This window comes from Rhamphochromis sp. 'chilingali' (genome assembly GCF_963969265.1).
Source record: "Rhamphochromis sp. 'chilingali' genome assembly, chromosome: 8".
NCBI lineage: Eukaryota > Metazoa > Chordata > Actinopteri > Cichliformes > Cichlidae > Rhamphochromis > Rhamphochromis sp. 'chilingali'.
The window spans coordinates 39045638-39333995 of record NC_137935.1 but is presented as its reverse complement, the minus strand read 5'-3'; the positions used below and the strand labels follow the sequence as shown (position 1 = coordinate 39333995).

General features: G+C 43.2%; 11 protein-coding genes across 18 annotated transcripts; 2 read left to right on the top strand and 9 right to left on the bottom strand.

Annotated features, from left to right (window-relative positions):
- Window positions 1–3845: 3845 nt before the first annotated feature.
- LOC308401212 (zona pellucida sperm-binding protein 3-like) lies at window positions 3846–6681 on the bottom strand (the record flags this gene model as incomplete). The annotated part of the gene is made up of 8 exons (XM_080889342.1): window positions 3846–3895; window positions 3990–4087; window positions 4165–4247; window positions 4325–4427; window positions 4613–4787; window positions 4853–4956; window positions 5973–6091; window positions 6184–6681. The coding sequence occupies 8 exons, from the start codon at window positions 6679–6681 to the stop codon at window positions 3846–3848; spliced, it is 1230 nt and encodes a 409-aa protein (XP_080745468.1).
- A 20426-nt stretch (window positions 6682–27107) lies between these two features.
- LOC308401504 (aldehyde dehydrogenase, dimeric NADP-preferring-like) lies at window positions 27108–37893 on the bottom strand. Of its 2 annotated transcripts, XM_080889737.1 has the most exons (10): window positions 37799–37893; window positions 36634–36797; window positions 36309–36540; window positions 35666–35751; window positions 34597–34805; window positions 29744–29861; window positions 29499–29640; window positions 29253–29419; window positions 29064–29163; window positions 27108–27672 (listed from the first exon to the last, which is right to left on the bottom strand). In XM_080889737.1, exons 2-10 carry the CDS (start codon window positions 36787–36789, stop codon window positions 27359–27361), a joined length of 1524 nt encoding a protein of 507 aa, XP_080745863.1. In that variant the 5' UTR covers window positions 36790–36797; window positions 37799–37893; the 3' UTR covers window positions 27108–27358. The 2 variants fall into 2 exon arrangements, with proteins under 2 accessions (XP_080745863.1, XP_080745862.1); XM_080889736.1 differs by having other exon boundaries at window positions 36309–36797.
- Window positions 37894–38452: 559 nt separating this feature from the next.
- On the bottom strand, window positions 38453–51403 carry LOC308401505 (aldehyde dehydrogenase family 3 member A2-like). The gene is made up of 11 exons (XM_080889738.1): window positions 51280–51403; window positions 50074–50236; window positions 48442–48673; window positions 47616–47701; window positions 47319–47527; window positions 47117–47234; window positions 46877–47018; window positions 46512–46678; window positions 46326–46425; window positions 46006–46244; window positions 38453–38496 (listed from the first exon to the last, which is right to left on the bottom strand). Exons 2-11 carry the CDS (start codon window positions 50233–50235, stop codon window positions 38482–38484), a joined length of 1470 nt encoding a protein of 489 aa, XP_080745864.1. The 5' UTR covers window position 50236; window positions 51280–51403; the 3' UTR covers window positions 38453–38481.
- A 3457-nt stretch (window positions 51404–54860) lies between these two features.
- On the bottom strand, window positions 54861–88644 carry ulk2 (unc-51 like autophagy activating kinase 2). Its single transcript, XM_080890292.1, has 27 exons — window positions 87502–88644; window positions 83508–83600; window positions 83283–83324; window positions 75479–75511; window positions 73358–73394; window positions 71424–71597; window positions 71007–71080; window positions 70786–70887; window positions 70641–70699; window positions 69422–69504; window positions 68766–68816; window positions 68595–68683; window positions 68081–68249; window positions 66528–66585; window positions 62203–62352; window positions 60684–60829; window positions 60517–60597; window positions 59742–60004; window positions 59486–59664; window positions 59084–59193; window positions 58810–58947; window positions 58477–58718; window positions 58193–58371; window positions 57948–58066; window positions 57703–57860; window positions 57480–57615; window positions 54861–57311 (listed from the first exon to the last, which is right to left on the bottom strand). Exons 1-27 carry the CDS (start codon window positions 87589–87591, stop codon window positions 57247–57249), a joined length of 3120 nt encoding a protein of 1039 aa, XP_080746418.1. The 5' UTR covers window positions 87592–88644; the 3' UTR covers window positions 54861–57246.
- Window positions 88645–90131: 1487 nt separating this feature from the next.
- Window positions 90132–92700, bottom strand: tmem97 (transmembrane protein 97). Its single transcript, XM_080889253.1, has 3 exons — window positions 92404–92700; window positions 92184–92328; window positions 90132–90596 (listed from the first exon to the last, which is right to left on the bottom strand). Exons 1-3 carry the CDS (start codon window positions 92683–92685, stop codon window positions 90322–90324), a joined length of 702 nt encoding a protein of 233 aa, XP_080745379.1. The 5' UTR covers window positions 92686–92700; the 3' UTR covers window positions 90132–90321.
- Window positions 92701–102400: 9700 nt separating this feature from the next.
- Window positions 102401–116133, bottom strand: LOC308401150 (tyrosine kinase receptor Cad96Ca). 2 transcript variants are annotated; one of them, XM_080889252.1, is made up of 13 exons: window positions 115492–116133; window positions 112323–113638; window positions 112136–112208; window positions 111978–112065; window positions 110233–110458; window positions 109949–110087; window positions 109026–109124; window positions 108436–108596; window positions 108163–108300; window positions 106958–107069; window positions 106090–106189; window positions 104330–104429; window positions 102401–103935 (listed from the first exon to the last, which is right to left on the bottom strand). In XM_080889252.1, exons 3-13 carry the CDS (start codon window positions 112149–112151, stop codon window positions 103828–103830), a joined length of 1287 nt encoding a protein of 428 aa, XP_080745378.1. In that variant the 5' UTR covers window positions 112152–112208; window positions 112323–113638; window positions 115492–116133; the 3' UTR covers window positions 102401–103827. The 2 variants fall into 2 exon arrangements, with proteins under 2 accessions (XP_080745378.1, XP_080745377.1); XM_080889251.1 differs by having other exon boundaries at window positions 112136–113638.
- A 2154-nt stretch (window positions 116134–118287) lies between these two features.
- On the bottom strand, window positions 118288–187124 carry usp32 (ubiquitin specific peptidase 32). 4 transcript variants are annotated; one of them, XM_080888426.1, is made up of 35 exons: window positions 186899–187124; window positions 166130–166257; window positions 157629–157734; window positions 155120–155238; window positions 152753–152912; window positions 146084–146215; window positions 145815–145922; window positions 145403–145518; window positions 144113–144175; window positions 143711–143794; window positions 143546–143607; window positions 143358–143460; window positions 142378–142564; window positions 142107–142285; window positions 141448–141588; window positions 140689–140806; window positions 138531–138685; window positions 137614–137695; window positions 137456–137530; window positions 135443–135581; window positions 135183–135288; window positions 134818–134991; window positions 129175–129349; window positions 128274–128425; window positions 127971–128012; window positions 126283–126394; window positions 126020–126204; window positions 125748–125932; window positions 125351–125437; window positions 124813–124933; window positions 124064–124255; window positions 123715–123940; window positions 123161–123615; window positions 122981–123073; window positions 118288–122619 (listed from the first exon to the last, which is right to left on the bottom strand). In XM_080888426.1, exons 1-35 carry the CDS (start codon window positions 186954–186956, stop codon window positions 122446–122448), a joined length of 4794 nt encoding a protein of 1597 aa, XP_080744552.1. In that variant the 5' UTR covers window positions 186957–187124; the 3' UTR covers window positions 118288–122445. The 4 variants fall into 4 exon arrangements, with proteins under 4 accessions (XP_080744552.1, XP_080744553.1, XP_080744554.1 ...); XM_080888427.1 differs by having other exon boundaries at window positions 142107–142282; window positions 186899–187123; XM_080888428.1 differs by lacking the exon at window positions 127971–128012 and having other exon boundaries at window positions 186899–187123.
- A 9251-nt stretch (window positions 187125–196375) lies between these two features.
- LOC308401612 (uncharacterized protein) lies at window positions 196376–199941 on the bottom strand (the record flags this gene model as incomplete). Its single annotated transcript, XM_080889881.1, is given in 11 exon segments — window positions 196376–196405; window positions 196704–196795; window positions 196798–196832; window positions 196834–196895; window positions 196952–196998; window positions 197001–197082; window positions 197587–197699; window positions 199588–199629; window positions 199632–199658; window positions 199661–199675; window positions 199902–199941. Coding segments are annotated over 11 exon segments (585 nt in total).
- A 7753-nt stretch (window positions 199942–207694) lies between these two features.
- appbp2 (amyloid beta precursor protein (cytoplasmic tail) binding protein 2) lies at window positions 207695–226812 on the bottom strand. Its single transcript, XM_080888413.1, has 13 exons — window positions 226400–226812; window positions 220618–220706; window positions 219280–219431; window positions 215898–216021; window positions 214496–214664; window positions 214317–214406; window positions 214145–214212; window positions 213960–214065; window positions 213750–213874; window positions 213275–213360; window positions 212707–212897; window positions 211786–211951; window positions 207695–211476 (listed from the first exon to the last, which is right to left on the bottom strand). Exons 1-13 carry the CDS (start codon window positions 226535–226537, stop codon window positions 211214–211216), a joined length of 1767 nt encoding a protein of 588 aa, XP_080744539.1. The 5' UTR covers window positions 226538–226812; the 3' UTR covers window positions 207695–211213.
- A 3224-nt stretch (window positions 226813–230036) lies between these two features.
- Window positions 230037–238545, top strand: ppm1da (protein phosphatase, Mg2+/Mn2+ dependent, 1Da). Its single transcript, XM_080888414.1, has 6 exons — window positions 230037–230706; window positions 231595–231823; window positions 234751–234875; window positions 235125–235306; window positions 235459–235683; window positions 235771–238545. The coding sequence occupies exons 1-6, from the start codon at window positions 230181–230183 to the stop codon at window positions 236155–236157; spliced, it is 1674 nt and encodes a 557-aa protein (XP_080744540.1). The 5' UTR covers window positions 230037–230180; the 3' UTR covers window positions 236158–238545.
- A 5193-nt stretch (window positions 238546–243738) lies between these two features.
- brip1 (BRCA1 interacting helicase 1) lies at window positions 243739–286816 on the top strand. Of its 3 annotated transcripts, none has more exons than XM_080889789.1 (20): window positions 243739–243823; window positions 244145–244243; window positions 245015–245126; window positions 247304–247498; window positions 249383–249525; window positions 249676–249813; window positions 256238–256510; window positions 257651–257872; window positions 258309–258508; window positions 258591–258723; window positions 258869–259023; window positions 259129–259303; window positions 259465–259605; window positions 259949–260110; window positions 272785–272947; window positions 273557–273678; window positions 283507–283619; window positions 283699–283781; window positions 283887–284204; window positions 285826–286816. In XM_080889789.1, the coding sequence occupies exons 2-20, from the start codon at window positions 244151–244153 to the stop codon at window positions 286554–286556; spliced, it is 3672 nt and encodes a 1223-aa protein (XP_080745915.1). In that variant the 5' UTR covers window positions 243739–243823; window positions 244145–244150; the 3' UTR covers window positions 286557–286816. The 3 variants fall into 3 exon arrangements, with proteins under 3 accessions (XP_080745915.1, XP_080745916.1, XP_080745914.1); XM_080889790.1 differs by having other exon boundaries at window positions 243803–243823; window positions 244136–244243; XM_080889788.1 differs by lacking the exon at window positions 243739–243823 and adding an exon at window positions 243949–244051.
- The last annotated feature ends 1542 nt before the right edge of the window (window positions 286817–288358 follow it).

Here is a 288358-nt window from a genome sequence, read left to right as displayed (position 1 = left end):
ATAACAGCAACTTGCCCAGTGCATTGATCCATAAATGCTACCTGAGTGTACCTCCTGTTTCACTGAGACACAGATAAGCTCAAAGACTTTATTTTAAACTGTCAAAACTGTTTTTCTGTAATAGAACTACGAAGACTGAAACCAAAAAAGTCCAAATGGCATTTTTAACACAGACAGTAACATGAGTATTGGACACATCACCAGTTTTCTAAAGGTGATAATTCTAACCAGATGTTGGTAACAGGACCTTAAGAGCCTTTGTCAGGAATTCAATGGTTATGGTTCTGCATGCGCCTGAACCTCCCTAACAAGATCAATAACAAAACCGGCTACTGATACCAAATACGGTAAGGTGCAGTCACCAGCCAGCTCCATGGATGACATCAAGTCATTTGCCAGAAGTGAACGAGACATCAAGCCACTGATCCACACCACTAGGATCTACAGCAGGGGTCAGCAACCCTTTTTTTTGTAACGGTATAAACAATGAGAGGTGGTGGATTGGCCAGATGCTGGCCGGTGTGTAAAAATAACTCAGTTGTTTGGTGGTGGTTATGGCGGAGCTTCCACAGATTCAGTAACATTAACAAGTGGTGGAGGCCAGCAGGTGGATGAGGGAGAGGGGAGGCAGGAGGAGAGACCCGAAGCGGCCGCCGGTCCGAGTGTCAGGTGAAGTGCAGATATAAACCAAGTTTAGATGGAGTTTATTTTCGTTGACTTTTTACAGTCAGTTACAGTAACTCGTACTGCGTGCTAGCTAGCATGACGGAGTTTCTATACAGCTGGGTGGTGCTATGATGTTACTGATAGTGAACTTTATTTTATTCATAAGGTTAGTTAGTAGAGTTGCCAACGGCTCCTTAAAAAAATGGAATGGTCCCTCATTCAGAGAAAATATTACACGTTTGGTGTTGAGCTGAGAAGAGACGCAGTTTGTCCCGGACTTTAGCTAGAATGGAAAAAAGACACAAAGCTGGAGTTATTCTGTCGTTACGCTGCAGCTGCCTCTTCTTCTCTCATTCTCTCCTCCTCCGTCTCCTGTTTCTACTTCAATCATGAAACTGATCAATGATCAGCTGATCGTCTCTCTTGTTTATTTATCGCCCACTTTGCGCCAGAAAGAGGAAACCAGCGGATGTCGTGCTAAACAGGAGCACGTTTAAGCTTGATCAGCTGTTGTTAGAATTTATTTAATATTAATTTCTAGTATCAGCTGATGTTTGCTGGAGCCACAGCTGTAAACCTGCTGGTCATGATAAGGTTTGGTTATCTGGTGAGAGGGAAACATGAAGATGAAACCAGGAGATGTCCTTACTGAATCATCAGAGCTGAACCAGGTGATGGAGAAACAGGTTTACCTTTTAGGTGACATGAATGAGTTGAAGTTATGAACTGTTTCTGAGAGACAAATAACACCAGGATCCTTTTCTAAGTAGCTGACAGCTGGTAACTGTGCAGGGGCGGGTCTAGGAAAGTGTTGCCAGGGGGGCAGGTAGGGCATTAACAGGGAGAGGGGGGCACAAAGAAACACTTTCTTATTCTCATTTAAAATATCTCACTTTTATTAAATAATTATCTGAACCTTCAATTCAATTCAATTCAATTTTATTTATATAGCGCCAAATCACAACATAAGTCGCCTCAAGGCGCTTCATAGATACAGAGAAAAACCCAACAATCATATGACCCCCTATGAGCAGCACTTTGGCGACAGTGGGAAGGAAAAACTCCCTTTTAACAGGAAGAAACCTCCGGCAGAACCAGGCTCAGGGAGGGGCGGGGCCATCTGCTGTGATTGGTTGGGGAGAGAGAAGGAAGACAGGATAAAGACATGCTGTGGAAGAGAGACAGAGATTAATAACAGATATGATTCAATGCAGAGAGGTCTGTTAATACATAGTGAGTGAGAAAGGTGACTGGAAAGGAAAAACTCAATGCATCATGGGAATCCCCCGGCAGTCTACGTCTATTGCAGCATAACTAAGGTCATCCGTAAACCAAAGTTTTAATCTGATGTAAAATGTATAGAAATCACACATATACCAACAAGACTATACATCACTGTCACAACAGCGTTTGTTTTCATTCAAAGGCTTTATGGCTTTAATACCTGGGGGGCCGGTCTCTAGTCAAAATGCCCGGGCTGATTTTTTTGTCCCAGTCCAGCCCTGGGCACGACACGCAGTGACTTAATCTGAGAGGGTGCATTAAAAAATAAATGGCCGCACCAGCGGTGCACATTGCAAATCAGCTCGCATACACACATTAGTTGTGCCGCTTCTTAATGACGGTATCTTAACTAACAACCCCAACTACCAGATTCAACTTGTCATTGGCTAAAAATAACTTAGCCTACTGGTCAGAGGGACGTTGTTAGCTTTCCATATTCCAACACTTCAAAAGCTTCAGGAGCTGTCCGCTCAGCGCAGCATCAGCACCACGGAGATACACGGATACATCCGTAGACTCGAGACACAATGCGTCTTTGGGACTTTCAGGCGTTTGGACCAATGTTTTCTTTTCTGATCAAACCAGAAAGCTTTAATGAGCAGCTGGATTAGTCTCGCATTAACTGGCTGAGTTAATGCCAGTTAATGCAACATCGAAGCAGCTGGAATCCACAGCTGTGTGTGTTCATGGAGCTGCATGTTCACCTGCTGGACGTCACTACCTGACAGGTTTAACTGTCTTCAGAACATTGCAGAGGCCTTATTGACAGTATTTGGCTCTACATATCTGTGTGAGCAGATTTTCTCTCACATGAGTCCTCAGGCAGCCTCTGAATGCTGGACACTCTGAGACCTGTGTCTCTGAGTGGGAGACCAGAGATCACATTAACATGTGTCTCTGTATTAACAAACATGCATTTCTTTCAAAATAGCTGATAACTATTCACTGACAGCTGCCAACATCTGCAAACAAATATAATCCTATAAAGTGGTTCTATATAGTGTCTAACTGTTAATATAGAGCGTTATTAAATTTATAGCTAACGCTATCATATGGCACACTGACCTCTGAGGAAATTTTAAATGGCACTCACCGTCAGAAAGGTTGCCGACCCCTGATCTTCAGCAATGACAGGGGCCATAGTACACAACCTGTGCAACACTGTTCACTTCAGGGTTACCAGTTATTTGGATTTTTAAAAGCCAGCTAAGATGCATCGATTTACTCAAACACTTCAGTAACATTTGTGTATTTTATGCTTTGATTCTTGTACAGCTCGACCTTTATTATTGCTGTTTTGTAAAAGCGCATTTTTAAAGTCTTCAACATTTGTCTTGTGTTTTAATCATTTCCCGTAATGCACTTTGTGACCGTCGTCTAAAAAGCACCATAAATCCATTCATCCAGTGTCCTCACTATACATTTATCAGTCTTTTAAATGTGCTGCATGAATTTATTTGATGTTTGAAAGTTGAATAAGTGCCACTGATTTCTCATCCTTATTCATCGGTAATAGTTTCTTTGCAACAAGCATGAAATATGATATCACTTCCTCTTTTGCACATGTTGTGTGTATTTCCCCAAACTACTAACCAGCATGTGCACGAGTTCCAGAAACGACCGGCTGGATCAACAGTCAACTCTTGTTAGCTGCACTGCGAACTTCAGGGTTGGTCACCGTTTATTCATTTTTTGAGAACAGTTTCCAGAAATGTCTTCAGTGTTTCACTCTCTGCAAAACCATTTTAAAGAAACATCTGCTGGTTATGTGCACGTGCCAGCTTCAGTGTCAGTTTAGAGACGTCACAGCTTCAAATGAAGTTTCTTTTTAAAAAGTTTATTTATTCTCTTTTGTTACAAATGTGTAAAAAAAAAAACAAAAAAAACAACATCTTTCACTCTACAACAATGGGGCCCACAGTCACTTCAGCTTCCCATCGCTCCACTTTAAAAAAAAAAAAAAAGCACATAAACGCAGTCATTTTGCAGTCAGGCGTGAGAAATGAAGCATTGTGCACGTTCCTGCTGACATGCATTACCTGTGGCGTTGTCACTCAGGGCTCGGATCTTTCTCATTCCACAAGTGGACTCACAACAGGTACAGAACTCGTTCTTTCCATCTACAGCCATCCACATACTGTGGGAAGAGTCAGTGTCATGAAAGTCCTCTCGAAAGAATCAATGAATGAAAGATCTTCAAAAACGTTCTCATACCCCTCATAAAATGAGCATGCCTTGTTCTCAATGGTAACTGGGGCAGAAGCTGAGACGGCCTTCAGTAGGCAAGAGATATAAATCTGTTTAAATGAAATTAGGCCTCTTTATTTTAAAGTACACGACAGGGAGCATATATCATCAGCACACACTTACATACCATCCCCTGTAGACCCAAGCTGTGGATCGCGACCTGTAACCGGAGTTTATCAGGCTGAGATCGAGGCATGAACCTGGAAATGGTGTGCTGACCCCCCAGACACCTGTAGGAAAGGCAACACTCACACAGAAGCAGCCACACTCTGTGGGGACATGCTGGTGTGACACTTGAATGACACTCGCACCACACTTAAGGTGGATCAGATTATCAGATCAGGTCAAGCTAAGTGTAGAAAAGAGACTACTGATATAGTGTACTGTATCAAACTGCTGCCCATCCAGAACCTACCCGTCATTTATTAAAGCTTCTCTTCGTCCTGAAGTGAAGTCTGACTTTGTGGTAGCGACGCAGCTGTCCACCAGCACCCTGAGAGGGGTTGGAGTTTGTACCAAGACTGCTGCTTCCATGTGAATGACATCTACCAAAGCATATCTGGTGGACGTTCTCTCAAACTTCCAGTCATCTGAAGCAAAATTAGCCATTAAAGGTTTGCAAAGTCACAGTCGTGTTAATATTGCTGGGACCCACCAGTCATAAGTTTCAGAGAAAAATGCTGCTGTGTCTGTGCTCGCCTGGTAGCTTCACTGGACATCCAGGCAGGATGCTCGGGATCGCTGCTCGCACTGTGCTGCCTGAAATGTCAAAGTTAAGAGCAGTTTTTAGCATCACACCAATCATACTTTAAAAGTACACTAATACTTTAAACCTGCACCAGAAGGCTGTTGCTTTGTCATCCATGAATCTGCTGACAAAGTTATAAGTCACCAACAAACAAAAAGCCTACATACCTGGAACGTGACTGTATAAAAGCTACAGGATTTCTTTGATGCGTGGCTAAAGCATGGAAAGGTTCCATAAAAACATGTTCGACTAATTGCTGTAAAACCGACGGGCCACAGCTACACAGTCAGGTTAAAACAGCGTTGGTTTAAAAATTATTAGATCAGGTCAGTGAGCTTAAACATGCTATGTTGGTTAATATATCACCAAGAGCATCAGCCTGGAAAAAGGAGGAAATATGAAGTGCTAAAACTGCAGTACCAAGACTGGCTACTTTAGGTTGAACCCCGAACTCAGTCCCACACTCACACATTAAAATGTCCAGTTTTACAGCTCAAAGTGTGCCTGGGACAAAAGAGTTTCCACCTTAATAACATTTGTTCAGGGTGATTTTATTTTGAAACTAACGCATCCATCTGGATTTTTCTCTTGTTAAAAGATGGGGCATAATTCAAATCCATTTTATTTATATAGTACCAAATCACAACAGTCGCCTCAGGGCGCTTTACACTGTAAAGACCCTACAATAATACAGGGAAAACACCAACACTCAGATGGCCCCCTCTAAACAAGCACTTGGTGACAGTGGGGGGGAAAAACTCCCTTTACCCTTTCCTGGTTTCAGGCTGATGGGAGGAAGACAGGACAAGGACTGAAAGAACTAATGACAGGCCTCAACTCTAAAAACTTTATGTGACCACAGAAGACTTAATAAAAAGGCTTCGACTCCAGATTTTACATGGCGATGTGTTAGGACAGAGTTGGAGTCAGTGTTTAATTAAAGGCTGTTTTGTTGCAACACTATTCCTTTAATAAGGACCACCGTAAACTAAAGTGGGTGTTCAGTCTGTTCCGCATTTCTAGTCACCTCTGGTAGTGGCATTCAAGTCTAATGACAGCACTCTGGCTCCTCGTAATGCCGCTTCTGCCAAACACTTTGGGGTTGTAGGCCAGCGCAAAGGCATAAATGAAGGCATTTTCTGTCAACTAATGAAAAAATACAAAGCGTATTAAAAAAATGAATTTCACTTGTGTGAAAAGGTGATGTAACTGAATGAACAGAATAAAAAGGTTCATACCACTAGCTTGCTACCACAGCTGTGCAGCTCAGATTCAAAAACCAGCACATGAGACGAGTCATCAGTGTCAGTGGCTGAACAACCACCGAGGCTGATTTCTTCTGGCTTTATCAGCTTGCCGAGACCCAGCAAGTCCCGACTCACTTCAACAAAGATCTTACTTTCACCACACCTCACAGCAACGCGGTAGGCTGCCACTGGCTGCTTCAGTTCAAACTTGAAAGGTTTGTTCACCCGATCCACTGGATCTTCTGGAAATTTCCAGGAGAGGGGTTCAAGTGCTTGCTGGTTCTGCTTTGACTGGAGCTTTGCAGCTTGCTGAGCAGACTGACTGGAGTGCACTCTGTAAGGTTCTCCTGGAGCATCAGCTTCAGCCACAGCAGGCCTCTGTGCCTTGATCCCCAAGTGTGTTGGCACATTCAGACTGTGGAATCGAGCGTCACTAAGCCTGACCCATGCAAGTACGAAGCTAAATGCAACAAGCTGCCTGGCCCCCATGGTTGCAAACAGACACAGGTCTGTGCAGCCTTCTTAAGGATGAGCACTGAAGCAGGCTGACTCCTCCCTCTCCCTAATCACCTAAATCTCCTTCCACATGTGTGGATCTCACCCTGGAGGAAACCAAAGGAATTATATTTGTCTTATATTTATGTATTATATCCAATAATTAAGTATATTTATTATATTTATGTTTAGATAGATATTATAGATACTTAAAAACATAACAAATATTCTTGTGCAAAGTACTGATTCAACTTTTTTGCCCAAGTAAAAGTGCAAATGTACAGGCTCTGAAATTCACAGTAAGAAGATAAAAAGTAGCTCTTTGAAGAACGTTTGTACCGGCTGATTTTGTGCAAAGCTAACCGAACCTTGTACTATATTAATATAATAAAATCTTATGAGCACATGGGAATGCAAACTTTATTTCAGAGTAAATTCTGGTTTTAATACTAATGAATGTGCTCAGCTTGATCAGTTATAGAGAACATGAGCAGAGCAAAGAGAGATTAAAAAAAACAAACGGCTCTATTTCCTGTTGTAGTGGGCGGCTTTGCATCCACACCTAAACAGGAAGTGGGATTCAGCAGGTGGAGGAACCCTAAAACTGGTTGTAGTTGCTCAGCCCAGTTAAAAGAAGCTTACAATCATTTCTGCTATGAGCTCCAGCAGATGTGCAGGCTGTGACCATCAGACTGTGCTGCTGCTGCTCTGAGGTGCACTGCTCTTTGTGAATTTACAATTCAAGATGTAAGCAGATGTTTTACAGGCTGACTAAACTTATGACAGATGAGCTAGATCGTGTCCACCTGAGGATTTAAGCTCTTCTTTCAGATACCGTTATATTTTTGTACTTTTTAGATTTGGAGTAATCGTGGGCAGGGATGGTTTCCCTGTTGGAGGTTGACAGTTCCAGGCTCCAGTCACTGATGTGTTTGTCTTTCAAGTCACCTTGAACTCTGCATGCTTTAGAAAATAGGTAAGTATTAGTACTGGACTTCTTTTTTATGAAGGTTTGAACTTTGAGAGTTTAAACATGAGAGAAAAGTGTGAAAATGTTCATGCCTGTCTGAGAAAAGTGTATAAAGTGTGTAGTGACGGGTTTGACAGCCTTAAAACATCTAAAATAATTGTAAAAAATAAAGTTGGCTACTTTGTGGATTTCACCTGTCGTGGGTTATTTTAGGAACTCCCACGATAAGCGAGGGACCGCTGTGGTCGGTCACCTGCAGTTAGCAGGTGTGGGTTGCCTTAATTAGGTGCATCAAGGTATCCTGTTACTCTTGTTGGATGGAGTGGCTGACAAATTTGCTTCGGTGTGTCTAATGAACCTTCTGTAAGCGTCACAGCAGATTCAATTCAATTCAATTCAATTCAATTTTATTTATATAGCGCCAAATCACAACATAAGTCGCCTCAAGGCGCTTCATAGATACAGAGAAAAACCCAACAATCATATGACCCCCTATGAGCAGCACTTTGGCGACAGTGGGAAGGAAAAACTCCCTTTTAACAGGAAGAAACCTCCGGCAGAACCAGGCTCAGGGAGGGGCGGGGCCATCTGCTGTGATTGGTTGGGGTGAGAGAAGGAAGACAGGATAAAGACATGCTGTGGAAGAGAGACAGAGGTTAATAACAGATATGATTCAATGCAGAGAGGTCTGTTAACACATAGTGAGTGAGAAAGGTGACTGGAAAGGAAAAACTCAATGCATCATGGGAATCCCCGGCAGCCTACGTCTATCGCAGCATAACTAAGGGAGGATTCAGGGTCACCTGGTCCAGCCCTAACTATATGCTTTAGACAAAAGGAAATTTTGAAGCCTAATCTTGAAAGTAGAGATAGTGTCTGTCTCCTGAATCCAAACTGGAAGCTGGTTCCACAGAAGAGGGGCCTGAAAACTGAAGGCTCTGCCTCCCATTCTACTTTTAAATACTCTAGGAACAACAAGTAGGCCTGCAGAGCGAGAGCCAAGTGCTCTAATAGGGTGATATGGTACTACAAGGTCATTAAGATAAGATGGGGCCTGATTATTTAAGACCTTGTATGTGAGCAGCAGGATTTTGAATTCTGGATTTAACAGGAAGCCAATGAAGGGAAGCCAGAACAGGAGAAATATGCTCTCTCTTTCTAGTGGACAGCTTCAAATACCTCGGAGTTCACATCACGCAGGACCTGTCATGGTCCTGTCACATCAACACCGTGGTGAAAAAGGCCCGACAGCGTCTCTACCACCTCAGACGCTTGAGAGACTTCCAACTGCCCTCCAAGGTGCTCAGGAACTTTTACTCCTGCACCATAGAGAGCATCCTGGCGGGAAACATCTTAACCTGGTTCGGGAACAGCACCATGCAGGACAGACGAGCTCTACAGAGGGTTGTGCGGTCAGCTGAGCGCACCATCCGCTCCGAGCTCCCTGACCTGCACTCAATCTACAGCAGGCGGTGCTGGACCAAGGCCAGGAAGATCGTGAAGGACCTCAGCCATCCCAACAACAGACTGTTCTCTCTGTTGAGGTCAGGAAAGCGATTCCGCTCCCTGAAGACCAACACAGAGAGACTGAGGAGGAGCTTCTTCCCGCAGGCGATACGGTCTCTCAATCACACCACCACACAGTACTGACCCACACATATGGTTCTTACACACACACTGGACTTTCTGGACTTTGGTTTTGCACAACACTGGTCACTATATTCTTCATTTCCAGTTAATACTTGTACAGCTGCTGTTATTGTGTATATATTTATTTATATTTAGATTTCTTCATACATTCTTATATAGTTCTATATTGTGTATTGTGTATTTTGTTGTACAGTTATTTTATTTTCAACTTTAATTTATAGATTTTATCTTATTCTTCCCAGTTAAATTTACCCTTCATTCTAATTTGTGTTGTACAGTTATTTCATTTCTAACCTTAATTTATATTTTATTCCTTCCTAGTTAAATTTACCCTTTTTAATTTTTCATATTTATTTCCTATCTTATTCATAGCCTTTTCCTTTTTTGTTTTCTTTAGGTCACGAGCAGTTGTCCAAGCATTTCACTACATATCGTACTGTGTATGACTGTGTACGTGACAAATAAAATTTGAATTTGAATTTGATTTAGTCCCTGTCAGGACTCTTGCTGCAGCATTTTGGATTAGCTGAAGGCTTTTCAGCGAGTTTTTAGGACTTCCTGATAATAATGAATTACAGTCGTCCAGCCTGGAAGTAATAAATGCATGAACTAGTTTTTCAGCGTCACTCTGAGACAGGATATTTCTAATTTTAGAGATGTTGCGCAAATGGAAGAAAGTAGTCTTACATATTTGTTTAATATGTGCGTTGAAGGACATGTCCTGGTCCAAAATGACTCCAAGGTTCCTCACAGTGTTACTGGAGGCCAAGGTAATGCCATCCAGAGTAAGAATCTGGTTAGAGACCATATTTCTAAGCTTTTCAGGGCCGAGTACAATAACCTCAGTTTGATCTGAATTAAGAAGCAGAAAGTTAGCGGCCATCCAGGTCTTTATGTCTTTAAGACATTCCTGCAGTTTAACTCATTGGTGTGTGTTATCTGGCTTCATGGACAGATAGAGCTGGGTGTCATCTGCATAGCAGTGAAAATGTATGCTATGTCTTCTAATGATGCTGCCTAAGGGAAGTAAAGCTGATTGTGCATTTTTGTGGACATTCAGTTGTAGAAAGAGGAACATGGGAGGGAGTTCACGTTCAGATGGGAACCAAAGAAACAAAGACTGACACAGAATTCACTTAGGCTACGTTCACACTGCAGGTCTTAATGCTCAATTCCGATTTTTTGATCAAATCCGATTTTTTTGTCTGCTCGTTCACACTACAAATAAAATGCGACAGCAAACGCGCTCTAGTGTGAACGCTCAAAGCGGCCCGCATGCGCAAAAGAAGCTGTCACACACAACGAGCTCTGTTTAGACCCAGAGCAACAGTATTGTTTGACTGATGGCCCTTAATATGCAGACTTCGGACTTCGTTTCCCAATTTTTGCTTTAAGTTATTTTGTTATTTACATAATAATGTAAATAACCTAATAATGATCCTTATTGCTGTTTAAGAGAGGAGCGGTGCTTCAAATGATAGCTGCAGATTTCTGTCAGAATCTGCAGATTATACAGTACAAATAAAATGTTCACATTGTCTTCCCAACAGTTTCACTAACATCTACACTGGATGGCCAGGAAGCGTTCGCGATGTCTTCTCAGGCGCTTCTCTGGCGCTGATAATTGGCTTCAGTCTTGTGTCGGTGACGTAAAAGGCGGATTTAATGCGACTTGACCGTTCAAACAGCAGTCGCTTTCTAAAACATCGGATATGTATCGGATTCAGTACCACATACGAAAGTGACCCAGATCGGATTTGAAAATATCGGATTTGCGCCGTTCACACTGTCATAGCATGATCGGATATGGGTCGCATAGGGTCAAAAAAATCGGATTTGATGCGCTTTCGCCTGCAGTGTGAACGTAGCCTTTGTTCCAGTCTATTGTGAGTCAAGTGCTGAAATTTTTCTAATCTAATAACTTTAATCTCAGCCAAACCGATTTACTCCGGAACAAATAAAACACTGAAAAAAGCCAAACAATAACATTTTTAAGTTATCCGAGTGGCTTACGTATCATGTTTAACCTGAGTAGACCGCAGGGGTCTGAAAACGATGAAGCCGGGAGTCCGCTGCTCTCGCCGGCTCGAGCGACCATTGAACCCCCCGGTCAGCTATCGAGCTGGTGGGTAACAGAAAACGTTGGAGCACTTTTACAAATATGTGGTGTCTTGATAAACTGAGCAGATATTTGAAGTTTACACAGCTACATTCTCCTAAAAATATGTCAACCCTCTCAGGCTTAAATTAAACTTTTTGTTGCTAATGCACAACCAAGTCCTGCAGTGGTACTTCTGAGTAAAAAAAACTCATAAAATATGTATGTGGGGTAATCAGGTTGTTAGCTTTTAACTGTTGCAAATCGGCAACGCCTGCCTCGAGAGGGTTAAAAGTTTATAAGAGTAATATTAATATTAAAACTAAGTAGCTGCCGCCATTGTTGGAAACCGGAATTGGCTGGGCTGCGCTATGAATTCTGGGATATGGTGGGCCACAAAGGACACACCCGACCCATCCTTCAAATCTGGGGGAAAAGAGGACGCATTTGTCGGCCGGATTCGGAGGAGTCTACGAAGTGGGACAGCCTTGGTCGTGTCGCTGTGACGTAATCGGTCTACAAATGCGTCCTCGGGAGGATGCAGCCGACGTTGTGGGACACAGCTTATGTCTCTCTCTCTTTCCGTTCCTTGGGTTTCATCTCAGAGTGTGTGTCTGTGTTCCCTGCACTTCCTGTTTCACTTCGATAGTCTCCTGCCTGGTGTGTGTCATGTTCAGTTTTGTTTCCCCCTGCCTGTGTTCCCTTCTGTGGTTTGTTCCCTCGTTTTCCCTTGTGTTATGTCTACATCCTCCTCTGTCCGCTGTGTGTTCCACCACCAGTTTAGTATTTACCACTTTATTCTTTTCCGGTTTGTTCACCTTGATTCCAGCAATAAAGCGGAGTTTAAGTTCGTTCCTGTCTGCGAGTCTGCATTTGGGTCCCATCCTGCCTGCCGCACTCAGCTATTCATGACATAACGTAGAAGAAAACTTGCCAATAGCACAGGTTTGTAGCATTTTGATTAAGACTGCAGGGACTAACTGAATGCAAAGTGAAGAGCATATATGCTATAATTTTCAGTGTTACCACAGTACATCATGGGACAACCATTCGAGGTGTAATGTGTTTAATAAAATCACTTTCTGTATTTGTGTGAGCAGTTTTCTGTGAAGTGTTATCCCAGGAGAGGCAGAGTTCTGGGCTTTCATGAAGTGGAACAGAAGGAAAGAATGACACAGGACAGGTAAACAGGTAAACTTAGGTAACCAGCAGTTAGCCCCATTAAAATGATTTCCACTGATGCGTGACGGTTTGCTGATTTCAGCCTGTCCTTCTGTTCATAAAGGAGGCAGGTTGCTCTCTTGTGGTGTTCATGCCTGAAATAACACCACATCTCGCTGATGTTACCATAACAACAGCAAGTAATGAGAAATAACTGTCACTCACTGAAAAACCCATAATGCTGCGATTTACTGTAGGGTGAAATTTATTTTACAGAGATGCACAAACAGGTTCAATACTTTTCATAATATTATAAAAAAAAATCACATCTTTGTTTTTTACTTTATTTTTCACTCACCTGCTGTGTAGTGTTGCTAACATGGAACTGACCATGTTATGTACAGATAAACTGTATCTACTATTAAATTGCTCCCATTAGCACCTACAAATCTGTTCTTTTTCCTTCTGATGTTCTGTGCAGTTTGGAGGAAAAGCAACATCCCTAGCATTAATGTCTGGATACTACGCAGACGTGTGAAGCAGAGTTTTCCTGAGTCAGTAGATTATAGAACCACCTTCAGATTAAACAAACTTTTTCAGCATTCAGTTGTCGATTTGCAGGTGTGTTTGGGATCCTTGTCCTGTTGCATGACCCAATTTCAGCTAAGTTTAAGCTGAAAGCCAGCCTCTCATTTGACTCTTTGGTATACAGAGTTTATGGCCGACTTAATTACTGTAAGGTGCTCAGGTCCTGTGCCTGCAGAACAAGCCCAGATCATCACTCTTCCACTACCGTGCTTGACTGTTGGTGTGTGTTTGTGCTGATGTGTGCAGAGTTTTACACCGTTTGCTGTTTTTCAAATCATATCAAACGAGTCACAAGCTAATAACTATAAACTCTCTGACATGCAACATACATGTCAAAGGTTGGTGCTCTGACAAAGAGATTCTCTGTCCCCACTGCCCTTCTGCAAAGGCTTGAGCCCTTCAGTGAGATCATTGACAAGACTGCCAACTCCTCTACATGGATGACAATAATCTGAAGGCCAGCAGTGAATGAAACATTAATTCACTGATCCACACCACTAGGATCTACAGCAATGACACTGGAATGTCATTCAGACCAGGAGAGTGTAGTTGGATGAAACTGAGGGGCTTGCACTACAATAAGGCAACACTGCAGACAGTGAGGACCACTACAAGCACCCGGGTTCCCTAGTTCACCCCAACTCCAGCTGTGAGACTGTACACTAATCCGAAGGATTCAGGCCAAGGACTAGTGAGTGTCAGATCCACAAATCAAGGTTGAAACAACAATAGAATAGAATAGAATAGAATAGAATAGAATAGAATAGAATAGAATAAAATTCAACTTTATTGTCATTGCACATGTCACAAATACAAGACAACGAAATGCAGTTTGCATCCATCCAGAAGTGCTTTAGCCATGATATGGATATATTACAGAAATGGGTCTGTTATAGGTATGTTATGAATCTGCTATAATTATAATTATGTACAGGCTGTAGTGGGTATACAAGCTATGCACAGGCTATGAACAGGATATAAATATGAAACTATACAGAAATATGAAATATGAACTATGCAAGTTATAAACAGTTGTAGAATTATAATAATTATTGTACAGAATGATTGTTTATGCAGCATTTACAGTAGTGCTACTTTCTACAGTGGTTATATAAAGTGCTGGTGGTTGTGAGTGGTGGTTCAGCCATGTTATTTTTGTGTGTATGAGGGTACAGTTGTGCATTTGTTTGTTTTTGTCCATTGTGTGTGTGTTCAGTTGTAGGTGGGAGTGTGTGTATGTTCAGTCCATGAGTTTAATGTGGGTCAGAGTTCAGGAGTCTGACAGCTGTGAGGAAGAAGCTGTTCAGGTACCTGGTGGTCTTAGTCCAGAGGCTGTAGCGCCTCCCAGAGGGCAGGAGGGTGAAGAGTCCATGTGCTGGGTGACTTTGATGATTTTCCCAGCCCTTTTCAGACACCGCTTCCTGTAGATGTCATTTATGACAGGAAGTGGTGCTCCGGCGATGCGCTGGGCAGTTTTCACGACCCTCTGCAACGCCTTCCGGTCCGAGGCAGAGCAGTTCCCGTACCAGACTGTTATACAGTTGGTCAGGATGCTCTCGATGGTGCAACGATAGAAGTTCACCAGGATGTCTGAGGACAGGTGGTTCTTCCTCAGAGTCCTCAAGAAGAAGAGGCACTGGTCAGCCTTCTTGACCAGCTTGGAGCAGTTGGTCGTCCACGTGAGATCCTCGGAGATGTGGACTCCCAGGAACTTGAAGCTGCTCACACGCTCTGCAGCTGTCCCTTTAACATAGATGGGTGGACAAAGATACATAAGTACATCAGGAAGATGGCCAAAACTGATAGTGTGCTTTGTGAGTACCTCAGGCTGCAGAAATTTGAGAAAGGACTGTACAGCCTGTACCACTGGCACTGATATTGAGAAAGTGGCTGGTTAAAGCTGGACTGAAAGACAGCATAGAGGCACTAATCATGACAACACTGGAACAAGTTTCATAGAGGCTGGGGTCTACCATACCAGGCAAAACCCCAGGTGCAGGCCCCTGTGACAGTCTTTATTTTAACAACATTGTCAGCACAGGGGAAGTCCCGAAGGCCTGGACGACCAGTATTACCAGTATTACCATACCCATATGGAAGAACAAAGGGGATGTAGCCGAATGCTCAAATTATCATCCTATTCGCCTACTATGTCACATGATGAAAATATTCGAAAGAGTCATCAATGCATGTCTTCAGGAAATTGTCAACGTCACCCGCAACCAATGCGGTTTCGTAAAGGGATGCGGAACAACTGACGCCATACACGCTGCCCGCCTCCTGCTGGAGAAGCAAAGGGAAAAGAACAAGACGGTACAGCCTTCCTAGACCTTGAAAAGGCTTTCGACAGGGTACCCCATGACCTCATATAGCACTTCTTAAGATCGCATGGTGTCCCTTAGGTGTATGTCAAATGGATACAGCTCCTCTATGACAACGTCACCAGTTCAGTCCGATGCGCCGCTGGACTATCACCTCCCTTCCCAGTTAGCGTCGGAGTCCACCAAGGATCAGCTCTATCACCCCTCCTCTTTATCCTTTGTATGGATACCATCACGACCTCATCCATGGTCTCTCTTCTTTGCTGATGACGTAATCCTCGCCAGCAAAGTCAGAGAAGAGACCCAAACGACGACTCAACTCTGGAAGACCCGGCTCGATGAATATGGTATGCGGCTCAATACGAAAAAGACCGAATACCTGGAAGGAGGCCCCCAAACTGATGGCATCATCATAATTGACAACGAAGAGTTGAAGAAGACAGAAGAGTTCCGCTACTTGGGCTCAGTCATCAGCTACGATGGAAATATCCCCTCCGATGTCCAAGCACGAATAAATTCAATTCAATTCAATTCAATTTTATTTATATAGCGCCAAATCACAACAAAAGTCGCCTCAAGGCGCTTCATAGATACAGAGAAAAACCCAACAATCATATGACCCCCTATGAGCAAGCACTTTGGCGACAGTGGGAAGGAAAAACTCCCTTTTAACAGGAAGAAACCTCCGGCAGAACCAGGCTCAGGGAGGGGCGGGGCCATCTGCTGTGATTGGTTGGGGTGAGAGAAGGAAGACAGGATAAAGACATGCTGTGGAAGAGAGACAGAGGTTAATAACAGATATGATTCAATGCAGAGAGGTCTGTTAACACATAGTGAGTGAGAAAGGTGAAGGTGACTGGAAAGGAAAAACTCAATGCATCATGGGAATCCCCGGCAGCCTACGTCTATCGCAGCATAACTAAGGGAGGATTCAGGGTCACCTGGTCCAGCCCTAACTATATGCTTTAGCAAAAAGGAAAGTTTGAAGCCTAATCTTAAAAGTAGAGATAGTGTCTGTCTCCTGAATCTAAACTGGAAGCTGGTTCCACAGAAGAGGGGCCTGAAAACTGAAGGCTCTGCCTCCCATTCTACTTTTAAATACTCTAGGAACAACAAGTAGGCCTGCAGAGCGAGAGCGACGTGCTCTAATAGGGTGATATGGTACTACAAGGTCATTAAGATAAGATGGGGCCTGATTATTTAAGACCTTGTATGTGAGGAGCAGGATTTTGAATCCTGGATTTAACAGGAAGCTAAAACAGGAGAAATATGCTCTCTCTTTCTAGTCCCTGTCAGGACTCTTGCTGCAGCATTTTGGATCAGCTGAAGGCTTTTCAGGGAGTTTTTAGGACTTCCTGATAATAATGAATTACAGTCGTCCAGCCTGGAAGTAATAAATGCATGAACTAGTTTTTCAGCGTCACTCTGAGACAGGATATTTCTAACTTTAGAGATGTTGCACAAATGGAAGAAAGCAATCTAACATATTTGTTTAATATGTGCATTGAAGGACATGTCCTGGTCAAAAATGACTCCAAGGTTCCTCACAGCGTTACTGGAGGCCAAGGTAATGCCATCCAGAGTAAGAATCTGCTTAGAGACCATATTTCTAGGCTTTTCAGGGCCGAGTACAATAACCTCAGTTTGATCTGAACTGAATCTAAATGCAGCCTGGTTAAAATGGCAACAGGTCACTGGTGTCCTTTGTGACAGAAGAGTGCCAGATCGACTCAAGGGAAAAATCTACAAAACGGTGGTTGCCCAGTAGCCCTGTATGACTCTGCATGTTGCCCGCATTGACCACACATGAACTGGCCCTAAACACCATGGAGATGCGCATTCTCGATGGAGCCTGGGAATTACAAGATGGGACTGTGTTATGAACAAAGACATACAGAAGTGACTAGGTGTAGCCCCAATCAAGGAAAAGATGCTTGAGTCCCGCCTGAGGTGGTATGGACACATGATTCAAAGCAATGAGAACTCTGTAGCAAAAACGGCTATGAGGACCAACCCAGAAGGACGCCGGCCTTGAGGCAGACCGAAGAAACAGTGGATGGACAAAATTTAGGAAGACATTAAGACCGTCAACGCATCACCTGAGGACGCCTTGGACAGAACCAAATGGAGAAACCTTTGCCAAAGAGCGGACCCTCCACCAGCGGGAAAAACGCGAGGATGAAGAAGAAGGCCCCTGTTACAGTCCACCACATAACAGCAGGCAGGGCATACATGAAACACCTTAACCAAGTGGCCGACACAGTACACAGGAACATCTGTGCCGAGTATGAGCTGAAAGTCCTGAGGGGAAAATAGGATCTGCCCCCTAGGGTGGTGGAAAATTACTGAGCTGAGATCCTGTGGGACTTCCAGATAGAAGACAGGTAAAGTGGTGATGGCTAACCAACCGGACATAGTAGTGGTGGACAAGCAGAGGACAGACAGCGTAGACGAACCAAGTAATAGCAATATCAGGAAAAAGAGAAACTCGAGGAAAACCAAGGGTTGTGAGTGGAGCTCGAGAAGATGTGGAGGGTGATGGCAACAGTGGCAACAATCAGAGCAGGGCAGTGACTCAAACTGGGCGAGTGGCTCCACCAGATCACAGGAACAGCATCTGAGATCTCTGTCCAGAAGCCCAGGCACAGCAAAGATACTGCGCAGGACCCTCAACATGTGAGACACACCAGTCTGACGGTCCCGGGGTCCAGCACCAGGAACCAGGACCTGGTCCATCCAGGTCTTTAGATGACATGCTCCATCCTGAGCCATAGGCGTCCCCAGCAGAGTCACAATGCATTCACACATTAAATGAGGACGTGCGTCATCAATGTGAGTAACTTATAGGAAAAGAAGGCTGGTGAATGCCCTTTATTTACTGACAACTGCATCACTGAAAGCATTAATAAAATGTTAAATATTTTCTACGTCATTGCAAATTCTCTTGAATTATTGATGGTGGTAAAATCAAAATAAGCACTGGAGCTTTGTTTGTGCATTTGGCAGATGTTTGTGACCAGAGATGCTGCCTGTCTGCAGGGAGTGAATCACCCTGTAATCAAACGCAGTAACCAGCAGCAGCCCGACGTTCGACATATACGTGCTGTAGCACTTCCAACATTGATGAAAGTTGATGCAAACACACACATGAACACATTTCCATTATGAATGTATGCAAATATATGTTTACCTTCGCACTTGCTCTTGAATTGAGGTCAAGATTTCAAAATTAAAAAGGTGTGTTCTTCCTGATCTTCCAAACTATGAGACTGATGCATTATTCATGAACTGTAATGAGGCAGCAGTGTATGAGACATCCCACTGTACCTCACATATCGTGCCCTGAAGCCAAATGCTTGGCAGGGAAAAAAGTATGTTTACATGTGTCTGTTCCAGCGCAGCAGTGTGATGAAGGCGGGAGCTGTGCAGCTCGCTGCCAGCAACATTCAGGCAGACAGCTGCTGGCTCTCTGGCTCAGGGAGTTTTATCCACAGAGGACATGAGGGCAAACCTCAGCAAAAGTTAACTTTACACATCAGCAGCAACTAAAGCTCTTCAGAAGCATCTCCCGCAGTGCATGAGTCATGTACAAAAGGAACAGATCACTACAGGAGGTCAGATAGTGAGTGCTGCAGATAATAAAAGCCATCCAATCAGAACTCAGATTTTAGGCCAAGAATAGAAAAAAAACTTGGAAAAGTGTCTCTTTAAAAATCACTTGAATGTTGCCATAAATCCAGATATTTTTGTTCTGATGACATTTTCTAGCACGCCTTTGTTCTGCGTGTTACAGCCCGCCTCATGTAGCAACATGAGACGTAAGTTGTGTTCGGTCTGCAGGCTCCTGCTCGTCGGAGGCGTGGGAGCGTTGTGGCAATGTCACGCAATTACATCCCCATAACCCCAACTAAACATCACTATAATTAAACAAGGGCTTTATAAATTCTTAAAACAGATTACAATTGTGTCACACACTCGCTGTCATGGTCCTGAGTCATTTTGACCGAGCGTTCTTAGTTTTCTTGTGTTTTTGTATTTTGTTAGTTTGTTGCCATCCTGGCAACAAACTGTTCCAACTTCTGCAATCTGGTAGAAGGTTCCGCATCTTCCGGGCAAGGACAGAGAGACTCAAGAGGAGCTTCTATCCCCAAGCCATCCGTGCCCTAAACACACACACCCGCCCTCTCACATCATCTATAATTGACTGAGACAGGACTCTTCCAGACACTAAACCAAGGCACAATGTACATTTCAATTCCTTTAATTTGAAATATGTTTATATTGTCTATCCTGTAAAATAGTCAGATGTCTATTCATATAAATGTACAGAATTCACCTGCTTGCTGCAACTGCTGCACATTCACCCAGTGTATATACTATATATATATATATATATATATATATATATATATATATATATATAGTATATATAAAATGTTCTTCCTCTACACCCCCCCCCCCCAATTTTTGCGCATGTCGAGGAGCGTGTCAGGCTACATTTCACTGTGTGTTATACTTGTATATTGCGTTTGTGTCTCTGCCCTCGTGTCTCTGCCCTCGCGTCTCTGCCCTCGTGTCTCTGCCCCCGTGTCTCTGCCCTCGCGTCTCTGCCCCCGTGTCTCTGCCCTCGTGTCTCTGCCCCCGTGTCTCTGCCCTCGCGTCTCTGCGCCGTGTCTCTGCCCTCGTGTCTCTGCCCCCGTGTCTCTGCCCTCGCGTCTCTGCCCCCGTGTCTCTGCCCTCGTGTCTCTGCCCCCGTGTCTCTGCCCTCGTGTCTCTGCCCTCGTGTCTCTGCCCTCGTGTCTCTGCGCCGTGTCTCTGCCCCCGTGTCTCTGCCCTCGCATCTCTGCCCCCGTGTCTCTGCCCTCGTGTCTCTGCCCTCGTGTCTCTGCGCCGTGTCTCTGCCCCCGTGTCTCTGCCCTCGTGTCTCTGCGCCGTGTCTCTGCCCCCGTGTCTCTGCCCTCGTGTCTCTGCCCTCGTGTCTCTGCCCCCGCGTCTCTGCCCCCGTGTCTCTGCCCTCGCGTCTCTGCCCCTGCGTCTCTGCCCTCGTGTCTCTGCCCCCGTGTCTCTGCCCTCGTGTCTCTGCTCTCGTGTCTCTGCCCCGTGTCTCTGCCCTCGTGTCTCTGCCCACGTGTCTCTGCCCTCGCGTCTCTGCCCTCGTGTCTCTGCCCCCGCGTCTCTGCCCCCGTGTCTCTGCCCTCGTGTCTCTGCCCTCGTGTCTCTGCCCCCATGTCTCTGCCCTCGCGTCTCTGCCCCTGCGTCTCTGCCCCGTGTCTCTGCCCTCGTGTCTCTGCGCCGTGTCTCTGCCCTCGTGTCTCTGCCCTCGCGTCTCTGCCCTCGTGTCTCTGCCCTCGTGTCTCTGCCCCGTGTCTCTGCCCCGTGTCTCTGCCCTCGTGTCTCTGCCCCGTGTCTCTGCCCTCGTGTCTCTGCCCTCGTGTCTCTGCCCCCGTGTCTCTGCCCCGTGTCTCTGCCCCCGTGTCTCTGCCCTCGCGTCTCTGCCCTCGCGTCTCTGCCCCTGCGTCTCTGCCCTCGTGTCTCTGCGCCGTGTCTCTGCCCTCGTGTCTCTGCCCTCGCGTCTCTGCCCTCGTGTCTCTGCCCTCGTGTCTCTGCCCTCGCGTCTCTGCCCCTGCGTCTCTGCCCCCGTGTCTCTGCCCTCGTGTCTCTGCCCTCGCGTCTCTGCCCTCGTGTCTCTGCCCTCGTGTCTCTGCCCCGTGTCTCTGCCCCGTGTCTCTGCCCTCGTGTCTCTGCCCCGTGTCTCTGCCCTCGTGTCTCTGCCCTCGTGTCTCTGCCCCCGTGTCTCTGCCCCGTGTCTCTGCCCTCGCGTCTCTGCCCTCGCGTCTCTGCCCCTGCGTCTCTGCCCTCGTGTCTCTGCGCCGTGTCTCTGCCCTCGTGTCTCTGCCCTCGCGTCTCTGCCCTCGTGTCTCTGCCCTCGTGTCTCTGCCCTCGCGTCTCTGCCCCTGCGTCTCTGCCCCCGTGTCTCTGCCCCCGTGTCTCTGCCCTCGTGTCTCTGCCCTCGTGTCTGTGCCCTCGCGTCTCTGCCCCTGCGTCTCTGCCCCCGTGTCTCTGCCCTCGTGTCTCTGCCCCTGCGTCTCTGCCCCCGTGTCTCTGCCCTCGTGTCTCTGCCCCGTGTCTCTGCCCTCGTGTCTCTGCCCTCGTGTCTCTGCCCTCGTGTCTCTGCCCCCGTGTCTCTGCCCTCGTGTCTCTGCCCTCGTGTCTCTGCCCCGTGTCTCTGCCCTCGTGTCTCTGCCCTCGTGTCTCTGCCCTCGTGTCTCTGCCCCGTGTCTCTGCCCTCGTGTCTCTGCCCTCGTGTCTCTGCGCCGTGTCTCTGCCCCCGTGTCTCTGCCCCCGTGTCTCTGCCCTCGTGTCTCTGCCCTCGTGTCTCTGCCCCGTGTCTCTGCCCTCGTGTCTCTGCCCCGTGTCTCTGCCCTCGTGTCTCTGCCCCCGTGTCTCTGCCCCCGTGTCTCCCTATGTGTCTGCGTTTTTATGGTGATGTGAGTTCTCGTGCCATCTTGTTTTCTCCAGCCTGTCATGTCCGCCTCTCTCCCTCGTGCTCCTCATGCTCTCTCTCTCCTTCTCCAGTCTACTTCTCCGTGTACTTCCTGTTTTACTTTGAAGGTCCGTGTCCTGTGTTGGTGTGTTCAGTCTTGTGTTCTCCCTGTCTCGTTTGTGTAATCAGCGTCCGCCGTGTGTCCCAGCCGTTTCCTGTCAATCCTGATCTCCTCTTGTATGTAGTGTCTGTGTCTTCCGCTGCTCGTCGTCGCATCGTACTATCAAACATCGCTGTTTGTTCCGTTAACCTGTTTGCCCGCCCGTTAGTTTGTTTTCTCCTGTTCAATCTGCGACTGGCAGTAAAGCTGTTTATTCTGAGTTCACCCTTGCCTCCGTGAGTCCTGCATTTTGGGTCCTTTTCCCTGCCTGCCTGCACACAGCCATGACACTTGCCTCTTGACATTTGACCTCTTAACCTTTAAAACGCATTATCCTGCTTATTCAAACAACTCAGATCACAGTGCCCCATTTCTTGCCTATTCACATGTATAGACTGAGCAGTTATAATATGGAGGCAAGGTGCCTGGCTGAGATGATTTAATGTGTTATGGCACTGTTGGAAAGTAAGGTAACAAAGGATATAATGACATGTTGTAGAACGCTGTGTTTGGTGATGTACCCAGAGAGAGGGCTGGCCAAGTGTGTCATATGTGAAACAGGCAGGCTCTAGACCTTCCTAGTACTGAGTACTCAGTAGGCGGGCTCAGGCAGTCCAACCTGTCCTTGGTTGACTGTGAAAGGCCCTTCAGTGACTCCTGTTCCTCCTCCCCAATGTCATTGTTCAGTTCATTGTTTTGGTGTGGACCGTCTTGTTCCATCCCTGCTTCCCTCGCTTCTTTTGTTGTAGTTTGTTCCTCAAATGGCGTTGCTTCATTTCCCTGAGCTCACCCACGTGTCTGGTCGCAGGTACGTAAAGATTCCTCTTTGTTTCCACTCCTCAAATCATTCCTAACTCGTAATAAGTGGAGCTCACGTTCTCATCCTAGCTTGTGTCACAGTTGGATTGAGACTCAGTCGCTCTTTGAATTCAATTCAGTTTTATTTACACAGCGCCAAATCACAACAACAGTCGCCTCAAGGTGCTTTATATTGTAAGGTAGATCCTACAATATTACATACAGAGAAAAACCCAACAATCATATGACCCCCTATGAGCAGCACTTTGACGACAGTGGGAAGGAAAAACTCCCTTTTACCAGGAAGAAACCTCCGGCAGAACCAGGCTCAGGGAGGGGCGGGGCCATCTGCAGCAGGGGTGAGGTAACGGAGGTTAATAGTAACTAACGATTAAATGCAGAGTGGTGTACGTGTCTGTGTGAAACAAGGTGAGAAAAGGAGAAACAGTGCATCGTGGGAAGCCCTAGGCATACGTACGTGTACTGTAGATGTAAGCATGCATAATGTAAATAGAACTAGCCTAGCACAGAACCATATTAGCATTAGTGTGTGAGGAAGACTCCGTATTTATGTGAAGAAATCAGAGCAGTGCAGTACTTTTACTAGAGCGTGCTCTAATCTGTGTAATAACATATTGTGGTGAACAGTAATGAACGCTGCACTGAGGTCTAGCAGGACAAGCACAGAGATGAACCCTGACAATTATACCTGTGCTGGCGGCAGTGAAGTGGATCTGTAGAATCACAGTAATTAGGATCTCTTTGCCAGCACGTCGTTATTGAGCTAAGATTTAAAAAGCTCTCTGACGCCTCTGGAAAATAATGAGACAATAATAATGACACGACAATGATTCTAATGCTCAAGAAAAGTCTAAAATATAGGATCTGGCAGGATCCCCGTAGAAAGGAAGACAAAAACGACTAAAATCCAGTGGATGGTCGCTGACAGAGCCAATCTGATTCAAGTCACAAAGGCCACTAATGAGCACAGATAAAGTGATGAGCAGTTAATGAGGCAAAGTGGAACTGAAAATACAAGTTGCTGACAGCTACACACACACAAATAAAGTGACGAGTAGTTAATGAAGGAAAACAAAACTACAAACGCACATGACAGCTTCGCTTGTCTCGTCTTTAAAAGTCCAGAATGAAGCTTTTAAAGATCTGAAATATGGTAAAACTGTAGGAAGTAAATAGTGCTTTCCTCTGAGTGACTCTACACCACTATATAAATGACTGTATATACACTATACGATGCTTACGCAACGTTATTGAGGCCTCCAGGAAAAAGTGAAGGCTGCCTGTGTGAGTGAGGCAGGCTGCTGAGAGGGCGACTGTTTCTTTTTGCTGGCTCACGAGCTAAAGGGCTCAGTATCCACAGACCTATTAGGTGATAAAGCTGTCAGTTAAGAGCTTAGCAGAGCATAGCAGAGGGAGCAGGGGGATCCAAATGCTAATGGGGTGCTAGCTTAAATGACTTAAACAAGCTGTGCTACAACTCTTGTTGTACTTTTACGTATAACTAGACATTCACTGCAAGTTTTCCATGGATGCAGTGAAATATCATGCAACATGATATTAACAGAGAGCCTGTCAAGCCTGAGAGGCAAAACCATCTTCATCTTCTTTCAGCTTTTCAGTATACTCTCACTGCTTACATGAAGACTCATCAGACGAGTGTGACGATGTGAAGGACAGTTCAAACATCATGTCCAAGTCACTTTTCTTCTCTTTTCAGGATTACAGAGACATTTTAACAAGAACATTTTGTGGAATTACTTTTATGTGGAGCTTTAAAACTCCAAATAAAAGCCTATAAATGTGAACACATGGAACACTTATTCACCATTCTCAGTTCTGGCTCTCTACCATCTCAAAGATCTCTGCTGCCATCTGGTATAGAAACATCGTATGATTTCAGTAAACTACAACCTCTGCGCTCATATGTTGTTAACAGTCCGTGTCATGTAGGTTAAAGCTATGAAGTTGTACCTGTGGGTGGCTGTAGTTCAGGAGGTTGAGCAGGTCAGCTACTAATCAGAATCAGCTTTAGTTAGGCTACTCCAGTCTGCTTAGGTAAGATACTAACCCCAAGTTGATCTCCAGTGCTTCCATCAGAGTATGGATGTGTGTGAATGTTAGACAGAAAGCACTTAAGCCCAGAAAAAAGTGCTTGTGTGATGTTGTATTAAGTGCTTTGTATAGTAGAAAAGTGCTGTAGAGGAATCAGTCTGTTCACTGTTTAAATGAACTAATCATATTCAGCATTTGTATTTTGTTTGGCAGGGATGCTACAAAAACATACATATATAGAAAATAATGAAGCACTGGAGGCAGGAAGTTAGCAAAGACAACACGCAACAGAATCACTTCATAGCAAGTCTGTGAAATTAGCTTTTAGAAGTGATTTAAATCAGGTCACTGATCGTGTGAGCCTGAATTCCTCAGACAGGCCGTTCCAAGAAGAAGGAAAGAACCCATATTAGCACTGTCAGTAAAAGATACTGATTTTTGTCTTAGTATGGAAACTTGGAGCCAGGATATGTCCTTCAATGCACATGTTAAACAAATGTGTAGGAATGCTTTCTTCCATTTGTGCAACATCTCTAAAGTTAGAAATATCCTGTCTCTATTACTTCCAGGCTGGACGACTGTAATTCATTAATATCAGGAAGTCCTAAAAACTCCCTGAAAAGCCTTCAGTTAATCCAAAATGACCTTGTAGTACCATATCACCATATTAGAGCACTTCACTCTCGCACTGCAGGCTTATTATTGTAGGGTCTACCTTACAATATAAAGCGCCTTGAGACTGTTGTTGTGATTTGGTATCAGCGAGACTGCATGCTACATTGACCTGCTGCACCATCTTGTGGTCCAAATTAATATTACAAGAACGTATGACCCTGCCCTACTGTAACTTCTGTCTTCAACGCAGTATGTTGACTTAAAGTCATAGAGGTTGTCTCTCTGCATTCTGTTGATTACAGTCGTTCTAGAAGAGTTTAAACTCAGTTTAAATTTAAAAGCCAGATGGGTTTTTGTGACTGCTCTTGAGCAACTGTTCTCATTGAATCATATCTGGTAGTCATGTCTTAAGAAACAGGAAAGAAATCCAGCAAGGACATGACATGATCCCTAAGAGATTCACCTAAGCTCTTCAGAAATGGTCTCGGCGATGGGCGAGTTGGCTCTGGTGAGGTGAAAGGTAGGAACAACAGATGGGTTTAGAGTGGAGGCAGGAATACATCGGGGATTGGGTCTGAGCCGCTTCTTCTTTGCAGTGGTGGTGGAAGGGCTGAGAGATAGGATCATGTTTGCAGATGACATTGTGATCAGGCAGGTAAACAAGAGCCTGAAGAGGTGCAAAGTAGAAGAGCAAAGTAACAAAATGCATGAGAGTGAATGAGAAGGAGGCAGGCAGAAAGGTGAACATCCAGGCACTAGAGATACTGAAGGTAGTTGAGTTTAAATACCTGAGGTTAACTATCCTGGTGAAGAAGCGAGTGCTGGCAGGGTGGAGTGGGTGGAGACGAGTGTCAGGGCTGATTTGTGACAGGACAGCATCAAGAGTGAAAAGTTAGGTTTACAAGATGCAGTTCCATGTATGTTTGCACGTGTTTAAATCACACCTATTTTCCTAGAAAATGTAAACGAGGGGTAGAGCAACACTTTTGCACAGTAGCTTTAATGATGTATGGTTTGGAGACAGAATCACTCAGAAAAAGACTGGAAGGAAAGAGTGAAAGTTGCTCTCCAGAGTCAACATCTGGGTTGTCTTTGGGAGTCCTGAATGGACAAGATGAGAAATGAGTAGATCACAGGGACAGCTCAGGTTGAGTGGTTTGGACACAAAGTTAGAGAGACGAGGCTAAGATGTGCAGAGGGATCGTGAATACACTGAACCAAGGATGCATGAAGAGAGAAGGAACACCAAAGAAAAGGTAAGAAGTCATGCAGAGAGCTGGGGTTACAGAAGAGGATGCTAAAGATGAGACAATACAGAGGCAGATGGGGCACTGCAGTGACCCTTAAAGGGAAGAGCCAAAACAAAAAGAAGATATTAAATTAATTTGTCTCAATAGTGCCCTCTTGTGGTCACAATAGTAACAGAGTGTAAAAGGATGGAGACTTGCTCAGTTTTGTGCCAAAATAAAATGAAGGTTTAAGAAAAAAAATGGAATATTACATTTTAAGAACACATCTTTTAATTTTAAACAACAAATTACATCAATATTTCCTCACAAAGTGAATGTTAACCGACTGTAAAAATAGAATCCAAGTCACACACTGCTCATAAAAGAGATAATAGATCAAGCCAAAGGTTACTGTTTTATTCATCTTTATGAAACAATAAAACAAGATTCATCTGATCATGAACATCTGTGAAAAGCACTTTTGTTTCTTTGGAAGGATCTTCCATAGCGAGGTCACAGTGTGTCTAGTTATAGAAGCCTCTCCAGTACCAGCAGGTGCAGTTGAGGCCCGCTGCAATGAGCAGGATGACCAGCAGGGCGATGAGGAGACCGAGGCCGATGATGGTGGCAAGAATGGCCCACACCAGGGTCCTCTTGGACATGTCAATCAGCGGCGACGTGAGGGCCATCCGAGCCCTGCGTGCCCGCTGGCGGTTCTGAGGAGGGTACCTGGCCAAGTTAACGCTCTCCATGCCCAGTGACCGGACCATGCATGCCCTGTGGTGGCTCAGCTGCTCAAAGGTGTGTTTGCCATGGTAGCGTCCCATACCACTCTGACCTGGAGGGGTGACACACAAGTCAGTCGTGTCTTCTAAAAGGAGCGCTTCATTTGTGATTTGTGCTGTCAGTATGTGCTCACACATGGACTGTAACAGGGTGAGAGTGACTTTTTCTTGCATCAGTGATCACAGTGCAAATGTACTCCTGATGTAAAGATCCCCAATATTGTGTATGTGTCCCCATACATCACTGAAGGTTTAAAAGGTGAACTGGCTGATGTTAGTAGTGTGAATGAATAGTTTTATTGCTCGCCCACAGATTTGCACAGTGGGTCAGTTTGTGATTGTAGGGTCATTTTTTAACTCAAATGAGGGAGACTACAACACAGCCCGGAGACAGACAGACAGTCCTCTCTACATGTCCAGCCAGCTTGCAAGCACAGCCGTCTCCTCCAGCCAGAGATGCTGAATAATAACACATTTAATGTTGGAGGGCAAGCTTACACATGGGAAGTCCAGGTTTCAGTAAGATACATGAAGATAGATGCTATTACCGAAATAGGCAGTGTTCTCCAGAACTCAAATTTGATCTCAATCTTGTCCAGTATAATTTGCTTCATATAACACTTTTAACTGTTTGTAATCTCAGCTCCTGAATGTATTCTTATTCAGGCTTCATGAAGAAAGTCTTGCTCACTAAGCACAACAGGCATCAGCTCAGAATCAGCTGTAGTTCCAATAAATGTGTGGAACAGTTTTCTCAAATCTGCAGGAGCTGTCGATGAATGTTTGCTCACTGCTCCACAGCACACACAGAAAAACGCCAAACGGAGCAAGTTTTATTAAAAAGGACTCGACTCAAAGAAAAACACCCACAAATATCCTGAGAAAGGAGACGGAGATGGGTTAAAGTTAAAGGTTCACTTCTGCTGCCAGCAGATAACAGCTACTCACTAGTAGCTTAAAGGTAACACAAATGTGACTTGACACAGTAAAAGTTCACGACTCAGTGCTGGCCCGCTCACTGACTGAGCAGCTCTTCACAAGCTTGACTCACTGCTGAATGAATGGGTGGCAGCTGAGCTCCTGGAGGCGACAGGACACACACACACACACACACACACACACACACACACACACACACACACACACACACACACACACACACACACACACAGCAAAGAATAGGAGGGCTGTCCGTGGCATGTCCAGTAACCAACAAGTTAGCCAATGAGCAAGCGGTATCACACTCGGACCCGCTTCTCTGCCTCCCTTTCTTTTTAAAAACAATGTTTAGCTGCATCCATCTTTGATTGTTTGTAGTTTTGTCTGTCATCTGACATCATGGTTTAGCTGACACTGTTTCATCTGATGTTGTGTTTTTTTGTCTAAAGTTGTCACATTTTGTGAAGCTTTCCCACTTCAAAGCCACACTTTGAAGTCTTCCTACCTACGCCACCGAACGGGAGGGAGTTGAGCGTATAGTGCATCATGACGTCGTTGACCGTCACGCCACCGCTCGTCGTCTCCGCAATCATTTTTTTTATTGCCTGTGAGAAACGTGAGAAGAAATCGTTGTAAGACGAGCACGAGGGACGCTGCTAACGTTAAAAGCTACTTAAAGATGGTTCCTTCTCACCTTCTTGTCAGAGCAGAAGATGTACAGAGCCAGGGGCTTCTCTCTCTCGTTGATGAAGGTGATGGCATTGTCCATGTCACTCACTGTAACTATGGGCAGCACGGGGCCGAAGATCTCCTCCTGCATCAGCCTGGAGTGGGGCGGCACGTCCTTCAGCACCGTTGGGGCTTTCAGTGCAACATCAACATTTATCAAACAGAGCACAGATGGATCTGCATCGCATGATTCAATCTGCATTTTCATTACCAATGTAGCGCTGTGAGGAATCACTCTGTCCACCCACCACAGGAGTGTAGCCCTCCATCAGCCCCATGATTCTGTTGAAGTGACGCTGGTTGACAATTCGCCCGTAGTCAGGTGAGCATTTTGGATCGGCACCATAAAACTCCTGGAATGGAGCAGAGAGGTAGTCTCAGTAAGGTTTCACACCGTGCAGCTCCACCTGTATGAGCGATGTCGCAGTGATTCTCTTTGGTTATTGGGTGCTTTACCAGAAGCGTTTGTCGGATGCACTCCACCACTCGGCCCTGGATGCACGGCTCACACAGAATGTAGTCTGGAGCGATGCACGTCTGCCCACAGTTGATGAACTTCCCCCACGTGATACGACTGCAAACAAACCAGGTGGAGAACAACTTTACAATATTCGTGTTTTGGTTCATTCTTAGAGGACCTTTATTCATTTTATTGAGAGTGTAGCTATCCCCCCCAAAATAAAAAAACAAGGAAAAAAACACCTTTTTCTTGCTTTGACATTTACTTCCTTTTAACTGAGAAAAGATTTGTTGCGGCCCCAGCAGGGCCTCCTCCTGAAGTTACCTGTGTGGGCGGGTCCTACCGTCTCTCCTGCCTTAGGTGCCGCCTTTTTCTTTTGTACAGCTGACTCACATCAGCAATTAAAGGTATTTAAATGGTGATAGCGGCTTGTAGTGATGGCCAAATGAAGCTTTCTGAAGCTTGTATTGAAAAACGGTTCATTACTCGAAGCTTTTCAACACAGTCCTCTCTGGTGACATCTGGTGGCCAAAAATACGAAGAGCAGCTTGAATCCACAAAATAAAACCAACTGCTTCATTATGACTGCCCACTCTACAGAGTGGAGTTTTGTCTGATATTGGGCCGCCGTCGTGTTGCTTTGAACGCGTATTGTTTGGTGGTTAAAAAATGTGTTTTATTTGTTTAATAAATAGTTTTGACCAGTAAACTCTTCTTGTTTAAATATGCACCATGGTGTGGTCTTTCTTTGCTTGTGACTTCTTGATGTTGGTAAATACAATAATTGAAAAATACCACGTTACATATAATATATACATATAATAATGTACAACACATTATGGAGTATGCTTCTGCTCTGAGGTCCTGCCTCCATGCACTTATGCAATTAATCGCTAGACGGGTGTATTTATTAATAATATTATATTAGGGAAATTTCCCAGACATATTTTTGACCTGGGGGTAGAATTGATTGTGAAATGGAAAAGGAAAATGCTTATGAACTTGCAAATGAAAAACATGATGCATTTAAGGTAACCCTTTTTCATTTTTATTTAAGAAGAGAATTTGTTCCACTGTGCGATGACTGAACCTGTTCCTTTTTGTGGAGATAATTTCTCCTGCCTTAAGGAAAATCCCTTCACATGGCACAGAGGAGGCTGGAGTACAGAGAAACTGGTAGAGATGCAGGTATACAGTCTACCTGGGCCCCACAAACTATCAGATAAAGAGAATAAAGAAATTCAATTGCTGCACATTTGGCAGACTAACATTTTAAGATTAATTAAACAATAAAATATATATTTTTACAACATTACATGTAAAGAATCAAGTGGAAGTTTTTCTAAAGTTATTTAATGATATTTATATTATGGAAGCAGATTTTTGACATTTTACCTTTTTCCCGTTTTCAGATATAATAAACACGCACAAAACAAAAGCAAACGGCCAGAACACAAAGCTGGAAAACCCACCGGATCGACAAAAATCAACTCAAAATCCTCCCACACAACAGAACCTCCTTTATTCCTCGCTGGCTCCAAATCTCTCAGTGGAATGATCAGTGGTTCGCTGTCACCATCAAACACTCCACAAATCCCACGAATGATTCACTTCCTTTTAAACCATTGAATCAGACACCGAAGCAGTTAGGCTCTAACTGAAGCTTCGGACGTCACCGATCACGTGACTCTGGCCAAACGAATCAAGCTTCAACGCAGAGCTTCTGAAGCAGTGTGTTGATTTTTTTGACGCACGCACCGGAGCGTCAGCTTCAAGCGGACCATCACTAGCGGCTTGTCCGTCTCTGTTAGTTGAGTTATTAGTAGAAACTTTAATAAAACTCTCGAATTTAACCCCTTTTGCCGCCCTGTCTCCTTTTTCTGACCCGCACACTTTTGTTACTTTTCCTGGACCCTTTTAGGGGAATGTAACAGATTCTGGTAACATCGAATGGTTCATGACATTTCTGTGAGTTTGATCTTTTCTATTTCGGTCCTTACAATAAAGAGTTTGTTGTTTTTTGTACAGTAGGCTTGACATATTTAACTAAATGACAGAGTTGGAGTTTAATTCAGTCCCAGGAGTTCCAGAAGAGTGGGTCAAAGTGTGCTGCGTTTAAGGACCTGTATTTTCCAGCTTTTTGAGTCCTTGTAATTGAAGCACAGGAAAAGGACTCAAACTAAGCTCTGTTTAACTGCAACCAAACCAAATGTATGTTTAAGTTCATTTACTCAATAAAACATCAAGGCCTAACATTTATGAACTGAAACCAAACAATGTTTGTCACGTTAGTCAAAATGTCCATGTGAATTTTTATACTCAGGAATTTCTTAACCAACATTTTAATATACAGTGGGGCAAAAAAGTATTTAGTCAGCCACCGATTGTGCAAGTTCCCCCACTTAAAATGATGACAGAGGTCAGTAATTTGCACCAGAGGTACACTTCAACTGTGAGAGACAGAAAAAAATCCATGAATCCACATGGTAGGATTTGTAAAGAATTTATTCGTAAATCAGGGTGGAAAATAAGTATTTGGTCAATAACAAAAATACAACTCTGTTAGAGTAAATAGTTAAACATTTGTCATTTTTATATTTACCATTTGTCTATTGTTTTTAACTCTGTGAAAGGAATTCTTTCTTTCCTCCCATCCCCAGATTCTCGAGGTTCTGGGTGCAAGGTTGAAGTGTTTTATCACAGGAACATCCTTTTGAAGGTCTGTTTGATGTTTGGTAGAACTTCCCACCCTTTGTATGGTTTGACTGTGTTATCTATGGTAAACCATACATTGGGTGTGGGGGAGACTACCCTCTTTATGACCAAGGATGTTGTTCCTGCTTTTAGGTTTTATGACCCTTTGATCAGCAGGAACAAACAAACACACACACACACACACACACATTTACATACAGTCCTTGTCTATGTAACCAAAGGGGGTTGCAAGGGGAGGTGTTTTGTAAACTATTGTTTGAAGTTTGTCAATAAAAAGGCGGTGAGAGGAGGCCACCATTGTGGTCATTTCGACGTGCTGGTCACAGATGAGAGGCCTCCCTTGCGCAAGAAATCGATCGAACACTGTTGCCTTGTTTTTCTTTCATGGGAATAAGTCCTGGATACAGCGGGGTCTGAGTTTAGACCCAACAAACTCAATACTTTGTAACATAACCTTTGTTGGCAATAACAGAGGTCAAACGTTTACTATAGGTCTTTACCAGGTTTGCACACACAGTAGCTGGTATTTTGGCCCATTCCTCCATGCAGATCTTCTCGAGAGCAGTGATGTTTTGGGGCTGTCGCCGAGCAACACGGACTTTCAACTCCCGCCACAGATTTTCTATGGGGTTGAGGTCTGGAGACTGGCTAGGCCACTCCAGGACTTTCAAATGCTTCTTACGGAGCCACTCCTTTGTTGCCCGGGCGGTGTGTTTTGGATCATTGTCATGTTGGAAGACCCAGCCTCGTTTCATCTTCAAAGTTCTCACTGATGGAAGGAGGTTTTGGCTCAAAATCTCACGATACATGGCCCCATTCATTCTGTCCTTAACACGGATCAGTCGTCCTGTGCCCTTGGCAGAAAAACAGCCCCATAGCATGATGTTTCCACCCCCATGCTTCACAGTAGGTATGGTGTTCTTGGGATGCAACTCAGTATTCTTCTTCCTCCAAACACGACGAGTTGAGTTTATACCAAAAAGTTCTACTTTGGTTTCATCTGACCACATGACATTCTCCCAATCCTCTGCTGTATCATCCATGTGCTCTCTGGCAAACTTCAGACGGGCCTGGACATGCACTGGCTTCAGCAGCGGAACACGTCTGGCACTGCGGGATTTGATTCCCTGCCGTTGTAGTGTGTTACTGATGGTGACCTTTGTTACTTTGGTCCCAGCTCTCTGCAGGTCATTCACCAGGTCCCCCCGTGTGGTTCTGGGATCTTTGCTCACCGTTCTCATGATCATTTTGACCCCACGGGATGAGATCTTGCGTGGAGCCCCAGATCGAGGGAGATTATCAGTGGTCTTGTATGTCTTCCATTTTCTGATGATTGCTCCCACAGTTGATTTTTTCACACCAAGCTGCTTGCCTATTGTAGATTCACTCTTCCCAGTCTGGTGCAGGTCTACAATACTTTTCCTGGTGTCCTTCGAAAGCTCTTTGGTCTTGGCCATGGCGGAGTTTGGAGTCTGACTGTTTGAGGCTGTGGACAGGTGTCTTTTATACAGATGATGAGTTCAAACAGGTGCCATTCATACAGGTAACGGGTGGGGGACAGAAAAGCTTCTTACAGAAGACGTTACAGGTCTGTGAGAGCCAGAGATTTTCCTTGTTTGAGGTGACCAAATACTTATTTTCCACCCTGATTTACGAATAAATTCTTTACAAATCCTACCATGTGGATTCATGGATTTTTTTTCACATTCTGTCTCTCACAGTTGAAGTGTACCTCTGGTGCAAATTACTGACCTCTGTCATCATTTTAGGTGGGGGAACTTGCACAATCGATGGCTGACTAAATACTTTTTTGCCCCACTGTATTCAGCTTTCAAGAGTTTTCATGTTTCTTGTTGTATCCAGGTCACAGTGGCTGTTTCAGTGATAGTTACTGAGTTGTGATTTAAAAAGTGCATGTGCTATACCAGCATCCACTGAAACATACAGAAGTATTAATGTACGTTGTTGGGGCTTGGAGAAGGTTGTAAGTTCTGCTATTATTGCGCTGAGCTTCAGTCACCCTGATATGTACCTGCAGACACAGTCAGCGCCTCTGTGCCCGCTTTGATTATCAGACTTTTAAATTCCCGTGTCAGCAGCTGTAATTCACTTCGTTTGGCTAAATGTGGATTACCGGCAGGCGACCCTGATGTTGCAGTTCTTGTCGATGTAGCAGGGGCTCTTCCCTCCCAGCTCCAGGGTCACCGGGGTGAGGTGACGAGCTGCAGCTTCCATCACCAGTTTGGCCACTGTGCTGCTGCCCGTGAACACGATGTGGTCAAACCTGAGCCTCAGCAGTTCCTGGGTCTCTGACACACTACCTGTCACCACTGGGTACAGATCCTGCAAAACAAACACATTTACTGATATATAAGTTATTTACATTAAGCACAGAGTAACTGACTGTAATATAGGTCATGTTTCCAAACATATAGTGATGGGAAAATCTCTACTGGGGAGGGGGGGTCACACTTACATGTTTCAGATTAAACAAATTCTAATATTAGAGAGTGATAAACCAAATAAATGCAGTTTTAAATTATATATTAACTGGAAAAGGCTCGCACACTCATGTCTGATTATCAGACCTGAAGAATCAATAAATCACTTAAACAGAACTCGAGTCACAAAGTAAAGTAGGCTAAAAGCAACACATCACACCATGATCTGAAGAAACAGATTAGAAACAAAATCACTGACATCTGTGCGTCTGCATCAGCAACTCATCCAGGAGGACACCCACGAACCCACAACAGCATCTACAGAACGACTACTTTCCTCAGCTAAGGTCAGAGTTCACGATTCAACAGGATGACTGTTCGTGCTCAAAAACCCTCCAGCGTGGCTGACATGAAACAGTAGAACCTCACAAACGCTTGACTGGAATTAGGTTTATTAGGTTTAGGACGAAGTTACCCTTTCCCACAGGGCAGGGCAGGTTTGCAGAGCTTTTTTCCTTAATAAATGAAATCATCATTTAAAAACTGCATTTTGTAATTGCTTTGGTTATTTTTGTCTATTGAACTTTGTTTTTTGATCATCTGAAACATTTAATGTGCAAAAATTCCTGTTTTGTAGCAGCATATTCAGCGAAATGGCAACAAACGTTGAATCCTGTGTGTCATTGGGGTCTAAATGTCTGAAGCACTGTAGTATGATGGCTCAAGGCTTTAATGCATGAACAATAGACCTGGTGTTCAGACCTTGTCCAGATAGCGAGGCAGCAAAGCCCGGAGCAGCAGCGACGAGCACTCGCTGAGCTCCGATGGCTTCACCACAGCTGCGTTCCCTGCAAAGAGAGAACAGTTTTCCATGAACGGGATGAGATCACCGTGTGACGCAAAGCCGGCGTGTAGGAGGCTGAGAATGCAGAGAGAGAGGCAGTCAGATGCACTCTGTTTCCATTAGTATTTTATTTTTTGAATCGGTTTTGCAAAAGTTGAACGACAGGGAGCAAAGACTGCGTTTCTGAGCCGTCAGCTGACATGTCTGGTACCGAGACAAGCTGATCAGCTGGGACTCTGACTAGGACCAGTTTATCAGTTACATCGATTGTTTCTGTATTTCATGGAGCTCAGCTGACTTTTTTACCTACATTTAAAAGAAGAGGATGTTATGTAGAGTAAAACATTCCCACTGTGGGTGATTGCCTTGTTAGATCTGTTAGAAATACAAAATACATTTTGGGTTTGATAAAGTCTAACATGACAGAATCCAGCTGCACACAACTGAAAACAGCACAGTGACTGTGACACCGGGTTGCGGCCGTGCCTTCTCAAAGCCATCTCAGACTGCTGTTATCAGGGGTACGTGACTGTCGCAGGTGTGGAGAGAGTGTCTCCCTACCTGCAGCAATGGCGCCAACAAGTGGCATGAGAGTAAGGCCCCAGGGGTAGTTCCAGGCCCCGATGATGAGTACGACTCCCAGCGGCTCTGGCTGGATATAAACCTCATCTGATATCGTGAGGAGGTTCTTTTCTGCCGGTCGCGGAGCAGCCCACTCTCCAAGCTTCTCAATAGCCAGCTTAATCTCGTTCTCGATTCCAATCAGCTCCAGGAGTGGTGTGTCATACTGACTCTGCAGGAAACCCAACACAGTTAAGCAAGCAAACGAGCCCCGATATACACATTGTATTTCACATCTTATTCTTAGTCTCTCGTGTCTGCTAACTCTGTTGATGTCCTGTTTGAGAGCAGTGGCTATCTCCGTCTCTTTCTCAGCGATCATCCTCTGCAGGGCGTGGAGCTGCTGCAGTCTGAACTCTAGAGGTCGAGTCCTGCCGCTCAGGAAGGCCTCCCTGGCCCGCTGCACTGCCTGCCTCTCCATACACACACCTGCATGAGAACAGAAAAGCGTTTGTCCACAGGACTCTCAAATGTTCACAGATAAGCTGTCGTTCTAGCAGAGGTGTTGCAAACATTTCTGCTGTCACCAGGAAAGCCTGTCTGCCCTCCTAGCTTACCTTAGAGTGAGCATGTGCGCTCTGCCGAACTAATGTTTTACTCTCAGCAATTTGAAGAGCAAAACAGACGACTGTAGGTTACAGAGTTTAATCTTATCAAAGGCTTTACAGACAGACAGCAAAGTAATAAAAAGCAGCCTCGAGGCGCACAAGCAAGAGACACCACACACACACACACACACACACACACGCACGCACGCACACACGCACGCACGCACACACACACACACAACAAATGATTTGATAAACAACTGACACGTCTGAGAAAATGAACTGAAGTTTATCCACGTAAAACAGGCAAAGGTAGATTTTCAGCCCCACGTGTTACTACTGTGGACACTTTGCAGTCTGTTAGTGTGTCCGGCATCGAAACGCAGTGAACACTTCATGCCTTACAGTCATAACTGACATAATGTCAGTGACAAAGTGGAATAAGAAACGTAAAATATACTTTAGTTCCCTAAAATAAAGAACTTTAGAAGAAATAGACACACTAAATTTAAAAATACACGTACGTGACAAAACGAAGTCAAATAGAACATGTATCCTGTATGATGCATGTGTTTTATTGAGACTGTCACATGTTTGCATAGCTGATAATAACTGTGCTGTGATAAAGTCTTAATTGTTGCACGCTGAGAAAAATACCTGGCTGTATGTTGCTTGCTGACTGACGCAAACTCCCTGAAAGATGAGTAAATAAAAATGAAGCGCTCCGCTGGTGTTCGCGGACCGGACGAACAGCTCACATCACTACAGAAAACTGATTCTGTCCGCTAAATGCCGCACAGCTCGTCATTTTACAATTAATCAATCGCGTTATTGATCACCGATAATTCACCATGGCGCCCACTGTCAAAGTCTGAAACTTACCGAAGCTCAGGTGCAATTGTTCCTCGGATATAAGCTGCAGTCCGTCACTCGTGTGATCTCACGGACGCGCTGCGGGATCCCTCCCTCACCCAGCGTTGTCCTGTGTTCATCGGTCACGCTGCTCTGGGATCAGTTTACCGGGGTAGATTGGTTACCGTGTCCGAGTTCACTGAGACCGATAGCGTCGTGCGCATGTGCACACCCCACTTCAGCTTGGCTCATCTTAATAGCAGTCATTCAGTCAGGCAATCTATTACAGCCTTGGGGTGATGTTAATGATATACCACAGACAAGTGGTGTGCAAAGAAACAGAAAGAGCAATTTCAGCAAATCTCTGACTATGAACTTTTTATTGATGTTCAACAGCAGGCAGAACAGACATTAACACGGAGAGCTGGCATCTTGCTGGCTTACCTCTAAAGCAGGAGTTAACAGTGATTTTGTTTTTATTCTTAAAAGAATCACAGCATCACAGACAGGTTTGTATTTTCAATATCTACCAGAGTGAATACTGAAGAATTAAACTCAAAGTGTAGCTAAACGTGTAACAGAAAGGAGATGCAACAATAACAGAAGAAAAACAAATATCAGTGAAATATCATGGAGCGTGAAACATCTGCATTGCTGTGATTAGTCCGTGTGGCTGTCCCGGGATCGGCACAGCGCCATCTACCCGCTGAGCTTCATCGCAGGAACCTCTGCAAACAACAGATGACAAAGCTGTCAGCAGTGGGACAGTTTTAACTGTTCACATGAGCATGTGTGGATGTCCACAAAGGCAGTGGGGTGGACTAAAACAAAGGAGGCTATTTAGCCATGGGGAGTGAAGCATGCTGGGTAATTAAAGGGAGGGTAGACGAGCAGGCATTACCGGTATGTGGTTAGATCTCCTGCACAACACCACACATTGTGTCCAAGAGACAAAGCTATTGTTGTGTCCAGTGTACAAGCCTGTGGACGGTGGGTGTATGGGGGGCACGAGTACCGAGATTCATTCGGGAAAACGCAATTATTTACAAAGTTGTAACCACACAAATAATGCCCTAGAAGGGGATGACATATGTCTGCAGTGCTGTGCAAAATATTACTGTGCAAAAGTAGAAGAACATGTGACACCGGCGCGCAGACGACCTGATTTTCAGTCCTGCTCTTGTGTAATTTGCATCACCTCAGCCTTTTCTCCTCATTTACCTTAAGAATGACTTTACAACCTCCGTCCACTGGAACCACTGGATTTATTCCAATTTATTAAGATCATGACTTTCAGACACACTTTATCTTTTCTTTTTTTGTTTACAGGACACGTTACTCACCAAGCTGAAATACACCAGTTGTTTTTTGGCTGGAAGCCCTTCTGGGGATTACCTTCCTGGTGCAAAAATACTATTTTATGCCTTTAAAACTGCGTTATCTTTGTAGACTCAACTAAAGTAACAGGAACAAATGTGGTCCTAAAGATATCATGTAATATTGGTTCTTTGATAAGCCATCAGTTATATGTAGACAATACTGTTTGATTCCTTGACTTCGGTGCCTTTTATACACTTGAATGATTCATAGGTCGCTGGTACGTGGCTTAAAACTATCAGGTACAAGGACTGGAACAAAAATGAGTGAAAAATGCTGAGAGACCTTCAGAAAGCCTGAATTTCTGCTCAAGACCACTTTAAAAATACTTTAGAGTACTTTAATCTATGGAAAAACAGAGTGAGTTAAATATTACCACTGAATTTATCACTTTGTGAATAACAGCAAACTAATTTTGAGAGAAATCTTTCAGGATGTCTAAAAGATGATGACAACATGTGGACATGAGAGCAGCATCACAGCAGAGACATCCAGATACTCTTCTAATACAAGATTGTTTGGTCACTTGGTTACATGTGCACAGTTTGCAATGACAGTAGATGACACTTGATCTCCCTACATCACTCATGATTAAATATAACACTAAATAACAAAATGTTCCTGGTCTAGGCTTATATATGGGGACACACACTTCACTTCCACAAGCATCACATTTCTGTAGGGTGGCTGTAGCACAGGTGGTAGAGCAGGTCATCTACTGATCGGAAGGTTGGTGGTTTGAGTCCTGGCTTCCCCGAGTCTGCATGCCAAATATCCTTGGGCAAGATATTAACCCCAAATTGCTCTCCGATGCATCCATTGGAGTATGGATGTGTGTGAATGCTACTTAGAAAGCACTTAGAACAATGTGCTTGTGTGAATGGGTGAATGCAAAATTTGTGTAAAGCGCTTTGAGTGCTCAGAAGAGTAGAAAAGCTCTATATAAGAACCAGTCCACGTCTTCTTTCGTTTGTTTTCAATTCAGTGGAATTCAGTTTTACTTATACAGGACCAAATCACAACAACAGTCACCTCAAGACGCTTTATGTTGTAATGTAGACCCTACAATATTACAGAGAAACCCAACAAGACCAGGTTTCCTCCAGAAGGTTTGCCAATTACCTGTGAAGCCCACAAGAACTTTGCCTACTCGTGTCTTGCTTTGCTGTGTAATTAAATTGTCCTTAACGTTCCAGCGAATAGGTTTATGCTACAAACCTATCACCTGTGCGTCCAAACTGTAAATGAATCACACATGAGCGAAGCCGCTGCTCCCGCACTGACTGTAACGCAGTCAGTTCTGCTTTTACTCTTATGTTGTTTTGCGGGTCACAAGGTTTAAAACTACTTATAAACACACACACACACACACACACACACACACACACACACACACACACACACAGTAACTCCACCAGAGTGCCTATTGCCGGTCCACTTTTGCCGGTCCAAGCCCGGGTAAAGGAGCAGGGTTGGGATTGTGACATTAAAAAAAAACAAAAAAAACCAACAACAATAATTGCTAAAAGAAATTTAATTTGTAGTTCTAAATAAATTCTAAATGCATTTAGGATGTTTTTAGCTCACTTTATGTCTCTTCCACGATGTTATTTTGTTCTCCAACAACGTAGGTTACAATTACATTAGACGTCATTTAGCGACTTCTAGCGACTTTTAAGACGGCCAATAGCGACTTTCCTTACTGAGGAGTTGGCAACACTGTGTGGCACATTAGTATATGTGAGGGGGCAAACTCCTCAAGATGGGCGGTGACCATGGTGGCCATTTAGAAGTCGGCCATCTTGGATACAACTTTTGTTTTTTCAATAGGAAGAGGGTCATGTGACACATCAAACTTATTGGTAATGTCACAAGAACAACAATGGTGTGCTTGGTTTCAACGTAACTTTATTCTTTCGTGAGTTATTTACAAGTTTCTCTTTGTTCACAGCCATTGACATGTCAAAGGTTAACACGTGAGGAGCGGATCGAAATCGTGTTGATATCTGGTGAACGCAGTAACCGGGTCATTGCAGCAGATTTCAATGCAGACCCCCTACGAGACCACCCATCTCCCATGCTACAGTTAGCAAACTGCTTGCTAAGTTTCATGAAACTGGTTCAGTGTTGGATTTGCCAAAATGTGGACGCAAGAAAACTGTCACTAATGAAGAAACATCAGTGGCTGTCCTAGCTTCATTCAGCAAGAGCCCACAGCGTAGCACTCGCCGCACGTCACTGGAGAGTGGCATTAGTCGAACATCCCTTCGGCGGATATTAGCTACTCACAAATGGCACCCTTACAAACTCCAGCTACTGCAGCATCTCAACGAGGATGACCCAGATCAGTGCACAGAATTTGCAGATGGGCAAAACAAAACTTGGAACAGGACCCTCAGTTCACGCAGAAGATTTTGTTCAGTGATGAGGCAAACTTTTATGTGAATGGTGAAGTTAACAAACAAAACCACCGCTATTGGTCTGACACTAACCCACATCGGATGGATCCCTCCAAGACTGTTGGAACAACAAAAGTGATGGTTTGGTGTGGTATATGGGGCACAATGATAGTGGGTCCATTCTTCATCAATGGAAACCTCAAGGCCACTGGATATTTGAAATTGCTAGATGATGATGTGTTTCCCTCTTTATGCACTGAAGCTGGCACGTTCCCTGAGTTTTTCCAGCAAGATGGTGCATCACCACATTATGGGTGCCAGGTCCGAGCATTCCTAGATGAACAGTTTCCTGGAAAGTGGATTGGTCATCGTGGGCCAGTTGAATGGCCCCCAAATTCTCCCTATCTGACCCCCTTAGACTTTTATCTTTGGGGTCATCTGAAGGAAATTGTCTATGATGTGAAGATACGAGATGTGCAGCACCTGAAACTACGGATACTGGATGCCTGTGCTGGCATTTCTCCTGCGGTGTTGCTATCAGTGTGTGAAGAGTGGGAGAAGAGGGTTGCACTGACAATCCAACACAATGGGCAGCACATTGAACACATTTTATAAGTGGTCAGAAACTTGTAAATAACTCATGAAAGAATAAAGTTACGTTGAAACCAAGCACACCATTGTTGTTCTTGTGACATTACCAATAAGTTTGATGTGTCACATGGCCCTCTTCCTATTGAAAAAACAGAAGTTGTATCCAAGATGGCCGACTTCTAAATGGCCACCATGGTCACCACCCATCTTGAGGAGTTTGCCCCCTCACATATACTATTGTGCCACAAACAGGACTTTAATATCACCAACCATGTTATTACGGTGTATCCATATAAATGGCCCACCCTGCACATGAAAAGAGAAACAAATTAAGTTTGAGTGAAAATGTACATTTTTTGCACTCTCTGGTTAACTGACTCAGTGACTCAAAAAACCTGATTCACTTTGGTGAGTGACTCATTAAAACTCGATTCAGTAAAAAGAATCGAATTTACCATCACTACAGCCTAGTGTGTCCTTAACATGGGTGAGCCAAGTGTAGGGATGCAAATAGATAAGAATGTAACAATTCAGATTACTGATATCACTTATCAATATGATTCCTTATCAACTCCCTTATCAGTTCTCACTGGCTCCATTTTGAGAGTCACTGCTACCACTAAGCAGCATATCAAAGAAATTATTTTCCATGCAAATTAACTGCATGCTGGCTAACTTAGTGTTAGCATGCTGTCTGTGCAGATGCTTGCAAAGAGCCGCAGTTGTGCTAGCAATATAATACAGTTGTTTCTGTCCTGGATGCAGTTTACACTTTACCATCACGCTCTCATCCATACTTGTTATTAATCTCTGTCTCTCCTCCACAGCATGTCTTTATCCTGTCATCATTCTCTCACCCCAACCAATCACAGCAGATGGCCCCGCCCCTCCCTGAGCCTGGTTCTGCCGGAGGTTTCTTCCTGTTAAAAGGGAGTCAAAGGAGCTTGCAAAGAAAAGCGTCTGGACTTCTTTAAGTTACTTGAAGACGTTTCACCTCTCATCCGAGAAGCTTCTTCAGTTCTAAGGTCAAATGGTGGAGAGTCCCAGATATAAACCTAGTGGGAGTTTCCCCCCACAGAGGGACAAAGGACCCCCTGATGATCCTCTAATCGCCTGAGCCAAGGTGGGAAACTGGGTGTGTGTCCCAATCAGCCAGAGTTTCGGGTGAGCTCATTGTGAAACCTGGCCCCACCTTATCATGCGAATTCCTGAGGTCAGATGGCCCAGGATGTGAGTGGGCGTTAAGGCGTCTGGGAAGGATCTCAAAACTGGATTATAGATGGCAGAGAGTTGGTGTAAAAGTCAGCAAAGAGGCACAGAAAAGAAGACCAGACACCAGCGAGGGAGGATAAGAAGGACAGACGCAACAACATTGTCATCCCCTATGTAGCCGGTGTATCAGAGAAACTCAGGAGAGTTTTCTCCAAGCATGACATCCCGGTGCATTTCAGACCCAGCAACACGCTCAGACAGAAACTGGTTCACCCGAAAGACAAAACGCCAAAACACAGACTTAACAATGTGGTGTATGCTGTACAGTGCAGCGAGGAATGCTCAGACCTCTACATTGGAGAGACCAAACAGCCACTTCACAAGCGCATGGCACAACACAGAAGAGCCACCTCCACAGGACAAGACTCAGCAGTCCATCTGCATCTAAAGGTCAAAGGTCACTCTTTCGAGGATGCCAATGTTCACATTTTGGACAGAGAGGACAGATGGTTTGAAAGAGGAGTGAAAGAAGCATCTATGTCCACTGTGAGCGACCATCTTTGAACAGAGGCGGGGGTTTACGACACCAACTCTCTGCCATCTATAATCCAGTTTTGAGATCCTTCCCAGACGCCTTAACGCCCACTCACATCCTGGGCCATCTGACCTCAGGAATTCGCATGATAAGGTGGGGCCAGGTTTCACAATGAGCACACCCGAAACTCTGGCTGATTGGGACCCACGCCCAGTTTCCCACCTTGGCTCAGGCGATTAGAGGATCATCAGGGGGTCCTTTTGTCCCTCTGTGGGGGGAAACTCCCACTAGGTTTATATCTGGGACTCTCCACCATTTGACCTTAGAACTGAAGAAGCTTCTCGGATGAGAGGTGAAACGTCTTCAAGCAACTTAAAGAAGTCCAGACGCTTTTCTTTGCAAGCTCCTTTGACTACGATGACCTGGATGACTGAGAACCTTCACAGACATACTGTTAAAAGGGAGTTTTTCCTTCCCATTGTCGTCAAAGTGCTGCTCATAGGGGGTCATATGATTGTTGGGTTTTTCTCTGTATGCATTATTGTAGGGTCTACCTCACAATATAAAGCACCTTGAGGCGACTGTTGTTGTGATTTGGAGCTGTATAAATAAAACTGATTGAACTGAATTGAATGTGCATCATGCACATAAGGATGAACTACTGGAACCAAGTCTTCCCATCTTCCCATCCCTAATCAACACATTTGTTTTTTTAATTGTTGTTGTTGCCGTTGGACCATTTAAATGTAACATTACCAGCGTATTTATAACGTGGTTAGAGGGGCCCCATCTAAGACATTTGGTTTGGCACAAACCGGTTGTGACAACACCTTGGCAAAACTCCAGCTAAACAGAACTCTGGCCAATACTAAACACTGTTTAAAGATATTAAAAATTAAATATGACACTTTAATTTTAAACTACTGATTTTAGCCATCACGTAACAAGCAAAGCAAGGATCTATGAATAGCCATCACAGGGACAGTTAGACAGCTAGCTGTAGCTTAGCTATGCAGCTTGTATCGGTTGCTTCACGTCAAATTTAACTTTACTGATACTCATGTTATTCTGCCATGTTAAAATATTCCCTGAAAAACCCGCCATTTGAATGGGAGTATTTGTTGCTTTAAATACCTGATATATTGTAAATTCCTGGTGGTGCAAAGGCACTGAATCACTTTAACCTGCATATGTGGCTGGAACGATAAACAGTGTTCACTGGCAATGATTAGAAAGTGATCCTTAGCCATGAAGTAAGTACCACGATAGAATGATGCCTGATTTTAATGCAGAGGCCCTGAAGGTTGTTGACGTGTCACCCTGATTTTGAGCATTGTCCCGTGTGCACAGAGATTTCTTGAGAATGTTTTGATATTATTATGACGGAGATCAAAAGTGAAAGTTGCCTCACTAATATGCTTTTTTTCAATGAACCTATTAGTTGCAAAATGTTTCTCTAGATGTTTTTTGCATCACTTTTACTTCTAGTTTTGAAACAAAATTTGATGCTGCGATCAAACTCAAAATGACCCTTTTTGCTACACTTTCTCGATTTAAACACTGGATGTGTTTTTTGTCCTATTGTAAATAAAATGTGGGTTCATGACATTTGCTAATCATTGCATTTGCTTTCTTACGCATGTAGATGGACATTTACAGCTTTTTGGAATTAGGCTTGTACATATTGTTGTAGAAGACGTGACATAGTAGTCCGAGAGACCTTTGAGTAGGTCTCATCGTTGTTTTGGTTGATGCTAGCTCACATAACATATAATACTAAACCATAAGGGTTGTTGCCATTGTACATTGCACTTTTTTTGATGATAATTTGGGCTGTTTTCTCTGGGCTTTGTGTGTGTGTTGTTTGTTTTTGTCTCTCTGTATGGACAGACTGCAAATCAGTTTCCCAATGGAGACAATAAAGTTACCATTGACCACACAGCGTGCAAGATAGCTAACAGCACACAAACATTAACATTGGAATACTGGCTAATAGGAGCAGTTTTATGAGGCTAATAGGAGCAGTTTTATGAGGCTAATAGGAGCAGTTTTATGAGGCTAATAGGAGCAGTTTTATGAGGCTAATAGGAGCAGTTTTATGAGGCTAGGCAGAGCTTCTTTACCTGCACCACAAACGATGCCACGCCCACAAACATAGCCAGCAGCATCATGCGACGCAGCCTGCCCAAATTGATCTGCTTGAGCAGAAAGAACCGAGCCCAGCCCAGTTTCTTGGCAGTGTGTGGGGGGTAACGCATGCTGTTGACTCCTTCCATCTTCAGCTGTTTGATTAGGCAGCTGCGCATGTGGCTCAGCTGGTCAAAGCCGTAGCGACCGTGGTAGCATCCCATACCACTGTGACCTTAGAACGGAAAAAGAACAAGTCAGCATCAAGATGAAAAACCAGTAAGTCTGATGGAGGGTTTGACAGGCATCCACTCACCAACTCCTCCAAAGGGCAGCGAGCTGACAGTGAAGTGAACCAGACAGTCATTAGCCAGCAGAGCTCCACTGGATGTCTCAGCTATTACTCTTTTGATCAGCTGTGGATCACACAGGAGGAGTGAAGGGAGGAGATTTAAAGAGATCTAAATAACAGGAAATGACGTCTGCAGGTGATGCGCTGTACCTTGTTCTCATTGGAGAAGACATAGATGACCAGCGGCTTCTCTCTCTCGTTAATAAACTGGATGGCCTCATCCACACCACTCACTGTGATGATGGGCAGCAGTGGCCCGAAGATCTCCTCCTTCATCACTTTGGATTCGCCTGTAACGTTCTTCAGCACAGTGGGAGCTGCACACAGACGACAGGGTCAGAGGGCAATGACCAATACACCGCACATACAGAGCTTTGGAACAGAGGCTTTAACCATCATGTGCATGACATTAGAGAAACACAAAATACAAAGATGGTTCCACTTTACAACCAGTTGGCTTAAAACAACATTTTGAGGGATACCAGCTGGCTCCATCATACCACTTACATACATACCTATATAGCACTGGGATTCATCAGAGTCTCCACCAACAACAACTGTGCTGCCCTCCATGAGAGCCATGATTCTCTTAAAATGCCGCTTGTTGATGATTCGTCCGTAGTCCTCAAAAGTCTTTGGATCATCTGTGTAAAACTCCTGCATTGTGTCAAAGGAAGATCATTTAAGAATAAAAGAAGCATTAAAGTGCAAAAGTCTTCAGCCACCACTCATTTCTTTATATAGTGCAAACCAACCTTGATGCAGTTCTTGATCTCCTCCTGTACTCTGCTCTGGATGGAGGGTTCACACAGGACGTAGTCCGGAGCGATACACGTCTGTCCACAGTTGACAAACTTTCCCCACGTGATGCGACTGTGGGAAAAAGAAAACACTTGATGTTTGGAAACTCAGCTGTGTTTTTTAAAGTTTCTCCTTTGTTCTACAGAGATGACCGACCGGCACGCAACAGTGATGTCACAGTTCTTGTCGATGTAGCAGGGGCTCTTCCCTCCCAGCTCCAGGGTGACTGGGGTGAGGTTGCGAGCCGCAGCTTCCATCACCAGTTTGCCTACTGTGCTGCTGCCCGTGTAGAAAATGTGGTCAAATCTCTGCCTGAGCAGCTCCTGGGTTTCTGGCACTCCACCGGTCACTACCGGGTACAGGTCCTGTGGAAAGGGCGTCAAGTCACTGGAACTCCTAGCATGCTTACACTACATGTACGAGAAAGGTAATCCAACAGCGAAGGAGCCTCACCTTGTCCAGATACCGAGGGAGGAGCTCCTCCATGACCTTAGCAGAGTGACAGCAGACCTCAGATGGTTTTATTACAGCTGCATTACCTGAGAGACCGAACAGACACAGTGGCATGGATGACGGCACGCTTTAAGAACCGACTGAGCAGAAGATGCAGTATTCATTCGCAGGACAACTGGTTTTATTTCTCACACTTTACTGGTTAAAGTTGGACAGTGAATCATTGATTCCAGTCTACAACAGCAGCAGAGTCCTTCCCCCATTTCTTTTTAATTAAGGCTTAGCATGAAGGTATTTAAATCTATTCTAAAAATGCTGAACTATCCCTTAAAAGGGGATCCATCATACTCATTTCTAGCTCATCTTCTAAAACAGGTTAAGCTCCTTTTCACCTTCTTTTAAGCCGAGGTGGATCGAGCTTCTGCGCTCCAAGCCAAGGCTTTGTGTCTGACAGGAGCACATAGGGCTACTGTACAGAGCCTGGAGTGGAAAAACAGAAACCGAGTGTGTGGAGACTGAGCATGTGGTTCACAAGGATTACCTGTGCACGAACTGATCTTGGGCCATGATTACTAGTAGTATACAACACTGTAACAGTATAAGTAAGAAAAGGACAATAGGTTCACTTTAAACAGTCCTTCCTTTGTGATTAATATCTCTAAGGCTGATTTGCCTACCCTGCTCTCTGTGATAATGTGCAAAGTGTCAGTGCACTAGAATTTGTGCAAAAGGAGGTTTTGATATGCCAACAAAGGTTGCACATGTGCTATAGACTATGCACCTAAAAGAATACTGGTAAATAAATACACATGGGTATATATGGTACCGGCAGCAATAGCTCCGACCAGCGGCTGCAGGGTGACAGCCCAGGGATAGTTCCAAGCACCAATGATGAGGACCACTCCAAGGGGCTCGGGATGCACGAAGACCTCATCCGATACAGTGAGGAGGCTCTTCTCCACTGGCCGAGGAGCTGCCCACTCGGCTAGCTTCTCGATAGCGAGCTTGATCTCACCCTCCACTCCCAGTGTCTCAAATAGCTCCGTCCCATGTTCACTCTGAAAGCAGGGGCAAAATCCAGTGTTGGACAGTTTGCAAACCAAACTGCTTCCTGGATGATCTGCAGCTGGTCTCCACAATATTCAATATGACACCAACACAAATAGTGACATCATTTCCATAGAAAGTAGAGCTTCAGGCACACAAAGTAAGAAATAGCAGTCAGATTATTGCCGTGAAGAAAATGAGAGCATGTCCCTTTGATTTCTTTTAATATGACACTTGCTTGAGAACTTATCTGGTGTCTAAACTGCTGTGAACATACAGACGTATACTAAGTATACAAGAACGGGTCCTGCCAGAACATTTGTTTTAGTATTAACACTTTCCAGCCACATGTTTCATTTTCTCCACAGGGAACTTACATGTCACACTGTCACAGCCACCCCTCTCTCTCTCTTCTTGTAAATATTTTATACTTTTTACTTCTATAATGTTTCTGTAACACAAATTAATGTGTCATGATCGTGGCCCTACTAAGGTTAGGTTACTTATTGTTGTTTCATGTTAATTTTTGTGTCATAATCAGAACCATGAGTAAGAAAGGTGCTCTCAACATGCTCCACAGCACTCCTAGTGGGCTACTAAAGTGGGCCTAGTTAATCAGCCAGCTGGCGTATCCTCGGCTCACCATTAGCCCCTGATTACTCTGAGCATCTGCCAGTCTGCTCAGGTCAGGTGCAAGGGTCTATGTGGATGTCCATGTGTCATTCTTTAAACTGCATGGACTCATCCTCAGAGACTTTATATTACAATGTAGCAACTGCGCCCCAGGCAACAGACTTGAAGCTAACGTCAAAGACGTCAGGACTGAATCTCTAGCTGTCCATGTACGCAGCAGTATCAATGATTTAGACCCACACATCTGGTAAAGGGCTGATTACTATAGGGGTGCTGCCCTCCTCCACATTGGACTCTTCTCCACACACTTCGTGGACTAAATAACACTCCCTTCCAGTACTTGCACTATTCTGTATTGCACTGTTTGACTCCGTCTGTGTATTGTCTTTATTTATTCTCATGCTTTTCTATTCCTATTCTATTTCTATTCAAGTACAATATTGCTGTACTTATTCTTAGTTTATCTTGTTTCTGTATAGTTGGATTTTTATCATTTTTATCTCTACAGTTTGCACCTTTGATCCAGGAGGACAATATTTCGTCCCACTGTACACTGGACTGTATATTGTTGGGTTCACTTGTCTGTACAAGCATCTGAGAGAGAAAGGGTGGGAGAGCAGGTGAGAGCTGTACCTGAGGTGTTTGGTGTTGTCCAAGACTGTGCTCACATGCTTTAAATATTTATAAGCCGTTAATAATAAGAATAACTGATGGTGTTCATTCACAGGTTTACAGACGACGCTAATGTACCATGTGCTGTTAACAGTGATACTGTCACCTTGCTGAGGTCCTTCTTGACAGCCTCTGCTATGTCCTTCCGTCTCTCTGTAACGAAGCGGAGCAGGTTCCTCAGCTGGTGGATCCTGCTTTCCAGAGGTTTGGTTTTTCCCGTCTGGAAGGACTTCCTGGCCCGCTGCACGGCCAGTTGTTGTCGGGACATCCTTCACAGAAAGCTACAGCACGTCAGTATTATACTCGACTCTCTCTGTCTGCTAACGAAAGGCTACGTTTTCCCCGAAGATAAGCACTGAAGATAACCTTATAGAGACCGTAGCCTAAACGCCCACGTTTCTGACATTTGTCACATGTGAAACGTCAACAACACCCTAAAGCAGGGGTGCTCAATACGTCGATCGCGATCGACCAGTCGATCGCAAAGGTAGTATTGGTAGATCGCATGGCATTAAAAAAATAGATGCCAGCCTATCATCCATCCCGTCACTTGATTGATACAGGGAAGCCAGTCAGATGACATCAGATTTTTTTCTGACGCTTAGGTCGCTGCGCATGCGCAAACAGCGGCGCGAAGTGTAGTAAAACTGACAAGCTAGTCAGCGAGTTAACTCCAATTTTTAGCTCTCGGTTTTTTCTCTTAAACCTGGCCGTCAGCAGCTACTGTCCGGACTATGCATCCCTGGCTGATTCAATTCAGTGCAAGTCATCAGAGTAAACTCAGGTAATGACAAAAAATTTACATAGTTAATTGTGTTGTGAAATATTGGATATTGCGGTTATGCATGTATATACATTGTAGATATAAAGAATCCTCAATATATTTATAAATAAGTATATGTTTTGGATTTTTGTAGTGGGTAGATCATTTTGACTTGGTCATTTTATAAGTAGCTCACATGCAGAAAAAGTGTGAGCACCCCTGCCCTAAAGCAAAGCGTGAAGTGTACGGTACTGGGAATGAACATGATGCTATCATTACTGCTAATAACGATGAAAGGTTATATAACCTTGTTCGCTATGAGCAGCTTTCCCTGAGCGTTAGCTGTATAATCAGTGTTTGAGAGCCATTGTGATCCAAGAATGTATTCAGTACTGCATAAAACTCCACGGTGCACAAATTGTTGGTGGAGCTCCAGCTCGGATTAGCCTGGCTGCTAAAACAGTGTTTATGTGTAGCTAACATGTTAGCGGCTAAGCAGCGTTAATAACTTGTGAACATCTGAAGACCGGCTAAGCGAGTAAGTTTTACCTTAAAAAGTCCCTATTCCACTCCAGCTGGTTCCAGTATTAACCTCCAACTGGACACAATCTGTTAAAACAAGCCCAGGAATGACGACGGCAGCAAATGGACGGTATGCATGACAATCAAGGAAAACACCAATCAGCACAAGAGACGTCTAACTAAGCACCGCCTACCACCACAACAACAGGCTGCTTTTAAAGGTAAGAAGATTCAAGATAAGATAAGATAAGATACCTTTATTAGTCCCACAAGGGGAAATTTCATGTTAAGGCTGCGGACCTGTTGCACGCAATGGCGGCGCTATCTTACCCGGGACATTTCACAGTAGTGATGGTAAAATCGATTCTTTTTACTGTATCGAGTTTTAATGAGTCACTCACCAAGATGAATCGAATTTTGTGAGTCATTTGAGTCACTGAGTCAGTTGACCAGAGAGTGCAAAAAATGTACATTTTCACTCAAACTTAATTTGTGTCTCTTTTCATGTAAATCCTACTCCTAAGATGATTGAAAAAGAAAAACAACTATTTTTATAGAGCAAAAAAGAGCAAAAGAAATTACGATTTCTAAAGGGAACGTTTATTTTATTTTTATTTTATTTTATTTTATTAGTATTTTCCTCAGATGTGTCAAATATATATTTTCTCATTTGACTGTCCACTGAGCTGTGAGCCAGGGGGCGGTAATGCGCCTTAACATTGGTTGCCAACCAAGAAGAAGAAGAAGAAGAAGAAGCTGTGATCCAGGAGGGAGGGGGTGAGTGAGTCCTGAGTGATTCGTTCATGCTATGATTCAGCTCAGGAAAGGAAGGGGTGAGTAACTCAAATGTGTTGTTAGCATGTTAGCAGAGCGATGCTACTGTGAGCTGAGAAACTATTGTCTTGATGTGAGCTTCTACTCGGGGGGTTTTCTTCCAGTTCAGAGCAGAAACGTTTCTGTTAAGAAACTGGCTGTTTTCCCCCACAATTTTAATTATAAGCTAGATATATTTCTATTAATGAAATTAGTTTGCTAACAGCAAAAGGGACGAGTCAGTTGGACTTGTGAATCATGATTCACAAGTCAGTAAAGTGGTTCTCGAGTACTGAACGGTTCGTTCATGATTCGCACATCACTATTTCACAGGCTTGTCGGTCAGATTTGGAAAGGTTGATCTACAGGTATTGAATTTCTTATCAGAAAGACTGGCAGACCCTGTCGACAGGGAGACATAAATAAAGTAGAAAGTGTAGAAAACACGGTGTTCTATGAAAAGCGCCTATGACAAAAGTGTGAAATTTGTTTTGTAATGTTTTATTTTATTTTTCAAAGAACAAAACAACTAATTAAACCATTTAAGTGAAAGTTTTGCTTAAAAAATAGAACACAAAAGATCTTGAATAAGTAGATGGCAGTAGTGCGGAAAGAAACGAGAACATAAGGAGCACCAGCTGCTCCTGAAACATGTCTGAGGTCTACTTTGGAGGATCCCACACTTCTCATTCCTGTCATTTGACGCCACTGTAGCAGCACAATCTTCCAGTTTAATGAGACTGAGGTCCTAAATGCAGCCTTACAATGAACATTGCCTAACAACTATTCAGAGAACTGCTCGTGGATGTCACTGCCACAGAAGGACTGGGCCTTCTGAGGCCTTCCTGTCCCACTCCACAGAGAAGGGATTGTCTTAATATTTTCACAACTTGTTCATAAATATTAACTCTTTACACCAAAGCATATTCTGTCCATGTGTTCATTTGCTATTGTGAAGGTTACATTGTTTCACTTTTCCAAGTTTTTTTGCGCCTTTTGTCACACTTACCATTGTTTCTTTGTTCTAAGCCTCTATGGAAGTCAGGTGATTGGGAAGGGGGCCGCCCAGCTTTTTCTGACCTTTATGGTTGGTATGGTCATTTCATATCTAACCTGATCAGGTTAAACCAAGAGGCAGGGTGTTTTTTCCATAGGAATGTTTTATTCTGTTTGTTTTTCGGGTTGTGGAAAAATTTCACAGGAGTATTTGTCCCAGAGGGCGACATTTAGCTGTGCAAATGAGTGAGTCGTGGGATTAGTGAGTTTTTATAGGATTTTCAGGTACTCATGTGGATTTCTAAATTTGCTGGCTTAAACTATCGTTACTGCCTAGACCACATGTGTCGAACTCCAGGCCTCGGGGGCCGATGCCCTGCAGGTTTTAGATGTGTCCTTAATCCAACACAGCTGATTTAAATGACCTCCTCAACATGTCTTGAAGTTCTCCAGATGCCTGGTAATGAACTAATCATGTGATTCAGGTGTGTTGACCCAGGGTGAGATCTAAAACCTGCAGGACACCGGCCCTCGTGGCCTGGAATTGCCCACCCCTGATACATACTGATGACAAATTGAACCAAAAATGTCATACTTAGATTCATGAGACCTACTGCCACTGATTCTCACTAACCAGTTCCCTTTCTTAAGAATGGCTCCTTCACAATCACCCTGTACCTCAGACCATTTCTGATTATGCTTCAGTGAACACTAGAGGGCTCAACTGAAGGGCCGGCTGCATCTCTGTGTCAGGTCTTTGCAGGATTTTTTCCACCCTATTTCTTAATGGCATGACTTTCAGGTATTGATTGCCTGCTCTGTTTATAGTGGATGTGTCGGTTCCTCTCTTGTCCTCCACTTGTCCAATTTTGTCAAATGTTTTAAGGACACTGCACACAGTGTCAAAATATGGCAGGATTTCATCTAATAGCTCATTGGTGCAGACTTGGCACCTATAACACACCCATTTCTGTAATATATCTATATAACCCTATATTATTGCTAATATATATTTTGTAATATATCTATATCATGGCTAAAGCATTTGATGGATGCAAACTGCATTTCGTTGCCTTGTACTTGTGACATGTGCAATGACAATAAAGTTGAATTCTATTCTGTTATCAGAGTTGTCTGTTATGTGTCGACTGCACCAGTTTCTCCCTTGAGTCAGGTGTCTTGGGTCATGGGTCAGGGCTTTAACATTCCTCTAAAAATGGTGAAAAACCAGCCAGTGTCCCAGGAAAAACTTCCAAAGGAAGTCAGAACACCTGGAGAACTATTGTTCAAAACCACTTTTTAAAAAATAGCAAGAAAGTCTTTGGAAATCAGAAGTTTTGAACAACTCCTGAAGATGATGTAGTGACAGAAGTTCAAGTTACAGGCAGGAAAAAGCTTTTAAAACTTGAATTTGGGTCCAAATTAGTTTTTGATTTGTAAAAATCAGATTTGAAGAGAGATTCTAAGGAGAAATTTATTTATGCATCATAGTAGCTTCACAAGTAAATTTCCAGTTCCAAGGACAGCAAATGTTAATTAATCATTTAAAACGATGTAAATTAAATGACTGAATTTAGGATCGAAAAGTCACATTTGTAAATTCAGTTGCACAGTAGTCCAAGTAATTTGTCATTTGTTAGTTCGAGCCGTTATATTTTTAAGGATTAATCTGAGAGATTGTTACGTTGCAGTCTTTGCGATTTAGGAAACTGATTTTTCTTGTTAAAAACAGAAATGACAGAAATAAAATTGTACATTTAAAAGCAGAACTAAGATTAAAGACAGCGCAGTGACACAGGTTCACTTTTCCTTCTCTTTTTAATAACAAAAACTGCATTTCAGTTCCATAAAGAACAAAGACCCCCCCAGTGACAGACGAGTATAATGTTAAATGTGGAAAAACTGGTGTTCATCATCAGGGTCTGATGGTGGGGGCTTCCAAAATGCATTGAGATCAAGCTGGAGAGGCGCAGAACGACAGGATACATACATTCCACATCCTAGAGGTTGTACAGGGTAAAATGCAGACGTGGTACCCATGCTTTACCTAAAATATCTCAGTTTTACTCGTAGTTCAGAATGGTACAAAGTTTCAGGTGGCTCGCCTTATTTATCCCTCTTCACCCTTTATGCAGAAAAGGCTTTATGTGGCTCAGAGCGCCCATGACAGGGATGAGGGAAAACCGAAACCCAGACGTGTCTAGAAAAGAAAACGAGAACAGTACATCGGAGGAACAGTCCAGAGACCGCCGTTATACAAAGAATGTATTCACACCTGTACAGAGGAGTAGGCCTGTGTCTGCTTTCACAAGAAGGCACCTCCTTTCCATGCTGACTGGATACTACTGGCCTTAAAGCACACCTGGCAAGTGCACGTGTGTTTATATATGCTCGTACATACAGTACATACCCCGTGAGGACTTGACGGGGGGGCGGGACGATGTGGATTGTGACAAATCAAGTCTCACAAAATTAGGAGAATGAAATCTGAAGACATTACGCTCACTCGGGAGCGCTGAACAAACATGACCTCAACAATGAACAGTCCTGGTAAAAAGAGTTCTCTGGAAAGATTTGGAGCTGCCAGAAGTTTTATTGTAGTCTTTGGCACACTCCTGTTGTGCCCAAGGAGGGTTTCCTTATCAAACCCTTGGCAGACTTGAATACAAATTCATCTATCTACATATAAAGATTTGTGCTCTTTGACTGACAGGCAGGGCGTTTGATATCCACGCCCTCTCCCACACACTCACCCTCCTCTCAAAAAGAGGCTAAGGGAATAATCACATGCTCCACAATAAAATATATACAAGTCTGCAAACATGGAGTTTGTGTTTACTCAAAAAAAGCTACAGATTCTGACGAAGCATAAAAAGCTGTAGTTTGTTTTTAGTCTAAGGAAACATGTTATTAAGGTAACTTGTCAAGTAAATATGACCATTCAGTTTAAATCCATCGAGGTGTAAAGTGGACACCCGACTGGCTGCTCAGCGAGGCAGTGGTGACAGAGTCTCTGATCCACTCAAGTTCTGGGTTTCTTTTGGATATCTGCCGCCACCACACATTAGCCTCCATCCCTCATGCTGTGAGTGGCATGATCCAAAGGTTTCAGCTTTCTATGCAAACGCTGACATTTTGTATTTTAGCTATTAGTTTGAAAATCAGCCTGAATGCGTCACATGCAACATACAGTTAGTGTACCTGAAATCCAAAGATTTAGTGTAACACTTCCAGAAGGTTGGGAACAATCACAGACTGAACAAAGACATTTGTAGAAGCTGCAGGAACCGAATATTCCTACGCACCAAGCCACTCTAAGCAGAGGAAATTCCCATGCCAGAATCAGGATGACTCCCAGTGACATCACCAGGGAATCTCGGAGAAAGCTCCAATCTGTGTCACACTACACAGACTGAGCTGCACTCAGATAAATAGATCATGATTAAAGCTGTGGCTTTACAGCAGCTTGATGATCATCCCACACACAGCAGGTCGATTTTGAGGCTCGGAGCAGAAGTGATCACGTTTCCACCTTCCTCCTCCTCTCAACGGTAAAGTGCATGAGCTAAAAATACAAGAAACATAAAAACAAAGCAATCACAAATTAGATGTTCCTCCCCCCCAGACACAGAGCTCTCCAGCTGTCTGTAACAGTTTAATGTTAAAGTCCACAGAGTTAGATCTGTTACAACGAACAACAACACGCTCCTTCAACTCCAATACTTGAGGTTTTCAGGGAGAATCCATGTGCATGTGAACCAATAAATAACAAAACGAACTTCTGAGTAAATAACGGACACTGACAGGATTTGAAAAGATGAGCCACTTCTTATGGAGCTCGAGTCTGTCGAGGTCCCGTGAGTCCTCTTTGTTCTGGTAGAAACGAATCCCCAATGTTTCCGTCTGATGGCGGTCGACCATCGTGACATAAAAAAGTGCACCTGAAAGGGCAAGTTCACCTACAGCCAGGTTCAGCGTCTTGTTTCCGGATCTGCCATCATCTTTGGTTGTAGATTTATGCGGTCACTCTGCGATGCAGCTGGTAAAATGAAGTCATGATAAACAGAGATGGAACCTAGCCGATGAAAGGTGCTTGAACTGCTACACAAGGAATGAGGGCTTTGTGGGAACGGTAATCAACAGTCTTAGGACGTGGTCCCTCTGTCTATGATTTCACCAGCTCTTCTACTCATACAGTGTGACAGTACAGTAGCACAGAGCTGAGATCCTGCGGTCCACACTGGCCTTGTCTGCAGGGAACAGATACAAAACAGGAACTCGTTAATAGAAGTCATTAGATAAACGTGGAATGCACAAAAAATGCTGCAATGTCTCATGAATCACAGCGCCATCCTGAACACGTCTGAGTAAAACATCCCCCCAAGTTCAACTGCTTAAGACGGTGAGCTCGTGCTTACATTTCATCACGTTTTCGATGTCTGTGGGGTCTTGGAGGATCTTGGACAGGCCGTCCAGGAGCATGGAGGCCTTGCTGTAGCGATAGGCTATGTCCTCCGTCTGCTTGAACATCTCATCGAGAGCTGCTGACTGAACCTGGAGCACGCACACGATCGCATTAGCCTCACCAGCACCAAGTCTATCTGTACAATAGGTTTGTCACTGCATACACATGAGACCCACCAGCTCCACTGCGTGATTGTAGACGAGCTTCTCTGCGGTGACGCTGTTGATTTCGTCCACAAAGCGCTGCTTATCAGAGAAGAAGTGGTTGAGTTTGTCGGTCAGCTGCCTGCACAGGGAGATGCAGCTTTTGTAGCGCTCATTCAGACTCTTGACCACTGAGAGGATAAAGGGAGAGCCTTTATTAAACTAATAAAGATAAAATACAAAGGAAAAAGGCAGCGAGGAAGCCGAAACATCCTTACCCTGTTTGACGGCAGTGGAAGGGTTGAGCTTGGCAGATTTAATCTGAGCTTTGGCCAGATGGAGCGAGGAAGCAAGGAGCTGAGCTGCCTTCATGTAAAGCACCAACTGCTCCACCTGCCTGTAGGGGGCAGCACAACCACAGCTCGTAAGACAAATGGGAAGTGTTTACAAACAAAGGGCCCTATGATTACATGATATTAAAAACTATATTACTTAAAAATCAGAGCAGACTTAAGTTTCTTACCCCCACTCTTTGCTCAGCTGGCTGATCTGGTCCACAACCACGCTGTCCTGGGGAGGGTAGAGGGATGCAGCCGAGATGCCGAGCTCTGTCCCCCCGGCTCGAAGCGCCGCCATCTCCAGGATGCAGTCGGTAAATGAAAGCATCATCCGCAGGTGCATCAGGGTGTCTGTGTGCTCACGCTAGGGCACGGAAAGAAAGATTGCAATGAAATGTTGAAGAGGAGAAGAGACACTGCATGAAAAGAATCAACCACTTCTTGTAAGGCACCAATCCCTACTTCTCACCTCCATCAGAGTCTCCTCAGGAAGTTCTGGGGCTTCAAAGGTGATGAACCCCTCTAGGCTGGGAGGAGAGGTCCCATACGGGACGTACCGCAGGCTGCTGGGTGCCCCCTCTGCCCCAGGGGCCAGCTGCCCACCTCCGTAACCTCCTGGAGGAGATGAGCCTATGGCCATGCCCGGAGGAGAGCCGACATAAACCCGACCACTGACTGAGCACAGAGAGCCTGCTGAACTGTTGGAGCCCACTGAGGGGACAGAGAGGAGAGAGCATGGCAGAAAATTTTAAGCTTTCCTCCTAAAGCTCAGCTCTGCAAGAAGGTGGCGGGTTTCCCTCACCTGAAGTGGTGCGTGATCGGGTGCCCAGGTGGCTGCAGGTTGGAGGAGTGCTGCTCTTGGGTGGTGAACCCACAGTGAAAAGGACCGTACGAGGACTCGCTGACCCACCGTGAGCGAGCGTGCTTGGACCTGCGGGGGCTTTGGGCAGGAGGAAATGTGCTCGTTACTTCTGTCGTTCAGTGAACCGTTTATTTGTAAACGATGTTCTCACGGCTTAAACTGGACACAATGTTGCTAATTTCACACATGCAGAGTATCTGCTCAGTGCTCATACCTGTGTCCATGGGCCGCTCAGTATTCAGGCTGTCACTGCTGCCCTGATAGGGCTGCCCACCCAGAGTGATTCTGATTGGATGGTCAGACAGACGACCTGTACTGACAGACCTGTAAGGAAAGTGCAGATGATGTCAGCAGAGGTGCACAGCATCATCCTTTCACAGTTAAAACACTCTTAACATCTTTCATGTAAAAAGGAAATCAATCAGATTTCCGGGAAGTCTGAAATTGAGCCAGGCGAAAGATTGTCACTGCATAAGAACACCAACTGATCAGCTGTTTTTTATTTATTTATGACGAATCTCACAGTCCATGTTGTAAGTGACTGCACTGGACTGTCCATATGTGCATTTATCAGATTTAACAGCTCCAATGGAAGCAGATTTGGGTGCTTCTATACCTGCCAAATGTCCGGCTGCCCTCAGGAGCAGCTGGTCGCCCGGCGAGGAAGGGGTTGCTGTGGTGTCCGCAAACATCGTGTGCGTCAGCCAGCATCCTTGTGGGTTGGGGGCTGTCTGCCAGCGCCATCAAGTTACAGGAGGCTTGTGTTTTGGGGATCTTAAATGGTGCTGAAATGGTCTGAAAAAGAGACAAAAAAGGTGAAGTAACCTAAATTTAACAGCTAAAAGCATACTTCTTCACTGAAGGGCACTCACTTTAGTTGGGGAGCCAATGATTGTGGGCAGTGGGGACTTTTGAAGCCAGTCAGACGTGCGAGGGGAGGAGCCCAGCAGCTTGGTGGGGGAAGAACCAAGGTTGGCGGGGCGGCCAAGCTGCGGGGAGTGACTGCAGGAGGAGGAAGGCTGCACAGGGTCAGACAGCTGCTTGTGGAGCTTCTGCCTGGTCTGGTAGACCTCAGTAAGAATGGGGGCGCTCTGAAGCCGAGCCCCCAGGAGCTGAGAGGATGGGATGGGGGAACCTAAAGACACAGTGGATTAGAACCAATACCAGTTAGTAATCATCCATGGCTTAGCATCAAGTCTACCATTTTCCCTACAACCTTCCACAGAGTGTGTGCTGCTCATTTGTGTGCCTCTTCACACAGGGGACAAAGCACTAAAATCTGATTCATCATTTAGGACAGTGAAGCCTCCTTCCTGGTCACCATGACAGCAAACCTCTTGACACAAACAGTGAACAAGGCGTAAGACATGTGCGGAGCCAGAGACTCTGAAAATGGCCTGGAGTCATGGTGACTCATGCACTTTCCAAAAATTAAGTCATGTCACTAGCAAGAGAATCAGAACTCAGAACAGCAGTTGTTGTCAATTCTGCTTCTTTTAAATGTCAAACACATCGTTGTTGGGAAGGGTTGTATACTGTGAATCTCCTTTTTCATTACAACTGTACCCACAGCACCTGAAACTGAAGGGAACAGGACAATACAGAGTGAGATAGCCCTGAGAACGAGCAGGGAGCCTGAGAACGTACCTCCTGAAGAACTGCGGCTGCGGGGTTCCTGGTTCTGTAGGTGACAGCAGCAGTGACCCAGCTGCTCAGGGATGGTGCCCACTGCACACAGAAAGAGCTTAGATTTGTCAGGAGACTCGAGAGATGTCCCCTTCATGTCTGGGAGGTGTCATTAAACGTAAGCTTACCGAGAGGTGAGGGCGAGTAGGGCCGGGAGCTTCCAGTGGAGAGGCGGCGGCCCACAGTCTGAGGGACGTCTGCGGAGCTCGGAGACCCCGAGCCCACCTTGGGAAAACCCATTGGACTGGTGTTAGATCGCCTCACTGTGCCAGATCTGAAAAACACAAGCATGAATCTTTAATTATACAAAACAGACATGAAGTAACAGTCTAAGCCAGTCTTCCTTTGGCTCATTTCATCTTGTGGCAGTTTGCAAACATTTGTTTGGCTGCTGAGACGACTCACGACAGCTGAAAGTTGGCAGTTTTCAGTCCGATACTAAACTGTGTAGTCTACTCAGTCGTCTAAACATGAATATCACCATCATCAGCTCGTTACACATTCATGGTGCTTCGTGTGATGACACAGATACCCCACATCATCATATCTGTCAAATGTGGGTAATATGTTTTGGTGGTACAGCTGTATGTTCCTCGCTGCACTTATGAAACCACGAAGGCAGGACGAATGTCTGCAGGGCTGAAAGAAATAGTGATTCCATGCAATGCAACTGGTAAACTGCAAAACATAAAACACAGAATGTTTTTTAAAATTAAATTAATATCTTTTAAATTTGCACAGTCGTTTTTTTGGAAAAACAATTGACACGATTCTCATCCTTGTATTAAAAGAATCTTTGTGGTGATTCTTTATCACACGTGTTAATCATGCACGTTAAAGTGAAACATTACAGTTTGACTGTCCTGTGGTTAAAACATAAACGAACACCTGAAATTCACCTGCATACGTTGTTCACGTAAATTGTGCTAAGAAAACTCAAAAAGCATCAACCTTTCATCAGCTGCCTCCTCTGCACTCCCCACCTAATATTAGCATTTGTGTGCACTGTTCTGCTGCTAATACAGAGGAAAATGAATCCACAGATGAGGAGGAATGTAACTAATGTTGCTCCTGCAGTGAGAACAATAACACTAACCATCTGACTCTGAGCTGAAAGTAGAACCGTGACTGAAGATTTGAATTTGTCTCTGACACTTTGTTCAGCATTATGGGAGGAATTTCACTGGCAAAGTAAGTAAACCACCAGACGAACGAAATTCTACAGAGAAGCTAACATAATAAACTTCTAATAACAGAGCCATTAGCAATGCCACAGTGAGTAGCTCCACATATTTGATTTGGCAGGTTTTTACGCGGGATGCCCTTCCTGACATAACCCCAGAGGGATCTGTGTCTCCTCCCAGGATCCGATCGAGGACCTTTCCCTTGTTAGGCGAATATGTAAACCACTACACTATCGTGTAACTAGTTTCCCTGAGAAACAACGTGCCATCCCTTCTCTTCTGTCTTCACGTGAAACTGTCAACAAACCCCTCAGTAAGGCCATAAACTCAAGCAGGCAGTTGACTGATGTAATTTCAGTGAAACCTTATGGCTGATGAAATAGTTGTGGTGAGTTAAGCATTCCTCTGCAGTTCATCATTGCCACTCGATAAGTTGACTGAGCAATCCCAGCAGAGTCCTTACCTGGGGGAGCTGTAGAGTGTGGTGTTCGGGCTGCTGGACAGATTCTGCTTGATGCGCTGGTAGTTGCGAACCTGCGTAGGAACTGGAATGGGGGTGGTCTCAGCCCGCGGGGACACCATAGGCGTCTGTCCTGGGGTGGGCTGTGGCTGCCTGGAGGGGACGAAGTGAGAAAGGAGCGTCGTTAGCCAATGTGTTTGAAGTTGCTGCTGCTTGCTTGTTTGCGTGAAGTTGTCTGGAGTTTCAATTGTCATGGTAAGTCCAAAAGTTACAGCTTGTGAACTTTCACAGCCCTGAGGTCTTTGTTTACGCTCAGATGGAGGCAGGTTGGGGAAGTTCAGTTTTAGCCCAGCCTCTCAGGGACAGAGGCTTCCATGTAAACACAGGCAAGACCAATCAGCTTCAGACTTCACTCTGCTTGGGGCAGGACTACATGTAGGGGCAGCCAATAGCACGCATGAGGGCGGTCCTCTGCTGTACAGACACGGGAGGGGAAGTGCATTTACATTCTTTTATCATTCCAGAGGAGACAAAATGTTCTGAGCGTAAGGTAATGACACCTAAACAGGGCCTTTAAAAAAAACATCCTATATGTTCTTAATGTTTTTTAAAGGTGACACGAGTTAGAAACCCGTTATGTAATAATGAAAGCCTGGGAGGGTCCATAAGGGAGGGAGGGAGGAGGACACGTGAGGCTGGACTAGTCCAGACAAAGAACCCGAGAGCAGCTGCTTTGTGGCATATCTGCAGTTCTGAGAAATAAACACTAGCACGTGCTGCACCACTAGCATGTGAGGTAATGAGCCTTGTTGAAGCGATCCATTTTCTCTAAGCTGCTAAAAGCTTTACTGAGCCCGGCCATTGTTAATATGGAGAAAGGTGTTGCGTGCTGCTGTTATTGGCTTTAAAAAGGAGAAAGAACATTTGGTCAGTGAACAGCTGCTCTTCAAAAAGAGCCAAGAGTAGAAAGAGAGCGAGGCTGTATCTTCAAACTCAGCTGCGTCTCCGACGACCTGGTTTTTAAACCATGTCAGCATCTAAAAAGTGTCCTCATTCATCACCATCACTTGCTTTGTCTGTTTTTTTACAGTAACAATATCTCTACACGCTCCTCTCGCTACCCCCAGGGTCCACACTCCCTTCCTGTGCCACCTTTCATCCTTTCTCTGGACTCCAATTCAGGACAAAGAAAACAGGATAAACAAGGCTTTGGTTTTGGAGAGTGTGCCTGCTGTTTCCAAATTGCTAGGGACAACTACTGCAATGAAATGAAAATTGGTTCTTCCTGTGTGTCAATGATTAACTCATTTATGTAAGCACTGAAGACTTATTGTTAAGGGGAAAAACAAAACCATGAGAACAGTAGAGGGAGGGAGTAAAGCTGGCAGCAGAGGGTGTTAGAGGGGCACAGCACAGAATAGACACATAGGAAGCTGAAATGGAGCAAGTGTGAGCAAAACGGGAACAGAGAGTACTGAGGACCGTTGGCTTGGAGCTGGTTACACATGAAAAACAGGAAAGTAGGGAGACGAAGTGCAAAGCATTGGGGAAGGACAGGGGCACGAGAAAGTAGTCACAGAGAGCAAGCAAATGTATGCAAAATACTACACAAGGTAGTATTTAACTCTCATATTAACCTTTAACTTGAATTTTGGGTCTGTATTCAATCAAAATACTTACGGGTTTTACCATCTATCTATCCTGCTGAGTTTGAAGTTGTCTGCATTAACAGTGTTAGGCTAAAATGTGTGCTCCATTTACCAGGGTTTCTCCCCAGGGTGGCTGCTGCTTGCACCACTCTGCATGCAGGGGGAGGGGCATACACACACACTGGTGCTCAGCTGTCTGTAGGGTCAAATGGTGATTACAGACAACCTGAGATGCCACGGCTGTAGTAGCTGTTCATGTTAAACGTTCAAGCCTGCCTGATGGCTGCATTGCATCGCAAAGTCTGTGTGAATGAGTCCATGCAGTCACAAAACCACCGGCAGAGATGTGCACACCTGCAGAATGTAGAAACTGTGCGTAAGAGGCTCGGAAAAGCATTCGTGTCAGCATCGCTCAGAAGACAAACAAGTGCTGCTCGCCTGGGGTGTTTTCCCAGACAGCATTAGGGGTACGCTGCATGCCTGCCGCAGTAATCAGGTCTAACATGGGCAGTGAAACTGAACTCAGCTTTCTATAAGATTGAGTTCACCAAACATTCTTGATGACTAGTTGCAAACAGCTAACTGATGATTTGTTAGAACATCTGTTACAAACATGGTTTATTTGAAGAGTTTCAGTCAGTTTTCAGCACAGAAACAGCGTGAAGGTTACAAATGATCTGGCCTCTGACTGCGCACTCATGTCTGTGCTCGTCCTGCTAGCCCTCAGTGCAGCTTTTGATTTGGGGACCATAAATTTTGATTACAGAGATTGGAGCACGCCACAGAGATTTATAGGTACTTATAGGTACTGCACTCCAATGGTTTGAATTCTATCTAATAGACTCCAATTTGTTCATGTAAATGGGGAGTCGTGATCCATGCTACACATGCTTTGCTTGGGCAGTATCATCAAAAACTAGTATTTATTAGTTCTAGGCTGGACAAGTCAGTCATTATTTATCAGGCTGTCCTAAAATCTCCTTGAGAGTACAGGACAGAACTGGACAGGGACTAGAAAGACAGAGCATATCCCCCATACTGGCTTCTCTTCTCTGCCTCCCTGTTAAACGCAGAATCAAATTCAAGATCAATTTAAGAGTATTTTAAAGTAGAATGGGAGGCAGAGCCTTTAGCTTTCAGGCCCATCTTCTGTGAAACCAGCTCCCAGTTTGGATTTGGTAGACAGACACCATCTCTGCTTTTAAGATCAGGCTCCAAACTTCCCTTTTGGATAAAGCATATAGTTAAGACTGGATCAGGTGACCCTGAACCCTAATCCCAATAATGCCTTGAAGCACCTGTTGTTGTGATTTGACGCTATATAAATGCAATTAAATTAATAAGGAACTTAATCAAACTAAACTGAATTAATGAATCAGTGTGGGGTTGTGTGCAATTTAATACAACATCACAGGTATCACAGGTAGGACAAGGAAGTCTGAATGTATTTCAATATGGACTATCACATTACTGCAGTAAGAAAAACACCAGCTGATCAAAGGGAATAAACTTAGGAAGCATATGGAAGGCCAAAAGGAGATGAAAGCCGTGTCAACGGCAGTGTGAGAGTGTGTTTGTGTACAGTACTTACTATAATAAGACCAATATTTATTCCATAAACTGTGTTTGCGTGTGTTAAAAAAATGCAAGAGAGGTTTGGGGACTCTTATTCGAATACACACAGTCCTCTCTGTGGGTCTGGTGCTGTTTTTAGCACAGCACCACCATGTTGTCTGGCTCGGTATCTTCTTTGTAACCGATTAATCACGAAGAGCTGGTAGTGGGCAGGAGCGTTCAGTCAAGATAAATAAATCGGCACCATTTAGGGGTTACCCAGGATAAAGCTGGAAGCAGGCTGTTTGTCAAGTGCTCACAGAAATAGTGATACAAAGAAAGAAAGTAAGCCCTGCTGACACAAAAATAGATCATATTAAAATGGATAATATGAGCATTCAAACATGTCTTTGTGTGAAACAGTCTGACTCATCGTGACACACTCCTATTGTCCTGAAAATATCCAATTCACAGCCCACAAACGGTGCCTGGTGGCTTAGTGACGCTGGGCTGCATTCAAAGCATCTCCAACATCCAGTGAGGTAACAGCCTTTTTTATGAATCACACTTAACTGTTGTTAAACAAAACAAATAATTACTGAAAAAAACAGATGTGGCGTGTCAGCCCTACCACAGCTATGTCTGGAAAACCTCCATTCACCTCAATGTGGCCAACTCTAACCCAGCTCATCTTTTACATGCCACCTGCAGTCAACAGGGGTTTAACATTATAGGGCACAGAATTCTGGTAGCAGCAAACCACCTGTCATCTAAATGGGGAGCAAGCACACAAACAGCAATGGGTAGTGAAAGTCAAAGCTGAGTGTGAGTCTGCTGTGGCTGCTCTTTGGTGGCTCATTACTCTCTGCAGTACTTCAAATTGATCCACTGTTTGGTCCAAGTCTCTCTCTGCAGACACACTTTGCTAGTTCTGCTCTTCGGGCTATGTGCATACAGCAACACACGACAAGTGCCAAACTTGCTGACAGAAGCAGAAGTCATTTATGGTGAACTTTCAGTTCTCTCTTTAGAACTGCATTTTCTTTTTCGGCTGATAATTATTTTGGTAAGGTCAGAAAATTCAACCTAACTTAAGCAGAATGTGTTGCACAGCCTCGTACTCACCCTCCACACATGAGAAACTCGCTGGATGCCCGACGACCCGGTCCCATTGGTTGGTCATCTGAGGATGAGGAAAAAAGGAAAGAAAACAATCATTAACACACACACACACACAATGTCTGTGAAGGTTCTCAGTCATCCAGGTCATCGTAGTCTAGGAGAAGCTTCTTCAGTTAAAGAAGGATGAGAGGTGAAACGCCTTCAAGCAACTTAAAGAAGTCCAGACGCTTTTGTTTCCAAGCTCCTTAGACTAAACACACAATGTTGTTGTACAGCAGTTACAAACAGAGGTGAGCAATCTCTCGGTTTTCTGATGAAGAGTTGAGACATTTTTAACCAAACAGAACTAGTCTAATAAAAGTCCAGTGAGCTCTGATAAATTACTGACCGTTACATCCTAATGGGGTTTTTAAACGACTCGAGGGTTTGAGTAAACGGAACATTTAACACATTATTCTTTGGACAATTCTAACTCACACTATTACTGTCTGAAATGTAAAATGTTGTAGATTTACGAGTAGTCTTAGAAATAGTTTCTTTTTTCTATTAACAAAAAACCCCCAAAACAAAACAAAATCTTAAGGAAATATCAGGTGTGCTGGAGTTTGGTTTACACCAGAGTTGCACTGTAGACTACATGGTGCGACATGCTGGTGCTACAGCTGTCATTACTATAGCATAGGTTAGCAATTCCCATAAAAGCTGTGATTTGGTCAGCTGTTATATTGAGATCACACGTGAAGCACATAACTCACACTGGTGTAGTTGCTGGAGTCTTGGAGCATTTTATACTCTACAATTAACTAATGGGAGAACCACTTCTGTCTACAATATAACAAGTGGTCTATGTCAGTCACCTTCAATTAATGAGTACATACTTCTGATACACAGTAAATAAAGACTGAGTTCAGTTTGCATGTGTTACAGCCTGGCAGTCCCTCCAGCTGATACCATGAAGTCACCACATGGTCTGCACACAGATCCATGGATATATGTATAGATTCCTTTAAAATTACAGATAATGGAATGGTGCTGAAGTTATGTCTTTGATGTTAAATTATCATTTATCGTCGAATTAAATGATAATGTAGCTCAGGCTGAAATAGGCAGTTTGCAGTACTATGGCAAAGTTTACAGTGATGGACTCTGGTGCACTGCTAGGTTAGGTCCTGGGTAGACACACAGATATTATAAAAGAGACATAGCACTGAAAGTACTGAACTTTATGGGAGCAGCAAAGTAAAGTAAAAATCAAGCACAAATATAACTTTCCTGGAAAAAGCTAAAGCTTACATTATTTTGGGGGCCATTTTTAGGCAGTTTATTATTATTTTATTATTTATTATTTTATTAAACATTTGGTACATGATGTTTTTATGTTCCAATCACCATTAAAAGTCATTTTAGATAATGCATCATAAAATGTGAGTCATTAATTTAAGCAGGTCTTTAGTTCTACCTCAGTACTAGCGGTTGAAAAGAAGACATGACGGCTAATATAATGAAGACATTAAGATGCAAGTTAGGTGTAAATATAGACAGGTGTTGGCACTTACAGCTGTCAGCAGAGATGTGGGGCACCAGGACAAAGTCGTCCGTGTCACAAGAAGAGTTCTTACTGCTGGTGCTTCCTGCAGACTCTTTGGACAGCTGCAGGAAGTTGGGCGGACCGAGTGGAGGGGATGACAGACCATCCTCTGCTAGAGTCTGCATGTCTGGCAGAGACTGTTCACATGCAGAGAGAGTATGGGAGAGGAGGGGGAGGAAGTATAAATTGTAGTGAGGCTCCTGACTGATCCCATTAAGTCTTCCAAGCAGGGCAGCGCTGACTGTCAAACTAATCTCGTTACATTGTTACAGAGAACACTGCTGAGAAATCTCTCCTTTCCTCCTGCTGCAGTGACATGAAGAGATTGCTATAACTAGCGGAAGATGTAACCGCAGCAGCACTCACGCTAGCAGTATTCAAAGGCAGCACACACGACGACCTAAAAATAAGGCTGAAGTGTTTTTACACAGGATCTGTGCATTTCCCAGACAAATCCATGTGATACATGTGATCAAACTCACAGGAGGAGAGCTGTAGCGGATACATGGGGAGCTGCCACAGGAGCTGTCTGTCACAGGATTGGAGGTGATGGGCACAGGAACTGGACACGCTGAGGGGGGAAACTCACCATTAATCATGGTTTCAAGTTGATGAGGCGTGGATGTGCTGTAGACTCTGACCTTTGTGCTTACATTTTTTAATGGTGGATGACGACTCCAAGAAAGGGTGGCTGAAAAATGTGTCTGAGAGAGAGATGGATAGGTAAGTGAGAAACAGCACGATATACCCCATCTAAACCTGTTCAGAGTTTTTCTTACTCTTCCCCTCCTGCTGCATCAGAACCAGCCGACTCACACAGATTCATTTTCATTCTTAAAGTTGCTGTCAAAGCTCAGAGTCAAGTTTTCATTTTTACAAACACTGAAATCCCAATTAGGCTGTTAGTTTTTTCCCAGTCGTTACTCATCAATATGTTTTATTTATTTATCTAGATTCTCCATCTTTCTAACTTTGAATCTGTGGACAGTCGTGCAGCTGTCCAGCCAGTGGTCCAAGGAAAAGCTGTGATTGGCTGTCAGGTGTTGAAATCATTTCTTAAGTTTTGCCTTGTATTAGTGGAACATTTTTAATCTTGGTTTATCCTGTTCATTTAATCGTAGGAAACCAAAAATCGTGATTTGTATTGAAATTCAACTGACTTTGTAGCCCTGGTAAACAGTGGAATAAAGTGTCTCACTGTGCACAGTATCCTTATTTAAACCCTACACAGTTTAACACACTTTATACTGAAATTAGAGGAAAAGTATGGAAAGCACCACTACTGAAAGACTGTGATGTCAGTACGTACCAAAGTCCATTCTGTCCTTCTGATTCCTCTGCAGCAGCCCAAGCAAAAGATCGCTCAGCTGTGGGGACGTCTCCCTCGGGATGCTGGGTAGTAAGAGTATGGAAACATCAACACTTTGTTTCTCTCAGGGTGCATATCAGCTGTGCAGTGCATTCTGAGGCACGTCAGACAATGCAATGGGTGCACTGTAGCTTATAGGATTGTTACTGTTAATCACGTACGTATTACAAAGTCAGTACTGTTAGTCTGCCAGTTTGGATACAGCTTGACAGACCATTTGAAAACTGACCTGCAGGTAGCACTAAGTAACTGAAGTCAGAACTTCTACTCCTCCACGGCTCCATCATTCGCTATGGATCTCTGGCTCTCTCCCACAGCTTGTGTTTTTGCCCTCTTCCTCCTCTCAGACAGACCCTCCCTGAGCCTGGTGCTGACACAGGTGTCTTCCTTTTAAAAGGGAGTTTTTCCTTCCCACTGTCACCAAAGTGCTTGCTCATAGGGGGCCATATGATTGTTGGGGTTTCCTCTGTATTATTGTAGGGTCTATACCTTACAATATAAAGCACGTTGAGGCACCCGTGGGTGTGATTTAGTGTTATATAACTGAAACTAAATTGAATATACACCTTAATTTAAAACTGAATTAGTTCTTTTCAGCCTATGCTGCTATTCAAAGCATACAAGTAGTTCAAATATGTCAGAATTGGGGGTGTAACACCTGACAGAACACCACCTTCATGCCCCAAACCATGTCCTGGATGAAACAACAGACGCCTCGGCACCAAAGCTGTGCCTTCAAAGCCGACTTGAATTCTTTCCTACCACTCAAAGCCAGTCTCAGCTTCTTCCTCAGCTCTGTGCAGCATCCTTTAATCCTTTCCTCTGCCTTCACTCGCTTCCTTTTCTTCATGTTCACCTGTGTCCTCCTCTCTTATGTTGGTCTTATATGGTCTTCCCTTTTCTTAAGTCACATGTTCACCACAATCCACAGCAACAGCAAATAACACCATACCTACACAGTTTCTGTTCCTAAAAACTATACTGTATAGTCCCATTTTCAACTAGACAGGTATAAGCCACCAACTTCAAAACATAATCTTCAGGTATTATGTGTCACTTGTATCCTGTTAAATCTATTGATCTATTTGAAAGAAACAGACTGATTGCACATATTTATTATGCATCTCGTGTCTGAGGCTACGGTGTGAAGGTGACTTACATGGGTTGCAGATTCTTGTTCTTCTCATAAAACATCCGTAGGTCTTGGGGACTGTTGGCCTGAAAATATAAGTTGAGAAATAAGACGCACAGTCGCAAACACCGACAGGTCCACGCGTTATTGGTTTGTTGTGCACACTGTTAACCTGGAATGGTGGCTTTCCAACCAGACACTGGTAGATAACCGTCCCTATGCTCCACAGGTCAGCCTTGGCGTCATAGTTCTGGGACATGATGACTTCTGGGGCCTGAGAGAGAACAGGTCACGAGCCAAGAACCACAACACAGAGTTATATGTAACAAACCGAGCAGACAGATCTTTTTTAAAGCTGACACACAGAAAATATAGAGAATAAAACACACTGACCATGTACATGGGGGACCCACACAGTGTAGCTGCCATCATGTTGCTGTGGAGGTACCGTGCAAAGCCAAAGTCAGCTGTAGAACGGAGACATGAAGCACACGTGTTGTTATCACCAGTAACACAAACCACTATTGTTGGATGAAGAATGAATGGAGACGCCCTGCACTCCAAACAGAGCTCGTACTGTGGTGTATAACAACACAACACTGCTACTCATCATCATCATCATGGCTGCATTACTTTTATAAAAACTTTCTGAATTTATAACATATTGATTTAAACTTAACCTCTGGCCACTGTAAATGACACGAAGCGAAACAATGATAGGTCTGTACACGCTTCCAAAATGTAGTTATGAGAAAACTACGCTGCACGTAACTTAATAACTGATAGTAACTGACATTCTTCTTCCATTACCAATTTTGATGCGGATGCCACTGATGTTGGACTTCTTGCGACCCACGTATGACAGCAGGATGTTCTGTGGTTTCAGATCACGGTGAATAATGCCTTTGCTGTTGAGGATGCGCATGGCAGCAGCAATCTGCTGTAGAAAGACCCTCAGTGTATCCTCTCTCAGCGTCCCCTTAGCTTAAACAAAAAAGACCACAGTAGTCAGGATCCAGTTCAATGTTTTTCCTCAAGGAGCATTTATGTAGCATCCATGCAAAAATGTTCATTAAGCTGCATCTATGTCAAATTCTCGCTTTGTTTTCAATTCAAAATTCTTTGAGTGCCATGTTTCGCTCATGTTCCTGCTAATGAAAAATGTTCATTACTGTTAAGACATAAAGTCATAAAAACTCTGTGGGCATAGATAATCTGCTCTCTGCCCAGCACAGCGGATCGACTTCTAACATGAAAAGTTGTGTAAACTGTAGAATAATTTACTAGAGATTATGCAATTTAAATGGCTGTTACCTACGCAGTGTTCACAGCAGCACTCCAATAATAAGAACACAATCACATAAGGTGCCCAGTGTAACGTAGCACTCTGCCCACAAAGGTTTCAATTTCACAACCACTAGTGTTACTCAAGCAAGGCTCCTGGATCACGGATCCACAGAAGGGTCTGACCGTGACCCATGCTGCAAAAAGCACCACGCAGGCAGGTACGTCATGCAAAGGTACAGTGATAAGAACAGTTCCAGCAGCACAATCAGTGTTTTTATGGAACAGAGGTGTAAACACATGTTCTTATCTAATCAAGGTGCCGTCGACTCGGAGGATTTGATTCTAGAAGCTGACCTGGTTTTAACCCTGTGAAACTATTCACAGAAACAGTGTGTTGGACACCAACACCTACATCAAATAAGCCGAGGTCACAGTTTGCTTGTTTAAATGAACCTGTCCTGTCCGGGTGTCCGGGCTGAGTGTTTCAGCAAAGTTGTTCAGTAAGCCAACAACACTTTATCCTAAGTCAGGGGTGGGCAACTCCAGGCCTCGAGGGCCGGTGTCCTGCAGGCTTTATATCTCACCCTGGGTCAACACACCTGAATCAAATGATTAGTTCATTACCAGGCCTCTGGAGAACTTCAAGACATGCTGAGGAGGTCGTTTAGCCATTTAAATCAGCTGCGTTGGATCAAGGACACATCTAAAACCTGCAGGACACCGGCCCTCGAGGCCTGGAGGTCCACCCTCCCCGGTGTACACAGTGGTCTCAAACAACAGCCTTGATGTCATTGCAGATGTGATTTTTTTTAAGCCCAAACCTTTGAGATCAATTCTGAAGATGACTTCAGTATATGCATTTAAACCTTGTGACATTTTTACAATATTTCCATGTAATTCTTAAATCAGTGTTTTGCTACACGAGTAAAACTTACTGTAAATATTCAACAGTAAAAAACAAAAGTTGAAACAGAGAATTATTTTGATTAATTGCTTATTTGACTATCATAGCAACAACACTGCTCACTTTAACATTGTTTATTTTCAACATGGGTTTGAAAACAATCTGATTTTGCTTTCATTTATATTTCATACAGAGCCCAAGTTTTTGGTTGTGGTCACAGATCCAAGGCTGTTAGCTTAAAGTGTGTAACCTGCGTCATCCAAAATGCAAACACAAACATGAAACTTGACTATCTGGTTTTTCTCATGTGCAGCTTCAGATTCTTGTCAGGGTGGCACATCCTGCTCTCATGACAATCCCCCACCCACACCCCCACCCTCAACTTCACAACTGACCTGGTAAACTTCACACTTCCTTTATTTTCTTTGCTTTACGAGCAGACATGCTGATATGATACACCACTGCATGCACACATAATCATAATATCAACAGTTACATTAGCTACTTTGTTTTGATGAACAATAATAGGTGTGTGGGGCAGACAGATGCTTACCTTGCAGGTAGTCTGCAAGATCACCTCCGTTACAGTACTGTGTGTGCAAAGACAGACAAACACCATCAGCAACAATTACATTCAGTTTCAACAAGTTGATTGGCTCCTTATGCATATACATGTGCCTCGGCATGCTTTTATTTTAATCCTAGTCCAGATTACTGCAGGTTTATTAGTTAACCTGCTAAATGTCTTAAAGGTTACCAGTGCTGACAACTCCACTTGAGAGAAATGATTTCTCATGAGTGAAAAGAAGAAGGGGCAGATGAGACTGCAGCCGTGAGTTAAAGGAAAGGGCTATAATACTCTGTTATGAGAAAAGCTGAGAAAAAAACTGATCTAGGATCTGCTTCCATTTAATCTGTGAGCTCCAGGTACAGACGGTTGGTGATCAAAAAGCTTCCCTGCTCTGATCTGTAGTGGAGGGATGACACAATCCTTCGAAAAGCTGCATCTTGATGCTGTAACAGTGGAAGCCAACCCATAACGCATTTTAAAGCAATTGGCTTGCCTCCAGCAGAGGATAAACAGGGGCTGACTTTACATCATGTTCAGTGGAGCTTCACAGACTAACATTGTCCTGAAATACCCCACAGGGGTTTAGTTGACTTGACTCTCAAATCATCATAAGTGTAAACTCGACTGTGGGAAGATCCTGCGCTTCCAGAGGCTGTTTGTTTTCTGAATGGAAAGCTGGATTTCAACCAGAAAAGTCATCAGCCATTACTACTGGAAGAGAGAGATGGGCAACTTGGTTAACCATGACTATCTGTGACTAGATATCAGCTGAACAACATAAGGCTAGTATGGTTTTTAAACTTATTTAGTAGTTCTTATCTCCTTTTACTTTAATCCCAACAAAGTATACGATGTAATTAATGTAACGTAACAATTCCATACACTGGCCAACCTAACAACTGAAGCCTGGGTCTAAAAACATCTAAAATATGCACTCAAACGCTTTAGTGTAACAACAACAAGCACCATGTGCTAATGAAGGTAAACATATCACAAACCAACTCTATAGAGAGACTTGCACTGGTGGATTTTGGTCAGTTGACATTCAAACTGTAGAACTTTATTTGTTCATTTGATGAGCATCAGACATGTCGCCTGTATCGCTTACACAGATGCTTTTATTTGTTTCATCTGTGTAGGCAGGTCTTTTAAAAGACAAACAAAAAACACTAATATAAATATACCAGAGCAGTTTTCAAAGATATGTCTGCTGCTGAATGAACAAAGAAATATTCAGTGTTCTAACAGCTTCACTGTTTATATTATCCCCTCCAGACTCGGGGTTCAGTGAATACAATGCTCTCTTCATTGGGACTGCATCTGGCACATTTGCTTGGGGCCTATGGTTAATGTTTCCAATACCAGAACAAGACGAGGTTTCTCCACCCAAACAAAACACGAGGGCACAGCTCCAATTTGGCCAGGGCAAGTTCATACTTAACATTCCAGCGAGGGCCTGATGATCCGGTGGTGCTTATTCCTTCTTAAGGATGGAAGTTGGAAATATATCCATAAGAATTAATTAGCAAAGCTCCACCAATCTTCAGCTAGTGCCAGCTCTGAAAATTTTCATACATATGATGACAAACCCCCAGACAAGCTGGAGGAGGTGGCTGGGGAGAGGGAGGTCTGGGCTTCTCTGCTTGGGCTGCTGCCCCCGCGACCCGGCCCCGGATAAGCAGAAGAAAATGGACGACAAAACTGTTATGTCAACATCCTCAGAGTAATGTAACCTCGCTGTAGGACAAACAAAGTCACGTTTCTAACAATGTAATGTCCTAAAAACTCCAAAGCAAGATTTTAAGCCAAGGCAGATCTGATTCTTAGAAAAGAGGCTTGTTGTCAGAGAGAACCCTGAGATGGTTTGTTTTCTATCCTGCAGCCAGCCGAGTGTTGCAACACAAGTGCAGAAAGTTGGAGACCGTGTACAGAGTGAGGTCATCAGGAGGTTAAGAGAAAAAAAGGCAGCAACAACAGAACATTAGTGAAGCCTACGCCAGCACAGAGGGAAAGAGCACATGCTGACATCTGGCCATAAATCATTACTGTGTTTAAAAAACACATATGTTCCAACTATCTACAGTGTCATGTTTCTATACTTACCTCCATGACCAGGAAAACAAAGTTGGGCGTTTCCTGGAAAAGAGGAGACACAGAATCTGTTACAGCAGCCATTTATCCTGCAGCAGCTGTCAGCTCCAAACACACACGACAAAACAGCCACTGGAGAAAACACAACGTACCCAAACTACTTGCGGATGCCATTTATAACAGACCTGGCTTTTTCTGAACCTGCATTTTTATTACTTCCATCTTACTATGCATGTACGTGATGTTAGAATAATCTGCAACATCGTTCTGAATGAGAACGTTCACCAGAATGCCCACTCGACTTGGAAACTGAGAAAACGTTGTTGCCAACTTCTGAGGGAAATTTTGACCCGTTGCCAAGCTGCTGACGTCACGCACGAGCGGCAGATGAAAGTAAAGGGGTGACTATGGAAACCAATTAGTGGACATAACTGAGATGAACAGGTCAAATGATTATATTTGCATGATGACGCTTCTGTTTAGTAGCTTCCAATGATTAAAATCATCTGTAAAAGTCTCTGCACTGTTTCATCCTTTGATCATGTGACCGCAGTGCATTGCTCTTATTAACCTGCGCTCTCACTGACTTATTCTTAGTGCTGATTGGTTGGTGAAGCCTAACCACATAAGACAGCACGGTGGTCGTTCCCACTGACCTCCATCAGCAGCGGCTTTATCTTTCTGTTGCTGTTAGCTTAGTTTAAGTACAGGATGAGTTGACGGTTACCAGCACTCCTGTTTTCAGTTTGGTTTATCTAAACTAGTTTAGAGGAGCAGCCTCAGTCCAACGGCCCACTGTGTGGTTGACTCTGGGTTTTCCTCCTCTTTTGTTTGTTTAGCCATATGGGCAGCCATCTTTTTTGTTTCTGTTTGTCCTTCGTAAGTAACAACATTTTAACTCAACGTTGTGGCGTCTTATATGTTCTGTTCTTTAGAGCCATAAAATTGTGAGCGCCAATGTATCAAATTCATCTAAACACAGATCAGGCCCTGAGGCTCAATTTCAGTCACAACATAACTTTAGTGCACCACACGCACAAACTCTTCTCTAGCATTTCATGAGATTCACTCAGCTTATCGAGCCACACAACAAACACGACTACTCGCTGTAGCACGGTGACACCATGTAAGTCAGCTGATGTGTGTGACCCCGACATAAATGGCTTTGGTGTTTTGTGTCTTCTAGGTAGCTCTTAAGTAATCCTTTCCAACTCCATACCAATGATTTCACCAGCTGGGGCAGATGTTGGAGGGAGATGGGACAGCCGAATCCATTCTTGGTGTGTCAAGTAGGAGGGATTACATAATGTGGTCGTAATCTTGAAGAGGGGGAAGTGAAAGAAGAGTCACATCACAAAGCCCACTTCATAACTAACCTCAGAGACACTGAGGTTAGTTATGAAGCAGACATGACTAAATAACACTCTTACACAAACAAGTTTGAGCATCCACAGAAAGCAGAGGTTAGCAAACAGCAGGGAGTGAAGCTGTTGCCTGGGGATTGATCCGTTTTATCCATGACGATTCGGGCCCTTCACACGTTACCGTCTCTGGCTGCAGCAGTTGCTTCGGTTTCGGCGCGTTGCCCATTGGTAAGAAACAACATGAATTTCAAGAGGCAGGTGGTGACGACTGCACATAGGGCAGCCTCTGTCTGTGAGAGCTTAGAGGAAGTAGCAGCTCACAGTTATAAAAGTGACAATCTCTGACCATTTATAAATGATTTCTAGAATGTACCGTTCACACACACTGGCTGCTTCTGATGTAAACACGGGTGAACTTTGGATTTTGATGGGTGGATTGGGCTGGGCTCCAAAAACATCGCCTTCCAGCACAAAATTTCCAAAACAACTATGACATAAATAGACTCTCTCCTCCTCTCACATCATAGCCATGTCACACACACATAGCACTTAGAAGCCGTTTCACAAGCAACTCAGCTGGCTGGCTGCTTCGCATGATAACTGACGACACAATACATGGGCGCTGAGCACATTCACATGAATGCAAAAATACTTTGGACTGCAATGAGTCAATGTGAGCCAAAACAAGATACTGCCTGGTTAGCTGTTCCACTATTACATCATGCCAACTCCAGGAGTGCACGGTTATGTAACTATATGGGGGATGGGGAAAGGTCAAACCGAAGAGGGCAGGGGTGCACGGTGAAGCGGGAGGTCAGGAGACAGGTTCTTCACAAAGACTGGAATAATTCAAGGGAACTCAGCTCCGAGAAAAGCCTACGTTTGACCAACGGGAGAACAACGCGACAGATGGCTTGTGTAAGTGACAGCAGGGAGCAAAACAAAAAAACAACTAATGATGTGTTTAGAACAATAACTCAGGATCACTTGTTGACCATCACAGCTGCTCAGTCACAGATACACAGGACAGGATGTTTATCATTTCGCAGGAAGAGAAACATCGCGTCATTACGCAGATATGCCAGTTCACTCATACATCAATATACACTTGACTGCAACAGGTCAGTGCATGTACAACAAAAAGGCCAATAATACACTTTTATTAAGGGCCAAGACAGTCTGACACACAGTACCCACAGTTTCACAAGCTTGTATTTTGTGGCTTGAGACCTTCAGTCAGCTTCTTATGCAACATGTGTACTGAACATCATGTGACTGTGTGCGCTCATGCTTACGTGGTGATTAAACAGACACATGTACATGTTCTAAGCAGATGACTGGGCATATGTTTGTGTGCTCCAATGAGCAGCCACAGTGATTTCCTCTGATCTTCTACCCAGTTAAATGTCTGGAAAGCAAAGCTGTGCAAAAAGAATGTAGACACAGGACGATTTTCTAGGAAAACTCAAACGAGCTCTAAAACAGCAGCTAAGAGGAAATGTGCCTCTTGCTCCTTAAAACAGCCCCTATACCAGATGTTTTTACACATGTCAGGCTGGAGGGACCCTCCTTGAACAAGCACACAACGTTCCTAGGAGCAGCTTTCTCAATAACCAAAAACCTGTCTTCCTCTGTTTAACACCAGTCAGAACCTGTCCTGCTTTAATCATGTTGATCTGCTCAGTGTCCAGTTATTAGCCTTTTGTAGAACTTTCAATAATAAAATTCAAATCTTTGTCAGGAGGCAGGAATTACTCAGTTGGACATCATTCTTATGTGCTGAGAACAACAATCAACTTTTTGTTGACTGAGCACATTTTCTCTGAGTCGTCTTGTTTCTCATTTGACGAGAAGGAATTCAGTGAAACCATGAAATCAGCCATTATTATGCATCCATCCATCCATCCATCGATAAGAATCCAAATAGCAAATCTGTGGTGGCGGCAGCGTTAGAGAGGAGAAGGAACCAGGAGCCTGACACGGGACACCTTATAATTAGACCAGGCTACCTCACGCTGCTGCAGAACGCTTAACATCAACAGTGCAGAGGACAAGGACTGTAAGCCAATCAGCTGTGTGCTTGAGGCTGTCATTAAACACAGCAAATGAACAGAGCTCCTCCAAACTACAGCTCTGGTCCCAAGGACCTGCAATCTTTCAAAGGTGCAGACTCCTACATCCAGCTACACGGTCTTCTGTCAGCACACAGCTATTCTGAGAGGCTGCTGGTGCATCTGTGTACATCTGTGACTCACTGCATCCAAAAAAGCTAGCACACTCTAGTGTATGTAGAGGTTTCCAAAGATATGTAGAAGTTTATTTAGATTCTACAGTATGACCAGAGTGAAAATCAGCAGAGAAAAACATGAAAGAACTGTGACTGTTCTGTGCCATCAGCAACTAGCACGAGAAGTGCTGAGATGCCACGCTGTACGTTAATATAGTCCCTCGTCAAAGTGTGGATGCTGAGTGAACACATGTAACATACACAGGGATGTAAGCTGTTCTACTAAGTGTGTAGTAACAAGCACATGATCTATATGGTGCTCATAAAGATCCAAAGCAGTGTGAACACAAACAGCACTGTGAGCTAGAATCGCTTGATCTCCACATCTAAATTTTCACTGACCATCGAGCTAGCATTTTCCAAATGACCCTACTGAAAAAAGCAGTAGGTCACTGTGTGTACTGTTATCACTCACAATGTTCTGCAGTTCCAGCTCATACAGGATTGCCACAGTAATGTAAAACCAGCTTTGTTGCCAGTTTGCTTTGTGGGCTTGGGATGAAATATTAAGGTAGTGGAACCATAAGAAGCAGAAAATCTCTGCTCCATGCTCCTAATACAGCGGCTAGGACGGTTGCACAAGTTGGTTTGGGTCACATTTCCTGTTGTGTCTGGTAAGCCCATACATACAACACATGCTTCAAACAACAGCTAATAGAGCTGGGAACAGGTCAAGTGGGGGAGCTGGGGGGTAAAGTGAAATATATATCACGTATAAATAATGGGAAGTGACAGCTGCCAGGCTTGTAATACACCAGACAGTACAGATAACCGCCAAGGGAGCCCAGCCTGCCACGCAGCATTGTTCTGCTAGCACAGGGAACACTAAAGGGACAGTAAAAAAAGATGCAGCTGCTAAGAAAAGACACGGAGACACTGTGCCTGAAGCGGTGACAGGCAAAGCTTGGTGACCGTCTCAGACATGCAAGCAAGAGGTGACAGAGCTCAGGTAAACAAAATCACGACCCAAAGTGTACGAGTACGAAGGAACTGCAACCACACAACTGAAAGAGTGCTGGGAGTGACTAAAATGCTTTTAAGCCAAAAACAGCAGCAGTATCTCATCTCATGCCACAAACATCATGTTGGGTTTGGGTTCTTTAAACCCCAATTCTGTCAGTATGATAAACAGATTTGCACACTAAAGTCAAGTATCAGTGGGATGATCTCATAATTTCACTGACCTCTACCAACCACGACTTTTTGTGTGCCTTCTCTTTTATGTGAGTCTCTTATTTTCTCATGATGTAACCATTTCTCCCCCCCAAACACCTGATTAAATATGAAACTCAGAAACTTGAACATCTCATCCCTGCTGGAAACGCACCCTGACTAATGGGTTCCTCAGCCACTTGCTTGTGGAAGAGATCTATTACATCAGCAGGAGAGTGGATGGGTGATGAAGGGATGAGGACATGGTGGGAGGAGTGGACCGGTGGAAAGGCTGACCAGCAGGATCCCAGAGGGAGGCTTACGCAAACACAGGAAGTACCATTGCTATGTGGGATGTGCTTCACCATCACATTTGAAGTGGTAAATTAGTAGTTATGGTATTACAGCCAATTCTGGACATCTAAACAGAACCTTTTTACTGCTTGCTGATATGAACCAATATAACAGAGGATATAAACAACATAGCAGTTTGAAGAACGGGTTTTTCAGCATTCTTGTCAGAACCATCCTACTGTGCGCTCGCCTTGTGACAGACATCAGCAAAGTGGAGTAAATCACGTCATTTATTCGTGACTGCAAGTTTTCTGCCTTTAAAAAATTCAAAATCAAACATTTGTTTAACATGTGTGGAGTAAATGCAGAACAGCCTCTCTCACACCCACCATCAGTGAACAACAGTCTGTGTAGGAAACTAACTCCATCATTAATGCATCACAACATTATCTACGGCTCAACCACTGCTAATCACTACAGACAGACAGCTTTGAAAAATACAATCAAAGGCTCTCCTGACTCCAGTCTCGACGCACGCTCGTCCAGGTAAAGAAATCCACAAACGCTGACCCCGTCCTTCTGGACGTAGTGTTTTCTAAGTGACTTCTTCTTCAGCCTCAGCTGACAGCAGGTTTCCCCAATCATATAAACAGTACATTTCCTTAATGACTGAAACCAGCACCACTAACTAACAATGAACGTATAATTGTTAGGTCTAAAGGGGATCTAACTGGAGGTAAATGGTATGATGCCCGATCTGTGGTGAAGATCCGGGTTCAGGAGAGATGAGCAAAGGTAGCAAGCGCCTGGCGACGGGAAACAGCTAACACTCCTGTCTGTGGACAGTTAAGCTAGCTAGCTAAGTTTAAGATTTGCTCCGAAGCGAGAAGAGGTTTTTGAATAACCACCGTGTAATAGCGCAAGCTAGTTAAGGGTGGATGGCTCTGCCCGACATGGCCGTCGCCTTCACCAGCCAATCAGGATTGGCGGAATGAGATAAATGCTTTTGAGGAATACGCAGGGAGGCGCATCCAATAGTGAGACATTGCAGTCATGCTACTCTGAGAACCGGGGTTACACAAGTAAGCTAAAGTTTTTGTTTTCCTCCTAACGTGAACATGGGCAGCTCAGCAGCAGACTGACTGCACTGACAGGTTGGCCTTTCAGATTAAAACACTTTTCTACTAATTTGACTGCAACATATTACGACTAGTTTCTCGTGGTGCTGTGATCTACTCTTAGAAATGCATATAACAGCATTTTCACATCAAGCTCGATGTGCATGTGAGCCATAGAAAAGGCCAAAATGATAGACTTACTTAACTGTAACTGCAAAGCACTCTGGGTAATTAGTCACATGGCCGCCAGATTGTATTCAGGAATTCTGGAAGCTTTTATTGTGTTTGTCAGAGTTAACGGTTTTAACACCATCATATAACACTAATGCACTTTGACACATTTAAGGAGGTTAACAGGCTTAGTTTGTGAACTTGAGCTGCTTTGTTAATGCCAACAGCTGAGATCAGAGTAAAGCAGGCGAGTTCAGAATCAGATTTTTTACCCTCACTAGGAGTTTTGCTTGAGTTCACTCATGTCTAGAAACACAGACAAGTTTACCCACAGACTCAGCGTTTCCAGCAGAAACTGCATCTGTGGCAGTAGCGAGGCCGAGGGCGTACGCCGGCGCATGAACGCCCGCAAACATGTTTGTGGATGGACAAAAACCACATACACTTTGTAACAATATTCAGCTGCCTCTAAGTTTGTCATCAATATTCCCATCTAGGAAAGCCTATGTACGGCAAAACAACAAGGCCAAGTGACTAATGCAATAAAATAATTTTTTAACCAAAGTATTTTTATTTATTTAAACATTCCTTAATGATCCCTTCACTAAGATAAATTCTGACTAGTTGTGCCAAAGTTATCAGATTAAGAAGACAAGCTGCTGCTCAGCTCTTAATACTCAGAGATCCCAAATAAAGTGATTAAGATAGCGGTGTGATAACCAGGACAGCGTGCGTGATCTCGTTGGCACAAAAGATCTACGGCATCATCACAGTTTAGTGTCACCCGTTCATCATCCTAAGCGTCCATGACTTATGCTATATGTGGCACTGAACAACAACATTATCATTTCTTTTTTGAAATTCATATAACATGTTATCATAGCTATCAGAGACAGTTGCTGCTGATCTCACAATCACAACAGCTGCAGATGTGACTCATGTTTGAGGATATATTTACATTTTACTTTCACATTATTTAGCAACATACATTTGAATTATGTCCATAACATGCTAACAAATGTTCATTTCTAACTTACCAACGGATAAGTATACTGTCAGCGCAGCCTGATAATCCGCACCTCTACAATATCATTCAATCACATCCGTTTAAACGTATGGCCAAAATGCTGGCAGCTTGAAATAACAGTAAACCAATGTGTAACTTTAATATGGCTTCATCCAGCTTTCACGTACTGCCTGTGCATTGAACCATAGCCAATCCCAGGTTAGGCTAGCTGAACATATTCTTACGCTTGGTGATCTTTTTGGATGAAGGTTCATTTTGAAAATTTCTGTTTTTCTACCACGGACTTTAGAAGCTCATCCTCTCAGACACAAACAAACGATGAAACAGTAGTTAAAGAAGCTGCATACTAAAATTAAATCAAACACTAAAGACGTACATTACTTTAAAAGATTCCCAAACTTACCTGGACATCATAAAGTGCCACAATGTTTTCATGCTGCAGCTCCTGAGCAAAAAGAGCAGAAAAGTGAAAAGCATTAGCAGGAGCATCAACTAGCCTACGGAAGTTAATCGGGTCACTTTCATTCATGTTTCTATCTGGGCCAGATTTTATAAGGTGCACGCTCCAGTCGAGTCGACTCCAGTAAAGAGGAAAAAAGGAGGGAATTAAATTCAGGGTCATGCTCACCTTCAAGATTTTGATTTCCTTCCCAAGAAGGATCTGGGACTTGGACAGGTTCTTCTTGTTAATGCTTTTGATGGCCACCTCCCAATCAGTCTTCTACACAACACAAAACAAGAGGAAACAGATCACGTGAGAAGTTAACAAGGATGTTCCTGCACAACAGTTCAGATTGAATTTTTAATGCTGCCACTCATACGTTTCCTCTTGAGGTTTTGAGTTCCTTGACGCTGCAGGCTGACCACTTAAAACCAATAGAGAAAGTGCATGAGTTAGTTGTGGCTAGAGGCAACCATCCTTTCACTCAGGAAATATTTTTGTTGACCTGAAACCCGTAACATCCTGGCCAACTCGTATTGTGATCAATATACCTCGGAGACAGCCCAACAGAAACACACATGTGGGATTTAGTGTGTGATAAAGCTCTACCAGAGTGTTTTATTATTCAGTCTTAGCAAACACTGCCTCGGTTTTAGACGAGGCACGCTAAGGTAACAGACTTTATCATGTAAGATCAAGACTGGAGGTGGAGGTGAAAGAGAGATAACGGACAGTCTGAGCACAATAGCAATATGTACGTGAGGTCATAAGCTCAGCCCAATCAATCTGTGTTTACAGGATGCCCTAGAAGTCTTCGAACCACACTGGGAATCTTTAACATCAACTTCTGTCTAACTGACCGAATGTTTGCATGGTGTTCTACACTGAGCACTGTTTAATACAAGCCTCATTCACCCTGTCACAAACACTCATACAAGTGTATTTTCTATACCCTACACCGTGCCGATGAGTCAGCATGAACCACAAAGAAGGCATGAGACTTACAGACAGCAATCTAATCAGTCCATTAACTTTAAAGGCAAGAGCAGCCAAATTTATCCCCCTGATTTCCAGGTCCTCATCAATGATGGCAACCCTAACCCCTGTGGCTATCTGGCTAAACATTCTGCCACACATCAAAAACTCTAGATTTTATTTTTCTCCAAAATCTAAGGTTACATCTTATCATTGATGTGAATTTACACTTCAAAATTAAACTGATATGGCTTTGATTTTTCTAGCACATGCAAAATGCTGTTGGCACTGCAGTGGACAAGTTCTCGTGAAGGACGAAGGAAATTTTAGCTGTCCCAGTGACACCGGGTCAACTGGCTTTCTGACAGCAAGGTTCTGCACTCAGTGACAAGGCGCTCAGATGACTGTTAGAGCAATATCTTGTTTCCAGATGAGCTCTTGGATCAGGATGCCTTTATTGTACAATATAAAGGAAATGTATTTGCTCAAACCTAGCTAATTGCCACATAAGAGTTATGAAAAGGTGGAGTCACCAGATTTGCCCTGTTGAGCGCGACAGAAGCACGTGTTCATTTTCCAGGATAAAGCATCATCTCATTTATGAATCACAGCTGATTACAGACCTGTGAGCATCAAAGAGATTATAGTCAATAACACTGCAACCAGATATAGCTGAAGGTGAGACTGGACAGCTGAAAGTAGGACCAGAGCACTGTGAGCAGCGCTCTTCATAGCTTATGCGAGCCACTCATTGTACACAAAGTTTAAAATCACTTTAAGCATATTTGCACTGCACAAGACATGATGTGGATCGCACAACACTGGTCACTATATTCTTCATTTCCAGTTAATACTTGTACAGCTGCTGTTATTGTGTGTGTGTGTGCGCGCGTATAATATAAAAAAATATATATATATATACCTTCATACATTCTTATATATTTCTATACTGTGTATTGTGTATTTTGTTGTACAGTTATTTTATTTTCAACTTTAATTTATATATTTTATCTTATTCTTCCCAGTTAAATTTACCCTTCATTCTAATTTGTGTTGTACAGTTATTTCATTTCTAACCTTAATTTTTTATATTTTATTCCTTCCTAGTTAAATTTACCCTTTTTAATTTTTCATATTTATTTCCTATCTTATTCATAGCCTTTTCCTTTTTTTCTTTAGGTCACGAGCAGTTGTCTAAGCATTTCACTGCATATCGTACTGTGTATGACTGTGTACGTGACAAATAAAATTTGAATTTGAAATGTCCTTGTCCTGAAAACATTGGGTAGATCAACATCCAGTCAATTAAAACCAGTGGTTATGAATACATCTCTACGATTCATGTTTCAAAGAATAAAACTTGCATTGAGAAAATATTATAATTTGTTATATTATTATGAAAAGTTAAGAAAGCATTTTTAAAATGTAACAATTCTGCATCATTCTAACATGAGTTAAACAAAATCACACCCACAGCATGGCCCCAAAGGAAAACTGCAATTACAGATTTACAGAATTTAATCTTAATTTTATTTTTTATACATTTAAGTCGTATTTCACATAAAATAAAATGAACCTTTGTTTATCATTTGGCCAGAAAAATCAGGTAAACAACTCACTGTCTTATCTATACAGACCGGTAGCGCTGACTTGCACAGTCCTCCCCTACAGACCCACTTTGGGTGAGGAAAATTACCCCTTTATTTTTGAAAGGAGGGGGTGCTTGTTTTGCATTAAATACCAGAAAGAATTTGATTTTGGTAGTTTCTAAGGTGATAACATATTTGGTGTAATGTATATTATATTCATTCGCCTCAAAAAATACAGCAGTCATATATCTGTCACCTCATTGCCACTAACTGGGCTGGCTGAACTGTTCCTATTGACTTGCTAGCAATAGCTGATAACATAGCTCTCCACCCAACAGTCCAAATATGGTCATTTCTATCTGAAAAAAAAAAACACAACAACAACAGGGCAGCAGAGACAATGTTGAGGGTCTTAAATGCAGTCCAAAACCAGTGGGCGATGTCACAGTTGTTACATCATTTATATAAAGTCTAGGAATAAAACACAAAGTGAAAAAGTGTGATATTCACACCAAATGCATTTATTTCTTTTCCGACATTTGTTGTTTCAAAGTTCGAGGGGGAATTACCCACAGAAGCCAAAAGACATTTCTCAAACTAGCCCCCGGTCTATCTTATCTGTGAACAGACTCTGCATAATAAATTGATATTTCAGTGCAACATGAGACCATATGCAACATCCAACACCGCCCGAGGAATGAATCAATCCATTAGGTCTGATGCATCCAGGTGCCTCTAACTGTCCTGCGCCTGTGAGCCCACACAATCCTATAAATAGGCTAAACAGAGTGCAGATGATGGGACTAAAATAGTAAACACACTGATCACATGCCAGGTCTGTTTTAACCTGACATGGAAGCATGTGACCACACACAGGGATTGTTTACACAGACACATATGTTTCAGAGTTTCCAGGCTCTGAGCTGGTAATCGATTGTCACAGTGAGATAGAAGCTTGGCTCCGGGGATGCTCTGATGCAGCTTCAGTTCAGGAATTCAGGACCATCTGTTTCACACCAGTAGCACTGGGCCACCGTGATGTCATGGCCTGCATCTCTGTCACACATATATAAACCCACCCCATCCTAAGCTTCTTCTGTCACGGAAAGCCCCACTCCGGGAAATGTTAGCAATTTAATCCACTTTCTGAGCTTAACGATCTCTCTGTGGTTCAGTGTGAATGAATGTTGTGCAGCTCTTACATAAGTAAAGCTCTTCTGCTTAAAAAGGCAAAAGGAAAAACACTGCACCCCCCATGCTCCCTCCTGCCTTAGTACGTCAGCAAGTCATTCACAGCTGCCTGACTCATCTCGATCATGAATGAACGAAATAGCATAAATGCACTCATGCACCTCCCATCAGGCCGGTGAAATGGCACCATAATCACCTGTCACAGCATGACTCCACATTACATCAGCCAGGATGCAGGGGTTTAGTTATGAAAGTGCTTGAAAATATTATCTTTCCCCACAAAAAAGGGTGATATAGTGCTGCAGAGCAGCAGTCCCCAGTTCTACTGACTGACCCAGATTTCCAAACGAGTTGTCTGCTCGCTCTCCCTTTCCCTGCAAGATGAAGTAAAGGAGGGGATGCAAATGTGCAACTGATTTATTTACCTTCCTGTGTCTTCCTTTGAACACCACAGCAAAGGCTCCATGTCCAACCAGATCTTTTCTGCTGTACTCAAAATCTCCCACAGTTTCCATTGTAAATGACCGATGGTCCAGCTGGGCACAGTTGGTTATCCTTGGATGACGCTGTCCTCTTTAGAGGAAAAAAAATCCCAGGGCAAGCTATCGACTGAGTCCTGATGATGCTGCTGCTTCTTGCACTGCGGAATTATTTCATGACAGGCTGCTCTGGTGTGCGTTATTGCATAAATAAGAGATGCAGCCAGGACATGATGCATTCACATGCCCTCCAAGCAGGCTGGGATGTTTGCAATATCACACACAACGGACGAGTTTAAGCATGGCTAACTCAGTCTGAGCTAAACTATATCCGTGCCAGCTGTCACTCGTTCACCTAGTTCAGTAGCTTCAATCCAGCTTTGCAAAGCACTCTAAGGACGCTCACTAGCACATTGCGTGTCCTGGTCACCTAACCCGTTCAGAGGGACAGTCTACATGATGCCAATCTTGCAGATGCAGACACTGAGCTATCTGTTAGCCTGACAGTGATATAGCCCTTTGGCTATACCAAGCGTCATGTAAACAGCGCCTAGGAACATACTAAGAAGTATAAGAACGTAAGGATACCTGTCCCGATACTTGACAATAAATCCAGACTCAAGCTAAAACATACAAGCTGTAGCAACCTATGAAGCTAGCCAGCATCAGGGAGCTAATACACAGACCATGTTAGCGTAAAACATCAACACAGGACTGTTAGTCCCTATTATCTGTCTTCTTCGACAGCAAGCCCAGGTCCATAAGAGCTGTTGGAAAAACACAGACGTCTCCCCGGTTAGTATAAATTTCATCCGTGTAAATAACAAAAACACTTCGTTGTTTCCTTCGTCGTCGAGTCTGGCAGGACAGCTAACGCTGCCTCTGGAAGTAACTGTCACCTTCGATTAAATCTGCTTCCAAACGCAACGACTGTAAGTCTGCCTGTACATATACTGTGCAGTATTTAAACCCCCGTACAGTGCTGTCACTTCTCAAAATACAGCAGAGCCGCCTACTCTGCCGTTGACTTAAACAATACAGAAACTTAGTGCCATATTTCCTTTTATAGTCTCTCCGTCCGCGGAGGCCAACATAGACCCTTCCTTCCGCTGCAAAGGTTAGTCCCGGCAGTCTAGGACTGTTCGTACAAATAAGACTCACAGCGATAAAACGATACATTTTATCAACGATGTTTGATGGCTGTTTAGATTAACTCTAGTTGATATTCTTATTTTTAAAAAATGATCACAATGAATTCTGGGAAATTAGGGGTGAAGGAGGAGGATGTTGCCTTTAACACATGTAGCTCATATATTTTATTAGTGTTTTTTGACATATATCCTATTTAAACGTGAAACAATGGATATTTTAACAATGGTTAAACAACAAAAGTTGTGTGAGAAGGGGGTTAATTAAACATCTAACTATATGTAACTACACAATATGACAGCAAATATATTTAAAAGAGGGGAAAAACCACCGTTTGTCAGCAAAATAATACATACACTGTTATTAACGACACATCTTGTCTTGCTTAGTGTTTAAAGTCTACACCCTCTGGGGCTGGGGAAAATAGCAGTAAAAGGACAAAGCTGAGTGGACATTTTAACTTGTGCAACAACTTAAAAAAAATGTCTTTTGTAACTAAGGACTGGCACACACACCCAGAATCCCTTCTGTGAAGGAGGTGAAGGCGAGCCTCCACCCTTCCAGGAAGAGAGCCTGGAGACGTGGAGGTGCGCTGTAAAAACACAGCCAAACAGACGCCATAAAAGATTAATAATAAGAACAACTTGAATTACTGAAAGAAACGTTCACTTAGTGGAGCCTTTTATCTAGCTGACTGTATCCGAACAGTGTGATACGGGAGATGTTCAAATGTATGTGCAGGGTCAGTGGGCAAAAGAGCACATTTTTAATCGACTTAAAACAACTGTAAGATCAACAGCTGACAAGAAAATCAATATAAGAGATAAAACAAGAGTTTGTTTAAACTCTTTGATGACAAAGCATTTCCACGAACAAATACAGCTTATCCCTTTATCTACATGTGACGCACCACTCCTGAGTGTTTGGCTTGAAGAAAGGTGACATGTATAGATTTCTCATTAAGGATGTTTAAATAGCTAAAAGTCACAACAGTAAACAAAGTCTGCCTTTCTATTTAATTTCTACATCATTATATCTGTATATAATATCATTACTGCAGTATTACTGCAGGCTCATCTTCTACTTTGAGTCCTTTAAAATGAGAAATGTCAATTAGACTCCCAGTGAAGATGATCTGTTGTCTAATTATTAAGTGTTCAAAAACAAACATCCTGACTGGAAGTTTCACATGTACCTGTATCTTACACTAGCCTCTCTGACAGCACCAATAAGAAGATGAGGTTTAATAAGCACCCCTCACCCCACCCCCACCAAAAAAACAAAACAAAAAAAACCCAAAATGGTTTATGTTCCTGTATAAGGCAGAGATATAGTACAAAGGATGGGCTTAAGCCTCCTGAAACAGAGAAGCTAGATCATTTAGATAGGGGTATGTCTAAACCCAAAGAGAAACATCAGAACAAAAATCACAATAATATGGATTTTATTGAAAGGTCAACATTAAAAGTGACAGTTCCGGATGGTTCACGACGGCAGCTTCTTCCTGATAAACGGTGTGACTCACACAGACTTACACATACATGTTCATACATTCACAAATGTAGAAAAAGATCTCTTAAAATCACAGTAAATTAGATAATATTGTCTTGTGGCACTTCAGTTCTTCTTCTTGGCCTTGGCTGACACGTTCCCAGGCTTAGAGGAGGCGTTGTATGTCGAGGACATCAGCATGGTGAGGAGGAGCAGCACAGGCACCAACAGGTATGGTGCATATATGGAGACTAGCAACCAGCGCTCCTGGACAGTCTGAGGACCAGGATTGGGTTTCAGAGGGAACTGATAGAAGAGGATGTGGGCGAGGATTGGGATCAATGTGGTGGCCACGTGTGTGGAATACACAATGGCAGGAATCCGGATCCACTTACAACCACCTGTTTGAGCGATTGGGAGAAAGGACGTAAGACACAGAAAACCTGTGACGCCAAGTCTGTGAATCATCCAAGGCAATGCAGACGTTTTGTTTGTTTCCAACAAGCACAGAAAATTCAATTCCCTTCATCTTTATTATTTGTGTGTATAATACAGTGTGGTGGTGGCCCGGGTGACATTTTCTCCACCCTCACTGGTTCTTGGTCATTTCCTGGAAACGCCCCTGGCTGAGCTGCAGTTTGGTTACAAACACTTGAGGCAGTAGATGTCTGATGGTAAGGCAACATAAAGGCCGACAGAGGTCGCCTTTGACCAGCGTCTCTGTCCTACTAGGAGATAGTGATGGGATTTCCGGCTCTTTTTAGAGATCCGGCTCTTTCGGTTCGGCTCACTAAAAAGAGCCGGCTCTTTCGGCTCCGGCCGGATCTTCGGGTTGTTTTGTTGCTTTAATTAATTTATTATTAACAATAATATAAAATTATGCACAAAAGGAATTACTAACGTAAAAAAAAAGTGGTTTTATTTATATGTTTACATATAAATATATGCGGTGGCCCCTAGAGACAAACCACGTACAAACTCCAAAACACATTTCTAGCATGAACTGAACTTCCAAAGCAGAGCTACTAGATCACTTAAATTACACAACTGAAAGCATGTGTGTATTGTTTGTGTATTTATACACAGGCACTCGTATATATATTCAAATAATTAAAAAAAAAGTTCATTTACCTGTTACTACCACACACCAAATCCGGTCGTTGGTACTTGCTGGCTTGTGTAGCCAGTAGGTAACAAAAGCTCAACACTGCGCCCAGCATCCTGGAGCACTTCTGTTGTCTTTTGTACGTGTTTTGAGTTTTTATGTGCTTCTGAGTTTTTACGTGTTTTGGAATTTTTTCGTGTTTTGGAGTTTGTACGTGCTTTGTCTGTAGGGGCCACTGTAAATATACTTTTATTTATTCACTCCACATAAAATGTAATAAATAAATCATATAATACAAAAATCAACTATTCACATTTCAACTTTTAACTATTTAAATGTTCAGCTTTTTCTTTTTAAACAAATTTAAAATGAAACAACACAAAACACTGCAAACCACAACACAATTAAATATAAATTAAAATATGAAAACAAAAAGAAGATGCATATTCTCTGTCATATGGACCTGCATGAATAAACTTTCTGAATCCTTTATCATCTGCAACTGAAAATAGTTGTAGATGATTACTATACCTTTCTTATGTTGTTGTCCCTGCTCTCTCTCTCTCTCCCTCCCGCTCTGTTCCTGTGCTACTGAGTAACTACCGCCCCTCCCCCCTCTGCTCAGCGTAAAGCACAAGGCTCGAGTGAAGCAGAAAAAAAAGTGCGAGAGAGAGGGTGAGAGAAAGAAAGAAAAAAAAACCTCGCGTCGTTCACTTCAAGGAGTCGGCTCTAAGAGCCATTTCGTTCGCGAACGACCCATCACTACTAGGAGAGCAGCTGACCTGAGAAAGTGCGCGGTTGGCTGGGTGGGTGAGTAGCTTTGATTTATTATGATGATTTTAGTAAAGTTTGGCTCAACCAGCCACTTTTCGTGTTAACTGACCTTTCAGAAAAGCGTACGCTGCAATGGGGAAAAACGGTGTTTGAAGCAAAGCCTCGCAGAAAACAAAGGACTTGAACCACTCCGGGGGGTCCAGCACCATGGGGTCTTTGAAGTCGGCTGCGTACCATTTCAGAAGGTCCTTCAGCTGGAGGGGAAAAGTGTGCATTAAGTTGTAGCTGGAAATGTGCGTGCGTGTGTGTGTTTATTTAAAGTAACTCACCGGTTGGGGGTACACGTGTTCAGGCAGCAGAGCTTGTAAGTCAATAAATAATGTGATCGGAATATGAGTGGCGAAGTAGAAGAAGAAGATTAGTTCTAACACACGGAGAGACATGATCTCTGACTTACTCAGTGCACATAACGGCAGAAACGGGGTCCAAGTCCGCTGTGGAAGCAGTGCAACGTTGAAACGCCTGTTCCCAGGCTGGATCCCATTGGCTAGCGAGAATGACATGAGGGCGTTCCTGAACGCACCATTCGTCCCACAGTGGAGAATGCGCATGCCGCTTTACGAGCTCCTCGTGAATGTAGGAATTATTATTATTATTATTAGTAGTAGTAGTAGTATTTTACAGTTTTCATTACAGATCCATTAAAGATCCAGTATGTAGGATAATTTTGTGCTGGTGGTAATAGCTCTGTTATTTGGAGAGATTTTAGACTCAGAAAGCAGAATCCGAGCAAAGGAAAGATGAGACAAAAATTTAAATATAAACGGAGTGCAGTCTCTGACTTATGACTGCAAATATACTTAAGACCTACTTTATTCAGTCAGTGGAAGAACTGCCAGAAGAGCTGTCAGAAAATTCAGTAACTGAGTCCACTTAAATCAAACACACGGATCAATGTGAAATCAGATGAATAATTAACCATTTAAACCTCTCTATCTGCCTTACCTATACCTTGTTAGTAATCCTGCTTTCTTGATCCGTTTTCCAGCTAAAACCTCCTGTGAAAAACATCTGGAGACAAATCGTCCAGTTTCCACGTGCAGAAGAAAACCCCTTTCCTATATGACAATACTTGGCGGTAAAGCTCATCTTAGAATGAAAACTGTGTGTTTGTGGTATTTGGTGGTTAATCTCCGATAGCCCATCACAGTAGAACAGAATCCCAGTGGCCATGCGAATTAGGACCAGGGCAGGACACCCCGGAGTCTAGAGGCTGGTGGTGGAGATGAAGATGGAGGCTTGAATGGAGCCTGAGTGACATGTGAGAGCTGGTGATGGGGAGAATGACAGATGCGCAGTGAGCTTTGAAGTGCAGGGAATGAAGGCTGACCAGTGATGTCACAATCAGCTTGACAGTGTGGGAAAGTGGAAGTGATTTAATGCTTAGATTAGCTGCAACAGCTGGGAAGCAGATGTGTGATGACAGATAATCAGAATCAGAATACTTTATTGATCCCTGGGGGAAATTATTATTTTTTGTTACAGTGCTCCATTATAAACCAACATAAACCAACATTAAGACAAGACAGACAATACACTAACTATGAATAGTACAATATATACATATATATACATACATACATACATAAGTCACTCATAAATAAATAGTTGGAAAAGAAACATGTGTAGTTGTAGCAGCAAACAGTGTGTTAAGTGGATGCGTTGTACAGGGAGATGGCCACAGGCAGGAATGATTTCCTGTGTCGTCCAGTGGTGCTTTTCGGTAATCTCAGTCTCTCACTGAACGAGCTCCTGTGACTGACCAGCATGTCATGGAGTGGGTGGGAGGTGTTATCCAACATTGTCTTTATCTTGGACAGCATCCGCCTCTCCGACACCACCTTGAGGGAGTCCAGCTCCATCCCCACAACATTGCTGGCCTTACGGATTAGTTTATTAAGTCTGTTGGCATCTGCGACCCTCAGCCTGCTCCCCCAGCATGCAACAGCATAGAGGATCGCACTGGCCACAACAGACTCATAGAAAATCCTCAGCATTTTCTGGCAGATGTTGAAGGACCTCAGTCGCCTCAAAAAATAGAGACGACTCTGGCCCTTCCTGTAAAGTGCTGTGGTGTTTTTAGCCCAGTCCAGTTTATTGTCAATGTGTACTCCAAGGTATTTATAGTCCTCCACAATGTCAACATTGAGCCCCTGGATTGAAACAGGGGTCAAGTGTTTCCTGGTCTTCCTGAAGTCCACGATCAGTTCCTTGGTCTTTGCCACGTTGAGCTGCAGATGATTCTGCTCACACCACGTGATAAAGGAGTCGACCACAGCCCGGTACTCTGTCTCATCATCCCTGTTGATGCATCCAACCACCGCAGAGTCATCAGAAAACTTCTGAAGATGGCAGGTCTCTGTGCAGTGGCTGAAGTCTGTGGTGTAGAGGGTGAAGAGGAAGGGGGAGAGGACAGTCCCCTGTGGTGCCCCTGTGTTGCTGATCACCTTGTCAGACACACACTGTGGGAGACGTACATATTGTGGTCTTCCTGTCGGTTGATCTGATATCCTCGTGTTGGTGTTGTTCCCAGATCATCATACTAAATGTTGTTCCAGGATCAACATTGCAAGTGACCAATCAGAATGTTGTGACGTCACACTTTTGCGACTTCGGGAAAAAACGGTGTAAAACAAAAAACTGTACTAAAGCTGCGTGAAACCGCCTCTGTCCACCGATCAACGGACCCTGACCCTAACCCTAACCGTAACCCTTTAATAAACAGCAAGCAGAATTGATATTGTCCTTGCAACATTGGAATTTCATAAATGCACGAATGGCTTGGCGCGCAAAAGAATAACGTCACAACAATGTGATTGGTCACTTGCAATGTTGAACCTGGAACAAAATTTTCATGATGGTCTGGGAACCACACCAACACGAGGATATCAGATCATCCCTTCCTGTCAGGTAATCAACAATCCAGGACACCAGAGAAGCATCCACCTGCATCGCTGCTAACTTATCACCCAGGAGGGTCGGCCTGATGGTGTTGAAAGCACTAGAAAAGTCAAAAAACATGACCCTCACAGTGCTCGCCGGCTGGTCCAGATGGGTGTAGACACGATTGAGCAGGTAGATGATGGCGTCCTCAGTTCCGAGACGAGACTGATAAGCGAACTGAAGGGGATCCAGATGTAGTCTTACTATGGGTCGCAGCTGGTCCAGGATGAGCCTTTCCAGGGTCTTCATGATGTGGGAGGTCAGTGCCACGGGCCTGTAATCCTGAGGGCCACTGGGACGTGGCGTCTTTGGTACAGGGACGAGGCATGATGTCTTCCACATCACCGGGACCCTCTGCAGACTCAGACTCAGCATAAACAGTTTATGAAAGACTCCACACAGCTGGGGGGCACAGGTCTTGAGGACAAGGGGACTCACTCCGTCTGGTCCAGCAGACTTGCCTGAGTGAAGTCTCCTCATTTGCATCTCAACCTGGTATTGAGTGAAGGTGATGGGTGGGGGAGGGGTGTCAGGAATCTCACAGGAGGCAACATGTGAGGAGAGAGGCTGGCACAGTGGTGTGGCTCTGGATTCCAGGCTGACTGCAGGTGAGGTTGTGGGGGTGGGAGCAGACACTGTGGTGTCGAATCTATTGAAAAACAGATTCAACTCGTTGGCTCTGTTCTCACCTCCCTCAGCTCCCCTGCTGTTGGTTGGCCTGAATCCAGTGATGGTCTTCATGCCCCTCCACACCTCTCTCATGCTGTTCTGCTGGAGTTTCCACTCCAGCTTCCTCCTGTAATTGTCCTTAGCCTCTCTGATCTTGTCCTTTAGTAACACCTGGATCTTCCTCACCTCCTCTTTGTTGCCCCCTCTGAAAGCCCTCTTCTTGTTGTTGAGGAGGGCTTTGATGTCCTTAGTCACCCACGGCTTGTTATTTGGGTAACAATGAACAGTCTGAGCTGGAACAATGGAGTCGGTGCAGAAAGTTATGTAGTCTGTGATACACTCAGTAAGCCCATTGATGTCCTCGGCGTGAGGCTCACAGAGTGTTTCCCAGTCGGTCACCTCGAAACAGCCCTGTAGTTCTGCTAAGGCCTCCTCTGACCACCTCCTGACAGTCCTGGTGGTCACAGGTTCCCTCCTCACAATTGGCACATAGCGGGGGGTGAGGTGAATCAGGTTATGATCTGACCTACCAAGTGGGGGGAGGGAGGAGGAGCTGTATGCATCCTTGACGTTAGCATACAGTAAGTCTAAAGTTTTCTCTCCCCTGGTGGGACAGTCCACATATTGTTTGAATGTTGGTAGTGTATTGTCCAGTGATACATGGTTGAAGTCACCCGAGATCACAATAAAGGCACTCGGGTGCTGAGTCTGTAACCGAGCTATGGCAGAGTGGATAGTGTCACATGCAGCTGTGGGGTTAGCAGAGGGAGGAACATAAACAGCCACCAAGATGACATGAGAGAATTCCCTGGGTAAATAATACGGCCTGAGTCCAACAGCACACAGTTCAGTGTCCGGGCAACAAATCCTTTCTTTGATTGTTATGTTGGCAGGGTTACACCACCGGTTGTTAACTAAAACAGCAAGCCCACCTCCTTTCCGCTTACCGCTAGCGATGCTGTCCGTGTCCGCCCGAACAGTGTGGAAGCCTTCCACGGAAGCATTCTCATCGGGAATGTCCTGGTGCAGCCATGATTCGGTGAAACACATCAGGCTACACTCTCGGTATTCCCTCTGACTCCGTACCAGTGCTGAGAGCTCGTCGATTTTATTCGCTAACGATCGCACATTTCCCATCACGATAGACGGCAGACACGGTTTAAACCTCCTCCTCGCTTCGAGCCTCCGCTGTCTCACCGTCTCCTTTTTTCTTCTCTTCTGTCCTTGACCTCTGCATCCCCGAAGTGTTTTCCTCCAAATTTCAGCTGGTACTTCTGCGGGCCTGGCCAGCGAGCCGGCCGGCATCAGGGCGATCAGCTGATCTCTGGAGTAAACAGTCCGTGCGTGTAGGAGATGTGCATGCGCACTTACTGCTTCATAAGCTTCATTACCTGGTTGGGTCACCCTCAGCAGCAACAACTGCAATCAAGCGTTTGCAATAATTGACAATGAGTCAATGACAACAGCGCTGTGGAGGAATTTTAACCCTCATTTTGCAGAATTTTTGTAATTCGGCCATTTTGAAGGCTTTTTAGGCATGAACCACCTTTTGAAGGTCATGCCACAGCATCTCAATCGATTTCAGGTCAGGACTGGGGAGGCCACTCCAAAGTCTTAATTTTGTTTTGTTTTTTTAAGCCATTCAGAGGTGGACTTGCTGGTATATTTGGATCATTGAGGTCAGCTTGAGGTCCTGAACAGATGGCTGACACTCTCCTTCAGGATGTTTTGGTAGACGGCAGAATTCATGGTTCCATTTACCACAGGAAGTCTTCCAGGTCCTGAGGTAGCAAAACAACTCCAACCATCACACTACCACCACCACAGGAGGGGGAGGGGGCATTTAGGATTTTTCCCCCTTAATAATAAACACCTTCATCTACATTACACTGTACATACTATGCAATGATATATTGAAACAAGTGCAAATACACAGGTAAACACAGAGTTTGTCAGCATTTATATTTCACAGTATGAGCTCTCTTAGGCTAAGTTTTTTGTAAAGGCTCTCCAGGTTCTTGAGGGACATTCTGATGCTCTTCTTTGGATGTTGGATGTCTTTTGTTTCATTTTCTGTCAAGATGATCCCACAATACTACAATTGTCAAAGTCAAAGCTAACCGCTAACCCATGACAGACCCTTCACTATGTTTTACGCACGGCTGTGGACACTCACTGTCGTACCCCTCTCCTCACCTGCTCTGTGCATATTTCTAATTTGATTAAACACCATATGAGCCGTTCCAACTGTTTTCTGTCCACGTCTTGTGTAACTTCTCCACCTTTTTGTCCCCCTTCCTTCTTTAAGAATGGCTTCCCTTCAGGTGAGACCATTTCTGAAGAGGTTTCAGCTGAAGGGCCAGAACCAGCTCTCCTAATGGCATGACTTTCACATTGTTCTGAGTGAGAAAGTGTTTCCAGACTCATCACTACTTCTTCTGTCTTCCAAGGACTAAAACAGCCAGACAGACCATGTGAAAGATCAGGATGCACATGTGACAAATCTGTCTGTTAATATTGCTTCTTTTGTTAAAACAATGTATTGTAACACACTTTTTTTTTTAATCTGGACAATATTCCAGATTTACATCTGCATCAAATGCCACCCACCCATCCATCCACGGTGGTTAGCACTGTTGCCGCACAGCAAGAAGGTCCTGAGTTCAGTTCCACCATCAGGTCGGGGTCTTTCTGGGTGGAGTTTGCATGTTCTCCCCGTGTTTGCGTGGATATTCTTCAGGTTTACTCCGGCTTCCTCCCTTACAGTTCCATATAGTCCAAAGACATGCAGGTAGTGGGGTTAGGTTAATTATTAACTCTAAATTGCCCGTAGGTGAGACTGAATGGTCGTCTGTGTCTATGTGTTAGCCCTGCGACAGACTGGCGACCTGTCCAGGAAGTACCTCTCGTCCTAAGACAGCTGGGATAGGCTCCAGCTTCCCCTGAGACCCTGACAAGGATAACTGGATGATGGATTGATCGATTCATCAATTTTAATTATTCTTGCAATTTATTGAAGACCTATCATGTTATTGGGAGCCAGTTACAGAATTAACAGTTTTTCTTGAAAGAAATTTGTTTTGTTACAAGTATCTTGCAGCTATCTTAGAAAAATTATGAAGTGATCTCTAGATAGTGGTGAAATCAAAGGAGCAGTACCGAAGAAAACCATTTTATACTGTGAAACATGAGCTGTTGCTACATAAACGTTGAAAGCCAACTTTCTCACATCTCTTCTGTTCTGGGTCGATCTGACCTGCAACATAACAGGAGGGATCACAAATGAAATCTCAAGAACAATGCATAAAATGAATGGCCTGATCATCTTTCTAAAATCCCTAATGTTCAGTTTTGGGACCACTACTCTTATCTGTACATTTGAATAGAATAGAATTAGAATAGAATTCAACTTTATTGTCATTGCACATGCACAGGTACAGGGCAACGAAATTCAGTTTGCATCCATCCAGAAGTGCTTTAGTGATATAGATATATTACAATATATATTAGCAATAATATAGATATGTGAGTATATTACAGAAATGGGTCTATTATGGTATGTTATAATGTACACGGTATGAAGTATGTTGTGAATATTCTATAACTATAAGTATGTACAGGCTGTAGTGAGTACAAGCTATGTACAGGATATGAACAGGATATAAATATGAAAAACTATACAGAATATGAAATAAATAACTTTACAGAATCTGGGATATACAGCTATACAGAAATGGGAACTATGCAAGTTGTAAACAGTTGTAGGATTAAAGATTATCAAATGTACAGAATGATTATTTACACAGAGCTATACAGTAGTGCAGTTATGATAAGTGAGATATAATTCCTACAGAGGCTATAAAGTGCTGGTGGTTGTGAGTGGTGGTTCAGTCCATGTTATTATTGTGTTTGAGGGTACAGTTGTCCATTGTGGGTGTGTGTATGTTCAGTCCATGAGTTTAACGTGGGTCAGATGTCAGGAGGCAGAGTTCAGGAGTCTGACAGCTGTGGGGAAGAAGCTGTTCCGGTACCTGGTGGTCTTAGTCCGGAGGCTCCTGTGGCGCCTCCCAGAGGGCAGGAGGGTGAAGAGTCCATGTGATGGGTGACTGGGGTCTTTGATGATTTTCCCAGCCCTTTTCAGACACCGCTTCCTGTAGATGTCTTTTATGGCAGGAAGTGGTGCTCCGGCGATGCGCTGGGCAGTTTTCACGACCCTCTGCAACGCCTTCCGGTCCGAGGCAGAGCAGTTCCCGTACCAGACTGTTATACAGTTGGTCAGGATGCTCTCGATGGTGCAACGATAGAAGTTCACCAGGATGTCTGAGGACAGGTGGTTCTTCCTCAGAGTCCTCAAGAAGAAGAGGCGCTGGTGAGCCTTCTTGACCAGCTTGGAGCAGTTGGTCGTCCAGGTGAGATCCTCGGAGATGTGGACTCCCAGGAACTTGAAGCTGCTCACACGCTCCACAGCCGTCCCCTTAATGTGGATGGGTGGATGTGGGTCAGCATTCCTCCTGTAGTCCACGATGAGCTCCTTGGTCTTCTCGGTGTTAAGCAGCAGGTTGTTTCTGTCGCACCACTCAGCCAGACGATCCACCTCCTCCCTGTAGGCGGCCTCATCGTTGTCACTGATGAGGCCAATCGCCGTGGTGTCATCTGCAAACTTAATGATGGTGTTGGAACCATCAGCAGGTCTGCAGTCGTGGGTGAAGAGGGAGTAGAGGAAAGGGCTCATCACACAGCCTTGTGGTACACCGGTGTTCATCGTGACTGTAGATGAACAGTGGTTATCCAGCCGGACATGTTGGGGGCAGTTGGTCAGGAAGTCCAGTAACCATTTGCAGATGAGGGAACTGATACCCAGGCCTGTCAGTTTCCTGATGAGTTGTGAGGGGTGGGTTGTATTGAATGCTGAACTGAAGTCTATAAACAGCATTCTGGCGTAGGTGTTGTTGTTGTCCAGGTGTGAGAGGACAGAGTGCAGTGCGATGGAGACTGCATCCTCTGTGCTCCTGTTCTGACGGTATGCGAATTGGTGGGGGTCCAGGGTGGGGGGGAGACAGGATTTGAAGTGTGCTCGGACTTTGAGTTACCAAACAGCTTTAAAATGGCTGAGTGTCAAGTGTTTGAAATGTTTGACTCGTGGCTATGGTTCCAAATCGCTTCCACTTTGTTATAATACCACTAACAGCTGACTGTGGAATATTTAATATATTGGGAATTTCATGACTGGATTTGTTGCACCCTAACCCTATCACTGGAATTCACTGAGCTCCTGGGAGTGACTGGAACGCCTGAATTCAACAATTTGGATGTGTCAGTACTTTTGGCAGTGTAGTGTGTAAATCAGCTACATCCACGAGAGGGAGAAGAGTTAATGAAAAGGTAAATAATTATGCCTCACAGTGATTTCAAAATAATTTCCATTTTATGATTTCCACAGAAATCGTACCAATGTGTTCATGACACCACCTGCAGGGGTTGGATGTGTTAGTGATGGGCAGGAGGAGAAGTGCAGAACACTGGTGGATAATTTGGTTCAGGAGAAGTCATCTGCCTTTCAGTGTGAAGGTGGCCAACCTCAGGAGGAAGAGAACAGCTGCACAACCCATTTTCATCCTGGGACAAGATGATGATGTGCAAGTATTTGTCGTCCACACTGACAACAAGTTGACCAACACACAGGCTGTATAAGAGAAAGCTGTGTTTCCTAAAGAACCAGAGATCCGTCAATATGTGCAGCAAGTGTGCATTGTTATGGTCGTCTGGGGGGAGTAGCATCAGAGTTTGGATAAACTGACTGCAAACTGGTCACTTACTAAACTGTTACCCTGCTGGGTAATCCTGAGCCTCTGCACCAGTTAGTGAGCAGGTAGTGAAGCGCCTTCAGACCGATTCTGCACCTCTGCCACAAAGACAGAGGTGAGTAATCTCTTATGAAAACATGCTATTGGTAGTCTACCCAGTAACGGCTCCTCTTGTTGTTACACCTTTCAAGTAATAGGAAAAAAATCATATTTATTTTATTTGCATATCAACAAAAACAAGCCACTTATCGGGGCCTGGAGCCTGGGGCTCGCTCGGGCCCCTTCGGAGGTGGGGTGCCCCCGGCCTCTCGGCCTGGGGCTCGGTCACTCAGGCACGGCTGGCTGCCGGCGGAGCTCACGGGCGCGTCACTGCAACTCCCCCTGGCTTCTGCTCCACGGCTGCTGGGTGACCCCTCATCTGGGACTCTCCTCAGCTCTTTCTGGGACAGTGGTGCGGCTGCCCCTCTGTTGGTCTTCCTTGGTCTCTTGTGTTCTGGGGGCCTCTGGATGTCTGGAGTTTTGATCTCCTCCATACCTGCTTCATGCCCTGGAGGACGTGGCTGTGGCCCCCCCACACCCTCTAGCAGATCATTACATGAAGGAACCTTTTAAAAAACAAAAAACAAGCGCATCCATGCTCACAGGTGTACACACGGGTGATCACACCCACAAACTACACCCTTTTTGGCTCCTACCTCAAAGCACACTGTGTTCTGTTGATCTTATGTGCTGCACAATAATGTTTAATATTTAGTATTTACTGTCATATTCCCATATATCATTGTGATGTTGTTTATTCTATTACTCTTGTTCTCTTCTGCTTGCTTTCTTTTTTCTTTCTCAGCAGGTGATCCAGGTGATTGATATATGCATTTTTTTTTCTCTGCCCGTTCTGTTGGTTTTTGTCTTTTGCCCTTCTCCCCCGTCCCTCTTCTCAGCTGTTTCTCTTTCCCTCTTTCTTTCTCCCCTTCTTTCCCCCAGTCAAGTCTGTCCCGTATTCAGTAAGTGAAAATAAAATAAACAATAAAAGGTGAATCAAATGGACCATTACGGCAAGGCTGGGATGGTCAGTTTGGTAAAGTAAATCCGTTGGGCATCTTTCTTTGCCTTTAGACAACAATTCTGATGCAAAAGAGCCAAACGGGACAGGCAAAAAAAACAAACAAAAACAAAAACAAGCCGATGAGTTAAACGTAGAACAGCATTTGGTCCGTCCCCCTTCACAGGTAAGTCTTCCTACAAATCTTTGTCTGCTTGTGTTAGTCTCAAACTTTTCCATTAATACAATTCTGTTCTGTCATTTATCTTTATGTTTGAGTCTTAAAAGCAAAACCAGGGACAAGGTCTGCAATTCAGCTGTTGCAGTTTATTCAGATGTAGCAATGTTAAGTGACCCCTGCTATAGAAATACATTAAAACTGGATTTTTTTATATTGGTTTACAAAACAGCAAAACAGAAAAGCTAAAATATACAAATGAACGCAAACACTGAGAAAGCTTTGAATAAATTAATAAAGAAATGCTATTAAAATACAGACATATTAAATAACGTACATCAGACATGTCAGACTGCTGAATGCTGAACAGCTCCTCCTGTTGGACTTTACGTGTGATCATCTTGTTTCATAGAGGTTCTTCAAACGTTGAGCCGAGAACATAAATGTGATCTAAAAACGTATGTATGTTGAATTTTGCACATTTTCTGCAAACAGTTTATGAAACATCCTTGTAAAGAAAACACAACAATTAGACTCCAGGTAACAAATCAGTGCACACTGAATGATTATGAAGTGAGGCTCTCTGTATTGCTTTCAAATAATTATTCTCAACTTTTCTCATTTAGTATTACTCAGGCTGCGTCGCTGCACACACTGGCATGATTCAGCCTTCAGTGGTCCCGTGTGTAGCTGGTAATGTGTCAGTATTTGTGTCTGTTGTCAGAGGAAGTTGAAGTGTGCGCCTGTTAGGATACATTCACAAAAACAAAGTCCTGAAATGTGACAGTCATCAGCGTACAGTCGGCAGACTGTGATCACACAGTTTGATTCTGTTTACCACAAAAATTGGTTTTATATATAAACTAATATTTTATATATGAAAAATAATATAAGAATATAAAAACACAGAAAATGAAAACCACAGGTATATATTTAAAAGAATCCTTTTTGAACAAACATGCACATTATGACTGTTGTGATAAGTTTTCTGCTCCTTTCATTTATTCAGCAGGAATTAAAAGCCCACCTGTAATCTGCACGCATGATTTAAAGTACCCGTTTAGAAATTAGTGTCCAAACTGACACTCGCTGCTCGTAAACGATTGTTTTCCTGAATTTCGGCCTCATCTGTCACCACCTGCTCTGGACTCTCCACATCCACGTAGTCCTGCAAAGAAGAACACAGTTTATCTCACACATGTTTGTCTATCTGCAGGTTCAAACTGGGAGAAAGTTCAGAAAATAATCTCTATAAACACAATTCAACTACATGTGGGTGCATTTAATAACCAAAACACGATGAAGCAAAAGCTGAGTGAAACTCAAACGTTACCTTTCTGTTTGATTGAATTCATTTCAACAGAATTATCGCGTCAGTGAGTATTTAAGACAGAGAGACTGAGGAGTTTACTCTGACAATACTGTGGAAACACTTAATATAGTCGCGTTTTTGTCAGGATTTTAATGCTGTGTGATGAATATTCTCAGCACCACAAAGGCTATGCTGTGATGTTTACAGATCATAACAAAGAGAGAAGAGCTTAAAACATGCTGCTGCTTACCGCATCGTTTTCCATGATGCTCTCCAGCACGCAGACGATGTCTGTGAACGAGGGCCTCAGGGTGTACGGCTCCTGCCAGCAGTCTCGCATGATGTGAAGTCTGTGAGGTCAGAGGCCACTCAGTGATACACAGTCCATGATTCTCTATCATAGTTACTATCATCCTGAGGTATAAGAGGATGGTACATAAGGAATGGTGCGGGACTGGCACATGAATGCGACTCATCCAGTTTAGATATTGATGGGGGGACGAGTTGAACCGAAATTAAGCTAAAGGAGGAAAAAGGTCGGAAAGCTACGTCCAGCAGAACACAGTCGCTTTCAGTTTTACTTTGTGAGTCATCTACACACGTGTTCTGATGACACCTCCCCCTCCTAAACACACACTCCCATCACAAGCACAACACACAAAAGACATGATTTTGTTTTTCTGAGCATAACTTCATTAAATATTCTCCTGAAAACAAAACTCTGTATGAGCCATGAGGCTCGACAAAATGCTCCTGACAGCGAGCCTCTTTAGTAAACGCAGCAGCTTTTTAGCGGTTTTACACAGATGTTGATGGGTCTTTTAGATTTCTGCCAAGCTAACGGGATCGAGGTGTATTCCTACCTTCCTTGGGTGAGGCTGACTCCCCCCTTTGTTAGAACTCTCTCTGCTTATTTGGCCGTTACAATTAGCCAATCAGCCTCCCCGGTGTACGTGCACCTGCTGTTCGTAACCTCTGGTTTGCACGAGCGATCTTGTTCCTTCTGCAGCTTGTTTTCCAGCTGTTTCTTTGCGTATGACACTTTGTCATTTGCTGACTGCGTGTCATAACTGGCCGACTGTGCCTCGTGTGTCCTCCTCTGAGTTCTACCAGATATCTTTGATTTGACAACAATTGTTCTTAAATTTTGGATGTTGATGTTGCTGCTCGCCTGCTGACAGGGACACGCTGGCTGCCCGTCCGTCTTAGAATTGACTTTAAAAGTTTGTTGTTCTCCTGGCTCCTACGTACCTCTGAGCGTTTGCTGTCGTGGCCCCCAGATTATGGGATACGTTGGCCCTCTGTATTAGGCATATTTACATCTCTTTTAAAAACACACATGTTCTCTGAGGCATTTTAGGAAAAACCAGCTTCTGGACAGATTTAGTCAGTTTTTTGGTCACTTTTAATCTTTGTTATTTCTTTAATTGTATTTATTATCTAATTATTAATTCAAGTGTATCTTTTATTTAATTATTTAATTATTATTTAATTTTCTTTGTCTGATTAATGTTTGATTTCTTAACTTTTATCTCTGTTTTTACTGGAAAGTACTTTGGTCAGCCATGTTGTTTTTAAAGTAGAAATAAAGTTGGATTTTTTCTGATTTTCAGCAACAGTTTATGTGTTGAATATTGATGCTATGATGGCATGTTGTGTTCTTTAAAGCAGCAGCTTCAGATTTGCTCTGAAGTCTCTCACAGTGACACGTGAGCATTACTCTGCTAGAAACCTGAAAGCTGATGTTTGTGTTTCAACAAAGCTCAATGAAACCTGACTCTGAGTAACAGCTGATTTCATTACGAGGATGATTCTTCTGTTGAGAACAGCAGTATTACTCTTTACTGCAGCAGAGTACACATGTGCGGTTGCATCACGAAACATGAAACGTGGCACGGCCTGCTGAGGGACCCACTGTGACAGGGGGGAGCTGTTTTCAAAATGAAGAAATAAATTAACTTAACTGACATATATCAATAACTAATATACCTAAAGGCAGTTTTCACTTACATCTCTGGTCTGCAGCCTTCCGGGTTTGTGTTTTTGTGACCCATACAGATGTGGTACACCACTTGCTCTGATGTCTCCAGGTTTGGATACGGCAGTGTACCTGAAAATGTATTCATATCACAATTTCTCTTAAAGTGGATTCTGTCACTGAATATGTGCCCAGAGCAGCAAATATCACTGTGTAATAGAAATCCCTGTGTGGGTGTGGACTGCAGACTTTTAGTAATTTACAGTAAGACAGATAAAAGTATCCAACTCATAATCTCTACAAAGAACCGTACAAACACTGCAGGGTCCACGAGTTATTAATACACTGTAATTCAATTCAGCTGTATTTATATTGAGTCAAATCACCACAACAGTTGCCTCGAGGTGCAGCTATTGCAGTTGCACTGTAGACTTACAGGACAGCTAACGTTTTAAATGTCATACGACTGAACTGGAGAGCGAAGTCAGACAAAAGTAGGACGACAGGATGCTTCAGTCAGCTTCTTCATGTGTTTGGATGCTGGTGACAAGGCGCCAGGTTTCCACCTCTGTTCAGAGATGTACTCGTAACCAATGACACAACTTTCCAGAGTCAATTTATGTTTATATTTGTGCTTACATTAATGTTGTGTTATTTCATTTCAGCACTGCTAATACACTGTGGCTGTATCACGGTAGAGGAAACAAGCTTTTAATTTCTCCATTTTATTCTGGCCGGAGTGAACAGCGGCCCGTTGTAATGACTTTCAACCAAAACACGGAGCCACCACAACACAAGGCCGCTCTTCAACAAAGAGCACGTTTGGAACATATTACTGAACAAGTAGAGGAGAAGTCATGATTTCCAGTGGTCAGAGAGCAGCCCAAACCTCCCACTCACCAAATGTCTGCATCTCCCACAGCACGATGCCAAACGCCCACACGTCTCCCTTGTAGCTGTAGTAGTTGTTCTTGAAGTACTCTGGGGGGTACCAGCGCAGGGGTACACGTTGCTGCACAATTTACACATGATGGAAAAAGTGATTTCACCAAAACTTGAAGGTGATATTTTCAACTATGTCAGTGGGACAATTTTAGACATCTAAAAAGATCGTGGAGGAAATGCACGACACCATTACTGCTGGTCTTTTTCTGCACCACAGTTTCCTGTTGAAAAGGATGTTGCTAAATCTCCTGCACACGTGCAGTAACACAGAAGCAAAGTCTGTTTCAAACTGGGCTCAAAAAGAGTTCACTACATTTGTAGCTCAACCAGTAACAAAGGTCATCCTATCACATCAGGTTGGACCAAACGTGAGATGCAGTTACACTTTTTGTTTTTGTAATATCCAGGTTACATTTGAAAGTGTTGTCCTGAAGCACTTTCAGTCAGGACCACTTTAGCTAACGAGAGATCCGCGGTCATTTAGATTTGCTGGTGTGGCTCATCTCTGGGACATCCCCGCTCTTCCATGTGCACACATCGAAAGCTGGAGGTGGGGAGAGGAACAGCAGCAACAAAGCAAGGCACCAGCAACTACAGACAGTGATTAAGTCAGAAATTACATAAAAGGAGAAACAATGGCGGAGGAAGGGGGTGCGAAGCGGCCTAAAGACGAGCAGTAACTGTGGACGGCTCCAATAGCTTGTACAAAGGCATGACTGGCTGTAACTCAGGATGTGGAGCAGGTCATCTGCTAAATATAAACACCAAATATCCTCAGGCAACATCTGACTCAAAGATTCTCTCCTGAGTACAGATGTGTGCACACGTTGGACAGAAAGCACTTCTGTAGAAGCTCGTATGAATGGAGCAGAGCTCAATTAGGCTGGTGCTGAGATCAGCTGATGTGACGGTGGCTGACTTTGTTCAAACTCTGCTCAAACCTCAAACATGCATTGATGTTACAGTGAGAGTGAAACTACAGCGCGGGAGCAAAGCTGGAAACGTTTGGGTCACTTTGGATTCTCACTGGGAATCAAACACGAACGGAGGACGTGATCATCCACAAATAAGATCAATGAATTTGAAAATGTGCTGCAAAGCTGTTCGGCAGTCCGAGGACTGTGAGAAAAGGATGCTGTGTGTGCGTACTGCGATCTTACACGTGGGTTTCTCCAGCGACTGCTGCGACGGCTCGCCATTCGCGTCAAGTCTCGGGCGAGACCAAACTCGGCCACTTTCACCTCCCAGGGAAACTTGTTGACCATGACATTCCTCAGAGCCAAGTCACAGTGAATAATCTGCACAGAGAACCAACAACATTAATGCAAAATGTAAACACAACGATAAAAAGTGTGTTCAAACTGTCAAAAACAAAAGTCACACTGGGACAAAGTGGGACCAGTATATTTCCTATCAGTCTGCTATGCTCTTACCATTTTGGAGCGCAGGTGCTGCATGGCTAGAGCAACGTGGTACGAGGCAATGGTGAGGAGGCTCTGCAGCTCAGGGTCAGTACTCAGGTGGGCTCTGTTGGTCTGCAGGAAGGTCCTCAGAGTGCCGTAGCTCACATACTCCATGATCAGAATGTAGGGCTCTGCACAGAGAACATCCCAGTCAGAGACAGAGACGTAGGGCCTTACAGAGGGACACGCCTCCAAGAAGAATGCAACAGACGTTACAGGTTAGTTCGTAGTTACAGGTTAGTTCGTAGTTACAGGTTAGTTCATAGTTACAGGTTAGTTCATAGTTACAGGTTAGTTCATAGTTACAGGTTAGGAAAGGGGGGAAACTAAGCATATCTGTCGGTGTGGAGGAAGATGACAAACAAACTGGTTCTTTCTACTCTACCTGAGCACTCTATAAAACATTTACCCGTTCATACAAGCACTTTTTCATGGTTACGTGCTTTTTGGCATGCAGACTGGAGCAGCCAGGGCTCAAACCAACAACCTTCTGATTAAGAAGGTTCCAAGCCGCTCTACCTGAGCAGAGAAACAGCAGTCTGTATGCACATGTTCATCACCTGCAGTGGTGTTCCAGTCCAGTAACTGGAGGATGTTCTTGTGGTGCATCAGTTTTCTCATGATGGAAACCTCCATGTCCACGTGTTTGAGGCGGACGCCTGAGGTAGAGGAAGACACAAAGGTCAAACCAAAGCCCAGATGTAACTGGCTAAATCAAAAGGAACGTATTCAGTTTTGTACTAAAGCTCAGCATGATTCATGTTAAAAATAATCCTCATTATTATTCTTGTCCTGACTCTTAGTTCAGCACCTGAGCTGAAGTGGTAAACGAAAAAGACAACAAAGAATAGTCGATGGATGCTAAAACTGTAGCTACAGCTGAGAGGAGTTGCAGATTCAGGTGGTTAGCCTCTGTGAGCTTGTCTCTGTGGGCAGCTCCTCCCACTTCCTTTTACAGTATTGAATGCATTGTTGTTATACGGCAAAACTTATATTGTACAAGATGAATTTGGTGCCATCAAAGTTCTCCTAGCTCGTCTCAGAGCTGCGTTTGACGTCACTGGTCACAGCATTTTAGCAATTTCATGAAGTCTGGAATCCCACAGGGTTACGTGTCAGTGCTTTTACACTACACTCGCTTCGTTTTTTTCAGTGCTAACAGTAAGTTATGGTCGGGGCTGTAATATTAACACCGAGCGCAACGTCAAAAATGTATGAAATGGCTCAGACCAATTTGTTTTTCAGGAATATTTGATCAACCAGAGCGATGACGTGTTGCAAAAACTGCATGAAAAATGTAAACAAACGTGAGCTTAAAGATTCCCACTAATTCTACTTAAAAACAGAATATTTGAACATCATTATAGGACAGCTTACAATCATTTACTTGGATGACAGTTTCCTTCTGCTTATCATGTCAAGTACTTAATTACTGCTTTCAGGGATGCTCCGCCTGCAGGCAAACCTCCAGCCATGTCTTTACCTTCCTTGCTGATCTTACAGGTGAACATGCTGTGGCCTTTACACGTCCCTCTGGTCATCCTGGCCTGGTAGAAGACGCCCTCCTTTCCTGCTTTGATCAGCTGCAGAAGGTTCAGGTCTGACTTGGTGAAAGGAGGATCCTTGAATTTGAAATAGACCCGTTCGTACATCATCAAGGTAGAACCGCACCAAACAGAACATGTGAAATCTAAATCTATCATCATCTGAAGGTTCATCTTCTGTGTCTACAGCAGGAACACAAAGATATCTGTGAATCAGCGCTACCTGCTGCAGTTGCTGCAGACCTTTCCACAGCTTCTTGGACGGAGACCTGGCTGAAGTGCTGGGTCGGAGTGGAGATTTGGGAGGAAGTTCCCGCTCCTCCTCCTCCTCCTCCACCACAACTGGGATCGGCCTCGCAGGTAAGAGGGGAGGCTCTACCCGAGGCACAGCACTCATCAGCATCTTGTTCTGCCGGAGCAATCTGATTGTCTTGAGAGCGGATCGGTATCTGCAAAATAACGTAGACAGTAGAACAGGTAACACCGACCCAGGTACGGAGGCGAAACACTCGGCTGCCCTACTAAACCAGGAGCAGCAAGTCTGACGACACACAGTTTGGGACTCGGAGCTAAACTGTGTAACTGTAAGTGACACTGCACATAAACCAAAGATCCAGACATCCAGTCTCTTCCACGTGTCCTTGTCAGTGTCATTGGGGGTGGAGCCTATCCCAGCTACCACAGGGTGAGAGGAAGGTCACGCCTGGGACAGGTCGCCAGTCTGTCGCAGGGCTAACACAGAGAGATAGACAACCGCTCATATTCACACCTATGGGTGATTTAGACTCACCAGTTAACCTGAACCCACTAACTGCATGTCTTTGTGCTGTGGGAGGAGCCAAGAGAACCCACTCAGACACGGGGAGAACACCCAGACTCCACACACTCCCAGCCAGACAGCGCATTCAGACCCAGGAGGCAACAGTGATAATATTCCTAACCTTAATGAAAACAAATCACATTTATCTAGAAATACATTATCTATAAACAGATCACCGAGTCTTGGGAGCTTTATTCTAAAAAAACGAGCTAAAACTGGTGGTTGGATAACACAGACATGAATTCAGATGGAGGCTGCAGAGCTGACCCTGACTCAACATTCGTTTTGAATAAGTCAGTCTTTTGCTATTATTTTCCACTTTTTGTAATGCACCATCATTTTAGTTGGTAACATGCTGCACAAATAGAAATGTTTTCAGAATAAAAGAACGAGGAACAGCTGAGAACAGCTGGCCATGTGTTCTTTTTGGCTCATTTCAAAACAGCGACACATTTGAATGGGATTGTATGCTAATACTGAAAGATAACATATGACGCCAAAATATTAGAAACATCTAACAAGGTGCTGTATAAAGTAGGTCCGTAGACATCTGTATTATGAGTCTATGTTAACACGATCTCTTACAGTGGATAACATCTGTTTTTGGACCTATGGCGCTATGCATTTATTATAATAATAATAATAATAATAATACAAAGGCTGAGCAAAAAAACTAAATTCATCTTCGGTGTTTTCACGTTCTACTTTAAAAGTACATAAACACTGAAATCTGAAGACTGCAGATCTCAGGAAATGAGACGATCAAAGAAGAACATCTCACTTTTGTAAAAAGGGAAATAAACGTCTACACCAAACTTCACACAGCAGGTGAGAGGTACATTTCACAAACAAGCAAAGACAAACTTTAAGGAAACCGTTATAGCGGTTAGCATCTGAGCGGCTCATTCCCTCCGTGAAGCCAGTGTGGCCAAAAATGGGCTTTTATTAACGTCTGATCTTATAATATATTCACGCTAAAGTACGTGAAGGGAAATTGTTATGTTTTATTTAATAATGCTGCTGTTACTGTTGCAGCTTTGGTGAGGACAGTCAGCTTAATTTGAACATAAAATGTAGCAAACAGACCAAGTGAGACTGAGGTCACGTCGTTAATAAAAGCCTTTTTAAAGAACTTAAAATGGACTTACTTTCTGATGCACACGGCTCCCAGCACTGTGAACACCACGATGGTGAAGGAGAGGAGACCGCTGAGGGTGTATACAACGGAGTAGACATCTGAAAGGCCACAAATAAGTAAGTCTAAGATTCACGAGCTCTTACAAAGCGTCAAAGCCTCAAAGCTCACCTGAACAGTTCGCCATGTCCTCTGCTCAGTGTTTGTTTTCTGGCACAAACTGGTAAAAGAACATCAGGCTGGTCTGGAACAGCGATAGGAAGAACGTTTAGAACGTTTCTTTTTATAGAGCTGATTCACTGAAGCCCAAAATACAAAGAAAGCACAGGAAGAGAGTAACTAAATGAAAAAGCCCTACCTGTGCTCTGTGACAACTTTGATCAAGTCCATTCTTCTCGCCTAAGCCTGCCAGTCAGACACCAGACAGTATTTATTCTGCTCGGTCCCACTTAAAAATTCAAAAATCCGCCTTGTGCTGGATAAAATGTCTGACCCGTGTTGTGTTCAGCAGGAGCTCTCACAGTACATCAACCACAAGACAATCAGAGGAAATGAAGTGAAGCAGCAAGTGGTTTGAGATGCGCTGTTTCACCTCACGCTGATTTCTAGAATGAGTGTGAGTCCACTTCACACTAAACTGTCTTCATGTCAGCTCTCCCAGCTCACGCAGTAACGCTGCAGATGCTCGGTCAGTTTGTAGAAGTATGAAAGTTCGTCAAAAAACTTTAATCATGCAAACTGTTTTTTTCTTTTAACTCTTTGGTTTACCCCCGCACCCTCTCATTAACCACAGTGGAATATTATTTACTGCAGCAAAAATAGAAATACCACAGTACTAACGACATAATCTCAAGTTAGACTCGAAGACGTTATCTGTGCAACTTACAGTAACAATGTCATGTAGAGGGGCTCAAATCAATGTAACAATGTTACAGTGATTATTTGATGGAGCTCGTTTTAAGCACATTATTTACTGTCGGGTAGTTTATTGTTCTGAAAAATGACCTCACTTTAATGTTTAAGGACAGCTTTCATAAGCTTGTTGGGGCTGCCAACAGAAAGAGAACCAGATCAACAGGTCATCTAAAGTACAAACATTTTAAATTTAATCACACCCAAAAGTTAATCTAGTGTTAAGTTACCGACTTAAACACACTGACGCAGTCATTTTCCACGTCCAACGTGTGACCAGTCACAGTCTCTCTGCTCTGACACTAAAAACTGAAAATGTCAGTCAGGATTAGGCGAGAGGCGGAAAAGCCCCTGACTGGTGCGCAGGGCAGAAAGAGTAGCGCTGTTTAATTCGGAGAAGCTGCTGCAAAGCCCCTGTGTGTGGTTTCCTCTCTCGTCTGTTAGCTGACTGCAAAACACCGAGGAAGGACAACAAAGGTCAACAACTGTTTTAAATTTGCTGCACTTCTTCGTTATGACGAGCACAATCATGTAAAACCACTGCTGTTTCTAACATGTTAGCATGCTTACATTTGCTCATTTGAACCAAATAAAAAGTCAAGTTTAAAAGACTTCCATGCAAAGAAATGAAGGTCCAGGGCTTTGTGGTCTAACCTCTGTCTGCCAAAACTCGCTGTAGGTGCATGTAGTGTGACATCTGTGGAGCCCGGGCATGTGTGGGAGGCTGAGAGATACGCACAGCACGCGCTGTAGAGAGCTCCTCTGCAGTAAAAAGTGGTAAACTGGGGTGAGCACGTATAGACATCTCCAAAAAATACAATTAAAGGAAAACTTTTTAATAATCAGTTAAACTTGTGGGATGTTGCTCTGCTCAATTAACCCTCATAATGTCCTCCCGATTTCCACACAGCTGTGGTCCTCAGGGGTCAGAAATGTCCCCACTTCATTTGAGTGTTTTTTAAAGTATAAATTGTCGATCAATTCAGTGTTACACCTTAGTTTTACTTAAGACCAACACATTAACACAAAATTTACCCAACATTTTAGGGCCACCAGACCTTGTTTACATAAAGTACACTTTGTTTTTGAGCGAAAATAAAACGAGACAATAAAAGATTGTTTTGACTGTTTGTCTAACTACAGAGTGCTGTATGTTGAACTGTAGTGAGAAAGTTCTTTTGAAGCATTTATAAATTTTAAATGGCAGCACATAATCACAGCTGTGGTCCTCAGGGGTCAAAAATGTCCCCATCTGGTTTGATTGATACTTAATTAATATGAAGTGGATTTTTCCCCACTTTTAATTAAAACTTAATTCAAACATTTTGACACAATTTTTTTTATTCCATTTTGAATTTAAGTCTGATAAAAACCTCATAAAAATGAATTTTTTCTTTGTTTTCGGGTAAAAACTAAATTAAATCATCAGTTATTGTGAGGATCGTTTCACAACCAGAGTCGGTTGCTTTAAAGAGCAGGAGGGGCCGTTACTCAGTTTGCTGCTATTAGAGATCAGGATGAAATCCTTGTGAGACCCTGTACTGGTGCAGTGGGTCCTGCTTTCCACCTGGTGCACGACAGTGCCCGGACTCATGTGACCAGATTATGCAGGCAGTTCTTGGAGGATACCACTGCCTGGTCTCCATGCTTGCTGGACCCACGTCCAATAGAACCTCTGGGAGATAAACAATATGAGAACAGCACCACCAAGGCTGGAGATGGAGCAACACTGAAAGAGAGGACCGGTGAAGCACGCAACACATAACAACAATGCTCAGTGGCTAGGATCTAAGAGCACACCACAGCAACCATCACAGTGGCAGAATGACTCACAGAAGCTAAAGCTACAGAAGCTAACTACACTCCATCAGCACAAATTAACGAGCTGCTTATGTATGAGATACACCCAGAATGGCTAACTGAAGGCTGGATAGTCCTGATCCCCAAAGATCCCCAGAGGACATCAGTCATGTCCAACTACCGGCCAATAGCCTGTCTCAGCACTACATGGAAGCCCCTTTTAGGCATTATAGCAGCAAGATGGATAGGTGTATGGCTCAATACATAACCAAGGAATTGGCAGAAACACCAGAGGGGCAAAATACCAACCAGTGTTCGAGCAGTCTCGCTAGACTTCTAGACTCTCTAGACTCTCTAGACTGCCTAGAACTGTACAAGATCAGTGTGATGCTGAGAACCTTCTTCAGGAATCCCATGGGGGAACAGAGACCAACAGAGGCCAACTAAAAGTCAATACCACAAGTTGCCATCAAGTCTAGGATCTAACACATGCTCCGTCCCAAAAGCTGTTCTGCATAGACCTGAACCCCATGGATGGAGCAGTCGTTAACCACCTCTAGATGGACGACGTCAAGCCTTATGCCAGGAGTGAACAAGACACCAACTCACTGATCCACAACAACAACATGGGAATGCCATTGGACTGGACAAGTGTGGTCACATGGTAACAAAGACAGGGCAACATTGCAGACACCTACAAGTACCTTTGGGGGGACACAGAGGCAATTTGGAACCATGAAGAGGCCACCAGGAAAGTTGCAACCAACAAAATAAGAGATAAAAGCCACTGACATTGAAACAAGGAAGCTCCTTACCATGCATGGAGTCCAGCACCCTCCAAGGAAGGACCTCGCTCTCCTGCAGCAGTGCGGTATGAGAAGGGTCCAGAGGAACAAGTGGTATAAATGAGCCCAGAAGAATCTGGTCTACATCAGAAGGTTGAATCTAGTCAGATATGCAGACCACCTCAACCTACTGGATGACTTATACGCAAGTGTGTTTCAGGCATGTCTAACCAGGAGGAAGCTCTGTGGCAGAGCCCATGAAGCTGTGGTTGCAGCCTTACTTCCCCTACAGCAAAGACATTGACTGTATTCCAAATTAGAGATGGACCGATCCGATATTACGTATCGGTATCGGTCCCATACTGACCTAAATTACTGGATCGGATATCGGAGAAAAATAAAAAATGTAATCCGATCCATTAAATATCAGGAAAGCACCTCACAAAACTTGCAACACGCCGTAACTCACCTCAGAACGTTAGCACGTCGGAGCAGTATGCATCACGTGATAGAGCGGCTGTGGCATGCGGGACCTGTCGGTGGTCTGGATAGCATTTGGAGCTTCGCTAGCAACCCGGCATTTCATCTCCGACAAAGTTATCCCCGAGAGAAGTAAAGCAAGTGTGTAAGTCCATCTCTGAATGTTTGTAAAGCATTCCTGCGTTAAGCTTAACAAACGATATATGGAGCGACTGCCTCTTCTGGCTGCTACTTCAATCATGAAACTGATCAATGATCAGCTGATCGGCTTTTCTGTCGCGAGTCTGTCTCTAGTTTGTTTTTGGCCCACTTTGCACCAGAAAGAGGAAACCAGCGGCTGAACAACAGCAGCACGTTTAAGCTTGATCAGCTGTTGTTAGAATTTATTTAATATTAATTTCTACTCGAGGATCTTTTTCTACGTAGCTGACGGCTGGTAACTGTGCAGGGGCGGATCTAGCAAAGTTTAGCCAGGGGGGCCGATAGGGCATTAACAGGGAAAAGGGGGCACAAAGACATACTTTTCTTTCTTATTCTCATTTAAAATGTCGAGCTTTTAATAAATAATTATCTGACACCCAAAGTTTTAATTTGATGTAAAATGAATAGAAGTCCATTACTGCATATAGTAACTGTTAAGTCTAATATACCCTAGTAAGCTATAGTACTTTTTCCTTTGGGAAGGTACCATCTGTGCAGTCTGCAATTTTGTTGAAGAAAGATGTTGAATCTATTTAATTATTCTTGAAAAATAATTGATTTCTGTGCATTTTTTTTCACACTGCATCAAATTAAGGTTGATTACGTCGATTAAGCATCATGAGGTGGAGCGTGAGGGGTGGTTCCCTATTTTTTATTTATTTATTTTTGTTGTTGCTGGGAGTTGGAACCCTATTAGTTAGGTTGCTTAATATTTATGCTAAGTACTCTTTAAAATACCAGAATAGGGAGGATGGTGTAGGTTTAAGTTTATTAGATTGATCAGTATTGCTGAACTATGAAATATTTTTTTTTGCATACAGGTATAACAGAATAGCTTTAGTGTAGTTGTTGTTTTAAACTTGAGTATGAACTTATACAAAATGCAGCAAGATATTTAAAAAACAGTTTTATTGATTAAAAAACACTATATCGGATTCATATCGGTATCTGCAGATATCCAAATTTATGATATCGGTATCGGACATAAAAAAGTGGTATCGTGCCATCTCTATTCCAAATATGGATAAAATAAAGTAGCTCAACCTTGACAAAAGTCACTCTGCTGGGTTGGGAAGGCAATATGAAGGAGCCAAGTTAGTTTATTACTACAGTCTGATTATGTTAACTCGAAACTTGTGAGGTAAATGTGGAACTTTTAGGCCGTTGGCTGCTTTAATCAATTGGGGATCAAGGAATAGCTGAAAGTGTTGGGGTACCTGGGTCTGGTGGTCAGTGGTTTTGATTTTGTTTGTCTATATTCTGTGACTTAGTGTTTCTCTTTTTTAGTTAGTATCTCCTGATTTCCAGTCTTAGGTTTTGTTTATATGCCTTTTCATGTCAGGTTCACACTGCTGTGTTGTTTCCTGTTTTACTGACAGTCTGCGTCTGTTAATGTTTCCAGCTGTGCTCTCATCCTGTGTCTCATTCCCTCGTCATCCTTCTCTGTATTTAAGCCCTGTGTTTTCCTTGGTCTGTTTCACGATGCCTCTCATGCTGTGTGTTCTACCTGTTTAATCCTTGTTCATTTTTCCAGTTGAACCTCCGAGGACCTGGCATCCACACGTGGACGTCACATTTTGGGTTGTTTAGACCAAAATACTAAGTTTTGCTCTACAAGGGCCTGATATCCACTTATGAGGACGTTATCCTGCCACTGTTCTATCGAAATTTAAAACGAATGTCCTCATGTGTGGATCTCATTTTTCTCAGCAACAAACATCAGGTAAAAAACAAAAACAAACAAAAACCTGGTAATTCTTAGTTTTTACATTCATCAGATCCCAGTCAGCCTAAATAGGAAAGAGAAATTAAAAATGCATGCTGTGAAAGAGTTCGGGTCTTAGGAGGTTAAGTTAGAAACTTAGTTTCCTGTTTTTCTAATAAATCTAAGTTTGACCTCCTGCAGTCGGCGCTTCGGGTCCATTCCTGCCTGCCGCACACAGCCTGACACAAAGGAGCTTAAAAATATGTTGGAGTTCAGTCAACTTATGGCCAAACATAATGAGACACCATCGAGTTGGATCGTTTCTGTCTGTGTGATGCTTTGCTCCTGCTTGTGGCATTAAATTGAGATGATCAACGAGGCTGTTCTACTTCACAAGTCTACGCAAATTGCCTGAAGTGTCAGATCAGGGTTGTGACCACAACAAAACGACTCTGATGTCATTTCCTTTGCTGAATTTAATTTGTTGCTTGGGTATTTCGTTACAGATCAACAGGATCACTCCATATACACAACTACAGGTACAGTATTTTGTACAGTTCATATTCAAATACATAGTTTTCATTGGCTTATTTACAAAACACGTTTTGTTTATGTACACGTTTTCATGTCAGTGCAATGCGACTTTCTTCCAACGAACACCTTACAAAAAAGTTTATTAAATTAACACATCTGGTTCACATCAGACAGATATGAACTTAAATAAAAAAAGAAGCTACACACACTGAAAGACAGCTCAGTAGTCGATCGCACTGCCTGACACCGTGAACTAATCTTCCTGGGGGGCGGGGCTTCAGATGCTAGCCCGATGTTCTACAGAATCCGTGCTAGTCCAGTTTCAGAGATAGTCCAGTTTCCCTGGGCGTCAAATCCTCGTTCCTGGATTAGAAAAATTGTGCTGAAAGTAACCCCGACATGAAACATTTCTGCTAAGAGATTACGCTACCGGCCGTTTGAGGGCACATTCACAGCCCAAGAAACAAAGAGAAAAAGAAAGAAGTTGACATCTATTGCACCTTTAAGTAGAGCAAACATTGCAAACTGAGCTCTCAAGGGACAATTTTTCCTTCGAGTCCTGTGATAACCTTCAACCACAGACACAAACTGGACACTGTCTACAGCTCAGTGCGACGGCAGGAGGGTGGAGGGGGAAAGAAAAAGAGCTGGCCAAGCAAACATAAATAACACTCTTATGTACATTTCCATTTGTTCAACAAATGTGATCTTTGCAGAAGGAAATAAAGTTTCATTCAGTGACAGATTTATCTCCAAGTACATCCATAACAAAGTCGTCTCATCACAAATACAGCAGCTAAAAAAGGGGACGAACGCAGAGACGAGGCTCTGCGCTCCAGAAGACGAAGCCGGGCGCCATCGACAGTCTGCCGTCTGTTCACAGTGATTAGACGGAGCCCCCTGACGTGACAGGAGCTCCGCCATTGCTGCTACAAAGCAGACACACAGAACTCTGCAGCTGGAACCACGCGGTGAAAACATGGGCTCGTCCATCTCAAAGAGACCTCAGCAGCCACGTCGAAGCAGCCAAACCTTCAGAGGAAAGGAGGAACGGCAGCACTCTGACCCACAGAAACAAATCATTTGCTCGAACGTTGGCTCCAGTCGTGTAGCGATGCATTTACGCTCCTCACACAAACAGACTTTGGTTACTTTCCACACGTGAGCACATCTGTCTACGGGGGGATGGTTGTTTCCAAATCATTTCCCTGAAAACATCCCGGCAAAAGGTGAAAACGTTCTAAGACACTTATTTGATTTTTCTTAAAACTTTCATAGAACTTCCTGAAAAAGTTTAAATATTTATTCATTTCCACCAGAAACCATCATCCCAGTCATCAAACGTTATGCCAGCAGCTAAGAAATGAAATCATTAAAAATGGACACTGCTCCGTCTACACTGACATGTCACTCGCTTTTGTTGGACACCCATCAGGGTGTGGCTGGCCCACTGGATGGCTCAGCTGAGGAAAAGGGGGAAACTGGTTTAAGATATGAAACACTAAGCTATTAAAATGAGATTGTGAAAGTCCGTCTTATTGAGACTGGGCATTAAGATCTGCTAGAAATACAGAAGCTGGAGTAAGACCTTACAGTTTGTGTTGTGCTTTGATGGTACCCATTCACAAATATGTGGTTTCAGCACCCCTGCTGCAGCGATCAGACTGCACAGGACGGGGCACCTCACACGGCTCTCCAGGCTCGATACCCACAAAGCTCAGAAAGGTGAATGCTTGCATTGGTGGTGTCATTCACAAGCAGGCTGCTCATACACGGCAGGGCAGATGTGGCCAAGTGCACAAGTGACTAATATACCAGCCTATGGAGGCTGTAGCCAGTGAGCTAGCCAACAAGTGGTTATCCATAGATTCATTTTTTCCCCCTAAAACTAAAAAGTGTTCCAGGAGCATCTATGATCCCCTAAGCAGCAGGAGGTGGGACCACTGCAGCGATACTTCACTGCATCTTTATACACTCATGCTTCAGGTTTTAGGTGTGCTAAGCGGCATTGAACCCGAGGCTGAGCCTGCTGTTAAAAGGGAGCTCTGTTCCTATTACACATTAAAACAACTCAAAAATACAAGATGGAAGCTTTAAAAATGTAATGATGTGGAGTCGGAGAGAAGCGACTGACCAACCCTCTGCAGCCGCTCCATTGGTCATTGCATTCGCCTCTCACTCAAATGAAATACTCGTGTCAGTACACTACAAACTGTCTGACACAGTGTGTGAACTCTGACAGGGGAGAGAAATCACACGAGTGGGAATTTATCGGAGATATTTGTTAGATATCCGTCCGATCTATGAGTGCACGTCCGCACTCGACACTGAAGGAGCTCTTCCTTATTTCCTATCGTGCACACACTGGTGCAAAAGTCACTGCTCATATTAAACAGCATGACTTCTGACCTCACAGTCCAGGAAGGTTTATCAGGTCTGTATGAATTCACTGAGAGTAGATATATGAACTATGATCGCTTCAGGGACAGAAGTTAGAACCCAGGTGCTTTTCCAACTCCACGTTTGCACGGTGCAACCAAAAGTACCTGAACTGTGAATCATGCAAAGCTGCTCTAGTTGCGTGAAAAACAAAAAACCCAACAGTGCAACACATGAAACACTCATGGTTAACAAAGGCTTCCCTGCCTCTGTGCGAAGTAGCCAAGGTGACACCCGGTGAAGGTGAGAAACACTCACAGCGATCTGTGGGACTCGTTCGAATGTGAGCAAAGTGAAGTGTAAGCACAGAAGCCACATGAGACACAGTAATAAAGGCTAAAGTTGGATTCTGAATAGCATTATGGGTAATGTGGTTTACAGGCTTTGAGCAAATAAAAAAATCTCTGGTTCTTCCGTTTTGACACTTTTAAAATAACAAACAGTAAAATAATTGGCTGTGATGGACGCAGGAAGTCCAGGTTTGGGTGGACAGCAGAGAACTGCAGAGGTTTGCATCAGCCCCGTGGAGATGTGCCTGGTGTCTACAGGTGGGGCCTTTAGGTAGCCTGAAGCAACTCTAAGAAAAACTAAAAAAATAAAGCAGATCCTCTAAAATGACACATTTACACAATCAAAAAAAAGCGTTTAAACATATACCGTACAACTTTTTAAATCATGGCACCTGTCCCCAACAAACCCAGGTTCTCAGTCGTCGTGGCTACATACTGGTCAACATTGCACAAATCACCGTGGATATTTGGCAGCTGCAGGACCAAACACAGCTTTTGGCAAACGTGCCGAATTTGATGTGAACATCAGGACCCGAGTGTCCTGGGAGGGGAGGGGGGTCTTTGTGGGGGTGTTCCTGAATGCATGTACCGAGTCTCCTACACTAAAAGGAAGCATTTCATGATATTAATACTGTCACAGACTTTTGGGGTCCAGTTGGCTGAAAGAATGCAGGAAGCGATGAGGTAGCGTATGACGCGTGTTTTCCTGCTCACACTATCGCTAATAAAACCTCAGCAGAACCATTGGTTTGAAAGCTTGCCCGGGCATCCGTCGTCTCCCGTGGCACCAAACGTGACTCCAGCACACAGTGAACGCTGGGCCCCGTGTACAGTTGGCATCCGTAGGCCTGCAGGGACTCACGCCTGGAGCACATCGGTTTTTCCCTGCTCAGGTCAAATCGTGACTCTGGGTAGAAAAAGCCGTCTTTTGTTTTGAATCCTGACATCACAAGTGATAAGTGCACGATAAGAAAGCAACATCGCTGCATGACTCGGCCGTACTGCCATACATTCAGAGATGCGTTAGTGTGCAAGTATATTTTACATCTATGTCATGGCGAGGATCACGGGGTGGGAGCTGATGGGAGTTCGTCGGGCTCAGCAAAGTGCACCGGTCGGGTGCTTTCACAGGGAGGGGCTTCGCTGTTGTCTTAGCAAACCTTTTCACCGATCCGTGTTTGCAGTCGAGTTTAGAAAGTGCTGCGAAGCAGCCATAAAGACGGCGCGCGGTTCAACTGTCAGCCGTTCGTGAGATCTTCTGGCGCTTCCTGTTCAGAGCAGCAGGCTGAAAGAGGCGAGCGGGCGTAGTGCTGGCTGATGGAAGACGAGCTGCGGTCACTGGAGGACGCAGTATTTCTTGTAGTCTGACTCAAAGTCTTCGTCCATGCTACTGGTGTCGGCCATCTTCTTGCCATCGATCTTTGGCAGGAACTGGGAGTAGTTGACTCCCTGCTGCTCGTAGAAGAGAATGTAGGCCGAGTCGGTGTCGATCTCCTCAGAGTGCACTTCCTGTAAATGAAAAAACAAATAAAGCGGAGTGTTGTTACAGCGTGGTCGCATTTGGGGTGTCGACAGAGCCAAACTTTTCCTTACATCACACAAGAGTGCCCAGCGTGTGCAGAGCAGCATGTGTTAAAGTCATGATAAAGCAATCACAAGTTTGGTAAAGGTGTGTGTGTGTGTGTGTGTGTGAGACACTTTAACCAATAAAAACAACCCACATAAACCAGCACAGCTTTAAGAGGACCATCTGTTTCCCTGCACAGTGCTCCTCTAAGCTGAGTCTGTGGAGGTCGTACTGGATGTGTAGGAGGCTGTAACTAGTTACCTAGTACCTGCAGACAGTAGTGGAGGTGTGCTGGTGCCTTACCTTGCAGCTGCTGTCATTGTAACAGTACCATTTCCCATTGGGGTTTTTGGCATATGTCACATAGTGGCCTCCTCCCAATATTCCTGAATGGCACTGGAGAGATGAAGCAGAACAACATTCAGGACTTGTCTGACTGTTCTCCCCGCCCGTATGCCAGCGTGCACAAAGCGCCTGACTTACTGATATTGCATAGAGGTTGTATATGGCATCCAGACACATGTTGTCTCTGTGCTGCAGCAGAGAGCCGTCCGGCTCCGTGCTGCTCTCTGTGCTGCAGTCGGAGCACAGCCCGTTGCTGTCTCCGTTCACAAGGACCACGTCACAGTGGCTGCTGGATGCTTCACTACCGGAGGACGATTCTGATGCAACGCCCTCTCCTGACCCCTGAAGCCCTGACGCTCCTCCTGCTGCTGAACCCTCTGGGTCCGCCTGCGGTGCATCGTCTCTCAATTCAGCCTCAGAATTAGCTGCTCCGTCCAGGTTCTCCTTGCTGTTGGAGAGGCGATGTCTGCTGCCCAACTGGGGAAGGCGCAACCGACCTGGTCTGCGGCCTCCGCTCCCGGCCTTCGGGCTGCCAGACGGGCTACTGTTCCGGCTGAGAGAGGGAGCAGACTTCCTGCTTGAAGCTGGGGAAGCTGTTGGGGAAGCAGCAGTGTTAAAGCATTAGCACTTCAATTTTCACATTCTTTAAAAAACACAAACAGTGATGAAAGTCTTTACTGGACATGCCGTACCTTTGGGGAGGTTGCCAAAGCCAGCGGGTGCAGAGATGGAGGACAGATTGTCTTCTCCGACCCTCAGCAGATCCTCGCTCTCACTGCGGGAGTGGAGGCAGCGATGCTCGAGGTCCCTGGGAGCCAGGAAGGCGCTGGGGTCAAAATTCTCCCGTGGAAACTTGACGATCTTTTGGGACTTGATCCAGCGACCATTCACGAACTGGAAGCGCTTCAAGTGGACAATCTACACAAGTGAACACGTGTCAGACGCCGTCTCTAAATTTATTTCACGTGAGAACGTTAAATGCTACCAACACCCACGCATCGTTTCACATAAAACACTCAGATGCACGAGTCTGCTCCTGACCAGTATGGGTGGCAGCCTCCAGAGGTCCAGCTTCTTGGTGGCCAGTCGGTGGGTCTTGCACTTGGAGCAGTAGTAGAGTTCGTCCTCTCCCAGCTCCTCCTCGCTGGTGAAAGCCTTCAGACAGCTGTCCAAGCTGATGGGCTCAGCCTGAGCTCGCCGAGACTGCTCCACACTGCAGTGCTCCTCCACAATCTGCAGGGAGAGGAGCGCGATGCATGACGGAGGATAATGGACCACGAGAGCAGACACTCGGGGAAACAGCTACCAGGTGTCGTTTTAGAGCCAAGCAAAGTGCAACTTTAATGCATCTAACAAGTTTTACTGCTCAGAAACTCATTTTTCCTAGAATTCACATAAACCACAGCACTTACCAACACACCTCGAAGGAGTCTGGACACTTTAATCTGACATTTACTGACTCACTGACGCCTCCGTGTGGCCATACTCTGAATCACACCATATTCTGGTTTGCACAGCGATCATTACATGAGGACAACTGGACCCTGATGTAGAATTGCTAATATGACGGTGTGAAATATGAAAGCAGTGTTGCTGCTCATCACTCCTCCTGCCCCGAGGAAAGCTGGTGTTTACAAATGATGACGTTAATGACAGCGAGCACCATTTTCACAGAAATTCCATTACTGCTCTAACTCGAAGTGACCTTTTCTCTGCCTGAATTGGTGCTGTGTGTGTGTGTGTGTGTGTGTGTGTGTGTGCGTGCGTGCGTGCGTGCATGTATCCTTTACCCTCTCCTGGGAGGTCTGGTAGCGGAGGTGCAGGGCAGTTGGATCCCAGTCTACAGCTATGTAAGCATTTCCTACAGAAGCTCGGTCTTCTGTGCACTCTATCGTACAGCCTCTGCAGAACCTGCAAACACACAGATGTGCAGTACAGATGTGTGAGTTTTGCTTACAGAACACGGTTACAACAAATCAAATGTCATAATCTTGCATCAAAATGTGCTACTCCCACTTTAAGCTGTATGTAAGCCTGAATTTCACAGAACTTCAGGACAATGAGGTTCGGTTTATTTTGCCACAGCTGCACTCTCACTTTAAGCACACAAAAACAACAAAACTCTGTATTTCCAGTATTGTAATTCAGCAGGAGACGGCGTGCATGGCGTCTATCGTAGATATTAGCTGCAGCATTTGCACGCTGGGGGCTGGAGGATTAGAGAGTTCGGCTGCGTCACACAGCTGAGCTTTTGCGTGCACCTCAGAGCTGCAGAGCGTGTGTGAAAACGGCTTTAGTCGCGAGTGTCTGTATCCGAAACACTCTTACCTGTACCACGGACACCAGGCACACGAGTTTCCATCCTTGCCCACGACCCTCAGAGTAAAGGGGTACTGATAGCCCATGCTGTCATCACTGCAAGTTAAAGGAAGACAAAAATGTCAACAAACTTGTCAGCAAAGTTATTTTTTCCTTCCAAAATTAAATTACACTAAACAAGGGAAGTGGCACGGATCAAGCTTTAGACAGCTGATGCTGATCCGACCTGATCCTGATTGTGTAAGAGACTTCGTCCGGACAGACCTGCTGCCTCAGTTTAACAGAGGAGAGTCTGGAAGTTCGCTCAGGTTCACACTCGAGAGGGTAAATGCTTCTTCAGATGAATGTTACTCAACAGAATCACACGAGTGTTTCTCTAATAAAGAGATTCGTAGGAGGAAATTACCAGTCCTGGGCATGGTTGCTGGCCTCCTGTGGGGGCAGGGGACTGGCCAGTCTGGACACCTGGATCCAGACTGCGTCGTACAGGTCCTTCTTACTGGTGTGCACAGTGCAGGGAACAATGAGCGGCATGCCGAACAGACTGGGTCGGTTCTTCTGAGACGACAGGAAGTACAACTCTGTGCGCATCTAAAGCGGGGGGCACAAACATTTACGTGTTACGTCTACAACAACCATAAAAATGACACTGCATTAGTTTTTTCTACGAGTTCTCACCATCTTCCTGTGCATAGCGATGATGTATCCAATGAAGGGGCTCTCGTGCACCGGTGTGATGTGTCCATTGGCGACCCCGTTGGTCAGAGGCGTCTCAGGGCTGCAGGGCCCACCGTTAGGGATGAGGTCTAGCTTACTGCCCACGTGCCCATTGGCAGCTGTATTGTTGGCTATAGGTGTGATATCTGATGGAGGAGGGGAGAAAATGAGAAACTCGCAGGTAGCTCTCTGGTGAGTGCGCAGACATGTGTAAGATGACACACCTGTCAGCGTGGGCGAGCTCAGTGATGTTGGTGAACCCGGCACCGGGACCTCGAACGCACACAAGAAGCCGTTGACAGACAGACGGACCTTCTGGTTATCCTGAGGGAAGTTCTGAAAACCAAAGGTCAGCACATAAGACTGCAGCAATAAAGACGCCTACATGCAAACATTTCAGCAGAACTACGAGTTCATTACACGCCGGTTTGTGCCACACATCTAAAACCTTGGTAGGACTTTAACTCTCGTTCACGTAGATGGTGCTAAATGGCGTCTGCAGCTAGTGGTGCAACGGATCAAAACTCTCACGGTTTTAAAGTCACGGATCGGATCAATTTTCGGATCAGCAAAAATAGAAAAAAAAGACAAAAATTCTACTCGCCGTTTACTTATTCAAGTATTTTTTGCCTATTAAAAATCATTCAACTGAAGACTCATTCCAGGCACTTATATAAAAACAAATTAAGGTGCAATATGGACATTATGGACCATGCTGGGCAGCCTCTGCACACGGCCATAAACAACCAGAGGAGTCTGTTCAGTGACAGGTTGCTTCTCCCAACGTCAAGGACCAGCAGACTTAAAAAGTCCCACACGCCAACAAACTGCTTAACTCCTCGCTGGAGGGGAAACGGGGACAGAGGAGGGGGGAACAAGTAGCTGTAGTGCCTTTTCACTGTGCAATAGTTGTTGTTAATATCCAACGGTGTAACAGACTCACAATACTTAAAATGTGCCGTTCCCTTGTATTCTTATTCCTATTTATTCTATTTATCCCTTTTGTATTCTCTGTATTTATAAATGTGTATATTTGGTATATTTCTGCTCACATTCTGCAACTTCTGTGGGTGCTGTGCTACTGGAAACTGAATGTCCCGGAGGAACCCACCCGAGGGATAAATAAGGTTTCATCTAATCTAATGTAATCCATAGGGCAGTGCAGGGCTTTGTATCTACCACTCTGGGCAGCAAAGGGCTGCTTAAATGCCGCAAACTCCTCTGCTCCGCTACTTGGACCGCTGGCGCTGACCATAACTATCGCTTGACAGACTGACCACGCGCACCATACACATACTTTTTTTTTCCCCCCCGAGTCTTCGGATCACGTGCGTACCGAACCGTGGAGTGGGATCGGTTCGGATTTCGGATCAACCGTGATCCGTGGCACCACTATCTGCAGCAGCAGCTGCGTGTTTCCATGCAGCCGTATAACAACTGGAAGACGTGCTGCAGCAGCACTCACATCCTCTGGCACTTTTTATCTTTGATCGTGTTCGACGTTTCAGCTGTTAATTCGGGAGCGCTCTCACTGCGCCGCATACGATCGCCTAAAATATCAAGATTCTTATTATGGACACAAAATACACCTCACAGAGGAAACGTAACCATGTGGACTGACAGACAAATGAGTGTTTTTAACACAAAGAGTCTCGTGTTAAAAACACTACAAGGTTAGAGTTAGTAACGTATGACTTTCACCAGGGTCTAAGTGTGAGTGTGTACGGTCATGGATTGAACACAGCATTACGCCCCCACCAAGAACCAACCACACCGCCTGCCACAGACGGGCCCTTTATGTCGTCCAGGAGAGCGACCACCACCTCCACCACCACAGCAACATTTCCACACACCAATGAGACAACGCGGCCAAAATGTGGCTCCGACCCACACGCTTCGATTATGCACGTACCGTGGCTTTCCTGATCGCTGCTGTCAGCACGTCTGAACCAAACTGTGAGGAACATTAACATAACGTGATCATGTCTCACTGAGGAGAGGATGAGGCCAGCAGTGTTACGAGATACGAGCATCACTCACACACATTTGTAGTTTTTAAGTATAAATCGTAACCTAGATGAGCGAAGACAAACAAGCAGTGACTACAAAGGTTAGAGACAAAACGATTCAACGAATCCTTCATTTTAATGCCGTCTTCTGCTGCATGGCGCACAGATGAGAGAGGAGGCGTTTAGCGTCAGCGTGGTGCGAATACCTTGATATTAGAAGAATGGACCTCAGCCAGGAGGATCTGCTCGGGCTTCAGGCTGCACAGTTCACTCAGCTGTTTCTTCAGCCCGGTGTACTTCTCGTCCATATTCAACCTCAGGCCGTAGCGCACGGGCGTGGAGCCGTCCAGCTTGATAACTACAGACACATCGCAGCATAGCACCGTTCAGAATTTGTTCTTTAACAAAGAAATAGGTTTTAATGACCACACAGCACATTTTTATAGATTCACTTAAAAAAAAAATACAAATCCAGCAGAGTGTGAGAGAATGAAACAGCGAAAGGTGGACCTCCTATAAGAAGGACACATTACTGCTGCAGGGCTTCAAACAGGCTGCTGACAGAACGAGGGAAACATGGTCAGGTCTTACGTCCAGGCTGGAAACATTTGTGTACAGTCACACTTCCGGCAAGGCTGCCGGACACTGGCGCCACCGGGCCCTCTGACCACCACCAGTAGGCAACGGGTGAAGTGTCTTGCCCAAGGACACAACGACCGAGACTGTCGGAGCCGGGGCTCGAACTGGCAACCTTCCGATTACAAGACGAACTAGCCATTTCCAGCAGGATACAAGCTTAAATCATCGCAAACTGGTTTCTCAAACCTGTCATTGAGTTCAATGCACTAAAATGACCTACAGAACGACCTAATGTCAGTTTCGTGGAGCAGCTTTGTGGATGTGGTGGGAGAACAAATCTGCAGCAACGGTGTTATTCCATCATGTCAACAAGGACCAAAATCTGAGACGCTAAGAATTTTATTCTGAAGCAAAAAGGGAGTCCAGCCCAGTGCTAGCCTGTCTGCCTCCAGCTTTAACCACTAACACTGATCAGTTCTGCAGCATTAACTCTAAGCACAGTTGATTTCTGTTCATCGGCCTGCTCACCGGTGATCTCCAGATGCATGGAGCTGTCCATGGGCAGAGGCAGAGACAGGAAGTTGAAGGGATCAAAGCGAGCGCTGATGTGGCCGCAGGTCTTACACTTCACCTGAGACTTGAGCTGTCCGTGGAACAGGTCGACCACGATGGAGCGGTTCCTACGCAGGTGATTCTCCCACGCCTGAGAGTGGAGAAAGCATAGCAGACCGTCACCAGCTCATACGCTGTTAATTCTGTAAATCCCAACATCAATACGGTGCCTTATCCTCCAATTCAGACAAAGAGATCGCAAAGGCTGTGAATGAACATCGACATCCCTCTGAAGAGGGGAGGGCTCGCTTTTCAGCTGAGACCACAAAGCCTGAGGATAGAAGTCAGAGCCGGCCTATCCCCATTTCTCAGGTTTTACCCAATTTTATCATCTATCTCCCAACAGAGTTAGCTGAAATAGTTCAGCTACAGTTATTGTACCGTTATAAGAACATTACTAGTTAATGCCACTTTAACAACACGGGGAAGTCCTTCCCTCTGAAGACATCCTTTCTTTCTTTTTCTTGGTTGTGGTAACAAATAACTAAACAGCAACAGATAAAATGTGATTTGTGCCACTGCAGACACCTACAGTTTCAGAAAAATTAATAAATAGTATAAAAAAAGACAGTAAATATGATTTGAAGTGAGTAGAAGTGAGGACAATGAGTGTTTTAGCATAAAGGGATTGTTTTCATACCTTTCTTATTGTTTTTGAAAAGCAGCCCCTGCCCATCACACTCCCACCACCCTGTCTGACTGTTGCTGTCATGTTCTTTATTAGAAAATGCTGTGTCTGTTATACACCACATGTAACGCAACCCAAACCTATGGGCTCAAAATGTGGTCACAAATATTTTGTACTTGCAAAAAAGATTTGTGTGTGGACGTACCCCAAAAAAACCCTGCAAGTTACAAGTACGAATTTTGACCCTATTTTTCTTCCTTTAAGCTGATTGGTCAATGTCATGTCAATCACAAATGTAACAATCCAATCAGAGAACAGATGGGTTTGGCTGTCGAGGGGCGCTTTTTTTGAACTGCAGGTCTTTGAAGGGAATAAATGCCCTTTTACATGCCAACCCAGCGTTTTCCTTCATCACCACGAAGGAAAACAGTCTGTGGTCGTCCGAGTTTGGTGATTTTTGTGTCACAGGTCTACGTGTTTAATACAGGGACTTCCACAGCCTTTTCAACAGCGCTGCGGACCGCGGGGTGGGGGCGGGCAGTGTTTTGGAAATGACAGTCTTCATTACAAAGCTTTCTTCGTTATGAATTAGCATACATGTTTTTATTGAACATTTGAAGAACTAGCAAAAAAACCCCAGAAACTCTTGTAGTTCACATAAAGTCAGAGATAGAAAAGACAAGGAGCAGGTGCATCTAGTGCAGGTACTGCTGCAAAAACCCACAGAGCCCAGCAGCCAGCAACAAATTCTGGATCCTTGGCTTTTAGTTAGCAGGTAGCATTAGCAGCACATCCTGCGTCCGATGTGAAAGGACTTTTATGCTGCGCACTGTGACTCACAGCAATGGTCCCGGGTCAGCCCTGACTTTGTGTTAGACTAATCCTAAAGTAATAATGTTATTTCTAACCACTGATATACCACAACTTTATCCTTTCAACAGCTGCTGAAAGTTAGGGGACCTAGCTGCTATCAGATATTTATATAGAGATCCTCCAGCTTCAAACTGTATCATCCTTCAAGGACCTGCAGTTCAAAAAAGCGCCCCTCCGACAGCCAAACCCATCTGTTCTCTGATTGGATTGTTACATTTGTGATTGACATGACATTGACCAGTCAGCTTAAAGGAAGAAAAATAGGGTCAAAATTCGTACTTGTAACTTGCAGGGTTTTTTTGGGCTAAGTCCACACACAAATCTTTTTCACAAGTACAAAATATTTATGACCACATTTTGAGCCCATACAAACCTTCCAGAAAGTTCAACTTTTGTCTCGTCAGTCCATTTTCCCAGAAGCCATCATCAGTATGTTTTTGGCTAAATGTGAGACGAGCCTTTGTGCTCTCTTTGGTTTGCGTCATCTCATTAAAAACTAAAATGCCAGAAGGGATTTCTTTAAACACAGATGCCATTTTTCCTCAATCTCTTCCTCATTGTTGAATCGTGAACTCTGAACTGCAGTTCTTTGTTGTTCTGGTGTGTTGGTGACCTCCTGGATGAGTCTCAGCCTGGCTGATCCTGGAAGGTTCACCGCTGTTCCAAGTTTTCCCATTTGTGGATAATTACTGTCACTGGAGTCCCAAAGCCTTACAACTTACTTTGTCATCCAATGAAAGGTGTCAGTGACCTTGTTTCTCATCAGTTTCTTTAGATTGTTGCTTTTTAGGCTGGAAGATTTTCCAGAGGTTCTATTAAGGTGACAACAGGACTTATAGCAACTAGAGATGGCACGATACCACTTTTTTATGTCCGATACCGATATCATAAATTTGGATATCTGCCGATACCGATATGAATCCGATATAGTGTTTTTTAATCAACAAAACTGTTTTTTAAATATCTTGCTGCATTTTGTATAAGTTCATACTCAAGTTTAAAACAACAACTACACTAAAACTATTCTGTTATACCTGTATGCAAAAAAAATATTTCATAGTTCAGCAATACTGATCAATCTAATAAACTTAGACCTACACCATCCTCCCTATTCTGGTATTTTAAAGAGTACTTAGCGTAAATATTAAGCAACCTAACTAATAGGGTTCCAACTCCCAGCAACAACAAAAATAAATAAATAAAAATAGGGAACCACCCCTCACGCTCCACCTCATGATGCTTAATCGACGTAATCAACCTTAATTTGATGCAGTGTGAAAAAAATGCACAGAAATCAATTATTTTTCAAGAAATATTAAATAGATTCAACATCTTTCTTCAACAAAATTGCAGACTGCACAGATGGTACCTTCCCAAAGGAAAAAGTACTATAGCTTACTAGGGTATATTAGACTTAATAGTTACTATATACAGTAATTGACTTCTATTCATTTTACATCAAATTAAAACTTTGGGTGTCAGATAATTATTTATTAAAAGCTAGACATTTTAAATGAGAATAAGAAAGAAAAGTATGTCTTTGTGCCCCCTTTTCCCTGTTAATGCCCTATCGGCCCCCCTGGCTAAACTTTGCTAGATCCGCCCCTGCACAGTTACCAGCGTCAGCTACGTAGAAAAAGATCCTCGAGTAGAAAGTAATATTAAATAAATTCTAACAACAGCTTATCAAGCTTAAACGTGCTGCTGTTGTTCAGCCGCTGGTTTCCTCTTTCTGGTGCAAAGTGGGCCAAAAACAAATCAGAGAGACGGACTCGCGACAGAAAAGCCGATCAGCTGATCATTAAGCAGTTTCATGATTGAAGTAGCAGCCAGAAGAGGCAGTTGCTCCATATATCGCTTGTTAAGCTTAACGCAGGAATGCTTTACAAACATTCAGAGATGGACTTACACACTTGCTTTACTTCTCTCGGGGATAACTTTGTCGGAGATGAAATGCCAGGTTGCTAGCGAAGCTCCACATGCTATCCAGACCACCGACAGGTCCCGCATGCCACAGCCGCTCTATCATGTGATGCATACTGCTCCGACGTGCTAACGTTCTGAGGTGAGTTACGGCGTGTTGCAACTTTTGTGAGGTGCTTTCCTGATATTTAATGGATCGGATTACATTTTTTATTTTTCTCCGATATCCGATCCAGTAATTTAGGTCAGTATGGGACCGATACCGATACGTAATATCGGATCGGTCCATCTCTAATAGCAACCAGTTAATTAAAAATATAACAATTGGCAGCTTTCCCTTGATAACAGATGAAGTCAACATTTAAAAACTGCATTTTGTATTTGCTTCACTTCTCTTTGTCTAATAATAAAAATGATTTTGTGATCTAAAAACAGCAAACATGCAAAAACAGAAATCAGCAAATGTAACCAACAATAAGCAGCGTTGGGGAGTAATGGAGTACATGTACCAGCGTTATTCAAAATACAAAACACAAGTAACTGTATTCTGTTACAGTTACCGTTTTAAAAGGCTGTATTCACAATACAGTTACTTTGTTGAAATAAAGGGATTACTCGGCGTCTTTTCCTGTTTCATACGTTAGGCTGTCCCCTCTCTATTTCTTCACGCCGGTGGAAACCCAAACACGCGAGGCTCAATCTCACGGCTCGTAATGACGTGAAGGAATATTTTTTAATTATTGTTCAAAAAATGATTTAATATGAAGGCAACAGGCAGAGTGTTACAGCCCAGCTGTAAGTAAGCTATTAAGACTCGACTGTGTTCGTGTTTCCCTCCCAAACAATAAGTTCCCTTTCAACGCCTCCCTCTGTCTCTCGCTAGCAAAGTCGACCCAGACAACAAAGTAAAGCTAGTTTTCAGCTACGAGCCCGACGTATCAGCCAGAGGTCCCTTTACTACGGTTCGGAGCCGCTGACCTGTTTTATATACGCACGGAATAGTTTTCTACACGAGATCGCTGCAAAAAGTGCAGCCTTACCTAATGTCCACCTACTGTTACTCATTTATATTAAGATTTAAACATCTAGTTGGTGTTGGTGTGGAGAGTAACCTTCAGTAATAGTAATAAATCACACAGCAATAGGACATTCATGTAGTTGTAAAAAGCATGATAATATATTAAGTAATCCAAAGTATTAAGAATACGTTACACTCACTGAGTAACGTATTCTGAATACGTTACAAAATACATTTTGGGGCATGTAATCTGTAATCTGTAGTGCATTTGAAAAGTAATCTGACAATAACTTAACATACAACAATAATGTAACCAGTGTCTGAGCAGAAGCTTCCTGTTAAATATGCACGTGAGAGAGCAGCGGAGGCCAGTGGACAGCTGTGATCAGCCTTTTCCACTGAAGGAAACATGAAGCCTGATGAATACCAGGTAAGCTGTGGGTTGCAAGAACGCCCTCATTTTTTTGCAATTTCTGGAAAAAAAACGCGTCTCCTGTCCTTAAATCTCAGGGTGCTACGAAACAACACTGACGCCATATTTGGCAACTTCCAAACGTTAGCCGAGATCACCTGCAGCGAGGCTGCGGGGCTCCGATTGTCCTGCAACATTACGCCACAGGGACACATACGGACTCAGTATTTCACTCAGTGCTGTAACGTTCTTATGAACATGATCACTCTTTTGCATTCACTCGTATGAAGCTCTCAGCTTTTACTTGTACAGTGAATTACAGCCGGCTTCCCTGACAGGAGTGTTTGTTCATCTTTAGAGTTTGAACTCAGTCGCTCGAGCAAAGATCCTGGAAGTCTCAACACAATTTACCCGGTTGAAGGCTATAGCTCACCTGGCTGTGCAGGTGAGGCTACTGCAGAGGTGTGGCTTAAAATCCCGCCCAGATCATTACCGACCAACCTTTGCTGCTACGTCTAATTAAAGGTTCTCTCTCTTTTGCTTGTTTTTATATTTATTATCTATCATTTGAATTAAAGCTCAGGGACTCCCCCGTTACAGTGTAATTACCTGAAATGTTTAAAATGATAATCCAGATATGTTTATTATCTTATCAACCAAAATAACTTATTCTTGCTCCAATTAATCAGCAGTGTGAACTCTGACCTCAGAGGCCACCTCCCAGTCTGGCCGACCATCGCTGTCCTTCAGCTCCACGTACGGCTTCTCGTGGACTCTGTTCAGGTCTTCGTGGAGGCCGTCCAGGAGGAAGGCCAGCAGCTCCTGAGAGTCCTGCTGCTGGAAGCCATTGAAACGGGGGGCGTACTTTGCTATCGTCCACTAAAGCAATGAATCATAAACTCTGATTAGAACATAAGCACGACAAAACATAGCTGAGCCAAAAATATCATACTAGCTAAGACAGTCCCACACTATCACTTTAATATTCTGTGGCCTCCTGTGGATGTGCACCCGCCTGCACATGAAACTCTTTTTGTGACTAATATATGGGAAATGCTGCAACTTCTCACCCTGAGTTTGAGTGGAGCTACATTCTTCTGTGTCCCACTCCACAGCTCCATCACCAGGTCGCCGTAACACTTGGCCATGTGACCTCGCATCCCAATAGGATTGGTTCTATTGATACACCAAAAAAACAAAAGTTAGTTAAAATGAAAATGTTTGTTTTTCCCCTCATTGTTGTTTTGTATTCATTATGAACAGTTGGTTTTCTGTTTTTCTTTAAACTATATCCACAAATACTCAATAAAATATTTTGAATAAAAGGCACCTGTTGAGCTCGTAGAGGTGTCTCCCTGAGAGGAAGTAGTCTGTGAGAGGCTTGGTGTTGCTCACACACTGGATGCTCGAGTTCATGAAGCAGGTGTTGCCAAGGTTACTGAGGCCAGTCGCCCCTTTCTCTGTGGGAACTGTGTTGGGATACAAAGACGTGCTGTTCAGATGCTAAAATGCTTAACTGAAGAAAAAAAGAGTCATACATACAAGCACGTATGACTTCAATATGTTTTTTACATATGAGAATAAAGGACATGAGGCCAAACTGTCTTTGAACGCTTAGACAGGAGTCCTCAAAAAACAAACACCTAAACAAAGAAACAAAAAACCTTTGAACTCCAAGCACTTTTGCTTTACTTCAAAACAAACTTTATACAAATTTTAAAAATGGATCAAAGGGTTAAAAACATCCTTTTTTCCTCTTTAGACATAATTCTGTATACTTATTATTATTATTATTAAAATGTATTTAGTGATATAATCTGCACTGGTCATAGTTACTTCTTGGATTTTGGAGTTCAACATTTTCCAGAGCTCGGGCGCCGCTTTAGCTCACTAGACCAAGCAACCATATTGTGGTGGATTTTTGTGTGATATGTATAACTATGTAACTATATACACTATATATCTATGTGCACTGAACATATATATTTTAACTTTAATGTAGAGTGTTAAGCACAAGACATTTTGCTTCACCGAGGTTATTAAGGTTTTACAGTAACAGGGCAGTTGATGCTGTTGAGAGTTCGCCTGAATAACTCTCCAGCTCCGGTAACTGACCTTCACTAATACACACTCAACATCTTTCATGCAGCACAACCAAAACAGTAACATTGTAACAGAGATCCTGAACACATCACGATAAAATATCCTATGATATAATCACACACACACACACACACACACACACACACACACACTGAAGTGTTTTTATATATGAGAAAGCATGTATGTTATACGATTGTGCCACTTGCTGTATAAGATTTAATAATTAGGATTAATTTGTGATGTTTGACTGTGTCATGACCTATTGTGATAAGCCAGAGCAGGGGGTAGCCGGAGTCCTGACTGGCCTTCGGCCAAGACCTTGGCCGCTACCAGACCCCTGTAGCTGTGTTTGGATGTGTGGGAAAGTTACCCAGCAGCAGGGGGATACTGGTCCCTGTATTAGGGGACCAGAGGACACCCCCAGAGCTCTTTTTCCTCCTGCTGCTGCCTCCTGTCCGTCTCGGTGTTGCTCTGCTGTCTGTGCTTAAGGCTGTACACCCCGGGGTTTTGCTTTGCTTGCTTTCTGCTTTGCAATTTTCTTGCTAAATGTCTGTATGTATTTTTCCTGCTGTTCATATGATTCAGTGTATTAAACTCTGTTCCAAGAATTCTACTCTTTTCCAGAGCATCTTTTTGAGTGTCTTGATTTTAATTGGATCTAAAGAGGTTGGATCCCCACATCGTTGGTGGGAGAAGGTTATTAGGGTGGCTTCAAAATTTGCGACCACAATATGAGGCCGCGTGGCTGAGAGCGGCCGACCCGAGGCCGTTTGCCGCACGTCTCCCCCCCGCCTCTCTCGTCACTCTACCCTTTCAAATAAAGCTGTACAAAGGCCAAAAAATTATCTCCAGAGCCTTTTCTTTAGAGGCAAAAGCAGAAGAAACATTACAGCTTTCACCAAAGCGGCGTGCTCTAACCATCAGGATATCATGGCGTGAGCTCGCTGAGAAACAGTATTTTGGATGTTTGTGTTGCGATTTCTTTCTCAGCTTCATTCCTGTTACCCTGCGCTGCTGTAACCCTTTACGAGCCAAACCTGTGTGAGCACTCGACTGTGCTCGGTCGACTCTGCAGCTCCCCGTTACATCTCTGACCTCAGAGAGGGCTTTGAGATTTCTGCTGTTTCACTGCTGTGATTCCACACTGATGACTGTAAGATTTAAACGTCACACCTGTCTGCTATAGTTAGCATCCTATCAGAGCATGCCAGCGGTTGCACAGTGCGCTCTTTAAACTTACCTTTGTGTCTGTCCATCTTACTACTGTTGGCAATGAAAGACATTTCCTCAGGCCAGCTCATGTCTTTGTTCCTGACTGTGGAGAAACAAAAGACATGTTTGTTCCACTCTGCTGTGCCGTGATACAGAACGATCAGCAACTCTGGGGAGAAACAACACCTTCAATAACCAGCTGCTGCTCATCCTGGATCTTCAGGCTTTCCAGTGTGTGATCTTCATCATCCAGAAGTGTGAGGTAGTTCTAGTGGACAACAGGTAAAGGAAACAGGAGAAGATTGGTTGCAGTTCATATGGCTGTTTAATAACTTTTGACTTCTTTCAGCACTGGGCTAACAGCTCTGCTCAGCTTTCTTCTGTGTCAGCTTATTTTAAAAGCAGCTGTAGTCTGGGCCGGGTTAATCTGCAAGAAGGTCCTGGGGGGCAAAACGATCTGCTGGGCCACAGACTGCTCCACACTGAACGAATGCACATATAAGTTCAGACTTACCACCACCCCCAACTTTCAGCTACATAATAATGTCTACAGGAAGCATCTAGCACTCTGCTTTGTAGCAGCAGTGCTTCCTGCAGGAGATTCAAGCTTTCTTCAATAGAAATGGGATTTAGGGAACAACACAAGGCTTTTAAAAGCAGTGGATTTCTCCCTGTTAAACATACTTTCATGCAGTTGGATGTGCGCTTTGGGATTCTGAAAGTGTTCTGACACTGGGAATACATTTTCCTTTAAAATGCATTCAGTGTGCTGCAGTAAACTCTAATAAAGGCTCGTATGGCCTTCATAAACAATAATCTCTCCAGGTCTGTCCAGCACTCTCATCTGAAGCTCTGTCCTACGAAACGCTTTCTTCTCTGTTTTCCTTTTAAGCATCTCATCAGCTTCATGACAGTAAAGCTCCTGCAAACATCTGGGCCTGTTGTGTTTCTGGTTGTTCTCTACTTTCTCTGGAAACCAAAGCAGACATTGGCTAACATATATCTAATATCTCATCAGAGCCCAAAAATATAACAACAGTGTGTGTGTGTCTCAAAGTCCAGGGTTAAATAGCGGGGATCGCTGTGAGAGATTTGATCCTCACCTCACTGTTGTAGAGCCAGAGCCTCATGTCCTCCTCCTTGATGCGGAGCCTTTGCGACAGGTACAGGTGGATGTCCTTAATGGTGCCCATGCGGCTGAAGCAGCCCGTGTAGGCCAGCATCCTCTTCAGAGGAGCGTTGGGGGATGGCACGTTACCTGCTCGAAGAAAGCAACGGTGACATACCCCAGCCACGCTCGGATGCAATTATTCATTCACACTAATGTCTGTTCCCATTGGCTCTCACATAATCACTGTTCATCTGTTCACAGGTTGGCAGACCCAAACAGCTGATTGGTACCAACAGCAGCATGTTGCTGACTGAGGATTAGTTGTAAGAAAGCAGCAAGAAAAGGGCAATCAGTGCAGGTTTGATTGGTCAGTCAACTTAGTGAATTTAGAGGACTGTGTGTGGATTAAATCAAACACAAACCAGGCAACATTAGTCCTGTTACAATCGAGATTGATTGGAGGGTTTTTCATGTGCACAGCTTTGTAATTAAGCATCCTATAAACTTGGCGTGATGCTTCACTGCCGCCTACAGCTGTCAGGATTACATTCTGTGGAATATGAGGTATAAATTAGATCTACAGTATATCAGATACTCGACTCCATGCCTAACAAAGGTCTGAATGCCCAGCAATGACAGCGGCTGCCCAGATAGCGTGAGTCACGATGGAAGCTAAAACTCAGCGGGCTCTGTGAAACCTGTAACCAGAAACTCGATCTGTTGACTTGATTAGTGCCGGCAAGCTCGGGGTGAGCGCTGAGCATCTCCAATCTGATTACAGCTCGAGTGACTACGCACGCCTATGCATTTCGCCTCGTCATCTCGCCGCAGTGGGACATCTTTTGTTTACAGGTGTCCGTTTATACACTATGCAAGAGAGAATGAACCGCTGAGCTGAAAATCAGGCATCGCTTACTGTGTGAGTGGGTGGGTCTATAAATAGAGTCAACTGGGAGCGTTTTACCTCATATGGCTGAGCAGCCATCTACCTACAGCTCACTCACACCTGCTGGAAAAGATTCCAAGAATCTGGAGAAAGAAACTACTGACAAAGCTAAAAATCAATATTGGGCTGCAAGCTGCCACTGCCATGTGTTCATGTCACCCAGTAATTAGAAATGAAGGTTGAAGTTCCATCAAACAAAGAAGAATCAGGAAATGAACATCCAGGCCCAGTAAGGCTGCTGGCCTTATGGTTTTAAAATGGACCGAGGCACAGAAACTGCTTTGTGGACCAATGAAGAGAGGGGCCACTGACGGTCTAGGGTGCATCAGAGCCCTTCCAGCACAGGTTTCACATCTGGAAAGGCACCATCAGTGCAGAAAGTTACAGTGAAGTTAGAACCTGCAAGTGCACTGGAACAATGCACACTGCATGTATTACCACAGCGTGGCTTCATACTAGTCGGGGCCCTAAAATGGCAGTCCAGACCTTTGACCGACTAAAAACACTGAAGACCCCACAGGAGCAGGCGGAGTCGTCTCGGACAAGAACGAAAGCATCACTGCTGTCCTCAGGTCTGTTTACAGGTGCTGTTGAGACAGGAAGCTGCGTAGCTGTGAACTCGCTGCAGTCTCCGTGTTTTAAACGTGTTCAAAATGAGCTCATAGTTTTCTTAGTTTAAACATCTGACGTTGTCCACAACACGGATCAGTGAGAAAATCATTGGGTTTTTTAGAATTGGGGACGTAACCATAGCAACAGGTTTTCTGCTGACAGGAAGCACATTTCTTTATGTGGTGATGGATAACGTTTAGAAACAGCTGCTGCTCCCTGTTTGGGGTTTTCCTGAAGTTTCCTCATTTTGGAAATTGTTCTGAAAAGCAGGGAGACCGAGGCGACTGTGATTACGCCGCTCACTGCTCCACCTGCTAAATAACACTACGACGAGCTGTGTAGATGAAAATAAAATGGTTTGATTATTCCAGTGTTAGACTGATCAGCATTTCTCCTTTGTGTGCCGTGGGTTCACTCCAGAGAATCGCCTGGGTTGGATCAGTCAACTTAAAGAAGATTAACGGAGAGGAGGCGGGGGATGCGGGGTTGCTGAATGAAGCACTGTTCGACGGCTTGCTCTGGTCTTGCTGCAGGCTTACGTTACCTCTTGTGGGGGGTAAATTCGGTGGGAACATTCGCAGGCTGGTCATACCCATATTGACCCAGATGTTGGACTGGGGGGAGCGCGTGGCCGGCTGCTGGCGAAGGAAGAGGAGGTAGCGGGGGAAGAGTTCCAGCTCCGGCTGGCCTGTCTTGCTTTCCAAGATTACCTGCAGGGGAAGGAATTTCAAAGGCCCATGAAACATTCTTGTACTAATAATCAACATAAAACACAAGAGACATGCAGCACATCTGAATATAAACCTTTTTTCTGCACTCTCAACTTTAATTTGCACTTAAATCTGAAACCATGTGACTTCTACGCAGCTAAAGTGGAGTACAATAAATGCACGTAATACTAGTAAAGTAGGATATTTACTGAGAGAACATGTGCTTACTATCTGCATGTTGCTGAAGTTCAACAGATGACCTTATGTACAATATAAAGCCCCTGAGGAAACTGTTGTTGTGATTTGGAGCTTTATAAATAAAGCTGAATTTGACGGCAGTGTGGTAACCCGTGGAAACGTCACCAGTGCTAATGACTGTCACAGTCGTGGTTCTCTGTGCATGCTTGGATAAAAGCGAGGGAGTACAAAAACACACATGTGCTGTATTTATTTTTATTGAATTTGTATAGAAAGCAGCTACTTTTGAACTTCCAGTGCACTTTTCAGTTTTGCCTACACACTCATTTGTTTGCTCATGGATGACCTGCTCCAGCCCAGCAGCTGACTGATTATTCCCAGGTACTGCATCACAGTGAAAGTGAAGTTCATTAGCTTGTGAGTGGTTTGCTGTGTTCACTCACCGGTCGCGGCAGGCTGAGGTTGGCACCGTACCAGTGGTAGAGCGCCCGCCACACAGGCTCTGGCACCGTCTCAAAGTCTCTACGAGGCAGCAGCTGCAGGGAGCGTTTTAGCCTGCCGCCCTCCATAGTTAACGTGGGCGCCTGCACAGGACACGGGACACACATCAGCATTCGAATAAGGGCACAAAGACGCTGGTCTGTCTCTCTGAATTACGCATAATAAAAAGAGACAGCACCCTGATGCTACACACGAGCAGAAATGCTGCGATGATTACAGAAAGATAAGACAAAAGGAAAGAGAGGTGCCATCTGGCCCCGCGGAGCCTTTGCCAGCAGATGAGGAGCGACTCCAAAACAAACCGAGAAAGAATCTGGTGGATACGGTTTGGGTTTGTTTACACGTGCTAAAGATTGCAGACGCCGTCATTGTCAAAAGCCAGGACCACATCTGTCTGTTAGACGCACAGCTTTGTAAAACATGATGCATGAGCACCACCCAGAATGCAAATCAGGAGGGAGTGCAACGCTGCTGGAATGAGCGGCTTCTCTGAGCTCGTGTGTCAAACATACGCTCCAGCTGAGCTGTGAACGTGATACGGGACACGCGCTATGCCTGAAAAGCTGCGACCTTATTACAGCCATACTGAGTTAGTCCTTGCCTTCATGGGGTCAGTGGTGACCAGAGGCTGGTTGTCGATGGCTCCAGGTCTTTGTGCTGCCAGCTGGGAGGGGAGGTGGCCGTTGGCTCCAGAAAAACACTGATTGTTGTTGTCTGAGACGTTGTGCTGACGTGCGAAACAGCTCTCTGTGGCTGAGGCTACCTGTGGGCTCAGTGCTGCTGAGACAGAGAGGGAGCAGAGCAAATACATAGTACAAAAATAACACCCACGATTTTCATTTTGATCTACAATCCGTGATGTGCGGACTGACCAGTTTCTGTAGCCTCTGAGGCACTGGACACGGCATCGGGTGACCTCTCCTCGGCGGGGCTGACGTGGCCGGACGTGGCCGGTCCTCCCAGGCTTTCAGGGAGGGCAGGCTCGACGGTGGCCGTGGCCATTGGAGTTCTGAGTGAGCTCAGGATGGACGGCTGTTCCACCACGATGCCCTTATGCTCCTGAGGGGAAGACGACACAATTGGCAAGATTGTTTACCGTGAGAGCCGCTATCACGTTTTATCTTACTGGCTGATGGTCACTGCTTCTGTCCCAGTGAAGTTACAGCACAAGATGCAACGATGAGTCTGACACACTGACTGGAAGTGCATGAATGGAAACAGAAACTGTCGCAGATGTTTTTAAGTGGGGGAAAATATAAATACATATACCACTGCTAAATCGCACACACCCGAGACATATATAAATAATAACAGGACAGCTGTCACGCATGTAATGGCCTGTAGCTAAGCTTTGTAGTGATGTATGAAAGTGAATGAGAGGTGAAGGTGAAAACAGGGCACTCGACTTTAAAAGGCCCCGGATAAACAAATGCATGGAGTAACGAGATTGTGACCAGTTCCCGTTTAGGTGCAGAAAAGGCGACTCAAAGAGTGTCCGCTGAATATTCGATCCTGTGCCGTTCACCGCACAGCATCACGGGACGCTGCCTAACATATGTTAACCACAGTGCTGTCAGCTATTAGCAGCTATATTTAAAGCTTTCCCCATAATGACAATGTTTGACAACCTCCCCGTACCCTTAATGACAAGTTGTGACATCTTGGTACATATCAGAGGTGGTTTGACGACCATCAGAACAGGTTCCAGGTGTTAGACAGAGATCAGACTCATTTCTAACGCGCGCTCAATCATTTTGCTCCCGACGCCAGAAACCTGCTCAGCTCAGAAAACAGAAACAGACGTCTGAGGGGAAAAGAGCTCAATAAAAACTCCCGTTAATGCACTACTTACATATTTAACGTAGTCTTTCCACTGCTGCCACCACAGCATCGAGATGAGGAACCAGTTCTGGCCTTGCTGCAGCCCATGTCTGCTCTCCCTCTCTAACCAACCCCTACACACACACACAAAGGAGAAAATCACAAATCGGACCTTTCAACCAAACAATGACTGGACAGGTGGCGAGGACAGGTACGTACCTGATGATTTGCCCCTCCTCCTCTGGAGTAGCAGGCCTGAGCCCCAGGACTATGTGGCACACCTGAACCGAGATAAAGATGAAAATACACGAGGATAACGAATAAATACTCAACTTCAATGTGAACACTGTGTGAGTTTTAAGACTGTAGCATCTGGGTGCTGACCTGAAAAAGCAGGTTCAGGAACTCGTTGGCCAAAGCGCTCTTTACACTCCAGATCTGGTAGTCCTCGAGGGTCAGGTGACCCAGCTGGTGGAGAGTGAAATAGAACCAAGGCGAACATAATCAGGCACGCAACTCTGAAAATAAACACTGCTGTGACACCTTCGAATAGCTGTGGGTAAGATAAGGTGGCTGAGGACTGCGAGGTTATTGTCAGTGAGCAGCCAACACTCACACGGCCGCGTGAAAAGTGTTTGCTTTTTCTGAATGAGAGCAATGATTTCTTTAAAGCTGCAGACGCTTTAAAAGCCTTAAAAATTAATCATGAATACTAATGAGCATTTATGTATTTAGAGGTTTTGCACAGGACTGTGTTCCAACGACGATAACATGGAGCTGTCTTACCTTAGTTGTGTCGTGCATCTTTAGGATGTCTTCTACTATGTCTGACACACTACTCTGCAGCTCCTGCAACAGCAACACAATAGATCAGCATGCAGCAAAACACAGTAAGCGCCTCGTCTTAACCTCCTCCAGATCTGCAGCAGGCCATCACTGAGCTCCCGGACAGTCTGACGCGCAACCTGCTGACACTCGATGCTCTGATGTCTCAGACTTGGATTTAGGTTGGGTGAGCATGGGAGCAGTGGACGGCACCACTTCGTTCATCCTTTGGTACCTGACTGCGCGTTTGCACCACGTGAGGCCGGGCATTGTCGTGCACCAGTAAGAACCCACTACACCAGAGCAGGGTCTGACAGTGGGTCAGTGGAGTTCATGCTGGTACCTGATGGCAGCCAGGGTGCCGTTAACTAGCCTGTAGAGGTCTGTATGTCCCTCTGTGGATATGCCCCCCTACTGAACAAGGTTACATGCAACAATGTTCCCCATGACTCATTCAGACCCTTTTACATCTGTCACATGTGCTCAGGGTGAACCTGCTCTCATCTGTGAAAAACAGAAGGTGCCAGTGATGGACAGTGGTGGACCAGTGGAGGATGATGGGCTCTCAGGCCACCGTCATGAAGTCTGGTTGTTTGGTCAGAGACATTCACACCAGTGCTGGAGGTCATTTTGTAGCTCTGGCGGTGCTTATCCTGTTCCTCTGTGCACAAAGGAGCAGATACCGGTCCTGCTGACGGTTAAGGACCTTCTGGAGTCGTGTCCAGCTCTCCTAGAGTAACTGTTGGTCTCCTGGAATCTCCTTCATGTTCTTCAGACTGTGCTGAAGCAAACAGCAATCCTTCTGGCAATGGCAAAATATTGATGTGCCATCCTGGAGGAGTTGAACTACCTGTGCAACCTCTGCAGGGTCCAGGTATCGCCTAATGCTACCAGTAACGCCCCTAGCCAAATGCAAAACTAGTGAAAAAAAACACACGAGGAGGGAGAAATATCGATGCTGATAGTGGAAAAGTTCACAAAGAGAACAAATTTACAGATTTACATTCTATATATGCTGAATGTGCATATTTGCATACGTCTCTTAAACAGATCAGAAAATATTTTGTTATCAGAAAAAGAAAAACCTCTCTCACTCACAAAACCCTGACTGCTATAATTACCTTCCACAGTTAAAAGAACAGAGCACAGTTCTGTGCATAAGTCAGGTTCCAGTAGGCATAAATATGAAAGTTCACCCTTGATCGCTCTGGAGGGTTGTGTGCGTGTGTGTGACAGTGTGAGTTTACTTACAGGGAGTAAGTCTGTCCGATTGTCCTTCCACACCTCCAGCAAGGCCACCACCATTTCATGAAGCTCATCTCGAGACAGAACCCCATCACGGTCCACATCAAACACTTTAAAGCAAACTGGAAGTGAAAGAGACCAAAAAGACGTTTATGATGTTGATGAAGCACCACGCCGATGCATCGTGCCGTTCAGTGTACGAGCAGGAAATCCGACAGTGCAAATGTAATTTCAAGCACCAGTGGAAGTCCTGATGAGAGCGGTCCATGACTGTACCGACCGATCGGGACTTTCTTTAAGGAAAAAAAAGACATTTAAACCCTGGATATCAGCTTCAACTGAGAAACGGGCTTGTTATGGGCAGCGGTGGGACTTGTGTGGGGTGTCTGTGTGGATCTGAATCCACAGCGAGCCTTACATTTCTGTCTCTCAGCAACAGGCCCCCTGCAGCATGCGGAGAGCCCACAAGAGATCTCTTTAAAGTCGATGTGATTGTCCCGATTTTCATCGAAGGCGTGAAACAAGCCTAAAAAACAAGATCAACAACACATAACATTAGGCACGCTTAAAGCAGGTCGTGTTCTCTGCTGAGGTCGCGTATTCAAAGCGAGAACGCCACTTTGGTCTCGTTTCTTCATCATTATTGCAAAGCTATGCAGATATGAAACTGAGCAAGTATCGTCTTACCTTCACTCAGTGACGCATGAATAGGAGGAGAGACGAGAGGAACGAAGGTTTCCAAGTCAAAGCGGCCGGTCCTGGACTGAGCTTTCAGCAACCAGTAGCGCTTCTCCAAGTCTATAATGTCAGACTCCTCCACTGCAGGAGACGCACAGAGACGGGCAGTCAGATATTTGTCACTGAAGGATTGTACTGCAGGCGAATGTTGCACAGTGACATTTGATTGAGCAGTTTCTCCACACTTTCCAAGAATTAGGAACAGCAAATCAGAAAGTTTTTATGAGACAGGTTTAAAGCCTGTTTGGACTTTCTAAAGTCAACGCATTCATCCAGAGACTGCCAACATATACATAAAGTGAAAACGGGACAAATGCAGAAGAACAAAATAAACCAAAAAACAAAAACTATATTTCTTCCTGAGACTGGCTCCAGGACGTCTGGTGTGCTAACACAACCGGCTGGGCTCCATCCACCGTTTCTGGGGTGTTGGTGTTTCTGCATCACTAAATGGAAGCACGGGACAGATGAGGTGCTGTGGTACAGAACAGCCAAGAACACGAGAGCCAAACGTCGTGTTCTGTTAGTCTGTTGCTGGGAACTCATAAACAGGTGTGTTAGTCTGTACACTGCTGCTCACAGTTGATTAAATCAGCATGCCAAACAAGCTAGCTAGTATCAGCTGATAACTTCACTCCACCCCCTTTTGCTCAAGGTCACTTCAAAATGTCACGTTGGAAGCTGACGGAGCCGTCTGTGTTTTTATTTCAAACAATATTATCCTGGTTACAGTAACAAAACTATGGAACAGCTGCCACGCGGCTACACGGTTACTGTCTGCGGCACTGAGCCACAGAGCCAAAACGAATGTGTAATTTAAAATGGAACAACAAAGAAACAGTTGAAACACCGCAGATCTGAATTTGACCTGATTTCTGTAAATGACCAATCCAGCACCGTTGATGTGAGAATGGAAAGATAAAAGCAAACTGTATTTTAGATCGTCCAGATGAAAGCCGTTTGCAAACATGCACTGCAGACCTGAACGTCTCTTTACATGTGAGGCGCATCAGCATGTCTAATGCAGGCAGATCAGCTGTTAATGCAGCCCAGCGTACATGAAGCATCTGCGTTAATCGTTATCTTTTTCTTTACAGGTTATTAAGCTTAATCGGATATTTTTACTTAAGATGTGTCGGCTAAAACTTCTAAACTTCAAACCTTCTTCTTGCATCTTCATTACTGATGCACATTTTTCTCACGTCATGCAGCTCTAACTGAATTTTATTACTGTACAAACCATGCAAACGGAGAAAAATAACACTGTGTACTGAATCATAAATATGGTGCTTGAGGGCAAAGAGGAAAGAAAACACGGGAGCATGCGATCCATAAGTGATGCTGCTGACAGGTGAGGGAAGAACTTCTGTGGGAGTATGGAGGAGCAACACGACACGAGCGCACTCAGATACTTTATCGTACATCAGCAGAAGAAAGGATCTCCTGGGGAGAACCAGGCTGTCTCCACTGCCTCAGCAGAGCTCGGTCATTATCCTCCACTGAGAAACAGTCGGCCAGCTTCTCCTAGCAGCTCGTTTGGTTATGTTCCCGTCTACGTTCACATCTTCTCCATGAGAACAGTCTAAAAGGATGAAGGTCGTTCTGTTTCCTTTCTGATTTCTTTAAACGGTTTAAATAACTAATACAGAATGAAAGCATTGCAACTGCTGCAAACAAAACAGTGACAAAAAAGTGTGTGAGAAGACACGCTGAACACTAGTTCAGTATTTAAAGCGCTGTGTGTGTTTATGGCTTTAAGCACGTTGCTCAGTGAGACTGAGAAAGAACCAATAAATTGATAATATTGAGCCTATTTCATGTCAGCAATGAAAGCCGGCTAAAACGACGACTTTGTGGTGTCACAACTCTCACTGATTATAACAGAGCGTTTTGTTAATGTTTAAAGACAGGTCAGGATGTTGTTCTTTCAGGTGTAGCCCAGGTGACGTTTAACCATCCGAAAGAAAGAAATACAAAAATTTATTCAAACGTGTCATCGGAAATTTAATACAAGTCCACAAGTACAAATTTAGGATCATATAAACTAATTATTGCAATGAGCAATGGGAGAATTTGCCTCTGGTTGTCACAAAGTGATACGGATCAGACCGATATAGCACATGAAGCTCCGCCCGGGGTAACAACCAGCCTCCTCCTTTAACTTTCTAATCTGCAGCTTAAGCTAACTGGATTCAGCAGCTAGTCAGCTAGCCTGTGGCAGGTAGCCAAAATGATAATAGTTGTCAAACGCAGACGTATGAATCAAATGGCCGTCACTTCCTGGTAGAAACTGGACTGTGGATTCTCGGTCAGGTGGGCTGAAAGCTTGTTTTTAGCAGCTACGGGTAACAAACAGGTTGCAGTGATGGGAGGCAGGTGAAGCTGAAGCCCAGACTTCTCTCTGACTCAGAGAAGGTTTTTATAACTCTCTGTAGTAAAGACACGGACGTCGACACAGCTCGACGACCTTTCTCACTTCCTGGTTCAGACATTTAAAGTTAAAGGAAACACTGAATACAAAACGAATGATTTACACCAGGGACTGTACGGAGACTGCATGGAGGAAATGATACAAGCCAGAAATATTACTGAAGGCTCTGATTCAGTCAAATGACGGTCTGACTGCTAATCTATAAAACTCACGAGGCTCACTTTGGATCCACTCCTGCACATCTCCCATCCACCATAGGCTCACTTCTACAAACACTGGCGTAGACTCGAAGACACACAAGAGCCATTCTTTGCTGGATTTAACGTCTTTATAATGATGATGAGCTTCAGTTTAGCAGTCTTCTCTTCTGAGTACGTGCATTAACTTCTACAGAGCCCAAGGACCTGCACTGCTGCTATGCTAGATGTGCTACTCAGATGCTGGTACGCATAAATCTACCAACGAAAAACAAATCCAGGTACTTTTCATTTGAATGACAAAACCGATCTGATGACGGGCCGTTACACGTCATGGCGCCCTGCAGGTCTGATACCCACCCAGAGGTGCTACTCTGTCCGAGTGGCAGCAGAGATACCATACCATTATCCAGGGAACATCCTTACACAGGTGTTGCCACCGCCAGTACGTAGCACAGCAAAACTCCCCGCATCAGCTGCCTGGAAGGTTATTTCCAAGGATTTCTACTCAAATAACTCCAAGATAGCATCCAAGCTAGCATGTTAGCAGCAGATTCACCGTGCTAAGCTCCGCCGCGAGTCACGCTTTATGTTCTCGTTCTGGAAAGAGTCATGAACCAGGGCCGTGTCAGTCACGCTCTCTCTTCATCTCACACTCACAAATACAGATCAAGAGACGCAAAGGTAAGAGGATAAGCTGGTAGCAGCCAGATTAAAGACAACCTCAGCTTCTCTGGACAACACAGCTTCTTTGCAGCCATCTGAACTTAACGGGCTAAATTTACTTCTTGGTCTTGTGAAAACACTGACCTACAGCAAACAACAGAACGTGCTTTTGTTTGACGTGCCAGCAATCACTGCTGTTCGTACGATCGCTCCATCGTTACTCTCACTGTAACTGTGAGACGCAAATGTGGAAAACTGAGCTAAAAGCCACAAACCAATGTGACACACCCACATGCATCTCTCTGTGTTTGTGGAACAATGTGGAGCTAAGGTATAATGAGGTCAGGGAATCATGTGGCATGAAGTTGGCTAAGAAATTGTTTTAGAATAAAGTTTTTAAAAAATCTGATTTGTGGAGACGTGTTGACAGAATAAGTGTACTGCTACATCACACACTACTTCTTTTAAAAGACTTTTTGCAAGCATAGACACACTATGACCTGCTTATGTCGAGCTTAGTATGCGAGGACGTCCTCAACACAATAACAGTAACCAATTTTTTTCTTTTCTTTTTTGTCTTAAACTCTTTGTCGTAGAGTAAAAACTTGCTGTTTCTGAGTGACGTAATCATGTTTTTAGACACACTGTGCTGTAGATCAAACGTCTGGGCTGGTAATAAGGCTTTGTATCTGCAAACCACAGCGTGTTTCTAAAGTGAACTGTAGGGTATGAAAAGGTTTCATTATCAAGCCTTTTTCAGCTCCTTCATTTTACACAAGCAAAGCAAAGTTTCTCTCATCAGGACAATATCTTTAAGGACTCGTGTAACGTCCTGTACTGCACACGCTGCACTATACTACACTTACTGACCCTGAACAGTCTTTCACAAATCAATCAGTAACATCAGGCAGAAATAAAACCACCCATTCAAATACTTTTGTTACATAAGGTCCGGCTGGGACAGAGGTGGCTGTCAGCATGGGAAGACACTCGACAGCATCAACATTCATGTTCTCTGGTTCACACTTTGACAAGAACTCGCGATTCATATGAAGGAGTGATGGAGTCACGAAGCTGGAAGACGACATGAAATAAGAATCGGGGTCAGTGGGTTTAAAAACAGCACGGTTTAAGTGTAACGCTGTCGGAGCTGGAACGCACGCCGGGAGACGTTTGTGGTGTTTCCTGAGACGTTTGCTCTCCAAGACCGAGGACGGAGGTGCAGGAAGAAGAAGATGGAAATGGGAAAATGTCCGTTTCACTCACTACGATATGGCAGAACATCACACAGTGAATCTATCACATCCCTGAAATATTTCACTTTTAGTCCCTGCTTTTTTATTTAACCTCCCACTGAGATTCAAAACCTCTTTCTTAAGGGAGACCTGGCCGAAACAGGCAGCAGCAAGTATCTCACAGTTACAAATATTACACAATTAAACACAGGCAACAACAACAACAACACACACAAACAAAATGTAATTAAAATGACATCAGTCTCATTGAAACAGGTGTGGAATTGGCCTCAAGGATTCTGAGTTTTAATTTTTCAGTGGTTCTGCAGCTCGGTCCAAGCCGAGGGTTCAGTTCGTGCAAACAGAACAGAAAGCAACAAGACGAAGAGAATAACCACCAGCACGTTTCGCTGCTTCGAATTCAGGAACAAATATTTACAAATAATCAAACGTTCTGCGCGACCAATCAGACGGGGCTGCACCTTCACATGCAACAGGCTCCTCCCAGCAGCCTGTGTTTACTGGTATACAGTGTTGGTCAAGTTACTTGAAAAAAAGTAATCAGTAACTAATTACTGATTACTTCCCCAAAAAAGTAATCCCGTTACTTTACTGATTACTTATTTTCAAAAGTAATTAATTACTTAGTTACTTTTTAAAAACACGATTTACACCCTGAAGAGGTGATAAAGCGATAGATCTTTCAGCCCAATTCTACTTTTTCTACATAATCCATCATACAAAATGTAATCAGATGGAAAAGTCTCTTTTTAAAACTTGTTTTATTAGTTTTAATCTTTTAACTTTATGCATCAAGCAAACATTAAATTATCTGCAACATTCTCTGACTGGAAGAAATTAGTTTAACATGTAAACCTATTTTCTGCACATTCCAGCACATAAAATAAAATATTTTTTGTGTTTACACTCAGTCTTTCAAATAGATGCAAGTAAAACACAGCAGAAAATAAATAAAGTCAAAGACTCAGCGGTCCTGTTGCTCTATTTTCACCTGTAAAGCAGGAGTGGGGTAGGCGGAGGTTTACCCTGGTGCAGGTGTGCCGCGGTCAGTGGAAGAATCCGCGAGTTTCTCTGTGAGTTTCCCATTACGTCGTAGCTACTCGGTGCTTGTTTGGAAGTTTAGGGGTTTTTCACTGTAAAAAGAAGTTTTCTTCCCACGCACAGCGGACACTAATGTTTTTGTCACTTTTTATGGAATCAAACTCAAAGTAAGGTCAGTACTTCCACGCTTTAAACGCTGCACGCTCATACTCTCTCTGCACTCGATATATGATCCATTGTTGATCTGCACACAGCTGTTGTCACTAACGTCGCACTCGCTTACGTCACTGTCATGAGACATTCTCGCAAAAAAATTACAGTTTTAGTAACGCAGTAACGCAGCGTTCCTACGGGAAAGTAACGGTAATCTAATTACTGTTTTTGCAATAGTAATCCCTTACTTTACTCGTTACTTGAAAAAAGTAATCTGATTACAGTAGCGCGTTACTTGTAACGCGTTACTGCCCATCTCTGCTGGTATATGTCATCACCTTCTAGCAAGAAACCTCCACATCTTGGCAGCAGCTGCTGCTCGTATTAATGCAAACTTTATACCAACTTGTGGTTCCTGGTAGCATCAGGAACACCATCAGCACAAACTGCATTCCCACCACTCAGAAGAGTCTGATGCTCTCCTTTTCCCCTTACAAACACTACTCTTCAAACCAGCTCTAACCTGCTGAAGTTTTATTTTTTTTTATTGTTTTATTTATTAATCCTCCCCTCCGCTTTAACAAGCTACAAGCCATCAATTTTCTTGGAGCAGTTTCACATTAAAAGCTTTCTAAGTTATTCTCTGTGGAGCAACATTGGTTAGTAAGGCCTTGTGCATTGCAGAGTTTGGCCAGGCAGGTCAGAATTTCTTGTAGTGACTAAAAATGCTGAATAATTATCCAGACTGATTCCAATCCAAAGTCCATCTAAAACAAACCAGGTATCAAATGAACACCTGAGCGTCTCAAGTGTGAAGTAAACACATAACATTCAGGCGCACTGCTGCAGGACGCTGTTTTAGGGGTGGCCTTACGGTGTGTGACGCCCGCTAGGGTCTGGTAGAACGTGGGCGTGTCGCTGTCATCCGTCAGCGTGACACACACTCCTCCCGACAGCAGCCATCTGGACAAAGTGAAGGCTTCCTTGTCCTGCAGGAGCCAGTTCCTGAAGCGATCGTAGTTGACCTTGTCTCCCTGCACAAACAGAAAGGCAAAATGAATCTGCTGTCGCCAAAACACCCGATCGCCAGCCGTGTGCCGAGTCCATCCTCGTTTGGCTATTTAATGAGGAAAGGCTTTGGCCCGTCGCTACGGACTCATTAGCTATTGTTATTCATCAGTCAAAGTGTTTTGGGGTTTAGGGCTTTTAAATTTAAACTAACAAATTACACAAAGTCTGACAAATCGAATCATTCGGTCGTGATGAGAAGCACCGACTTCTGCTTCTTGAACGTCTTTTTCCCCCAACAGAAGTTTACTGACATTTTAAAGAAGTCAGCTCATCAAAATGAGTGACAAGTGCCGGGGCAGGACTGCAGAAAGTAGCCAAGGACGAGGGCGCAAACATAGATAAGGGAAATGCACTTTGCTTCACATCAAGGTGGAAGCTCTATTCAGTTGACAGATGTCAGTTTCACGCTGCAAACATCAAACAGAGAACGACAGACGAGGCTCTAATATAAGAAACCTGATGAATCGTAACGATCCCCGATGAATGCAAATGTTCCCTCGTGCACAAACTTAGAGCTACTGTAGGAACGGCCTCGTGCACACCTGGACTACCAGTGGCCGAGGCAGCAGGTAATGCAGCCACCCCTTTAAAACCAAAGTGACACTTAAACATGTTATATGTCACAATGGCTTTGCTAAGGCCTGAACTCTGTATGTGTGCTTCAGTCAGCGAGATGATTGGCACCACAAACACAAGCTGGTCAAAATAGAGCGAGCCGAGCTGCAACACCTCCCTCTAGAAGGACTTGACTTAAATTATTTTGATACTTCAGCGATAAATAATGTTAACAGCTGCACATAAACTGTGCAACCACATTACGTACATGTGTGTGGACGTTAGCCTACATGCTGGTGCTAGCACTGCTAATGATAGCTCCAATAAACTCATTGTGAAATCATTGAGTGATATTTATTGTGCTCCAAGAAGGCTCTTAAATACACGTGCACTATTTTCAGTTGAACCTTAGGTTTGCCTTCTTTTGATGTTTTAAAACTCTTTACAGCAGCGGTCGCCGCAGACCGGTTTATGCCCAACAATATTTTCACGGACCGGCCTTAAAGGTGTGGCGGATAAATACAACAAAATAAAACCAGTGCCGGTGTCGTGCCAAAGTAGGTATCCCCGACAATGTTTCCCCTGTGCTGGGAGCACGCAGGAAGTACTGATGTTTTCATTTTGTGAAAAAGTGAAAAATTAGTATCGTTACATTACCATTCAGTTTGAGGGTTACTACAGAAAATTATATATTTATTGCTCAGATGGGATTATTTTAACAAACCATTAACATTTTGGCTGATAACTATTTTTATTCTCCTGTAACTTTACTATATAAAGAGCTAAATCCTCCAAAGTTTCAGGAGTAATGCGTCATAATAAGAAGTGTTTGTGAACTAAAAATCAGCAATGTGGGAGACCGTTTGTCCGTGATTTGGACAGTCCAGCTTGTGCTCCTGACGCAGGGGAAACAAATTCTGTCGGGGGTACCAAGTTTGGCACGACACCGGCACCAAACAAAAAGGAAGATTTATTCATAACACACAGGAAAAGACGCAGGGAAACCAAGTTAATGATAAAAACGATAAAAGAATAACGCTGAAAGCCGATAAAAACCCTGAAAACCATGAATTCCCCCCCGGAGCCTCAACTCTTGTGGCCCAGTACCAAACGACTTTTTTGTTTCTCCTGCACACAAACAATATCCCGACTCTGTTTAACCCACAAATAAGCATCTAAACAAATGAAACAATCAGTCTTGGACATGGATTTGGTTAGTGGTGATTTCAGAAGTGAACATGTAATTGCAGAAGGATAATAATGGACATAAACATCATCAGGGGAAAATGCAACACCTGAGTATTAGACTTTATTGTGTTGTGTCTCTAGAGATGTTTGCATGCTATAAAGGAGGTGGGAGTGGGGAGGTTTGCATGCTTTCAGGTGGTATTTTAATAACCAGCACAATGACTCGCTGATAAGCCAAACTTTGTATTATCACAGCGAGGAGGCTCCCTGTGCGCTCCTAGTAACAATGGCTCTTTTATAAGCATGTGACTGAAACCTCTGCAACGATCAAGCGCTCTGCGATAGAAGCTGAGGAGTCATTAGTCTGCAGCTCACTTGCATGAGTTAACAGATTAATGCTGTGCAGTCTTTTGCAGCGTTTGCTCACCTCGCCGAAGGACTCCTTCAGGGATGCCGGGACTTCTCCATCCAGGACCTGCAGAACTGCTTCTATATCTTCCCTGGCAGCATATCCCCCCAGATCACTGGCAAACAGGCTGAAGAGGTCTGTGCACACAAACACACGAAGAAGAAAGCTCAGCTTTATCACAGGAACGCAGGCGTCCAGCACACAGCAGCAATGAGCTGATAAAAGTCTCAATGTCAATAATGTCCTGATGGATTTGAATGCCTGCGACATGTGAGATACGACTACCAGAATGAGCCTGAGGAAGAGGAGACGAACCAAAAGCATGAAAAACAAAAAGAAACGAAACATTTCAATCACTGTGGTCTCAAAACAGTCGCTCCTTCAGCTTGTAGCCTATCCTACAAAGAAATCAACCAGATGTCTCACACAGTTCTGAGAGTTTCCGGCCCATGTGTGCTTGGACAGTTAAGGTGAGCGAGCTTTTCTGAAGCTGTATATGTAGAAATACCTTCTAAAAATGATGTTTTGCAGTAAAACAGAACCACTCACCAGCTGTCATCAGTCCACTGACAAGTTCAACATTTCAATGTTTTGTTCCCAGATTAAATTCAAGTGTTTCGCTGCAGTTCCGACTTCGCTGACTCGCTTTTTCATAGTTTTCAGTCACGTGAGCGACTCGCCACCCTGTCGGGCAAAACATCGCTCCATCATGACGGTCAGCAGTGGACGGTCAGTAGTACTGCAAGACTAAAGTTTTGTTTTTATCTCGAGCCAAGACTACGTTCATCTCTTCATGGAGGGGAGACAAAGATATGAAGAGAAACCGTGATTTTTGGGGACTTGTGACCTGCTGGATGGGTAAATAACACCACCGTGTGGGAGGCGAAGAACAAGAAACTTCACCGTTAAAGCAAAGATAACTGCTACAGCTAGCTTCAAGTACCACGTGTAAATCTAACATTTGGTTGACTTGGACATTTACAGTGTCGGGCCAGGAAGTATGAGGAGCATTCATTTGTCACGTGTCAGAGTATTTGTCCGGTGTCGGCTAAACCATTCCTACAGTTTCACTGAGCCGCCACTGACAGCCTGGTTGCCGTGGAGAATGATTTGGCCTGTAAGGCGGGGTAGGTGTAGGTGTGTTCACAGGTTGGTGCCATATGCCACGCCCTTCTGGAAGCTGGTGCTGTGCCAAGTTAAATCTGAAGACGTTTAGAGGACAGCTGGAGGACCGCAGTACTGTTTTGTCTTCCAGGTGGACGTGTCCCAGTAGTGATGTGACAACTATGAACACTGCATCTTTTCTCTTTGATCACAGTGTATGTATATATGCATGTACCCCATCTCCTCCTTAACGAGTGCGTCGACGAATGTCATCACACATACAGTAACTATTAACATTTAAAAGATTTTTAAGAAAAACTTTTATTATAAAGCCCCAAATCTGTTTCGTTTATGTTAATTTCATCATTCGTTTGTTTTGTCACGTTCAACATATGTTGCCTATAAATAACTCGATGGATGCCAACATCCGTATCCGGGATGGATTTTGTTCCAAGTAACACTTAGCATGGAACAAAGAATGGAGACAGATATTATAAAGGACTAAACCGCAGGTTAAAATGAGTGATTGCAGAATTATTGACCCAGGAGACTAGTTTCTTAAAGTTTACAGATATAAAATTGATAGTGGGGAAAAAATATCTGTGGAACGAGTCGTCTCATTATTTGTTTTATTAGCTTCTAAAATACAACAAAGAACAGTTTGATGACCTCAACAGAAATCTACATAATTGTTCATCTTTCAGTATGAAAGCAAACATCCAAGACAGCACTGGACGAGGCTTAGGATAAATGTCCGAGTCAAAGCCCAGAGGGAAATTTCACCAAGTAATCGTGGAACAAATCCAGGAGTCTGTCGGGCCTTTACACGGCTGAGATACTGAGAAGTGTTCACAAGGGTCAGCTGCTAATTAGTTCTTCACATTTTTAAACAGTACCTTCAAAACACGAGGCCTGTTAATACCTGTGCCAGAGCTCAGCCTCAGAAACAGCATTTAGTTCAGCTAAAGCTAGCTCGAACCAGCCTGATGCTGATTATTTGGTGGTGGAGATATTACCGAGTGCAACTCGCTATGAAAAGAGGTAGAGTGAAAGCACTTAAAGGTAAATATATGACAGGAAATACAGCCTCCGGATGTTTAACCATGACACCCCGTCTACATGCAAAGGGGGTTCGTTTTAGCAATTTAGAAATACTTTAACAAATGACTTTTCATAGTAGGTAATGATGTAATAAATTACTTTAATGACAGTAAGTATGTTTATCCAACTGTGGCAGTAGCCATGGCAACCCCTGATCACTCCTTGACTATAACTAAACTGCATTAGCTTAAAGCTTACATTATATCTCATAAAAAACAAATTTTAAAACTACTTTTATTCTGTTTTTTGTTTTGTTTTTTTTAAAGCGAGACAAGAGAGAGGGAAATGAAATCAACATCTCATGGCCTAAACAGATACTTACACTTTGCCTTCTCCTCATCACGTCCTCTGGTCAGAAGCACCAAACCCACGATCAGATTGTTAAAGTGCAGCCCTTTGGCAGAGCCTCCAAACGAGGTGTAGATCACCTAAAACACACACATAATCGTAACGTTAAACACGAGCTGCTCCACCGCCTGTAACACGATCGAGATGTCAGCCCATCCAAACACCACAGTGACAAAAGCTGCCAATGTGTGAGCAAAGAAGAGTTTTGACCAACGTCATCAGGTTTCACCGACAACTGAGAAAAAAAACAAAACCATTTGAAGTTTGTCGTTCAAAAATATAACAAATGTAACATTTAACATAACAGCTTGGATGCAGTAATGTTGGTGACTCTGGAATACTGCAAGACCTACAGTACGATGTCAGTAAAAGGAAAGCTGACAGGAGGAAAGTACTTCCTGTGCTGGACTTACAATTCATTTTCAGTTCAGTTTCTCAGAAGTAGCCCTGGACTAGTTTCTGTGGAACTGTGAGAGAAAATCACCCAAAACAAAAATAGAGAAATGTGCTCCTCATCTTTAAAACTATATCAGCTCGTGTTACGGAGGCGCTGCTGTCATTAAGCTAAAGGACACGCTGATGGCCTGCATAACATGACTCTGCAGTCAGAAGCTGATGAAGCATGTCCATGCCAGCAGGTCACACAGAGTACAGAAGCTTTATTTGTGGCTTTTAAAAACACGGAAGTCACACTGTGTCATACGATGCAAATTCCTAAATCCAACACTTTCACCGTCATCTGCCGCCCCTTCATCACACACTGCTGCTTAGAGTCCCCGAGAGCAGCCATTTGGCTTTCTACCTGGTAGGCTTTTAGCTAAGCTTTAGTTTCAGCCAAGTGGAAGCTACATTGGCTAGTCATTCATATGTAAATTAGGTTGTTACCTGAGAATTCTGGAGGGCAGTGGGGGTGTGTGAATGATTGCTGATTTCTAACTGCCAACTGCCTCTTTGTTTGTCGGGGGGGGGGCCTGCTAAAAGCGGTGAACTTCCTTTTGTGTTCGTCTTGATGCATTCTCAATCATCCAGGAAAATAAATCTCCAAAAGTCACCAACTTGGAGTGTTTCAGTTTGCCATCTTAGGGAGAAATCAACACACATGGGTGTAGGTCCTTTGTTGCTGAGATTTATTGATAAAAACAGTACAAAAAACCAACCATTTGTACACATATTTACAAATAATAATAAAAAGTGAGTGAGTGCACTTCAACATTTTCAGCAATCACTCACAATCCTGGCACTGCCATGGTATCTGTATTCTGCATTTACCACATGTGTATCTGTAGCAGTGAACACATCGCTCAGTGGCATGATTGTTCTTGCATTTGTGTTTGACCTGACACATGGCTCTTTTTCCAGGGATAGGTGTGGAGGGTTGTTTCCGAAGCAACTGTTCTTTTCTTGCCTTCTTCCCAGCTACATGAGAGTGAGCCAACTCTCCTGCAAGCTCCACCAGGAAGTCCACCCGTCTTTCCTGCGTCCCGGTGCATGCTTGATACAGCACATGTGCATTCAGTGCTGCCATGTCAATCATAATTATCAAAGACCAGTGGTCTGATTGATACCACAATGGACCACTGATCAATGGTCCACTGGACCACTGATCAGACCACTGGTCAGCAAACCTGGGAAACCCACAGATAATAGTCGACGCGTCGTTTGAAGCTTTGTAAGATCACAAAAGACGCAGGAATAAGTAGCAGGATTTCAGAGTGTAATAACGCACTGAAACAGAAGATGGCAGCACTGCATGTACGAGGATGCCAGCTGCCGTTAAACCCCGACGAAGAAGAAGCTGTGTCCCAGAATTCATAGCGCGGCCCAGCTTAGTTTCCAACAATGGCGGCAGCTAGTTAGTTTTAATATTACTCTTATTATTCTTTCTGGGTCACAAAATAAACGTTTAACATATTTTCAGGCGAGAATGTAGCTGTGTAAACCTCAAATATCTGCTCAGTTTATCAAGACACCGCATATTTTCAAAAGCGCTCCGACGTTTTCGGAGACGTCTGTTACCCACTAGCTCGATAGCTAGCCGGGGGCGAGGCTAGCTAGAGCCGTGAGAACACCGGACTCCCGGCAAATCGTTTTCAAACCCACCGCCGTCTTTCGCTACTCAGGTTAAACATGATATATGAGTCACTTAGATAACTTACAAATGTTGTTGTTTGGCTTTTTTTGGTGTTTTATTTGTTCCTGAGTAAATCGGTTTGGCTGAGATTAAAGTTATAGTTTTTACACAGCTGAATAAACATCAAGCAGACAGCTGATTATCAGAAGTGTGAGATGCTCCAGAATTTACTCCGGTGTCCTGTTATATTTTAGATAGCAAGGAGTTTATTAAACTTCACCGAAACAATCTGCAAATTAGAGCAGGGCGATATGGCCAAAAATATTTATCACGATATATATTTGAAAATTTGCGATAACGATATAACCGACGATATAATTGATGCGAGACAAAATACAACTCCACAACATTACTAGCGCAAAAAGACAACCTTCCATTTATTTTCACTTAAACAAGAAGCTGGTTTTTATGTACATTAAAGCTTTATAAAAATGTAACAGTGCAAATGCAAATTCCTTGCTGAAAGTTTAACCAAAAGGCATTTCCAGTAGAAATGGGCTGACATATCCTGAGCATAACCATGTATAATATCCACTGAAGTTAAAAAGAGGTGCTTTGCAACATTAAACTGCAGTGTGCAGTACGTATTTTTCGGACCATAAGGTGCACAGGATTATAAGGCACATTAAGCGAAACAAAGCAGTCAGATAAATCAAACTTTATTAAACTCATTCTTCTTGCTTCCTCCACTTCTGTACCATTGATTCATTAATGTTGAATTCTCTGGCAGCTGCTCTATTCCCATGTTGTTGCAGTATATTAATGACTAACCTCGTATTGTGGATGGATTATCTCAGTTGTTCTCCTGACTGAAGTTTGGTCCGTTTACAGCATCCTGCCATGCGATTGCATTTGTCTCTAACCATGAAGAACCTTCACGTTAACTTTTATAAGTGGAAAAGTGTTAGTGTTCGTCCTCCAGCTTCACTGTTTATGTTATGCTAACATAGCTGTGTCGCTAGCGATCACGTAGCACATCATTATATACCAGCTAGCCCAACTTCCGTAACCCTACAAACGTCACTGCTGTTTAGTTTCCTGTCTTCATTTATGTTGGAAGTGATAGCAGAACTGTACGTTTGATTTTTTTCAGAAATCTCTCAGTCAGAACATGCTATATCATGCTTAGGTAACTAGCGAAACTAGCGAGCTAACTTCCGCTAGCTTCCTGCTAACGTCTAACTCCGTTAAATGTAATAACTTTAGTTTTCATGGATGCCTGGAAGTTAAACTTTATAGTTACACCTGGTAAAGCAGCAATGCTGATCGTTTTATTAAAGATGAAAGAATTTAGACAGTTTTTAACTCTAAGTGATGCTGCAGTGTTGTTTGACCTGAAGCATACGGAGTTTAGGACCCAGATTACTCCCAGATTTAAGAGCATCTTAGTCCGACAAATACGACAATAACGACGGCCGCTTGCATGTTCTGCAAAAAAATGTGCTTTGTCGTGTATCTGACGGACAAACACCAAACCAGTTCCACATCACGGAAGTTGCACCATTTTTACAAACCAATTCTGGTTCATCTGTTTCACTCAACAATCGGCCATGTGCGTATGAAAACAAAGGCACTGCGCATGCGCGTTTTACTCCCATTCTATCGCGATATTTCATTTTCCTATCGTTGCCTAACATTATACCGGTATTACCGTGAACGGTATAATATGGCCCAGCCCTACTGCAAATTTCATTAAAATTTAATAAACTATCTTTTTGTCTTTATTTTTAGTTAGCACATACCTTAAACACTTAACCATCTTCTTCATTTAAACCTGCATTTATTTATTTATATTAAAAAGTGACAGAAACTAAAAATACTGATGCATTCACTGATCCATGTATAAACTGTAAGTCAGGTTTGTATTCACTGCCATCCCGACTGCCAAAAACCTGCAAATAGTATTTATTGAATACACACACGCACAAAAAAAAATCTCAGTGGCTTTATGAAGAGAAACGTGATCAATTTCAGTAAACGCACATTTGTGGGAAAACAAAATTAAAGGGGAAGTCCGCCGATCTACATGCAAAAGGTCAACCGTCACAGAAAGCACATTTCACCTGTGAGAGACAGCGTGTCTTTAGTGTTTCTCAGGAACATTGGTCAAGTCATAATTCTGACGATGTGACGAGTCCACGAACAACGACAAACTGGACAAAATGTGTTTAAGTTGGACAAAGAGTAGAGCTGATGAAGACACACAGGTCGGAGTGTTTTTGGAGCTTAACTCAAACTATGAAACGGAGAATTCGTGTCCACGAAGCTCAGAGCCAAGTTGAGTCGTCAGGTTGCAGAGGAAACCTCTACAAGAGCAGATTAGTTCTTTATTCTTTTTAAAGCTGTAAATATTTTGTTACTGTTACTCTTTAAATATCACTACACGCATATAGTTTCATACATGAAACTGACTGTGGAGTCCCCAGAGACTGTGGGGAAGTCCTCGACGCAGCCAACTAAAGCACGCTTCTTAACTCGTCTGTCTCTCCTCCCACTCCCACTCCCACCTCCCAAACAGTGATCGGCTCAAACCTTGTTGTTATATTACATGTGGAAGGTGTAATGGTATTTGTGTTCATCCTGAAGCATTTGGTAGTTCACCATGAGACCTTCTTGCTACAGCACACTGTGAGCAACAATAATTCCTTGTACTTATACATTAACTATCAGGATTTATCAGCATATGTGTGCCTGAGGAACAAAATACCAGTTAATAACTGTTCATCCTACTGAGATAACACTGAGTGAAAACAAACAAAAAACAAAACATCAAGCCAACATGCGATTTATCCAGTACATAAAATCTCTGGATACTTGGCCACGAATGATCGTCAGCACCGTCATTATTAGGGCTGGGTTTTGATTATCGATTTATCGATTAAAATCGTGATATCGATTCATTAAAATCCTGAATCGATTTTTTAATATAAATGTATTTTGCCCGAAACGCCACAATCTCAGGTGAAACCTCACAAAATTTCAACAACCGCCAAACAGCTAAATAGTAAATGAGAGCAGGAACACGGATTCTGCACAAAGACGTAAACACACAGCGCCGACGGATCAGAATCAGTGAGATGTGACTTTCTCACCGACAGCACGGACACGATCAGGGCTGAAAGCCGACAGCTCGCTGACTCTGATGTGTCGGCGGGTCCGCGCTTTGTGTTTACGCCGTTTTTGCGCTGATTCTGAAGCTGTTAGTTTGATGTCTCTCCAAACAATATTGACTGAACCAGCAGCAAAAGAAGATCCAAACTACGCTTCACATAAACATCATCATGGATTCACTCTGACTTTTACTGTTTTGCTTCCACCAGGATGCACAGCTCTCTCTCTCTCTCTGTACTTCAACAACAGTTTCCCGTCTAAAAATCTGTTTTCTGCATTATTCACTTGCTTGTTACGCACAAGTCTACCATTGTTTACAGGCTGTCAGCTGCTGTTTTTTTTCTTTTACTTACTTCTGAAAAGAAAACCTAATTTCTGCTGTTCAACAGGCTTCTGAACAAATTGAAACTTTTTAAAAGTATACAAAATACAAAACGCCGTGTCTCTAATAAAACTGCTGTAACGTCAGAGGTGATGTTCATATGCTGGTTAATGATTTTCGTTCATTTTTGATCTACTGCAGAATATTTTTATAAAATCCCAGAACAGGAAAATCACCTTCATGTTTTTCTGTTTTATCTTCAGCGACTTTGACACAAAGGCCTCTGCTGTGATGCTCACACCTTTGATAAAGTCTGGAAAGTGTCAGCTTCCTTTTTATTGATACAAAAATATGTAAATGTACTGATCAGAATTATAATATTTCTGACTGTCTGAGGCAAAATTTCCCAGATTTAAATCGAATTGAATCGAATCAAATTGAATCGAATCGAATCGGGATCTTGTGAATCGGAATCGAATCGATTCTAGAAATCAGTGACGATACTCAGCCCATTATACACTTATGATAAAACACCAGATAAACCTCTGAGCAAACCAAGGAGCACTGCGTGTTCCTTGACTGACTGATTGGTCGGGCTTTCTTTGAACTACCAGACTGTGCAGTAGCCACGGCTATATTTGAAGACACCAGCAGCAACCTTACATCTGGACTGCTGTCACCGCAGTAACTGCTGCCATGGTGACAAAGGAGAAGAAGGAGGGAGATGACACGTGCTGTAGTGAAGACATGCAAGCCGTGTGTTTAATAAGCAGCAGATGGAGTGGGGGGTGCGCGATGACTAACACTGGCCTTACTAATGCACTGAGGAGACAAGGTAGGTGTTGTTATTGTATGCTCAAGAAACTGGCAGAGCAGCGAGCCTTAACTGAATCACGCACGTTTTTGTTTGCCATTGTAGTGTTTTCCACAAATGTACAGCGTATGCATAGCAGATATGCACAATCCAGCCACAACACGTGGTTACATTTTTATGAAGCAACTGAAGCTACAGAAGAAAGCAGTGGGACACGACAGAGGAAAGCCCACGTTTGGACTGAGATAACCATTTGCTGTCACCTCGCAACTAAGACTGCAGAGGACAGCAGGGGACATGTGCTCTTTAACAGTTAGAGCAGCATGATTTATGATATAATGTGAGGAAAATGCATTCCTATTACACAAGCAAACTGATTTTAAACGATTGTGAACTTTAAATGGTTGTGCCCACACAACGTGCATGACACGGCACAAAAAACACAGGAGAAGAAAAAGTGACAGGCAGGTGTGAATTATGTCAGAGCACCTTTATCAGTAGTTCATGTTAGGATCGTCACTCCATCGTAAAGTCGAAATGCATACAGAGCAAGGACAACAAACTTCAATCAAAACCTCGTTTTTCTTTTTTTCTTCATTACATAAACAATCATGTGCAGAGCGGTGAGGGTAGGTGTGTTTGAGCAAAGCAGACAAGACTAAAGAAACCCTGTCGTCAGAACATTAGGATGCTCCCATGTGTCTGACTGGACTCTAACTCCCTTAAATGCCCCAAACAATGAAGCAGGATCTGTAATTTGGGCCATATTTGCACACACGCTATTTAAAACCTAACATTGGTAAAAGAAAGAAATACAAAAAAGAAATCTTCATTCAACTTTCAAGTAATCCAAATAAAACTAAACTCTGGAAATTCTATTATTTCTGTTTAATACAGACACATTTAAAATGATTCAGGCCGCCCTCTACCTGTCATTTCCCTGGAGCAGTTTTATAATTCAGGTTATTCTGAATGAACAGCCTGACATCTACCAATTTAAACTTTGTCATACAAAAAGCCCATAAACCAAAATAATTAAAAGGAATGAACAAAGGAATTAGTAGCTCATTTCAAGAGCAAGACCAGGTTGCTGTCAACACAAAGCGATCAGTAGCCCAATAAAAACCAAACCAAACCCGAATTAAATAATTAAATATCCATCCATCTGTATAATTGAGCCGTTTGTACATATTAGCGCTATTTCTTACATTTGTAAACTCTCTGACATGTTGCATTATTTAAACAGTTTAGTCTGTTACTGTCTTGTTGGTTACTGTCAACTGTAACCCACAGAATTTAGTCAGGGATTAATAAAGCATTCTGATTCTGTCCTCTCTATATCTATATGTATAGAGAGAAAGATAAACTGCCCATTCTTCGATGACTATTACACTTTGAGTCTTTACATTTCATTTCAGTCTATATTCCTCCAGAGTATTTTTAAATCTGTCAACTTCACCAGAAGAAGAAGAAGAAGAAGAAGAAGAGCAGGTTTCAAATGTGTAACATGAGAATGACAAGTGGTAAAAAGTGACAAGAGGAAGCTCTGTCAGATGGGGATGTGTGAGGGAAACTGTAGTCAGACTATATTATACGTATATCGTCATACTGTTGCATATACACCAGCTGTATATATCAAGTCTAGGTCTGTGTTGATTACTTTAATGATTCAGTTACTTCAAAGAAAAACAGACTCTCCTCTGTATCTGCACGAAGAGTCTCCTTTAAGCAGCTATAAATAAACTGGAAACAACGTTGCTATTCTATATTTATTCCCCTGCAGAACTTTGGCTGTTCTTTAGCCTCGAACATCAGACTGATGCTTTTCAACAGGAAACACAGAGCTATAAAATGGTAATGATACCTTTTTATTGGATCAATAAGTCTTTCAGTGGAATGCAAGGCTGAGCCTAATGTGAGGTGAAATGGCCCCTCACTACAACTAAAATCTCTAGCTTGTACTTACAATAAAATCCTTCATACAAAGCTCGTTGGTCACACTGCTAAGGCATAACCGAACTGATTTTGTTGGCTTCCTGGAAACTGCCGCCACCGTTACCCACTCAGAATACGTGGTGTGACATCATTGTGGCTTACCTCTGCGACTTTAGGGGGAACTCCATCTCCCAGCACCTCCCTGTAGAAACACTGCTGGGTCATGTAATAGGAGAGGCCACTGGTTCTTTTGAAGGCATCTTTCAGCCGCTTCAGTTCCACATCAGTGACTACAGAGAGACAAACAGAGATGGGATTACATCAACAGAGACGGAGAGCTGATCTGCAGTTGTTTGCGAAGTCATGCTACAAGTCTGCAAGAGAAAAACAGAATCTACGAAAGATAAACAGTAAAGAAACAAGCAATGGCTACAACAGTTTAAAAACTGTATTAGGACCAAGGTCTGGATGGTCCTGAAATACGTCTTTAATGTTTTTAAATGTCATTGTTTGAAGCTCTGAGGACTAGACGCCAGATTTCTTTCACCTTCACTTCACTAGGACTGCAGCACAACTGTTGGCAGCAACACAGAAAGAATGACTTCCATCCAATTACAGTAAACAGAGGAAGCGCTTTTAATGCAACGGTTAAAATGATCTTCTAACAGAAGCGCCTGAAAAAGAAGTTTAACGGTGTCATGTCGTTAATCCATAGATTAACTCTGGAACAGTTGGTAAAAATGACAAAGCTGCTTACACATGTAGTAGTAACTGTGGCGCTGTAGCGAACAATGTCACCGACTATACACAGCGGTGACAGCAAACTGCTGACTAACGGCTGAAAAGGATCCTGTTTACAGCTTCCATGACCACATTGTAGCTAAATGATCAACAAGATACCAGTAGGTGCCGCTCATCTGATAGGCAAGGGGTCAGCGTGCAGTAAAACGGAATCATTAACTGTTGACTTATCAGCTTTCAGCAGCCAATCACAGTTCAACAGGGATATGCTGCAGTAAATTAGCAAATACAAATGTAGGTACATTAGTTAGAAATTGAGGGCACTTTAAAGACTCCATATGAAAAGCTGGTAGTGCTGGGGTTGGAGCCACAGCAGCATGACAGAACTGCTCGACTGGTTTTGACAAATGTTTGATTAGATTGGATGACTGGTCCACCTGCTTCAGGATTGGATGTTGCTCGTCAGAGGGTAGCCTATCAAATGATCCAAGCGCAACTTTGATGTTTTCTGAATCAATGATAAACTAAAACAGTGTGTTTCCTGTTGTAGTCTTAAGAGACTACAAATAACGGACGTCCTTAAATTTGACCTTGTCTGCATTAAAGTGTGGCTTTAAAGAAAGAAACTTTAGTCATTTCAGTATGCTCATTTTCTACACTGCTTATGTAATTGCAAATATACAACTGTTGTTTGTCACAGTCAGTGTTGGGGAGTAACGGAATACATGTACCGCCGTTACGTATTTAGAATACAAAATATGAGTAACTGTATTCCATTACAGTTACCGTTTAAAAAGGTGGTATTCAGAATACAGTTACTTTGTTGAAATAAATGGATTACACTGCGGTACTTTCCTGTTTCATATTGTCGCGGGTCAGGACTGTTTGGGTTTTGTTTGACAGCTACGTTCTGTTGTTCCAGGTGGCAGCGTTACGGTTGCCATGGTTACAGGGCGACGCTCTCTCTCTCTCTCTGCGACTGTGTGTTTCCTGGGTGAGAGAGCGCCTTTTCGTTGTTGTTGTTGTTGTTGTGCTAAGCTAACAGGCAGAATGCTACAAGCATAGCTCTAAAGAATGTAGCATCATGGGCAGTGTAGTCCGTGCTGCAGGGAGAATGGACTGCCATACACGTTATGGGTCTGTGAGCGCGAGGAGGGAGAAAAAGGGGAGTGGAAAGGTACGAGTTGTCATCGAGCAACAACGGGAGCTGGAAGCATGTAAATATAATAATAACCACTGCAGCCAAGAAGAGTGCCTGACGAGCCCAGTTGTAAGTAAGCTATTAAGACTCGACTGTACACCGTGTTCCTGTTTTCCTCCGAAAACAATAAGTTCTGTTGGAGCAGCCTTTCAACGCCTCTCTCTGTCTCTCGCAAGAAAAGTTGACCCACACAACAAAGTAAAGCTATTTTTCGGCTACGAGCCGACAGGGACCCCGCCGTATTAGTCAGAGGTCCCTTTACTACAGTTCGGAGTCGCGGACCTTCAGTAATAGTAATAAATCACACAGCAATAGGACATTCACGTTGTTGTAAAAAGCATGATAATATATTAAGTAATCCAAAGTATTCAGAATACGTTACTGTCATTGAGTAACGTAACTGAATACGTTACAGAATACATTTTGGGGCATGTATTCTGTATTCTGTAATGGAATACATTTTAAAAGTAACCTTCCCAACACTGGTCACAGTACAACATATAGTGAACATGCAGTGAAATGCTTGTGTCCTGAACTGTGGACAGGCTGCAGACGTAGCCACGCCACTCCAGGGCTTGTTTCTAGCATGGGGGTCATAGCCAGGACCCTTACTGGATACCGGGTGGAAATCAAACTTGCAACCCCCGCTCCAGAGGTGTGTAGTCTTACCACTACAGTATGCAGCTTCCATTACAGCCATTGCTGCAATTACACCACTTGTGGCTACTTGTATTTATATGCCTCCACCAATCAGAGAGGTTGCAGGTTAGTGTTATGACTAGAGATGGCACGATACCACTTTTTTTATGTCCGATACCATAAATTTGGATATCTGCCGATACCGATATGAATCCGATATAGTGTGTTTTTAATATATTGCTGCATTTTGTATAAGTTCATACTCAAGTTTAAATAAACAACAACACTGAAGCTATTCTGTTATACCTGTATTTAAAAAAAAAAATACACTACACACAAAATATTTCATAGTTCAGCAAAACTGATCAATCTAATAAACTTAAACCTGCTCCATCCTCCCTATTCTGGTATTTTAAAGAGCACTTAGCAGAAATATTAAGCAACCTAACTAATAGGGTTGCAAACTCCCAGCAAAAAAATAGGGAACCACCCCCCACCCTCCACCTCATGATGCACCTCCGAGCTGCTGAAAAAGGCCCAACAGAGACTGTACTTCCTGAGAACTCTCAGGAGGAATAACATCACACAGAGACTGCTGGTGTCCTTCTACAGAGCCACCATTGAGAGTGTTCTAACTTACTGCATATGCATCTGGTACACTAGCTGCACAGGGGCTCAGAGGAAAGCACTCCAAGGGATCATTAACACCGCCCAAAAGATCACTGGCTGCCCTCTCCCCACACTGGAAGTTCTACACAACGCCCACTGTTTTAAAAAGGCCCAAAACATCATAAAAGACACCTCACATCCTGGCCACTCCCTGTTCGAACTGTTGCCCTCAGGCAGACGGTACAGGGCAATCAGAGCAAGGACTAATAGACTCAAACACAGCTGTTATCCAACTGCAATAACACATCTGAATACTACAAAAAAAATGTCCATCACGCCACTCTTGTGTTAATCTATGCACGGTCTGAAGCATGTGTGTGGGAACGTAACAGTAAAACATTTACATACATCTTATTAGTATTTTAAGTATTCTATTTTATTTATTGAATTTTATTGTTTTATTTATATTTTGATATTGCTAGGGATGATGCAATGATCGGGGACCATTCTTAATTTCGTTGTTCTCATGACAATGACAATAAAGTTTCTGATTCTGATTCTGATTCTGATTAATCGACGTAATCAACCTTAATTTGATGCAGTGTGGGAAAAAATGCACAGAAATCAATTATTTTTCAAGAATAATTAAATAGATTCAACATCTTTCTTCAATAGAACTGCAGACTGCACAGATGGTACCTTCCCAAAGGAAAAAGTACTATAGCTTACTAGGGTATATATATTAGACTTAACAGTCACTATATACAGTAATGGACTTCTATACATTTTACATCAAATTAAAACTTTGGGTGTCAGATAATTATTTATTAAAAGCTCGACATTTTAAATGAGAATAAGAAAGAAAAGTATGTCTTTGTGCCCCCTTTTCCCTGTTCATGCCCTATCGGCCCCCCTGGCTAAACTTTGCTAGATCCGCCCCTGCACAGTTACCAGCGTCAGCTACATAGAAAAAGATCCTCGAGTAGAAAGTAATATTAAATAAATTCTAACAACAGCTTATCAAGCTTAAACGTGCTTCTGTTGTTCAGCCGCTGGTTTCCTCTTTCTGGTGCAAAGTGGGCCAAAAACAAACAAGAGAGACGGACTCGCGACAGAAAAGCCGATCAGCTGATCATTAAGCAGTTTCATGATTGAAGTAGCAGCAGGAGAGGCAGTCGCTCCATAGGTTGTTAAGCTTAACGCTGGAATACTTTACAAACATTCAGAGACGAACTTACACGCTTGCTTTACTTCTCTCGGGGATCACTTCCTCGGAGATGAAATGCTGGTTTGGTAGCGAGGCTACAAATACACACGACCGCTCTATCACGTGACCACACTGCTCCGATGTGCTACGGTTATGAGCTGAGTTACGCCGTGTCGCAAGTTTTGTGAGGTGCTTTTTTTGATATCTAATGGATCGGATTACATTTTTTATTTCTCTCCGATATCCGATCCAGTAATTTACGTCAGTATCGGACCGATACTGATACCTAATATCGGATCGGTCCATCTCTAGTTATGACAGACAGGACTGTGCTAACTATGACATAATTACCATAACAGTTATTGGACTATTCTTGACCTTTAAATGTTCATTGACATATCAGCTAAACTTTAGCTCATCCTTGATTCCAAGTGTGCAACAAATCTTGAGAAATTTTCCAGAGAAGCTTATGAGATGTTGATGAGGACGGGATGGAGAGCACTAGAATCTCCATCGTCATCGAGGTATTTTAAAGTCTGATTGGAGAATATGTTTACAATGCAAGATGTTGTTTATATGATGACAAAGACACACCGTCACTGGAGATGGTGGAGACCAAAATAGAGCTTAAAAACAGATTCATGTGGTCAAAGTCAAAGCTAACCATGTGTGATAGATATGCAAACTTGCACATCCGTTAAAGCCAGTGATATCTGCACAGCCTTTGTAACGTGTGATGATTCGACTTTTTAGTGCACTTAAGGCAAACGTAAAAACAATCCCAGTCTTTCTTTCACACTGTTACATGATTACATTAATACTACCACGCCTCTCTGTCAACGCTCACATTGTTGATGCTGTCTAATCAGCTCCACTTCGACAACTGCTCTTTAATACACGTGTAATATTTTCTGTCACAGCTTCAGCTGAATCAGTTTAATTTAACCCTTCGACAGCACAAGGTCAAAGCAAGAAGCACATATGACATTTTTGTTTGCGTCTTACGGAAAACTACTCATGCCGAGTTCCATCAACAACTCCCTTAAAAGCTGTTATTCCGCCTTTATGGAAACTTTTCTTTATAAGCGTCTCTGAACCACACTCGGGTTTCTGATATCACCTATTTCGACAGAGCCAGTAGGGGCAGTAGTGCTCATGGGGTTTCAGGTTTGACCCTAAAGCCTACCCAGACACACGTGCAAACGCTCATGCACACACACTGTCACCGCGATGTTAGCCGGCAACATTCAGGCATAAACTCATTTTGAGCAATAAACTTTATTTCCAACTAAAAGTTTAAGAGGAGAGACATTAAAAGAGAATCGCTTTTACCTGGATACGTTGGTGTTAGGGTGCAACAGCTAATTCAAATAACAGTGGACTACTGTGCCTTTAACAAAAAAGCAGAGCCCGTGCACGCAGGCTAACGACATCCGAGGAGACCCGGAGAGCACGCCTTCCACCGAGACAATGCCCTAAAGAAAGTAACAACACTAAAATTCAAAAGGTTCTTCTTCTGACCATGCTCCACCTCTCCACTAAGTTTACTGAAATGCAGACAGTTACTTTTACTGTAATCTTGCTGACAGGCAGATAATCAGTAAAACTGAGCCAATCACATACCTCTGACTTCTCTTTAGCAAGTAACCATGAGTAACTGGACATAAATCTTTATTTTAAAAAAGTAAAAATCAGTTTAACAACAAAACAGAGTTCAAACCCCAATTACAGGAAGTGACGGTGCGGGCGCACACACCATGCATATACCTTGGTTGGCCCAGTAACCTTTGTCATCTCCACAGACGCAGTTTCACTCTGACTACTGTCACACAGACAAAGCCTTAAACTAACGGCCTCAGCTGGATCAAACTTTACTAAGAATGCACAATTTGTGTTAACGGGCTGTGCTAATGAAGTGACGCAAATAAATTACCGCAAATGCCTTTCAGCAGTAACAGCAGGGTGCTGGTGTTTGACCGAACTGACATAACAGGTATGAGGAGGGAGCTGGTGTCTCTTCAGGTAATTTAAGTAAGAGTTGTAAGATCAGCTGATGGGCAGGGTGTGACTCCACCTTCATTCTTCACATTTATTTCCACAAAAACAGAAACACTGAACCATACAAAACCTAAAAAATGTATTTATAGATACAGGCTCAGCGAGTTTGAAAAATGTTAAAGGTCACACTGCTACTGAGGCTTTTCTCCTGCCTGAGAGGACGAGCACATCGTTAGGGTGGTGTCTCCTCGCAGCATGAAGAACCCAAACCACAGCCGGGGTTTCCTGGGTGGATTTTAAATTGGCAATGATGTGGTTTAAGTCTACAGAATAAAGTGCTGTACAAATGCAAAGTAAGTAAGTGGTCAGCAAGACTAGGAAAGCATTATATAAATGTATAAAACTAACAACACGTCTGCTGGGCACAGGTGTGCTGTAAGCACAACACAGAACAAGAACCTTTTCAATTATCCTGGTTTTTGGGCACAACACATGAAAACTGTGTCAAGTGCCAAAAAAGTGCCAAGATGTGGTTTTATGAAAGGTAAGCTGACGATCAGAAGGTATTTACAGGTCACTGACAACCTCGCAGAGACAACGAGACTAAAGAAAGCCACTGTCCCAAAGAGTCATGGGTTTATCTGCTCCCTGCATAGTCCTGCACGTTGGTGTGCAGGTTGTGGTAATACTAAATATGAGTGGAAACTGCACGGAATGTAAAAAACAGACTATCATTAGAAAATAATACATGATCTCGTGTTCTGAGATAATGGATGGGAATCGTGTGTGTTTTGTTTTGGGAGAGATGAATTCTATTAAAAAAGGCCTCCGGTCCTTTTCACAGATCACTCCAGCTGCTGTAACGACACCTGCGTGCAGTCTATTTCAACACAGAAATGGTTTCCTGGTGCACAGCGGTGAGAGCCACTGAAACATGGAATGACACCAACAAACATCAGCGCTTAATGACATCCACCCGACGGAGTGCAACAGCTCTGAACTGTGAACATTTATTTCGCTGGTGCCTCGTGTATCTGCTGCTTCTGCTGGCTGAAAACTACATGGGGATTTTAGCTTGCGTGTTGCGAATCCAAAGAAGCTGTGCACGTCTAACCCTACGCCTTTCACTTTCTTTAATAAGTCATCGCTGGTATAAAGATGAAGATATCCCAAAGTTAGACGTCTGAGGGCTGCTTTTTTAAAATCTTGGTCATTTTGGCCTGTATTTGTATAGCACTTTTCTAGTCCCTAAGGACCCCAAAGCGCTTTACACATCCAGTCATCCACACATTCACACACTGGTGATGGCAGCTACACTTTAGCCACAGCCACCCTGGGGCGCACTGACAGAGGCGAGGCTGCCGGACACTGGCGCCACCGGGCCCTCTGACCACCACCAGTAGGCAACGGGTGAAGTGTCTTGCCCAAGGACACAACGACCGAGACTGTCCAAGCCGGGGCTCGAACCGGCAACCTTCCGATTACAAGGCGAACTCCCAACTCTTGAACCACGATCGCCCCATTTTGCAGAAAAGCTCTGATGCTGAGCCAAAGCAAAGCGAGATTAATGGGTCAGTGAGCTACGTCGAGCTTCAAGTCAGAGTTCTTGGTGTTACCAAAGTGGCCCTCTTTGTAACTGACCAACTCACCATGGCAACTTCTTCTGAGCACAAAACCTTAGAGAAACTCTTTTATTTGCATCATATTTTAACTGCAATGTAAATTCTCTGTATTCTCTATGTGCCAGTTGTTAAGCTGTTTAGCTTACTAACAGCAAATGAAGCTACAAAGTCAGAGCAGTGCAAACTGTGCATCTTGTTGTTAGTGGCTTGTGCAGTCTATTCTTTTGGTGATGCCAGAAATCTATACATTTTTGCTTTACTTTGCTGCCAAGTCTCCTTTACACTGTTGAATTGGAAGCTACTAGAACACACAACAACAACCAAGAATAGCTATTTGATCAATGAAGTTAATTTCCCTTTGTGTGCAGGCAAACTAAAAGGATTTCCACATCTCCTTCATTAGCCGGTGGGTCAGTAAGTTTCAGTGTTTAAATGTATCCAGTTTAAAGTTTCCGAGCTAATGTGAGGCAGTTATGTTAAAAATGAACAGCAGCACCGTGAGCACACCCACACTTAAAACAATTAACTCTGATTAAAATGCTCATCGTACCGCTCTGGGCGCTAAATCACAGGATTAACAATTTTCTGCAACATTAATTTCCTGTCTTCTTTGCAACAGTGTTGCAATGTAATGTTAGATTTTATCACCATTTCAATATAATCATTTGATAACACTCACTGGAGTCGGCTGTGCTCGTGGGGATTATTCTGTGCTGAAGGAGAGTCGGGCAACACATTAAAAGCCCCTTTGATGAGAATGTGCATCGGACCCAGAGCAGAAAGCTCAGCTTAACACAGGAAGCTGATAACCACCGTTGTGATACCTGTTATGTCCAGCTGGGGTTTTAGATTTTTTCAACTCCGCTAAAGCAAAGAAAGCCCGGCTGTATTGAATTTCCCTCGTAGTGCAAGTGTTTGCATTTCTTTTATATCACTAAAATCTGCAACAGGCCAACAATGATAAACCACATCTTCAACTATGAAGCCAAAGATCAACTTAATAGAAGGTGTGTGTGTGTGTGTGTGTGTGTGTGTGTGTGTGTGTGTGTGTGTGTGTGTGTGTGTGTGTGTGTGTGTGTGTGTGTGTGTGTGTACGCACCTGTGTGGCAACAGTCGATAAAGTCTATTGATTTGTGGAAAAAAGTGACAAAAACAGTGATTTTACTTCCCACTGGGGGGGGCGATGCCTAACATCCATGTGATCTTACCCAGACTGAGGCACCAGTAGATCACTGGTGACCTTTTTCTTTCATCCTGCAGAAGCAGGACAAACGGCTATCCACTCCTTTAAACCTTGCTGTTAACGATGTAACATTTTTCCACATGTACTAAAACAAGCTGCAACATCTGATGTCGTCTTTGAGCTCAGAAATGTCACTGCAGTCACACACACACAAATATTACATCACCTTGTGGATCAAGGGATCCTGAAACAGAAATCCTGAAAAGGGCTCATGGGAAGGCCAATTCTGCATACGCCCAATGCCACCCAAATGGCAGTGACCTTGGCTCCTCCAGTGAACACAGCTACCCCTACTTAGCTGCCTCCAAAGTTCTCATGCCTAGCACTGATTTCAGTGGTGGATCTGCACCTAAAGAGCAGAACCGACTGCCAAGGAATCTTTGAGCAACATCAGCAGCTAAAATGTTTCATTAGATTTTAGTTGCAATGCAGGATGATGCTATATAGTTTATATCTAGTAAGGTCGATACCTTAAAATTGGACTACATACAGTGTTCGCTCGGCAAAGCCCCACACCCACTCTCCTTTTGCACACAGATCTCTGCAGATTCTCCCGTAGCAAGCAGGGAGACATGGCTCTGATCCAAAACAACAAATATCTTGTGTTGGTTTTGACACTCTAAGGTTAACATTAACTTCTGTTAAATATTCATGTGTGGGAAGAGTTGACAATATTTGAATGAAAACACAAAGAAACGACTGTTTTTAAAGGCACCAAACAGCCTTTTGTACTTTGCAGAAAAGCTGCATGTCTGTGTGATCTAGGGCCATTTATAAGTCATCCACGTTCAGGGATGTGCAGTTAGGACTACAGGGAAATATGTTTCTCTTCATGAACTGTGCACACAGAACCCCATAAGCACCTGCAGGACCACAGAGTATGCATTGGCCAGTCATTAACCTACCAGCTGCCGAGTACAAAATCTACGTGAAGCTGGATGGCAACTGCAGAAACTGGAGCAGCTAATACTCCTGTTTATGTACGGCTGCCTCGAGAGGCTGATGCTGAGCTCACGCGGCTCACTCATTTCATTTTTCTCATCACTGCTAATACAACCCCAGTGCCAAAAACACTGTGCACATAATGCAATGACTGAGGTGCAGATCCACTATGTTGTTTTTATGATCAGTTGTCAATAAAATATTTAATATTTAAAATGAGAAAATGTACCGCTTTAAGAGACGTTGTTACAATTCTGTATCCCCTCTATTTTAGCACCACTTGTGGTGTTACTGGGAACTGAGGAAAGCATTTGCTGGACTTTTGAGAGAGCAAAGTGTTTGAAAGGTTGAACCTGAGGTACGCCAGATCAGCACCATGAAGCTATACTGTGGTAACAGATGAAGCGTGCACTCGAGCAGCGTCCTGCTGACACACAAGGCCCTACCTGAAAAAGACATCCATCATCTGGATGGGAGCATATCTTTCATACCTTTCAGCCTCGGGTGCCTTTTCCAAACGTGCAAGCAGCAAATTCCATCAGCACCTATCCAATTATGTAACCCTAATACATTAGCACATCCCATAGTACCCAGGCAGATTACTAAACATCCTCCTACATGATTAGCATTAAAGCTGACCACAACATCACTGATGAGCTTAGCTTTGAGAATTACATCTTCACAAATTCTATAGCCATAAGATATATTGACAATATGGATAAATATAATTATATTAAGCAATCTGTACAAATAATATTGATGGAATTCTAACAATAAACCTAAGCCATTTTAATAAACTGGCCCAGCTACATGCTGTGGGTCTGAGGTCAGCAGGGTACCCGCCTTCTACTCGGGCCTGAACCCATGCATCAATGAGAGGTGACAGCTACCCAACTGAAGACAGGACTGATTAATGCTCAAGTGCTGAATCACAGGCTGCAGGCAGCCAATCACACATGGGGATCAACACAGAGCACAAAGCTGCAGGAAGAGAGACTAAAGCCCCCTTGTGTGTCATGAGAGGTAGCAGCTAACTGTATTCATGACACAAGCAGCAGAAAACGATCCGTACAACCACTGCACACAGAAACCTGGCTGTCCTCCACATCTCTGATTAACCGCAAAACAAACAAACAAACAACAACAAAAAAAACAGCAAATAAATCTTTGAAGTTGTTTTTTAATGTGAAGGATGATAAGAATCAGATTCATGAATTCATTTTGTTACATGATTCGTTATTCAGTTCAGATTCTGAGCTCCTCTCTGAGTCTGAGCTGTAGACTTCAGACATAAAGAGCTTATCCCAACAGAGCTTTTTGACTCATTTTATAAAGAAAACCGATGAAAGATTTGGAAAACGAACAGGAAAAAAGCAGACACTTCACACTGGCTTTGCACTGCCTCGACTCGAAAGAAAAAGTGAACCAAACACTGGTGACGCAGATCAACCGTTAACTCGAGTTCAAAGGTCAGTTCAAAAGCAACGAAGTAGAACAAATCAGGGTAAGTACTAGTTTTCCTTTCATGTTTCGCCCTCCCTCCCTTCTTCACACGTACAAGCATGAATTCAGGGTCCAACGCCTCTTTGTGGCCTATCAATAATCTGTATTACCAACCAATAAATTGACCTTGTGCAGCCAGAGAGCAGCAGTAACAGCACTCAGCACACTCTATTCAGCTGCAGCAGCTGCACATAAACTGAGGTCATGAAATTTCAAACCACATTGATGCAGTTTATTAAAAGACACGTGAGAAAACTGAATGACATCAGTCCATGACCGATGCATAAAAAAATGTTGTATTTTTATTATGACTACGAATCAAGTGAAACATATTTCTAATTACCTTCCATAACTCATTACAGTCTGTAATATAAATACATCCAACGTCAAAGCATCAACAGCCCAGCCAGTTAACCATTAACCTACCAGGACAGGATTTAATGAGGCTGTAGAAAAGCGATTAGTCCCCTCCCACCTCTCCATGCAAGAATGCAGATTAAGGTACAAACAGATAGATGGCTACAGACGTTTTGGCTTATTGTTCAGATTTGGGCCTGTGGAAATGTTCACAGCCTATAGTGGGACTTGCTGCCGTAACGTACACACATCTAATATTATGGCGATGATGACCAGGCACCTTAAAGTCACATGAATCGTGAAGATGTGGCGGCCTTCATCTCACACATATTAGCAAGTGCAAGCATAACAAATACCCTGGAGGTCCTAGGAGAGCTCCACAATCTCCATGGTGACAGATGTGGAGGTGGTTCACCAGAGGTAGCAGAGCACAGCTGGCTGAGGAGCCCATTTAGTCCTCATGAGTTTGGAGTCTGATGTTAAATATTCATCAAGTTAAATCATTTCTGTTTAAAACAGTAACTGCATTGATGAAGATATTACACCTGTTCTGAGGAGCAGATCTCCAACAGCTCGTTAATATTGAATGTCTGGATTTGTGTCTGGCACTGAATTTAGATTTGCTTGCACTGGTCATCTTCTACAACGTTAGTCTCTTGAAATGAGCTTTTTAATGCACACAGCCACCAAACCAGAGACCAGCTTCTTTCAACGGGAATAATAAATGAAGGGCAGGCTCTTTCCCTCCTGTAGCATCTGCTTCACTTATTGTTTTTAAAGCTACGAGTTCTAAATTATAGTCCTGTCGTTACTGGTTCTTCAGGCTTCCAAGCAGATTTTACAAGATTGTCTTCAATAACCACCCCATGCACCTGACGAGGGAAAAAAGCTGTCTACTCTGTAGACAACAAGCCTGCCACTTTGAGGAAAACACGTCTGAAATAGTCGTGGCTAGCAAGCCCGAGCTTGTAAAATAAGTTTGGGGGACTCTCACCAGTAAAATAACTGCAGAAGGCACCGTTCTTCTGTATGGATATGAACAAAGACTGCAAAAAACTAAAAATGAATGCTAAACAGAGTCCATGTATGACTCCAATCACATAAAACCATCCGAATGTATCAGAAACATTTTTTTAAAAATGAGGGCACGTCTGAGAAAGTTTCTATGATTTCTTAATTCTTTGTTTTTAGTGTCACACACTGGTTAAACAATGAGCACTGTCACCTGACTGCGAGGAGGCTCCCTGCGCCTCTGTGGGTCTCCTCCAGGTACTCTGGCTAACTGGTGACTGTTAACTGGCCATTTACAAACAGGGCCTTAATAACTGATTCTACTGATACTGATGTTTACTGGGAAATTAAACTCAGTCCATCAAATACCTTGTCAGTACCACAGGAAGATCAGCATGGTGGTAACAGCAAACCTGGTCAGACACTGACCCTCTCACCCAGCTGAGCATGGACATTTTAAAGCTAACAGAAGAAAGCTCTAGAACCAAAGCTGCCCCCGAGCCAGCAGCCTCACTGAGACCAGAGGACCAAAGCAGTTACAAGGAAGGAAAAAGGGTTCATGTCCTGGTGATGTCATAAACATACTGAAAAATTATTTTATTATCTAATATTCGTTTGTTGTTTTTAATGTAAATCTGTTATTTTGCTTGGTGAGGCAGAATATGCCACCAGATAAAGGTGCATGTACAGCAACTCATTTTCAGTTAATTATTTGCACCTCCTTTAAGTTCAATTTATTAAAGCGCTTAAAGTGAGAGAATATCCTGTGACTCAGTGCAGTCAGGTGGAACTACACAGTTTCATAAACAAGTAAATGACACTGTGCATTGAAGGACAGTTGAATTTTGCATGTACATGCTGTCAGTTACAGTTCTTATAAGAGAATCAGCAAAATGAATAAATCACAAATCAGAGTCAGACACCAAAACTGCAACAAGGATGTCTCTACTTTTTGAAACTCTATCTTTTTACTGCGACTGATGAATCAAACTCTACTTTAGATCAAGCTTCAAAATAACTGTTTCATTGGTTCAATGCCTTAATGCTTTCTTGGTATAAACCTTTGATGATTTACGTTTGTGAAAACCATTTCTCACACATCACAGTTCTTTTGATTTTCCTGTATATTGCGCTCATTTCATCTTTGCCTTGATGACACCTTCTGTGTTTGTTTCACGTTCAACGTGCGTCACTTTTACATAACTTAAGGGCTCCGCTAAATACAGAACAAAGAATCTGTAAACCAAGCGAAGACGAGTTTGAGTCAAATAAAATAAAACATTGTTCTCCTGGAACTCCTGATCTAACGTGATGATTGGCACTGCCAGAGAGCAGAAAACTGTTGTAATAAGACGCGCTAATGGGAAAGTAAACAAAGAAAGGCCTCATTATGGAGAACACTTTGTGTATTGTAATGCTGTGATGCAATCCGGGTATTCTTAGACACTGAGTGGCATTAAATGCAATGGCTACCATTCGATTCACACAAAACAATGGGTGTGATTTCTACGAGTGCCCCAAACACACTTTTCAGCCACTCACAGTCTCAGGCTGTCTAAAGACTGCGTCTGTAACACCCGACACAAGTCACTGCATCCTTAGCTTGTCTTTGGCTCTCCCATACTGTCCACACAGACACTTTCACAGCAGGTTTCCACTATATGGCCACCTCGCTAAATCATCATGGCAGTAGAGGAGCAGCCAGAACCTCCTGCTGTGACTTGATGTTTTCTGTCCTATAAAATAAGCTGAGCCTGGTCGGCCGCTGCTGCTGTCGAGACTGGAAGCCTCCACCATGGCTTCTGAAGCAGCAAATCCTGAACTCACATGTGCCTCGGTGCCCTGTTTAGTCTGGGCAAAGCATCAACAGAAACACCTAGAGGCGCAAACATACATGCAGCTCTGTTCTTGAAGAGCTCATTTCACCTGTGGACATGATGTCACGCAACCAGCACGAGGCTGCTGTGTTGTGGGGTCGGCAAGAGGAAAAACCACATAAAACAGGAAAATCATTTTTACTCTCAGGGTCTATTTTGTGCTGTCGGAGAGGGAAAAAAGGTGAACAACAAAAACAACAAATGGGTTTTACATAATAAGACTATTACAGATTCTTCTGAGTTTAGAGCAATTACTCTAAAAAAAGCAAACAAACTGTACAATACAGCCAAGGAAGGAAAAGAAACACCTACAGAGGCTGAACGGGCTCATGGATGGTTAACTATACCATTCATGTCAGATGGAAACAGGATCATTAAGAGTCAGAAATAAGCAAAGAATAAATAAGAAGTGCAACTGAAAAAAAGCTAGTCTTCCAATTAATTTCTATAAAACGGAAATAAAATGTGGACCACAATCGATGAATGTCCAGAGGCATGAAACCTTATTGGCAATGACAACATGAGGTTTCAAAATTTTACATGAACAAAAATTCTACAAGCAGATATGCATCCACCTACAATGCAGCCATGACAGGAACAGAACAAGTTTCCAGTGGTGAAGGACAGGACAGTAACTTTGGACCGACACTCGGTTTTTATTCATAGACGTGGAGGGATTTCTCTCCTTAACAACAACAACAATCTTTATTTATAGAGCACATTTAAAAGCCTTGGGCATACCAAAGTGCTTTACATAAAACAATAAAAGGTTCAAATATTGATAACGGATAAATAAAAATAAGGAGTTATGTTCATAGATAAAAGCTACCAATAAGAATGACTACAGCACATGGGTAATAGCAAGATAAAAGCTGTACCACCATAATAAAAAACACCAATAGAAAGATAGGAGGGAATTAATACAAGAGGTCAATAGGTCACAGCAACCAAACAAACAAACAAACAAACAAACCAGCAATTAAAAGGTGGAGAAGGCAAGTTTAAAAAGATATGTTTTAAGCTGTGATTTAAAAGAATGAATAGAATCAGATGCCCGGATGCCAATCGGGAGATTGTTCCACAGCACAGGTGCAACAAGAGCAAACGATCGATCACCTCTAGTCTTAAGTCGAGATCTGGGCTGAGCCAGCAGTAACTGTGACGATGACCTTAAAGCCCTGGCAGGAGCATAAGGGTTTAAAAGGTCCTTAAGGTAGCTGGGTGCAGTGTTGTTAGTAATTTTAAAAGTAAACAACAACAGTCCTAATGGGACTTACTGGGGAGCCTCTGGTCATTTGTAATAATTTTGGAAGTAGTCTGTGTCTCACAGTACTGCCCGAGTTCGCCGTCTCCATAATTTGTTAAATATCCCAGTGCAAAGAAATGGTCTTCCATACTTATCCACACACAGAAGCGATGCAGCCCAACATGCTGCCTCTCAGATATTTGCTCCAATGGTAGCATTCGCTGTCATCTTGTGTCTAACGTCCGTCCCACTCACAGCCCTGCTCATCATTATTCGGTTTGCTGCACTGTTGCACATTCAGCAGTTTTGTGAATACCTTTGGTTATGTTTAAATCCCCTCTGTTTTATGAAAAGCGATGAGTGAAATCTTTATTATTTATCATTGTTCAGCATGATGTTTCACTAGCTGAACATGAAAAATACGTTTCAGTGATTCAAAGGGGCGTTCAGATGTGACTTGTGAATTCTGTACTTGATTTTGAAATGATAGAATACCGTCACACCCCAGCTCGGCACCTTCAACATGTACTTTTGGTGTAAAAACAAAAGAATGCCCTTGTTGTGTGCCTTTCCTAAAACTAGAAGGCTTAAGATCCCTGTGTGTGGTGTAAACTTACAGTAACCACATGCAGGAAGTCTAGGACCAAAAACTAAGCAACCTCCAACTCAAGGAGGCTGTTTAACAGCTGATAAACTTCTTATCTTTGCTCAACAATGAAAAATAAATACTTGCTGTGAAGCATATACCACGTGGTCGTAGAAAGCTCCATCACACTGGATTTCCACAATATTAAACTGCATCCTGGAATAACCTGACATTTACAACTTTGCTCAAAATATAGAGATTGTTGTATAGACTGTTGCACTGCTATCTAGTCACGTTTCCATAGCAAACACCATACTGGAGGTTTCTACGACAGCAGAATACAAATTTACATCCCCATGCAAAGCAGCGCTGCATTAACTCAGCTGATAAGGCCTGCTGACGTAGAGTGAGTGTGAGGCTGTGTGTCACAGTGACCGCTGTTGTTGTTGCATCGCTGAACTACATAGTGGTCAACCACAAAGGTACAAATAACCCGTGAAGGTGTTCCAGAAAAGTGCCAGGAAAGATTACTAAGAAGAACCGGTCTCACTGAGAACACAAGGAACCACAACAACAGGTAAACACGTCAACCCAACTCTTTGACAGCTCCATCAAAATCATGAACAATTATTCTGGACAGCAAGAAAGACATCCAGATGAAGCTCCACATTTTTAAAGCCACGTATTGTTGCTCGGTTAAAAAACGTCTTCCTCAAGGCCAGTTCATCAACAACAGGGCTACCTGTGACAACTGAGATCAGCCTCTCACCACCATGACTGGAAGGGTCCATATCATCTGCTCCCTCTTGAATTTGACTGACAAGAAGGAACGCCAACAAGCACATCGCCGTTAAACTCGGCCAAACACGAGCATCACTGTGAAAAAGGAAAGTGGCACAATAGTTGTGCTTTCTTCATCACAGAACGTCCAAAAATCAACTACGACTCTATGAAGTGTGCAGGTCTGAACACTATACTTGTGTTCAGCGCTCCACTTCCTATTATTCCCACTGCAAAGAAACTGACTGCGATTCAGTGGCAGGAGTAGCAGAGGGTGAAAATGACTGAATGAAGTTGCATTTCTAAAAAAGTGTTGGTTTTCACAAATACAGTATCGATAATATTAAATCACCTCATTGCATCCTGTAAAACATTCTGCTATGTAATCTATTCAGGTTTAGGATATGAAGGAACTCTTTGATGTGAACTGTTTCCAAATGACGACTAAAACAGATGTTAGAAGTGTTGTTAAATCATACGAGAGATTTCCATGTTTGTAGAAGGAGCAGGTGCCCGTGGTGGTTGAAGGTCATGCTATCAAGAAGCTGTTGTTGGTTGCTCTAATGCATGAAATCAAAAATGCATCACAGTGGTGCCGTGAAATCCCCAAAACTCACAGAGAGGAACTTTAATACAACGAATCTGTTGCTTTGATTCTATCAAAACTGTATCTCTAACACGAAGAAATGTATGAAATTTACACAGAGCTCTGTTCATTCTGGACTGAGTGGGAGGGGTTTTTGGTTTTTTAGAATTTAAGTTCATTTGCTTGTCATCTCTGGGCAAGCTGACCAATCAGAGCAGCCTGGAGTTAGTGGGCTGGGGAGTGTAAAAAAGACAGGAGTATAAAAGAAAAACAGAATGTAACCAAATGTAATCCCCAAAATCTGAGCCTGTAAGTGTACCCGGGCTCCTCAACCACAGTCTCTATAAGCACATATGATACACGATGATGAGTGCCCACCTCTGGCCCTGGACGGAAAGCTTTGTGAACATTGTCTGCTGCAGTATGCACAATCAGCTGCTAAATGGAAGCATCACTTCCCTGCTGTAAAGTGCCATTCAAAGTGAGATTACTTTAAAAACGAACCTTATTACTCAAGAGAGAATCACACCCATCATCCTTGATAGTTTTACAAATGCAGTTAAATGTTCGTTCAGGTCACGTTACTGTTCTGTCAGCTCTGTTCCTCACGGACAACGACGATCGTAATGATAACAGCAGATTCAAGCAGGTGGAGCCGTTCAGTGTGGAATAAACACCATCGCTAGACCTGACCTGAAGTTAGCTGTCACTGCAGCAAGCCACTCACCAAATGTTTGGACTTGAGCCTCGAACCTTCTCTCAAACAAATTAACGCTCCACTCTCCCACATGAGTAAATGTTCAATTGTACTGTGAGTCAACAGAAAAAGGGAAGATGACTTTTACCTCTAAAATCTTAACACTCTCAGATGTGTGTCTCTTGAACCCCTTATTACGGTACATGTTTATATATTAGATTTCCCACATTTCTAAGATTTGAGTTTATTCTATTTCAGAAAAGTGACGATGAGGAGGAACACGCACTTTTTGGTCAGATCTAATGTTTCAGGCACAATTATCCCTCGAGAAACTACCACGCACAAATCAGGCTTGAATGAATAAATGGTGGTGAGGAGTGATCGGAGGATAACACAACAAAGGTGAATCTTTCTGACTGTAAGCCCATTACGCTGCTGATGTCCTGGCAGAATAGGCTCTCGTGAAAACTGAACTCATAATTGCAGCAGTCAAGCCTGCTGTAGCAATTAGAAATGGTGTCATGTGACTGCTTTGATAAGACTGGATAATCCCACCCTGTGTGTATGGTCACATATGATCGTCAGAGTGTAACTGGCAATCTGTTTGAGGCATATTTAAGCCGCAGTATTACAAAGACTGAAGTCACGCTACCCGAAAATCTAAACTGTGCTAAGGCAACATAATAACATTAATAATAATAAAGATGTCCGGTCAAACTTCCCTGCGGAAGCCTGGTAAAGATATGACACAGTAATAGATGTGTAACAGGCTCTCGTGGCTGGAATCCAGACTGACAAAGTTCAGCTGTTGCCAACCCAGGGAGTAAAGTGCAACAAGAAAGCCATCAGGGATAAGATCTCTGTGTGTTTGCAGATAAATGTTCACCCATATCTTACATAAGTGCCGCTATGCTTACACTGTATCCATTGCTTCACCTGTGCGTACTTAAACTAACCTGACAACAAAATGCTTCCAGTAAAGCCCATACGAGCTGAAATACATCATGACGCTGCATTAGATTACAGGCCTGTCAACGCTTGTTTGTTTACCAGAGACCAGCCAATGGCTTCCCCAGTGTTAAAAAGCCCACCTGATCATTTTTAAGAGACTGACTGCAGCGGCAGCTATTTAAAGCACAACTGGTTGTTGTTCCGCTCCAACTACACGGCTAGCTGGTGGACGCTAGGCTCCGCAGAACCTGACAGCTCACTAGCAACAACAGTAACGATTAAGCAGCACATGGCTCGGTTTGAAAACCGGGAGACGAGGGCTGCAACAAACAGTCTGGAGGCATTCCCCACTGACAACTTAGGTGAAAGCCAGCTAACTGTCTAGCTACTAGACAAGCAAGCTAGTGGTAGCAGCACAGACATAAACGTTAGTCAGCTGCAGTTAGCTTGATACAGAGGCAACCTGTGATGCCATCCAAAAATATATATAAATGAAAAATATATTCAAGCACGGATTCGAGATTTCTTTCACAACTGTTTCTCCAAATACTGTCCGCGCAGCCCATCCCTCCTCGCTAGCCAGCACTAGCTCCCACAGCAATTAGCTGGACAGGACGTCAAACCAAGCGTAGTTCAACAACCTGCCAATTTAACTAGACCTTGCACTTAAATAAAGACACGCGCTTCATAAAAATACTTCAGGATTATCTCTATGCTATAAGGAATAATAATTAAATTCGGCGCGGTCAGATTTTACACAGCGACTGTTTAACTACGTTATTTTTCAAGATTTCATTATCCACATACGCTTTCCGCTGCAACCCAGCGTTGTCTCTTACGAGGGCAAACGACTGCGGAAAATACATGCTCAGCTAGTGATTAACTAAACATCAGAAAAAATAAGGAAGCTTTTCGACAAATTTTAATGCCGAAATGAATACTGGGCACAACAATTCCATCGAGGCCGTGCGTTTACTTTATACCCGGCGTCTACTTCGTATAACAGGTGAACCCAGTTAAAGCGTTACACTTTAACGGGTGGTCAGGACGTTCTCTTTTCCATATGGCTAGCCCAAAAGCAGACAGCTAACCTAGCGCAACGACAGATTTCTACTTCCCACGATTTTTGGCTTACCTCTCTTAACGGCCTCGTCATATGACAGGAATCCTATCCTCGACTCCTTGGCCCCCATGCTCCCCTCATTTCATTGCAGTGTGAGGAAATAAACGTTACGAGCTGAGTTGGACAGGGGTGTTTGTCGCCTTATCCGTTTATTGTGAAATGGGCTCCTGGCGGTATGTGTATGTGGTGAACGGGTGAATGTTTTTCAGCGACGCCTCCATTCTGTCACATGATCTGACTCTACAGGTCAGTTGATCTGCGAGTTCTAATACGAGTGAACGCAACCCGAATCACATACAGGGGTGGGGGGTTTCGACTTCAGACGGGGTTTTCAGTCTTATCCGGGAAAATGCAAAACAGCACTTTTACTTAGTATGCGAAGTCATACCAAGCTGTCAGTGTGCGACGAGTGCAGCCACAGTTCAAACCAGTGATAACAGCCCCACCGTGTGGTGGTGCTGCTGAATAACGCTAGCTGACTCTCCCCACAGCGACCCCCGAAGGTACGTTCAGTCAGACGATACTGGTGGCACATAGCAGATGAAAGTTTGCAATATATAGTGTCTAATAGTGATGGGCAGATGAAGCCTCATGAAGCACTGAAGCTTTTCATCCAATTGGTTCACCTCAACGCGAAGCTTCTTGAAGCTTCATTTGCTCTAGCAGAACACCTACTGGACGTAAAAATATTAGTTGGCATGAATTTGAAGAGTGTGGCATTTTGCACACAGCCTGTAAATGTCAACAACAAAAGGAGTGTGTAAAACATCTATATTGTAGTGATGGCAGTATACTGTGTATATTTATGCTGGCAGTATGGAAAATGATTATTTGCGGCAAAGTTTGAACCGCTTCCTGAACCAGTCACGTGGTACAGCCGGGCAGCGAGGCTTCGGACGTCATCATTTTCAGCTCCTCCCATAAATGAAGCAAGCCTCGATACGCGCTTCGCGGAAACGCCCCCTCCATTACTCGACACACGCTTCGAAGCCTCGATACAGAACGTCACATCACTAGTGTCTAACGCGTATATGGCGTTTGTTGCATTTCAGTGAATGTGGGAAGTAGTCCACTTATGTCAGTCGTTGTGAGTTCAGAATTTTTACACCAAAGTCGTAAATACTTATTTAAAGTTTGTCATAATGCTTGCAGAGGCGGATCTAGAAGGGTGGCATGGGGTGGCAAGTGTCACCCTAAAATGATCTCTTGCCACCCCAAGTGCCACCCTAGTTTTACATATGACAGTGTTGTTTATTAAAATAAGATAGTATTAACACTTTAAGTGCAGTTACAGTTAACAGTGAATATAAATTCTAAAACTGAATATATTGCATAGTGTTACCCCCCTCCACCATTAACAAATGGTTCAACCCACAGCGCAGACCTCTTGTTTTCAGTAGTAAGCGATGCTTATGATTGTGCCAGAGCACATTTTGAATCAACACCAAGGGAATTTCAGATTTCAGACAGATGTTTGGCGTTACACTCTGGAAATGCAATAAAGTGAGTGTTATTAACCCTCTGAGGTCCACGGACACGCTCACTTCCAACTCATGTGCTGCAAGCTGCATCAAGCGGAGTCTTTCATTCAGCCCGTTTTGAAAGTTATATATATATATATATATATATATATATATATATATATATATATATATATATATATATATATATATATATATATAAAGCCGTGCTTTTTTCTAAATCATATCGTCACGTTTGGTTTTTTTCTTCTTTCTTGTTTTTTTTTTATTTTTAAATTAAGCATCTTCTAATGAGAGTGCAAAAACAGTAAAGAAAGAAAAAAAGAGACCTCTTTCCTCTCGATGGAAAAATGCACCATGTCGACCAATTTTTTAAAAAAAAGTCAGCATCTGGGATTTGGTTGTTTAGGAAGAGGGGAAAGCAAGACAGCGAGAGAGAGACAGAGATCGATAGCCGGTTTTGAGATGTGGGAGATTTGTGACGTTTAGCGTGGAGTGTATAGTTAGTGTGTTGTGTAGTCATAGTTTTGCTTTGTGTGTCAGTGAGGCCACTAATGACTGTCACAAAGGCACATTGCAATGTAAACACTGTCACCAGGTGAAAACAGGAGCAGTGCTACACCTGTTGTCCTCTTGTGGTGGACATTTTTTTTACTGGCACAAGTAGTTTGTGGGGCATCTTATTGTGACACCTGATTGTTCTTTCATTTTAGTTATAGTAGTATTTTTAAATGGTTGTACCAAATTTTAAAAATGCCAGATGTATTGGTTGCATTTTCAGATAAATAGTTGTATATGTTTATAAAATGTGTGCACAACTTTTAAAAATGTACAATTTATATTTGCATTTCAAGTTATAAAAATAATTTACTCAACATGTCTGTGGTTTTGACAGTAAAAAAAACCTAACTACTAGGATTTTATGGGTTTTTTTTGTGTGATTTCAGATCAGTTGTGTTAATACAGTAAGTCAGTGAAAAAACCAACTAAATTCAGACACATGAGGTTGAGCTGAAAAGAATGATACCAAACAAGGCAGGAAGAAAATAAAAATGAAACAATCTGAGGGTGAAATACAAATGTAAAATCAACAGGAGTCAAAAATGTCCAGTTATATTTTGGACCTCAGAGGGTCAGCCTAACAAATCATGAAAAGTTAGGTTTGGATTTTTGTTCACGACGGTGCAGATTTCTGACATTTTGTGTAATTTAAGCACGTAACAATTTGTGTGAAACGGAAGTTAGCACTTGGACTTAACGCTACAAGCGCCACTTCAACGACCACATGGGATCTGTACAAGACACAAACTGAAAGCATTGGGGGATATATTACACCACAGGTGCCGTATTTGTGGGGGTAGTTACAGAGGTTGTAATTTTTGCAACGAGACTTTGGCTTTAACCGAAGATGGGGCTCCAAGTTCTGCTTTACTTAACGAAAAGGCGCTCTGTCACCCAAGAAACACGCAGGCGCAGAGAGAGAGAGAGCGCGTCGCCCTGTAACCATGGCAACCGTAACGCTGCCGCCTGGAACAACAGCACGTAGCTGTCAAACAAAACCAAACAGTCCTGACCCGCGACAACATGAAACAGGAAAGTACCGCCGTGTAATCCATTTATTTCAACAAAGTAACTGTATCCTGAATACCACCTTTTTAAACGGTAACTGTAACGGAATACAGTTACTCATATTTTGTATTTTAAATACGTAACGGCGGTACATGTATTCCGTTACTCCCCAACACTGTGTGTGTCCCATATAATACAGTGGTTCTCGAAATGTTTAGGCTTCCTTCACCCCCAGCACATCACATAACCATAGGGCAAGAATCCAAATTGAATATAGCCTGAATATAGCGCCACTATATACTTTTTTGCTGCATAAACCATCTTCTTTCAGCTTTGGTAAGGTGCTCACTGATGTCCAACTGAACCCCTCTCCCTCCAACTGGTATAATTTTATATCCATAGCTGATAATTTTTAATTAAAGAATGTATCACACCAGAATTGGACACGAGAAGTGTGGACAATGCTGCCTTGTCTGGCAAGTCTTGATTTCAGCAGGACATTTGAACGGCAGGATCAGAATTTAATGTGAACAACATAAATGCATGGATTAATCCTGCCTGTTGGTAGAGGAAAATTTGGTGAAGCACGACAGAAGATTTTGTTCCTGATGAAGGAAAACAAGACAAAGAGTGCTGAATTAAAAGAACCGTCTGCCCAGCTTCAACGCGCGAATGCTACTATTAGGGAGATGCAAAGGGATCTCCAAAACATGGAGCAAAAGAATCAGGCTGTCACGGTTGTTAAAGAGTGGACTCAGGCACGGAGCTCAGAAATAATGACAGTGCATTTATTTACAGTGCAGCAAGGTGACAACAGTTCAAATGTGCAACAATGGTGATAGTGCGTCCCTCCTTCCGTGTAAGCCCGTGCGTGCTAGTGAGTGCCCGTCTCTCCTCCAAGTGCTTCCTTAGTGTCCGTGAATCCTCCGTCAATCCCAGGCTTAGTGCAATACTCCAGCGCTGTCTGTCGCTCAGCCACACCATTAAGTAGCCCTGCTGAAGATGGTAGTTGATTGGCAGCAGCTGGTGGATTGACCGCGGGTGCGGCAGCTCCGGGCGAAAGCACTTCCGGGTCGGTACATTGTAAATAGCTGTACTTTGTGTGAAGTTGTTTTAATAAAACAAAAAAGAATAGTATATTTGTTTGTTTTTCTTTATTATAGATCTATTCACATGTACACAGCAATCACATAAAAATGAAATGCAAACTATTTACATCGCACCACACAGCTGTCATCAATCTTTAACCACAACATGAAACATTACAGGCTATTTAGAGCAGCACGTTGTTTCCAGAAGTATTTCCCAACAAGTTCAGGAAGGCACACTTTACGAAAGAAGTCTTGTGCTTGCTTTAAGCGCGGTTTCCAGAAATCCACAGCAGGGAAGACGCGAGTCACAGCAAGGTCTCTCTGTGTCCACACAACGAGGTCACAGTGGCTGGCGCCCGTAACAAAGACTCAGCGTCTCTGTTGTGTAAACACGCCAGTGATTGGGGTAATGTGGGTGAGTGTGTAGTGTAGTTGGTGTAATAGTTTTCGACTCCACACAGTCACTGCTTTGCTGTGCTTCTGCAGCGTATCCAGTAATGGTGACAAATCCTCCAGCGTTGCAATAGGAAGCTGCTCTTAAGCGCAGAAAGAATTGTTTCCAGGGATTTCTATTTGTATCCAGCTTGGCGTGCAGGATCCTTTGTGTAATCTATGCTTACATATGTATTTTACACACAGACAATGTGAAAAATACAACACATTGCTATGGATTGATGCTGAAAGTGCTAATTGCACTAAAAAATTTAGCTGAAAAAAAAAAAAACACCAACTAAATAGATAAGCATGTCTGTTAACAAAAAAACCCAAACGCTTTACCCAACTGGGGTTTTTCAACTACCTCAGGGACAAAGCTTTACCAAAATCTTCCAACTCAGACCCTGTGACAAGGTCTGTGAAAACCACGTTTTTATGCCTGAAATACTACAGTACTACACTCCCACCAGATGAGCTCATGCAGCCTGTCACGAACCGGGACATACAACCATGACAAAACAGGAGATGCACACACAATTTATTGTGTTATTAATTTAGATGAACTGTGCTAATATAGTATACCAAAATGAAAACAATAACTCAAATTTCAGATATTTGAGGTAGTGCTGAAAATAATGGTGCCAAATAAGGCAAGAAAAACATATTTTAAAGGTGAAATATAGAGGTAAAATCAAAAATAGTCAAGAACGGCCAATTATACCCTGGACCACAGAGGGTTAAATTTGAAAACGGTTTAAAAACAAACAAACATCCCCATTCTAAAATGTCATGTGACAATCTGATTCATAAAGAGTGATGATGTCACAAGGACATGTGATGATGTCACAAGGACATGCCTTTGATCCTTTGAAGTTTTTCTATAAATAGGGGTCAGGAGCAGCAAGTTTTAGTCAGTTTGTTCGCAGCCTTCAAACGTTCGACCAGAGATACATTTGAAAGTATTTGTAAACCTCTTCAGAGTCACTGTGCACAGGATTAAAAATGTATCCACGAAAACACCAACAAAGAATAAACAATCTTGCTGCCTCTCCTTCGAGGTCTGGCCGGCCACTCACTGCAAGAGGTAAGCCTGATATGACACGATCCATTGGTGCCTCATCAGTCCAAAGGAAATTACAAGAAAACTCCGACCTACATGCAAAAATTAAACAAATTGAAGAAGAGAAGCTTCAACTGGAGGAGAAGTGCAGACAATTGGAAGCACGAAATCAAGAGCTGGAAAAACAACAGCAACGCCAGCCTTACACAAAAATTATTAGTGAGGCCTGGGAAGGAAAGTTTGGTGAAGCACGAGAGAGGATTTTGGTCCTGATGAAGGAAAACAAGACAAAGAGTGCTGAATTAAAAGAAACGTCTGCCCAGCTTCAACGCGCGAATGCTACTATTGGGGAGATGCAAAGGGATCTCCAAAACATGGAGCAAAAGAATCAGGCGCTCCAAGGAACGCTTGATGAAGCTATGGAACAAACTGCACAAATCCTCGGACAGAAAAAGGAAGGGGTCACACAAATGCAGGACCAACTCAAAGGCATAAAGAAAAAATACGAAGTGCTGAAAGTCAGGCTGGATGAAACAGAGTGCAAAAATAAAGAGCTTCTTCAAGAGAAAGAGCAACAGGAAGAAGAAAAAAAACGTATTCTCCAGGACTTGGAGAGAAGAAATGAGCAGTTAGAAAAGATGCACAAGGAAAAACAACAGCAAAATACAGACAAGCGCAATCTATTAAAAGAAATGGAGCAAAGATGCCAGAAACTTGAGAAGGAAGTTGAAGAAACAACCGATCAGCTGAGAACCCTCATCCTAGAGAAAAAAGTGGTCGTGGAAAAGCTCATGGAAAAGAAGAAAAAACGTTTCCGCTTCTTCTGGAGGAGGGACACTCCTGCTTTTTCTACTTTTTCTATTTTTTCTACTGCAGATGTCACCTCGTCTCCCTCCACCTCTGTTCCATCTTAATTTTCACCTCTCCTCTCCCCTTCTCTCCTAACACTTCTTCCCTCTCTCCTTCATCTTTTTTCACCCCAACCAGTCCCGGCAGTTGACTGCCCCTCGTGAGCCTGGTTCTGCCGGAAGTTTCTGCCCGTTTAAAGGCAGTTTTTCTTCCCCACTGTCGCCTAGTGCTTGCTCAGAGGGGATTGTTGGGGTTTTCTCTTTTCTTTTTTTTCCCTTCTTATTACCATTTTCCTTTATTTACCGATTTGTTTTGTTTACTTTTCTTTTACGTTGTTTCTTTATTTACTTGTTTAACTTTTTTTCAACTTATGTAATAAACTAATAAACCAATTGAATTTATCCTCTGCGTATTTTACATCTAATCTTTAAAGAATATTTCCAAAACATTTTCAAACATCACGATCTGTCTTTTGTTTGCTTGTTAAAACCCCGTAAATGGTGAAGTAAAAACCCTGTGATATGGTTCAAAACATCAAAATAGACTAAACAACTAGTCTAAAACTAAGAGACACAGGATAAAGTTGGTGTGAAGGTTTCAGTCTGTGAATGAATCTAAGCACCATCACCTTAACTTTAAATTCATCTCTGTTACCCTCTTTGTGACTGAACTCTGACCGTGAGCACCACAGCCACTGCGCACCAGTCACACGCACTTTAAATCCATCACAGTAAACCAGTTAGTTTACCTCAGTTTGTTTTGCAGCACATTTCACAACATGCAAAAGCATAATGTGCCATGTACAGACTCAAAATCTGATTTAAAAACATGAGGACTGACCTGTAAGCTTTACATTTACAGTTTATCACATACCACTGAGCAGTTCTTACCTGTAATTCTAAGCCCTCTTCTTCCTTTTCTGGTTTAAAACATCAAATTAGACTAAACAACTAGTCTAAAACCAAGAGACACTTAAATATTAAGTTAAACCTCTGGGGTCGCCGGACGCGTCGGCGCGTCAAAATCACATGACCAATTTAAGACGACACAGCTACAAGATGCACCGATTCAGAGGCTGTATCCCAATTCAGGGTCTGCAGCCTTAAAGGCCGCATTTTAAGGCCGATTACGTCACAGCGACGCGACGAAGGCCTAAAAATAAATGTTGGTTTCAGTTCTATGAAGCTTTGAGTATTTTGGATTAGTAGCACTGCTGTGTTTGTTGCATCATATTGCTGTAATTGTTTATATGCTTTATATATTCTGAGGTAAGTTGATCGATAGTGTTACATCATATTCTATAAGGATGTTATGTGTTTGTGTACTTTCTGCCCAGTTTGACCCATTTAGCAGAAGCCAGCTTGGTTCCACTTGCCTCTTACCCGTGATTTCAGTGGAAATTTCAAATTCAGGATCTGACACACACTGTTTCATGTCCTACACAGTTCTTGCAAGTTCATAGAAATTTCTGTTCAATTAGAACCAAATATTTGAGTTGATGGTTGAAATTGTTGTTGTAATTTGTGTTTTAAATGTTTTTAGATTGATGTTTTGTTTCCTTTACAATATTGTAAAGGAAACAAAACATCAATCAAAAAACTGTCCTCTTTTTCTTTTCTTTTTTTATTTGGGCTACTTAAATTTATTTTGGGCTACCAAAAACTGAAGAGTGCCTGCCCGAAGGGTAAGTTTCATGTTGGACTCATGGTTCTTTGTTAGTCCAGTTTAGGACAATGTCTCTGACGTATGTATCATATCAAATATATGTCATATCAAAACAACCCCACACCTGCAGTTGTTTCAGTTTTTCACAGGTGTTTCCTGTCAGCCGGTCAACCTCACTCAGGTGGACATCCATATCAGCCAACCAAACGACAAGCTCCTCCCTCTGTGCTTCAAATCCCTCCCACTCTGAGACCAGGAGCTGAGAGAGAGAAAACAAGGGTCAATTATAAAGAAGAGCGAAAAGTGAAACCTCCTGAGAAGGTCTGACTCGCATACCTGCAGTCGACCTATGATTGGCGTTCACGTCATCCCAGCGGCGGCCGCACTCCCTCGCCACTGCCAGCAGCCAAGTCTGCAGGGTGCCCTGGAAGAGCAGAGTTAATGTTCGACTCCTCACATCTCCAATGGTTGTACACGTTGTCATTAACGTGGCTTCACTCCACATCAGCCGCTTTGCTAAAACACCGGTGTCGGCACATAAGGACGCTGTCAGCCTGTCAGCTACGTTGATTAGCTGCGTATATACGAATGTGAATCGCATCATTGGCTGGACTGTGGGATAAGGTGGCCTCGTTCTGATCCCATACGGGAGCAGCCAGTCACTCACTGACTAACACTGCAAAATAGAATTGTTAAAGTATTAATTTTAATTTCAATTCAGGTCAGAATTTTTTTCCGTGCGCAACGCAAATTTTCTGTGCGCAGAGACCGTGCCAGCAGTGCGCAATTGCGCACGTGTGCAGCTTAGAGGGAACATTGCACTGTAGGGATGTTTTCGGCAGCAGGAACTGGGAAATGACTCAAGGATGAGGGAAAGAGCAATGCAGCACCATACGTAAACATCCTTGATGATAACTTGCTCAAGGGCACTATAACAGGACAGTGATGCTAAGCACACAGTTAAGATAACAAAGGAATAAATGGTATATGCCACATTTCTCTAGAAGGCTCTGCTGTTTTTCCTGCAGCAGCACGCAGCTGTCCGAGCGGACGTTTGAACAGTGGAGAAGTTCCCACGTGAAGAACGACGAACAAAGTGCCAGCCACTGCAGCACCATGCTGCCTTTCCAATACAGTTACATTAGCAGATAATTTCCTTTTCTCGGGATGTAACGGCCACTAAACACTTTGCACACACAACACATTTACAGTAAACACTGCACACATTTGCTTTATTAGATTTTTACAGTAACGTTGCATTTTAAGCCTTTTAAATGGTCAAATAAAGTATATAAATATATTTCAAATGCATTTTATCTAACCATCAAAGTCTTAAGTCTCACAGATTTCCCTTTGGTAAACTGTCTTTCTGGGGGAATAACAGCAATGACAATGCAGGTGTTCAAGTACTGCTGACATTCCAAAGACTTCCTGTCCCCTCTAAATGACAAAAGCATTATTCCACAGTGTCAAGGTAACAGGATGAGCCTCATCTGCCAAATGCAAAATCAAATGTGATTTAAAAAGAGAAATCGAGCTCTTAGTTTCTTCCAGGTGCTCGATGTGTGTCCATATGCACCACACCTGCAGAGAAAACATCTGTGAGAGAGTTCTCCAGTGGACCGTTTGGGTTCATGTTTCAGACACATGAGCGTTTGCCACATAACCTCAGCTGACAGAGCCAGCACTCGGCCTGCAACCAGCAGCAACATCCCCACATGCTGGATCCACAAAGGCAGCTCCAACCAGTGGGACAGCCCTCCCACTGGCATGGATACAGCCACACAGGGAGGCAAGCCGCCCACCACCCAAACTCCCAGAGGTGTCCGAAACCCCGGCAGCAAGACATTTATGTGGAGCTGTGTACCAGCACTAGCTCAAACACGTTGGCAGGAGGATTACCGTTTGCCATGACAGCCTGTACGAGTGGGGGGCTGCTGCCGAAGCTGTTCTTCCACTGCGCCCCCGGGTGTTGTGGTTATCCATGAACACACACCACTCCAGTGCAGACACCATCCAACCCCACAGCAATTCAATGCACCACCGCTGTTAGTGTGGCACAAATGTTAAGGCGGCAAAGAACTGCAGAGTTTTTCTGATTCCTCTCGTGTTTTTGTGATTCATCTGCCCCCCCCCCCTCTCATTTCCCCCCATTCATAAGCTCCTCCTCCAAGTACTCCTCCCATCTTCAAAATACTCTCTCCCTCTCTGTCCTTCTGCACGTCCTTTTCAGCTTAATGTCTCTGTTGGTTGTTTTCTCCTTCCTCAGTCTCCACCTTCACAACTCATAATACGCCTTTACTTCACCTCGCTGCTTATCCCACTTTACTTTTGAATACTTCCTCATCCCACCACCAAGCCTCCTTGTTCCATTTCCTCTGTGCAGAGGCTGCCCCGAACACCTCCTCAGCAGGTTGATTACGGCTTTAGTCACCAATACCTCATCTCAAGTCTTTCCTGACTTCTGCACAACATTTTTTGCTGGTATTTAAGTACAGCCTCGTTTTCATCGCCTTGTGCATGTGTGATGATGTGCTTCAAACGTAAGACCTTAAGCAGCAGACTCCACAGCATGCCTCTGCCCAGGTTATCGACAGCTACATCCAGCCATGCTGCAAACCTGGAGGTCAGGCCCAGCCTCCTTGCCAGCCAGCCGTCCACTGCTGCACAGAGAACAGTGGGGCTTAGATGGGATTAAACAGTTCTTATCTGCACTAAGAACAGTGTGAAGCTCATATTCAAGCAGCCCATGCAGACAGTTCTTACTTGTCATATGGAAAACACAAGTGATAAAAACTTCATCAAAGCTTAATGGACTCCGCCATAATATATTATTGCTTATAGATAAAAAGCTGGTGTCAAAACATCATCACCAGGACCCTGAATTCACCCGCAATGTACATCAGGACAAAACATGGACTCACAAAGACCAGCACCTTACTAATACCTTAATAATGCTTAATAGTGCAGCATTGTTATAAAGTGCTACACTTATTTCCTGAACGTTTACATTAGTCACACATCACTGTCAACATTATATTCAAACAGACCATTTATACTATCATATATAACTCACTGTAGCTAATTCATTTCTACGTTACTCCCTTCCTTCTTTGGTTATTTCAGCACTACCTGCACAGTTACGTTGTTACATTATCTGTGCAAAATCGACAAAAATCTGTTTCTTCAGTTATTTATAAAGATCTGTTCAGGGTTTACGGATGGGTGACAAATTAAAGGAAAACTTAGCAAAGTCTCTTAGTACAGTTTTAGGATTAAAATAGGAGCTTCCATGCTCTGTGAGAAAAGAAGGAGGACAAATCAGGCCTGATTGTTTAAGACCTTGTATGTGAGGAGCAGGATTTTGAATTCTGGATTTAACAGGAAGCCAATACAGGAGAAATCTGCTCTCTCTTTCTAGTCCCTGTCAGGACTCTTGCTGCAGCATTTTGGATCAGCTGAAGGCTTTTCAGTGAGTTTTTAGGACATCCTGATAATAATGAATTACAGTCGTCCAGCCTGGAAGTAATAAATGCATGAACTAGTTTTTCAGCGTCACTCTGAGACAGGATATTTCTAACTTTAGAGATGTTGCACAAATGGAAGAAAGCAGTCTTACATATTTGTTTAATATGTGCATTGAAGGACATGTCCTGGTCAAAAATGACTCCAAAGTTCCTCACAGTGTTACTGGAGGCCAAGGTAATGCCATCCAGAGTAAGAATCTGGTTAGATACCATATTTCTAGGCTTTTCAGGGCCGAGTACAATAACCTCAGTTTGATCTGAATTAAGAAGCAGAAAGTTAGCGGCCATCCAGGTCTTTATGTCTTTAAGACATTCCTGCAGTTTAACTCATTGGTGTGTGTTATCTGGCTTCATGGACAGATAGAGCTGGGTGTCATCTGCATAGCAGTGTAAATGTATGCTATGTCTTCTAATGATGCTGCCTAAGGGAAGCATGTATAATGTAAACAGAATTGGTCCTAGCACTGAACCCTGTGGAACTCCATAATTAACCTCAGTGTGTGAAGAGGACTCTCCATTTACATGCACAAACTGGAGTCTATTAGATAGATATGATACAAACCACTGCAGCACAGTACCTGTAATACCTACAGCATGTTCTAATCGCTCTAATAGGATATTATGGTCGACAGTATCGAACGCTGCACTAAGGTCTAGCAGGACAAGCACAGACATGAGTCCACTGTCAGAGGCCATAGAAGGATCCTTTTAAATAGTCCAGAGTATGTGAAGCATTGTGGGTTAATTTATTATTAAACTGAGGCAGATAAAGTGCTTGAAGTTTACAGAATAAAGCGCTGTATGGTTAAAGGTAACTTTGAGTCTAAAGTGCCTTATGTGGTCAGTAAGACCTAAAAAAAGTATTTTAAATAGTCTTGAAATGCCCCTCTTCACATATGGTACATGTATGATCAACTGCATATACCTGCTTAGGAGAAATGCAGAAATTATTCAAGTTATTTTCAGCAAAGTCATTCAAAAGTTGTGCTCACAGATCCAGCGAGCTAAGCAGAGGGTGCATTACCATCAAGAGATACACGCAGTGAGTAAAGAGGGAGAAACACTACTGGTAAGCAGCCCATGCAGCAAACACCAGCCAATCCTGATGTATCCTGAAAAACACAGAGACATGACAAACTGAGACTCACACAGTACTTGATACACTTAAGGCCAGCTCACAATTTCTACACATTTTTCAAGTGTGGTCATTCTGCTTCAGCAGCTTCCCAACACACCAAAATGCTCCAGCAGGCAACAAGCTGCTTTATGTTCACAGCACCAGTTAAGTGACTCGTTATACAAACACACAGCAATGTAACACAACTGAGTGTTTCTCACCAACAATATTCGGCCAGTAAAGCAGAACTTGGAGCCCCATCTTCGGTTAAAGCCAAAGTCTCGTTGCAAAAATTACAACCTCTGTAACTACCCCCACAAATACGGCACCTGTGGTGTAATATATCCCCCAATGCTTTCAGTTTGTGTCTTGTACAGATCCCATGTGGTCGTTGAAGTGGCGCTTGTAGCGTTAAGTCCAAGTGTTTACTGTGATGGATTTAAAGTGCGTGTGACTGGTGCGCAGTGGCTGTGGTGCTCACGGTCAGAGTTCAGTCACAAAGAGGGTAACAGAGATGAATTTAAAGTTAAGGTGATGGTGCTTAGATTCATTCACAGACTGAAACCTTCACACCAACTTTATCCTGTGTCTCTTAGTTTTAGACTAGTTGTTTAGTCTATTTTGATGTTTTGAACCATATCACAGGGTTTTTACTTCACCATTTACGGGGTTTTAACAAGCAAACAAAAGACAGATCGTGATGTTTGAAAATGTTTTGGAAATATTCTTTAAAGATTAGATGTAAAATACGCAGAGGATAAATTCAATTGGTTTATTAGTTTATTACATAAGTTGAAAAAAAGTTAAACAAGTAAATAAAGAAACAACGTAAAAGAAAAGTAAACAAAACAAATCGGTAAATAAAGGAAAATGGTAATAAGAAGGGAAAAAAAAGAAAAGAGAAAACCCCAACAATCCCCTCTGAGCAAGCACTAGGCGACAGTGGGGAAGAAAAACTGCCTTTAAACGGGCAGAAACTTCCGGCAGAACCAGGCTCACGAGGGGCAGTCAACTGCCGGGACTGGTTGGGGTGAAAAAAGATGAAGGAGAGAGGGAAGAAGTGTTAGGAGAGAAGGGGAGAGGAGAGGTGAAAATTAAGATGGAACAGAGGTGGAGGGAGACGAGGTGACATCTGCAGTAGAAAAAATAGAAAAAGTAGAAAAAGCAGGAGTGTCCCTCCTCCAGAAGAAGCGGAAACGTTTTTTCTTCTTTTCCATGAGCTTTTCCACGACCACTTTTTTCTCTAGGATGAGGGTTCTCAGCTGATCGGTTGTTTCTTCAACTTCCTTCTCAAGTTTCTGGCATCTTTGCTCCATTTCTTTTAATAGATTGCGCTTGTCTGTATTTTGCTGTTGTTTTTCCTTGTGCATCTTTTCTAACTGCTCATTTCTTCTCTCCAAGTCCTGGAGAATACGTTTTTTTTCTTCTTCCTGTTGCTCTTTCTCTTGAAGAAGCTCTTTATTTTTGCACTCTGTTTCATCCAGCCTGACTTTCAGCACTTCGTATTTTTTCTTTATGCCTTTGAGTTGGTCCTGCATTTGTGTGACCCCTTCCTTTTTCTGTCCGAGGATTTGTGCAGTTTGTTCCATAGCTTCATCAAGCGTTCCTTGGAGCGCCTGATTCTTTTGCTCCATGTTTTGGAGATCCCTTTGCATCTCCCCAATAGTAGCATTCGCGCGTTGAAGCTGGGCAGACGTTTCTTTTAATTCAGCACTCTTTGTCTTGTTTTCCTTCATCAGGACCAAAATCCTCTCTCGTGCTTCACCAAACTTTCCTTCCCAGGCCTCACTAATAATTTTTGTGTAAGGCTGGCGTTGCTGTTGTTTTTCCAGCTCTTGATTTCGTGCTTCCAATTGTCTGCACTTCTCCTCCAGTTGAAGCTTCTCTTCTTCAATTTGTTTAATTTTTGCATGTAGGTCGGAGTTTTCTTGTAATCTCCTTTGGACTGATGAGGCACCAATGGATCGTGTCATATCAGGCTTACCTCTTGCAGTGAGTGGCCGGCCAGACCTCGAAGGAGAGGCAGCAAGATTGTTTATTCTTTGTTGGTGTTTTCGTGGATACATTTTTAATCCTGTGCACAGTGACTCTGAAGAGGTTTACAAATACTTTCAAATGTATCTCTGGTCGAACGTTTGAAGGCTGCGAACAAACTGACTAAAACTTGCTGCTCCTGACCCCTATTTATAGAAAAACTTCAAAGGATCAAAGGCATGTCCTTGTGACATCATCACATGTCCTTGTGACATCATCACTCTTTATGAATCAGATTGTCACATGACATTTTAGAATGGGGATGTTTGTTTGTTTTTAAACCGGTTTCAAATTTAACCCTCTGTGGTCCAGGGTATAATTGGCCGTTCTTGACTATTTTTGATTTTACCTCTATATTTCACCTTTAAAATATGTTTTTCTTGCCTTATTTGGCACCATTATTTTCAGCACTACCTCAAATATCTGAAATTTGAGTTATTGTTTTCATTTTGGTATACTATATTAGCACAGTTCATCTAAATTAATAACACAATAAATTGTGTGTGCATCTCCTGTTTTGTCATGGTTGTATGTCCCGGTTCGTGACAGGCTGCATGAGCTCATCTGGTGGGAGTGTAGTACTGTAGTATTTCAGGCATAAAAACGTGGTTTTCACAGACCTTGTCACAGGGTCTGAGTTGGAAGATTTTGGTAAAGCTTTGTCCCTGAGGTAGTTGAAAAACCCCAGTTGGGTAAAGCGTTTGGGTTTTTTTGTTAACAGACATGCTTATCTATTTAGTTGGTGTTTTTTTTTTTTTCAGCTAAATTTTTTAGTGCAATTAGCACTTTCAGCATCAATCCATAGCAATGTGTTGTATTTTTCACATTGTCTGTGTGTAAAATACATATGTAAGCATAGATTACACAAAGGATCCTGCACGCCAAGCTGGATACAAATAGAAATCCCTGGAAACAATTCTTTCTGCGCTTAAGAGCAGCTTCCTATTGCAACGCTGGAGGATTTGTCACCATTACTGGATACGCTGCAGAAGCACAGCAAAGCAGTGACTGTGTGGAGTCGAAAACTATTACACCAACTACACTACACACTCACCCACATTACCCCAATCACTGGCGTGTTTACACAACAGAGACGCTGAGTCTTTGTTACGGGCGCCAGCCACTGTGACCTCGTTGTGTGGACACAGAGAGACCTTGCTGTGACTCGCGTCTTCCCTGCTGTGGATTTCTGGAAACCGCGCTTAAAGCAAGCACAAGACTTCTTTCGTAAAGTGTGCCTTCCTGAACTTGTTGGGAAATACTTCTGGAAACAACGTGCTGCTCTAAATAGCCTGTAATGTTTCATGTTGTGGTTAAAGATTGATGACAGCTGTGTGGTGCGATGTAAATAGTTTGCATTTCATTTTTATGTGATTGCTGTGTACATGTGAATAGATCTATAATAAAGAAAAACAAACAAATATACTATTCTTTTTTGTTTTATTAAAACAACTTCACACAAAGTACAGCTATTTACAATGTACCGACCCGGAAGTGCTTTCGCCCGGAGCTGCCGCACCCGCGGTCAATCCACCAGCTGCTGCCAATCAACTACCATCTTCAGCAGGGCTACTTAATGGTGTGGCTGAGCGACAGACAGCGCTGGAGTATTGCACTAAGCCTGGGATTGACGGAGGATTCACGGACACTAAGGAAGCACTTGGAGGAGAGACGGGCACTCACTAGCACGCACGGGCTTACACGGAAGGAGGGACGCACTATCACCATTGTTGCACATTTGAACTGTTGTCACCTTGCTGCACTGTAAATAAATGCACTGTCATTATTTCTGAGCTCCGTGCCTGAGTCCACTCTTTAACAACCGTGACAGCCTGATTCTTTTGCTCCATGTTTTGGAGATCCCTTTGCATCTCCCTAATAGTAGCATTCGCGCGTTGAAGCTGGGCAGACGGTTCTTTTAATTCAGCACTCTTTGTCTTGTTTTCCTTCATCAGGAACAAAATCTTCTGTCGTGCTTCACCAAATTTTCCTCTACCAACAGGCAGGATTAATCCATGCATTTATGTTGTTCACATTAAATTCTGATCCTGCCGTTCAAATGTCCTGCTGAAATCAAGACTTGCCAGACAAGGCAGCATTGTCCACACTTCTCGTGTCCAATTCTGGTGTGATACATTCTTTAATTAAAAATTATCAGCTATGGATATAAAATTATACCAGTTGGAGGGAGAGGGGTTCAGTTGGACATCAGTGAGCACCTTACCAAAGCTGAAAGAAGATGGTTTATGCAGCAAAAAAGTATATAGTGGCGCTATATTCAGGCTATATTCAATTTGGATTCTTGCCCTATGGTTATGTGATGTGCTGGGGGTGAAGGAAGCCTAAACATTTCGAGAACCACTGTATTATATGGGACACACACAGTGTTGGGGAGTAACGGAATACATGTACCGCCGTTACGTATTTAAAATACAAAATATGAGTAACTGTATTCCGTTACAGTTACCGTTTAAAAAGGTGGTATTCAGGATACAGTTACTTTGTTGAAATAAATGGATTACACTGCGGTACTTTCCTGTTTCATGTTGTCGCGGGTCAGGACTGTTTGGTTTTGTTTGACAGCTACGTGCTGTTGTTCCAGGCGGCAGCGTTACGGTTGCCATGGTTACAGGGCGACGCGCGCTCTCTCTCTCTGCGCCTGCGTGTTTCTTGGGTGACAGAGCGCCTTTTCGTTAAGTAAAGCAGAACTTGGAGCCCCATCTTCGGTTAAAGCCAAAGTCTCGTTGCAAAAATTACAACCTCTGTAACTACCCCCACAAATACGGCACCTGTGGTGTAATATATCCCCCAATGCTTTCAGTTTGTGTCTTGTACAGATCCCATGTGGTCGTTGAAGTGGCGCTTGTAGCGTTAAGTCCAAGTGCTAACTTCCGTTTCACACAAATTGTTACGTGCTTAAATTACACAAAATGTCAGAAATCTGCACCGTCGTGAACAAAAATCCAAACCTAACTTTTCATGATTTGTTAGGCTGACCCTCTGAGGTCCAAAATATAACTGGACATTTTTGACTCCTGTTGATTTTACATTTGTATTTCACCCTCAGATTGTTTCATTTTTATTTTCTTCCTGCCTTGTTTGGTATCATTCTTTTCAGCTCAACCTCATGTGTCTGAATTTAGTTGGTTTTTTCACTGACTTACTGTATTAACACAACTGATCTGAAATCACACAAAAAAAACCCATAAAATCCTAGTAGTTAGGTTTTTTTTACTGTCAAAACCACAGACATGTTGAGTAAATTATTTTTATAACTTGAAATGCAAATATAAATTGTACATTTTTAAAAGTTGTGCACACATTTTATAAACATATACAACTATTTATCTGAAAATGCAACCAATACATCTGGCATTTTTAAAATTTGGTACAACCATTTAAAAATACTACTATAACTAAAATGAAAGAACAATCAGGTGTCACAATAAGATGCCCCACAAACTACTTGTGCCAGTAAAAAAAATGTCCACCACAAGAGGACAACAGGTGTAGCACTGCTCCTGTTTTCACCTGGTGACAGTGTTTACATTGCAATGTGCCTTTGTGACAGTCATTAGTGGCCTCACTGACACACAAAGCAAAACTATGACTACACAACACACTAACTATACACTCCACGCTAAACGTCACAAATCTCCCACATCTCAAAACCGGCTATCGATCTCTGTCTCTCTCTCGCTGTCTTGCTTTCCCCTCTTCCTAAACAACCAAATCCCAGATGCTGACTTTTTTTTAAAAAATTGGTCGACATGGTGCATTTTTCCATCGAGAGGAAAGAGGTCTCTTTTTTTCTTTCTTTACTGTTTTTGCACTCTCATTAGAAGATGCTTAATTTAAAAATAAAAAAAAAACAAGAAAGAAGAAAAAAACCAAACATGACGATATGATTTAGTTTAGTTGAAATCAGGCACCTTCTGTTTAAATGTGTTCTTGTGAATTGATTGTGTATTGCATACATTTGATTTGACTTTCTGCGAGACAACAGTCGTCCGCTGGCCAAAAAAAGTTTTCCAAATACCTCCACGTGATCAAGCCTGGATTTAGAAAACAATAGCAAAAAAATCTGCACCTCCTGCTTCACATGCAATTTGTATTTGTGTGTTCAGAGGCGGCGGCGAGAGGGGAGACCTCGGCTCATCCACGGAACAACTGAGGGAAAAGTGTGGACTTTATACCAGTTTTTAAATTGTGTTGATCGGCCACGTAAAACCAGAGTTATGATAAAAATATCTGCAATGTTTCTTTGTTTTTTACTGAATACTGTCGTTGTTTATATTTACTGTGGGAAGAAACGGTAAAAACAGGAGTGACGGCGGTGTTTTTGAGATGTGAGAGATTTGCGACGTTTAGCGCAAATCTTGTGTAGTTAGTGTGTAGTTAGTGTGTAGTTAGTGTGTAGTGTAGTCAATAGTTTTGTTGTGTGTCAGAACAATGAGGCGACTGCTGAATGTTACAGGTGTTACAGCAGTGATACGTCTGCTGCTGTCAGGCCTGCAGGTATCAGGCTGTTGTTCTCCTTCATCTCATAGTGGACAGGAATTATTTTTTGGAGCGGCACAAATAATTTGTGTTCTGTAAATAGCTTGAAATGTTTATTTAAAAAAAAACGCCTTGGCTGCATTTTTAGGTAAACAGCTGCAAAAAATGTTGTTGTTTGCATAACTCAGTTACCTTTTTGAAGAAGTAACTATATAATTAACTGCCCAGCATTGGTCATTATTTACTGTATTTTGCAGACAGAGTTACAGACTCTCTCCCAGACCACAGACTCATACTCATGATATGAGTCAGAGCTTCATAAATTTCTTTTTTAGAAAGTTGTGTTTTCAAAATTGGAGTTTAAGTTATTTTTACTTCCAATAGTTTTAACATGCTGCACAGGTCATGCTGAACAAGATTTCTTTAAAAAAAAAAAAAAATCATTGTAAGTGGGCTAAAGCAGTTAATTAAAAGTAGTCTAACATAAATGCTGTAATTTGATTATTTTAATAAACCATGTAACCTGGGTGGATTCGATGCTGGCGTGACCACAGTGCACACGTCTGCTGTTGCTCACAGTGGTCCAAGAGACCACTCAGGGAGTTTGTGTGTTCGCTCAGACACATGAAACATTAGAGGGAACATCCCTACAGTGTAATCCTGCCCCCACCGTGCTTCGCTGTAGTGATGGTGGTGTTCGGGTGATGAGCGGTGCCTGGTTGAGGTCTGCATGACAGACTAGTGTGCTGGGATGCATCATCAGTGATGTAACATGAGGTCATCACAGGTTTTAAACCTCTCAACATCAGACACCCTCTCTCACCTGGATTAATCAGACTCACAGCCGCAGTCGTCAACAGATCTGCCTTCTTGATCCAAAGACACCTTGTGGCTTTCTCTGCTGCCTCGCTACCTGATCTAACGACCCTCATTTATGCCCGGCAATAGAAGCACTTTGCAGAGTGAACACTTTACAAATCCTGGGCATCCCACCTCTGCATGCTCGCAGGAAGATCGTCCGCCTGTGCCTGCTACTATGCACACTTTACCTCGTTTGCCTCTTTTATGTGCTCTGCAGGGTGTACTTTTAATTCCAGCACGATCAAATATATGTAAAAAAAAAAAAGATTATGATTTGTATAGCAGCAATCCTAACCCTTTAAAATCTGTCTTGTGTGTAAAATGTCAGTGATGGAAGCTGTAAGGCTAGTCTATAAAAGGAGTAAAAGTTTCACAGTGAAATGTAGTGGCAATTGCCAAAAATGGCAATTTCCAAGTAAAGTCTGAAGTTCCTTTCCACTCGCTGTATTATGCACTATAACTCACCTATACTTAAAGCCAGATTTAAAGGAAGAAAACTTGAAGGACTGAAATCAAATAAACTGAATATTTCATCTCATCAGTGTAAAAGTGTCCTGTTGTTTGCTGGGATGGTGAAGTCCAGATGTGTACAGCTGACGGACAGCAAAGAGGGAAACTGTGATGGTCAACGATGTTTTAATGTTTTTGAAGCTAACAGTGAAGCAGTAACAGGACAACAGTGAACACATCCCACACGTCTCCTTTGAACTCTGAAGAGAGAAGCGGGCTGTTGGAGACATCGCAGCTTCAATTTGAACTTTGTCCTGCGCCCCCCACCCCCGACACCACCACTTGAACTACACTATTCCCTTTCAGACATCAGCAGATCATCTTGGCCAAGCAGGAAAAAGGAACTTGCACCTCAGCCGAAGCTGGATTAGAAACTGCTGCCGAGACCTGTTTTGTAATCCTCTGGAGAAGATGCAGACGTAGCCCTCACAGCACACACGTCAAATCATGCAAAGTTTCTCCATGATTCACTTTTTAAGACAAAGAAATATTCATGATCCTTCTCTTTGTATGCACCTGTTTACAAGTAAAGTCTGTAGATAAGAAATCTACTCAGAGGTGGAGGGGTGGGGGGTCTATTTAAGCCAAAGCACTGAGTGTTTAGCTGAGAGCTGGACCTCCTCCTCAGCTACAGCCCCTCACATCACTGTTACAGAGGGAGACATTGACAGCACTGAAGCAACAGCAAGGCAAAGCTCGTTTTCTTCATTCGTTCTTTTCAAAACAAACTAAATACTAAATTAACAGCGGACTATTCATCCATGGCATCACATTCTCAGTAACGTTGCACAGAATCTCCACAGCCTGTGTTCAGCCTCGACTGTGCAAAATCTCATCCTTCATCTGCTACAGCATGCGTCCATGCCTTTCTTCACGCCACTGTTACGCAGCGTCTCTTTAAGCGCTCATTTCTCCTTCACCTCTTATATTGACAGACTGCTTTAGTGAAACAAGGGTCCATGTGTAATGTTAGAATTGCACTAACGAAAAAATCCCATCCAGAGAAGCTGGTGATTCCCAAACTGTGGACTAAATATTAGACTGAAAGCATCTGCAGTGGAAGGCTTTACAGGATCACAGGTACATAAACAGTGCTGTGAACAAGAGCTTGCCCCGTTCTTGATATATACATTGTTTTTTTGCATTTTTGTCTCACTTTCAGGTCATCATACAACTGTTAATGTTACACAGACATAAACAGAATAAGCTCAAAATTAGGATTAAGGGTAAAAAGTTATCCAAACCTACCTGGCCTAAAGTCTAAAAACTGGTCGAGTATGGAGGAGCACTGGTGGGGTGTTGGCCATGAACAACCTGTTAAGGTCATGGACTTGCTGGTATATTTGGGATTGTGTTGTTCTGCTGCGTAACCCGAGCACGCTCGAGCTGTACGTCGAGAGCAGAATTCCTTTTTCCATCCAGATCCTTAATCATCCAAGCAGCCCACTTCCACTCCCACTCCCTCCACATGCTCTTACTGTGATGTTCTTTTTATGAAAAGCTGTTTTTGTTTTTTTCCTTTTTCAAACAGGGCCAGGTAGGTTCTTTTGTCCCTCACCAAAAATCACAAATCAATTAAAAACGTATGTTATCTCATTTTAAATGTTGTCTGATGATCTTAATCACTGCAGTGTGACAAACATGCATGAAGAGAAGAAATCAGGAGGCAAATACTTTGTCGCAGCACTGTAGCTTACTCCAAATATACAGAACAAAATCCAAACAGGTTTAAAATGGACCAACTAGGTGTTCAAATGTTCTGTTTTCTCATGTCAGTGAGCCAAACCCATTAACATGGTTAAGTCACGCACACAGCTCTGGCTACACACCTGCTGTTCAAACTATTTGTGTGTGACAGGCAGAAGAGAGCTGGCTTTAAGAGAGACAGAGGCACTAAAAGAGCTGTTTTCAGATAGACACTGACTTGAGTGGCTGCCCCAAGGCTCAGGATAAGGTCAATAAGGATTATTTAGAACTGAGAATAATGAAAAGATACAATATTACAGTCTAAAAATAAGAACATGTTCCTTTAAAGCCCTTTCGGCACAAAGTATGTAATGGCCGTTGCATACTTTGTCCACTAGAGAGCCTAAGTTAGCTTTAAAATACCAACATGGCAGCTGTAGAGCTGGTGTCCTGCAGGCTTTAGATATGACCCTGGGTCAACACACCTGAATCAAATGATTAGTTCATTGTCAGGCCTCTGGAAACCTTTTTAATTTAGCCATTTAAACCAGCTGTGTTGGATCAAGCACATGTAAAACCTGCAGGACGCCAGTCCTTGAGGCCTGGAGTTCCCCCACCCCTGTTATAGAGCTAAGATGTCGAGTAAAACTGAAAACCAGCCGAAGCTGAGCTTTTAAATAAAGCAACAGATGAGATTCTGGACAGCGAGACTCTGAACGATGGGCCAGTAACAGAAAAACATATCAGGAACTTTAATGGGATTTTCTGACAGGAGGGTGTGAAGCAGAGAGGCCACATGCACAATAATCAGGCTGCTATGCAAACACGCACACAAGCACACAATATTGGTCCCCACTGTAGCGCCGTTAAGGATATAATAGTTTATTTAGCACTTCAAAATATGGGTCCGTCTACAGACAGATAACTGCAAGCTGGTGTAAGGCTGGTAGTCATCGGTGGAGCACTTGGGCACCGAGAGTTGTGTTCCACTCACTCACTCACACATACAGCCTCAAGATGAACAAAGCGAGGCTGCGGAGCCTTTGCACATGTAGCAGCTTCCTCTTTGCCCTCCCATCCGTGTCCCTTGTTATCATAGTGTTGAGCCATTTCTCATTCAGTAAGAAAACTTAAACAAAGGGCTACATAAACATATGTTTGCATATAAATTATTGGCATTTTAATGATGCTATGTCAGTACTAAGCTGGAAAAAAAGACCTGTGAAAACCTGTTGTGTGTAAAAACCACACCTGGTGTTATCACATTCTCCTCCACGCAACTTTGAGGGTTCGCGTTCAGTTAATTGCAAAGAAAAAAACAACAACAAAAAGCCTTCAAATAAAACTCAAGAGTACAATCTGTATTTTCTTTAACTGTACAAGTGTCAAAAATATCCAACTATTTCCAGCTGTGATCTGCCAAGTGATGCTGATGGATGTGCAGGTATTCCACAGATGCTGTCGTGCAGCTCTTGAGAACACGGGTTCGCTCCCGGAGATCTGAGCTACACTGGTACGGTACAAAAGCAAAACTGCTGTCCAGGAAGAAAAAGGCGAGTGAGATGAGAGGCGAGGAGGTCGTGCGTCATCCTTATAGGACGTCTGACGTTTCTTTTCGAGTCCCCAGTCTCGGGCATGTGTCCTCTTTCTGTTGGAGAAACGCAGTGACTGCATCTTGATGGTGAGAGTGTGTTGATGAGGTTTGATAAGTGTCTTCTCTATTTATTTTTTTTATTCCATGAAAACGTGTGTATGTCTGTGTGTGTGTACTGGCAGCATACAAAGTCAACCAAGCTGCCAGTGATGTTTGAATTTGCTGTGTTACTAATCCGTGTGAAACTGAAGCATCACATTTTGGGCTCAAATCATGTCCACACCAGGCTAAAACCCACCCACTTGTCTCTTTTCCCTCCTCTCTTCTCCTTCTCATTCGGTCAACCAATCAGCCGAGACAGGGGCGGGTGGGGCCTAGGCTCTGGGCCAATAGGAAAGCTTGTACCACCTCCTGGGTCTGCTGGGGTGTAGTGTTGACGTCCTCCAGGGCATCCGCCACTGCAAACTGCCGGTCCCTCAGCCGGTTCCAGTTGGACAGTACGTTGTGGTATTCAAACACCTTCTCGTAGTTTCCCACTGAGTTGTAGAGTTTGATCAGGCCTCGGTAGTCGTACTCCAGCCCACTGTAACCCTCGCCAAACAGCTTTTTACCTGTGAAGACAGAAACATCACAGACCATGTTTCATTCAGTCTCTCTGACTCGAGCCCCGTTTTTGATAATGTTACCCTCTTCCATTGTAGCGAAGTAACGTCAGGTGTTGGACTGATTAATGTCAGCTCTACATAAATGATTACATAACAATAACAGCAAAACTTGGCAATTAACTGAGAAGTAGGTTGAGTATGATGCATCTCAGTACAACATGTTCTGTGACGAAGCAACATCAGGACCCAGGCCTTGGGCCTCATTTACTGTGACACTAAAAAACATGGACGTGAACTTGTTCTGCTCTTACTGACCGATAGCGATGGAGCGCAGATAGAGCCTCTCTGCATCCTCGTACTGGTTCATGTCATAGTTGTAGAGGGAGGCCAGGTGACCCACAGACAGAGCCACCTCATAGTCTTCGTGGCCCAGTAGCTGCTCCTTAATCTGGATGGCTTTGATGTGCATCTCCTCTGCCTCCTGGTTACACAAATACGTGTGCAAGACAAAGAGATATGAATCACAAACAAAGACAAAACTCAAAGGCAATATTTATTTGGTTTCCATGGCCTTTCCCATAAATCAAACATCCAGCTACGTTTCCACTGAAAACAAAAAGTGGTTCAGTGCCTGTAAGTGTTGTAACTGGGTCAAAGTAAAGTTGTCACATTACACTCTGAAAGCAAGTTATGGCCTTTCACACTTAAATTGTTTTCCAGTCCATTTCCAATGGACTAAAAGGAATAACGTGTAGTCCCAAGTCAGTCTCTCATTAACAGCAGGATATTAGATACTTGCCCAAAGTCATTTCAGCTGCAGACTAGAACTTCTGCAGGATTACTTTTAACCTCCACTCTGGCTTTTTATAGGCCAAAGACAGCATCTAAGACTGGTGCACACTCTTTATAAATGTGCACCACTCTGATATTTGTGTAATCCCAGCCAACTGCAATGACAATATTTCACATCTCATCATTTCTGGCTTTAAATAGCAAAAACCATTCAGTCTCCCACAAACAGTGGTTTGTGCTTGTAAAAGCACAATGTGACTCACTCTCACACAAACACTCATCTCTTAATCAAGATGAGGTGAATGTGGAATAGCTGTTCTCTGCCGTTGACCTTTTCTTACACTGAGATTATTTTTATCACAAGGCAGCACACGCTGGGATGGTTTATGCCCCTTAATTTTAATTATTGTGTCAAATATTACAAACCACACATGTCCTCCTCACCTTAAACTTCCTCATGGACTGGTAGAGTCGTCCGAGGTTGCCATAGTGTTTGGCTGTCTGTACGTTGAACTCTCCGAAAGCCTTCTTGGCCAGCTGCAGCGAGGAGAGGTGCAGGTCGTGAGCCTCCTGCAGGAGGCGCTCTTCTGTCTCTTTATTGTGACAGTCGATGGCAATTTCTTCCAGAATCAGGGCTGTTGGGGAAAAACAAGCAAACGCGGATAGAGTCTATAAGACATAATGCACAGCTTCAAACAGATACAGCACTGTGCAAAAGTCTTGAGCTATCCCTAACTTCTTATGTTTTAAAGGATTCAGACTCCATGTAAACTGGTCTTAATCAATAATTCTCCAGGCGTCCTGAAGCTCTTTCAAACTGTTTGTTTGGACATCGGCTGCTTTTTCACTCACTTGCTGAATGTTTTTTTAATCTGTCAAACCACAAAAGTTTGACCTACGAATAGACAACTTAGCAAAGAACCGGTTTTAAATTGTTCTTTCAAGGTACTTTATTACAAGCAGCCAGTCACACACACGAGCATAATACTACTCTCCACTTTGCCTGCCTTACCTTTGACTCTCTTAGAGGAGGCCAGCAGAAGATGGTCCTCAGGCAGAATGTGAGTTATGATGTCTATGGCACGTTCTGCATGGAATCTGAGGGACAAACACAGCACTCAGTCGTGTAACTCAGACTTGGCTGGAAACTCTACATATTGGGGACAAACACTTCCAAGAATATCAAGTGTTTCCATTGAACAAAGTTGTTTTGCAGCTCATACGGTCCAAAAGTGGATCAAAGGTCTCACCATTAGGCAATGCTGAATCACAGCCTTTGTATACACGAGGAGCATCACATGATTAATTACACAAACAACAGGCATCTCCAGTCATCTTTACGTCTGCCCGTGTGTACAGTTAAACATTTGATATGTGCAGCTGCATACACATTACCCAAATACCAGAGTCTGACTTTGGGTGTTGGACTACATTTACAAGGCAGCTCATGAGGAATGTAATTAGCCGAGTTTAGAAGATGCACTCACAGAGCATTGTCAAATTTCCCAGAGCTGTACTGGTGCACATATGAGGAGTAGGCTAGGTCTTCATGGGCTGTGGCAACATGGATGTTCTTCCCCCCAAAGACCGATTGTCGGATATCCAGCGCTGTCTGGGATTTGTACATCAGACAAGATTGAATTAAATAACATCACCGAAAACAAGAGCATACTCCTGTAGCACATCGCTCTACGTACCTGGTAAATAGCAACCGATTGGCATATGTTGTCCACATTTAATAAGTAAAATCCATAATCTAGCAGCGTGTCGGAGTACTTGGGATGCTTGTGTCCAAAATGTTCTCTGTAAGACAATATTTTCAGTCAGAAACTGCGATGTTAGAAAGTACCCTGTCGAGTCTTCATTACACCCAGCGGGTTACCTTGCTAGAAACACTGCATGTTTGATCAGCTGCTCTGCTTTTCTGAACTCTCTTTTCACCACGCAGGCCTGCAGGGAAGAGACAATCCACAGTTTACACATGTGTCTGGAAGACTAGTGTAAAAATTCAGACAAAGACTGATCTGAGCGATAAATACATGTGTGAGTGTTACCTTGGAGGCCTGGCGAAGGACATCAACCACTACTTTGACAGGCAGCCCTGGAGTAATTTCCTTCATAGCCTCTATACACCACCTGTACGCCTGAGAGACAAGGTCATTGCAGACAGAAAGGACTTTCAGTTGTCTCAGTATCAAAACTGTAAAGCACCTCAGTGGTCAAACCTACACACCTCGTCATAGTGGCTTTTGGCAAAGAGCAAGGCACAGAGCTCGCCGTACAGCGCTGCCTTGTTGGCCTGGTGGCCATGTTTGGCTAGTTTGTCCATGTAAGACTGAGCAAGCTTGAAGGTCTCCTCCCCAAGGTGGTACTTGCAGTTTCCATTACGGACATGAAGCAGCCTGAAGAGAGAAGACAGGGACGCTTCAGTCTCAGTCTTATCTGCTGTATTACTGCATAACTGTCAATTTAAAAACAACAAAAGCTGTGGAAGGAAACTGCTGCACTGGTTTCCCTGAAAATAACTGGATTCAGTTTTCCGCAATTTGCAACATGTGTGTGTGCATGTATGAGAGAAGCTCAGGCTGGCTGTCACCACTGCTACCGTCTCCTGGATTCCTCAGTTTGTATGGATGGTGAAGCCCATCTTTAATGTGGTGTTAGTGCTACTGGGGCACCACACAGGACAGTCCTGTTGATTTTCTACACTATAGATTTCCAGTGTAACAGGGAATCGAGCCACATGCAGATGCTCTCTAACGACACTGCAGTGGTTGGGTAGGCAGGAGTCAGAGTACAGGTACTGGTGAGACGTTTTGTGGGATGGTCCAACAAAAATCTCCCCTTCCTGAACGTCCCCAGGACAAAGAGATGGTTGCTGACTTCCATAGTTCACTTAAATGACTGGACACTAAACTGGAGAACCCAACAGTGATGCTGTGTACAACAGGCGGATGAACAGTCATCTGGAATCGTCATTGGGCAGCAAGGGACAGGCGGTCACTGAACAAACTGCTCTCCATCACGGACAACCCATCACACCCACTCGGTTACACACTACAGAGACAGCAGAGCTCATATAAAACTGTACCACAGCTTACATGTTTGTGCCCGGTCAACACACCCGTCAGGACCAAATATGCTACAGAAACATCTGGATCAAACATTTTTGCAGCTTTTTCTTAGCTCTACAGTGTTCAGTTTATTCATTAATACCATTTGCTAGGATTCATTTATATACAAGGCCTTAAATATGGGCCCATGGTACTTCTAACAATGTTGCTGTTTTAGTTTATAACAGTTACAGTGTTGTTACTCCATGACAGATAGCTGCTACTTCCACTCAGAAGGAAAGCTTAACCGTCTGTGATGAGATACAGTTTCTGTGTTTTATCCGTTTTCATCTGATAAGAATCAAAAAAATGTAAAGACAGACTGTTTAACAGCTCTTCATATGAATCACTCAGTGGCTTTTATTCACAACTAACATTTCAAGCTGTGCTGTCAGACGCCTAAGTGTTCTGGGAGAAAACACATGTTGTGTAACATCATATCTGGCACATCTAACAATTATGGTATTGTAACTATAGGACACAGAGTTCCCTGGTGAATAAAAGCAGCTCTTTGACACTGACCTGACACAGCATTCCACAGCCCGGTAGCAGTGGAGGACCTCACTGTGGAGCGTGCACAGCTGCAGGCACGACAGAAACACTTTCTCTGCATCTCCATACCAGCCCGCATCAGACAAGAAGCCACCTACAAACAGAAACATGACAGTCATCTGCCTAACAACTATGGTGTCTGCTGGTCATAGCACAAGGGTCTTAAGAAAACCAAACTTTGACTGGAAGTTTGGTCACTTAGAAAGAAATCTCTAGAGCATAGGTGTCAAACTCTGGCCCGTGGGCCAAATTTGGCCCGCAGCCTAATTACATTTGGCCTGCGAAGCCATACCAAATTATTATTAGAGCTGGCCTACTGGTATTATACAGCTAATATATATATTAGCTGTATAATACTAATACTTTGCTTGTTCCATATTCAGTTTTCCAGCAAAACCTATTTGAGTCCATAAGAAAAGATTCATTCTTACATCTGGAGGAAGATTTTTTTTTCAATAAATATTAATGTTAGCCTGCAACTTTGTTCCATTTTGAATTTTGGCCCACTCTGTATTTGAGTTTGACACCCCTGCTCTAAAGTTTTAAGGCACAGAGAATATCAACCCAAAATCCAGAAACACACATTATGTAAAAGTTAATGACATGCAAATCAGTTTCTAAGTGAAATAAATATTTAGTATTTTGGTGGAGAAACCCTTGTTGGGAAGCACAGCACTAAGATGTTTCTTGTAGGGATTTTGGCCCATTGCTCTTTACAGAAACTCTAAAACCTGGCTGTTGCTTAGCAACTTGAGGCTTCGGCTCACTCCACAAATTTCATATAGGAATGCCAAGCTTCTTCTTATCCTCTCCTTTGTTACCTTGTTGGTATGTTTTGGGTTAATGTCATGTGGGAAGACTTTTGTTCTTTGGTGGAGAAACTGGAAAGAAACTGATTCTGCAGACAGGTGTGCTTTATACACATAATGAGTTAAGATGGGGAGTATCTGGAATTCACTGACTAATGTTTCAGAGATCTATGGGAGCTAGAACTCTGCTCAAATATTAAATTCTCTCAATGACATGACAATAGGGCTGAACGATATATCGCATTTGCGATAATATCGCGACATGATCAAGTGCAATTTTCTAACCGCAAAGGCTGCGATTATACTCTGGACATGTCCAAATTCATGGGCTGCATCCTCCTGAGGCCGCATTTGTAGACCGATTACGTCACAGCGACGCGCGGCTGTCCAAATTACTACCATATCCCAGAATTCATAGCGCGGCCCAGCCAAACTCCAGTTTCCAGCAATGGCGGCCGCTACTAAGTTTTAAAATTACTCATACTAATCTTTCTGGGTCACAAAATAAACTTTTAACATATTTTCAGGCGAGAAAGTAGTTGTGTAAACATCAAATATCTGCTCGGTTTATCAAGATATCCCATATTTGCAAAAGTGCTTCGACGTTTTCAGAGGCGTCTGCTACCCACCAGCTCGACAGCTAGCCGGGAGCTCGAGGGTTACTGATGCGGCCGAGAACGGCACAACTCCCGGCACATCATTTTCAGATCACCGCGGAGTTTCGCTGCTCGGGTTAAACGTGATATATAAGTCACTTAGACAACCTAAAAATGTTATTGTTGGGCTTTTTTCAGTGTTTTGTTTGTTCGTGAGTAAATCGGTTTGGCTGAGATTAAAGTTATTAGATTAGATAAAATAAAACTTTATTAATCCCCCGGGTGGGTTCCTCCTTGGTTTTCACACAGCTGACTAAACGTCAAACAGAAAACTTATTAAACAGAAGTATGAGACAGTCGAGAATTTACACCAGTGTCTGGTTATATTTTAGATAGCAAGAAGCAGACGGCCGAGTTTATTAAACTCCACCGAGACAGCGGTGACGCTAATCAGAACTAGACCGTCCAATTTCACGCCTTTAAACTTTAAAGGCGTGTTTGTGTGTGTGTTTATACAATTGCTATTATGTTTGCACTTTATGTGTAATGTTACTGACTGCAGAGATCAGTAAGATGTGTGTATTTTTTATTTATTAGTTTTATTTATTTAATATTATTTTTTAATTGAATGACTGTCTAGTAGTTCACAGATGTCGAAAAACTGAGTGTGGTAAAGCCACTGATTTTTTTTAATGTATATTTCTGCAATCTGCACATTGTACTGACTTTCATTTTAATGTTTACACCAGGGTTCCTTGTCAGCACTTTATGCTCAGATGTTTGTAAGCTAAAAATAAACTATTGTGTATGTTCAAATATACTGTTGTGATTGAAGAAGTTAAATAAAAATGTCAGTCATCAATTCATGCATCACCTCATGTCATCATAACAGAGGTCTGTCTTCCAGGAAAGAACAGTTTAAAATTAATGTAATATAGTATTGGCCATACTATATGATGTATTGCTTGTCTTTGTTTAATAATACAGAAGACAAAGACCTTAAAAAATAATCGCATATCGCATCGCAATCGCAATATTGGGGCAAAAAAATCGCAATTAGATTATTTTCCATAATCATTTAGCCCTACATGACAATTATTATAATAACGTATTATCATAATACATATGGCCTAGGGCTGTTCAATATAACGATATGTATCTGATGACTATATAAAAACGTCTATCGTTTCATTTTACCCTCTCGTTTGTTTCGTGGTGTCGCAAAATAAACTGTTTACGGTAATATTTGTTCATGTTCTGATGTCACTGTAGTGGCTATATTATTTTCTTAAAGTTCTCTCTTTCTCTTATATTTAATATCACCACACTACGGACGGACAAGCGCCTGTTTTTATGTGTTGTCGTTAGCAACAACGACGGTAACACCATCGCGTGTTCGATTGTTTATGTTCCACATAAACCTTTCACAATAAAGCTCAAGATCCTGTTGAGACTTTTCAAAATAAACTGAATCATGTGAAAGATGCAGATTATTTACAGATGAAAAGTAAAAAAGAGCCGTCCGGTGCTAAAAAATAAACCTTAGACTCAAACGTTAGAACAGGCTTTTCCCCGCAGCACGCTGTGTAATAAATACTCACAAAGAAAACGGCGCCGTTACAACTTATGTCTAAAAATGTATCGTTTCATGCATCGGTTAAAACACTCGACTCCAGCTACATGACGCGCAGCTGGAAACACTTCACCTGCCCGAGATTCACAGACTTTACAGAAAATGTTACATTTTTGTGATTTATATCGTTATCGGGACGATAGAGGTCTTATATCGGGATATGAGATTTTGGTCATATCGCACAGCCCTAATATGGCCCACATTATATGCTGTTTATATTGTACGTTATCAACCACCTAACATAAGGACAGCTCTGCACTTCTATCCCACACAGTGCTTATCTGAAGCCTCCACTGCCCAGCCCTGACATTTACCCAGCACAAAGCCAAACTGGATGGCCTTCTCTTTGACGTGGGCGTCAGACTCGGCGATGTAGGAGCAGCGGCGGCTGAAGGAGTTTGCCAGAACTGAGGCCACTTTCACACCGTGGTCCATAAGGGCCTGGAAACAGTGGTGCAGGAGGTGTCTGCAGTGATGAAGTCAAAGGGAGACATCGGGTCAACAGTCAAATTGCAGGAAACACAAAAAATAAAAAAATCCAGTCCACAAGCAGCTTTTAGCGTAAACAGATTCTTATCAGTCATGGCCGTAGACAGCATGGCACCATCCCTACTGTACAGAACACCTGGCACAGTTAACTAGCAGTAAGAATATCACACAAGGGACCGTCAAGAAATGAACAACAGGTCAGTGTACGCAGTTGATGTCCTCGTCATACAGAAGGGATCTCATTTCCATATATGAGCATTCCTCAGTCTAAAGAAGATTCACATGAAACGATGTCTACGATGATAGGTGCCAAATGTGTTTTCAAAGATCTACAAACAAGACCTTAAATTCTCTAGTTAGAAATTATATGATGGAAGCAATCACAATATTAGAGTTTTGGTTGATGGACATTGCTTCCTTCCTCTCTGTTCCAGCATCATTAGTGTTTCACACCTATCAGCCTGCCTAACACTACATTTAACAGAGTGGACAAGAGTTTCAAAAGAGCTAAAAACTGATTTCTCTGGTTACCTAAAAACATGTTTAACATCATTAAGGGCACCCGACTAAACCTATGCTTGGTTCCAGTGTAAAAACTGGTTCCATCCACTGTTGGAAAAAAAAGAAGAAGAAGAAGAAAAAAAAAAGAGGATTCCAGTATGAACAAATGAAAATGCAAGTTTGGTGAATGATGAAAAAACCGGCATCCACCAAACTCCAAATACCATCTTTACTGATGACAAAGTGGCCAGAGCTCATTAAAATGACTCTTTTCTACCCTCCTAAATTTAAAGTTTAGCATCCCAGTGTACAGTGACATATACTTGTATACTTCCTCTATGTTTAGTAGCCAAAGGGTCTCCAAAGGTTAGGAATATTAATATTCCTCGTTTTACTGGATTAAGATAGAAGTTCTGCTTTTCATTTAACGTGTTGCCATGGTGAATTGTGCTATCAAAGCTCCATTGAAGGTGGCTTTCTTTCCCTACTCGCACACACTAAACTCAAGGTGAACGTACTCGGAGTTAACTGATCTCAAAGGTAATCAACTTGCAGTTTATGGTTAATCTCAGACTCTGCTGAACCTGCTCAGGACTGCAGTGGAAGTGTGAAAACTACTTTAGGAGAGTGATGGGCACAGTTTGGCCCCATTATGTTCTTACCTTTTGTCTGAAGCCCGCAGCACTTTAGCAAACACCTCCAGCTCACAGAACTCTCCCCCCAGCTGGCAGAGTCGACCCTGCTGGTAGAGCTGAGAGCACAGCACAGTGAGACACAGTGAGAAATGAGATTCAGTAACAATACAACAGATGTCATCTCTATAGGTACAAGTCAAATTTCTTAATGTGCAGGGGAACCAATGTCTCAGCTGCAGGTAAATGACAGTCTAACCTGTAACTACAGGAGTGAAGCTGAACATTTTTTACTCTGCTTTAAGTGATGCAACCAATGTTGTCTGCTGAACAGGATCTTAAAAAAAAAAAAAAAAAAAAAAATTGCTGATGTCTGGCCTGTCATCAAAGTGCACGCAGCTGGAAACTGTTATACTGAGCCAGGATTATGCTTGTTTATGGACATGCACGTGGGCTGCTGTGGACCCCACCCTCCAACTCTGCTTGCAGTCTGCCTGGAATGTCCATACAGAGCATCACAATCACATCTGATAAGAAAATCAACACCACTCAGATTAAATAGACCCTCGTACACTTGTGGACACAGACAGTATATAATCCTTGACACGAATGGCTCACCATAGTGGTGTTTGTGACGGAAACTATTAATCACAGATGTCTCTCTCCAAGGTTCTTACATGAAATCTCACCTAATGAAAACTTGTACTGCAGCCACTGCTGTACTGGGGCGTTATTTTGGTTGTGCAGCTTTAACCTTTCAGTGCTTGTAATTTAAGTCAAACGCTCTACTCACAAGTAGTCACCTAGCTGTGGAGGGCAGTGGGAACCAGAAACAGGAAAACATGTGCAGTGTGGACAAGACAACTTCATGATATTAGGTGTGTGCGCCATTTATGTGTCACCATTTCATAGTGTGTGTAAAAACACAGTGACAATTGTCTAGAACGGTGCTTAAAATTCTAGCATGAACTCCACAGATGTTCATGTTGCCCTCAGGATGATTTGGCACACTGGTAAAAATCAGTGTCAGTGCTGGTGAATTCACCATGTGCTATGTTTCAGCAAACTGCTGAAACTGACAGGAACCTCCACAGTGCACACAGAACAGTACCACAGCACTCAGCTTTTAGATGCTAGCTTGTGTTTGATGAAAACTGACACTTTTGTTACAGCTGTACCTTCAATTTATTGTAATGACTTAAACTCGTGGCAGCATTTTCACATGAATTAGTCCAAAGCAGACTTTGAGCACACTGAGCAAAACTCCAGTATATCGTATCAAAAACACATCAGCAAAATGGGTAAACCAGCACTTGTGTTATTGTGCTTTCCTAATCATGTTAGGAGGCACTGAGCACATCGAGTCCATGCCCCAGACTTCATGTCAGTGTGTTTCTCCTGGGAACTGGGGCATCTGAGCTCTAAGGAAAAACCCATTTTGGTTTATTTACAGAAAATATTTATTCATGCTTTTGCTGGATTTGCACCAGAGTCATTATATAAAAGGAGAAAATGTTAACGAAAGCGTAAGAAAGTAACAAAATTATGTGCATTTGTAGCAGAAGAAAAACTTTCAGGGAAAAACAAAGATTTTTTACTGGGTTTCTGTCACAGTGACCACTGAAATGCACAGATGGTGCAGACCACCCAAAACTTTGTTGTACATGTACAATGACAATAAAAGCCTATCCTATCCTAAACTTAGAATTCTCTCCCCATTCAAGTCTGTATGGGTTTTAAAGTAACTGCCCAGCAGCGTTTCAGATAGCGTCTGTGTTTAATGTTGCTTCTGAAATGGCTTTGGTTTGTGCCCACTAGGACAATAAACATGTATTTTAAAATGTTAATGAATCAATACAAACACAATTGAAAATGCTCTCTTCCCCTTTTCCATAAGTGTGAAGACGAGCTGACTGACAGCTTAAAGGTTTAATTCTTACTGTTAGACAAGAGAAAATTTATAATAAACTTTTATACCATAACCACTGACAGTGTCTAATGAAGGTTTTATGTCACCTTGACCCTTGTTTTTCAAGAAAGACTCCATCTGGAACCTGCAGCACAAAGTAAGTTTAACACACTCAGCATATCATTTCTTTATCTGAACGTTTAAGCACTTTGGTCAGCAAGACTGCAAAAGCACCGTTTTAGTTTGTTTTCCAGCTGTTGTCGTGTTGTTGGTGCGAGAAAAAAAGCTCAGAATAAATAAATAAAATGGAATTCAAACCACTGCTTGCAAATTGAATATAATAAGGTCAACAAGTACAAAGAGGAGCCTTTTTTTAGAGAATAATTTAATGTTAAAATTATCTGCAACCAATGAGAAAATAAAACCTAATAATAATCAAGGAACACAGAATATGAATATTTATTCATAAAGAATATTTCCCCTTACTACTGCTCATCAGGGAAAAACAAACTGACACTACTAAAAAACTTCAGACCCTCTTACTATCCAAAGGGATCTTCCTGGAAGAGACACCATTTTCCTAAACACTGATTGGTCAGTAGGCAGTGTTTTGAATTTCCAGTGACTGCTCTATAAATCATCAGAACACACAGAAACCCACAATGCCCGATTTCTTCCCAACTTAGCCTTAAGACACGTGGAGTAAAACTAATTATTTTTCCATCTGTGTCTTAAGACACACAGAGAGGCGCACATTAACAGAAGGACTACATGAATCAAAGTTACCAAATTGCCCCAGTTCTTAGCTCCATTGGCCCCCTGTCTTAATGAAGCTCTATTTTTTTTCTTTCTTTGGGGGGGGGACAGTGCAGTTTGCAGGTTAACACCTGCCAGTAAAATTAACTGCAACCACGCCAAGCTGGATGTGAAACCTCATCTCTCAGGAAAATCAAGATCGATCCAAGATAAGGGCATTTTTGCCTGTAACTATTTTTCTACAATACTTCTTACTAGAGCAGGGCGATATAGCCAAAAAAATTTATCACGATATATATTTGAAAATTTGCGATAACGATATAACCGACGATATAATTGATGCGAGACAAAATACAACTCCACAACATTACTAGCGCAAAAAGACAACCTTCCATTTATTTTCACTTAAACAAGAAGCTGGTTTTTATGTACATTAAAGCTTTATAAAAATGTAACAGTGCAAATGCAAATTCCTTGCTGAAAGTTTAACCAAAAGGCATTTCCAGTAGAAATGGGCTGACATATCCTGAGCATAACCATGTATAATATCCACTGAAGTTAAAAAGAGGTGCTTTGCAACATTAAACTGCAGTGTGCAGTACGCATTTTTCGGACCATAAGGTGCACGGGATTATAAGGCACATTAAGCGAAACAAAGCAGTCAGATAAATCAAACTTTATTAAACTCATTCTTCTTGCTTCCTCCACTTCTGTACCATTGATTCATTAATGTTGAATTCTCTGGCAGCTGCTCTATTCCCATGTTGTTGCAGTATATTAATGACTAACCTCGTATTGTGGATGGATTATCTCAGTTGTTCTCCTGACTGAAGTTTGGTCCGTTTACAGCATCCTGCCATGCGATTGCATTTGTCTCTAACCATGAAGAACCTTCACGTTAACTTTTATAAGTGGAAAAGTGTTAGTGTTCGTCCTCCAGCTTCACTGTTTATGTTATGCTAACATAGCTGTGTCGCTAGCGATCACGTAGCACATCATTATATACCAGCTAGCCCAACTTCAGTAACCCTACAAACGTCACTGCTGTTTAGTTTCCTGTCTTCATTTATGTTGGAAGTGATAGCAGAGCTGTACGTTTGATTTTTTTCAGAAATCTCTCCATCAGAACATGCTATATCATGCTTAGGTAACTAGCGAAACTAGCGAGCTAACTTCCGCTAGCTTCCTGCTAACTTCTAACTCCATTAAATGTAATAACTTTTGTTTTCATGGATGCCTGGAAGTTAAAGTTGAGAGGCACTTTATAGTTACACCTGGTAAAGCAGCAATGCTGATCGTTTTATTAAAGATGAAAGAATTTAGACAGTTTTTAACTCTTAGTGATGCTGCAGTGTTGTTTGACCTGAAGCATACGGAGTTTAGGACCCAGATTACTCCCAGATTTAAGAGCATCTTAGTCCGACAAATATGACAATAACGACGGCCGCTTGCATGTTCTGCAAAAAAATGTGCTTTGTTGTGTATCTAACGGACAAACACCAAACCAGTTCCACATCACTGAAGTTGCACCATTTTTACAAACCAATTCTGGTTCATCTGTTTCACTCAACAATCGGCCATGTGCGTATGAAAACAAAGGCACTGCGCATGCGCGTTTTACTCCCATTCTATCGCGATATTTCATTTTCCTATCGTTGCCTAACATTATACCGGTATTACCGTGAACGGTATAATATGGCCCAGCCCTACTTCTTACACTGACGATTTTGTTCCAATATCAGAAAAGATATGAATATGGACAGCAGCACACTAACCTGGTGTCTGCCATACTTATAAAACAAACTAGGTTCACTTTGTTTACTTGAACTAATAAAGCTGAGAGGCTTGAATACACTCAGTGCACTATGGCCTATTTAGTTAATCTAAAAATGATGCGCAGATTTCCCTCGATCGCTGCATCCAATCGATTGGCTGAAAACTGTTTTCAGTTGACTATGATTTTCTTCGGTTGTCTACAGGCCTACTGTGATGTTTACAGGAATCTGCAAATGGTTTTTGGCTATAATTGCATTCTTAAGTGTACCTAGATTTACTAATGTGCAAATAAATCTGTAAATATGCAGCTGGGGAGAGAAATGGCTGAGAAGTCTGAAATCTTTTCTTCAACAGCTGGAAATGATGACAAGTTGTTGTTATTGCAGTCACAATCAGTTCTTTGGACAGGCCTCTCAGTTTGATAGATTGGTGTTACACTACATTTTTTATATTTACAACCTCAATCCAAATGACATGCAACTACAAACAAAATCTCCAAACACATTTGCACATATTTGTGGCTACAATATTAACCCCAAAGAGAACACTCAAAGGATTTTTACACTTCTCACGCAATTGGTTTTAACATATGGTGTTACTTTTATTATTACTAAATAGTTAGCATACCATGACTGGGTGGACTAAAGGTTTTTTTCGTCCAAGTATTAGAGTTACACATCAGGTATACATCAATAAAGGATCTAAAGATGCACCCGTAGATTAAACAAATATCAGATCCTAGTGTACATTTTATGGGCATCTGGAATTATCTGGTGGGTGAAGATCGAGTAACTGTGAAACATGCTGTATTCGCGACCTTCATGTTTTTAAAATCCTTGCTCTGTCTGTCACGCCTGACCTCGGTGTGACACTTAACCAACTACACGTATCAGAAGGAAAGAATCGCTGTCGAGGTTACAGTGGTTTAATATCGCTGTCCGTCTTTATGGAAAGCTGATGGTGATTGTTTGTAAAAGCACACGTATGTTGTAAGCGAGGAGCTTTATACGTGAGAACGGCTAACGTCACTTTAGCCAAAGTGGGTCAGACCTGGACATGACAACACTAAAAACACCACACATCACGGAACCAGTTCATTTAAATGGATACTTGGGTAATTAGCGACAGTCTCGATGCAGTTTAATAATTCGCTTCAACACACACACTGTCACACTAGCTTTCTGTAATGTCGAGGCTGGATAACTTGTTCGTTAGCCAAATCAGATTCCTAAGGAGGAATTTTCGATAGCTAGTCTAACGTTACCGACATTTCGCTAACGTTAGCAAGCAGTGTTAGCAGCCGACCACAGAAGCTCGCACAGGATGTTAGCTGTCACATCATTGAGAGTCTCCTTACTGCTAAAATCCTACCTTATAATAGACGTCGAACTGTATATTTTCTGGGAGGGACCGTATGTCCCTTCTTGACCGGCTGTAGTTGTCCACCACAGCCGAGATAGCAGTGTTGTACAGCGTTTCTGGGATCCATTCGAGCTCCACCGCAGCCATGTTGTTTTCCCTCTCCAAAAAAGCCCCAGAAGCTACAGCCCTCCTCAACTCTCCTTACATTCACTACCTTACCACTATTGAAGCCCTTCTTCTGCGAGTCCTCATGCAACATTCGCTCCGTATTGACACTGCGAATATTATTGTTGCAGACAAGTCAGTGTCTCGATTTAAAAAACCGCTGTTTCATTTCCATCCTTCTCTTTCATCTTCGACTACTCGTCGACCCTACAGCAGTTCCGTGCCCCCGTCCCGACGCTCACACTCACGGGCGCTGACGCAATGACGTCATTGTGCAGTCGATGCTGAACCAACAGGCTCCAAGTAAAAAGTCACACTTCACATAAAGTAAAAAGATGAATTTACCGACGATTGCCCATTTAAGCAATGTACCAACCACCCACTCGTCTTTCCGTGAAGAAGCCGCGCTCCTTATTTGGCAGATAACAAACACATATCATAACAAATGGCAACAGAAGACAAAAATCCTTTACTTGTTTAATGTTAATGTACCTGACCAGCGCTTTGATTTCGTATACAATGTGTTAAATTTATTACAATTCCTTTATATTTAATGTGGCTAGAAAAACTCCAACGACAGCCAATCATTGCACCAAAAATGTCGAAATGTGTTACAAAATGTGTCTAAATAGAAATAAGGAGTACTGACTGTGGGGAAATGAAAATGCACTACACTGAGGTAGGTTCGAAACTTTGTTACAACAGGTGAATGTGAGTCTAGATTTCGTTTATTGTGAAATTAAGAGAACTTTTTGAGTGAAATGTTGAACCTATATAAAATATGCAGAATATTTTACCTTTAATGAAAGGAGCATTTACATGTACCCCACTGGTGCATATGAACAAGGTAACTGAGTATGGTGAGACTAAGCCCTAAAAAGCATCTTGTAATATCACAGATGTTTCCTCAGTTGTTTGTTATTATTAATCTGTGGCTCTCTTCCACAGCTGCTTGTCATCGGCAGATGGCCGCCCCTCCCCAAGCTTGGTTCCTCGTGAGGTTTCTTCCTGTTCTAAGGGAGTTTTTCCTTCCCACCGTCACCAAAATGCTTGCTCATAAGGGGTCATATGATTGTTGGGGTTTTCTCTGTACTATTGTAGGATCTTGACCCTACAATATAAAGCACCTTGAGGCTACTGTTGTTGTGATTTGGTGCTATGTAAATACAATTTAACCAAGTGTCCCATATATATTCAACTGGGCTGAGGTCAGATGACTGCAGAAGAAGGACAAGCAGTAGTGACAGACACCACTGCTTGGTCAACAAAGCTTTGAGGTGTGTTCAGTAGTGATGTGCGATACCACTGATTTCCTTTCCGATCCGATACCAAGTAAAATTCAGGGTGGTATCGGCGATACTGATCCGATACTCTGTACAAAAACTTAATGTTTCATTGCATTTCATAATACAATATATAATTGTATTATGTAATTGTAATAATAACATAACCATATTGCTTCATAATGATTAGAGGACATCAGACAACTTGTTTTTATTGCTTAATAATGCAGAATAATCATATAGAAATAAAAAAAACCTGACGTTGTGCGCTATTTGAGCATGTTGCCTGCCTGCAGCACTAAAGGACTGTGCGAGAGACGTCTGTCTCGCCCTAGCAGCACCTGTCCCTGTCCTCCTCTTCAGCTCGCCTCAACATAAGCTTATCATATTCTGTGATGTGATTTACTGAGGTGTTTGACGAGGTCAGTAGTGTTGCCACAACAACGTGTCCACACAGGACTCTGTTTGCGCTCAGCCATTGTTGTGAGTGTGCACGCCAGGGGCTGCGACACATTTATACAGCCGTATTCCGCATATGACTATGAAAGGCGTAAGAGGAAGTAGTTCCTTCCAAATTAGACGATCCGAATTGTATAGTTTCTTTCCACTGCGTTCATTTTAATGGAAAAACTACAAATTTACCCCAGAGTACTAAAATATCGATATTATAATATGAGAATCGATTCTAGAACATAAATTGCTGGTATCGGAAGAATCGGTATTTCAGTATCGATCCGCACACCACTAGTGTTCAGGTTCACTGTCACCGCTTCAGTATGACTCTTTCTCCAAAATAATGCCATTCAGAGGGTGTAGGATGTCTCTAAAGAATAAAATGCTTCTTGTTTTTTGTTATAGTGGTGTCGGTTGGAAAGAAGACAAATATAGCTCCAGTTTTGTTTTTTCTTGGATATTACTCTGTCCAAAAATCATGGGCCACCTCTCACTTCTTTATATGTTTTTAGAAAAATGCTAAAGAGGTGCAGCAATCTATTGAAACATCTTAAAACATAGTTTTTAGAATTCTACCAAGATTATAAGTCAAGACAAGACAAACCTTTCTCTTTTATAAGAATGGCTTCTAAACGGCCACTCTTCTCCTGAAATCATTTCTGATGAGGCTTTAGTAACAGCAAATGAATCATCTGATGGGCCAGATGTATCTCTCATGTTCTGTGTCACGTTTTGCTGGATTCTTATCCTTTTTCTTATGGCTTTCCATTACTGTTCTGATACTGTGAAATGCATTAGCTCACCACATATGCGACCTTGTCATTTTGGGTAGCTTTTACATATAGGTTAATTACCATTTGTGTAACTTACATAGTTGCTGCACATTTAGAGCGTGCTATAGGGCCAGTATTACTGTCAGGTCTGATATTGACTAAACAGGGTTTATTTAGTGCTTATAAATGTGACAGAGTGAAGCTTATTTGCGTGCCATTTGACTTTAAATTTTATTCTATTTGGATTTGAAATCAAACACTACAGAGTCAAAGTGCTGGTACTCACAACAATTTGCATTAATCATCATGAAACTGAGCTCACGGCCCACTATTCAGACATCACTACTGATTATAATATTTGGGGAAACCTGCAGTCAGCTGACAGTTGGATGAGTGACGACACGTTTTTTCCACGCTACTTCCAGATGAAAATTATCAGCGTTTTGGAACTTTCTTATCTGGATGATTGAGCATGCATCAATATACTAGTTGATTACAATTACTGACAGTCTGGTATAATATTTAACTTTGTTTAGAAATGTGCAATACCTGTCTGTGTTGCTGAGGATCACGGCGACAACAGCAAAAGTGTCGAGTAGGTGTCACTGTAGAGAAGTGTGTCTGTTTGGAAACCTCTGCTTTGACAAAGCCTCGCGTTCCCCAGCACTACAATACACTGACTTGCCTGCAGACTAGACCTGACCTGCGGTGACCAACTGGAAAATTGCACGTGTACCACCAAGAGTGACAGAATTAGGATTTCATTTGGTTTCATACGCTTTTCATACGCTTGCAGATTGGAAACGCGGTTTCTTTTTGATGACCACCTTATATTGACGTGACCACCCCATTAAAGTCAATATTTTTGCTCTTAAGTCGCGGTTTGGCTCGGAGCAAGACCTCTAGAGGGCAACAGCACTCCGGTGACAGCTGCACTTGCTTTGCCACGTCTACGTACAAGAAGAAGGGAAATTCTGACGTCAACACGCTCGAGCATGCCTACTACACTCCACATAAACAAAGGCAGGACGCGGCTCTGCGATAATTTGTACTGTCTTTCTATTCTATATACTAACAATATTAAATAAAATTGGAGCGGGCCTCAACTTTGGAGCCATGGAAAACGCATTACTGATGCGAGTGAGTGTTTTTACCGATCAAGGAGGCAGGAAATACATGGAAGATGTGACCGAGGTCATAGTAGAGCCTGAGCCGGGAGAAAATGAGCCGACGACGGGTGACCCAGAGGAGAACATTCGGAGAGACTACACGTTCAATTCTCTGGCTGGGGACACTTATCCCGACCGGGCCGATAAAACCGTGGAGTCCCCGCAGGTTTTAAACGCATCCAGTGAACTCGTACAAACAGAAGACGAGGGTATATCGGTAGAAACGCCGTCACCAGGAGATCTAAGCACGCCGCAAGTTCAGCCGAACACCCCGACTTGTTCCCGCCGTTCCGTAGCATTCTTCGCCGTTTTTGATGGTCACGGGGGTCGAGAGGCTGCGCAGTTTGCGCGAGACTATCTTTGGGAGTTCATGAAGAAACAGCGGGGATTCTGGTCAGACTGTGACCGGGAGGTCTGCTCTGCCATACGCAAAGGGTTTGTAGCATGCCACCATGCTATGTGGAAGAAACTGCGTAAGTTTACTAAAACTATTAAGTTGTGACACGTAAAAGCTGTTACTACTTTGTGCTTCTCTGTGTTTAAGTAACGTGAACTTAACGCCAAACCTCAAAATCAGACTATATTATCTGGCCTACACCCAGCTGAGTGTTGACCGACCGTAGCTCATTGCTAGCTCTATGAAAGCCGGATTTACTAGAATGTTCCACGGGCTCAGTAGAGCCTTAAAAAGAAAGATCTCGACCAGAGAGCTAGGTAATTGCCAGATACCCCAGCAAATTCCTCGCCATTGTGCCCAGGCTCTGTTTGTTTGTTTGTTCAATTAAGATCAAGTTATAAGTAAATGTTGGAATTAGCGGAGCTAACGAAGTTAGCTGTAGCCGCCCGGTATTCGCCAAACAAAGCCCGTCACAGCAGACACCGAACAGTTCAGAAGTATGTTCACAATCTAATGTATAATGGAAACCCACAAAGTGTTATGGTCTCACTGGCCTCAATCTAGTGTGTCGTTACAGAGACGTAGTTATTACCCTTTTTAACGCCTCATCGATTCTATTTAGTCTGTGTATGCCTTGGACCACGGCAGTGTGTTCAGGTGTCTGGTTGGATATGTTCGGACTTGTCAGCTGTTTCCAGCTGGTCACAGATTATATGTACACACACAAAGTGCTTGTGCAGCGCATGTGTGACTTTGCTTATAAAACTACCTCCTGGACGAATAAAAACCGACCTTGAGGTCACATACATCTCTTTTAGCGTGGTAAACAAAAACAGATCAGTGCACATTGATATGTAAGAAGCCAGTATGTTCTACCTGTCTGTTCGGTGTACCTCACAACACTGTGCAGTAATGTTTTATAAACAATAAGCTTGTGTTCATTTTCTGCCTTCTGTATTTTCAGCTGAATGGCCAAAGACACTTACAGGCCTTCCTAGTACATCAGGTACCACAGCCAGTGTAGTGGTGCTCAGAGGAAACCGCATGTATGTGGCCCATGTTGGGGACTCTGCGGTGGTTCTAGGTGTCCAGGAGGACCCTTCAGTCCCATTCATCAGAGCTGTGGAAGTCACGCAGGACCATAAACCAGAACTTCCCAAAGAGAGGGAGCGTATTGAAGGTCTAGGAGGAAGGTAAGCAGGGCCCAGCCCAACATTTTGTCACCCCCACCCCCCAACTGACCCCATAGTTTTATAGATCCCTTGTAAATGTTTACTGTCCTATCTGTCCTACTGTCCTATGGGGTAAATACAAATTTTCATTACTCTGTATATTGCTGTTTTATTTTATCTATAATAGTGTAACATAAGTTATTTGTAAATGTTATTAAAAGTCTAAACCTGCAAATAACTATTAATTGAGCTTTAAGAGAAATACAGTATAGAGATTGAAAATGTGACGTCATTCAGGGGTAAAACCGCAAAGGATTCTGGGAACTCGTGGCAAGAGGTACTATAGCGCACGCAGGCTTTCAATTGAAATCAGTCACACAGCGATAAAAAGAAACACAAAAATGTCAAGAAGCCGTTGTATTATTAACTGCAATAGCCGGTCGCATGACAGCCACGGGAAGCCGACGGGTAAAGAGATCGGTTGTTATCGGATTACGTCGTTGAAGAGAAATTGTTCGAGCCATGTTTCCGAAGTAACAAAGAGGTGACGGATGGACTGGATTGCAGCCATTCAAAGATCAAATATAACGTCCCAGAACACTCCAGCTCACAGGTTAGTCTGCTCCAAGCATTTCCACAAAGGTCAGTGTTTTGTAGCAGTTAATGCGTCATTTTTCATAACATAATTGGTGATATAGGTTACAAGCAAGTCTGGCGCTGAACAGAAATTGTCGCGCTATGCTCCTTTGTTTATTGTGCATAAACAGTGAATTGTCCTGACACAATATTGCGTTTCGCTTCTGTTATTACCATGGTACATTGACAAAAACATATACTTTTATTCACAGGGTAAAACAGTTTTTTTGTATCACTAATAGCCCAGTACGATTACAGCATACAGTATTATTGTCACTTACCAGTCTCGACGATTTGTGAGACTGGTAAACTTACGTTTGTTCGTACGATGGTCTTTCGTTCTACACGGTGCATTTCAAGGTCCTGTACCCATCCGTCGGTAAACTGTACCTGGGCTCGTTGCAGTGACCTGAAGTTACTAAACTTCATGAGTGTATGCGCTCACTCCAAGAAGCGTATAATTATAAATATGAGCGTGGTGAAAGTTGGGCAGCACGCTAACGTCTTTTGTCCACTCTGTGTGCTCGTAAGGGTCTGACCCTTTCACTCCTTTGATTTTTTCCTCGTATCTTTTCTTTGACTTTTCATCAAGTCTGTCTTTGTACGGTCCGGCATTGTTCTCCTTCGTTTTGTACATTCCTTTTTTGGGGGGCAAAGAAAAACCAAGAAGGTATTGGAACCGGAGAATGAACGTTTTGCGGTGCTGCAAATGCTTGCATTTGATGCGGTACTTGGATTGTTTTGCCACGAGTTCCCAGCATGCAATGCGCGAAAGCCACGTGGTCTGCCAATCTCTATAGTACACCCCATGCCCCCCCTTTAGACCCGACCCTGCATGCTGCAGATTGAAAAGGGCTGTCCACCTGCAGCAGAGTTTATCAGAAATCTGCCCAATTTAAAGATCGTTGTAAACTAAACAAAGAAGTTCATCTGCACACAGACGGCTTTCATTTGAACTTTTAATCAAACAGCATTGTTTTGAGCCACAGCTGCTTTTGAGGCCAGCTGTGGTTGCCAGAGCAGGTTATCTACCAGTCAGAATGTTTCAGAATCAGTCTTCCTGCAGCTACTCCAGTCTGCATGTTGAAGTATCTTTGGGGAAGATACTGAACCCTGATTTGCTCCTGATGCAGCCATCAGAGTGTGAGTGTGTGCACAAATGTTATAAACGGTTCTTAGCATAGAAAAAAGTGCTTATATATGAACGGATGCATGTGAGGCTAGTAAAAAGCACTTTGAGTGCTCATTTAGTATATAAAAAAATACTATAAAAGTACCAGTCCATTTCCCATTTACTGTGTTTGTCACTGTTTCTGCTTTTCTTCATATTTAAGCTTTCTGATTAGGGCCCTAACATGTTTTCATGAACAACAACAGTCTCTAAGTTAAAAAGTAAAACTGAGTTGATTAGCTCTGAAAACATTCCACTCTGAGTATCTTTACTCTGAGTTAATTGCATACGTGAACAGGGAAAGAAAGCCATCATCAACAGAGCCCCGACACAACGAATTACCATGGGAACGGGTAAATAAGAAGCAGTGTCCCGATTTTATTACCGTGCACAAAGAAATATGAACACGTGTCACTGATTACCACGACATTCATCTTAAAAAAAACAGGACGGAAGAAAAAAATCCTTTCAGTCTTGCTCCAGTCTGTCTTCATCATAGGTTGAATAAAAGTTTGTTTTAAATATCATCTTTAATACTGTCTTTCATTGTCATTTACCTAAATAGATTTTTCAGTTAGAATCTGAAATCTTGATTTTTAAATGTGATTATTAAACTTTAATGTAACAGGGACAGAAACTGAAGATAAACTCTGAACAAACAGACAAAACAATTTACGGATCCACCCCCAAGTCCATCGCTTGTTAATTTAAAAGAAATGTTGCTACAGTTTATGCCAATTTTTAATAATTCTTCAGTAAAACTTTAATGTGCTGATAGAATGTAACAACCTTTTTTTGTTTGATCAAGAGAGAATTGTATTATTTCTGACATTGCTAGATAAATATGCTGCTCTAAATGTTCCTGTTTTGGAGGTTGTCTCATTGCTTGCCTGACCAGATTAATATCCTTTAACTATACCTGACTGGACTTGCTATACTCAAACCCAGCCTTGAAGCCACACACTACTGGACTATCAGTGCAGGTCAAAAATGTACGTCTGTCTTTAAAAGGCTGTGTGTTTGTGATGTGTATGACTGTTTTTGTTGGGTGTATTGAATCGATTGGCACCTGTGTGTAATTCTTGTTGCTGTAGTCTGACTCTTCTAAATGGCAGCTTCTCTCTCCTCTCTGTATGAACAGCGTGATCAAGAAGTCTGGGGTGAATCGGGTGGTGTGGAAGAGGCCAAGACTCAGCCACAATGGTCCAGTCCGTCGTAGTACTGTGATCGACCAGATACCATTCTTGGCAGTAGCTCGAGCTTTAGGTAGGAGCATTAACTTACTGTAATCCCAGTGAAGAAGCTGTGAGGATGACTAGAATAATACAAAACAGAGTACCAGAACCATGATTTTATTTTCACTAGCAATTGGGCACAAAGTCTGCGCTCTGTAGAGCTTCTGTTCAAATAGGCTACTTCTAAGTTCAAGAAAAAGGGTAGTGATGGTTAGACTCAGAGTCACACAGCATGTGTGGCTCGTAGTTCCTTCATTAAAGTTTTCCTTTTCTGCCACAGGCGATCTATGGAGTTACGACTTCTACAGTGGAGAGTTTGTAGTTTCTCCAGAGCCTGACACTAGTGTGGTGGTTCTTGACCCTAAAAAACATCGCTACATCATCCTGGGCAGCGATGGTCTGTGGAATATGGTTCCTCCTCAAGAGGCCATCTCCATGTGTCAGAATAATGACGAGGAAATGGTGAGTGGTTATGCTTTAGCTGCTATCAGTATAGATGGTTGCCCTGTTCCTGCATGTGTGGGTTGATGTCTCTTATAGCCCATAAGTAAAAAGTAATGTCCACCTCATATCAGCCGTGTTAGTCGGTGTACTAACAGCATTTACTGCTGCAGGCACCATGTGGGGTCTCGAGTGCCAGGCAGCTGGTCAGTCATGCTTTGCTGCGGTGGCGCCAGCGGATGTTGCGTGCAGACAATACAAGCGCCATAGTAATTGCCCTGCAAGAGCCTGGGACCTGCCAGGACACCCTGCACCATGAGGAAGTGCTGCTAGACCTAGCCAAGGTGTCTCAGTGTCCCCCCACCTCCATATCTCGCGCAGACACTCCTCTTGTTCAGGTGAGGAACAATAGATCCCTGGTTTAAGGTGTGGTATGCACATATAAGTGCTGGACTTGACTGTTATTCCATTGTCTTCTTCTACAGCGACTTCCAGAGGAGGACTCTCCCGCGGCCACATGTGAGCTCTTCTCTGCGTTGGAGCGACGAGATGGGCTATCGGGAAGCAACAGCTTTTATCACATGGATCTATCTGACCCCTTTGCTCTGACTCCGCTGTGTTCAAACGGCAGCCCCGAGCTGCCCGCCCTGTCCAGTGCAACGGACAGGACAGCTGGCAGCAGGACACCCACCAGAAAAAGAACTATTGACGTGTCATCAAGCCCATCGGGCCTGCTGGCAAAGAAAGCCCGGCGCAGGACTGCCGAAAGACCGCCACTGGTGCAACACAACGCAGAGAAGAAACAGAAAGACACCAATAATGTCTCCTCCATTCTCCAGCAGCATAAAAGTACCACAGTATGTGTGTGCTAAAACACACACACACACCTGCTCCCTCCCACTGTCACCGTCATTTGCAGTGGTGCTTCTGTTCCATAAGTTTGCAGCTTCCTCCTGCATATTGTTACGACTCTAAGCAACTGTTCTACGGAGGGAAGACTCACTGCTCACCACTCAAACAGTCGACATTTATAAAAAGTTTGTTTTGGATGAATTTTGTGTCTTTGTTTTTAAATTCCTTCCTGAAATGCTGATGAAATGTGTCTTATGTCACCTCAGTTTCTAGTAACAATTGTAAGCATTAAATAATGTTGCTGGTGTAAAATCTTATGCATTTTATAGCAAGTATTGAAAAGTAAGTTGAATTGTTCATTTAGAACAAATATATATATTTTTCTACTTTCTTTTATTGTATGATGATCTTAGAGTAATATTCCTTTTAGATGTGCTTCACCTTTTCTTTCTTCTCCAACTCATCACTCTGTCAACAAAATTGTGTGCGCACTCTGTGTTAAACATATTTATGTATTATTATCAGTTTATTTAATCACTGGAGACTTACCTTGAATATAAACTGAAGGTGCTGCTACCATCACAGACCAGTAAGCTACTACATTGTGTGTGTTGCTATATAAATACATGTAATGTTTGCAAGTATCATGTTTTCTCATTTGCCATAATGCACCCCCACCCTGTGAGGTTTCTAATAGTTGTTAATTGCACAGTGCATCTTAAGGGATAGGTGCATCCCCTCGATTATGTTTTTAATGTTTGTTGTTTGGTGTCTTCACTTCCCTGAGCCTGCTTCCTACACCTGGTATAAGTTCTCAGAAAAAGCTTTTTGGCAGCCCTTTGCTTCTGTACATGTGTCTATAATAGTGAACTTCTCTCTGTGTGAACACCCTGGTGGCCCTAAAGGAAATCTTCTTCAATTGTGAGGCACTGCAAACAATGTTTACAAGTAACATTTACTGAGCTATTTCATGCTGCCAGCCTTTCACTGTGCACGAACCTTCCCCTGCAGAGAAGAAACTGTCATGCTCCCCCAGTTCATCCTGCCACTTCGTTTTATCTCATTTGCAACACAACATCACCACCTGCACCACCTGTTTCTTTAATACTCGCCTTCCTACGAGCTGTTGTCCCACCATGCTGCAGCGCAAGTTGTATAGTTACCAATGTATGCACAAGGCTCATCTGTGATTAAATACACTCTGCATGGATGGACTTTAAGAGAACTGTTTTGCACTATTATGGTGACGTTCATTGTCTCTAGGAGTGAGTTGCTTTTAACAAACAATGCAGCTAGTCTGAAATTGAGGATGTCAAATAATAAAATCGTTTTAGAATAGATCACTCACTGAGCTTAGTATAGTTAGGAAAACATGACAGAGCCCTGTATGATTCAGATTTTTCCTGCGAGAGAGTAACGACCATTACACAGGAAAGAAAAACTTCTCAGTCTTTGTTACGTGATGTGTTTCCACTGAGCTAAGTGCAATTTCTAACAGGAATTTGTAGCATTGTGGGTTATTTAAATTATACAGTGATGATTCATGTTTGACATACTCTGTAAATGCAGTCTGTTGCTTGGCTTGGAATTCCTCAATTATGATTTTTTTATATATATTTGAGAATTCTGTTCCTCTTTTTGTTTGCTTATTAATCGAAGTACTCACCTCCCTGATTCGGATAGCTGTGCTAACACCAAGTGCATGTGTACAATGTAAATGTGAAAAACACTTATCTGGAAATGAACCTATTTAAATAAAATAAATTCTCTGAAGTAACTTAATTACAACGCTTTGAAAATATTTAGTAATTAAAAAAATCATTATGCAATCTGAACGGTTTTGCAAACAAACAAAAAAACATTTGCCATTGCATATGTCCCACTGGTTGAACGTCAGAAGAGAAAGAGGAATTCTAGAGTAAGGCTGTGTAGGTTCTCAGTCATGGTAATCTAAGGAGATTGAATAGAAAAGACTTTCTCGAGTCTTCAAGGCGTCTTCAGGAAACTCAAAGGAGTCCAGTCGCTTTTCTATTCAAGCTCCTTAAAGTTCTGGAGTGAGTTAGATGAAGTGGTAGAGAGTATCCCCAGAACATGTTCAGGATGTTCTTCAGTATGTTATTGTCGTTTTCCTTGTTTTTGACTGCACCAGAAGCAAGCTAGAGACAGTCCAAAGTCTGTGGGTGACCATGAAATCTGGAGGAGTGTGACACACTGACCAAAGAAGAATGGGTGGGATTGTTCAGGAGGCTTGTGTGAGACTTGTTGAAAAAAATAGCAAAACACTGCAGACTGTTGTCCTGCAAAAAAAGATACACAACCGCTCGTTAGCATAAGGGGGGCTAATAAGTTTGACCTTGGTTTTTTTTGTTTTTGTGAAATTATTTTGTTTCTGTGTGCAAAGTTAAATAATGTAAGCATCCAAAATAAAACTAAAATGTTTGGAAAAGCTGTGGTAAAAATTCTTTGCTCTGTTTAACGGACAACAAGGGAAATAACAAAGATTTAATATGTTCATAGTCAGGCTAAGAACTCTGTCCTCATCTGTTGACTAGAATATATACATAGACTCAGTTTGTCGTTTGATAAATAGTGCTGCGGGTTGTAAAATGTTTTCAACGTGACAAGGCCAAAGCCTGCTAACTTCTTAGTGATCATGACTGACTATAACTGGTAGTTTCTTTTTCCCATCATAAAAAGGATTTGTTTGACAGCACTTTGACCAACAAAGTAAAGGTAAAAGAGAAGACAGAGAAGTGTTTATTTCAGAGCCCAACATCATTAGTTCAGTTGTACCTCAGTAAAACTGGATGTGTCACCAGTTTGTCAATGTTGACAAGTAGACCCAGTCTGTCACGCTCAGATGACAGGAAACTGGTTAGGATGTGCAGAAGCAACCCAGGAACCACGAACGCTCAAACATGTCAAGAACTGGAAACTACTGGAAAACCAGCATTGCTATCCACAGTGAAGCGAGTTTTACATGGCTATGGACTAGGACATTGCTGATCACGAGATGTTGTCTTGTTCCAAAATCAATCGTGCATGTGGGAAGCGGACATTTGCACGATAAGAGATATGCTAGGTTTTAACAACTGTACAGCAACTGTACCAACTGTCAAGCATAGTAGTGGTGGTGTCATGCTCTGGGGCTATCTTGCTGCCAGTGGTACATTGCACACCATGGACAGAATAATGAAGAAAAATACTTTAACTTCCCCTCAAATAAGACAGTTGAAACTTGGATACAATTAGGTGTTCCAACAAGATAAAACTCCCAAACACACATCAAAACCATATCATCACATTCAGAAAAAAGGTTAAACTCGAAATACTATTTTGAGTTGTTGCTTCAAGGCAAACAACCTTCACGGCTCCTATACCTTCTATAAAATGCCTTGTGTAGATGAGTTTGTGGTTCAACACACATCCTCTTTTTTGTACAAGGGTGTTACCATCAGTGTCCTTGCATCTGCCCATTGTCAGCCATTTCATTTTGTACAAATCTCTCCAACTCTTCCAGGGTTTTGTGGTTTTTCCTTCTGAACAGTTCCAACTTTCTGCACCACCTCTTCAATGTCATTATATTTATCACCACACTGTGTTAATGAGCTAAAAGAGAAATCATTTCCTTTGACTAAAACCGATTATGAAGTACAATTTCACCATCTCATCTACACAAGGCATTTTGTAGAAGGCTTTAATTTCCACATTTGAATTTTATTCTGAAACTATTATTTGGACTTTACTCTGAAAATATTTTTCAGCTTATATCTCAAAATAGTATTTCAACCTTAGTATTGAAATTTGATCATTTATACTAGGGGTGCAACGATACACAAAATTCACGGTTCGGTTCGATACTTTGGTGTCACGGTTCGATATTTTTTCGATACAAAAAAAATGTTCATGCCTTTTTAATTTGTCATTTATTAAAATTATAAATATATATTTTAACTCAAAAGTACAGTTTTTAAATTTAATGTTGCTGAAACAAAAGTAATTAAAAAAATAAATATATCTCAGGGCTCGCAAAATTTCAAAATCCCTGGTAGCCCTTCGGGCAGGGACTCTTCAGTTTTTGGTAGCCCAAAATAAATGTAAGTAGCCCGAATAAAAAAGAGAGCAATTTTTTGATTGATGTTTTGTTTCCTTTACAATATTATACATTAATGTATAATATTGTAAAGGAAACAAAACATTAATCAAAAAATTGTTGAAACACAAATTACAACATTGTATAAAAATTACAATCATCAACTCAAATACTTGGTTCTAATTGAACAGAAATTTCTATGAACTTGTAAGAACTGTGTAGGACATGAATCAGTCTGTGTCAGAGCCTGAATCTGACATTTCCGCTGAAGTCACGGGTAAGAGGCAAGTGGAACCAAGATCTAGGCCATTTGCTTTTTGAAGTTTGCAAAGACTGCTAAATTGTGCCAGTGGTAGTTCACTCTTTGCAACATAGTAGCTGTTCTAAACAGATTTTTCAGGTTTATTTTTAGTATGTTATTTGCAATTGGTGTTTGTTCTGGGAAAGATATTGCAGACTGAGCAATAATGCATTTCTTGCATTTCTCATGGGTTCTAATGGGGGCCTTTCTTAAAATGACTGGTCCCAGTAACAAAGGCGCTTGTCGACTCAGAAATCGAGAGAAAACCAACAACACACCCGGCAGAACATTATGTTATTTACACGGGTGCACATAAGTGGTCCGCATGTGCGCATTCGCTGTCAAAATAAAAGACGCGCACCAGATAAGAAGTTGCAACGCGCGTTTGCGTCCATATAAAAAGCACTGTTGTTGTCCGCTAGAGTGGGATTTTCACGGCACATTCCACACCACATCTCTGTGCGTTCATCATTTGTTTGAAGCCAGCTCACCTCCTGCAACCACTTTTCCGAGAATACATGCTTCTTTTGTGGTTCGGACTCCTGACATTTCTTTGGAGGTAGAGGAAGACCAAAGTAATTGCTTAAAGGAGCTTCTTCGACATCTTTAAGAGTTTTAAACAAATGTCTGTCCTCCTCCAGAAAATCTTATGTACGCAAACACGCGTTGCAACTTCATATCTTGTGCGCGGTTTTTTTGGGGTTTTTTGACAGCGAATGCGCACCTGCGGACCACTTATGTGCACCCCTGGTTATTTAGCTCGTCATATTGCAGCCACAGAAATTCTTTTGTCCATGAAACCATAAAGCTGCACTTTCTTTTTGCCTTATAGTCTGATTTGTCATAACTTCTCCGTTTTGTGGTAAGCTTTTCTTTGGCTGTCACTTCTTCACCCTGACCTGTCTTATTTGGCTCAGCAGAACTAAAATATATATCCTGCTGCTTTTACACACGCACTCACATAAGCTCAGCGATTCTCTGCGCGATCAACCTCTCACATGTTTAAGCTGCGGGAGATTTCACTTGTCATGTTTGCATAGTAAGCTAACGATTAATAAGACGATGTCAGAGGAATTGGTGCACAAATTATCATCACTCACAGATCAGTGCTGTCGCTCTCTATACACAGTTTGCGCGATTGCAAAGTGAAAGCAAAAAACAAGCGTAAATTCAAACGCAATTACAATATGTCACATATTGACAGTGGCTCACCGATGCCAATGACATAATTACCCAGCTACATTTCCGAAAGAATGCAAAAGCATTGACATATATTTTTCCTTCCTACAATAGCCCGACGGGCAGGGCAGAGATAGATTTTGGTAGCCCGACTGGAAAAATCGCTAGCCCCGGGACGTCGGGCTAGCGATTTTGCGAGCCCTGTATCTGATTGAGGAATCACTCATCTTTGGAAAAGAGAGTTTATTACAGAGAAATGTCTCTTTCCAAAATAAAAGCAATACTATCCGCTTCTTCTGGGCTATATTCTCAGCAGCATATTGTAGCGGGTCAGGGCTGTTCGGGGTTCTGTTTGTACAGTTATGTTTTGTTTATGTTGCCATAGTGACGGGTGACGCCCTCTCGCTGCAACGGTGTGTCCTTCCAGGGTCAGAGGGCGCCCTGTGTGTTGTTGTTGCTGTGCGTTACTGCGCTGAGCAGTTAGCTAGCGGCAGTGTTCTTCTGCAGATGTCAATAAACGGCTGTGCTCCCTGGCTAGCTCACGGGAAGCAAGACCAAACGATACCTCCGTCTCCTCCTTGTCTGAGCTCGCCACAATATTAAACATATCAGGTCCCCATAAGGAGAATCCTGTGCTAACGGCTGTCTAAATGACTCGGGTAAAGTTTGTAGCATGCATGCTTGTTGTTTTTGTCTGCTTCCACTTGTCTTTGCACTAGGATGATGTCGGCGTAAATGTGCAGTCATATTCGTTGTGTTCCCACTAGTGCTGTCAGCGTTAATCTCGTTGAAATGACGTTAACGCCACAACACGGCAAATCTCCGTTAATGAGCTACCCCTGCGTGGGGCTAGACGGCCAACACGTTAACGAGCTAACTGTGCTAACACACTAGTTCCCACCCATGTAATTGAGCATTGCGTGGCACATCCAACATACTGTTTTACTTTAGTCCATGACACGCTTACCTTTAGGGTCATACATCACATGAAAACCAAAATAATTCCAAATGCCAGATCTGAATGAGGGTGGGGGAGGGTCAATTTGCGATGTTGCAAGGAGAGCTTAACTTCTGTCTAGCTAGCTTGCCCTGCGCTCTTCCTTCTGACGATGCTGTCTGTGTTGAACGCTCAGTGGATCTGCGCTCAACAGTGCAGCCTAGGCGGAGTAGTTGAACGCAGATTCACTGAGCGCTCAACACAGACAGCATCGTCAGAAGGAAAGTTGATAAAATAAATTACAAATGTTGTATTGTTCGATACATATGCGTACCGAACCGAAAGCACTGTATCGAACGGTTCAATATCGATACGAATATCGTTGCACCCCTAATTTATACCTATATTTATTAATGGGGCCCTGATGCTACTTTGTAAGAAAAAAAACTCTTAAAAACATGGAAACATTATCGAGTGAAATATTAGCCAACTTTATTCTATTCAATCAAAATGACAACAATAAATATTAAGTTGTGACTGCTGCTGGTTAGCATGCAATGTTTAAAAAAATAATAAATAAAATAAGTATGGTAAAAGAAATGTGGTAATGAAAGCTTAAATATGTCAAGAAGCTATCACTGATTATTGAATATTATATAATAGTTAGATATACATAGATTTAACTACATGTACTCCACTCTGGTATACAAGTTATTGCAGATCAATGCATTTATTGATCACTACTGAAATGCAGCACCGTCGGCCTCCTTTCACTTTTTCCAATTGCCCGCTAAACTTCCGGGAATAACAACGTGACTCTCCAGTCAACGGCGCTAATGTTTACTGACGTAATTTCCGGCGTTTTGTAGCCACATAAGTTGCAGTCACTGGTCAGCGCTAACTATTCATAATAAAAGCGTAAAATAGCGGGATGAATTTACATTATTGTACACACTATTGCACACGTATTTTTAACGTTGCCTAACTTCTGAGAATTGTATAAGTTAACATGTCAAAAGAATATAGAGCAAATGGGCCTTTAACGTACAACATGTTTCGTGATCTTTTCCAATACCAGTTTTATTTTGAAAGCTTTCGCGTGAAGTTTTAATGTGCAATGTAGCCGACTTCCTGTCCGGATCCTTAGCGTGATTTGTGAGAGCGGGAAGAATCACAGTAAGTAAAGAAGATGTAAACAGCTGTATATTTTGCTGTTTTGTTTACAAATATATGTCTTTAGTGACAGGCGTGACCAGTGTAACCATGGGATACTCTAGTAGTACAGTAATGGTGCAGCTCGTAGTATTAGCTCTTGCTTGGTATTCGAGCAAAAACGTTCAAGCTAACGCATCACTTTCTCCAGCTTTACCTATCTGGGTGACGTCTTCAGACAGAAGAAATAGTGTAACTACTGCAGGCTACTTCGTAGTGCGTTAGTTGTATGTTACTGTACCTTACACACCTAACTCGTGTTACTCTGAACTTTTGTCGGGACAGGCGAGCATGACTTCATCACCAGTGGAGTACACCATTGGAGGGGTGAAGATCCACTTCCCCTGCAAGGCTTACCCGTCCCAGCTGGCTATGATGAATTTAGTGAGTCGCATCCATCTGTGCTTGCTTGTGCAGTGACAGAGGCTGTGCCAGGCTACACGTGTCTTTCTTTCAATGTCTCTGGTCATGAAAAAACTCAAAACCACACTTAATGCTGATTAAATGACGCTCACCTCCTGATGCACTGCTTCACTACATTATTAAAATATTTTACCAAAAAAAACAACAGTCTGCTGTGATCTGACTCACTACTAGTACCGTTCATTATACATTATTATTTAGTAATGTGTTTTTTTTTCTTGATTTTTTTTTTTTAAGTTTGGATATCAAAACAATTTTTACAGGAAAACCACTTTATTATAAGCTAAATACACAACATGCAATCATAGCATAGTTTCTACTACGATCCTGCAAACCTCGCTGTTCCTTTGTCTGACTTATGCATGTATTTGCATTTTGAAAATGTAAGTTTGGGTCTTCTCCCTAAGTTCTTCATAAAGTTTGGTATGGTTGCACAGTCACATGTACCCTTTGCACAAAGCAAACAGACTGCTACACCTGCAAGCTTAATAACATGTTTCCCTTGAGATAGGCGAAGGGAGGTTTTCACCCATCCTAGACATACTCCTGTACAGTCCTCCAAGATCCTAATCTCACATTCACATTAGCTCGCAGGGAACGTGATAACTGGTTAAAACAAAAAAACCACCCTGAACATAATGTGGAGCATAAACCGTGGCTGTAGTGGACATTTCATTGTTTTTCACTTCAGCGTTGTATGTTTTAACTTAGCTCTTCTCTGTTGTTTTGTAGATTGTACGAGGTTTGAACACAGGGCAGTACTGTTTACTAGAGTCTCCAACTGGAAGTGGAAAGAGCTTGGCGTTGCTTTGTTCAGCCCTGGGTTGGCAGCATGCACAGTTTGGTAAGCCTGGTATGACTGAGTGCATGTACATGTAAAATTCAAGTTGGATGATATACTTGCACTTTATCTATACAATGAAATCTGCTTTTTCTGTCACATTTAAACTGCTCCAGTGGATACTCATAAAACTGTTTAGCTTAGCGTATGGACGAAGACTCCCTGTGAGTCTAAAACCAGGTCTTAAAGTTTTTCTGCTCTTTATGGTGCCAGAGCCGCTCATAGCTCTGGCTGTGAGTATAGAAGCCCCACCGATTTGGTGTTTATACAGTGGGGCAAAAAAGTATTTAGTCAGCCACCGATTGTGCAAGTTCCCCCACCTAAAATGATGACAGAGGTCAGTAATTTGCACCAGAGGAACACTTCAACTATGAGAGACAGAATGTGAAAAAAAAATCCATGAATCCACATGGTAGGATTTGTAAAGAATTTATTCGTAAATCAGGGTGGAAAATAAGTATTTGGTCACCTCAAACAAGGAAAATCTCTGGCTCTCACAGACCTGTAACGTCTTCTGTAAGAAGCTTTTCTGTCCCCCACTCGTTACCTGTATGAATGGCACCTGTTTGAACTCATCATCTGTATAAAAGACACCTGTCCACAGCCTCAAACAGTCAGACTCCAAACTCCGCCATGGCCGAGACCAAAGAGCTTTCGAAGGACACCAGGAAAAGTATTGCAGACCTGCACCAGACTGGGAAGAGTGAATCTACAATAGGCAAGCAGCTTGGTGTGAAAAAATCAACTGTGGGAGCAATCATCAGAAAATGGAAGACATACAAGACCACTGATAATCTCCCTCGATCTGGGGCTCCACGCAAGATCTCATCCCGTGGGGTCAAAATGATCATGAGAACGGTGAGCAAAGATCCCAGAACCACACGGGGGGACCTGGTGAATGACCTGCAGAGAGCTGGGACCAAAGTAACAAAGGTCACCATCAGTAACACACTACAACGGCAGGGAATCAAATCCCGCAGTGCCAGACGTGTTCCGCTGCTGAAGCCAGTGCATGTCCAGGCCCGTCTGAAGTTTGCCAGAGAGCACATGGATGATACAGCAGAGGATTGGGAGAATGTCATGTGGTCAGATGAAACCAAAGTAGAACTTTTTGGTATAAACTCAACTCGTCGTGTTTGGAGGAAGAAGAATACTGAGTTGCATCCCAAGAACACCATACCTACTGTGAAGCATGGGGGTGGAAACATCATGCTATGGGGCTGTTTTTCTGCCAAGGGCACAGGACGACTGATCCGTGTTAAGGACAGAATGAATGGGGCCATGTATCGTGAGATTTTGAGCCAAAACCTCCTTCCATCAGTGAGAACTTTGAAGATGAAACGAGGCTGGGTCTTCCAACATGACAATGATCCAAAACACACCGCCCGGGCAACAAAGGAGTGGCTCCATAAGAAGCATTTGAAAGTCCTGGAGTGGCCTAGCCAGTCTCCAGACCTCAACCCCATAGAAAATCTGTGGCGGGAGTTGAAAGTCCGTGTTGCTCGGCGACAGCCCCAAAACATCACTGCTCTCGAGAAGATCTGCATGGAGGAATGGGCCAAAATACCAGCTACTGTGTGTGCAAACCTGGTAAAGACCTATAGTAAACGTTTGACCTCTGTTATTGCCAACAAAGGTTATGTTACAAAGTATTGAGTTGTACTTTTGTTATTGACCAAATACTTATTTTCCACCCTGATTTACGAATAAATTCTTTACAAATCCTACCATGTGGATTCATGGATTTTTTTTTTCCACATTCTGTCTCTCACAGTTGAAGTGTACCTCTGGTGCAAATTACTGACCTCTGTCATCATTTTAGGTGGGGGAACTTGCACAATCGGTGGCTGACTAAATACTTTTTTGCCCCACTGTACCTCTTGTTTATGATTGGCAGCCTATTAAAACAATATTAGATTAAAGGTAATGATGAGGGAGCTAAAATGACTTATTTCAAACAATGGATTAAGATCAGTACGGATTATTTTAAATTATGATTCATGTGATAAAAATATTGAGCAAAATGGGTAAATTAAGACTTTAATTTAACCACTGACTCATTTCTTTTGTTCTTACTGTTTTCTTGTAAGTATAATTTCATTTTTTCTTATACACAAAAAACTAATAGCCACTCAGGGTCAATGTTACTGACAGTTCTCTGTTTCACTATCGGATTATAGCCAAACTGCAGGAAGGAGGAAGCACCGGTCCAGACAAGAGCCACAAGTCCGACTCCCCCACGTCTTGCAAGTGTGGGTGTCACAGCAAATCCAGCAGGAACAAGGCAACAGCAGCAGACAAACATGCTGTTGTGGACCTCACTGTGTCACCCTCTAAAGACACGGCTCAGCCGTCGACTTCAGCACAAGAACCCAGTAAGTAGACCTGGGTTTTAGTTGTGAAACATACAGTACCTGAACCTGTACTCCTGTTGTTACAATGGTACCTGCAGCCACTAGTCACTCGATTAACTCGTAGTTAGCTGTTGATCACCTGCAGTTTTATGTTACACAGTGCAGCGTTTGGTTTTTGTCCTTAAAAACGTTGCAGAACCTGGTCAGTGCTCTGTGTATGGCTTATTTGTGTCAGCACAGATACGGTTCACAGTTTTACTGGTGTTTATGTCCACTGCCACTATCTTTGATTGTTAAATTGGGGCTGGTTGGGCTGCTCTGACTTAAAGTCCGTCTTTAAGGGGCATCCGAGTAGAAATTCAGACGAGCAAATCTGAAATTCTGGCATTAGTAATGTTATTTCTGTGGGCAGAATAATTAAATAGGAGGGAGAATGGGTATGTCTCTCCTTGCACGGACTATCCAATCAATCACAACAGTTCCAAGGATGACTGATATTTGAACATGTCCTTAATTAAATCACCCTTTCACTTACTGCCATTTAGGGCTGGGTGTCGCCACTGATTTCTAGGATCGATTCGGTTCGATCCACGATTTGATTTGATTTGAATCGGGAAAATTTTGCCTCAGACAGTCAGAAATATTATAATTCTGAGCATTTATCAGCACATCTCTATATTTTTATATCTATAAAAAGACAGCTGACACTTGTGAGACGTCATCAGAGGTGTGAGCATCACAGCAGATGCCTTTGTGTCAAAGTAACTGAGGATAAAACACAGAAGTGCAAAGTTATTTTATTACGACTTTCTTGTTGGAAGTCAGTTAAATTAAAAAAAGAAAAACTGGCCGACAGCGCTGTACATAACGGTAGACTGGTGCGTAACAAGCAAGCGAATAATGCAGAAAACAGAGATTTTTAGATGGGAAACTGTTCTCGAAGTACACAGAGAGACAGAGAGCTCTGCAGGAAGTGCGATTTTCACCGTGGTGGAAGCAAAACAGGAAAAGTCAGGGGGATGGTTGGAGAGACAAAACCTGCCACTCAGAATCTAACGCAAAAAAAGACGTAAACGCAATCAGACGCATCAGAATCTGTGAGCTGTCGGCTTTCAGCCCCGACGGCACGTCCACGGTCGGACACGCCGTCGGGAAAGCCGACACCTCATGATGCGTTGGCGGGTCCGCGCTTTGCGTTTGTCTTTGTGCAGAATCCCTGTGCCTGCTCTCACTTTAGCTGTTTGGTGTCTGTCGAAAGCTTGTGAGGTTTAACCTGAGATTCTGGCGTTTCAGGCTAAATAAATGTATATTTAAAAATCGATTCAGGATTTTAATGAATTGATATCACATTTCAAGCTAGAATCGATTTTAATCGGAAAATCGATACTCAAAACCCCCCCTGGGACCATTAGTCCAGATTTGTGTCTTAACTTTAGTTTTTATATGAAGTCATCTGGAAATGCAGCAGCAGAACATACAGAGAAAAACTACAACAACGACCAGCTAACCTCGGCATAACTTTCACTTTGGCATTAGAATGACAACGACTCACAGTTACAATGTTTTTGTTATATAGTCAGTCGACCCTGTGTATCCTCATTAGCTCGGTTATAAAGTAATACGTTCTTTAGAATCCTTTTGGTGGACTTAAAGGAAATTCACACATTTTTAACCAGGAGATTGGCGTCCGAATTACATCAATTTAATTTAGTTAAATTATTTAAGCTCTTAAAAACCAACACCAGTGTTTTGGAGCAACAGGTGCCTCCCAACAACGGCACAGTTGTTAAAGGACTCATCACAGAGGCTTGTGACACTTAAAGCATTTCATTAAACCAGTGTAGAAGATTATCTTACTAACTGTATATAAAACATCCATTTGCATGTGTTGTTTCTGTGTTTTAGTGCTTCTCCCAGAAGAAGAAGGAAGAAAACAGTCTCTAGCCTCTCGACTGTCAGAGAAGTTCCAGGCATCTCTCAGCTCCGACTGTGTGAAAGATGATGACTTCCAGCAAGACAGGAAACGCATCCGCACTGCAGAGAACACGGTAGGCACCGATGCCTGTTGTTCACTAACACCAGATTTACTCTGCGTTACATTTAAACAGTGATCGTATGCAGCATTAGCAGCTTCTGTGCTGGTTTCATTAGAATAAGAAATGCACAGATCAGTAAAGTTTCCTGTGTTTGCTTCTCAGAGCCGTAAAAGGCAGCGACTGGAGAAGGGAGTCGTGTTCACAGACGATGAGCCGGAGCTGGAAAACCAGCCAGCGGGACCTCAGAGTTGGAATGCCGAGACGAAACACCAAGCTCCCGGTTGTTCCTCTACTTCCTGCGTGAGTACGATCCAGACAGGCTCACAGGTCCTCTCCTCACTAATAGCTGAAGTAGTTAAAGTTCATAACACTGAACACCACTTTAGGAGGAATTTCAGAGATCAGCTCCCATTTCAACCACATTAAAATATTAAACAGTTATCATCAATGGTAACCTGACCAGCACACGGGTTAACGTTAGCTGTTTAACTATTAGCAATTACCCGATAGCCACATTAGCCATCTGTTATTATTAACATAGCCGCTAGTCAGGTAAAAGATTAATAATTATTGCAAACTGCACGACTGGCAGATGGAATATTGAGCTGTGACAGAGCGGATCACGGACACGTGGAGAAGCAGAGGGTTGCTGGCTGTGCAGAGCAGCAGGGGAAGTGAAGCTGATCAGAGTTCAGAGTGTGGAGAACCAATCAGAGCAAAAGCAGAGCTGAGGACTGAGGCGCAGCAGTGGGACTGGTGGATGTAGACAGCATGACAAACTCTAATTTTTCTGCTTTTACATTCATTTATTAAAGTGTGTTTCCTGTTTTGTTGTAGCCACCTGTGAGGTCATTTTTACAATGCAGCCTGTGATCGCTGCAGTCTGTCAGTGAGCGCTCTGCTTATTATAGCTTCTTTATTTATAATACCGGTCTTCATCCAAATGTCATGAATGCTCTTCTTTTGAATTCTACAGTAACTTAAACAGTAATTAACTTCACCATGTGTAATGAAATGATTTAAACAATTTGTAAATCAATAAACCCCCCAAGCTTGATCTCAAATACCTATTTTGTTAAATCCAATATTAGTTGTTTGAGTTTAGAAAATCTGTTGAAAATTAACAGGTTAACAAGTCAGGATATGACTTCTTCAGCTTTTGTTGTTCCAGGATGGGGTCACGATCTTCCCCGTGGTTTTCTTCTGTTTGAAATTCCCGTATCGTGACAACCGTACCAGAGCCTGATAGTTGAGATGTTCTGTTGCAGAGGCTTTGTGAAAATGCTGTGTGTGAGACAGATCCAGCCTGTGTGCTGGCTCACTGAGACATCGTTACACTGGTGTTAGTTGTGCTTTAAAGGTTTGCTACACGGTGCCACGGGCTGACCCTCTTATGGTGGATTTTCTCGCTTCGATCATATTAGAGGTTTTCAGATAATCAGCATCACCACTGGGTGGCGGTATACTCCACCAGATTGATAGAGACTGTGGTCAGAGGCTCGAACTTGTTTCGGCCTAACTGAAAATGTAACAGCGTGTGCGCTGTACTTTTCACTGCTGTTTTCATGTCTTTCACCATAAAATGTGTTTTTATTTCAAATGGCTTTAAAAGAATTGAAATCATGAGGAAGGATATGAGTGCCATCAACTTTTTGTGTCACAAAAAAAAGGAATTTGAACATAATAAATGTCTAATGTTTTCAAAGACACAAAGTTAGTAATCAGCAGTCAGCCCTACAAAATGACTCTAACATAATTAATTAATGAAAGAAAATCTGTCAGTATTATGGAATGTAATATATAGATAGTATCACAAATAACCTGTTGAACTTGTCTGAACAGTGTTGCAGCAGTGCAGTTATCAGAAAAGCTGAGTAAGGAATCCATGCACATACAAGACTACGCTGATCCTTTTATGTAACGTTTTATAACAGAGACTAAAATGGGCCAAACACTTGTAATATCTATACAATACTACTGAAACATTACAAAACAACAAAGTAATGGCAAAAAGTCACGAGTCAAATTCATCAGAAATCTGGTTGTATTTATCTTTTCTGTTAACATGAAAATGAAAGTGCGTGGCGCCGAGTCTGAATCGAATGACTTCACAAAATTAGAATTTACAGCGTTATCATAGGTGGGTTGTTGACGTGATCCTAGTGATTGTTATGGTGACACCCCTCTAGGAAACAGTAGTATTTAGCATCATGTAGTATTATTTCTTTGGTCTATTAAGGATAAACAGACTGAATAATTAATATTACAGGCCGTCATTGTTGGTTTACCTTCATGTTGTTGAGTCTGTAAAAGTCTGCAGTTTTACAATATGAGGGAAATCAGTGCTGTCATGTCAGACGGCCAACGTTCAGTTCAAACTGCTGGAAAGGGAAACAACCTGTTCAAACAGAAGTTGAACAACTAGCAACACCATCACTCCTGTGTCATATTTGTTGGTATATATTTTGGGGAGTTTTACTGTATGTGAAGTCATATTAGTAAAAAATGTAACAAGCTACTGTGTTGCAAAAGATGCAAAAAAACCAAACAGTTTTGAGACGATTATTAAAATAGTAGCTGATTCATTTACTTTGATTAATAAGCTGACTGCTTCTTTTAGCTGCTTCTACTGAGAATATTCAAAATGTGTTGAATTTTTTGAAGAATAAGATAGAACAAGTTTCTCCATGCAGAGCATTTCTTATGAGTCAGCAGTTCTGACGTCTCCTGCAAATGAGAAGTTTTACTCGCTGTCCTGTGTGAAGCAGAACCAGTCACAGCATGTTCTCAAAGGTCTCACGGCACCGTTAGTGATCAGTAGATCTCCTCCATGCCTGTTAGATCGTTACATGTAGAAACCTTTGGAGCACAAGCGCACAGGTGTTCACAGACACACTATATTGCCTGGCTGCTGCCTCTATACTTATGCTCATCTTGCTTATTGCTGCGGTTCTCCTACCGTCTTCTTCTCTTTTTTTGTTTGTTTTCTTCTTCTTTTTTGCAGCAGTGGATTTTTCCCGTCTTTTCTCTCTGTCCCTCTTCCCCTCTGTTTTTCTTTCCCTCTCCTCTTCTTGCCCTTCTTTTGTCTACATCTTTCCCATCCCTCGGTCATAACTGTTCAGATTGTAATAACTTCAAAGTAAAAAATAAATAAATAATAAAGATGAATCAGGTGGACCAGTCTGGCAAAGCCATAATGATCCACTTGGGAAAACAAATCCGTTGGGCATTTTTCTTGGCCTTCAGACAATAATTGTGAACGGGACGGGCAAAAACAAAAGTGATCAATAGTGGATATCTGGAGGTTCTCTCTGGACAGACTACCAAGTTGCTCCTAATGATTGAGGCGTGCTTGGCTTTAGGATGCTGCAGCACAGCTTGCAGAGGTGGTTACACTCTCACAACTTCATCGTAACCTGCCGCAGGTGTGTGGCTGGGATCAGATGGTGGGAGGTGGAAAAAGAGGAGGAGGGAAAGTGAAGACGAAGAAGTGCGTTCTTCTCTGGTTTCCCTGCAGCTACGTGACCCGGGCTCTTTTGTCCTGTGAGCGCTGACTGACGGCCTGAATGGGGCCCTTTGAAGCAAGCTCCAGTTTTAATTAAGAGGGTTTGCCTCGCCTGGGCTGCTGATCTGTGAAAGCCACGGGGATAAATATTGAATGGGGTTCACCTGCTGGTTACTGCGCCCGAGGGATAAACAGGTGCTTTGGAGGGCAGGTATTTGCCAGGGCCCCTACCTGCACGCTGTGGCCATATCGGGAGGCGGGGGTGTTGGGTGTCATGTCTTCAGAGTTATTTGCTATTGAAGACCACCCTTACTGGAATGAATTCCAGGCCTCTCGAAAGCTGTGGAATGAGGAGCAAATTGGCGTCCAGCGAGAGGCGCCAGTGATACCTCAGTGATCAACTGCCTGCAGCCCCTGTGTGCCCTCCGACTGGCCCCCCGGAGTGTGAGATTTCCATCTCTCAGGTGTTGGCAGGGAGCAGAGCAACAGTAGCCTACCTGTGAATATTCGGAGGTGTTCGGTAACTCTGCTGACCTCTGTTCTGTCAGTTCCAGAGCTCTCGCTGCTGCGTGCGCTTACACCTGGCAGAGTAGGTGTGCCCTGCAGGCTTAGTGTAGCAAAGCAGCTGAAAGTACCTCTGTGCCATGCAGTGGACCTGTAAATGCAATGTTAGTAAGAGCATTGATGAGCATGAGGGTATTCCCGCAGGTAGCTGCACACTCAGAGTAACACCAACGGAGCTGCTCCAGGTTCAGAAGAGAACCATGTTCAGGACTATGCTGTTGTTGCTGAGCAGGGTTGTGCCCCTCTTGGCCTTTTTGCCAGTTATCTGCATTCCTTTCTAGGGGGTGTCTGCTCTGGGCTGTGGGGCCAGGCTCGAAGCCTTGTTGTCCTGGCATCTCAGGAGGCAGCCGCGTAAAAGGATACTCTTGTGTCAGCTGTTTCCTGCTGCAGCTTTTCACAAGGGCCTCTATTCATCAGCCAGCCCTTCTGCACTGCTCCAGCCCACCCCTCCTCCCCCCACCTGCCAATGAATAAGTAATTATTGGCCATCTTGGGGCAGGATATTTGGATGGCTCTATTTAACGTGGCAGCAGCAGGTAAGGTGATCGGGCCCGGGGCCCAGACTGTGGAGCGTAACTGTTTCAGCAGAGAAAGGTAACTCGAACTGGTGTTGGGGCCCCGCAGCACCTCTGTTTATTTTTCACATGGGCTCAGGGCTCGTTATCCCTCTTAACTCTGAGAGGCGGCTCTCTCAGGGCTTTCTTTGGCCTGCACTCCAACACACATTGTAATATTTGATGGGCAAACACGTTAGGAAAATCTGAGCCACCGGGTAACTGGAGCCGCTCGTCTGTCGTCAGAAGTGCTACCTCCTCATCCTCGTGATAAGCTGCAACGCATGACATCACATACCAGTCATTCTTACGTGGATCCTTCATATAATTTGCACAGAACTCTGACTTAAACACGTTAGCCCTCATTTATTTTGTGCTAACGGAAAGTATGATATCATGTAGTGGATAAGGTGTCTGTATCAGCGATGACCTTTTGGTCTTATACTGTTAGCTGGTTAACAATTTAAAGGCTGTCATGTCAGTAAAGATCTCTGCTGCCCTTAAACAGCTTTCTTCATTAACACAGTGTGAAATCAGTGAACGCGGAGCTTTTCATCCTCTGTTAATTCTGAATTGAAGGGATAAAATACTCTTCCCCTGGACTGCAGGCTCTGCTTCTCTTTGTTTTTTCTCATGTACTATGTGTATTATTAGAATAGTGGCTGCTCACATCAAACACAGCATGTTTGAGAAAAGCTTCAGACTGCCCTGCACGCTGCTGTTCTAACCTTGTTTGTGAACTACAGCAAAAAAGAAGACAAGTTTAAAAGACTAAGGGTGAATGGAAGGAGCACCCAGGCTTAGTATAAGATAAATAGGGTTTATTATGATGCTGGAAAAAAAATGCAAAGCTACTCTAGTAGGGCCCAGGAAATGACCACGGAGATGGAAATGAGCTAGATTTCTAGATCGTAGCATTTTATATATATTAAGCAACTGTGACGTCTGCTGCAAATCAGATCAGGTGATCAGAGCATGAGACCATTCAGCATTTTAGCACTAATGAATTTATATAATTTAGACTTTGCATATCCTCTATAAGACGTTTGAAAGACCAGCAGAAACACCTCTGATGTTGCTGAAGTGAACAAAGATGTGTTTGATGGTTTCAGGGTGGATGATGGTGGAGAGCCGTGTAGATGACACATGAATACCTAATGGCTCTCCCATAATTATAATAAGAGATGCTGCTTCTTTTGAACTTTTGCTACATAAATAAAATATAATGTTAATAATCTCCATAACCTGCGTGTTCAGCTGGGGTGTTTCAAAATAAATGTAGCACAGAAAATGTTTCTACTACAAAATGTTATTAAAGAAAAAAGTCTGGTAGAAATAAATGAATTTAAGTGAATATATAAATGTTTTTGTAAATCAGCTTTTCATCAGTTCGCTGGGATACATTTAACTTTATTCTCCGAGAGACTAGATTAATATTAAAGGCTGATAACACTGATAATGATTTGTACTCTCCTGGCTGGAGAAGCCAATGGTTTTACATTATATGTGCGAGTGATCAAAGATCAGATGACTTAAAACAGAACAAAAACCGGCCGAACACATAAAGAGGATCAGTTTCATAAGCCATGCCGGCTGCACTTCACCTGTGACCCGGAGGAAAAAAGGATCCACCGCGCCGCCGGACAGCCAATTAGATTTTTTTCAGCCACCACAATGGTGACCTATCATCTTTCAGAGAGAGAGAAGGTCACCTGGTGAAAAGTGACGGGACACCTTGTGTATGGATGCAAATTCTTTATGCTTGCCTGTGTGTTTATCAAAGGAGCAAAACGGTGTCGAGGTGGTTGTGATATTCCTCATAATTCATTGAAAATGTTCACATACATAATATTAGGCCAAAGCAAGCAGTGATGGAGAAGAAAATGTGTCTTATTTATTCCAGAAAATCCAGAATTAAGGCAAGAAAATGAGATTTAAGACTGCGATACTAGTGGCCTTTGATTTCTGCTGTGGACCAGTGATATTTATCATAAAGCAACAGTTGGCATTGGCATGTTTTTCAGTTCCTGAAGCAACATCTGGTTCATGCTGTTAAACAAAAGTGCCAAGTATTAGTATTTATATGATTTTCTCCCACTAGGCTCCTGAACCCTGCTCGCAGTGCCCGTGCGCTTCAACCGAGGATGGCGTGAAGGATAAAGAGAAAGATGGCAGAAGAAAGATTCCAAAGATCTTCTTTGGCACTCGCACACATAAACAGATAACTCAGATCACCCATGAGCTGAAGCGCACCCTTTACTGCGGCGTGCCTATGACCATCTTATCCAGCAGAGACCACACCTGTGTCAACCCAGACGTGGTGCCTCACGCAAACCGCAATGAACGCTGCAAGGATCTGCTGGAGGCCAAGGATGTGAGGATGAACACTGACACACACACACGCAGACTCTCGCAGTGAATCTGTCCTGCAACATGTGTTAGGCAGATTCACTCGTTGCTCCAACAAGCTAGCAGCTCACTGCCCATGCCTGTTTGTAATTGCCATCAGTATCGACCCAGAGGAGCAGCAAGAACACACTTTAACACTCTGTCAGAGCCACTGAGGAAAATGCTTTTTAGAGGCATGAGACGCTTGTAGTCTCCTAAACTGGGCAGAGTTTAGGCGCCTGCTGTAAGGAGTCAATCACAGTGTCGTTGCAGGTGTTTGCTTCCCATATGAAATGACTGTCCCAGCCTTAACCCCTTACTGTGTGTCAATCATACAATGTGTCTTCATCACCTCAGGGTCGGCTCTGGTTACCATGTTGCACACGCTCAGAGATTCATGGTTCAGCTAATGCCATCGTTAGTCATAACGCCCTCCGACTGCTCGAGAGGTCATTAATCCTCCAACTCACCTTCAGCAGACAGGCCTCAGTGTCAGCAGAGTGTCGAGCGTAGCACCGCGCCGTTTCATCCAGAGATTATTTTATTATTGTGTCAGAGGTTACCTTTGCAAATTCACCAAGGACAGGGTGGGACGTCGAAAGCTTCGCTGACAGAGTAACTGAGGGCTGGTACATGAGATGGCGCTTCTTTACACGCCGCTTACATTCACTGTATGAGTGAGGACATTTAAGCTGCTGCAACACCTGATCAGAGGCAGCCTCTGAAGTTCTGTATGTCACCTCTGGACAGAGTGGAAACTTGAGACTGAACAGCAACACAGAAATGCAACAAATGTTAGATATTGTAACCATGTGGAGTAGCTGTGAAAAAGTAAAAGCATTAGAATCAAGTTCAAATCAGATTTTTATTTATTTTTTACTAGTTTTTACAGTTTTGTGTCACATGTTGGAAACAAGAAAGCCAGTGATCCCAGTACGTTGCCAGGGGCTGTGGCTCGGACGATGAATTTCAATAGAAAAGCTTCAAACTTTGAGTTTCAGAAAAATCAAGACTGTTTTTTCAATGTTTTACGAAATCTTACAGTCCCAGTTTTAGAAATGAACCTTTGAATTGGTAACATATAGGAGATGTTACACCTTGTTGTAACACTGTGCATGCGTTGCAGGGAAGGTCCTGCCGCTACTACCACGGTGTGCAGAGGATGCGGGACCAGAACACTCTACAACATGTCCATGGGTTGCGGGCAGCCTGGGACATTGAGGAGCTGGTGACTCTGGGCAAACGGCTTCGCTCGTGCTCCTACTTTGCTGCCCGTGAGCTCATGCAGAGCGCCTGGATCATCTTCTGTCCGTATAACTACCTGCTGGACCCAATGATCAGAGAAAGCGTGAGTAGAGTTTGGAAGAGCGGGAGGAGCAGCTCTGGACTGTCAGCAAAAATATTTGTTCAAGTAACTTCATCAGTATGACCACGTCCAAACTCAGATTTGTAGACGTAAGATGGTGAAACCTGTCCCCTTCATTTAAAAGCTTTACAGGCTGTGGTGGCGTTGCAAACTCCGTATGTAAAACCACGGAAACGAGGCAAAAGTCAACTTAATTTTACAGCATGTTAATGAATCCACATTAAAGAGCTATGACACCATTGTTGTAGTTTCTACTGTTACTATATCTGATCGCCATGTTCCGTTTTCCCTGATATTTGCCTGTGAACCACTTTGAATGTGTACATTTCAAACTGTACAAATAGATTTGAGTAAATTTCTCTCACCAACAAACCAGATCGCAGGCCACTGATTCTGTCTTACTTTCCATCTCCACCAGATGGAGATTGACCTGGAAGGCCAGATATTGGTACTGGATGAGGCCCACAACATTGAGGACTGTGCGAGGGAGAGCGCCAGCTACACACTGGACTACAAGAGTCTGCTGATGTCCAGAGACGAGCTGGACAGCATGGTCAACAACAACATCCGACGTTCCAAACACGAGCTGCTCAGGGGCTTCTGCTACAGTCTGATCAAGTCAGTGACTGCATTTGTCTCTCTGCGCATCCTAATGCGAGCGAGCACGCGCACTCAGGATGTCTTTTGATTGTCACTCCAGCTGGATCCAGGAGAGCCAAAGCCTGATGTCTGAGCGCGGCTATGAGACTGCCGGTAAAGTCTGGAGTGGGAAGGATATAGTGGGCATCTTTCACACTTTGGGCATCACTGCAGACACCTTCAACATTCTGAAGGTACGCACAGCATATCGACCAGAATGGGCAGCACCAAACGGTTCATTCATTCTAACATAGAACATCCTGTAATCATGGCGACGCTAACATTGCCAGGCTGTCGTGTGGACAACACTGTTCCGTTCTTGCGTTTTCTGTGTGACAGCAAAACCTGGCAGCAGTCTTGGAGAAGGAGGAGCGTGTTGGAGTCGTTAATGGGAGAGAAGACGTGGTGCAGATTCCAACCATCAGCCCACCTACTGCAACTGTGCTCAAAAACCTCTTCATGGTGCTCGACTTCCTCTTCAGAGACAGCTGCAGGTCAGACACACGCTCTGGATGTGAGCTAAGTGATGCCGCTGCCATAGATGAATCCTTCTTGTTCTGGTTTAACGGTTTAATCGCTTGTTCTGTGTGTGTTTGTAGATTTGCTGACGACTATCGTGTTGCTCTGCAGAAGAGCTATGCTTGGACAAACCAGGCTCCCCCCGATGTCCCCGACGCCCAGGGCTTTATAGTTCGGCCACGTAATAGACGCCAGACTGTCCGGGTCAAGGCTGAAGTCCTGACGCTGAGCTTCTGGTGCCTTAACCCTGCTGTGGTGAGACGGTCGACTTGGCTGACTTAGATTGATAACTGATTACTGAGGCTACACACAGGAAAAAGCCGTAACTTTAATGAAAGAAGGATTAGCAGTTTGTCCATCACATCAGGTGTTTTGGCCGTGCATACATGATCTCTCTCTGTGTTTGAACCTCCAAGGCTTTTTCTGACCTGAGTGGGTCTGTGCACAGCATTGTGTTGACCTCTGGAACCCTGTCACCCATGGACTCCTTTTCCTCTGAACTTGGTGTGAAATTCTCCATCCAGCTGGAGGCCAACCATGTGATCAATAAGTCTCAGGTGAGTGGGTTTACCCATAAACCTCATTATGAAAAAATATGTAGTGAGAGGCTCCACAAGGCTTTCTGACCTCAGCTCTAATTTAATGATAGCATGCTACGACTAAACAAGACTTTACATGTCTTTTCTCCACTTCCGCTGTTCCACTTTTGTCCAGCAGATGTCAGCGTAACCTAACAAATTGGAGCACAGTTGATTTATTGTGGATCTTCTTAATACGATTACAGGGAATGCTGACAAGCTGACCTTTGATAACTTAGCAGACTAATCAAGCAGCACACATGAGAGTGGAACAGTGCGTCACGTTTGTGTCTCTGATAAGAAATATGTCTGATCTCTGCAGGTTTGGGTGGGCACTGTTGGCACAGGACCTCAAGGCAGGAAGCTCTGTGCCACCTTTCAGAACGCAGAGACGTATGCCTTCCAGGATGAAGTGGGTGGCCTGCTGCTCCACGTCTGCCAGGTCATGGCCAAGGGTGTGCTCTGCTTTTTGCCTTCCTACAAGGTAAATGTGCCGTTTAAACCTTCTCCTCCCAAACATGCAGTTAGTAAATATCACCTTTTAGCGTTTGTACATTTGTAACGCTTCTTTACAATGCCTTCACAATTTTTTTCATAAAATAGTTTATGAACTTAATATTTTAATAATTAAAATAATTGTAAACTCCCACAGGGGTCGATTATCTGGTTAGTAGTTTTATTAGTTACTAGTAATTCCTTTTACTCTCTTCACTGGCTCCCTGTTAAATCCAGAAAGTCTTTCTCTGCACATACACAGTCTTGAATAATCAGGCTCCAGCTTAAAGACATCTTAAAACCGTATCACCCCAACAGAGCACTCCGCTCTCACGCTGCAGGTTTACTCGTGGTTCCTAGAGTACAGTGGAACAACGACTTACGAAATTAATTCGTTCCAGAGGGTCTTTCGTAAGTTAAAATTTTCGTAAGTAGAAGCACCTTTTTCCATCGCCTTTTGAGTTATGCAATGCTGGCTGAAGACGAAGTTCTTGGTGGAGGAAGAGGTGGCGGAGTTGAAGAAAGCATACGTATGTGTACATGTACATAACATTATGGAATTTTATTTAATTTTTTGACATTTTCTATTTTATCTATTTCGTTAAGGTCAAATTTATTTATATAGCAGATTTCAAACAGCCGATGCTCCACAAAGTGCTTAACAATATAAAAATGGTATTAAAAAGCAACAATGTAATACAATAATAACAGTAAAAAAACAATAATAGGACAGTAAAAGAATTAAAACAATAACTAAACTAATTCAAATAAGACCAGAATGCCTGGGTCATAGTGTGTTAAAAGCCAGGGCATAGAAATGTGTCTTTAGTAAAGATTTAAATTGCTCAAGTGTTTGTGCAGATCTAATATTTAAGGGGAGACTATTCCAAAGTCTGGGACCTGCCACAGAAAAGGATCTGTCACCACGGGATTTGAGGTTAGTCCGTGGGATGGACAGCATTAGTTTTGAGCTAGCATAGGCAGAGAGGAGCTCAGACAGGTAAGGAGGGGCTCGGGCATTAAGTGACTTAAAAACAAAAAGTAGAAGTTTAAATTGGATCCTGTAGGAGACAGGAAGCCAGTGTAAAGAAGCTAAAACTGGGGTTATATGCTCTCTCCGTTTGGTACCAGTTAGCAGGCGAGCAGCTGCATTTTGAACCATCTGAAGACGATGGATGGTGGCCTGATCTAGACCATAATACAATGAATTGCAGTAGTCTAATCTGCAAGTAAGAAAAAGGTGAATAACACGCTCAAAGACGTTAGCCGGGAGGTATGGCTTTACCTTACGTGGGCATTTTGCCGTACCAGGGGCAGAAATATTGCCGTTAAGTGCCTTCGTAACTAAATGGGGTCTTCGTAAGCCCGGGGTTCCACTGTATTTAAAAGTAGAATGGGAGGCGGAGCCTTCAGCTTCCACACCCCTCTTGTGCAGAACCAGCCCCCACCTTTTAAGATTATATTTAAAACTTTCCTTTTTGCTAAAGCATATAGTTAGGGATGGATCAGGTGACCCTGAATCCTCACTATGCTGCAATAGGCTGCTGGGGGACTCCCATGATGCAAAAGGGAGTTTTTCCTTCCCACTGTCGCCAAGTGCTTGCTCATAGGAAGCATCCGATTGTTGGGGTTCTCTTTGAATTATTGTAGGATTGTAACCTTACAATATAAAGCTGTTTTTATTTGTGAGAGAAACAGCCTATTTACCAATGTGTAGACAGCTTAGTGTGTAAAAGTAACCAGTTAGCATTTTTTGTTGGTGCTTCAGGACTCGACTCGACTATAATCTGCAGTCGTGCTTCTGGCTCCTGTGCATAATAGAATAGATTCTAGAAATGACTTAATGTAGGCATTTTTATTTCTTCTTACTATTAAACATTATTTATTAAGCTCAAAGGAATAGTCCCCTAAAAACACAAACAAATGCAGTATAAATGAAAATAAAACTGTTGTTGTCTTTTTACTTTCAATTACAAGCAAACGATCTGTTTTGTGTGGAGGCATCCTCTGCATGATGTTAAATTCACACTGAAAATGAGTCGTAGTGCTGTAGCTTAACACTGGGAGGCGCTAGAGACCATAGATTTAGGTAACATGCAATGCTTTGGCATGTATAAGAACATGTGACAGACAAAGTACCTCTTTAAGGGACGGCATTCCTTCCACTCCCACTGTGAAGATGCTGCCGTATCGCATGTTACAACAGATCTCCACTGATCAATGGAGGAGCTTGTAAGGAAAAATGGCGTCATCCTCACAGAAGTGTGTTCTCTTTCAGTTAATGATGCTGCTTCTGAGAGCGCGCTCATAGAGGCTTTGTCCCCCCTACGTTTGTCATTCATTTTTGGCTGTGAATCATTCATGTCCACCGTAGCTCAGTTGTCACATTAGCTTACAGAGAGCCGAGTGGATTTCGTACGACATCGTGGGTGCTTGTCCAAAGTGTTACATGTAACTGCAGGAAACCCTATAAAAGTCACTCTAAATGTTTTTAAGTAACCTGAAATATTTATTTTCGAATAAAGTCCAACCATCCAACAATTTGATCTTTTGGCACTCTGAACCACTCAAGGTGGAGCTTTTTTCTTATTTTCAGTCATATGTAGCGTTCCAGTGGTACATGTTCATGTTACATATGGCTAAAAGGTCAGAAGTGAATATGCAGCACAACATGTGCACAATCCCTGTGTGTTAAAGGTTAAAGCCAAAGAGATATTTTCTGTTCTTGGTTCTGTATATTGTTTGTCACTGAGACCGGATATCCTTGTATGGTTGTCTCTGTGTGAGCACAGAGTCAGCATGCAGGCTCGTCCACGCAGCAGGAAAATGTTTAAATCCTTGACTGTCAGTCACGTCAGACACATTTGGAGCAATGATACGATGCATGTTGTGCTTTTTAGCGTGCAACCTGCAAAGAGAAAAAGAAACCGCGTTATGTTAACTTTTTGCTTGCCTCAAATCGCACGCAATCATTTTGATGAATACATCATCAGCTTTATCTTTTATAACCTAAATCTTACTTATTCAGCCAGTGTCCCACTCATCTGTGGGCCACCACTCGTGCTGTTATCTTCTCCACTCACTTCCTGTTTGAAATGGAAAGGCGCACTGTCGTGAAAGCCAGCCGTCACTGATGTCTTGTTTTGCTGGGATGAGTCAAACAGAGGACTTTCACAGCTGTGCTTTGCCTTTGGGATTTCTGTCTTTTGCCTTTGGCACGTGTGCGCGGTCCATGTTGGACTTAAATTTCAGCATGTCCCACGCAGTGATCGCTGATTTGATTTCTCTGCAGTCCTTGTTGGCTCGCTATCCAGTTGCACTCTTAAAGAGCCGATGACACCAGCTTGCAAACTGTAAGGGAAAGCTAAGACTCTGAGCCTTGTTGTTTTCTCATTTTACCTTCCTTTTTGTCAGCCTCTGATGCCAACCGAGCAGCGACTATGAGCTGTGGGATGTTTTTTTATTATTGATAGCCGTGTAGGAGTCTTCTATCTCTCTCTCTGTGCTGATGCATAAATATTTAATCTGCAGTCAGCTCTTAAAGATGAGGAGATGAGGGGATATGAAGGGCTGGGGTATTAATTGGAGTCCGCGGAGGCCTCGTTGGTGCCGCTGAGTCCCGTCTGGCCTGCGATGTGCACGTTTTATGTGCGCATAGTCAACAGAAAGGTCATCTTCAGACATCCCTGTTCAGTGTGTCTAGGTGATGCCTATCAACCCCTCGTGCAAAGCTGCTTCTGCGATAGACGGAGAGAGCAGTGAGGCGAGTGTGCCAAAGAAGTGTCCCTCGAGACGCTGCTGCCCTCACATTCACACACATAAACACATACGAGTCAACAGTACACAGGTTGCATTGGTGCAGTTTTAAGTGTTTTACTAGAAAAAAATGACTTGGAATTATAGCGGACATTAGCATTAGTTTTATAAAGAAACATGTAAGCCCATAATCACAGTTTCCCTTAGACGCTGTGGGTTTTTTAACACTTAGGCTTCAACTGTCCCCCAGTTAATGCCCATTAAAACCACAGCAGGCTTTGCCGTCTGGTCTCAGCCGCCAAGGGAAGAGACCGATGCTCCGTGGGAGACTGATGGTTTATTAAAAGAAAAAAGCAGAGCTTTGCTGAGGTGAAAAGATGGTGGGGAATAAAAGATGCTTTTAAAGGAGACTGAGATAAGGGCCATTAGGTGATGTCGCCTCCCTGTCTGCGCGAAGACGCACCCAGCGCCGGCGCCTTGGCTCTGCCGAGTTTGTGTCAAATCAAAGTCAAAGCGGACTACAGAGCAAACACCCAGCAACACCACTGTCCTCAGCAGCACCAATCACAGCTCCACGTGTGGGGCTGCTGCTGTCTGTTTTAGGGAGCGTGGGTCAGTGTAGCATATCCCTCCTGGCTGTTTTAGAGCCGAGATGTTTTATTTGAGTTTTTACAGTGGAAACTTCAGCGTTACGGCTGTCTGACTAAGCTGGGGCTTCTTTTCGGGAAGGCTCATATTTTCAGAGTTAAAAAGCACATATTAAATGGTGCGCGAGTCATCTCTTTGTTGCCTAATCTACTGTAGCAAAGATTTGTTCGTGTCACCGCGACTGAAATAAATGAAATGAAATAAAGTATACATATGCAGATCATGTAAAAACAAATATAGGGCAGTGCTGCTTTGCATTTTGGATAATGAGCACGACCGTCACAGTTTTCCGAGTCTCAAGATGGAATTTTCCAATTGCTTGTTTTGTCAAACCAACAGTTTAACTCCAAAACCGAAGATGGGAGTCTCTAACACATCTAATGTGTATATGCACACAGCGTTATGTCATTTTACTTCCACACTGTCACGGTTTTTCCTACATATAAAATAAACTAATAATTTTGGTGCCCCCGAAATTCCTTCCTTGACCTTCCTTCATATAAGATCTTTGGTTTTGCTTGGTTTGGTTAAGACGTTTAATTTACTCAAGCATGAAGTACATTTTTGCTTACCAGATGGCAAAAATGTTGCACAGCCTCGTCTTTCTTTATGCACTGTGAGTATGTGTGTGTAAAACCCCCAACAGCTTTTTATGATTAGGAAAACTCTAACAGCGTCTCTTATATTGTGATTCCAGCAGTGCAGTAAAAATGTAGCTATTCCTTTCTGTCTGAATACAACATGTGATCTGTGTGGTGATGCCTTTTAAAAAGAAAGCAACATTTTGAAATTAAAATATGTTTTTAAACATTTATGTCTTTGTTCATATTTAAACGCATCTTTAAATATGAACAAAGTAGAAAAGCTGGGCTCAGAGACACAAACATTGTAACAATGTTTCACTGAACTCTTGTTCACTTTGGTTTTAAATGAGATCTTCGAGAGTTCGGAACAAATGTAAAGCTGTTGGATGGAGAAAATGCTTTTTGTACATTTTTGTAGTCCAATGACACGACCTGAAGATGCTGTTTGATTGGAACTTTCAGATGATAATCTGCCAATGCATTCATTGGTTTTAATCCTATAGAGTTCTTATGGGTCTATGAAACTAGGCCAAACTGTGGTAGACACCTCAGGAGTTGTGAGGAGAAAAATCTTCAGATTTATTCAATAAAGAGAACGAGATGATAGTAAAGGCCTGGCAGGCTGTGATTGGTGCAGGTGGATACTTCTTATTATCTGGACTTTATTTTATAATCACCTTGGAAGGCATTTGATGAAGTAAAGGTTCGAGTTTTGAGCGGATCCACCGCATCGAAGTGGAGATTACGACCATAACTCATTTTATAATGAAATGAAAGATAACTGAATAATGCTTCAAAACACTTAAGTTGACATTTATTCTTATGAAAATTAGATGATGTCGTAGCAGACGACGTCCTCCTCTTTGGGCAGCATGCAGCGTTTTTGCAGCGTTCTGTTGTCACCGCCGATGTGGCCGGGCAGACGACGAGGGAAGAGCGGCATCTCAGAGGTGGCAGGTGGCTTCTCGCCACCAGTCTTGGCGTGATGGTTGCTGTGATATTTTGAGGGTGAATAATTTAAGCCGCAACAACACGTCTCCCCTCACCACTGCGAAATGTGGCTCCTAGCAGCATGTTTCATTAATGCCGTTGCCTCCTATCCCTTTCCATAATTCAGCAGGCACTAGAGGAGCTCTGATGTGTCGCCACGTAGCTCACTGACACAGGGGATCTGGGAAAGGAGATAGAGTGAGGCTAGATGCAGAGGAGGTGAAAGATGGAGCGATAGTAAGGGGAGAAAGAGAGGGGAAGTGTAAAAGTGCGAGAAAGACTACAGTTCACTGCTTCCGCCGCGTTGTTTCACCACCCCGTCCCAGTTGGCAGAAGGATCTGGCCCACTTTACTGCGTCAACGGCAGAGGCTGAGCGTTGCACCTACCATGCCTAGAAAGGGCAATGCATTATTAACACTGTTGTGCTCTCCTATGTGCTAAATACTGCTCATTCCCATTCATGTTGTACGGGCATCATAACGTTGCTGCTGTGAGATCCCTGCTGAAGTCTAAACATGGTGGTTCACAGATAAATTCACTTTTAAATGACAGCTTTGCTGCTTTTTAGAAGCAAGTTCAATAAATGCTTTTCTCCTGGATGTGCAGTGAAACATAATTATAATTAGAGGTTTTTTTAACCAATATATACCTATACAAATATAAAAATGAGCAGTTTTACCGAGTATAGTCTCCATGGTGTTGAATTGGTAAGCCTCACTTGTTTTATTTTTCTTAAATTAAGTTGATGATAAAATTCTGGATGGGAGAATTTTCTGTTTTATTCGTTAGATTAACATTTTATAACCAAGGTCCGACATCTAAACAGCAGGTCTTCAGATGATGCCCCTGAATTATTCATGATGCTGCTCATGTCTGTCATTTTGGTGGCTGCAGTTTCTGTGTTGAGTGTCTCACACTCCTGGTTGAAAGTGTTTGTTGAAGGTGTTGAAGATTTGTTTGACTGTACAATGGTCACTTTCACACATGCAGCCATGCATCTTGATAGCATCACACCTTTTATTCCATACTAACCCATTTACAGATATGTTAAAGAAATGCAGACAAGTATTCCTATGGCACCCCCACTGGGTGGTTTAAATTCCAAATTATTCCACAATTCTAAAGAATTTGAGAAATGTAAATGTAAATGAAGAGAGTGGAATAGTACAAAGACAGCATGTATAAGGATATAAGCTGATAAAATGTGATTGTGTTTAAAAAATAAGAAAAATCCGCAGTCCTTGTGTGAATGTCGTGGTAATTTGGCGATTCCAACTTTGGTAAATCTGACTGTTTGTACAGGACAGATGTTGCAGAAGTTTGAATTGATTTTAGATTTCGTTTAATCCACACAGAGTGAAAAATACATAAAATCACTTAAATCTTTTAAAAAATAATGCTGCAGGTTCTACAGTAACTTGCCGAAGCCGTTTTAACTTCTTCCCAGTGGACATAATTAACTGCAACCGGTATTTTTTGTTTGCTAGTATAAAAGGATTTGTTTGACAGCAGTCATAGACTGACTAACATACAGGTGTCGAACTCCAGGCCTCGAGGGCCGGTGTCCTGCAGGTTTTAGACGTGTCCTTGATCCAACACAGCTGATTTAAATGGCTAAATGACCTCCTCAACATGTCATGAAGTTCTCCAGAAGCCTGGTAATGAACTAATCATTTCATTCAGGTGTGTTGACCCACGGTGATATCTAAAACCTGCAGGACACCGGCCCTCGAGGCCTGGAGTTCGACACCCCAACACATTTCATAAAGTAGAACAATGAAGGAGGACTAGCTCCAAATTCTTTAACTTTACCTCAGATCAACCACTAGATGGTTGAAACTTGGACACAATTTTGTGATCCAACAGGAAAATGATCCCATATGTTACGCCCCAGTCTAGGGGTACAGGAACATAACATAAGGGGTAGAAAGGAAGTGAACCATACCCAGAAGCCAACCTTTGAAGTGAACGGTGGTTTATTTGTGTCTACACTGAAAACTGAAGCCTGGGGTGAACAAAGGACAAAATAACAAACAAAAACAAGCTAAGTCAGGAAAGGAGGTGTGAAACAAAAACCAAACAAAAGACACGTGCTACACCTAACTCCCTAAACAGGAGGAAACAGTACAAGAAAATAATAAATCAGCTCAGCCCTTCTGTTTCAGTGTCTATTTACAAGTCAACTAATTTACACACTATATACAAACAACTCTGTAAATGTGAGGAACCACACACGAGTAACACAAGGTTTGAAAGCCAGGGTCAGGTCTGCTGCTGTGGTCAGACGCTATGGACCATGCCGGGTCTGTGCCGGGAAAACAACCAGTCTATATGAACTGTATTAATTCTGCCAAGAAGAGTGAAGTATTCAGGCAGAATTATATTAAATATCAAGCACCCAATTCTTGTTTCGTTTCATTATTTTTAACGCATTAATGATGTATGCTGTACAATCTTTACCAAAATTTAAAAAGAAATCGCGAAAATGACATGACAGGAGGACGCAAATCCTTTTGGGGCTGCAGTCGACAGGTTTAAAAACGCCACCGCAGTCCTCTATTGCAGCGGTCTCCAACCTTTTTTGCGCCACGGACCGGTTTATGCCCGACAGTATTTTCATGGACCGGCCTTTAAGGTGTCGCGGATAAACACAACAAAATAAAACCAGTACCGGTACCGAAAAAAAGAAAATTTATTCATAACGCACGTGAAAAGACCCAGGGAAACCGAGTAAACGATAAAAACGATAACAAAATAACGCTGAAAACCGATAAAAACCCTGAAAACTATACATTTCACACCTGAGCCTCAACTCTCGCGGCCCGGTACCAAACGACTCACGGACCGGTACCGGTCCGAGGCCCGGGGGTTGGGGACCGCTGCTCTATTGGACCAATGTTGTACTTCCATGTCTCGGCCAATCAGGTGGGAAAAGGGCTTATCTAACTGCCAGATGGTGATTCTAGTGCGGTTACCAAGGCCTCTGTGTTTAATTTCTCTGCAGGACTTTAGCCTTTTTGCCCAGGCGATCAGTTTGTAGTCGAGACTGGTCTCCTGTCTGTGCATTAGGAGACTATTATCCCTTTAAAAACCCCATGATCTTCTGATGAACTGTGACGATCGTCATCATCTTTAGGTGATCAATACAGAGACCAATCAGATTACAGACGTTAGATTGCCCAAACTGATCCGCGACTAAAGTGTTCACCACAAACCTTTATTTTGAAAGGCCCTTTGTGTTATTCATTGCTAAAAATACAAACCCCGACCTTTTGTGTAGTGAGTATAAAACACCGTCAGACTCCGTCACATCAGTTTTATCAGTAGGAACATTTTGTCTCCATACTCATCTCCATGTGGAATCACCTCCTTTCCAAGCGCAGCCTGGCAGATAATGGCTGTTTTGTTTAGTGGTAGATCAGCCTAAAGTACATAACCTGAATTATTCATCTCTCGCTTAAGACTGCACTGCAAAGCAATTGCAGGGCAAACAGTTTGCTGAGTTGAAGATGCACGTAAGGGGGGTCCTTGTTGATGTAATGCTGCATATTTAGTGAGTGAGTCATGTTTTATTGATGCAAACATTCTGACCTCGCTTGCTTTAGTAGGCACCAACCTGATGAAATCTTTCCCACGCTTCGTTTGATCGGTGTGGGGCCGTCACACTGGATTGCAAAAATATATCAGCGCTCCCCTGCTGTCCCATTTGCTTCTGTTGTTTTCCTCAGTACTGCACAAAACCCAAAAAGTAAACTTCTGTGCTGTTTGAGGTCTGCTGGTTTGTGGTGTTTTGGTTGCAACACAGGTGAACGCAATAGGTTTACAAGTGTGCAAATATCCTCTGCATTCCTCCCAGCCGAAGGTCTCACCTGCAGCTAGCTTACGATCGACAGTTTGACACTATTAACCCATTAAGAAGTTTTCTGCTGACTATGAGAAGAACTTTTATTTGACCCTTCTAACACATTTCCACGCCAGTGAAGCCTCTTTCTGGTTGTGAAGCCATGCTTATTCAAGGATGTAATCTGCACAGGACCAACACGAGTGGGGCTTGGATGAGGGCTTTTAGATCAATGTGCCTCCCCGGAGAGCTGCTGACTTTTTGCGCTAACAATAGTACAGCAACAGTGATTTTTATTGCAGAGGAGGTTTGAATACATCAGCTCTCTGCCAAGTTAAAGTCGAGAGAAGAAATCCAAGCAGTGTGAGGACACAGGAGCAAACATAATTGCTTTTCTTGTTGCAAGGTTGTTTTAGACTTCGAAGGTGTATTAATATTTCACAGTGTGGTACCTTGCACAGGGTACAGATTGACACTGTCTGAAGATGGTGGGTTACTTATTTGCAGATATACAGTTAGGCCCATAAATATTTGGACTAATTTTGGTTCTGTGCATCACACAATGAAATTTAAATGAAACAACTTTCAGCTTTAATTCAGTGGGTTGAACAGAAAGAGGAACTAAAGCAGTTGGACAAATTAAAACTGAAAAGGAAATGTCCATTTCTAATACTTGGCTGAAGACCGTCTGCTGCCAGTGACAGCCTGAAGTCTTGAACTGGTGGACGTCACCAGATACTGGTTTCCTCCTTTTGGATGCAGCGGCTTTCAGTTGCTGTTGCTTTGTAGGCCGGTCTGTCCAAAGTTTAGTCTTCAACAAGTATAATGCAGGTTCAGTTGGGCTAATATCAGGGACTGGCTTGACCATTCAAGGATATTCCTCTTCCAGCAGGTCAGCTGCTGATCGGAAGGTTGGTGGTTCGATCCCTGGCTCCCCCAGTTTGCATGGCAAATATCCTTGGGCAAGATACTTACCCCAACTTGCTCTCCGATGCATCCATCGGAGTATGAATGCGTTTGAATAATAGTTAGAAAGCACTCACAGTATAGATAATAGTGCTTGTGTGAATGGGTGTGTATGGGGTGAATGTGGCGTGTTGTAGAGAGCGCTTTGAGTACTCCAGGAGAGTAGAAAAGCGCTATAAAAGAATCAGTACATTTACTTTTTTCTTGCCATCATTCTGTTAGAGGTTGATCTTAGTTTACTCTGTCCAACAATGATTTTCCAGAACTGTGCTGCTTTTTTTTTAGCCAAGTCCAATCTAGCCTTTCTATTCTTGAGGATTATGAGTGGCTAACAGCCTGAACCCTGAGTATTTACTTTCACGCAGTCTTCTCTTTATGGTAGACTTGAATATCGATACGCTGACCTCCTGGACAGTGTTGTAACTGGCTGCTGTGAAGAGATGGAAATGATTCTGCGATCATACACTGCTATTATGTTCCGTGGACTTCCAGGTGTTTTTGCATTGCTGAGTTCACCAGTACTTTCTTTCTTTCTCAGGATGTACCAAACTGAAGATTTTGCCACTTCTAATATTGTGCCACTTTCTCGGATGTTTGTTTTCTATTTTCGCAGCATAAGGATGGCTTGTTTCACCTGCATGGAGCGCTCCTTTGACCACATGTTTTCTGTCCACAGTAACATTTTCCAAATGCAAGCACCACACCTCAGATCAACTCCAGGCCTTTTGTCTGCTTAATTGATAATGACATAACGAAGGAATTGCCCACACCTGCCTGTGAAATACGGTTGTATAAGGACTGAATGGCCCGTAGCAATGGGCCAGGCACCCCATACTCCCAGAGCACCCCCCACAGGACCCCCCCGAGCGACACGGTCGAATGCCTTCTCCAAGTCCACAAAACACATGTAGACTGGTTGGGCAAACTCCCATGCACCCTCAAGTATCCTCGAGAGGATAGAGCTGTGTTCTGCGACCAGGACGAAAACCGCATTGTTCCTCCTGTATCCGAGGTTCGACTAACGGACGAACTCTCCTCTCCAGCACCCTGGCATAGACTTTCCCAGGGAGGCTGAGGAGTGTGATTCCCCGTTGCAAGAGCTTGGTTTGCATAGCCGGCAATAAGTCGGACTTGTTCCTGGTGGGTGATGGGCTCCGCCAGGGCTGCCCTTTGTCACCGATTCTGTTCATAATTTTTATGGACAGAATTTCTAGGCGTAGCCAAGAGGTGGAAGGCTTTCACTTTGGTGGTCTCAGGATCACATCTCTGCTTTTCGCAGATGATGTGGTTCTGTTGGCTTCATCGGGTGATGGCCTCCAGCTCGCCTTGGAACGGTTCGCAGCCGAGTGTAAAGCAGTGGGAATGAGAATCAGCACCTTCAAATCTGAAGCCATGGTCCTCAGCTGGAAAAGGCTGGAGTGCCCACTCCGGGTCAGAGATGAGACCCTGCCCCAAGTGGAGGAGTTTAAGTATCTCGGGGTCTTGTTCACGAGTGATGGGAGAAGGGAGCGACAGACGGATTGGTGCAGCGGCTGCAGTAATGCAGACCCTGTACCGGTCTGTTGTGATGAAGAGAGAGCTGAGTGTAAAAGCGAAGCTCTCAATTTACCGATCTACGTCCCTACCCTCACCTATGGTCACGAGCTGTGGGTAGTGATCGCAAATACAAGCGGTGGAAATGAGTTTCCTCCGAAGGGTGGCTGGCCTCTCCCCTAGAGATAGGGTGAGAGGTTCAGCCATTCGGGAGGGGCTCAGAGCAGAGCCACTGCTCCTCCACATCGAAAGGAGTCAGTGAGGTGGTTCAGAAGAAGATGGATGGATGGACATTCTGTTTGCTAAAATCCTCTGTGGTGACGTATTTCCTGTTTTCTAATCAGATGCTGGATAAACTGAGAGACCGATGGACCAAAACTGGTCTCTGGGACAAGCTAGAGCAACAGAAAACGGTGATCACAGAGCCCCGTGGTGGTGGAGGCAAGGGAGACTTTGATGAGCTGCTTCACACGTACTACAGTGCCATCAAATACTGTGAAGAAAAAGGTGAGACTGATACACATTGTTATGCTGACTCTGGAACAGCTGCTGTTTACTAGTGATTCAATGTGCATAATCCACAGCTGAATAATCCAGAATTCAGCAGGTTATTGTTATTGTCACAAAGTTTGTGTGCCTCTGTTAGAAGCAATCTTAATAAGAAACTGGTCAATGACCAATGACACACTCTTTGGAAAGGGGCTTCTCAATGGCTGTGATTTAATATTATTCTTATACGAGGATCTATAAGCTCATTAAGGTTATCTTAATGACCTTGTAGTACCATATCATCCCATTAGAGCACTTCGCTCTCACACTGCAGGCCTACTTGTTGTTCCTAGAGTATTTAAAAGTCGAATGGGAGGCATAGGGGGTCATATGATTGTTGGGGATTTCTCTGCTTTCTTTGTTACATCTGTGTTTAGAGGCTAAAAAAGTAAATGACAGAAATTGTTTTACTATCCAAAAACTTGGATAATGAATCCTTCAAATGGATGCTAGATCTGCCCAGCATCCATTTCAATGAGTCGTACCACTCGAACATAGTTGCGCACCACATACACGCCTTCTCCCACGTCATGTTCACGGCTCATGGCGTGTGTTTGTTTGATACAGATGGTGCACTGCTGATTGCTGTGTGTAGGGGTAAAGTGAGCGAAGGGCTTGATTTTACGGACGACAACGCCAGGGCAGTAGTCGCCGTTGGAATTCCCTTCCCCAACATTAAAGACCTCCAGGCAAGTAGAATCCCAACAACAAGCTGTGGGGCGTGTGCTTCAGGGCTGCAGGAACTCAGGCTATAAAAATGTTGTAAGATTTTAATGTTATAAAATCCAAAATGTGAATCATTTTTACATAATTAGGCAAAACATGAAGTGTGATGTGATAGAAATCATTTTTTTAAAAAGTGTTAGACATGTAACAGTATATGTAACATCTGCAGCTCTCCACCTGTTTATCACTGACACAGCGTCATCCACCTTTAACAGTGCCTGTGCAAAACCTGTAAAGCAGTTGTTTGTAAAGAAAGGGTGGCTTTGGCAGCACAGTGTAGGTTGGGCCTGTTTAGTTTGTAAGCATCTCCTTCTTTGCTCTTCAGTTTTTTCTCTTTGCCTCTGGTATTGAACACTTTGAACACGATAACTCACAGACATGAACGTGCACGCTCACACAAACACACACCAAATAAGAGCATCCCTTTTAGGTGATCCATGAAAAAGAATCCCAAAGCGATGTTGCCGTGTCTGGCCTGTCCTTAGCAGATAAAGTTGACCTTTAAGTTTGAGTCCCTTCCTCCCCTCCTGCCTCCCACTTTCCTCCCCTTGACTCCTTCTGATCCTGCTGTCAGAGCACAATGAAGCTTTCACTAACCTTTTCTGTCAGGGTAGAAAGATGTGTGGCTGATTGAGGCTTCCTCGGTCCTTTCACCTTTGCTTTTCACCTCAGCTGTCAGTTTCACCTCTGTCAGCTCTCAGGGCATGTCTTCAATTTTGCTGATTTTTCTTTATTTGTTTGATTTTTGGGGGGTGTTCTTGGTTTTAGCGTTGAAGAAGTGGGTCCAAGAGCTGTCCAAGCTCCCAGTTCACAGTTTTGTGCCAGTGTTAGTGTGAGAGGAGGTTTGGCTCTTTTGTACAGTTTTGCTGTGGTTTGGTTTTTGGTTGTACTGAATTATATGGTGTTATTTATTCATTCGGCTGACAAATTTATGGAATAAATACAATAAAAGCCGACTCACAGTATGTTGAAAGCGATGTTTCAGACAGGAAACAGGAACATAACACCGGGGGGAGGATTGAGGAAGCTAAAGCTAGTTAAGGGGGACGTGGAGCTGACCAAGCATGAAGATGCTGCATTTCTAATGACACACTGTGCATCAACAGCCTTTGTTTATTTGCAACATGCGCAGAGCTCCACAGACAGATCGCTGCTGCGTGACCAGGTGGCCTGCTGACACTCCTGCTTCTCACCGTGACTGTCCTTCATTTTTGCCTCCTTAGTTACACAACAAGAACACAGTTGTTAGCGTAGTTTTCCCCAGTGTCAGAACTGTAGTCACGTTAGACCCATCTATATCACTTATGTTTATACCAGCATTGCTAGCTTCCATTGTAGCAGAAGGAGCTAGTTCATTTTTATTAGTCTCAGCTTTATACAGCAATGTGACACAATGCATTTGGATGCAGTCTGACAGAAGTCATAAAAATGTCATTTATATTTGAAAAGACTGGCTGTCAAACGTTCTGTTTACTGTGGACTGAATGTGTTGGAATCCATAACGGTCTGCTTGTTTTCATCATCACTTTGAAACCTGACTTTCACATTGTCTTTCCATCTTTTTTGTACTGCACTCTAGTCGTGTTTCCGTCCTCTTCTTATCTTCTCTTTCAGCCACAGAGGCAGCCCCCAGAGAAGCCCTGGGAGCTAGGGCTGGGCGATATGACCCAAAATTCATATCTCGATATTTTTTAGCTGGATGGCGATATAAGATATATATCTCGATATTTTTTTTTAAAGCCATAAAGTAAGAACAAAAAGAGAGTTCTTAGTCAAAGCTGTGTCCCAGATGTCACACAGGCACTTTTATTAACATAGAGCAGATGTACATAAAATTTACTCAAAAATAAATTATGAGCATTTATTAAATAATAATGCTCCATAAATAAAAGAAAACAATGTTTTTTTGTGCATAACAAAAAGCTCACAATTGTGCAGTCAAAATGTAAACTAATAGACGCTGAGCACTATAACAAAGACAGATTTCACAGCTGCTCTGTTCCCAACTTGTACTGCGTGACTGACAGCCTCGAGTTTGAAATCCGCTTCGCAACCACGTCTCTTACAGGTGCCATTTATGGTCCTTATACACAGTAAGGTAATATTACGTTGAAGCACAGTACGTATCACTCCGCGAGGCTCAGCCGTAATGCTCCGACAATCCATCAAGCGGTGCAGCTCCGTAGCTTACCAAAGTCGTACTAAAACATTTTTTGACAGATTGCTGAGCGCCGTGTTCCACATAAAATCGGTTCGCGGCCATCAAGCACAACCAGAATTCATACATAAGGCGCGCTGTCAACTTTTGAGAAAATGAAAGGATTTTAGTCCGTGCAGCACCTCTGGGCTGCATGGCGTTAGCGTGGTTAGCTCGTTAGCGTGGTTAGCTAGCTAACACGTTGACGCCGTCCAGCCCCACGCACGGGGCGATGCGCAGTAACTCGTTAACGGAGATTTGCCGTGTCCATCTTGTCGCTTCCTGCAGGTGAAGCGATGGGGGACGAGGAGTTGTGTTCAGTGAAGGAGAGGCGAGGCCGAGTAACGTTGCGTAAAGACGAAAGTGGACGAAAGAGAGGCAAACCTGCGGCTCCACAAGTATAATTATAACGTAACATAGACTATATCGATATAAAGGATATTGTCACATCTTATATCTCGTATAAAAATATATCGATATTTTTTAAAAACTCGATATATCGCCCAGCTCTACTGGGAGCTCTAAAGGTCTCTGAGCTAACCCCATTACACTGTTGAGAGGAAGAGGACATTGACACTAATGACTCTGAGCCTATGTAGCTAGCTCCCATAACATGCTAAACTAGCACACAGACCTCTGTCAGACACATAACAGCTGCTTTAAGGGACAGAAAAGTTCAAACAAACAAAAGTTTTAATAATGTAGCCATTAACAGATCAGTCAATATTTGTAGATATGACAAAATAAAGTTTTCATGGGGTTCTGTGCAGAATGTATGAAGCACCTTGATTCTTTATTTTTCAGCCATTCGGTTGTAGATTTGCTGATGTGCTCGATATCACTGTCCAGTTTGTATGACCCTATTTTGCCCAAGCTTTCTCTATTAGGTCCAGTGGCTGCTAAACGAGCCCAAATCATTATCCCATTGCCACCGTGCTGACAGTTTGGTTTTTGTCAAACGTGGTGCTTTGCATCTGTCAAAAGGCCGTTGTTCCAGAAGTCACGAGGTTTGCAAACCTAAGCTGAGCTGCTACGTGCTGTCTCCTGACAGTTCTTAGTGCACTCTGGTAAACGTTTAAATTTTACATGCCAATTGAGGCCCGTAGAGTCTGAGATGTTGCTCTGAACATCAGGTGGACCTTATGATGAATTTGCTGGTACATCCACTCCTGGGAAGATTGTAGCATTGTGAGAACACACGGCTCTGTACTCCAGACCAGCACGCAGCCAAAGCTGTTACAGAACTTACCTGTAGTTGTACTAATGTTGTTTCTGAAACAGCTACAAAGAAGTGTGATCTTTGTCATGGTGCAGTTCTGCTCATTACACAGAGTGTGTGTCCTGAAGCCAGCCTCTTCTGTCCCCGGTCATAGCGACCCAATACACAGATGCACTGATAATTCTGACGTGTAGATGACGATCGAATAAGTGCCTCACGAGCTGATCATGTGACCTCTTCTTTCTCATATTAAAACGTTTTCTTTACTCACTGATTTTCCTGCCTTTAATTCCCAGGAGTAATGCTGCTTTCTCCCAGCAGTCTTAGTGTGTCTGGGTTTGTGCACACCTTTCATGTATTAGCACGCTATCACGTTTACTCCGCATGTCTCACAGTGACATTCCTTTAATGCATACAGGCTCACACACACATATGTGACATATCCTTACATAGTCACTTCCATGCACTAGTGCTAACCTGTGCATTCTCCTGAGAGCACAAATGGACCCAGACACATTAACGCATTCATTCTGCTGTTATACGACAGCACCCCATTGCTAGGATAAGAGGTGTAAGCCCTGTTCTCTCCATTTAAACTACTCCAGCGCTCTCGATGCCTGCGCGGCCTGCATTCCCAGACGGGCATAACCTGTAGACGCTGGAGCACGTAGCATTTTACTGGCCTGTTGTGTTATTGTGACAAAGATCAAAGGTTGAACTTGAAAAGTCCTCTGCAGAGAAAGCCTTGCCAAAGGTGGTATTACATTTATGTTGAGTTTTTCCAATGGCATGTTTTTACAGTGAACAGTCACGTCCTGCGTGAGTAAATCAAACAATAAGTAGGTTTAACAAGCAATAAAAAGACACTTACAACTGATAAGGCATCTCTCTCAGTTTAATGAAGAACACAGCCAACCTTTGTGGTTGCCCTTTATTAGAGACACGAGAGCATTTGCCTGTAAGCTTTTAAAACGAATGGATAACGGGGATTTTAGCAGAATGTTGGAGAGTTCATGGAACTCCTCAAGAATAGGTGCTGATGGATGCTCCAGGCACGCTCAAGCCACTGTACATGTGGCTTTGTCATCAGTAGCTGAAGTACTTCTACATAACACATGAGTATCCTTTGTTTAATCCTCGTTCTTCTTTTGTTAGTGCATTCTCGTGATATTATTCAGTAGTGTCTAAAACTCTGTTTATTCTCTCAGAGAAACAACACCAACCCACTGTCCGTGTTGTTAAAGCAGCTCTCAGACGTCTAATGCTAAAAACAAGCAACCGTGACCATGTGATCAAATGAGTCTAACCAGGGATTCATTAAAAGCTGTCCTGGTGGTGACTATGTTTTGTTTTTTTCACAAGAGCTATTTAAATATTGGTCCTAAATAATCCACACAGGTTGAAGATGATTTATCATCTACAGAAGGATGAACCATTTCAACATAAACGCTAAAGTTTACACTTTAAAAGATTTGCATGGTTGCACGTTACAGACGCATGTGTTTAAGGTTGAGACAGCTTTGTGTTTTAGCATGTTGTTGTTAGCTGAAGGTGTTATCGTAATGTATGCAGTTGCCCTTCTGTTACTGTTAACTCTGTTAGCACATTTAAAAAGAGCCTGGAAAAGTCCTGGGAGCGCGGCTGAAGTGTGATAGCTGCACCTACGCACAGCTGGTCCAGCTTTGACACACAGCATGCAGTCCTGGGGGTGGATAGATAGTCAGCCCCCCCGAAACCTCCAACCCTGCAGCAGCTCGGGGTCTGCTGTCTGCTTTGCATTTTGTGCAGCTCAGCGAACCCACACCCACCTGTCCGCACCCCACAATCATAGGATATTCTTCTAAATATGTTTTTTAGGGTAATATCACTGAGGAGCTGTCTCCAGGTCCAACATACTGTCACTTTCTTTTTTTTTCAATATGTCATCGTGATGTCATTAGCTAGAGTAGCTTCCTTTCACCCAATTTTTTTTACTAAATACATATCCGCACCTCAAAAACATGTTTCTTCAATTACATTGCAGCTCGCCAATTCCACCCTCACGCGTCTGCTACTCCTTGTAGGTGCCGTGCGTGTCCTTTAATCCAAGCAGCTTTGAGATCTGGTAATCAAAGGTGGTAATCGTGGCTAAATCAAGACTGACTTAAGACAAAGACCAAAATGAAATTTAAAGAGGACTCGAGACCTTTAGTTAATGCCTACACTAGAGTCGAGCTGATTTTTACCAAGAAAACTTGTGAAACAAAGACGACTTTGAAGCAGAAGTTCAGCTTCTACGTTCTTTTTGATGTGGTTTACCATTCACTGCCAACTTGAACTTAAGCGTCAGATCAGCAAGCTTCAACCTTACGCTCAGTCCCGCAGCCTGACTTTACTAGTATGGGCTCAAACTGGTCATAAATATTTTAGCGCGGTTAACTCGCACCGCGGTCCAGCCCCACGCACGGGGCGATCCTTGCTAACGGAGATTTGCCTCGTTGATGCGGTTATGGCTTTAATGCCATTTTAACGAGATTAACGCTGACAGCACTAAAATATTTTGTACTTGTAAATCAAATGTGTAGTTGTGAGTTTGTGAGTAGTTTGTAACCTTGTAAACCAAAATATCTGAAAATGTTATGTTTGTGCATCTTTAGATGAGAATTTGTTCGTGAGAATGTTTTTGTTAAGGTCTGCTTACAGACACGAAGCAAAGAACGACGTGTAAAACTCTGCACTCGCACACCGTGGCTGTGTGACTTTCAACTTACAAGTACAAATTTTGACCCAATTTTTCTTCCTTTCAGCTGATTGGCCAATGTCATGTCAGTCACAAATGTAACAATCCAATCAGAGAACAGATGGGTTTGGCTGTCAGTGATGCTATACTGAGCTTCAGGTCCTGGAAGGGGAAATGCCCTTTCACATGCCGGCGTTTTCCTTCATCAGCACAAGGAAAACATTCTGTGCGTGTCCGAGTTTGGTGAATTGTTGTTGCAGGTTTACGTGCTCACACAGGGACCTCCGGAGCCTTTTCAGCGGCTCTGTGGACCTCGGGGGGGGGGAAGCATTGTTGTGGAAATGACACACTCTTCACTAGTTGTGATAGTTACAAAGCTTTCTTCGTTATGAATGAGCCATACGTTTTTATTGAACGTTTGAAGATAATACAACACAAACTCTTGTAGAGGACATAAAGACAGAGAGATACATGCTTTGGAACGACAAGGATCAGGTGCATCTAGTACACGACAGAGCACAGCGGCCAGCGCAACAAGTTTTGGATCCTTAGCTCTTAGTCAGCAGTGAGTGCGTCTGTTGCGAAAGGGCCTTTATGCTGCACAGTGTGACTCGCAGCAGTGGTCCCGGGTCAGCCCTGACTGTGTGTTAAAGTAATAATGGTATTTCAACTTTATCCTTTCAACAGCTACCGAAGGTTAAGGGACCTAGCTTGTATGACCCCTATGGGATATTCCTATAGAGGTCCTCCAGCTTCAAACTGCGTTACCTGGAAATACAGTTTGAAGCTGGAGGACCTGAAGCTCAGTAAAGCACCCCACCGACAGCCAAACCCATCTGTTCTCTGATTGGATTGTTAAATTTGTGATTGACCAATCAGCTGAAAGCAAGAAAAATTCGTACTTGTAAGTTGAAACTCACACAGCATAAATGTATCTGTGAGCAGACCTTAACAAAAACAGTTTGTAACAAAGTCTCATCTGTGGATGCACAAACAACATTTTCTGATATTTTTGGTTACAAGGTTACAAAATCCAGCTCACAACTACGCATTTGAGTTACAAGTACAAAATATTTATGACCACAATTTGAGCCCATATACTAGTCATGGATATTTCCTTTGAGAGGAACAATTAAAGAATAAGTAGGTCTGTATGAAGCTCTAGTGTGAGCTGATCCATGAGCAGATTGGAGTGCGATAGCCTGATGTCCTAGTCTGATGTCCTGAGTGTGAGCACACACACACACACGGAGGCTGTCGGAGACGAGCCGCTCAGCTGTCAGCTCGGCCACATGTGGCAGATGAGGCGCTCAGCAATCTCAGTGACAGGCACAAGATGTCCCGGACTGCCAGGGGCGTGCACGCTGACACTGACGTGCATGCACACGCCCTGCGTAAAATGTAGCTCAAACGGATGCGAATCATGCCTAGTGGTCAAATATATGTTTTTAGGGATGAACAGGTTGCTGTAGAGGACAAGGCGAAGGCAAGCGAGCGATCTCTTGACATTTTAACTAATCCCTTCTAGCTTGTGGTTTCTTGCACATTTGTTAGATTTGCTAGCAGCCAGGATTGGCTTTTTCACATATGCAACCTGTCATGTCAGATTGGACGATGACATGGGACAGACCAGGGATGTGATGGCTGGAACACTGAAACGGACTGTGATTGGATTTAGATGACACCACCGGCTCGAGGCTACCGGCCTTTCTCGGGCTCTAGAAGTAGATTCTTTAACTGCTTTGGTGTCTCACATGTTGGCAAACCTCTCACCGTGAACCCGGCAGCGTTTTCGAGACTTCCTGCGATACGGCCACACGGACGTCCCTCCTACTGAAAACCTCTGTTATTGTTTTAAATCTCTTGATAAGCGTCGGCTTGCAGTCTTCAACCTATAAAAACCTTTTTATTGGTTTTAGTGTGTTCCAAGGTAGCAGCAGGTGTTGCACGCATGTTTGCATGCTTGTTGGGTGAGGTGTGATTAGTCACAAACCAAGTTTAGGGTGACATTTAGGATTTCCTGTGACTCTGCTTGTTTGTTTACGCACACAAGCCCGGGAAGGCCACAGTGGCATTGTGTGATTGGCGTGAGGGAACAGCCCGTACCTGTCATGGCCCCGTGTTTGGTGGCTCTGGGCAAACACACGGTACCTGTCAAAAGCAGTTAGAGCCCCGTTCAGCAGCCTGCCCTGCACGGCATCCCGTCAGACGCCAGCTGAACTTTTCACTTGTCAATTCTGAAAGGTTAGCGCTAAAATCAGCAGCGACAGATGCAAATGGATGGATGCTTTCCTGGCATTTCTGCGCAGGGATGCTTCATGTCGCCTCGACCACCTTGTCTGCCCCCTCCTACCTCCGCTCTACTCTGTCATGGCCTCTCGTTAGCCCCTCTGTTACCCTTTCAGAATACATCTGTCTGTGCAGACGGGCAATACCTCACCACTTCAGGCTTCAAGCTTACTCATATTTCGGGGGAAGGTTTACCCAGTTGATGTTCTCCTTCATAGTCTGTTTTAATTCAATTTGTTCTTAATTATTAACTGTGCATGAATCCTTGTTACCAAAGGTGTTGCCATACAGTTATATGTATGGCAGGGTATTATGTTTGGCTGTAGTCAAATCAGAAACCCTTTCGTGACCAAGCTGTGATTTATAACCCAGATATTTAGTTAGTTTTGTAAAGAAATGATCATTTCAGACATCCAGTAAAAACAAAAATCTAGACATTTTCAGTTTACAGCTCCTCCACACACATCGTAAACTCCCTGACTTTGTACTCTGGGTCTGAAGAAACCAGCCGTTTGTAGCTTGTTGTTTTTATTTGTTACCATTCTTTATATTTTTGGGTGTTTTAAAAACTGAATCAGTAAAATGAATATGGGGCAAAAAAAATCAAAACAAAGAGCAACAATAACCAAAATTTGATGCAAATTGCTGCCATCATGGGTCGTAGACCTCCAACTCCATACTTTGCTGGTTGCATCTCAGTCTTTCTCTGTTGAGCGTCCCGGGACACTCAACAGAGACACCTGCCGCACCACCGGCGACTGAAAGATGAGCCGTCTTCACTCGTTTTCAGTTTAGTTTGAGGAGCCCTCTGAGTTTTTACTCCAAATATTTTTATTGAGTTATTATGAATACAGTTTATGAAAAGAAAAGAAAAAAGGGAAACAAAAACTGGTTACATTGAATAGAAAAAAGCTTCTCATGTTAGAACATAAGTAAAGGAAAAGAAAACAAACAAACAAAAATTAACAAAACAACACAACTGCGATTAATACGAGCACACCCTTTCCTTATAAACCCCACAGAAGTTAGCTGCAGCACCACTGAGCTTCATTAACAAGCCCTCGACGGACCCGTATGGAGTCATTTTGATTCATTAACTCGAGCTGTGCTTTACTGACTTACCTCCCCGACTCTTTTGGTGAACTCTGCCGTTGAGCCCTGGGCTGGCCGGGAATTGAACCCGACACTCACTGCCTAAAGGCATGTGACTGTCGTGTTGCCCTGATGTTTTGCTTTCACCGCTTCTTGTTTTTCATTTTAGCCTCGATGAAATGTTTTTGTATTTTTTTATTCCTGTTGTTTGTAAATATTCTCCATCAACACAAGTGACTTACAGACATTTAAAAGTTGTTCTGTTTGTGTTTCAGGTGGAACTGAAGATGAAGTACAATGACCTGCACTCTAAGTCCAGAGGTCTTCTCCCAGGCAGTCGCTGGTATGAGATTCAGGCCTACAGAGCCCTGAACCAGGCCCTGGGGAGGTAAACCTCTGCAGCTGCTTCAGATTTAAAACTGAGCCTTTTGCACTTCTAAATGAAAACTCCACACTTGATTTTACAGGTGCATTCGCCACAGGAATGACTGGGGAGCTCTAATTCTGGTGGATGATCGGTACAGGAATAATCCTAATAAGTACATCACAGGTACTCTGCACTATTCAGCCGCCCACTTTTACCACTAGATGGCACTGGTTATCCACTGCAAGATGTTTGCTAGCACTTGTCTCTGTTGTGTGTCTGTAATCTCAGGTCTGTCTAAATGGGTCCGCCAGCTTGTCCAGCATCACAGCACCTTCAGCGACGCAATGCAGTCTTTGGTTGCATTCTCTCAGGTGCAGAAGAAGATGGATGGGGCTCCTGCTGACAGGCAGGCCATCAGCTCTACTGTCTCGTCTCCCAGCAGCCACCTAGCAGCCGCTGCAGAGGGACATAGTCTGCCTGAGGCTTCAGAACCTCAGATACCTATCTCATGTGTCAGACTACCTGAACCCCAGCAGCACTCAAGCCCCTCAGCCGACCTCGTTTGTTCCCATACACAGTTGAAAGCTGAACAGAAAGAAAAAGCAGGTGAGATTGATGGATCTGTTGAGAGACGAATTTTCGGGAAGATCAATATCTCTTTAAAGTCTTATTGAAGGACCTAAAAAATACAGCAGGTATAGATCTCGGATCATCAAAGCTGGGCTCTGTCCTCTCTGTTAAGGCCTGTCCAATAATGCTGCCTTGAATGGTACCGAGAGGTTTACATGAGCAGTAACGATGAAGTAACTGAGGGCCAAGTAGCAATGGAGGCACCCATAGTGTTTCCACCCTTTTCTTGTGCATATCATCCTCTTCTTTCTTCTTCTGCACTTGGGAAAATGTTTGATACAGTCCTGATTTTTCTTGATTTGTTTATTTTTGTCTGTGCCCAGATACTTTGCCACCAGTGACATGAAGATGTATTCCAGCTCAGGACTTATTTTTCATTAAAAATGTCAAAAACCTTCAAAGAATCACAAAAGTTATTATGTGGATTTTTAAAAGCGTTCTGCTAAATCAGTGGCAACGCTTTACGTTATCAGACCTGACTGTGGTGTGCTGCATTGTGTAAAAGCATACTAAATTTGACCAATAGGCTGTACAGCAGTAAGAACACGTGCCAATCAAATTCATGTTGCTTTAATGCGTCTCTTTTACCGGCACTTACGACGCCTTTAAAAAGATCAGTGAAGTAGCCGTGATGTCCGTGGACTCTCATGCATATGTAGAAAAAAACACGGAGAAGGGGCTTCGTTACCGTACAGGCAGCAGACGCGTACCGAACCGTGGCTATAGAGCTCCACTGAGACAGAGTGGGTTCGTTTCACAGTTCAGTCTTTCACATCTGTGTCCAACAATCTTGGGTGACCTGGTAGTCAGGTTGTTGCGTATCACACAGACTCCCTGATTTGAATTCCGGTTGGCTGAATGTCCTCACTTGTGTTTCAAATTGTGTAAATAAAGGTCAGAAAATAGAGACATTTCTACCGCTTTCAGACGTCTTTTTCCTTCAGCAGATGTGTGGAAGGAGGTAATGTTAGATTTGCACGGTGTGAGGCAAGTCCAACTTAATTTTTCATGAATCGTGACCTTTTATGCACAGACGCTTTTGAAAGACGGGGATCAAAAGGTGCGTATCGTTTTTGTCAAGGGTGTGCCGGAGCATGACATCACGCGGAGGAAATACGCCGAGGTGACGTGTTTGCACATCGCCTTGGCGACGCCCATTGTCTTTGGGGTCATGACGAGGTTGAGCTGTTAGTCTGTTTGAGTTCAGTGTGGTGGATAGAGTGGTAGAGGAGCAGTAGCCCCCCCCACCCGTCATAGTTGGGAGTGGACGTTGGGGGCGGGGGGCCATGGGATCAGTTGAGTGGCTTGCCTCATTACTGTAAGGTCTTTTGCATGCCTGAGTGGCGCTGGAGCGAGCTGATGAGCAGATGTTGGACTGTTGCTTTTAATTAAATCCTCTTAACCTTTGTTCGGGCTCTATTGAGCGTATGCTCACGTTTGCTATATCTTTCTTTATAAACTGACCTCCTAGCACACACTGCTGACAGTCTCAAAACCTTGTCAGTATAAACATGTGTTCTGTCAGTTTCGAGCTGCTTTAAGGAGAAAAAGTGTCCTTGTGAATGTTAAATTATGTCATTTTCTTTCCATGATGCAGACCAGTTGAAGAAGCAGCACCGTCCCTCAGAAGAGCCTCTCCCACTTCAAAAAAGAGCAGCGCTGCCTCTGTTCTCCATTTTCACCTCCAGCCCCACCAACCACACCTTCAGGAAGCCCATTTTTAAAAGAAGTGCACCGAGTAGTCCTGGCCAGGAAACGTCCAATTGTTGTGACGACAAAGAAAACCAGCAGATCGCCTCTGCATCACTGAAGACTAATGGTTCAGATGAAGCCAGAGGAGACCAAACCAGTCTGGCTCCAGAGCCCGCTCCAGTAACGGCCCCGCCCAGCTGTGAAAACGAACCACCTGCAGCAGGCAGTTCAGACGAAGACGAAAAGGACCAGACTGTGTTTTTTACTCCAGAACTTTTTGAGGGTGAAGGAGATGAAGGCGGTGCACAGGAGGAGACGAAGGCAGAGTCACTTCCAGAGTCGGTCCAAGGAGCAACGAGCACAGCCTCGGTGACCGAAGAGCTCCTCAGCTCTGAGCAGACCCACGTGCGAGGGCTCGCCTCGGCTCTGGATGGACAGAGTGCTGTTTCAGTCAGTGAGCAGAGCGCAGGACTGTCGCAGGGGAAGGAAGAAGTCAGAGGACAGAAGCAGTATGAGGAGGGAGAGGGTAGACAGAGAAGCAGCAGGCTGTCCAGGTCCAGACAGAACGTTTCCTCCACTCAAACAGGTCTAACTACTGCTCAGCAAGACGAGGCAGAAGGTCCTACACTACAATAAACATTCAAAATATGGAAACCAGATTCATGTTAAAATCAGCTGAGGTGCAATAGAAAGCCCTACATTCAGTTCATCATTTAGTCCTGTTTAATGATGTGTTTGTAGATTATGGGTGAGGAAGGGGAATGTTTTAGATGTCTGAGTGAACCAAAGACGGGCCTTTTTTCAGTCTCATTTACAACCATGTAATTATTTGTTGTGCAGTAAGTACAAATATTTGCATAAACTTTGTTAGTTCACAATAAAATTGTTCATCTCTATTCCTGTGGTGATTTTGTGACAATTTCTTTTAGTTTGATGTTTTTGTGTCTGTTTCAAACAGATATGAGTCTTACGCCGCTGGCAGCAGGTAGGTTGTGTGTTTATCATAGCTGAGTAAAGCTGGTTATTTGAAATAAAAACATAAACAGCTGTCAGTTTGTCACTAATTTGAACTTAAACTAATATTAATGTCAATAGTTGTCCTCTTCAACATGGCTGAGCAGCCATCAGTCCAGGCAGGCGAGTTAGAGTCATGTCAGCTCACGAGCGACGTAGAAACCAGTTTGATCTCAACTGGGCCAGATCAGCAAAACTAACAGCCACAAGGTTTCGCCTTTGCAGCGCCATGTTGGACCCCTGCTGGTGTCAGAACTGATAAGCCTTCATGGCGTGGATCCAGCAAGGCGCTGAAAACTGCTCTGAGATTTTACAAACATGCCGACTGCACAGCCTCGGCGTCTCTTGTTCCACGGTTCGTTCCTGCGGCGCTGCCATTTGAGTCCAGTGGACTTAATGTTATGTTGAGAAAACACTTTCAGATGATTTGAGCTTCGTAACGTGGCGCCTTATCCTGCTGAACGCAGCCACAAAAGCTGGTTACGCTGTAGTCGTAAAGGGATGGATGTGGTCTGCAAAAGCACTCAGATAAGCTGTGGTATTTAAACGATGCTCAATTTGTACTAACGGGCCCAAAGTGTATCCTCTACACCTTAAACCACAACCAACCTGACCCACTGACACAAGGCACAATGGATCCATGTTGTAAAGTCTGAGCCCACCATCGGATGATGCAGCAACACATCATTTGTAGCCTCAGACTCCAGGAGTAACAGCTGCTGTGTTCAGAGATGCTCTTCTGCATATTGTAGTTTTTTAAATCTTTGTGATTCAAGCAGATTCTCTACAGATAGAAATAGTTTTTAGACGTCTGCACATCTGTGTAGTGCTGGTATCACCACAGTAGTGACCAGAACACAATTTATTGAAAAAATGGAGTAATTAATAACTTCATCTACGGAAAACAATCTACTGGACTGAAGTGACAAGTCAGCATGGCCACCAGGCCCAGGGCTGCTCGACGTCCCTGCCAAAACATCCGAACCGCTCATCCAGATGAGGCTGGCATTGTCCCACTTTTCCGGCATCGCGAACTATTCAACAACAGCAAGTACAGCCGGTAACCTTCAGAAGGAAGTCGATAAAGAGTGAATTTGTTGTCCCATCCCTGCTGTGGTTCACTAGTTATTGACACGATCATTTCCATAGATTTGATTTCACTTCTGTGTGACTGACTCGCAGTTTGACGGTAACTCCTGCCGTCATCCTCCAGTTGTAGAGGAACAATTGGTATTTGTGGCTCGTGCGTGTGCATAGCAGACTGTGTGTAATCAGTGTAAAGGTCAGACTTGAGTGTTTGTGTCAAAAGAGGGCATGTCGTTTAATCAAACCAATGCTAAATACAGAATCATCAAACGGGCCGAGTTGAAAGGAGGCAGAACGATGACATTAAACGTGATTACGCTGATGTGATTCGTCTCATT

Coding starts and splice junctions, on each gene's coding strand:
- LOC308401505 (XM_080889738.1), bottom strand. CDS start 50,235: ATGTCCCGACAACAACTGGCCGTGCAGCGGGCCAGGAAGTCCTTCCAG. Junction 47,235..47,318: donor GACATCACTGTTGCGTGCCG/GTCGGTCATCTC, acceptor TTTTTCCCACAG/TCGCATCACGTGGGGAAAGT. Junction 46,426..46,511: donor TCTTCTCCAATGAGAACAAG/GTACAGCGCATC, acceptor TGTGATCCACAG/CTGATCAAAAGAGTAATAGC.
- usp32 (XM_080888426.1), bottom strand. CDS start 186,956: ATGGGGGCCAAGGAGTCGAGGATAGGATTCCTGTCATATGACGAGGCC. Junction 142,565..143,357: donor GGAAAGACTACGTTAAATAT/GTAAGTAGTGCA, acceptor TCTTCCCCTCAG/GAGCATAAGGGCATCGTGGT. Junction 125,933..126,019: donor TCGCTATGCACAGGAAGATG/GTGAGAACTCGT, acceptor CCCCCGCTTTAG/ATGCGCACAGAGTTGTACTT.
- LOC308401504 (XM_080889736.1), bottom strand. CDS start 36,789: ATGGAGAGGCAGGCAGTGCAGCGGGCCAGGGAGGCCTTCCTGAGCGGC. Junction 29,862..34,596: donor AACATCAGGGTCGCCTGCCG/GTAATCCACATT, acceptor GTTTGTTTGCAG/TCGTATCACGTGGGGGAAGT. Junction 29,420..29,498: donor TTCCTCACAGCGCTACATTG/GTAATGAAAATG, acceptor TTGCACTGAAAG/CCCCAACGGTGCTGAAGGAC.
- tmem97 (XM_080889253.1), bottom strand. CDS start 92,685: ATGCGCATTCTCCACTGTGGGACGAATGGTGCGTTCAGGAACGCCCTC. Junction 92,329..92,403: donor AACACGTGTACCCCCAACCG/GTGAGTTACTTT, acceptor TTTCCCCTCCAG/CTGAAGGACCTTCTGAAATG. Junction 90,597..92,183: donor AGCGTACGCTTTTCTGAAAG/GTCAGTTAACAC, acceptor TCGCTCAAACAG/GTGGTTGTAAGTGGATCCGG.
- LOC308401150 (XM_080889251.1), bottom strand. Junction 109,125..109,948: donor CTGTAAGATCAGCAAGGAAG/GTAAAGACATGG, acceptor CCTCTACCTCAG/GCGTCCGCCTCAAACACGTG. Junction 103,936..104,329: donor GCATCATGGAAAACGATGCG/GTAAGCAGCAGC, acceptor TCTTCTTTGCAG/GACTACGTGGATGTGGAGAG.
- brip1 (XM_080889789.1), top strand. CDS start 244,151: ATGACTTCATCACCAGTGGAGTACACCATTGGAGGGGTGAAGATCCAC. Junction 247,499..249,382: donor GACTTCAGCACAAGAACCCA/GTAAGTAGACCT, acceptor TCTGTGTTTTAG/TGCTTCTCCCAGAAGAAGAA. Junction 258,724..258,868: donor ACACCTTCAACATTCTGAAG/GTACGCACAGCA, acceptor TCTGTGTGACAG/CAAAACCTGGCAGCAGTCTT.
- appbp2 (XM_080888413.1), bottom strand. CDS start 226,537: ATGGCTGCGGTGGAGCTCGAATGGATCCCAGAAACGCTGTACAACACT. Junction 213,361..213,749: donor GGGAAATTTGACAATGCTCT/GTGAGTGCATCT, acceptor TTTGTCCCTCAG/ATTCCATGCAGAACGTGCCA. Junction 211,477..211,785: donor TCTGCGCTCCATCGCTATCG/GTCAGTAAGAGC, acceptor CTGTCTTCACAG/GTAAAAAGCTGTTTGGCGAG.
- ulk2 (XM_080890292.1), bottom strand. CDS start 87,591: ATGGAAACTGTGGGAGATTTTGAGTACAGCAGAAAAGATCTGGTTGGA. Junction 60,598..60,683: donor CTACTCGCCCTCACCTCTCG/GTAAGCTTACGT, acceptor TTCTGTGTGCAG/TGGGCACCATCCCTGAGCAG. Junction 58,948..59,083: donor TGAGCGGCCCATGGACACAG/GTATGAGCACTG, acceptor TCCTGCCCAAAG/CCCCCGCAGGTCCAAGCACG.
- ppm1da (XM_080888414.1), top strand. CDS start 230,181: ATGGAAAACGCATTACTGATGCGAGTGAGTGTTTTTACCGATCAAGGA. Junction 230,707..231,594: donor TGCTATGTGGAAGAAACTGC/GTAAGTTTACTA, acceptor CTGTATTTTCAG/CTGAATGGCCAAAGACACTT. Junction 231,824..234,750: donor ATTGAAGGTCTAGGAGGAAG/GTAAGCAGGGCC, acceptor CTGTATGAACAG/CGTGATCAAGAAGTCTGGGG.